Consider the following 274,767-nt stretch of genomic DNA (forward strand, 5'->3'; position numbering starts at 1 on the left):
TCTCAAGGACTACCCCCGCCCCCATCGTACAAAAGTTCACCCACATCGCACCCACCGCCCCCCTTTGGGCTCTTCACTTTGCCACTAATGGGACATTTGCAATTAAATTACTCGAATAAAGCATGTAAATTGCCAGTGAATGAAGGCAGCGCTGGCTAACCTGGCTAACCTGGCTAAACTGGCTAGCCCCCCTCCGTTCTTCTCCTACGCCCCTGGCGGAGGTGAAAGTGCGGAGCCAACGGTGCGTATGTGTAATGTGCTTGGGCCTGGCTAAGTATGCTAATGCTAAGGCAACACAAACATTATGTGCGTGCAGCACACGAAAAACTTGATATAAAATGTATGAACGAAATAAAATGAGCAGTAAAAATAATAGATGTGTAAGAAAGCCAAAAGATACATTTCTAGTGAGTTCAAAATTCAAGCAAGATTTCGCCCGCGACTTCTGTGCATTTAAGTTAAGTTTTTTTTTTTTACCAAGTTCCCTTTGCTGGCAATTTAAATAGAATTTTTGGGCACGGCATTCCGCTGGTGTTTACCTAATCATTCGGTTGGGGAAAGGCGTAAGCTAGGGGGAGGAAAAGCGGAAAAGCGGAAGAGCTAGAGGAAAAGAAGGAGAGGAAGTCATGCCGCAGACAAGGACGAAACCGGAATCACAGCGAGGACGAAATCCTCCAAAAATTTGACCAGCTGCCAGAAGATTCTCCATCAAATGGGGAAATTCTCTCTGCCGTCGCGTAAAATTCTCCCGGCTTTTATCGCCGCTCTGCGCAGCTGGAGAAAAGCTCTCACGCTGGCCAAAAAAAAAAATAACACACACACACGCAAAACCGAAAAGGAGAGAAGAAAATGTGGAAAATTCCGGCAACAGCTGTTCGGAAATTTCCCAGTGAAAACTGTTATACGAAGCATCAAGGCGGGCGATTCAAAAAGCACAGTTCATTGAACCGCGCATTTGAAATGCTTGTTATGGGTTTTTAAATGTGTGTTCCTTAGGCTTCTTGGGTTTCTTTTTTTTTTTTTTGTTCTACCAATTACATTTGGGCCATGTCTTATCTAAAGCTTCAAGTCACGATTTCAATTTGCAAGCGAAAAGAGCGCCGAAATCGAACTATTGATTTCATATTCAGCACTCAAAGTGGACGACATAAATCAAAAACTGGCGACATAAATGAGACGCGGCCCAAAAGGTGTTGTTAATGGAAAATGAGCAGGGCTTGCTGCCCGAATTCGTTGGCCAAGTCAATCAGTGGGTATTGCATGAAATATTTTATGGTAATTCAATGGCCGGCCCCCTGCCCCCAACGCCTCTGATTGTTGTTTTGTTTTGTTTTGTTCTTTTTTTTGCGCTGAGCTGGCCTACGGAAATAGCTACCATTCTGAGGTCTGGACTCTTCAGTTTCAGCCAATTAATCAGCAGTTGGCGCAATGGGGTAATTAACTCAAGTAGTGCAGACCCAACTGTCCAGGTGACAAATATTCAGTTTCATACATCGAACTGAATATATATATATATATATCAGAACTGAAAACATGTTTGAGGATTAGAAATCATAGGGTTAATGCCATTGAAAACGAATGCAGCACCGCTGCGGCTTCAGCTGTCTCAAGTTGCAGGTAGTTGCAGGCAGCCTCTGAGTAGTATCCTAGTAGCATAACGAACACAGTGAAAAAAGACCCACCAACTCGTGCTGGCCAATGAAGTGGCAACATCGATGGCGGCAGCGAAACCAACGCATTGCGCATGCGCAGCAGCAGCGACGTCGACGACGCTGCGTGGCCAATATTAAAATAAAAACGAGATAGGAAGTTGGCAGTGGCAAGTCGATACCTAAATACCCTTACCCACATCGAAAATCTATTTAAATACTATTTGAAGAAGCTATGCAGTAAAATCAGATATGTAAATGCAACTAAATCGTATGATTTGTCTTACTTTTTGCATGTAAATTTAAGTATTTTTACTTTTTTCATATAAATGTAAGTATTTTTAATTTTTTCATAAGAATTTAAGTATTTTTACTTCTTTCATAAATGTTTAAGTATTTTTACTTCTTTCATAAATGTTTAAGTATATTTACTTCTTTCATAAATATTTAAGTATTTTTTTTAAAGCATTTTGAACGAAATAGTACCTATGCTGTAAAATTATAGCTATAAATACAACAAAATATTATAGTTTTCGAACATTTTGAATATCCCTTTGAAATGAAATACTTTCAATAGATACGCATTGGATCCTTAAATAAGTTATATGACATTAAGTTGGCACTCGGAAGCGTATATGTCTGCATGTTGTATTTGTTTTTGCCTTGATGCTGTTGTTGCTGTTGTTGTATTTGCTGTTGTAGTTGTTGTTATTATTGTTGTAGTTGTTATAGTTGTTGTTGGGCGTCTCTGCCGCGTCTCAGCCGCGGCGCTGCCGCACCTCTGCCACCGTACCGCGCAGTGAAAAGTCGTTGAAATTCGATCGCCGAGCGGCAAACGAACTCAGAACGTTGCCGCTGCGCAAACGCAAAGCACGCGATATACACACACCCAGTACACACGCACACACACGCACAGGCACACCCACACACCGCCTACACACGCGCACAGCGCCACGCCCACGCCGCCGAAACGCCCATGCAAGCCGGCTTGCAGCATATTTTTTTGCTCAATTTTCCAAATCAACCTCCCAAGTGTATAGAACAATTTTGAAATTTCTTAAAAATCGAATTAAAATTTCACGTTTTTTTTTAAGTTTCTCTTGTTAATTCCTGTGTGTGCGTGAAAAATTTTAAGTGCCTACAAGTCTGCGGATTGCAACGTAAATTACGCACAAATATTCAGGTAATTTACTCAAGTTCAAGTTTATGGCCAACAATAAGTGGAAACTATTTTTTAAGTGACTCCTTTTTTTACGCCGCTGCGTTTCGATTTCATATTAATTTCGTTTAGTTTGAAATACAAGTTCGCAAATAAAGTGCAAAATGTAAGACGTGCTTTAATTAAATCAAACAAAAAACGGGCAAAACTTTGTAACTTAAACACAGTTGGATTTTTTTTTTTCGTATTTCACAAATCTCATATTATTTGTAAGTTAAATAGAAATAAAACAAATTGGCTGTTTAACGCCTGGCTGCAATTAAAATTGAGGGACATGGGAATATAAAAAAAACGCAAGTAAACCGAGTTCGTTTTTATGCCCAAAATAATACCACATAAAAGTAAACAGAGAGCGTTTCGAAAAAACGTGTCTGAAAATGATTAGGAGTTCAGCGACACCTGGCAGCAGTGCACCTGTTCCACAATTTCGACGGCTCCTTTTCCCAGATTTTTTTCCGATCTTCTTCCCCGATTTTTGTCTGATTTTTAGTCAGTTTTTTCCGATTTTTAGTCAAATTTTTTGCAGATTTTGTTGTAAATTATTATTTCGATGTCCGTTTTTTTACGATTTTTTTGATTTTTTGTCAGACTTTTTTTCCAGATTTTTTTAAAGATTTTTATGTCCGACTTTTTTCAGATCTTTTCCGTATATTTTGTAAAGAATTTTGTTATTTTTATTTTTGGTCTTGCCTTTTGATTAGCTCCACTGCCATGCAAACAATCGAATTAGCCCCGAATCTGGCGAGAAGCGCACCACTCCAACTGAAAAGTGGACAGATTACCTGATCGGCATGCCAAAAGGGTGGCCAAGTGCAGTTAGTGCCATAGAACCCGCTATGAAAAGCTTGGAGCTTGGGGCTTGGGGCTTATGGCTGCATTTCAATGAGCGCTGAGTAACCGAAAATCCAAAACAAAAGGCCCCGAAAACTCCAAGTATTTTCATTGGTTTTATTTTGAATTTTATTTGTATTTTTATTTTGTTATTTATTTGCGTGTGCATTTGTATTTTGTATATTATTTTTCCATGTGAACATTGGGCCTCACGTTGGTGGACTCCCCTTTTTGGGTAGCTCGGCGTTTTTGGCTTTGCGCGATAGAAAGCAAAAGTTGAAATTATTTCATTTGTTGCGCAAGACAATTTCGTTTTCAATTTTCGCTTTCTACCCGAGGGAGCGCCATTTAATTGATAGTAGTTGCCTAAATGCAGCGGAGGCATTTCCAATTAAAATGCCAGACATTCGGAACCAGCGGCACGTTTCTTGCAGTGCATTGTGTGATAGCCATCAGCTGACGATTCTGCCATTCCAAAAAACTGACCTTCGTTGTGCCCATTACGACGCTTAACACTTTTTAATGCCACAAGTTGGTAAGGATGCGATGCAGCCAGTTCCAGTTAGCTTTCAGTTAATTTATAAATATATATACATTTATTTTGAAAAGAAATCGTTCTCACGCCTGTCGCTCGATCGTAAATTAAAAAGCACAATGTGATTTCAAAACGGAAATATCTCAAACCCAAACTGGATATGCGTCTAACTATTTGTTTTAAGCTCTCTGTGCATTTGAAAGCCAACTCGATGCTGAGCCATTAATTGGCCCATTTGTTTTGTTTGCCAAGTCGTTTGATTCATTTTTTGCGGTTGATTTCTGGACAACGCCGCTCCAACAATTGACACAATGACACATTTTTCTTGCCTTGAAGGCGGCTGGCCAAATAAATAGCATTGATTCCATTCGATTCGACTGAAGACCCTGTGTCTTGATTACAAAATGTACGCATGTTGGATGTACCCCATGCTTTGCATGTTGGCTTACGTGATTGAAATTCGTGAAGTTGGACACCTAGCCCCATGAAATCTTGGCTGAAATCACCTCGATCTATCAATAAAATCAATCACTAAATGTAAATTCAATCAGGCACTCTATTCACGCCGCATGCAAGTCCCAAAATCATGGAACATTCGTATAACAAGCTCCTGTCGCTCAGAATATTCAATTCGATTGGGAAAAGTTATTAAACCATAAGTTTAATTATAATCCACAAACGTATCAATTTGCTAGAACACATGCAGATGTGCTGGTAAAAGAAAACCAAATAGATATATTTCCAAAACAACCAATTAGTGTTTTTTTTCGACAAGCAATTAAGAGGGAGAAATGCTAAAAGAACGATTCTATAAACCGATTTACATTCGACAGTCCCAGTTTGCAAATCAGCTGAATACATCTGACTCTAATTTTTTCCCTTTTTTGCGTCCCGACCTCCGAAAAACGATAAAAATAGGGTTCTTAAAAACGCGGATGAACAATTTGTCATGCCGCTTACAGAATCGTGACTCGTACGAAAAAATCATTGGTGACGATGAGGCGGTATTCACATTATAATGCGTATCAATATCATTATCTGTGATTTATTCATGTCGCCCATTTGGCGAGCAACTCTTTTGTCTCGCTTTTCTATACACATGATTAGTGATTACTCAGCCAGCTTTGGGTGCCTTTAAAATCGAATCGAATTATTTCATTGGGCAAGCGGAAGAAATAATAATTGTTAAGCACTGAGGCTGTTCGATTATGTGACGAATTTGTTAATTTCGCATGCCCCCTAAAGGGTTGGGAATTTTGCGTAAGGACGTTGCCGTATTTTGACCCCCTATACACCATCTTTTGACCACTTTATTACGAGCTCTTATTACTTGGCTCTTCTGGTTTATTTGCTTTTCTTCTTTTTTTTTTTTGGTTTTTTTCTTTTTTTTTGTTTATTTGGGCTCCGTCACGCTTAAGACAAGGATTGCACAAGGTGATATATTAAGTACATTAAGTACATTCCTTTTTTGCACTTCATTCGTTGGCTCCTGCTGCGATTTTTTTCGTGCCACAGGGCTTGAACGTTTAAGTTGCGTAATGAAAACACACGCAGTGCAAATAAAACCGCATTGGTGGGCCCTTTTTTTGCTTTTCGAGGCTGTGCAATTTGCTTAATTTACAACTTAATTTCCGCCAGGGTTTTCAATTAACCGCTGCCGATCAGCGAATTCGGCCGACAATTATGATAGGCGTTGCAAGGACGCTGTGGCTTCTCTGATTTTTCCTGCCACAACGTTTTCCTGCCCCCTTTTTTTCGATTTTCACTTTGTCGTGCAACACGCTCATTTAACGCCAAGCAGTTTCCACCTGGTCGCTGATTGATTTCGGCGGCGCAATTAAAAACCAAGCACTCATGCCTAATTACATCGACGCCAAAAAATTGGCTGGTCGGGGGTTAATCAAGCCCCGCCTTAACCCTTTAAAGGTCTGCACATAAGGCAAATGATATTCTACATCATTTCATTGTGCATATCTTGCTGCAAGTTGGTATACATTTTGTATAAGCTGCTAATTTATTTGGATTTTTTTCGAGCAACATGGGTTAATGTCTCCTACTTGCAGCCACTTCTAATTAACCGCTTGGCGTCTTAACCCATCGAATAATCAGTCACCGTGTGTTTTATTCACTCCTTGCCAACTTGGCTGGCAGTTTTGGATTTTCGGTTGGCTTGACAACATCGTCATTGAAATGGCAGGAACAAAAAATCAATATATTATTCATAAATTGATGAGTTATAAAATCACGTTTACTGTCAATTTCCTTATGCCCCCCTCCTCCCCAAAAACACCCTGTAAATGCTATAATTGCGTATCGTTAAATAACCAAGTTTACGGCCACACAGAGTCAATGGCCAAAAGGCAAAAAAAAAGGGGAAAAAAACAACGACAGCACGAAAATATTTACTAAAATATTTCGGAATATGTGGGGATAGGCCACCATTTCTTTATCAGCTATATATACATATATATGTATAAAAGTTGGCTTGATGAGTCTAGAATGCTGGGCATTAAACTTGCGACTGAATGAAAGCACACTGAGAGAAATCGAGTAGCTTCCGCAACAAGCAATACCATGAAAAAGAGGTTACTATAAAAATAATAGTTATATTGATCGCTTAAATCGTATCGCATTTTCGTATTTTCTCTTGAATCCAGCAAACTGAAACCCTTTTCGTGCTCGCTTTTTCTGCCAGTGCAACCGTGGCCTTTAATGAGTATCGAACTCGAGCAAACTGCACACACATATATTTTTAGCACAGAAATCTGCGTATTTTGATTTCGTTGGGGGCCGGACCAAGTTCAAGTGCCCGGCGTAAACCCGTTTGTGCCACAGATTGGATTTCCCTTCCGGCGACAACTAGATGATGCCATTAAAAGTAATGTACGAAATTGAAAATACTCGTAAACCAAAAAAGATACATATGCACATATACCTAAAGGAGCAAATTTATCCATTGACGACAGTCTGGTTCCTTTGCGTTTTAAATCTAGTTTTAGTTTTTCTACCTCCTTCTTGTTTTTATTTTTCAACGCCCTGACAAGCGAACAAACATGTTTAACATAAAAGATAAGCCTCAAAGGGGCAAAAAAAGGATGATATTTAAGCAAAAAGTGGCAAATTCACTCGCTTTTATCCCCGTCTGTCTGGTCCAGGTTGTGCGTGTGTATGCGTGTGTGTGTGTGGGCATGAATTTATTTATAAAGGGCAGCGGCCATAAAGTCGAAAAGCGGATCAGGTGGACGTCCTTGCAATCTGCACTGAATGCACCAAGTGCCGCGCACAGTGGTTGCAAATTGCTCAAAAAGTGTGGCAAGCCAAGGGATTTGGCATTGCAACTTGTTTAAGTTGGCTTTTAAATCTTTAGTTTTGCAACATATTGTTCATATTTTATGCAATCTGTGGCAGCCAAGTGCGTTCCACTGTTTGTGTGGCCCAAAAAACCCGTTTGCCGATCGAAATGCATGCGATTTTAAGCGCTCTGTCTGCCGCACTACATACATATATCATGTTGCACGTCTGCTTTCTAGGCATCTGGAAATCTGAGAAACTGCAAATCTGAAAATCTGGCATGGGGTTGCGACGACACTTGACAGCCGCCCGAATGGGCGTATTGCCAGTGGGCGTGGTAAGTAATCATGCGCTGGTCAATCAGCCAGGCAGCCAGCAAGTGGGTGTGCTAAACCCTTCCTTTGCAGCTGGGACTGGTGGTGCTGCAACTGGTGGCAACGGTGCGCGGACACGGGCGACTGATGGATCCGCCGGCCAGGAATGCCATGTGGCGCTTTGGCTATCCCAATCCGGTCAACTACAATGACAACGAGCTCTTCTGCGGCGGCTATGCGGTGCAATGGGAGCAGAATAAGGGACGCTGTGGCGTCTGCGGCGATGCCTATCATGTGAAGTCGCCGCGACCCCACGAGGCGGGCGGCCAATACGCCAAGGGCATCATCTCGCGCTACTACACCGCCGGCCAGACCATCGATGTGGAGGTGGAACTGACGGCCAATCATTATGGCCGCTTCGAGATGTTCCTCTGCCCCAACAATAATCCGCGACAGGAGGCGACGCAGAAGTGCTTCGATCGCTATCCATTACTGATTTCGGGCAGTCGGGAGCACCGGTATCTCATACCGCGCGATGCCAAAAAGAAGGATATATTCCGATACAAGGTGCGCCTGCCGCCATATGTCACCTGCACGCAGTGCGTCCTGCAGTGGACCTACTACACCGCCAACATGTGGGGCACCTGTGCCAATGGCACCGAGGCCGTGGGCTGCGGCAAGGCAGGTGCGTTGAGTTAACATTAGTTAACATTGTTTCAGCAATTGGAGTACTTGCGCATGCAGCGCACTGATGCTAATCAATCAATTTGTTGCAGAGACCTTCCGGAACTGTGCGGATGTGGCGATTGTCTCGAACACCGGCGGTGGTGTGCCACCGCTTTTCGTGAACAATAAGTCGCCATATCTGCTGTACTATCGGGATTATCGGGCTCCGGCGGACAACAACATCTTTCCACTTATTGTGCGGTAAGTAATTGCATACGCAATGTTTCTCAATTGCAAGGGTTTCAGTACAAAAGTATTTCATTTGGGATTTCCCAAAGCTGTTTCTGTTTTCCACTATACGCTTCTGCGCTTTTGTGTCCAGTTTATTGGGTTCTATTTTCTATTGGCTGCTTTCCTGTCTGCTGTAGTTACTCATTAACCGTATCCTTCCCGATACTTTACCGTTTCCGCTTTAAATACACCCTCTCGTTGTTCTTTCTCTAACAAAAAAAAAATATGTGTGCTTTGTTCAGAGCTCTGCGAAGACAATTTTAACTCTTGCTTTGGTTTCTAGCAATGCCACGCGGCATGCACGCAAACAAGGCAAGGCTAAACCGCCTGCCCGCTAAACTGCTTACCCGATTCCCGCTTTAAACCGCTTACGCGCTACCGCTACCGCTACTCGCAAACAGATTCCATCACGTTTTTCTAGCCCTAGTCGAAACAGCTACACACTCTCGTTACGATGCATTTCCGCCCGAATCGGGTCAGAGTTCATACGCACAACGGGTAAAGGTAAATTTTCGACCGCTTACATTTAAGATTTGAAATGGTTATGGCACACGTACACACACGCAAGCACACAAATACACCGACATTGCTGTACATAGAGAAATGCTTAAATAAACTTAATACCGATACAAATGCTTTTATATTGTTTCGCTTAACCGCTTCGCCTAACCGATACAGAACCGATGGGCAGCGTATCGGTTTTGGTGCTGGGGCGCTAACGGTTCGCAATACACGTGAAATTTTATTAACATTGCTCGACTTGGCATCGCTCGGGCACAGTAAGAAAACAATCAATTCGAAAACATATGTGTGTGATATCAAACACCGAATCGGTTATCAACGATTTTAGTGGTTTGGGTTTGCATCTTCTGCTTTTCCAGCTGCTTGCCTTTATAGCCATTACCCTGCTTACTCTCTTTTCTTTTTTTTTCTTTTTTGCATTTACTAAGCTTTGACTAAAGCCCGGGGGTTCGTTGAATGTTTCGATGGTTTTGTGGCTCAGCAGCTAACATCCGGATAGGTGAAGGCCATGATGAGAACTAGTATAACAGCAACTTGGACCATTCCCACCAACACGGTTTTGAACAACTTCAATCGAACCTTGGGCTCCACGCGACACCGAATCGGCGGCTCGGGTGCTCGCCGACGCATTGTATTCCTGGTCTGCATTGGTCTCGGTCCGGGATCGGGTTCCCTCACATCTTGACCACGCACCTTGGCTCTAACCTCCTCCAGTTTCTTGCGCTTGATCAGCCTGGGACTGGGATGGGATGAACTGATTTCCGTTTCTGTTTCCAGTTGCAGTTTGCCCAGCCTGGGCACTCGAACATCCGTTTGAGTGGTATTATTCACCCGGATAGGGCATTCAATTGCTCCTGTTAACCGATCGCCCTGTTCTGCTGTTTTCACTGCGGCAGTAGGCGCCACGCCCACTTCGTTAACCCGCACCGAGAGGCGTGAATAGGCAATGGCACCATGGCCATAATGGGCCAGGGTTGCTGCGCCGCCACCCATCTCTCGTGCGGTCATCTCGAGTTGCCCAGCCGCACTGTTAGCCGCCAAAGTTTTTGGGTCCGCATAGGCCAGACTATTGAAGAACATGGTGTCCTGATCCAAGAGGTTGAAGGGTCTCGCAGTGCCGGGCACTTGTCGCAGCTGCTGCAGCAGCATATTGGGATTCTCTCGTAGCTTGCGAAAATTGGTGGGCTGCAGGGGATCAGCTTCGTTGGCGGCGGTCAGTGCTGGCTCCACTTTGGGCACTGGCAAATAGAAGCATTGCGACTCATCCGCTGTCTTCAGCTCATTGAGCGTTTTGGTCTCAATGCGAAACTCTTGAACCAAACCCACATGGCATACCGTGCCCATGTTGCGTGCCCTCAGTTGAATGACTGCCATCTGTTCGACGCGCAGACAACCCAGTTTCCTAAGCGGCAGCTCGTTCAGTTGATATGGACTTGTACGCGGTGTGTAGAAGCGACCGGAGGACTGCTGGCTTATATCCGCGATGATTACAGTGCTCCTCGGCTTGGGTATACTGGATACGCGTATTGTCGCCTCCAGTTTTTCGCTCAACTGCTGCAGCATGTGTATCTCATGCTGCAGAGCGGGCAGATTCTGGCACATCTGATCCAATTCCAACTGGCGCTGCTCCCTTTCGCACTGATCCCGCTCCAGTTGGCGCAACTGGCGCTGCCTCTGGCGCACCTCCCGCAACTGGATCCTCAAACGCTCCTGACTGCAAACCGCTTTGGCCTCAAATTGCTGCTGCCGCTGCAGCATGGCCGCCAATGTGGGGCTATCCAACTGGCTGGAGGTACTCGACGTCTGTGCCAGCCCCTCGACGGGCGTCAGGGTGTATCCTTCGCCAGCGCCCTTGCTGCGTATCGCCTCCTCGGATATGCTCCTCTGTAGCTTGTACGTCTCCTCGTTCTGCAAGCAAAACTCGCCCTCCTTCAGTCCATTCAAGTGCTCAGTGCTAGTTCGCAATCTGCGGGCGGTCATCAAAGCTTTGACCTTCTTCACCGGCTTGCAGACGTAGACGAAACTCTTGTTCTGATCATCCGGCAAGCGAATGGCCTTGGCCAACTTGATCTTGTGATGCTCCATGGAGCTGCTGCTCTCGCTGATTAGGTTATCTCCACTGGTGGCCAACATGCTGCTATCGCTGTCATGCGGTGTATTATTCATTAAATGCACGCCCTTGTGATTGCCCACCGGCTGTTTCGACTGCTCCACTGGGAGCTCAGTGGTCCGTGCCACGCGATTTTGTGTCCTGCTGGGCGACTTATCCGCCTTGTTCGGCAATCTAGCCACACGGGGCAGGAAACTCCGCTGCCTGCCGAGTGTGCTGCTCTTGTTGGTGGCGTTGGTGGTATTGGTGGCATTGGTGCTTTGGACCAATGGACCAATGACCGGGATGACGGCCTTCGGCGGTTGTGTGTAGCGCTGTTTCGGCGACATTTGACTGCTCCAATCCTGCCCAGCTGTCGCGCAGTTTCGAGCCGATCGATTGGTGTTGTGCACTGAAACAGCTTGAAATCAATATGAAGTTCTGTATGTTTGGCTTCACTCACCGGTGGGCAGACCACGCGACAGCATCTCCGTCCTGGTGTAGGTCGTCTTGCGACGGACTGTCTGGACGGTCGGAGCTGGGCCCTGGTTCTGCTGGTTGTGCTGGTTGCCCAGCTGACCCTGCTGACGCTGAATTTGGATGACTTGCTGCAGACCCTCCTGACCCCGGTCCATTTGCCGCATCTGGTTGATTCGATTGCGATTCATAGTGATTGCTCCTCTCCAGCGATCTGCTGCGACATCTGAGTTCTCTCGCTGCCGGTTTGTGTGCGGATTGTGTTGACGAGCTGTGTATATTGTATATTATTGGCCCGGAATTGTAGTTGACTGGTGAAACGAGCACAGGCACAGCGACAGGGAGCTGGCACTTGAATCAGAGTGTTTCAAGTGGGCTTTTCAAGGACTGCTGCGATTCCATTTCATTCACTGGCCTAGTCATTATGTGTGGCATTGCTATTGGTTTCTTTTAGCGACCAGAAGTGCATAGGTGCCCCAGCCTTTCGCACATTGCCGGGCATCGACAACTGGTGCGAGATCAACTGCCTGCGCTATCCGCCCAATTGTCCGGAGGACGCCTGCCAGTGTCCGTAAGTATACGTGTCCAGTGTCCAATGCGTATCTAAACTTGCCTCAATTGTACAGTCAGGAGTGCGTGGCCATTGGCGAGTATGCTGGCCAGGAAGGAGCCGACACCTACTGCATGGACAAGTGCCTCAACTACGAATCGGAGTGCCCACCGGACAGATGCCGCTGCTACTAGTCCGGCTGCCAAACGACACCATCACCACACCGGATTGCGTGACACAGCTGTGCTGCCCACCCATTGCCCCATGCGAAGGATGACGTTGTGAACGGACGCAAGATCCAATGAATTGAATTTAATCGAACACAATGCGCTGGGATTTGTTTGAATTTGAATGGATTGGGGGGTTGGCTCCGTTTTGCCGGCATTCACTACTCCCTCCTGTAGGCGTTGTACAGAAAGGGCCGGGTGAAGGCCTCGAGCAGTTCGCGCTGCTCCCTCAGTCGTCGGGTCTGTGCCATCGGTGTCTCCTCCGTGTCCATGTACCGCCGGGCACGGAACAGTGCAGAAACCGTGCTGCCCAGCTGCTGCCAGCGCTCGAAGGCACGAGATTCGGTGTGCAGTGCATCGGGTATTTGTTCGGACAGCTTGAGAGAAGCCGCCAGGTCAGCAGCCTTGGCGACAGCGTCTTTGTTTGGGAGCTCAAACTCAGGCTCAAACTCAGGCTCAAACTCAGGCCCAAACTCAGCCCCAAACTCAGGCTCAAGCTGAGGCTCAAACTCAAAGTCAGGCTGAGATTTGCCAGGTGGCAAGTCAAGGGGCAGCTCATCGCTGTCACCGGGCGAGGGTAGCGGCATTGTCTGACTGCAGATGAGCACCTCGGCGCGCTCCTCGCGTGCATCGTCCTCGCAATCCTCCAGGGGCAAGGCGTCGGAACTGCCATTGACCACATCCCGTACGTGGGCAAAGCTGGAGGCAATGCGACGCAATGAGGGGTCCTTCTCCTTGATCGCCGGCGCGTCTGCAATGCCTTTCACAGGCGCTTTGCTGTGGGCGGCAGCTTCCATTGCAGATGCTTTGGTTGCGATCAGATCGCCACCACTGGTTGTGTGCTTCTGGCGCATCCTGTTCAGATTTATGCTGGAGCACTTGTTACCATAACTTTGACGCATTTCGACGCGTTTACGACGCGCCTCCTCCTCCGCCATGGCCGCCAGTTGGTCCCTGGCCATCAGCTGCTGCGCCTTCGACATGGTTTAGTCCAAAACGGAACACCAAATACGGCAAATCTTGGGTTACGGTAACGAAATTAAAAAGGAAACACTGACCGAAATGTGCGCTGAGAATTTCGAGTTTCCGATGTGCGTCGAATGGCTTGTTTGGGAATCGGTTGTCGGAAATATCCGGAACGTTCACAGAAACAACTTTCACGCAGGCTACCAGGATATATACATAGCTATTTGGATCCTATGTACTTAGTTTCTGATAAAAGGACAAAGCATTTTGCTTCGCTTTGAATCACATCTTTAATAGATCATCCTCATCTTAAGCATACTCTTAACTTCTCATGTTGAGTTTTTCTCCACTCTTGGATGGGGAAATGGTTTGCAATGGGCAAAATTTAGCGGCTACATTTTTCCACAAGCAAAGCAAAATCATATACATTGGAATAGAATAGAGGTTTTGAAGGAGCGAAACCGATTCAAGATATATGTGATTACAAGAGAATATAAATGGTAAATTATAGGTATTTAAGGTATAAGAGATAACGTGTGACTTGTCTCAAGAATGCAATGCATCCTTTAAGCATAGCAAGAACTAAATGTATATGACAAGTTCTTGTGAATCTCTTGGGTGAAAAACGTAACGCTATCACAAACATCTAAGGTATAATGGAAATTGTGTGTTAACTGACTGATTTTAAGCATGTGTGATACCTTAGTGTGTGCTAGAACTGCAGCCGCTTCTTCTGCGCCAAGCCATTGCCCCTCACCGTCGTCTCAACCAGCTTGCGCTTGAGCACGGGCTTCGCCTCGCCGGCCTGCGGATTGGCGCCCTCCTTGGCGGCCAGAATGGCCGAGGGCATGGGCAACTTGGGGCCCACTGTGGGTGCTGGCTTGTTACCGAAATACGGCATGCTCAGTGCCTCGCGGCAGGACACTCGCCGCAGCGGATTCATGGCAAACAGGCGGCGCATCAAGTGGATCAAGTCATTGCCAGCGGCGGTGAAGATATTCTCCAGTGGGGTGCCCGGAAAGTTGCGGAACTGCAGATAGTCGTGCAGTTTGCTCAAATGCGGCCACTCCGCCTCCGATGGTGTACCCAGTGTCGAAAAGATGCGGGTGAGCTGATCCAAATCCGAGTCGCCCGGCATGAAAGGCACCCGCAACATAAGCTCTGCCAAAATGCAACCGACAGCCCACATATCCACACCGGTGCCATATTGTCGAGCGCCAAAGAGCAATTCCGGCGAACGATACCAGCGGGTGACCACATGGTGGGTGTAAATGCGATTGGGCGAGCCAAAGGATTTGGCCAAGCCGAAATCGCCAATCTTCAGTATGCCATCGCTGTTGACTAGCAAATTGTTTGGCTTCAAATCGCGATGGAGAATCCAATTGAGATGCAGATACTCCAGACCCTTCAGCGTCATGATGGCATACGCCTTGATGTTCGCCTGCGTAAGAATGATCTTGTTATCCTTGATGATCACCTCCAGATCGGTGTCCATGAAGTCGAAAACGAGCGACACATTGGATAGCTGGCCAAAAACGTCCACCAAGCCAATGATGTTCTCGTGCTGCAGCTCCTGCAGTATCTTGATCTCCCGCAGGGCTGTCCTGTTGATCCCGTCACGGGCATCCTCGCGTGAACCCTTCTTGATCTTCTTCACGGCCACAATTTGGCTGGTGACCGTGTCTCGCGCCTTGTAGACAATGGCAAACTGCAAGGCGAAAGTTGAATGCCCACAATGCAATGGCCTTTTTGGTTGGTATACCATGGCGTTGGACTCACCTGGCCCTCGCCGAGGAAGGACAGCTTGGCATATCGGTCCTTTTTGTCATTTGCATTGGGCAGCATCGTTGGAGAGCCTCATAAATAACACGAAAATAACAGAAATGCCGCGAGGCCAAAACAAAACAATTCAAGTTCGCACACGCTATCGATGTCCGATATTCGATAGACGCCGGTTGGTGGTTGCGTAGAGACCAAAAAAAAAATACTAGATGTTAGAGTTTTTCAACAATAACGAACACAACGAGTTGTTCACTTATTGCGACTCAATCGTGAAGTTAAATTAAATATAAAATATAAATAAATAATTTAAACAAATAATATGCAATAAGATGCAAATTAAATTAGATCCTTTTACCTACTTCTTGCCATGTGCCATTTTACCACACTGCCAAACACCGGTGCGATAACATATCGATAAGCCCCACAAACAATGCCTTCTGCTATCGATGACAGACTCGTTTTTTTACTTAAGAATATAGAGAATTGGCTTGTTTTTGTCGCTTTAATTGAATAAAAGACCAACAGCATGGACGTGCGCCCCAACCAGACGATATATATCAACAATCTGAACGAGAAGATCAAGAAGGAGGAGCTGAAGAAGTCGCTCTATGCGATCTTCTCGCAATTCGGCCAAATCCTGGACATTGTGGCACTGAAAACGCTCAAGATGCGCGGCCAGGCATTTGTGATCTTCAAGGAGATTGGTAGCGCCTCGAACGCCCTGCGCACCATGCAGGGCTTCCCCTTCTACGACAAGCCCATGCAGATCGCCTACTCCAAGTCCGATTCGGATATCGTGGCCAAGCTGAATGGTACCTTCAAGGAGCGCCCCAAGAAGATCAAGCCACCGAAACCGGCGCCAGGTGCCGAGGAGAAGAAGTGAGTATCCCCCTTGCATTCGGTTATGCTAATTTGGCCCCTTCCCATCCATCTTTTAGGATTATAGAGTTGCTTCCAAATAATCCTCCCTCCAGTTCTCAACTCCTTTACGCTCTTCATTTGCTGCGATTTATGTTCCAGTTCAAAAATTTGTTCCTTGCACGAAAAATAAGTGTAGTAGTCTTAGTTGTCTAAGCATTAGTTTTGACACATTTGCCACAGGAATGTCAAAAAGATGCCAGTCATTACACAGTTGCAACTAATACAACTCCGTTTTCTTCCATTTTCTGCCGCACAGGGACAAGAAAAAGAAGCCGAGCAGCGCTGAGAACTCGAATCCGAACACACAGACCGAACAGCCGCCCAACCAGATCCTCTTCCTCACCAATCTGCCCGAGGAGACCAACGAGATGATGCTGTCCATGCTGTTCAACCAGTTCCCTGGCTTCAAGGAGGTGCGCCTTGTGCCGAATCGCCACGACATCGCCTTCGTGGAGTTCACCACCGAGCTGCAGAGTAATGCTGCCAAGGAGGCGCTGCAGGGCTTCAAGATCACGCCGACGCACGCCATGAAGATCACGTTCGCCAAGAAGTGAGCGCAGCGCATACACGGATCCAGGTGTAGAATGTCGCCGCTCGCCGGTTGTTCCAGCAACTCCCAATTATAATTTAAAGTATAGAATAAATCAATATATACCACATACAGGGAACTGCTTTCCTTTATCCGTTTGTACTCCCCCTCAGCCATTAATGAATAGTTGTTGTGGCTAACATTTTGTTTCTTGCTTTGTATTTGTTTCGCCCTCCGATTTGTTATGTGTTAACAAAAATAACTATTAATGTGCATTTCAATTCACATTGTCGGTCGATTGTACATATTTCCATTTAATGTACTAAGAGATTAGCATGAGCATATATAGAAAAGCATATGTCCACACTTTGGTATCGGCCGTCGCAAGTCCACAATTTTTCCCAGAGTGTAAGCATCGTCAGCATATTGCTATCCACTGGTGTGTGTATGTGCTGTTTCACATAAGTCCTAGGATGCCCAGGAAGATATTAGTGTGTAGATTTGATTGGACGTCCTCCGCCGCCGCAACATCAATCAACAACCATTTGAATGCATTCGAGAGTCCAAGCATCACATTTCATGAGTGTACACAGTGTGTGTGTAGTGTGCAGTGTCTAGTGTGTGTGTTGTGTGTGTTGCATTTGTTGTTACCGTACTGCCATATTTACGAATGATGTACGCGTGTGTAGAAGTGTAGAACTGTGTAAAGTTGAACGACAGCACATATCCGCCTCACATGAAGTATCTGTAGGAGCATGGAACATGGTTATGGGCACTCTCCTACACTGGTGGATATACATACATTGGCTTGAGAGTGAATCTAGTGCTCCAGCACGGTCTGATCCTGGGCAGACACCTCACACACGACCACATCGTTGTCGCTGTCACTGGAGATGGCGATCGGATCATCCGGTTCGAGGAGCTGGTCGGATAATTGAACTGGATCGCCGCCGGCATACTTCTCCATGGATTTGGCCAGCTTCTCGACGTTGCAGCCGACGAAAACCTCGAGAACATTGCCGTCCTTGATGAACACAAATGTTGGCATGCTGGTCACATTGTATTCCTCTGTAATGTCCTCATTCTGGTCCACGTTCACCTTGAGGATGACAGCACGGTTCGAGTACTGCTGGGCCAGCTCCTCCAGCTTGGGGGCAATAATATTGCACGGTCCGCACCAGTTGGCATAGAAATCAATCACCACCAGTTTATCCTCGGCGAGGGAGAGCTGCTGGTCGAGATCGTCCTTGGTTCTCACCAGGTACACCATGATTGCAACTAAAAAAACGAGTTGAAAACAGAAAAGAAAAGAACAAAAAAAAAGAAACTATTTTAGAAAATCGTGTTTGGTTTCCGAAAATTCACTTGATTCTTTGGTTTTATTTTATTTTTTTTACTTTAGAATTTTTGGAGCCCAACGTCTGCTCTCACCGAGATATCAGCCCGAAATGAAAAAATGTTCGGCGGCAGTCGGTCTTATATACAATCCTAGCCAAATTCCTCGAAGCCTACTGGGATTGGAAAAAAGTGTTTCAAATGACAGCGGTATGGTGTGTTGGGGTGAGTAAGCTTGGTATTCAACATGGCTGTGGCAACACTGAAACAGTCGCGCTCAAAATGTTGGCGCTGTATCATTTGAGTGCCAGCAACACACAGAAGTCCACACAATCGAACGGTGTTTGAGATTCTACAAGATATGTTGGCACTGCCCAATGAATAACAGTCGCTTAGTTTGCCTATCGTTTTATACCCCAAGTTAGCTACATATATATAATAATAATAATAAAAAAGAGTCGCAGTAATAGTTACTTAGCTATATTTGCTCTGTTATATATGCCCATTATATACGTTTGCAGCAATAATTCTTAATATTGCGCATAATAGCGAACTTAAAATCGATTACGATAAGTTGTGCCGTGGTGAATAAGTGTGTAGCCTTGGTTGGCTTTTTCGAACGACTGGCAGCACCGGCACGGCGGCCATTTTGCTCTCTCTCTCGCTCTCCACCGTCCGCCATTTTGTTCTGCGCCCACGCGAGAGGCTCAAAAAATGCGAATTCAGCGAACAAATTGGCGCGAATTCCAGTCTCCGTCGCCCTTGGAGAGCCCTATAAAAGCGCCCATGGCGACGCCATTTCAATCAGTTCATCATTTCGCTCCGAAAGCGCCAACAGCCTGCACGCAATATTTGCACACGCCCAAGAACCAATTTGCTGATCCTCGCAAGAAATGGCATCCGTACGCACCATGAACGATTACCAGAAACGCATCGAGGCGGCCGACGACAAGCTGATCGTGCTGGACTTCTATGCCAAGTGGTGTGGTCCGTGCAAGGACATGGAGGGCACCGTGAAATCGCTGGCCAGAAAGTACTCCAGCAAGGCGATCGTCCTCAAGATCGATGTGGACAAGTTCGAGGAGCTGACGGAACGCTACAAGGTCCGCAGCATGCCCACCTTCGTCTTTTTGCGCAACAATCGCCGGCTGGCCGCCTTCTCCGGCGCCGACGAGCACAAGCTGACCAACATGATGGCCAAGCTGGTGAAGGCTTAAGTACGTCCAGCATCTCATCATTCGGAGGAGCTGGCTCAGCACAGGATTAGTCGATTGGTTTTCGAAGGAGCTGGCTCAGCACAGGATTTTTTCTTTGATTTTACTCATCTTTTAGCCCATGTTCGCACCAATTGTGTTCTTTATGTAACTCGTCTTAACCATTTAGTCTTAACTGTATTCAATGTATGTAAGTTCATGTGATGTTTAGCTTGTAAGCGATGTGGGAGCAGGAGATGCGCGTGTGGCCACCAGAATGACCAGTGGATGACCTTAACTCAATGCTGCTGATAACTAACGTAATGTGTACGATTTGTTGGCAATGGAGGCCTGTCTGCGACATGGCCTCCCATTTCCAAATAGCTTTAAGATCAGCCACTAAGCAATTCGATCAATAAATTGTAACCACTCTGACTAGAATCAAGCATGTAACTCCTCTGATTTGGCTGCCTGCTTTCAGCAATCAAGTAGTCCATGTAAGTCCATGTAGATGGATGCCTAGTAGGCGTTGGGCATTCATGTCAGTAGGCATTCCACATTGCAGCAGACATTTGCTAACCAAACTTGGGAACACACACACACGAAACAAACAAAAAAAAATCACTTTCGATAGCAAATATTCCGAAAAAGAACCAATTACAAAATCAAACACAAAATAAAAACATTTCGGAAAAATTTAGGAAATTTCCAAATTCTCCCAGATAATCGAAAATCAAGTGCAAAATATAGAAACCAAAACCCCACACACCATGTCGTCGTATCAAATCAAATCGACGCCCTACTTTCGGCGCATGTTCAACAAGAGCAAGAAGAATGGCCAGCTGCAGCGATTGAGGGATGAGTATGAGCGCATCCAGGAGTTCAACGATCGCACCATCGAGCTGAAGATGCGGCAGGTGCGACTGAAGCGGCTCTTTCGCGAGATCGAGGTGATCAACGTGGGCGGCGGTCCGTCGACGTCCAGTGGCGCCAGCAGCGGCACAACGCCACCAATTCACAGTACTCCTGGTACTGCTGGTGCTAATGGTACTGATGGTGGTGGCGGTGGCGGTGGCGTTCATGGTGTTGGCCAGTCAGCCAGTTTAGCCGGCGGACGCATTACCCGCCGGAGGCAACAGCATGCCAACAGGCTGGCAAACACCACGCCCCAACAGCGGATGCACGTGCAGCGCATGGAGACGCTGGCCAAAGCGCGGCTGCTGGGCCAGGAGATATCGCGTCGGAATGGCCAAATGTCCGAGGCCGGCACCGGCGGTTTCCTGCGCAGCGAGCTCCGGATGACGGCCAAAATGCAGGCGGCGACCAATGCCCGGCGTGCGGCCGTGGAGCGACGTGAGCGGGCCGCCAAGCGGATCACCTACGGCAATGATCAGTCGCGCCAGAATATGCAGCGATTGTTGCTCCTCCGCCAGCGACAGGCGACGACGGCGGCAGCGGCGGCGACGGCGGAGACGGTGGCCAGGCACTCCCTTCCGCAGGCCAATTCCCAGGTGCCCATAACGCAGCAGCTGCCCAGGCAGGACGTCAGGTGAGTATAGAATCCATGGGATTTTGGTCGGGAATTGGGTGCACACCTCCACACCACCTGGCATTTATACAACATTAAAATCCTCTACCCCCACTGCCGTTGGGCTGCAGGCCAAGTCATCTGTATCCGGAATACCGCCAACTGACGCCCAGTCAGATGCGATTGCTGGCTGTGACCAGTGGCGGAGAATCGGTGGATGGACAGCTGCGGGACCAGGGCGATAGTCTGCAAACTGAAGGCGTGCGGCGCACGTACTCCGAGCAGAGTTTCCATTCGGAGGATTGGCTAACGCCATCGATGGACGATGTGGATAGCGAGCAGGAGCGCCAAATGTGCGAGATGCGGCGCCAATTGCGAGGTCGGCGGGAGGTCGAGAATGAGGAGGAGGAACTGCAGCGCAGCCTGCGTATGCTGCACAAGGGCACGCCAGCAGTGCGGCGCTCCCACGTATCCCAAGTATCCTTCAACTCGACGGGCATGCAGACGACGAATACCACCAGGCACACCACTCGCACCACTGTCACCACTGCCAGCAATCGCACCACTGCCACGTTGGTCACGGCAGCTACATCGCCAGTGAATGTGAAGCCCCCATGCGAGGATCAGGTGGCTTCCTGCTCCTACTCCGCCACCATAGCATCGCATCAGCCCAGTGGCACAGTGCCGCCGCAGCTGGACGATGAGCTGCAGCAGGATTCGCTGTCCAACTCGAGCAGATGGCATCAGGTGTTGCCCTGGTTCAGTGCCTTTCCCAACATCCCCACCAATTATCCCGCCGCACCGCCACCCCATGTGCCCAGGAGCTGTGATTCCAGCAACGACGACGAGTTGACACCGCCGCCATCTGCTCCACAGCGTATGTACTGCGAGCCGCCGAATGATGCGGCCACGCAGGCGGAGGAGGAGCCATTCCCGTCCACCAACTACCAACTCCTGCTGTCCGCCATCAAGTTCACTGAAACAGGCCCGCGTTAGATGCACTGCAGCACGATTGCCCTGCCCAGGTAACGATTGTTGCATTCCAAATGCCAAATTTGATGGCAGCATCTGTGCCGGCTGCAAAATCACTTATTTCCAGCTAGCAGCCGAAGGTATCGAGGCAACATCCAAATTTACACAACCTTTTCGTTTCTTTATTTGGTAATAAAATTTAAGGTATGAGCAAAAAAAAAAAACAGCCAAAAAAAAAAAAAACGCAAACAAAAAAAAACAACGAAAAGAAAGGCAAAAGCTTTTTGTCAAGTTTTCTGTAAAATTATGCAGTTGATCCCTTGGATCCATGCGCTCCTTGGAGGTTGTCTACATAAGGATTTGTGTGTCAGTGTCTTTTTCGCTTTGGTTTCCAGATTCTAGCTCCTCCTTTTCCTGCTCCTGTGGCGCTGCAGCTTCTAGCTTCACTTCTGGTTGGTTACTCGCGTCCTGGTTCCCAGCTCCTTGCTGCAGTTGCCCACCCGGATCGGCGTGCACCTCCTCTTGCGACTCACCGAGCGCCTCTTTGGCCCGCCGACGAGCCTCCAACACTTTCTGGTCCGCCTGCTTGTAAATGCGACGCCAGTGCTCCTGCTCGTGGCGATAGCCGGGCATCCAGGCGGTCAGCGCTTTGAGGATGGGATTCTTCAGCTTCGGCAGCTGAAAGTCGTTGTGGAACGAGGGGTTATAGATGATGCTATCAAAATAGTTCTCGAACTCTTCGTCATTCAGTGGTATCGTTCGCGACTCGAGCATCTCAAAGCTATAAAACAAAATAAAATCAATCGCAGTTCAATCACAATATGAATCCCACCTGGGCAGTCGCTCGCGTAGGTAGCGTAGCCTCCTGCCGCAGTTGAATTTGATGACCGCCTCACTGTAGTTCTCGCTAATCGTAGCCAGTCCGCCCTCGACCAACAGTTTGTTGATCGAGGGCGCAAACTTCTCGGTCTGCGACAGTCGCATGAAGAGTATGCCCTCGGCCGCGTCCAGTTGGATGACATGGGCGTGCAGCTTTGTGTGGTAAACCAAACTCTTGAAGTAACTTGTGCTATCCGGTGGCCAGTGGATGCCCAATGGCTGTATGTGGGATAGGGTGCCGCGAGCAGCCTGTATCGGCATATCCGCAAAGCGTTCCGGCAGAAATCTCAATTTACTCGGCGACAATTCGGCCGAAGTCGCATAGTCCACGTGGTATATGTGCAGCCAGGCGGCTTCTTTGGGCGCGGTGTACAGCACTCGGGCACGTCGCCAGCCAGTGCCATGTTCGGCGGCGCATATGTAATCGGCTTTGTGAAAGTAGCTGGGCAACTGTGTCCTGTACGCCGGATTCACCGCATGATTGTAAAAAGTGCTGTGGATTTGTATATAATCAGTCGTTGTCAATCAACCGGGTAGCAGGCTCACTTCATTTCGTTGCTCAGCTCGGCCAGCGGATCGTCGCCATCAACCGGTGGCACAAAGTGAAACCAGAACTGAAAAGGACTGTACACTTTGCACACGGAGATCCCGATGAAGTCACCCTCCTCGCAGCAATCCTGCACATTCAGTGGCGGCAGCGCCTGGCCCAGGCGAACAGCATCCTTGGGTCTGTCCGCCGTTAATATGGCATCCGTCTGCATGGTGTACAAAGAGTTGGACTGTAATCATTAAACCATTTCACGCACACAAACTGACCACACAGCTGTCCGGAAACGCCGAGCACAACTCTGCGCTGCCAACAAGGGGCTTTCCAACCTGCTCCGCTAATTCAGCATCCGACATGTAGGTCAGCAGATCTGACAAGTCTGCCTCGACGGCATCGTCGCTGTCGCTAGCTGAACATGCCGATGGCGTTGCTTGCAGTGCCTTCGCTGCCGCAGCTTCCTGGCGAACAGTGTGGTCCAGGAATGGCGCTGTCTTCTCTAGCCACTCCTGCACGTAGTCGCCTTCGAATTCGGGTATTAGCTGGACTGTGCTGGCGTTCAACGCGCACTCCTTGCTGCCCAACCGAAGTTCCTGCTTCGGTTGAAACATCACTGGGCGGCGATATTTCACATAGCTGGCGCGCCGGCGCTGTGGCCAAGGACCAGCAATGGGTTTTGCGACATTCTGGAGCGGAATTTCTTTGTTATGGTTGCGCCCGTGGACACCACTCGCCTGGCCGATGGCAGCCCGCTGCTCGATCGCCGCTATGGAGTCCAGAACCTTACGTTTGCCGGTGCACATGGAGAAGGCTTCGTCCCTGGGCGGCGGGCACGGCTGAAAAGGGTGTGTATACGATGGTACATAGTGGGACATATACGCTGGCTACTGTAAGGTCAGATTACCAACCTTCTTGGGCAAATCTCTGGCACAGATGTGCATCTGTTTGCCGCGGCTGCTCTTGCTCCTGCGCTGCGGATTTTCGAGTATTTCTCCCTGCGAACGAAGATGGGTGATCTCGTGGTTCTGCAGTGCCACATACGTGTGTTTGCCTACCTGGTCAGCCGGCTTAGCGGGATCGTTATTATTGGGCTGGGGAGCGACCTTAAGTGCAAAATGATTAGTATTTCTAGCATAAAACATACAGATTCAAACACGCACATTTTCATAGTCGCTTTGACCGTCATTCTTGTCGGCGTCCATTTGCAAAAGCAGCATTTTGGCACGCGAGCAGCGCAAATCGGCGGCCAATTCATTTTTAGCCGCATTGTTTTCCAAAATATTTTTAAGATTCGCTTTCGAGTGATTTTGATTTTTGCCCTCCATTTTCTTGTGCCTTCTTTTTATAACTGTAAGTTCAATTGTGACACTTTGTCGGTGTGGCAACGCCGCAGTAAGCTGCAACCTAGAGAGGGCAAACAGGCCAATGTGGCCAATCCACCACACCTGGTACATGAGCCTATCGAACTTGTTATCGAGCCGTTTGTTTACGCACGTGTTGTGTTTCATTTTGTTGTACATAGTTTTAAATTGTATTTAAACGGACTGAGTGCGGTCAGAGAAATGGACAGCGAGGGCGACGACTACGACCTCACCGGCTCCGAGCAGGAGTACGATGACGAGGAGCGCGAGATACTCGAGGATCTGCGCAAGCAGCGCAAAAAGCCGCACGATCCCGTCCAGGAAGTGCTTGGTTTCAGTGAAGATGATGACGACGACGACGAGGATGCCGAGCAGGACGATGTGGCTGAACTGATGCGCGACAGCGACATCGAGGGGGCCGAGGACGATGATCGCGATCTGCCCAACACAATGGACTGGGGCAGCAAACGGAGCACATACTACAACACGGACTTTGTGGACCAGGACTACAGCAGCTACAATGCCCAGGAGGAGGAGCAGGCCCGCGCCGAGGAGGAGGAGGCCAAAAAGATCCAGTTGCGCCTGGCCAAGCGGCTGAGCGAGGCCGATTTCCAGCTGGACGATGTCCAAGCTGCGTCGGCAGCCAGCAGTGATGACGAGCAGGTGGCGGGCGAGATAACCAAAGTGACCACCGACCTGACCGGCCTGACGGCACGCGAGCGACGTCAACTGCTGCACAAGGACTCGCCGGAGTTCATGGGCCTCACCCAGGACTTTCAGCAGCATTTGGACGAGGTCAAGGACCTAATTACACCGGTGCTCAATTACGTTAGGAATCACGATGTGCCCATGGTGCCGGCCCTGCAGTACGCCAGACTCTTCCACACCGTGCTCACCACCTACTGCTCGAATGTGGCATTCTATCTGCTGCTAAAGGCGCGTCGCAGCAGCGTCAAGTTCCATCCGGTTGTCAAGCGGCTGGTGCAGCTCAAGCAACTGATCGAGCAGCTCAAGCCGCGCTACGAAGAGTATATAAGGCCGCAGCTGGAGGCGCTGCTGGAGAGGATACAGGATGGCGATGCATTCACTGTGCTCGATGTGGCACAGCGCAAGGCCAAGCTGCAGATCCTGAACAAGTACAACGGTGGACAGCAGGCGGAAGTCAGCTCCGATGATGAGGATGACGCTGATGGCAAGGAGGCGAATGGTCAGGAGAAGGATCTGGCTGAGGAGCTGAACGAAGAGGATGGGGAGGAGGAGGAGGATGAAGAGGATGCCCGACGCGGCATCACCTACCAGATGGCCAAGAACAAGGGCCTAACGCCGCACCGCAAGAAGGAGCTGCGCAATCCGCGGGTCAAGCACCGCGGCAAATACCGAAAGGCGCTCATCCGGCGCAAGGGAGCCGTGCGCACGGTTCGCAAGGAGCTGCAGCGCTACGGCGGCGAGATGTCCGGCATCAAGGCCACCGTCACCAAGAGCGTCAAGTTCCGCACCTAGTAGTTATTCAATAAATTCGAAAGATCATCAACTCGATTTTTGTACATTTTATTTCGACATTTTATTTCGTAGACAACAAATGGCGTTTTCTGGCCAAGATTACTCAACTCGATCAGTTGACACATGCACAACTTGCATAACTTCGAACAAGCTCGACAAATGCGAGATTCACTCGTATGATCGTCATTTGTTTACATGGCTCGCACTTAAAAACCAATTATGTGTCGGAAAAAAAATCATTGTCTTAGGTCTGCTTCACTTTGTACACAACTCCAGCCCATCGGTTCAGTTAAGGTTGTCTTAAAACTAACAATGTAAGCTCCGAATCTTCGTCCGCGACTGCAAACTACCAATCGCTGCTGGCACCAGGCTCAGCCGCCGGCATTTGTGGCCTAATCCTTAAGGAACAGCTTGCGAAAATCATCGTTTGACTTGGGCGCAGCAGTTGGCTCTTCCGCCTTTTGCTCCACGTTGGCCACCGATGCGCCATTAGCCTCGGGCTCGGTGGCCTCGCCAGCCGTTGATGTGCCTGGCTCGACCAGCAGCAAGCGTCGCTTCTTGGCGGCCACCTCCTGGCGCACCAGACTCGTTGGTATAAGCGAGGTGGGCACACGTCTCTTGGGCGCCACACTGGGCTTGGCAACATCGGCGGCTGAGCCCCTCGGCGGCGGGTTGGAAATGGCCACGGAAATCTGTATGAGTTGTTAATGCATTAGTTGAGGTAAAAGAAACATGTTGGTATAATCGCTCACATTCATGCCCTTCAGCAGGTGACCGTCGCGTCCAGCCACCGCTCTCTGAGCCTCTCCCGGCTTCTCGAACTCCACGTATGCAATGCCCTTGAACTGCTTGTTTCTGTGGAGGAGGATACAATCACTTGTTAGCTGATTAGAGAATCCCACTTGTGGTCCACCACTTACAGCTTGTGCACGAGGCGCACATCCTTGATGCTGCCAAAGGGCGAGAACAGCTCGTGCAACTCCTCCTTGCTGCAGGCGGGATGCAGGTTCCTCACAAAGATCTTGTTGATCTCCATGTTGGCTAAAGAAAACAAACTCAATTACGTGCATGAAACTTGTGCTAAACGCCTGCGACTCACGCGAGTACTTAAAGTTCGACTCCCTGGCCTCTGCATCTGGTTGCGCATTGGCTGGCTCCCTGGCCTTCGATGCTGGTTGCGAGGCTCCGCCGGATGTCTCTGCTTTGGCCGCCTGTGTGGACAGTGGCCTCTTCTTGCCCTGCTTCAGTTGCTGTTGCTGTTCGTGCGCCTGGCGACGTCGCTGCTCGCGATTCAGTGGCTCGCGATTCGATTGTGATTGCTGGCGAGGCTGCTGCTGCTGCTGGTGATGCTGCTGCTGCTTCTGTGGGCGAGAATTGGCCAACTGAGTATGGGGCTTGATGCGGGAACGCGGCTTCATATATTCAGCGGGCAGATCGAGGGCCTGGCAGGCGGCAATGGACTCGTAGGTGCCATAACATCGTTCATAGCGGCGGTAAAGCTCCTGCACCATGATGCCATCCTCCAGGACGGGCTGGGAGAGCGCCTCGCGGAGAACGTCGCGTGTGCCCTGGCCAGCATTGTATTCGCTTTCCATTTGGGCGAAGCCCAGCCAAAGCAGGCCGCGATGCGAGCTGCCCGGATAACCTGAAGTGCACGAGATTTATATAGGTTGTGTGCGTTGATTCATGTGTGACAGCAATCGCTTACCCATTATCTGGCGCCAAATGTGCCAGCCATTGGCCGGACTGGCCAGGTGCGTGTACTCCACTTGGGCCCACAGTTGCAGCACCTCGTACCTGGTGTCCGCCTCGTCGCCGTAGAGCGCGGATAGCTCTTCCCACACGCGATTGAAGGCGGCACGCAGACTGGCGGCCTGCTCCTCGTCGCCGGCATTGGTGTTGCGCACACAGTAGGCCAGATAGTCCAGGTGCAGCTCCACGGTCATGTCCATGTCGGGCACAATGCGCTGCAATATGGCGCGTATCTGTTGATCAACTTCCGGCTGCTCAAAATCGGCACGCTCCATCAGGTCGAGGTATCGGTGATTCAGTCGCACACTGGGGCGACTGCGCACACCACGCATGGCCAAATCCAGGGCCGTGTTGCGCAGGAAACCTTTGCTCAACCGGCTGGTCCGTTTGGCTGCCAATTCGGCGGTTTCCTCATCCTCCGCCACACTGCCGCCATCGCCCTGGATGAATTCGATGTAGGATAGCCACAGCACATCGACAATGGGAAACTTGGCCACCGAGCGCTCAAATATGAAACGGATAACAGCGTTCTTAAGGTCATCATCGAGGGATAACGCCTCCACATCGACGACATGGCGCTTGTAGGTCTCCGACCAGTCCCAACCACGTCCAATCTCGTCCAGATGTCGCTTAAACTCGTCCACGACGGGCTTGATAATCTGTCGCTGCTCCTGGCTGCACTTCCAGCTGACGCAGTGCTTCTGTAGCAGTTCCTCGAAGGCGGCGGCCTCCTTTTCGTCCCTAATTGTGGTGAGCAGCGTGCGCAGCTTGTCGCCAAAGTCTGGACGCTCAACGTCGTAGTCCGCCAGCAGTTTGGCCCACAGCACATGGTTCTCCACGTTGCCCTGATCCACCAGGTAATTCACAATGTATTCGGAGAGCGGTATGTCTGGATAAGTAACACATTAATAGGATTTTCTATGCACTAAAGGTGGATTCTTTCACATACTGTAGTAGTAGCCCAAGGCTTTGGCGCACTTCTCCTCGAATGCCTTGCGCTCGTCCTCCGTCTGGGTGACAACTAGGCGGGCCTTGAGATACTTCAGCCACACGTGAGCCGGCACAGTGGCCACTTTTTGCAGGGCCAGCACCGACGACTCGATCTTCTCCAGGTCATTCAGTTTGCTGCGAAACAAGTATGAACATTAAATAATTAAATATGCCACTTGAAAATGCAAAGACGGCGATTAAACTCACAATGCGATACCGATGAGGGTGACCATCTGGGCGAACTGTTTGTTGGGCAGAGCATTCAGCTCCTCGTACGAACGCTCCAACTGATTTCCGCCGTTTACGCTATCGCTGTCACTGGACATCTCACTGTCCGAATCCTCGATCACGCCCACATCATCGCTACTGCTGGTGGAACCATTACCCGCGCCGCCAGCGCCATCGCTACCATCTCCCACAGCCTCCTCCACCGACGGCTCGTCGTCCGATGAGATGAGCTCAATGGTGGTCATATCGCCGCCAGCGGACGACGGTGGCCAAGTGGGGCGCATGCGTTGGCCCAGCTCCTCCAGTTTTGGCGCGACCGTGTTGGCTTCATGCTGCGCTGCATCGATGTGCGCCCGCTTTGGCGATGTCTTGCTCTGGTCGGGTATCACAATCAGATCGTACTCATCGTAGGTATCGTCGTCCAAATCCTGCACCGGCATCTCGTCCAGCTCCTTCTCCAGCTGCCTTTCCAGCTGCAATATTTGGCATTGCCATGAGTGTGGCACCTTTTGGGGCATTCGCTGGCACTCACCTGCTTGTCGCTGTCCATGATTTTAGCTTGTTTTCGCGGAAAACTCTTCGCTTTCCACTTAAATGTAATTTTCCCCCCCAAAAAAATAACCAGGTAAATAGAAAAACAACAAAAAGCCAAACGCAGGGTTGGCCAATCAAATATCGCGTTAATGCGATGCCCTATGGTTTTGGGGCATAGTCCATTGGTCACTTTATTTGGGAAAGCTGGCTATTTGTTGAGTTTCCGAGCGCTGGAAACTGGTCGTTTTTGTCATGAAAAACCGGAAAAATACAAAAAATAAAGTGAATTATTTTCGTAATTGCAGTGTGCCTAGGGCCAGACATCGATAACTGCTCGTACTCGATAGTTACGCCAGCCCTGGCGATAGCGGTGGACCCAGCACTACAGTGAAGACTTGTGATGTAAAATGTGTGAAGTAATACTGAATTTAGCTCTTTTTCAGCTGGATTCTTTGGGAGGGCACATATATATCATATACCTCTTGTTAAATAAGAATGAGCAACTGGAAGCTCCCAAAAATAGGTAATATGTATGTATTAGACAGCCCAGCAGCACAGTGAAGATTCTCGATGAGCAATTTAATGAGTAATACTGAACTTATTCCTGCTTAAATAGTAATACTGCCCATACCCATTTTATATAGCCAAAGGATCTAGATTATTTGAGCAGGCAGAAATGCATAGCATTTAACTGTCATAAAATCCGATTGAGAATACACAATATGTATGTAATAATTCGTTTTTAGCGCCACATCATGAATGGATTAGGTATTTACTATTCTGTTCTTAAGCAATTAATATATATATATTATTATTATTGTATATATTATATTCGCAGTAACTTATAATTTTATTATAAATGGGAGTGCATATAAATGCATGTTTGGTAGCAACGCTTTTGATTATAAAGCTGCACATGAATTTCCATAAATACTAGTGCACATATCAGTTAGTTTGCTTCAGATGGCAAACTAAAGTGTACTTTGTATAAATAAACAAATATATAAAACCATATAATAGTATTATTATTTTGCCCGCGCAGGCATTCATCACAACCGCCTGGTCACACTGCGCCGTTCCCGCCAAAAAAACTTTTGCATTCGGCGTGCAATTTGTGGCATTAGTTTTGTTTGCATTTGTGTTTGCCTGCGAACGGGTCGAAGCTGCTCCAGAGAGGAATTCCAAAACAGTCCAGTGAACGCCGTGATTGATAGAAGCAGCACAATGGCCCACGAGGGGGAACAGTTCATCAAGGACATACAGCGCGAGTATGTGGACTTTCTGGACGACGAGGAGGATCAGGGCATCTATGCGGGCCACGTCAAGGACATGATCGCGGAAAAGAGCAAGCGCCTGATCGTGAACATCAACGATCTGAAGCGCAAGAATCCGCAGCGAGCACTGGGCCTGCTGAGCAATGCGGCGGATGAGCAACTGGCCTTTGGCCGGGCGCTCAAGGAGTATGCGTCCACCGTGGATCCTGGCTATGCCAAAATGCACGAGGATCTGTTTGTCGGCTTTGAGGGCTGCTTTGGCAATCGGCATGTGACGCCACGCTCCCTGACCTCCGTCTTTCTGGGCAACATGGTCTGTGTGGAGGGCATTGTCACCAAGGTATCGCTGATTCGTCCCAAGGTGGTGCGCAGCGTGCACTATTGCCCCAATACCCGCAAGGTTATGGAGCGCAAATACACCGATCTCACATCCTTTGAGGCTGTGCCCTCGGGCGCCGCCTATCCCACAAAGGATGAGGATGGCAATCTGCTGGAGACCGAATACGGCTTGTCCGTTTACAAGGACCACCAGACGCTGACCATTCAGGAGATGCCGGAAAAGGCGCCGGCGGGCCAGTTGCCCCGCTCGGTGGACATTGTGTGCGATGACGATCTCGTGGATCGATGCAAGCCCGGCGATCGTGTCCAGATTGTGGGCAGCTATCGCTGTTTGCCGGGCAAACACGGTGGCTACACCTCGGGCACGTTCCGCACCGTGCTGCTGGCCAACAATATATCGCTGCTGAGCAAGGAGAGCAATCTGGACATATCGCGCGAGGACATTATGCTGTGCAAGAAGCTGGCCAAGAATAACGACATCTTTGAGCTGCTCAGCAAGAGCTTGGCACCGTCGATACATGGCCACGCTTACGTTAAGCAGGCCATCCTGTGCCTGCTGCTCGGTGGCGTGGAGAAGATCCTGCCGAATGGCACACGTCTGCGTGGCGATATAAATGTCCTGCTCATCGGCGATCCTTCGGTGGCCAAGTCGCAGTTGCTTCGCTACGTGTTAAATACGGCACCGAGGGCGATACCGACCACGGGTCGCGGTTCCAGCGGCGTGGGTCTAACGGCGGCGGTCACCACGGATCAGGAGACCGGTGAGCGGCGTCTGGAGGCGGGCGCCATGGTTCTGGCCGATCGCGGTGTCGTCTGCATCGATGAGTTTGACAAGATGAGCGACATTGATCGCACGGCCATCCATGAGGTGATGGAACAGGGACGCGTGACCATTTCCAAGGCGGGTATCCATGCCTCGCTCAATGCTCGCTGCTCCGTTTTGGCTGCCGCTAATCCGGTGTACGGAAGGGTGAGTTCACCGCCCGATTCTCGATCCGATTTCCTGCTCATTTGGGCGCTTCCATTCTAGTATGATCAGTACAAGACGCCGATGGAAAACATTGGACTGCAGGACTCGCTGCTATCCCGTTTCGATTTGCTCTTCGTTATGCTGGACGTCATTGACAGCGATGTGGACCAGATGATTTCGGATCATGTGGTGCGCATGCATCGCTATCGCAATCCCAAGGAGACCGACGGTGAGCCCTTGTCCATGGGCAGCTCCTATGCGGACTCGTTGTCCTTTGTTTCCAGCAGCGAAGAGGTGGGTTTTGCAAAGAAATGAAGGATTGAAATGATTGACATGCTCTCGATTGAATTCACAGAAGAAAGACACCGAGGTGTATGAGAAGTACGATGCCTTGCTGCATGGCAAATCCCGCCAGCGCCACGAGAAGATCCTGTCCGTGGAGTTCATGCGCAAGTACATACACATTGCCAAGTGCATGAAGCCCAAGTTGGGCGAGCAGGCCTGCGAGGCCATTGCCAACGAGTACTCCCGCCTGCGCTCCCAGGAGGCGGTCGAAACGGACGTGGCACGCACGCAGCCGATTACGGCCCGTACACTGGAGACCCTGATCCGTTTGTCCACCGCCCATGCCCGGGCACGCATGTCCAAATCGGTGACCATTGAGGATGCCCATGCGGCCATCGAGCTGGTGCAGTTCGCCTACTTCAAGAAGGTGCTGGAGAAGGAGCGCGGCAGCAAGCGACGCCGGAACAGCGAGTCCGAGGCGGAGGATGAGAACGCTGAGCCGTCCAGCCAGCGATCACCATCGCTTCGCTTCAAACGGACACGCACAGCGCCCGTGGGCGCCGACAGTGACGAGGAGGATATTGAGACACCTCAGCCGGATGCTGGCGATCTGACGCGACGCGAGACCCGCCGTTCGCTGCCCGCCCGCTCGGCCGCCGCGCAGCTGGTCAGCTCCAGTGAGGAGCAATCGGTGGCTGCCGCCACACCGCCAACGGAGCCGGCCTTCATAAGCAATGCCCGCTTGGGGGAGTTCAAGAACAACTTGCAGCGCCTGTTTCGCGAGGCACGCGAACAGAGCTTGGCGCTGGCCAGGATCACCACGGCCATTAACGAGGGCAGCCAGGAGCCGTTCACCGCTGGCGAAATTGAGGCCGCCGTGCATCGCATGACCGAGGACAATCAGATCATGGTGGCCGACGACATTGTCTTTCTCATCTAATCTCGCATTCCAACGAATCAACCATCGAACCACTGCATCCATTTTCCACTTTAACCCAACATGTATCGCTTAAGTTGTATTTTTGTTTTATATTTATATGATAATAAACACTTTGGAATTCACATTGCAATTCTTGGATAGATTCGTACAATAGCAATGCATGAATCCAGCATTTGGCTGATGTCACACATAGTTTACTTATATTTGACAGTCATAGACATGAACAATTTAAGCGATATACATGCAAATCTGCACAAGGGCTTTAAAAGAAACGAAACAAAGTGGCTTTAAATCACATTGGTCAGCGGAGATGTCTCGCCAACTTCAGAACTCCAACGAGGTATTTTGAAGCTGTGGCCACGAAATTCGTATTATTTGATTGGGGATTTGTAGCCATAGCTTTTCCATTTGAGACATGAGCATTGTTTTGCATGGGTGTGAAAAGGTGGAAGGGATAGCGCAACGATTGCATTTAATACTTGGCCTGGACTAACATTCATCGCTCGGCATTTGGTTCACACACTCACTTCGCTTGCTTGGGATAACTTTAGCACTAAACTAGACACGAATACGGCGACTAATAACCGATTTAAACTTATTTACAATGATAAAAGAGCACCGCCTGCCGTCAGGGGACGCAAGCAAAACAAACACATCGCACAGAGGCACACAAACACACTGGAGAGCAGACAGACAGCCGGGAGTTCCCGGGCAGAAGTGGAGCAGCCAAAGTGAGGGGGCGCCACTAAGATCAGAGATTCACCACATTCTTGAGATCCGGCGGCAGCAAGCCCTTCATGCACTCGATCTGCGCGCGTATCTGCTGCTGCGTGCCATTGATGCCCTCCAGCTGCTGGGCCTTGTCGCCATAGAGATTCAGTTTCTGCTTGAGCTTGAGTATCATATCGATGATCTCCACCTCCTGCTTGTCGTGCGCCCAGTGCTCGAGATTCGCCTCCGACAGCGCCTGCAGCTGGAGATCCTGCAGCGTCAGTTGCAGCTCTCGATGCCGCGCTCCATACCAACCGCGAAAGTTGGGCGAACGAAAGAAGCGTCTGTAGAGGCCCTTCCAGTCGCCCTTCAGCGGCGATGTTAGCTGCGGCCCAGCTGTTTCCAGTGTGGCCAGGAAGTCGTCCAGCTTGAAGCTGCTGGCATTCGGCGCCGACTTGAACGGACTAATGTCCTTCTGCAGCGGCATTAGCGAGGCCATATACCGCTCCAGCGGTATCATAAAGCTCTGGGTCAGCTCGAGCAGGTGGCGTCGTATTAGTGCTGTTTGCACATGCTCCGGTCGCTTGGTCTTCATGCCCAGCAGCACCTTCTTGATCAGCGCCTTGTCCTTCTTCAGGTACGGCCTGTATTTGCTGTGCAATCCTGCGGACGACGCATCGCCCGCACCATTGTTGGAGCTGCCGTTTAGGACCGTGCTGGATTTCAGCGATCTGCCACCGAGTTCCGTTGCGCTGGAGAAGGATGTGGCCGAAGCGATGTTCCTTGCGTGCTTTTGGCCCAGCAGCAAGTGCTGTTGCTGCTGCATGTTCTTCTGAAAACGAGCGAGATGGAGATACGGTTTGCAGACTATGGACTATTCCTGCCACTCACCTGGTTGTCCACCAGTCGCAGCATGTGCGGCCAATCCTTGAGCAGCTTGACAAAGAACGGATTGGTCACGCCCAAAATGCAGGCGGGCAGTGTGGTCTTGCTGGTGCACTCCTGCGTGAACTCCCGGAACTCGCTGTCGTGAATGGTGAAGTAGGGACGCGCCTCTGCGCAGTATTCCAGCGGTGCAATCAGCGCCAGCAGGGTCTGGACCATGTGGGAGCAGTCGGCGGGTGAGGTGCCCACAACAACGATGGGCTCGGCGGTGATGACCAGCTCCCACAGCGTGTACAGCTGCTCCATGACAAAGTCCAGGGAGCGGAAGAGTTCGATTTCGTTAACGGAGCACAGCACTTTGGCCGCTGGGCAAGCAGCCAAGGCCGGTGGCGATTCCGCCGTGCCACCAACACCTTCTGCTGTCGACTTCCTACTGCTGCTGGTCCGCGGTATGCAGATCTGATAGCTGCACTCCAGCAGCGGCAGCTGGAGCGGTTTGCCCACCATCAGGCCGGGCCACTGGCGATTGATTTGCTCGCTGGCCAGCCGAAGGACGTCTGTGCCATCCTCAAAGTAGCGTGGCGCCAGCTGGGAGAGTATGTCGTAGTACAGATTGAAGAACGGCAGTCGTGTGATGATGATGAAGCTCTTCTGGAAGTAACCACGCGGCAGATTCGCGTCCCGCTTCTGTCTGAAGTAGACGAAGCCCCAGTAGTGGGAGGCATCCTGTCGCAGTGCCGGCGAGCACTCCGCATTGTAGCCTGGCAAGGAATCCCGTCGCGTTGTGCAGCGCAGTCGCATGTGGAACTTGGTGTCGCCCATGCAGCCGGAATTGGAGTCCGGAAAGGCCATGTAGCAGATGTTGCTGACCTCCTGGTCGCTGGGCATGAACTGCGGCGGATAGACGTGCTCCAGCGCCTGGCCAAGATTCAGATCGAAGGTGACCACGCAGAAGCAGTGCATCCACTGCGAGAAATTCACCCAATCGCTGGCACTGGGCTCCGTGTTCGAGTTGGTGGCATCCACGTCCTGGCGCTCTCTCTCCATCTCCCGCTCGCTGGCTTCCAGCGATGGCGCCATCTCCTTGATTCTCGCATCCGCGCTCATTCTCTATTTTGTTGATATTTACTTATTTATTTATTTATTTGCCAGCGACATTGACAAGGGGAATCAGGGATGGGCGATAGTTGCTACCTGTTCGCAGTCACCATTTAATTCGATTGTATTTGCTTGTAAGCAATAATGTTTTTAAAATATACATTAAATTGGCGTCATTATACTGCTCACCATGTTTGGTTTCTTTTCTTGGAGCTTTCTCTTTTTTTGTATAATACTAAACATACATCTTGTTCCGTGTCACTGTTAGAAAGCATTGCTCATCTCTATTTTGCAAATTTATCATATCAAAACTTTCACTTGTTTTTGCTTTTCACTAGCGCTGCCACTTTGGCGATTTAATCGCTCTAATAAAAACTAAAGTAATGGCTGATAAAAAAAAAGCGTAATAGCATATGCAACTGAATCGCGTAATTAACTTATATTTCATAAACAAATTATAAAATATATGAAAAAAAAAGTGCAGTGTTGGTAAACCAGTTGATTAATTAGCTAGTTTCGATATATCAGTGATGCGACTCAATTTAGCGATATCCAGCTGGGCTGCCAGCACTGTTAGTGATGGGCAATTAGCGCCCAGCAATACAGGGTTTATTTTTAAAATAGTTGGCCAAACAAAATGGGCTCAGTTTACCTCTCCTCCGCAAAAGACAACAGATAAACAAACATTGTAGCGCCCATGAAAACACACGCCAAATATACAGCTTCTTTCCGAAAATCCATAAAATTAGAGGAGCAGCGTTGGCCGAAACGATTTCCCGCCAAATTAAGCGGCGTCCCAGTCAAATTCATGAGTTTTGCGAAATGCCCATTGCGGGTTTCAAGTCCGTACGCGAAGTAAGCAGTGAGGATGCGGTGAGTAGTGATCCTATGCAGATCGCCGATACACACACACGCTATATACATAACTATGCATTTTTCGATGGCCAGGTGCACGTGGCGGAGAACTTGCTGAAGGAGAATGCCGGCAAAAAGTGGCGCACCAAAGCGGCGGGAGAAAAATCCGCATATGTTGTGCTGGAATTCGAGGAGCCGCAACAGATTACGGGCATCGATATTGGCAACGAACACGCCGCCTTCATCGAGGTGCTGGTCAGCCGGACGGGCTGTCAGGCGGACGATTTCCGGGAGCTGTTGCTCTCCAGTTCGTTTATGACGCCCATTGAGAGCAAAAACTCGAGCAACCCAAACCGGGTGCGCTGTTTCAGTGCCACTGCACTGGCGGAGCGTGCCCTGCCGGAGAAGTGGAAACTGCTGAAGATAGTCTGCACCCAGCCCTTCAATCGTCATGTGCCATATGGGCTGTCCTTCGTCAAGGTGCATGTGGTGGCAGCTGCGGCGCCAAAGGTCAAATCCCTGATGCCACAGGGTGTGATGCAGTTCGGGGCCTTTAAGTTGCGCGAGGAGTCACCTGATTCGGAGACGGACAACCAGGTGAATAGATTTCACAGCTGGAAGAAGGAGACGCAGCACAAATCACCTGCTGCGGTCTCCACAGCAGCGGCCATTCGGGACGCCGGCTCATCGGCATTGAGAAGGCTGAGCATTGGCAAGGTTTCCAGCCTGGCTGCATCGCCCTCACTGTCGCCCAAGCCGTCACCCAAACCCTCGCCGTCGCCATCTCCTGTGACCAATGCCCAGCGATCGGATTCTCCGGCGCCAACGGATGCCAAGCCCCTGGATCGCAATCGAGCTTCCCTGTTGTTTGGCGACGATGATGAGGACGAGGCTGATGTCGAGGGCAATGCCAAGAAACACCGACTGAGCAAGCATCTGGAGGCGGACAAGGATCGCCGGCGATTGGAGCAGGAAAAGGAGAGGGAGAGCAGGAAGAAAAAGTCCAGCAGGCAATCCTTGGACAAGTCATCGTCGAAAGAAGACAAACCACCAGCAAAGGAGCACAAGTCATCGTCTAGAGAAAAATCCACGCCCAAAGAGGATAAGCATTTAGGAAAAGAGGAAAGATCGCATTCGAAGGAGGAGAAATCCAGGAAGGAGGATAAGTCTAAGCATGCCCACAGATCTTCAGACACCTCGAAGACCAAGGAAGGCTCTCGCCCATCTGCGCAAAAGCGTCATTCATCTCCCACCGCAGTCGCAGTCACGCCCGCCAAAAAGCAAAAGATCATGGACACAGCCGTTCAATACCGCCCCTTCAATCAGTTACTCAAGGGAGTGCTCCTAGTCATCAGTGGCATACAGGCAAGCAAATTCAATTGAAACTGTTAAACCAAACTGTTTAAACCAAAAACCCTTCTCCTTTCAGAATCCCGATCGTGCGGACTTGCGCTCAAAAGCGGTCGCCTTGGGAGCCAAGTATAAAGCTGATTGGGAGCCAGGATGCACCCACCTGATGTAAGTGAAGTGCGCATTGAGCTGGTAACTGCCACTAACTGCTAACATGAACATTTGGCTAACCCAAACAGATGCGCATTCAAAAACACCCCGAAGTACAATCAAGTGAAGGGCAAGGGCAAGATTGTGACACGCAGCTGGATCGAGAAATGCTACGAGCTGAAGAAGTATCTGCCATGGCGGCGATACGCCCTGGATACCAATGACTTTGGCCAGCCAGAGAGCGATGAGGAGCTGTGCGACGAGGCGACGAGGCCACGGCGCGATTCTAGCGAGAATGATGTGGATATGCTGGAGGATAGCAAGCTAGAGAATACCCATGATTCAGCTCTAGCGGATCGGAATAAGGTGGATCTGAATCCAGATGCTTCATCGGGCATTGATACGGAAGATGAATTGCAGCGGGTGGCTGAGAACAATGGGAAGAAGGCCAAATTAAGGACTCCAGTTCAGCCAAAGTCGCGAGATATATACGAAGTTAGCACAGACGAAGAGGATTATCTGGTGCTAAAGCAGAAGCAAATCCATGCTGTGGATTAGTTGCCATTTCTAATCTCATCTCATATTTTCTATACCCCTTTATTACTTAAATGGCTTGTGAGCTGTACTGCAAGTACATTTTTTAATTTTGTTTAGAAGAACTGCTTAAGATATTCTCATTCTCAATGCAAGCTGATTTCGACAAATTCAATGAGTGACAACTGATGGCTTAGACCATTTTAAATAAAAGACCACAAGGAATAAACTGCGTTTGCGTATTAATATTAATATTGTAATAGACCTATCGCATGTGAATTTAAAAATACTATCGAATGAAGCACCTCTAGGCCAGTGCGATGGTCCATCTCTAGCAGAAGCTCACAAATAATGTACTAACGCATTGCGCGATACTTTGAGGACTTCCACCTATAAGTATGCTGTGCTAAAGCTGAGAACACCCCTTTACACCCAAAACTGTGCCGTAAAAGTGGAAAAGATAACGAAAGTGCACAAGTGAAAACCAATTTGCAGCCGCCTCCAAAAAAAAGACATAAAAACAGGTGGAAAAGCAACAGCTGTCCGCTTCTGACAGCTGCGCTCTCCGCGCTCTCACACTCCAGGCGAGAGCTAACGGCGAATACCCTCTCATTCGCCTGCAGTCGTGTATTTGCTGTCGAGCGAGTAGAGAGCACTTTTTTGGGAGTTTAACAATCCAGCGCAACTATTGTTTATTTATGGTAAATATCTATGGCTACCACTTGCAATTCCTTGCAAAGGGACTCACCCAAGCATCCGGTTCAACGCAGTTCGATCCGGAACTGTGCCTCTGCCCACCAGAGTCCACTCCTTTGCTGAAGCGAAAACGAGTAGGGGAATTCAAGGGAATTTGGAAAATCGATACGATTGAGCCATAATTAAAAGTATGCTGCTAACTTGCACTCCCTCCATTTCTTTATTTTTTTTTTAGAGAGAGCGCCAGTCTTTGGAAAATTGAGTTATTAAACGCCCAGGTAAGCAAGTTGTGCTGTACACGCTGAGAAAAAGTGCAATCCAAATGATTTCGAGTGAATGATTTATCAGTGATAAGTGGGCATGCATATTAGTAAAAGAGGCCAGCCTGGAAGTATGCATCAATTTTGTCATATACCGAATATCCTTTCGATTTTCTGATTGAGTATTTCGCCTCATAAGACTGCTAACTCCTCTGATATTTGAATTATTAATTGAGTTTTAACTCATTTGGAAGCGACTTTTTCTCGGTAGAGCAGAATGCCCTGTCGCCCTAACGATTACGTTCCATTCGCAGATCGAGACCAGAGAACCTAGCAACCAAAGGCCAGCATGGGTAACGAGACCTCACTGCCCATGGACATGTGCTCCAACTTCGATGCGGACGAGATCCGTAGACTGGGCAAGCGATTCCGCAAGCTGGATCTGGACAATTCCGGGGCCCTGAGCATAGACGAGTTCATGTCGCTGCCGGAATTGCAGCAGAATCCGCTGGTGCAGCGGGTGATCGATATCTTCGATGCGGACGGCAATGGAGAGGTGGACTTCAAGGAGTTCATCCAGGGCGTGTCACAGTTTAGCGTGCGCGGCGATAAGCTGTCCAAGCTGCGATTCGCCTTCCGGATCTACGATATGGACAATGATGGTTACATCTCGAATGGGGAGCTGTTCCAGGTGCTCAAGATGATGGTGGGCAACAATCTGAAGGATACACAGCTGCAGCAGATCGTGGACAAGACCATTTGCTTTGCGGACAAGGACGAGGATGGCAAGATATCGTTTGATGAATTCTGCTCGGTGGTGGGCAACACCGATATACACAAGAAAATGGTTGTCGATGTTTAGGAGCCACATATAAGTACTATATACATATGTATGTAGCCATATGTATGATACTATCTATGTATGTATGGCTGCGTTCCGTAATGAGTGTGTGTACCTTCCCTTCCTTGAAACCTGTTCAGCTTTATATTAAACGGTCTGTCTGTGAGTCTGTGAGGGCGTTTGAGGCGTGCCAAAAACGTTGCAGTTTACTCAACTTATTGATACCTATCGCATATATAGTACACGTTATTCTAAACCTGATCGATCTCTCATCCACAGAATGCAATAAATTGTGTCTTATACTCATACTTGAAACCACCGGCAACGGACCACTCACCAAAACAAAAAAACCAAAAAAAAAAGAAAAAAAACTCATCTATCCTATGAATCATGCTTTCCATGACTTGTCCCATTCGAAATGCCATACCTGCGAGGTTCGAACTACCCTGCGATTAGGATCGCATCATCTTAAACTAGTTTGTACTATATCCTAACTCTACGTTCAATTCAAGCCTAACACTTAAGTTCATCTCTCGACTAAATGTTGTGTATAAGATATGTAAAAAAGAGAAAGAAAACTACAACTACAACTACAACTACAACTACAATTAAACACTGTTTATCGAAAAGCTAAACTCAAAACCCCGAACAAGCGTTTACTTGGCTAACTTTTACCAACGTTTTATTATCATTATCTGTGGCTTGGTCGTGACCGAAAGTGGGCTGGGCTGGGTTCTTTGGCCGGCGGACAGATGTCCTCGAGTTTCCTCGGTCCGCGAGTCCTTGGACAAACAACACGTGCGTGTCGCTCCCGAAACTCTGGAGTTTTGAAAGCCAATCCCCCCCAGAAGACGGTCACCACAGAATGTGGGAAGGCAACCACCGGACGAAGGTAACCGAAAACTTTTTGGCCGTTGGCAGCGATTAAATGTTTTGTAGGTCACCGATTTTCCAACTGCTTGTGTGCGTGTGTGTGACGTTCCTCGTGTGACAAGCGGTGCACTCGCGGAAAATTATGCTCTCATATGTTTATTGATGGAAAAACATAAATGTTACGCATACGCCACGTTGTTCTATACAAATCAGTGGGAGGTCATGCCTTTTCATTTAAAATACCTTAGTAGAGAACAGAAATATCACAAATCAGTGGGGGATCATCATTGAGATATAAAACACCTTAGTAAAAAAACATAAATATTACGCATACGCCACGTTGTTCTACATTTTCTTTCTTTTCTTTTGTATCTAAGATGACGGAATTGAGGAGGAATTTCTCGCAGTGCGGCAGGAAGCCAGCCAACTAGCTGCTGGGTCCGCGTAGAACTTGTACGGCAACAGAGCCTTGACCACGGAGTCACCTACTGGGCCACTGGGCGCCTGGGCCACGGAATTACGGAAGTAGGGACGTCCTGCAAGGGTCCTTTGTGTGCGACTGTGTGCGAGAATGCGTGAGTGTGTGTGCCTGGTATCAATAAATTATTATATGCTGTCTGTCGCAAGCTGGTTCGTTAATCATTTTCGCCTGGGCCCTGCCCCCCGAACCTCGAACACCGAACCTCGAACTCGACCTCCAACTGAAGGCATTTCCATTTTGAAAATTAGTAGGGTTAATGCTGAGGGTAGCACCCTTCAACCCGCCGTCCTCCACCCAGCCACACGATTCCCAAGGAGCAACCTTTGACCTGCAGCCCACTAATTTCGCTCCTGTTGCTGCGTCACGAGCCCACGGCTGACCTTTTTCCGATTGGTATTAATTGGTTTGATTAATGTTCTCCAATTTTCGGATGGTACGTAACTGCGCCGGTCCCCAATAATCGGGCATTTCCATTCGAACTTGCGTCCATCATTTCATTCACGGGACTTGTATTAATCGATGGGCCTCCACATACAATTTGTTACTTCGATGGGCATTTCGAATAGGACAGGTGATATTTATTTTCGGGCAAGGCGAGGAGATTACCAAGTTTAGATAATAGCATAATATATATCCGCGCTTCGGGCAAATATTATTCAATTTTCTATCGAAATATTACCGGCCATTGATGTCATCCCAAAATCTAAGGCACCCCATCTTGTGCCTACAAAACCTATTGATCCCTTTTTTGAATTTTTTTGTTTTTTTTGTCTCCGTTTATTTTTGGTTACCTTTTTGCCGCTTCTGTACGCCGAAGGGGCTCAAACTTATTGCGCTTGAATAACTTCGTTTCGGTGGCAACTATTTAGTCAAGCGGCTTTTCATAAATTATGCATGTAGAAAAAATTTCCCCAATTTTAATGGGCTGGCGAGCGGAGAAGGGCGGATATAGCTGTTTACTACAAACACAAATCAATACAACTCATACATACTTATATATTAATATATATATATACTCGTATAATGTACATATATCTGTGGCAACACGTGTGTGTAATGGAGTTTGGACAGGTAAGGGATATCGTATAACCTCCAAACGAAATTGTCAGCTTTTATTCCCCATATTCCTTTTGCCAGCCGAAATCTGTGGGCTAACGGGCTCTGGCATTTAGTTTTCGATGCCCACACCTGGGGGGAAATAAAAGCTTTTTAGTTTATGTTGCCTGTTTTCGCGTTGTTTTCCTTTTGGGCTGTTGTGTTTTTGCAATAATAATTGCGGCATTAAGTCAAAAGCGGGCCTGCGAAAACAAATGCCAAACCAATGTCCATGTGTGTGTGTCTCCCCTTGACACCTGCGGCCAAAATACTAGTGATTGCCAGTCCATGAAATGCATGCTAAGCGCAGACAATTCGAAATTTATTTGGCACTAACTAGTTTGATTTCCAGAGAATAGCAAAGTATGCAACTATTATAATTCACAATGCCACCGATTACCACTTTTAGATGCTTAGGGAAGTCGTTTGGGATTAACATTGTTTTGTGCTTATTGGTCGCTTAACTTATTTAATTAGCCATTTCTATAATTTCGTCCCCAACTGTGCGTGTGTGTGAGTGCGCTTGAGTGGCATGTGTGTGTGTATTGTGCGATAAAAGTTGACTCGTGCCAGTTTCGAGCTGTAACCAAAAACGCATACAAAACAAAAAGCGGCAGAAAACAAGAAACAAAAACAACGAGCGCAGGGGGAGGGGTGTGGGGTGTGGGTGGGTTGATAAATACAATGTGAATGGGAATTACAAAAACAAGGCATCAACAACCACCGGGAGCAATACCTCCACTCGCCGCCACTCGCTTCCATCTGCGCCCGCCCACAGAACCATAAATTCACCATTACCACGCAGCTACCTCAACAGTGCAGCGCCCCTCCTGGTCGCCCTTTGACCCACCAGCGACCTACTGAACCACCCAGCCACCCAGCCACCCATCCCTTCCCCACCATTAAAAGGTGGCAGCAAACAAACGCCGATGACGCAACGGAACCCTACTCTGGAGACCCCGATTCCGCACTCGAATCGTAGTCCGAATCTGAAACCGAATACGAATATGAATACGAATACGAGTACGAATACGAGTACGACTACGAGTACGAGTACGTTTACGAGTACGAGACCGAGTTTGAGTTCGAGTTCGAGAGCGAGGAGTTGTATGGCAATCACCAGGGCCGGACCTGAACCTGACCCACTAACCCTACGAATTACAGGCAGCGATTCCGCGTTCCCAAGGGAATCGACAGGGATATACCTGAAACTATACGCCTACAGATACATATGCTCACCCATCACTGTGGACAGTAGTCCGCGTCGTGACGAAGCGCACCATGCGAATGAAAAATTCAAATCTGCTATGGTCGTACGATCACAACAATACAAGCTATAAAATCATATTTCGTTACAAGATTTGATACCACAACTTTAGTATGTTTTATACAGATCACTAGTATTATCAACAGTAAGCTTAACCTAAACTATTACTGTTCTATTATATCATTTTGATCCATAAGATTGAAGTATGTGTAAGCTTTTCCATTTGCACATTAAGTTGAACCTTCGCTCTTACCATCCTAAGGTCAATGTTAAGTGCTCCTCGGCTGCTTTCTCATACTCTCGTTAACTGAAATGCGGCCGTAAAACTGACAAGTGCCGAGGCACTCTAATGAATTTAATGGATACTTACAGCTCAACCAGAGCATAAGAAAATGGCCAGTTGGGTACTAATCTTCCATTCAGTTTCAGTTCATCCAGCTGTAATTAGTTTAATATATGCAATTCCCCACATTAAATGAACCGTAAAATCTGCTGAACAAAATAAAATGTCTCAAGCAAATCAATTAATGTTGATAATTGGCGTAAACTTGGCCCACATAGAATATGGAAAAATTATAAAATAGGGAATTACTTGTAATTCAGTTATCTGGTAAGTGGTAAATATTTCCCAATTAGACCGCTCCTGTGTGCCTTGGGGCAGCAATTTCAACTCCGATTTTGTGTGACTCTGTGACTCCATTTTCTGCTTTCATGTTGGATTTCGAGCTCCGACTCCCGTTTTCCCGTTTTTCCGATTTCCCGCTTTCTTTTGCCCTGCTGCTGCATGCACTCAACGAAGTGTCTTTATACTTGTATGCTGTAATTTTTTTTTTTGGTTTTTTTGGGGCACTCTAATGGCAAGTGTCTTGCAGTGGCGGCGACGGGAGTTTTCTGAAAGGGGTGGGGGGGTCTGATTAATGCAGTAAAATATTACGCATACGCCACGTAGTCCTACGTTTTGTTGAATCTTTAATATATACTTTTAAGATTTCAGATATTAACTACTCACATGTGTGTGTAGGTATGCTTATTGGGTTTAGTCGATACTGTTTGGTTTTGTGGCAAGGCATTTTGAAAGTTGCAATCTAAAAATAGCATACCTTCAGGGGTTTTTCGCTTTCAATCAAACAACCAAAACTTTTTCACACCAACCACCAGACCACCTTCCCACACCCCCCCCTCGCCACCCCCCCGCCAAAAGACAAAGTTAACTGTCGCCGCCGCTGGGTGGACTAAACGACTCTCCGCCCACAAGTGCGACAGAGCGGCGGAGAGAGCGGCAGAGCGGGAGAGTGGGTGTGGGGGGAGAGGGAGTGGGAGAGGGAGAAGCGGGAGAGAGCGACTGGGCGACCGAGCGACAAACCGACCGACAGCCGAGCGGCGAGCAAGAAGAAGCACGCTATATACACGGTGCCGAGCAACAAATTGAGTCAGTATCGCACAAACAACACTAACGGAAACATCAACGTGAAAGCGAGACGGACGTCCTCCGTCCCGTTATATGCTGTGTCTGTCTGTCTGTGTGTTGAGAGTTCTACGTCGCGCACTCCAAAAAAATACAAAACAACACAAAAACATTAGCACTCACACACACTGGCACACACACACACACAAGCATACAGTAAGCTTCAGGTGCTAGAACAAAAACAGCCATCGAAAAAGAGACAAAGGCTTAGATCTCAGAAAACAGTTAGATTAAGCAAAGAAAAGACAGTGAGATCTTGAAGGGAAAGAAGCAAAAGGAGAGAGCAAACTAGGCATTGATCCGATAATCGAGGAAACCGAGAGCGGACATTAGGGCCTTTCTACACGATCTAAGATTTAACACCAAAGATTTCACGCAAAATAAAATGATCCAAGAACAGTAATGAGTTTTAAGCTAGGCATAAAAAGAAGTTCACATGCGAATAGAAGAAAATTTAAAACGCCGATCGTGTAGACAGGTCCTCAAAGCAAAAGTGAGCGAGTGTTGAAAAGAGAGTACGAAAGCGGGATTGCTGTCAATCAGCGGCTTAAGCCGTTACTCTGAGAGCAAGTGGGTACCAGTCTGCCGAGGGCAGTGTGAAAAGTTTCCAAGTTGCGTACTTGAGCTGGAAAAGTTGGCCGGGGCCCCAATTAGACTATAAAGTCAAGAGCAGTATAGACAGGCACAGATGCATCCAAAGAAATTCATAAAATAAAAAAACACGTAAAGTAGTTCAAATTCGACAAGCAGTGGAGTTGAATGCTCTCCGTTCGTCGCCGTTGTCTCGTGGGTGTCGTACACACATAAAAATACATATATACATATATATCTAAAGATGCCAGCCCATCTATATATAAACAATATGCATATCTATTTTTTTTCTTGTTATTCTATAGTTAATATATATAGTTAAAAAAAATCAAATAAAAAACAAGTGCAAGAAAAGAGAAATGCGCCCAATGCGGCCAATGGAAATGCCAAAGAAAATGCAGCAGCTACAAATTCGACAACAAATGCAAATTCTACAGCAACAACAGCAGAAGAAGCAGCAGCAACAACATCAACTGCAATTTTCCAACACATAAGTCCACCGAATTTTCCGTCTTTGTCGCGCGCGCTCACACACATACACACACACACAACTCGCACACACACACACACGGCGACACATGCAAGTGCATAAATGGCAATATGGACGAACAGCAGCAGCATTTGCGTTGTATACCAACACAGTGACACGCGCGTGCCAAATATTGCCGATTTTATCACACGAACAACAACAACAACAACAACAGCAACACCAGCGGGACCAGCTATTAACTAAAGCAGCCATTACAACAACAATAACAGGATCCAGCGAACCAACAGCAAGAGCAACAACAACGAGAGCAGCGAACATTGCTGGAAGGCGTCGCAAAATATCAAAGTGGGTACCACTACAACAACTGCAACAAAGATAGTGTATTTGCTTACTAACCTACACACACACCCACACACACGCACATGCCGCCTGCATCCGCTTGCACCCACACGCACACACCCGCCACCGAAAGCTTGGCATACCAACACGAACGATAATAACTGTAGCTGCAAAGTGCAAAAGGACAAAGGGAAGAGAAACAGCAGCACCAAGAAGGAGCAAAAGGAGCGAGAGGGAGCGCTAAATGAGTTATGCGTGCACATTCCTCAACTCACAGCTGCAGTTGGCCACTCACGCACACTGGCACACAGGCACACAGGCACAAGCCTGCACACTCACGCACACATGGACTGAAAGAAAACTGCTGTCAAAACTTGAAAATAACCACCAACTTAACTTCGTACGCAAGATGCAAAGAAAAAATAAGTTAGGCACTTATATACAAATAAAGGGATATAAAGACTCCGTTAACTTGAATAGATGGTTAGAAAGTTCAGCTAATGCAAGTCACTAAGCTAAGAACTTCAATACAAGTTATTAAGAACCTTTTCAAAGGCAGAGGAAAAAGTTACAGACTAAATTAGAGAGATTTCAAATACTTTTGGATGTGTAGTATGGGGCTTAACTTGTTTAAAACTCATTTCCGTTGAGGGGCTATTGGTTGAATCAACGCAAAGTAATTCGCAGAATTATATTACTCTATTCCAACCACTAATTTAAAACTTAGAAAGTCTAGGGTAGCCTGAAGGGTTCCATAAATTGCCCATAACGAACTTTAAAGTGTCCGCAAACTCATAAATAAATCACAAATCCTCGCTGCCATGTTAAATATTACCAAAAATTGCCCGAATCGCAGAGCCGAAGCAAAAGTTTGGCCCGCAAAATTAGGCCAACTTTGGCATACCGACAAGGGCTCGAATAGATTTTCGGACCCCACCAACCCCCTCTCACCCCATAGAAAGGAATTTTTTTTTTTTAATATTTCTTGGAAGGGAATACTTGACATTTTTGTGCGCCGTGCAGTATATGCAGATTAGGCCAAGATGGCTGAGCAACCGCAAGCCGCAACTAACAGGAGCTTTCGAGTGCTGTGCAATCAGAGGAAGGACCTCAAGGAAACCCAGCAGGACCTCTGGATCCGAATCCGTATCCAATGTAAAATAGACCCCGATGAAACACATTTGGCTGTAGCGTAGCTGCCCTTCTTGCGGTCATGCAAATGCATAAGGACCCACTGCTTAGTCCTGGGAAAAGGGAATACGAAATTTTCCAGTAAAACAATGACCCCGTCGCCGTACTTTTCCGCACTTCCCCCGCTTTCCGCCACATTCAAGGGACATGCAAAATTCATGAAGAACCAAATTGAGTTTGTGGTCGAAGCCAAAAAACATAACTAAATATAAATAATTGAGTGTAAAAGGGGCAACTTTAAGGGCATTTTGGGGCACTTGAACATTAATCGAAACTTTCTGCGTTGAAGTTATGGCATCCTAAAATTAAAATTCGAATATTGAAAAGTAACATTTAAAAGAGTACAAATGATTAGAAAACTATTTGAATTACACACATTCCATACTTAATGCGATAGTTGGCTAACCAACCAACCAAGTGGTTGTTAAATCAACGAGAATCTTTGATCTAAGAAATATGTACATCGTTAACAGCTCCTTTATGTCTTAAAAGGCACTAAAACTGAAAAATGTAGCATGAAAATCATTGTCAATTACCCATTGCTAGGCAGTACACACAAAAATCTCCAATTAGACATTCCTTATTTTTATTGTAAATAGCAAAGATCATAAACCCCGATGTACATACACTATACCATCTATTGTAAATAAAATGTCAATTGTGTTTATTCCCCAAACCTATTATCCAAAAATACATCAAATAAACTTGTTTGCAAATAAAACACAACAACAATTTACACTTTTCCCCTGAAATTTCGGTTTTGTTTGCTTTTGTTTTGGTTTCTTTAAAATACATTTTTTGTTTTTTGTTTTTTGCAACTCATTTCGCCTGGATGTCGCCGCTTTCGCTTTCTATAAACGATGCCAGATATCCCAGATATATGTACAACATATATATATATATCCCAATGCACTTGTGTGTTTGCCTTGCCTCTTGTTGTTTTTTTTTGGGAGCGATGTGAAATATGTCTGAGATGCAAGAATTTGCCATAAATAGATCCCAGATCTCTAGATGCCAATCGCAGTTCCCAGTCGCTTACCCAGAAAATTTTCTTTCAGCATGAACTCCAATATCTATGAGTATGTGTCCCCCTGGGAATCTTAAGTAGTCCCTGGTTTGGGCTAATGGAAAATCGCATATCATCTCAGATTGCCCACCCCTAATCGAATCTTGATTTATTTCGTTAATCTTTTGAATTTCAAAAGTCGCCACCCCCGCCAAATTTTCGGTGATAGCTTTTCACCAAAGTCCCCTGTCGAATGGTTAATGAGCAGAAAAGCGGGCAAAGTGAGCGTAATTAATGGAAACTGTAATCAATCATGCGCTCCAATTAACCAGGCCCAAGGCCCATCCCGACCAATATTCTTTATATTCTTGTCGGATGTCGGATGTGGGACTGCAGAGGTGGATATATATCAACCTAAGCCCCACCCCATCGCCTACTAACTGACTGAATGCTAATGGGAGGCCCCATTTTCCACATTTTCCGCCCCGTAATGACACGGAGCGGTCCTGGTGTACATTTCAAAACTCATTACGATTCACTCACTCGACGTCAGCGAGGGTGTATACATATACCTCATATATATTTATATATATATATAAATATATATATAGATATAGCCGACGAGTCATCATCTCTGATTTCTTTCAATGAGCTCCGTACTGCAGTGTTTTGCTTTTGTAAGGTACTTGGCCTTCCTCGAATAACTTAAAAAGTCATTTATTCGTGTGTGTGTGTGTCGTGCTTCTGTAGTTGATTTTTCGGAACAATTAAATTAAGAATAAATTCAACTTGCTCCATATTCTTTTGGATAATTTTAATTAGAAATGATATGTATTAGCAATGTGTTTGGGTAATACCCTGAATGGCAAAACAAATGCAAATGGGATGTTGGCGGCTAACTTATCGGCAAAACATTCATAAATATTGGCATTATTTTGGTAATAAATTGATGATAAAATGGCCACTGGAGGAAACACACACACACTCACACATCGTTATCTCGTTAGCGATAATTAATTTGGCAAAAAGCACTTGGGCCAACTTCAGCCTCTTTCACTACACCACTTGAATACATGAATATCGAGCATTTTGTTTGGCGGTCAGTTTCTTGGGTACTCTCTAATAAATCCCTGCCAAAAAATTCAATACGACTCAAGATGGCTGGCTATTCATAAAAGTCGCCTAAGAAAGCTGCCGTCCTTTATTCATATCGATAATTGTTTGAACAATTTCGGTGAATACCAAAAGTGAATCCATCGATTGCCTGCGGCCTTTTCCTTTCTCGCTTTTACATTTCTCGCTTCTTTTTTCGCGCTTCATTTACTCTCCGATCCTGGGGGCGGTGGCCAGAAAAGGGGGAGTGGCAGTCGAGAGGAGCCCAAAGGACCCTCATAAGCTTTCACCTCGATTGGGCGGGATGTTGGTGGCCAAAGTGGCCAAAGTGGCCAAAGTGGGCGGCGGGTGAGTATTTCACATTTGCTGATTTTTGACGTGTCCATTTTCCGTTGATTGATTTTGCTTGTGCACTGACAAAAATGATATATAGATATATAGATTGTATTTTTGGTCACAAGCGACACATTCGGTATACAAAAATGATGCATTAATATGAAGACGCTTAGAAATTCCTTAATAACACAACTATTTTCTACATTTTCTCAACATTCATTTGAGTACAATACATGTTTATTACTTATTTAAATTGTTGTTTGCCGTGTGTGCTTTATGGCATAAAATCCATATATATCTGCATGTGTGAGTTGCGGTTGCATCTACTTAAAAATACATTTATTTTTGCGGCTTACAATGCGCGAGGAGACCTGGAAATTGATCAAATATTTATACAGTTTGCATAGTCAATTTACATAAGTCCATCAGCAGTCCAGCTGTCCGTGTATGTGTGCGTGTGTGTGTGTGTGAGCGTGCGTGTGTAGATGTATGAGTGATTTCGCCGAGTGTTTTGTGGGTTTTAGTCTGTTTGTTAACCGCACCACCCACCAGCACCGCCCACTGCCTAACTTTCCATAACCTTGCCCGCTGTGTGTGTGTGTGTGTGTGTGTGTGTGGGTGTATGTGTGTGTGTCTAGCCTTGTCCTGTCTCATCAATGTCAAAGCAATGAACCCGAATATCCATATTGCCAACGCTTCGCTTATTCAATTTCCCCGTCTGTCTATCCAAGTGAATTTCCCGCCCCACATTTTCCCCATTTTCCACCATTCCCCCCTCCCCAAACTTTTCCTCTGGCTAATACCCTTTTCAAATGCCTGGCAGCTTAAAGAGGGCCCGTTGAGTTTGAGGGGAGGGGGGGTGGTCTTAGAGTATTAACAGCTTCGACTTGGCGCAAAGGAAAACAGCGTTTTTGTTGTTTGCCCAACAATGTTAATGTGTCTATATAAGCATGTACACAATGGCACACAGTTGCGGACAGGATAATAGCAGTGCAAATTAACCTTTGTCGTGTGTCCACATTTTCAGCGCATATTGCCCGAATGTCTAACAAAACAATTGGCTTTGACTTTGGTTTTGGTTTTGTAATTGTAGCTAGTTTTCAGTTGCTGTGCGGCAAAAGAGAACCAACTAAATCTTATTATTGATATGAAGCCATTTTGAAGCTCTCACAATCCCATTATTGATATGTAGCTATTTTGAAGCTCTCACAATCCCATTATTGATATGAAGCTCCCAAAATAGGCCTATAATCAGTTGTACAAGAATACAGGAGACTGATCATAATGACAGCGGTTATATTTAAAGGTAAATACCGCAGCTCCAATTGGTTTCCAAAGGGGCAACTCACTTTCATTGCCTTACTACTTTTCCCATGGCTGTACCTGTGCATATGTTAAGTATATACGCACTCAATTAGAAGGGAAAATGTGGAAAATGTGGAAAATGTGGAAAATGGTTGAATCGTTTATGACTCAGCATAGTGCCGCAGTACCGCAGTACCGCCCACCGATTCCACTTGGCAGACTTCATACTGACATAACCGACCGACCGCCCGCATTTGGCCATTAAAAATGTTCAGGCATGTGTAATTGTTTTACACACAAGATGCCCAAGATATTGAGCTTGGGTGCCAGGCCAAAGGGGCGTGGCAGGGTGGAGTGGGTCTGGATGACTATATGGTATGCATAAGTATAGGGAATGTAGATGTGGGTATATCGCTGCCATCTGACTTGACAGGTGCCGACAACATTCGGATAGCAATGCCAATTCTTGTCAAAACAATTTCTTTGCATTTGGTTCAGTTTCGGATTCTCACTCGGTTGGCCCTACGCAAAAACTCCACCTCTATATGGCCTAAATATAGCGGTAGGCCTGACACACGATTGTAAGTAGGGTTTCCCGTCGCCGTTGATGGATTCATTAACTTGGCTTGCCTTGACTTGGCTTGGTTTGCTCTTTTTATTTCTTTTTTTGGCTGCTGTCCATCATCTATTGTGAGTTTTGCCTGTACTTTGGACACTTTGTGATGGACTTTTGGCCCGTGGACTGCCGGTATATACATACGTCAGACCCATATCGAAAATGTCAGGATTTGCAGCTGCTTTTTCGGGATACACCGGCAAGTAGATTGTGTTGTCAGGCGGCCAACCGTGGTGGAGTAGGAGCAACTGTACGCAAGTGTTTCAATCAATTCAAGTTGCTACAAAGTCCGGATTGCAGCTAAAGTGGCTTAACACATCCTTCGTCCCGTCAGCAGATAAACTCTGCAGGCTACACTAGTGTATTTGCCAATCTTTGCTGCTAAGAGTACGTTACTAACTTGTAGTACTTATTTACATTTAGACTCCTTCCAAATCTGTAGTACTGTACTTTTAGACTCCTTCCAAATCTTAAGTAATGTACTTTTAAACATTTTTTAAGTCTTTGGAATTCCGGCTAACCATATATCCTACCAGCCAACACTGTTTCTGCAACATTTTGCCAAGATTCAACTGCAGCCAAAACATTTGACCGTGCTAAAACTGTCAAAAGTCAAAGTTAGAAGCCAAACTGGGATTAGAAGCCAGTTTAGGGACGGTGGCCGTAGAGATTTCCAGCGAAAAGCTATCAGGGTCCGGTTTTTGTAATCGTAATCCCCGGGTTTCCGTGCAATTAGAGGGTGACCCCTCAACTTTGGCCAGCCTGTGGGGCATCCTTTCTATTATTTTTCTTTTGCCCCCCAACATTTTTCACCTGTTTTCGTTCCTCGTCGAAAAGAAAAATGTGAACACACGGCTTTTGACGAATGCAACGAGGTCGTCCTCGTTGTTGTTAAGGTGAGTTGTTTTTTGGTTTTTTTGTTTTTTGTTTTTTGTTTTCGGAGGGATTGCGTTGAGCTCAGGGGGGAAGGGGGTCATAATGTTTTGTATGGGACTCCTGGCACAGGATAAAACAGGGCCAAGTTAACGATTTTCCTCCTTTTTTTATTTTGTGTGCCCTGCAAATGAAATTTATGTAGAGGGTCCGGGCTCCGGTGCCGGCATAAAAAAGCCAAAGGACTTGGCCACTCGGCACTCGGCCACTCTGCCTCTGATTTTGAGTTGTGCAATAAATTTTTATCTGTACATGCGAACGTCGGCCCGTCCTGGTTACCAGTCACCAGTCACCAGTCAGGAGCTGGACGTGAATGCGAATCCTGCGGATTGAAGGGTTTCCAGCCCAGTCCAGCCCAGTGCAGCCCAGCCCGTTGGCCATTAAACAACGCTGTCAGGTCTCAATGGCCACAGCCTGAAACCAGAAAACCAGAAAACCTGAAGCGGCCATTACACAATAGAGTTCTTCTGGCCGTGTCGCCTCACCGTATTTGTATTGGCCTCGATTCAGTGCTGTCGAGAATGGGAACTTCAACTGAAGCGTAAGAAACTCTAGAGAAATCGCATTAAAACGCTGTTTCTGCCACTGGGAAATTAGAGATTCGCTGCGAAAGGTGTACAATTTGCCATGCAGACGTAACCCACCATCTATGCGAGGTAATAAGGCCAACAATTGGCACTTAATTACGGCACAACTAGCGTTTCCACTTTACCGAACGCCACACAATTGATGATTGAATAAAAGCCAAAGCGACAGCACTACTTGATGGTAGTTCGAGCTCCTGGGCTACTCTGCTCCTGTGCTCCTGTGCCAGTGCCTGGGTCCTGGGTCCTGGGTCCTTGGTCCTTTCGGCTTTATTGTTATTGGCCAAGCTGCGTTGCGGGCCATGTTTTAACGCTGAGTGCCGCATGACATCTGGGTCACCTGGGGCTCCCCGGAGCATGGTGCTCCATGGAGCAGCGTTCGACTTATTCAACTTATGCGATGCCCATTCGGAGACGAGGTGCTTCCTCTGACCATCGATGGGGACATTCACACGCGGCCATCGCCTTGCTTGTGTGTCCTTTTGACAACGCCGTTACCATTTTACCATTTTACCATTTTACCATTGGTGTTTACGGTGTGTGCGTGTGACGTACAGTGCGTCCCACAGCTGTATGGCGATTGATGGCTTAATGCAGCGTGTTGTGGTGTTGTAATAAGGGGACACCCACCTTGGATTACAGTGATTTGTTACGCTAAGCAATCGAATTTGATTGGCTATTGAAGCAAGGGGCAAAGTAAATTATCAATTTAAGTAGGTGAGCTTATGGTGGCCATTGAATATTCCGTGATAAAGGGGATATTATTGATTGATTAAATAGCTGGAAAAGGGTAGTTATACAAAATACGTGCATGCTACAATTGAAACTTGAACAACTGCCACAAGTTGCTGAAATTCATAATTAACTTATACTCGTATAATTTATGGCTCTCATAATCTGCCTAAATCCGTGTACAATTTACAAATATTTATGAGGCGATTATCGCCGGGCAATCCAAATGAATTACACAGCTGTGCCGCACTGTACGTGCCAGTGTGCAATGAAGCAATCATTTTAATGGTGCGATTAAACTTTCATCAGTTCTACTCATCGTACAAAATCAAATTAAAGTGCGGCGCATCGAAAGGCGAGAGATGTTTATCAATTATTTCAGATACATCTGTGAATGAGTTTTTCTGCTGACTCAGTCTTATTGGGTTTTCCCGCACATCTTTCTCCTTCAATTTTTTGTTTGGATTTTTCGTTTGACTGACAAATCAATCAATAGCCAATGGACGATATATTTATAGAATATCCCATTAAGGGAGGCCCATAAACAATTGAATTCATTTGCGGCCCCAAATTGCTATTGCATTTTCCGCCAAGAGAAGGAAATTTTAACCCAATTTGTAGCAAGAAATTCCCCCTTCCCTTCTCCGTCCGCCCTTTTTGTATCTCCGCTCGTACTTGTATTTTTAGCCAGTGGCGTTCGAGAGGGTTGTAAAATGTGCCCCGTAAAATGTACTTTCTATTCAGCTTAAAGTGATGAACACCAACATGGTATGAGTGCTGATATTTTCATAGATCTTTGGCAGCACTTTGCACCATGATCTTTGCAATGGTCGCTTGTTCTAGCAGCTCCATTGCCCCCGCCCGCATCACCCCCTTGGCAAACTCCTGCGTACGCCCCTGTCTTGCACAGTATCTGTATCTATGGCATTCCGACTGGCACGGACTCCTCGGATATGGGCTATGGGCTACTGGGCCCCAACTATTATTAGCGGCACGCTCGACATGCAAACGTATAATGGATTCGGATATATACGAGTATTCTGAGTGTGTGTGTGTGTGTGTGTGTGTGTGTGTGTGTGTGTGTGTGTGTGTGTGTGTGGTATGTGCATGCACATGTGGGCCATACCATACAATGTCGGGAATGTAGGATATATACGGAGGTATATATGGTCAGGCTAGGCCTGCCAGTCATCCAGCTAAATTCATTGCTCTGCAGGTGTTCACATTTTCACATTTTTCGTCCAGCTCCACGAAATGTCCTTTTGTTCTATTCCAGCGCTGGCCCGAAAAGAACACTGTGAGAAAATGCAGGCACTTGCTGATATCTATCACAGATTCTCTAGTACTTATGCTTTCTTTACGTCTTTGGCAGGTTGAATATTTAATTAATACATGGGTAAAATTTAAATAAAAAGGGGAATTACAAACTGCATTTGCAGTTGGTTACTTTGATTTTTTTCGAGTATATCTCCGCAAGCAGCGCTTGAATAATTTACAATACTGGTTCGTATTTATAGGTGAATTATTGATATTCATTTGTTACGTTTTTTCAGATTTGTTTCAAATATTTCGTTCGCTTTTCCGAGGTTTTTCCACAGACCTTCTCCTTTCTTGTTCCGCATGTGTGACTTGCGGTCAACGAGCTTTCCCGCATTTCCCGCTTTTCCCCGGCTTTGAAGCTTTTGTGGCTTATCAGTTCTTTGTCAACGAGGTATACAACTACTGGCAAATAGTTTTCCCGGAAAGCTCGGCCACAGCTTTCGAACCCGTCCTTCATTTCATTTTACATTTTCTTTATGGGTTCTTAAGCCGCTCCTTTGTCTTTTTCATGCATTCAATGCACGTGCCCCGATTCCTGTCATTTGCTTTTGACTTTCTGACTTCTGCTTTTTTACCTTTTACCTTGGCTTTAACTTTGTTGCAGATAAGCTGATTGTTTAATATCCAAAATGGGTTTGCTTGCTTTAATGCCACTTACCTAAAAGTGCTGCATCTGCGTATTCTTGGAAAATAAGAATAGGAGCATTTGGCCAAAATGCGTATTTCTTAGCGGCTTTTTTTCCTTTATCTTGGCCAAATTAAGACGCTCAGCCAAAATAGCCACTTTTTCATGCTGCAGACAACCTAAGCTTCTGCCCAAGTTACTTTTTGAGGGCTTTCGAAGTTTTAATTTAATTCCCCAAATTTTCTCATTTTTGTTAAGTGGTCATCATTCAAATTTGAAGAAAATGCTAAAAAAATGTATTTACAACTTGTAATGCAAATCGATTGGGAAATTAATAACGAACTCAACCAGGTATTTGGACCACTATTTTCGATGTTTTGGCTTAAAATCGTATTATTTTTGAACGAAAAATCTGCATTTATATTTTCGGTAAATTCAAAATTTTGGCATTATTAAAAATTGCAAAAAATGACAAAAAAATAGAGTTTCCATTTTTGAACGCAGTTCGATTGGAAATTTAATTACGAGCTCAGCGAGGTATTACATTTCATATTCAGACAATTATTTTGAAAGTTGTGGCAAAAAAACTGATTATATTATGACGGAAAATCGGAAAAAGGACTTTTGCCAAATATTCGATATTTGCGATGAGAGTTTTCATCATAACTTCGGTAAAAATGATCGAAAAGATGAAAGAATAACATTTTTGAGCAGCTAATTACCAAGGCTAACCATCCCTATCACTTTTTGGTGGACTTAGAAAAAAAAATTTTTTTTCGAATTTTTGCGTTTTTTGTAAGGGGTAACATCATGAAAATTTGCAAAAAATGGCTAAAAAATAGCGTTCCCATTTTTTAACACAGTTCGATTGGAAATTTAATTACGAATTCAACGAGGTATTACATTTCATATTCAGACAATTATTTTGAAAGTTGTGGTCAAAAAACGGATTATATTATGACGGAAAATCCGAAAAACAACTTTTGCATCATCAAAATTTGCAAAAAATGACAAAAAAATAGAGTTTCCATTTTTGAACGCAGTTCGATTGGAAATTTAATTACGAGCTCAGCGAGGTATTACATTTCATATTCAGACAATTATTTTGAAAGTTGTGGCAAAAAAACTGATTATATTATGACGGAAAATCGGAAAAAGGACTTTTGCCAAATATTCGATATTTGCGATGAGAGTTTTCATCATAACTTCGGTAAAAATGATCGAAAAGATGAAAGAATAACATTTTTGAGCAGCTAATTACCAAGGCTAACCATCCCTATCACTTTTTGGTGGACTTAGAAAAAAAAATTTTTTTTCGAATTTTTGCGTTTTTTGTAAGGGGTAACATCATGAAAATTTGCAAAAAATGGCTAAAAAATAGCGTTCCCATTTTTTAACACAGTTCGATTGGAAATTTAATTACGAATTCAACGAGGTATTACATTTCATATTCAGACAATTATTTTGAAAGTTGTGGTCAAAAAACGGATTATATTATGACGGAAAATCCGAAAAACAACTTTTGCATCATCAAAATTTGCAAAAAATAGCAAAAAAATAGAGTTTTCATTTTTGAACGCAGTTCGATTGAAAATTTAATTACGAGCTCAGCGAGGTATTACATTTCATATTCAGACAATTATTTTGAAAGTTGTGGCAAAAAAACGGATTATATTATGACGGAAAATTCGAAAAACGACTTTTGCCAAATATTCGATATTTGCGATGGGAGTTTTCATCATAACTTCGGTAAAAATGATCGAAAAGATGAAAGAATAACATTTTTGAGCAGCTAATTACCAAGGCTAACCATCCCTATCACTTTTTGGTGGACTTAGAAAAAAAAAATTTTTTTCGAATTTTTGCGTTTTTTGTAAGGGGTAACATCATCAAAATTTGCAAAAAATGGCAAAAAAATAGAGTTTCCATTTTTGAACGCAGTTCGATTGGAAATTTAATTACGAGGTCAGCGAGGTATTACATTTCATATTCAGACAATTATTTTGAAAGTTGTAGTCAAAAAACGGATTATTTTATGACGGGAAATCCGAAAAACGACTTTTGGCAAATGTTCGATATTTGCGATGAGAGTTTTCATCATAACTTCGGTAAAAATGATCGAAAAGATGAAAGAATAACATTTTTGAGCAGCTAATTACCAAGGCTAACCATCTTTATCACTTTTTGGTGGACTTAGAAAAAAAATTTTTTTTTTGAATTTTTGCGTTTTTTGTAAGGGGTAACATCATCAAAATTTGCAAAAAATGGCTAAAAAATAGCGTTCCCATTTTTGAACGCAGTTCGATTGAAAATTTAATTACGAGCTCAGCGAGGTATTACATTTCGTATTCAGACAATTATTTTGAAAGTTGTGGCAAAAAAACTGATTATATTATGACGGAAAATTCGAAATACGACTTTTGCATCATCAAAATTTGCAAAAAATAGCAAAAAAAAATAGAGTTTCCATTTTTGAACGCAGTTCGATTGAAAATTTAATTACGAGCTCAGCGAGGTATTACATTTCATATTCAGACAATTATTTTGAAAGTTGTGGCAAAAAAACTGATTATATTATGACGGAAAATCCGAAAAACAACTTTTGCATCATCAAAATTTGCAAAAAATAGCAAAAAAATAGAGTTTTCATTTTTGAACGCAGTTCGATTGAAAATTTAATTACGAGCTCAGCGAGGTATTACATTTCATATTCAGACAATTATTTTGAAAGTTGTGGTCAAAAAACGGATTATTTTATGACGGAAAATCCGAAAAACAACTTTTGCATCATCAAAATTTGCAAAAAATAGCAAAAAAATAGAGTTTTCATTTTTGAACGCAGTTCGATCGGAAATTTAATTACGAGCTCAACGAGATATGACACTCCATAATTGGGCAATTATTTCAAAAGTTTTGGCAGAATACTGAATATTTAAACCAAGATCACAAGATAAAGTTACGCTTCCATTTGTATATTAAGTTTTTAATGACCGATGTACTGATTAAATAATTTCTGGTTACTCTCATCCCACAGATGTCAATTCAGAAGCTAAACGACACCACCAACTCGGGCTACGTGAGTTCCGAGGAGACGGACTCGCTGCTGGTGAGCAGCTCGAATCCATCGAAGGGCGGAGGTCGGACGGCACTGCTCCGCCAGGTGAAGAGTAGCTCCACCAATGGCCCAACGACGGGGGCGTCCACCTCGTCATCGGGATCGGTATCGGTGTCGGTATCGGGCGGCGGTGGATCCGGTTCCGGTGGCGGCTCAGCATCGGGCTCAGCTGCCGGGGCTTCCAAGCCAACGCTAATGCGGCAGGATCGCACTTCCACCTACCTAACCAGTCCGCAGCAGTCGCAGCATGCGAGGATGGGTTCCGAGGAGAGTATGAGAGGTGGCTGCGGAGCCACCGGACACGACGAGGATGTGGAACAGGGCCTGGTCCGCAGCAGCATAGTGCCTGATATCGAAGTACACGAAGAGGACCAAGAACAACACAGCCAACAGGGAAAATCAGCAACGATGACCAATAACCAACAGCAACTGCAACAGCAACAGCAACAGCAACTGCAACAGCAACCGACCATATCAATTATGAATTTAAGCCTCAAGCCCGGCGATAGTCACAGTCACAGCCACAGCCCCAGTCCGGGCAGTCATCCGAATCTGGGCACCTCATCATATCAGAATCTGGCCTCGAGCATACCGCCCAGCGTACCAAGTCGCTGCAGGGCGTGCCGCAATTGCAGTCGACGTGCTTCCACCACGCCCACCACGCTGATCGATCGCTCCGCCTCCCGCGACAGTGTGAAAAGTGCCTTCCAGCAGGGCAATCTCAGCGGCTCCATGGCCATTTGCATATCGAACTCGGCCCTGCCGCAACAGCAGCAGCAGCAGCAACAGTATCACCTGCAACAGCAGCACTATCAGTTGCAGCAGCATCATCTGCACCAGCAGCATCTGCAGCAGCAGCAGCAACAGCAGCAGCAGGTGCCGCCCGTGCTAATCACATCGTCGCCAACGAATGGATCGCGGATAATACGGCAAAGCTCCCAGCCCGAATCGAGCAGTACGGCCATTTGCTGTGGACCCCATTCCGCCTGCGTCGGCCACGCCCACTCGCACTCGCACACGGTACCAAATGTCTCGCTGAAGCAACTGCGCGAGAGCTCCGGCGATGGAATCGCGGGCATTGCAGCCGACTCCCTGCGGATCAATGGGGGCATGCGGCCCTTTAAGCAGGTGAGAATCAGTTGGTGTAACCCAACAGCCGATGCAAAATGAGAGCTCCATTTCCCCAGGGCAACCGACCCCGCATCCGACCCACACTCGAAAAAAAGTCAAAAATAAAATCATTCATTTGTATTTAAACTAATTGAACAACTGATTACAATTGGTCAATGGCATCGTTTTAAAGTGACCTGACTTGTAAAGTAAGCACGGGCATTCTTGTGCAGCTGGTCACACTAAAGCAATTCGCGTATCAGATTTACTTATTCAAAGGATGCTGCTTTTTTTCGAGTGCCCACGCCAGCCCTTGTACATAATTCATGTACATAAGCCATCTGCAATCGCCCAACTCATAAATGTCAAAGTGGACGCCACCCCAAAAGTACCCTTAGCGCTCTATGTATCATGTATAGTATCTCAACTCAGTATGTCCCCTCCCTATACATAAGTATATACCCATAAATTGGATGTTTTATGACCACCATCGCACTCGATGTTCTATGTTCATACCAACATTTTCCAGATCCTGCGTTGTACTAAATGTATAGTTGGGTTGATGGCTGGTCCAGATTTATGGCATCAAGTTAAATATTAAAACATAACAATTAAACCTGAAATGACCAGACATTTTAAAATGCTGTGCTAATAGAGCGATGAAGGAAAATGAACGAAAAATCAAAGATTAAAGATTATGTTAAATGGACTCTTGATTGCCAACATTTGGCTATAATTTATTGTATTTTTAAGCATAATACACTTTTATTACTCCAATTATAGAAACTATAAAGAGTTCGATACATTTCCTACATGTTAAACTAATCACCGCCAATAACTCATCTTCATAAACACAAGATGATTTTTATGTTCAGTTCGGATTACTTTACTTATGTTACAGATGTGTTCTAATAATCATAAAATGCTGGCGGTTTGTGATTTGCTTACTTTGTTGCTGTTGTTCTTTCGGTTTGTTTTCGTTGAATTTATATCTTTTCTTGTTTTGGCCATTTAACGTTTTTCGCGCGCTAAAATCCAATTAGTGAAAATCAATATTGCTCATACGCGGCGTTGGCTCAACAATTATTCTGTTCATTTGCCCGCTTGGCCACCTTCAATCTCATTTCTTTGCCCCATATATATGTACAGATATATATATATGTATATTTTCTCCCTCGCCTTCGGATTACTTTCGGTGGGCATAATTAAAAAATTTTGTTTACACGCCATTCGATCGAAGGGGAATAGAAAATGGAAAATGGAATACGGGGCCCTAGTAGGTGGGCCTAAGCACATTTAGCATTTTACCATTTAATGGAGAGAATCCGATAAACGCAATTAAGACATTTCTCTCCTGCAGTCTGCAAATAGATTATTCATGTGTCAATTGAATTGTTAAGTGCTACGGAATATACCATTTCTAGTCGCTCTATCTATATCTTTCATCTCCCTGTTATAATTAATATCAATTTACGCCAACGTGTCTGAACTTTTGCCGTCCATAAATATCTCGAAAAAAAAACATGAAAAAAAACTTCAAATATATACATATATCTATATATATATATAGAGGGGGGAAAAATGATATAGCTTCTTCCTTCATGCTGGCAGTGACCTTACCATGATTGATGAATTTTTTCACTCTTTGACATTTGCCGTCGCGTTTTCCTATTTTCTTCTGCGAGGACTACCGTTATCGCCCCCATACTCTATTTAATTTTCTTGTTTTTTTTTCCTTTTTTTTATCCAGTCTTTATAGATAATTGCGTTGGGTTCGCTGGCAGACACTTTCGGCAATAGTCAGGGGGATAAGAAGTGGTTAAAACATTTATGGAAGCTTCGGGGCAACAAAGCTTTTTGTTTTTCAAAAAACTAGCGGTAAAGATAGCGAAAGTAATGGTAAATCCCCCACATTTAACGGCAGCCCATGTAAATGGGCCAAAAGCTTTCAAGCCACATTTAACACGCGTATAAAAAAGACAACAAACAATTTGTATATGCAATTCCCCTGCGGTCATCTCTTTACATTTAAACCCCTCGCTTTCGAGAGCTTTTTCGCTTAGCTTTCCCCGCATAAGGGTTAAGTTGCAAGGCGAAAGCTTCAGTGTATTTCAAGTTTTCAATTGTCTTCGTTTTTCCGCTTTTCCATTTGCGTTGACCCCACCATTGTTGTTTGTATTGTTTTTAAAAGCTCTCTATTTAATTATGCAACATGCAATGAACTTTTCATCCATTCCGCACTCTTTTCTATACGTGTAAAATCCCCCAGGATCACACGCGTGTCGAGAAGGGCCGTTATTACTTGTCAGGCATATGGCCAACGTATATGATTACATTCTTGTTTTAAATACCCTTTGGTGCATCAATAATAGTATCGTACTTTATAATAGACTTTTCGACGTTTCACGAAATCATTACATCTCCATGCATTTCAAATATTTCATTACTTTCCTCGCCTATATGTATGGTATCTTTATAGTCGAACCTCCCCTAGTAAGTAAAACCATCTATGTAGTTTCGACTGTATCCTAACATTTATATACCTTAATCTAACCTTACGGACAGAGCGTTGCGAAACGAAATGGAGGCTTGAACTATATTATCTTATATTAGTTGAATAAACGAAATTAGCCTGCCACTTTCGTAACGCACTGTACGGCGCAGGACTCTCGACCGATCTATGTCTAATTTCTAGGTATTTTCAACCGCTTTAAACCAATCGGAACCCATTTCTTAATCTAAGTCCCCCACATTAAACGTACCCCAACTGGTAGTAGCCCTCCAATTCGAATGTAGCTTAGCTTAGTTAACTATCTAGGATAACTTAACAAATCTGTACTAATCGCTGTCGCATCAATCTCGCAATCTCTTCAGGGCGTTCTTCTAATGCCTCGCACCTTGTCCGAAAGCCGAAAGTTGCGCCTTCGAAGGGCCTTCACCGAGGCCACTAACGAAACACTCCAATGCTCCAAAATGGTATTTAACAAAAAACAAAACAAAAAATCTTAAAAAAATGTCAAACTACAAAACAAACCCATTTGCCGAAACTAATAATTTTGTTTTATGTGTACATAAATATTTAGAATGAACCAACGTAGTTCCAAAGTTCCAAAAACAAAACCAACAAAAACCCAATCAAAAAACCAAAAGTTCATTTTCAATGGCACCGCTCTGACCTTGCCGCCTTCCCAGCGGTCAAGTAGCTTGTTATCGATAACATAATGCATTCTGCTGCAAATGCTAAATGCCCCCCGTGCAATCGTTATGCGTTTGGCATTCGTTTCTTCCTAGTTTGCACTGCGTCAATGTCCATGTTCAATCTCCCCCCCTAGAAATCTCACAAAAAATGTCAAATGAAAAAAGAAAACATCAAAAATAAAAACAGCAATACAAAACTAAACTCAAAAATACCCGTTTCAAGACCGTTCTGAGCATTTTGGCCGCTTGTAGCGCAAGTTTACATTTCCGCATCCCATACGCTCGCATCCACTTCCAAATCTGCTTCAGCATCTTGTACGACTTTGCATCCGTTGTTGAATGTAGACCCGTAGTTGATATATCACCCATAATTAGCTATAATGTAACAAATATCGATGCTTTATCGAGCAGGTAAGCTGTAGTTGAAAATATTACGATTCCTTTTGCACCGATTGTAGTTATTTTGTGATGAACGCACTGATTGATTGCCGATATACTGATAATATGAACAATATGATGTATACATTTATGGGAAATTAAGTATTTAAGGTAATATATAGGGTATTTTTATAGTTTAGCATTTGTCATTCGTGGAAAGATGGAGGGGCGGCAGCAATTAAGTGCCGAGCGGAAGCATTTAATATTTCCCGCAGTAAAAGCTGCAACATTTTCATTTCCATGACGTCGACGCGATCAGGTGTTCCCCCTCAGTCACTTCTCCATTTTCTCGATTTTCCACCAGCGTGTATCTCACTCGTTGCTCTCTGAAGCAATCTCTCCCATCTGGGCCATCCACCTGCTGCCTTTTGTCCACTTGGCTTCCACCATCCACCATCCACAGTGGAAGCGTGCTGCTCGGAAAAAATGTGTGCCTCATTAGCGGTATTATCAGTGATCATAGGGTTTTTCTATTCGAAATAATGTACGATGTTTGTGCATTTTTGAAGATCGGAAAAAATCAATGGTAATGGGCATATCCCAGTCGATACATAAGTTTTGGCACATTAATGCTCTTTTTTGTTCCGATATATTGGCGGAACAAGAAGGCAGGAGCGCACCAGATTGTAGTATAAATAAAATTTTGGTGGGCAGGCCATTTGTGCGGCGTCTTCGATAGGGATCGCTCTCGATTTTGGGAACTTTGGGAGCAGCTCTCTGTACGTTTTCCAGATCGCTTGCGGATCGCATCAGATCGTATCGTATCGGATCGGATCGGTCAATATTATAATGGACGTGAACGGCTTGTGGAAATGCTGAATTGTGTCTGCTTCCCCGTTCTGTTTACATTCTGGACAATTACGCAGTCGAAAGTCGAAATTCGTTTGGCCAGAAATAATTTCCATTCCAATCAAAATCAAATCAAAACCTTTCGAATTTTCATCTGTGGCGGTTCGTGTACTTGTTTCAGCAAAGAGCGAATCCTTTTTGTTTTTGTTTTTGTTTTTCCTGTGTTACTGTGTGTGTTGGTTGACAATGCGATTCTGTGGCTGGAAAATTGTGATAAATTATGTGTTCCACGAAGAAAATGTATAAATCATTGTTTAAACAATGCGGTTTTAACCTGCAACCGGCAAGGTCTGGGAATTGCTAATTAAAATAAACATTGTACTTGTTTTCTTGAAAATCTTTTAATTATAATTTAAGCAACATGTTTGTGTGTGCGCCTGTAGATTTCTTGAAAACATAAACATTTGCTTTCTATTAGCAAAACAAAAACCAGGATTTTTTTGAAAGTGTTCTTAAGCGAACCTCAATATCCGGTTCTATAAATCAAATTCAAGCATACTTTTGCATCAAAGGATGTGAGCAAAGTTCAAGTAATAAGTAGAACAGCCCCGAAATAGGATAAAGAATTCCCTCAAAGGCTTCTGGCTTCTTTGGGGTCGTAAAACAACTTTTTTGGATCTTGGAGGAGCAGAGCATGTCGCCGGCCTTCTGCATGGATAACGATTGCAATCAGAGTGCTCTCTACCAGAAATGCCATGCCACGCCTCTGCCGCCGCCCATGCCACTCATACCGCCCACGCCGCCCTTGCCGCCCATGCCGGCCGTGCCGCCCATGCCGCCCTTGCCGCCCGTGCCGCCCATGGTCGTGTCGACGTCATCAACCCCATCGGTCACCCCCTCAATGACGCCCTCGCCCACCCCCTCGCGGTCACCGTCGCTGACACTGATGATGACGTCGCCACAGGCGCTACAACCGTTACAGCCGCAAGTGCCGCAAACACAAATGTCGCAACCGCTCAACACGGCCGCTGCGTTGATGACGCGAACGGGCAGCGTTGGTGGCGCCACGAGTGCCGCACGCAGGAACTCCCTTTGGCTGGAAACGCTGCGCAGCACACGAAAGCTGTCCTACGCCAATGAGCGACCGATTCTGGTAAGACTACACTCGACCAAATTGGGGGAGGGTTCTCGGAAAAACATTCAACAAAAGCGTGACAATTTAACAGATGCTTGCCGTAGGTGAATAATAACGAAAATCTAAAGTTTCGAAAGAGATTTGAAACCATCCGGAATACATGTCGTATACGTTATTTTTTGATTGCAACAAAAAATACGCATACGACACGTGGCTCTTTTTATTTTACACGCCACACTTGTAGCGCCCAATAAATATTCAGTTAAACTAAAGTTTTTCGGAAGAGATTTGAAATTATTTAAAACTGGTCAGAAGTATGCTACAAGAAATTTTCAACCGGAATGATTGCATCAAAATCACAAACTGACTCAGCGACTTTCAATTCAACAATCTTTTTGCGCAGTGTGCTCAAGAAACTATGACGTATCTAGCTTATCTGCTGCCCATTTGTATGCCCATTTCCATTCGCCAATTCGTCGACGGGTTCCACGTGTCTGTTGTGCCTCAGAATCCAAGCTACGATATATAAAAATAAATAAATCGCTGGCGTTCCTCTTTCCGCCATTTCCGTCTCTTTCCCGCCACTAGCTCGCTCTCTGTCTACTGTCGCTGAACGCTTCGAAGTTATTTTCAACCAAAAGCATCTGCAGAACAAAACAAAAACAAATCGCAGACACACGATGGAACTCTTGGGGATATGGTTTGGGCCACGAAACTTTTGTACCCTGCAAAAAGTGTCGAAACTTTTGCCGAATTTTCGCAGCACTGCAAAATGTCGGTGGTTTTGCTTAAAGAAATACTGCCAATGGGAATTGAAAATAAAGAATCTTTTGTTCTAAAGATTGCAGCTAACTAAAAAACTAAAGTCGACGTTTTTAAGCAATTCAAAACTTTTGCAAAGTCGCTCAATCTCAGGCAGAAGTTTTGTGAATTATGCAGCACAAATTACGGCCAATTTAAACTGCAATATCAACGACTTTTTCATATGCCCATTAAAATTGGTAATTGTAAGATGAATCGATTTAAGTGCTCGTACTCAGCGGAAATGAAGTCTACAATATTTAATAACGACTTTCAAACCGTTTAATTTTCCGCACACCGCGTATACAATATTCTAAATATAGAAGTAATATTTCGATGCTGTATAATGCCGACGAGAATGACCAATTGAAAACACCCTTATGGCACAGATAATGGCAGGATATTATTATTTTTTCTGAGGAGTGGGGGCTACGAAAGCAATAACACAAAACAAATGTGGGAAAAAGGCACATAAACAAAGACGTCTGACAAAGGGGGCGGGGGCTCAAAGGAGAAGGTTGCGGGGCGGGAGGAAGGGGATTGGGATGAGGATCCATCTATTCGGCTATTCCATCATCATCATTCGAAACACAAAAAAAAGACCCATAAAGACATAAAGTTCGCTCAAGTGTTCGGATCGTATCGCCCGATTCATGCGTTTGTATCTATTGCTTTGATAAATTGTTTACAAGACAGGCGATTCGAATTTGGATTTGCATTTGGGATTTGGATATGGACTTGTGATTGGTATTGGATAACGATCGCATCATTCTCATTGCTATAATAATAGTGTGGATTCAGGGTTACAGTTTTCGGGTTACAGATAGTCCATAAAACGGGCAACTGTTTTATTTTCTGGGTTACCTATCGTGCATATGTAGTACTGCTTTGATATACGACCCAGTCGATTGAGCAGGCAATTCCGGCGCAGTTTAAACAATGCCAATCGCCACGTAATTAATGGCATATGAGCAATGAAAGAACGTAATCCTCGGGGAAAAACCGGGCCGCAGATCGTGGACATGAATTATAGATACACCATATATGCCATATATACACTATACACTATACACTATACACTATACACTACACTTTATATCCACTTTAGCCTATGTAAATGGGCGGAACGACACATGCGTGCATATTTAGATGATGATAAATATTATATATATTCACTCCCAATGGGTATTACGGCGTGTCATCTAAAATATTTAAGGCATTTGCTTTGCGACTTTTGACTTGACGTCCATATGTCTGCATTTCGAGGACTTTCAATCGACCAGGAGTCAACTTTGTGTGCTGCTTTTACATTGTTGGCTGGTAAGTCGGTTCTCCATTACCCATTACCCGTTATCCACTAACTACTACCCATTACCCATTACATATTCAGTGTTCTCAGCTCGACTGTGAAAAATGTTGGCCCAGGTGGCCTCAATAGTCCAATAACTTATTGCCTCGGCATTATGCGTCGGGGTACTCTTTAAAATTTCATGATAATAGTCTTCGACCGCGACTGCAGTTTATATCTTTCTATCTATCTATATATATATATTATATATCCGTTTAGATGGATGTTCACGGCTATATATCTTAGCGAGTGCATGCACGCTGTTTGCCCAAGTGTCCATCAATAAAATATGACAAGAGGCACTTGCAGCGAACTGTCCCCGAACCGTAAACCGTAAACCGTACAGCGAAAACTGAAAGCCGGACGATTGGATGGGTCTAAAATCGTCGCCGTCGTCTAAAGGTCGCGCCATAGTCCGAGTCCAATTGTACAGCTGCTCTGAGTCATTTGCCAAGGCACACGGTGTACGGCGTACGGCACATACGGACATACGTGCTTCACCAGATGTCCGGCCTTTGAGGGAGTACAGCTGTGCCGCTGCACTGCCTCTGGTCATGTTGATCGATGATTCATTGTTGCCGCGGATCTTGGACGGCTGACTTTCTAAGCTTTACGTAGACCTGGCAAATCAATCGATAGCACTTTCGATGGATAATACCGATGCTACCTCTAATACCGATAATACCGACAATACCGACAATACCGATAATACCGATAATACCGATAATACCGATAATACCGATAATACCGACAATACCGACAATACCGATAATACCGATAATACCGATCATACCGATAATACCTATAATACAGATAATACCGATCAACATAATTATTTATTATTTCCGGATAATTTCTTGCACAGCTTTTTGCATGCATTTGTGAAGCTATTCGTTGTATTTAAAAATGTATAAGCTGATAGTCTAGGTTTCTATTCATTTAATTGGAAATCGTAAATCAATCGTAAGCTATTCATTGATTTCCATCTATATTCGTGAAACACAAAACTGCACTTCCGTGTGAGCCAGCATGAGCTGAGCTAACGCTGAAGATGGCTATCCAATCCTGGCCATCCTGCCGATGACCCAATCCCTTGGTTGCTGTATTGAAAATAAGAAAGTGGCCGAGGGGAAGGTACCGGAATGGCAAATGGCTGACAAATGCATAAAGTTTTCATTTCAATGAATTATTCAAAATCCGACATGACAACATTTTGACTATCTGTCGTTTGCGTTGACATTTCCATTTGATATCTGGGTCGGCGATTGTGCAAACGGACGGGCTATGAGCCTGTCAAGCGAAGGGGTTCTGAGGAATTAGGTGCGATGTCCTATGTGCACGTTAATGTCATCCTCAAGTGATGGACACTCGAGACAATTGCCATTGGAGCTGCACAAAATGCATTAATTTATTTAAATGAGTGGTGCTTTAATAAGGCTTTGTAGTGCTATACGGATGAAGTGGCTTGGGGTCTCCTTAGAATCCCACGTAAGGGATTCCGGGTTCTGGTTGTTGATTGTTTTGTGCTGGCAAGCAAAGCAGCTTAAATGCACTGCGGCAAAAAATGTTGGCTTTCATTTCCAACTCAGAATTTTATTTCAAGAATAATGAAATGAATATATGTTTCAGCATTTAAGTACAAAATTTATAAAATAAATTCCAATGCAGATTTACAAAAGCGATGGCCTCGACTTACCGTGTTTATAAGTGCCAATTGAAAAGGGCTCGCTTCCAATTAGAAGCAGGAAAATGTAATGCCCATTCGAATAAGGTGCGAATGTAATTGGTTTTGAATTTCTGCAGGGCTCTAGCGATGCCTTATGATGCCGTATACGGAATTAAAGGCTTTAAGACTTCGCTGGCATAATGAAGGAGTGGGTGGATTTTGGGGGAGACTTCAAGGATTGCCAGAACGTGGGGAGATGTGCGTTGCTATGCCATCAACTTCGGTTGCTAGGCCAATTCATTTGTCAGTTCATCAGCGCCGAAGAATGCATTCGCGTATCTGTGAGAGCGTTATTCAAGTGTATGTGTGCCACTGCGGGCATATCTGTGTGATGTATGTGCGTGGTGGTGCGAGAAGGAGGACCTACAGTCAAGCCGCTCTAGAGCAAACCGTGTAAGAAGACATGATTTAACTTATGAATATTAGAAAACCCAATGGCATACCTAAGAATGTTTAAGCCCCAAGAAATGTAGATCATACAAAGGCAGATTCTAAGTTTCTTGCTATGCACCTTAGCGAGACTCCAATGTATATTCTTTGCATGCACAAAATATAGCTGAACAACGTGACTACAGTCGAATACGACTGGGGCAGCGGCGATTGCCGATGACAATGAAATCGCGTAGCTGGAACTTTGAATTGAGCATCCATTTGGGATTGCCTGGATGTGGGGAGTACCAGGGTCCTACCGGTATGGTGGGGGGAGGTGGGCGGGGAGTGGGAGTGCGAGGGGGACGGAGGACGCGGAGACCATCACCTTACGCAAATCGGAGTTTCCAATGCGCAGGACCAAGCGAAGGCCACGGACAAAGCCGCTCTCTCTCTCTTTCACACTCTTTCACTCTCTCCCTCTGGCGGCCGCAAAGGGGGCTTTTTGGGGCTTAACGGCCCCCCAAGAAGGAGAATTAGTCACTTGCTGCATAAGGAGTGGTTCCATAAGGATTGATTTGAAAATATACTTTTCTTAAGCAACATCAATTCCGAATTATGTATAAAATATCGACTTTCATTCCTATATTAATGTTAATATTAAAATTTTAATTGTCTTTCTGAAGATAAGGTTTTCTTTATAGCCCTTCTGCGATCATCCCCAAGTTATAAAACAATTATTCCAGATTCGTGTCTAAAAACTCTGTCGTGAGATCCCATAAACTCCATCTTCTGCCTACGACCCTGTCTTTTGTCGTTTCTCCCCCTTTTTTTTTAGATTTCTTAAATGTAATTTTGAATGCCGCGAAAAGGAGTATCATTCGGTGTGGTGTATGCGTGTGTCTGTGTACAACCGCAAAAGGATTAACTTGTAAAGTTCAATTTTGATTTTCGTATCGCGTGCCAGTTGACCATTATGCTATATAGTTACCAAAAAACTAAAAAAATAAATTTCAAAGTCATAAGCAAAGCTCAAAGTTCAAAGTAGAAGAAGAAGCAGCAGCGGCAGCTTCTTCTTTTTGATTCTATTTCTCTTCCTCTGCCGCAGTCGACGTCGCTGCCGCTCCTTTAAGTGCCAAAGTGTGTGTGTGTGGGTATGGGTGTGTTACTCCCACTGCGTTGTGCGTGTACCCGTGGGTGCGTGCAAGAGAGATGGCCATAGCACACTCCTAGAGTGATAGAACGAGAGAGAAATAAAGTTGAGTGGATTGGAAATCAGTCAAAAGGAGACGGAGAGAAGGAGAGAGCGAGAGAGAGAGAGTGAAAATGGCAAAAGGAAGAGAGAGAAAGGCGAGGCGGCGCCGACTCTCTCTCCAACTTTCTCTCTCTCTCACCTCAGATTTTTGGTGCTCCATTCGCGTGCCGCCAAATTAAACACACATGACAATGCCAATTCATTATAGCCAAAAACGAAATTGCAATTGCATTGGCAATACAAAAAAATATAACAGCGGCAGCGCTGCGACCGAGGGCAGCGACTGTGACTGCGGCAGCGACAAAGACAGCTGATAAAGACAGTTTGACAGGCAAATCTGGGTCTAACGAAGAAGAAAACGTGCAGCACCCGCACACCAAAACAAAAAAAAAATAAAAAAAAACACTCATACACACCCGCATCCACACTCCTGTGCACGCTGCTCACTTCTTACAGGTACAGGTGAGCCTCCGAAACTTGTCCCACAAGAAGGCACCTGCAAAAAGTATGCTAAATATTTTAGCTTACGTTTTTCTTTTTCTTGTGATAAAGCAGACGAATAATTTTTTTGCGAACATAATTACGCTACTGAATATTGCTGAGTCTCATAAATTTGTATTTTGCATTTCATAGTAATATTGGACAAATTACAAGGCATATTCCTTTGCATTCCTATTTGTACTTTATTATGCATTTATAAATGCATTATAATTCTGGTTGAGATTAAACTGCCTGCGAAAGTGCAACAGACAAGTTGCAATTTTTTTAATAACTGAAAATATAATTTTCGTTGTGCTAATGGCTTCAAACGGCTGCAATTTCGTATGCTTTACTGTACTTCTGGGGCTATTTATCAACCGTGGCTTGCGTACGGGATCTGGGAGCCAAGAGATCGGGTGTTCGGGTACTCTCTTCGTTCTTCTTCCAACGCTCTTCGCTTCTCCATCGCAACGTAACAGGAATATTGTGGTCGAGTTAATTTGAACTAGCTCTCCGCTCTGCCCGCTTCGCTGCCCGCGGCGACAGCGACGTCCTCGCCGCTTTGAAGATTCCGTTTCGTTTCAGCGCCGTTTCATTTTCAGTTCTCGGTCGGTTTCTGTTTCAGTCTGTATTGTGTTTACACCCATGGCTGACGTAGCGAGCGCAGAGGAGCTAAACCTTCGAAGGCGACAAAATAATAATAAAATCAAATAATAATAAAGAAATACCTATATATATATATTAAAGAAAATACGAATAATATGCACAAGTACATGCATGACAGATGAAACGAAGAACAAGACAACAGCAACGGCCACAACAACAAAGGCATGAACAGCAGCAACAATAATTTTAATAACGATAATAGCCACAATAGCAACAGCAACAATTACAGTTACAGCAACAGCAGCTATCGTTACAGTTACAGTTACAGTTACCGTTACCGTTGCCGTTACACTTACAATTACGTTCACGAGTCCCGTTTTTTTTCCAGTGCGTGCGTGTATGTGAAATTGTTATTATTAACAACAACAAAACCTACATCGGCAGCGGCAAACAAACAAAATAGAGAAGAAATAGCGTCAGTTTTCATTTAACCGGATTCCGGTACTCACACACACACACACACATACACAGACACACACTCACTCACACAAGCACACACCCACACCCATACCAGCAACGAGCAAACATTTAAAAATGAAAGACGAAACAATGCGATAACGGGATAACTAACAAACAAACGAAAGTTTAAGAAGAGGAAGGCGAGCAAACGAACAAGAAGAAAAACAACAAGCGAATTAAGGTGAATAATATACAATATTTTGTGGGAAATATTACGGGTATCGGGAAAAGCAGAACAAATATAAATACAAAAAAAAACGGCAAAAGCAAAACAAATAAAATAGCTATTGCAAAAGTAACGGGAGTATAGTAGCATCGCCTCGGGGTAAGAGAAAGTAAAAGGAAATAATAAAAAAGGAAACAGCCAAAGAAAGCGTACACATAAAAGACCCATAAAGCACAAGAAAACATCTAAAAAAGAGAAGAGTAAAGAGATGGGAAAGCACCGAACAAAGGCAATTGTAATATATCACAATCCATAGATAAATAGATAAATATCTTGCCATACTCTCCATAAAGATGTTGGCCAAGAAATTGTCAAAAGAAAAGGAAGAGAGGAAGTGGATAGCCGGAACAAAGAATCTTAACATACAGTTTATTGTCTATTGAGTGGTTTTGGAAGACAAGTGTATCCTTTTCCCCAAAAAGACGGCCTAAATATATGGCATTCGTTCAGTTTTCTTACATATTTCTTGTTATTACATTGATAGCTAAATTTGTAAGTTATTTAAAGAAGAAATCGATTTGTGTAGCACTTGATCGAATTCATAAGACATTACACTTAAGAATAATAATTTTGATCGGTAACTCTGCGAAGACATTCAAATTCAATCATTCAATCGTTTTTTCCACCCAGCTTTTAAATTTTTCTGTAGGGTACATTGAGTATATTCCATCGGCAGCAAAATACAAGTAAAAAAACGTGTGCTTAAAAATATCAATCGGCGCTATTGAATATATCCTGACACCAGCAAAAACCTCTTATCGTTGCGCTGATAGAAAACGTAACATATTTCTTGGCGTCCGCTACTAGGCGCACACACACGAAAATAATCAGGAAAAGAGGAAAAACTTTGAAACGGAGAGTAGGCGAAATTTATGATTTTCCCGCATATGTGTGTGGACAAGCAAAGATATATATATGTATTTATATGTACAAATTGCAATATGCGAGTAAGGGGCGCTAAAGAAAGAAGCTCAAAGAGTGATTCAAACTTTTTTGGTTCAACCATAAACTTTTTTGCGCCTTGAATATTTTATGAAAGGCAGATGAAGTACACAAGTTGGAGTAAAGTCCATCATTAAGCGACCAATATATATATTGGACTATATAAAAACAACGCCAAAGAATATCTTGTGTAAATTTCAAAGTAAAAGTAAGAGGGATAATATTAATATAATTACTGTCTCTGGATGGGGAAAGGCAGTCGCTGTCACATCTCTTCAACATTCCGGCTAAGAGTTACGACACATTTTTTGGGCATACTTTCTGCAGCTTTCGTTCTCATTCTGTCGCTATTTCGGCCCATTCTTCTTCCATTTATTTTTTTTGTTTTCGTCCTCTCGGTACACTTCAAGTTGAGTTATCCTAGTCATAGTCCTTGGAGACTGGCTCAAGTCAACCCATTTAACCGGCAGCACCTGGCCATGTCTTAACTGATTGTCCCCCGTCTGGCTGCTTCATTTTTCTAGTTTTTTCGCTGGGATTTCTCTGGACATCTTCTCTGCTGGTCTTTCTCCTATTTTCATCTTGTTTTTCTCCCAGTTTTTATGACATTTTCTGTTGCTGTTTTCGATGGTGTAGAAATTCCAAGCCGGTTGCATTAAGTTTCAGTTCCGGCTTGTTGATTGACATTTCCTCTGCTACTGCTTTCACTCTCTCTTTTTGTGTGACTTTGTTACATGCCCTTGCTGCGTGTTCTTCTGCGATTGTGGGTGTACGTGTGTGTGTGCGTGAGTGTGTTAGACTTATCCTTTTGGCCGGTTGACAGTTTTGGCCAAAAACAAGGAGAAAAAGCAAAACGAATCCCATTTTTTCGTCTGCCAATGGCCCAGGCAGTGGCAATCTTATGCAACTCGCTACGTTTGATAAACCGCAAGTGGCACTGTGTGTGTGGGTGGCTGGGCGGTTGTTATGTAAGGCTGTGAATGTAATAACAATGGCCAAGATAAGAGCATCGAAGCGCCAAGCAAACGCAATGAGCAGCGAAACGTGAAAAACTCCAAATAATCTACAATAAAACAAGAGGAGAAAGGCGGAAAACAACGAGAAAAAAATAAAATAAAAAAAATATGGAAAAAAAGACGGAAAACGGAAAATAAGAACAAAAATAAAGGGCAACGGGGCGGATGAATGTCGGTTATTGCGTATACGTCATGTTGCCAACGTTCGCCGCTGTTATTGTTGTTATTATTAGGCGGGCGTGGCCAAGTGGGCGGCTGGCTCTCGAAAGATAACGCATACGCCGCATGGGTCCACGTTTGCCGCCTTTAAAAGATGCAAATCCCAATGAGGCCCACTGGCTGCAAACAATTCTGAATTATTAAGTTACTCAATCAGGCTTGGCCCTAAGACCTTAAACTCACTTGAAATGGGATTTGGTCGAGGGTTTAGGTACGTCTCTGCTGTTGGTGGGATTATATAGGCCTCGGACGCGGGGTGCCTTACAATTGAAGGTGGAATATACCAAAAAAAAAAATAAGAATTCAATTAACAAATTCGCCTTTCGAGCGTTCGCGTTATGGGTACACGCATAAACAAATCCGCAGCGCAAAAAGTTCCGGGCTGAGGAAAATTTCTTTAAGGGATTAAATTTCCATGCCTCAGCGCACACAAACGCACATACACAGAGGGAAATAATTGTGATTTATGTATCTTAGAAAAATACGCAAAAAAATACGATCACGATTTTATAGAATTACGAAAGGATTCATATTTTTATTTCGACTGATTTACCATAAATGTAGACTTAAAGTGCAGTTTAAGGTGGAATTTTGTTTTTCGTAGTGTGTTCTATACATACATACAAATGCTTTGAAATATGAGATTAAAATGAAAGGTTTGACTCGTGTTTTTGGGGCATTCGACGCAGGAATTTGGTGAAATCCCTTCCTGGCGCGTAGCTACGGCACAAAGGGACATTTGGGCTGCATGCTCTATTTTTTAGGGTATTTCGGCAATGCCATTGCCGTTTCCAGCAGTGTATGCTGTATGCTGTACAGCAGTGTATATGAAAACGTTGAGAGACACGTGCCCGAGATGGATGCCAGTTCTGTTTTCCCCGCCTTCATTTCTCCAAATGCCAGTTAAATGTTTCTCTTTTTTGTTTCCCCTTTTTTTTTTAAATCCCAACCTTATTACACACTTACCTGGGCCCCACGTGTGTGAGCTGAAAGTTTTGTTATTGTTTTCGCGCTGGGCAACGGAAGCCGCACGTGGCCATGACCGCCATATTGGCTGGTCGTGAAAAAAAACGTAAGAAAAATAAATAAAAAGCATGCACACTGAAGTAAAATCAACAGCAAATTGAACTTCATTCCAATCGAATCGCATCGAATCGTATCGAATCGTATGGAATTAAATCGAACCGAACCGAACCGACTCGACTTGCATATATGGTGGGTCAGCTTGTCATTATGGCGGAAGGAAATCATTGTAAATGAAACCAAATTGCCCGCCCCTCCGCTGTCCCGTCCTTCATCCTCCTCTCGCCTCGTTAGGCCACCTGCTATTTGCATTTCACTATTTCCCTCTGGATAATTGAGCGAGCATGCGAGCCTAACTGGGTCTAACCTTCAGCTAGCCCTAGACTAGCTATTCTAGTTGGCTTAACTCCATCGCCCATGCCCGTGCCATTGACGTTGCCATCAAATGCGAAATACAATGCCTTCGCCCTGCCGCGGTATTCATCCAAAAGTGAAAACATTCGAGTCAAGGCCACGGGAATGGCTATGTCTATTTGGTATCGTTTGTTTATTAATTATTTGGTTAGGCATTCGACCGCCCCCATTTGACATGCACTGAGCGAATAAATAAGTACTGGCTTCAATGCTTCAACAACCACTTAGTCACATTTAACTAACAAGGGAAACTACACGGATCAAACTATGCAATTGCTCTTTCTATTCTTACGTATATTGCTGTGTAGTTTAGGCATTAGCCCTTAAAGTCCCTCTTCTATGCCAATTTGTGTTACCATGTTTACCCATTGGTTATTGGCAAGTTTTTCTGTTTGCTTGCCAAACATTTTAAATATGTTCCATTGCCAGTCGTTTCATTATGCGCTCGCCAAGTGTGTCACAAGTCGAAAGTAAACAATTTTCAATTCCCCAACAATTTGCATTATTATTTCGTGGCTTTTCCAACAGGCCCACCACGCTGCCACTTGAGTCACCTTAACGATTCTTGCGTTTGTCTTTTCGAATTTCAATGGACTGTGTGCGGTGTAAGTGTGTCTGTGTGGGTGTGTGCGGTTACAATAGGGTTAGTTATATTGATTTTCAATCATAAGAACCTGCAACATGCAAAGACCAACTAACACCTCGTTCAATATATATGTATGTACATGCCGATGTACTTACATAAATATATGTACATACACATGTACATCAGCGGCCCGGTGACACGCCCCGCCCATTGACATTAGCCGCTTTCGAGACGCCTTGAAGGGTTTTGCTCGAAGACGTCTCCCTGTCATCGTCGAGTTATCATTATTATATTAACTGAATGCGCCGCTTTGGCACGCTCCAGCCTTAGTGCCCCATCCCGCCCCTCTCCGCAGCAGCCACGCCCCCTGATTGGGCCTTCTTGTATATGCGAGTCGGTAGTTCCGGCAATCAATCTCCGCCAGCAGATCCAAAGAAGCAGTGGCCTTTTGTGGAGCTGAGACGTGTGGAACCGATTTGATTAGTGATGAAAGGCCAACTACAAACTAACCGCATTCTCTCCCCCCAAAAAAAAATATGGGGACAGAAGAAAAGAATTGTCACAGAAATGGGCACAGCCCTACCCTCCCCAATTGACCAAATTGTGCACTCAGGGTGAACTAATTGAGTAATTCAAAGTTTACAGGTCCCAAATACACAACACACATACTCGTACAATGGCACTGCGAGAAACGCTCTACTTTCTGGCTCTACTTTAGGTGATTAATTATTATGCATATATATTATAAATTTGGCCAAAATCACGATTTTAAGGGAATTTATAACCTAAATATAAAAGTGCCTGTGAATTAAAATAACTGCATAGATGGCTCTATATATCATGTCATATGTATGTCTTTAATCGCATCGGAAACTCGCTTTCCTGTGCTGTAAACATTTCTAAGGGTGCACGACAAGGGCAAGGCAAAATATTACTTATCCGCCTAATTAAGCTCCAACAAAGCGAACACTTCATTATATATTTCCTGCACTCCGGCTGGCAGAGATTGGAGATGGATGTGGAGTGGTGATGGGAGCGGCGGGGCGGGGCGGGTAGATTTCCTGGCGAAGAAAAGAAAACGTAACCTTAATGTAATGTGAATTACGCTAAATTTATTAGGCAACAATGAGTTAGCAGAGCGCGGGGGCAAACGGAAACGGAAACCCAGGCAAACCGAAAAGCGGAGGGGAAAAGTCTCACGAAACCACGCACACACACGCACACACACGCACACACAAGCACACATGAGGCTGAGCCTAATCGTCATCGTTAACTCCGACTTCAGGACCTCTTCACCCTGGATTTTCCAACCAGTCGTTACCAATTTCGTCGCTCGTTTCGTATTTTCTCTCCTAGTTTCGTTTCCTTTTTGCGTGCTGGCCGCGTTTTGTATAGGAAACTCGATAATTTCCACCAATTTCCTTTCGCTGCATATGCGTGTGTATGTGTGTGTGTGTGTGTGAGTGAGTGAGTGTTAGCCCCGTTAGCTGGCAAAGTATGCGTGTCCATGCGAAGCTCATAAACTCTGTGTCGGCAATGAGTATGTTAATTTGGTTAGAGGTGAGAACGCAGGTGAGAAATAATTTCGGGGCGTGGCATCGGCTAAATGCCAATGGCAACAACACATCTCTTTTGTGTGCGTGATCGCCCACAGGCCAAAAACAACAAGGATAACGCAAAAAAAGGAACAAAATAAAAAACAAAGAACTAGTAGACAGATAAAATTGGTGCCAACATGGGGTTGGGCTACCAATCGAAATTACTTAACCAAGTACTTCAGAACAAAAGTTTGCCGCAAAAGACACAAAATTACACTCTTGCAAACAACTTTCCAGCCCGTTAATTCCACTGTTTGTAAACTTAGTTGACAAATATGTACTTAAATGCCAATTTATCAGGAGTATACGTTTGTGCAGTTGATTTTCGCAACGTACTTAAAAGTAGAACAGCACACATGGGTCACTCAAATGTTAGTTATGGAAATGGTTCAATGAAGATATTCGAAGTATTTTCGATTTATTAAATGTATTATTGAGCAACAAATCAACAACATATTTGCATCTATTTTGCCATGTTTTCCATTTCGATTGCAGGGTTACTATGTTCATTTGCCTCGAAGCTAATTTTATTTAGTGGCCACAATATTTGATTGCATAGATTTTAAAATTTGATTATGGTTTGTTTAAGCACACATGAATTTTGGCCATTTCCATCGATTTAATTGAATTCCACGGCTGGCGAATAATATGTTTTCGGTATTGTTGAAATTCCATCAACGTTTTATAAGTTATCCTATTCATAACATTCCGCATTTGAAATTCCGTGTAAATAGAATTTCTCTGCTATTTTATTCTTCGATGGCTTTTCATTTCACTCCACTTCACCAAATGCGTTTCTCGTTTAATTTATGCCCGATGGTCTCGCAATTGTGTGGCACCCAAAAGAGCTTATTTCCTTGCCCCAGAACTTGCAACAATTTCAAGTTAAATGACTTCCTTTGGGGCATTCATTTAATCTGCTCCTTACCGTTTTATTTTTTCTTGGGGCTTTCCTCCTACCGTTTCGCTTTTCAACTTAATTAAGAAATCCAATTAACATCATTGACATTAGATGTCCTAGAATATGCGCAATTTGTTTTGTTTTTATATATACATATATATATATGTATATTGTTTCTTTTTTTTATGCCGCTGCTGTTTTCCCGAGCACATGGCACACACACACAAGTTCACGCATCTGCCGAAAAATAGATTTTCCCTCCTTTTCCGCTGCCCTTTTTGCATATGTATGTGTGGACGGGCGAAAAGCAGTACCTCGCTGGCCACCCCCGAAAATCCACACCCTTTGCTGACAAGTAGGCGTTGATGTTGATGTTGACGTTGGTCTCGTGTGTGTCCATGTCCATGCCCCCAGAAAACCAGAAAACCAGAAAACGGCCCACCGCCCATCGCCACCCACTCATTGCGTGTGTCTCGAAATTGTGCGTGTGTGCCTTTTATTTTTTTTTTGTTTTTTTGGAGGGGTGGCTGGTGGGAGCTGGGATTTGGGGACCGAGAAAGTGGGTGGCTGGCCGGCCAGCACGCAACAAACAAACGATAACAAACAATTGTGGCAACGACAATCGGATCGGATACTCAGTGTCTACATAGCATTCATTCCCCCGTTCCTTGCCACATTCTCCGTTTGTGTCTCCCTGATTTTGGTTGCGAATGTGTCGGATAAATGCTGATTGTAAAGGCTGGGAATCGTGTTTTGAGTCGTGTTTACTGCCAAGAATTAGGCAATGTCCTTGAAGGGGCTCAAGGAATTTCCAGTGCCTCTCAGCTGCGGCACACATAATCTGTTATTCATGTTGGGCCTATGCTAGGAATATATTAACATTAATAAAAACTATGGCCCCAATAAGTATGCTTTCGTTTTGATTGCCTTTCTTGAGCACTGAGTAAACAAGTACAACTAGCCATCCTATGGAAAACCAACACTTACGAGTATGTGCCGCATTAGTAGATCCTTATTTGTACAGCTCGTAACCTTTGACAGTCACTCAATCGAAACAGAACGCTTAGATTTGCACACACCGATTTGTCGTTTTACTCAATTATGACAGCATTGCCGGGGTCAAAGGGCAGCCCATTCACGCCCACAAATCTGTCAAATTATCCACATGATCGCCCACTGTATTTCGCTGTCGACCAGTCCCCAGGAAATCCCAGTCAAGTCGGACAACTTTGACTCATCTCCCTTCAGCTGGCTTAAACAGTGACACAAGTAACACAACTGCACGAGGAGCCCGAGCCACATTCAAGCAAATCTACTTAGCATAAACCAATTCTCACACACACACGCAGGCCCGCATGCACGCACACATACGAAGAGGGAGAGAGAGAGAGAGAGAGATAGGGAAGAAGAGAGGGATGGAGGCAGGGTGCTTTCATTATAGGGGAGTGGCTGGCTGGCTTTCACCGAGCAGCTGACAAACTGCGAAAGCCAAAAACTGATTATGGCTTTAGCCATTCAAAGCGACAGCACTCTGCACTTGCAAATAGACAAATTTATATGTATGTGTGGGAGAAGGCACAGGGAGAACACAAGGCGAAAGACAGAAAATTACAAAATATGACTATCAAATAGACAAATTTATATGTGTGCGGTCTAATGGAGAACAGAAAACATACGGCCATTCCCTCGGCAAAGAATATAAAATTCTAAAATATGACTTCAATTCACACTTCACGCAAAAGTACATTTCTTTTCAGTGCATCGGGATTGAGATAATTGCGAAATAATCGAGAGCGGACTGCACACAGTTCAATTCGCTGCGAAAATTGAGAAATATTCAGAAAATGAAAATTAAATATAAGTATATGCACTTGATACTCAGCTCTCTTTGCTTTCATGAACAGACGCGTTTCTTCAGCATTTGTGCAAATTTTTTGTGTGTTTTTCGTTTCGTTTCTTTTCCCCTTTTTCTCCCAAGATCCCGTAAGTGAAGTACAAGCTAAGCTGGAGCCTTGTCGCCCAGTCACGTAGTCTTTTTTCCCACAGTGTAGGTGGGACTGAGCTGTTCTCTATAAACAAATATTTGGATTTAGCAACTGAGTGAGCTTAAATTCAAGTAGAAAAATAAAACGAAAAAAATGAAATAAGCCAGGGAGAAAAGGAATTTTGTTTCCGAGCTGAAATTTTAGGCAGTCCTGCGGCTCCCCCTCTCCCTCTCCCTCTCTCACTCTCTCTCTCTCTTTCTCTTTCCCAGTCGACTTGTGTGTGAGTGTGTGCCTAGTTTACGACTTTTACTACTTTCTTTCAACTTTCTCTCTGTCTCTTTCGGGCCCGCACAGCATATGCAAAACCGCACCCATATTGGAGGGCAAGTGGAAAAGCAGATTACTTATCTTTTAGTTTTCATTTAAATATGAAGACCAAATTGTACACACACGCCGCTTTTTCCTTTTCACTTTTCTCGCCCATTAGAGGGCCATGCATACATCTACACACAGCTTTATACTGTATGTCTGTATGTATATAGAAAGGGAAACATGAAGTGGAGCTCCTTGGGTTTTTGTTTTCACGCAAAACTCTATCTTTTAGCCAGATACAGATAGAGCAAAAAGCAAGTGGATTTTCTTTTTATTTCCCAACCGCCCTTTCAAATCCGGGCTACATCCCGTGCTTTTTTCGTCTAATTTTGGTTAGACGAAAATAATTGGATTTACACCGAATCAAGAGTCTAGATGGAGGCCAGGGAAAGAGATAGTCATGTGGCATGTGATGATGTCGTCATTCCGGAGGATAAAGAACGTTTTTCCAGGAAGATGAGTCTGTTTCTTTTCCCCGCCGACTGTGGACTGTTTGGGGGAAACCAAGTTGGAGATATTCATAAGTGTAATTTGTGTATTCCATGGGTAAGACAATGGGGGGATTTTCATTTTTAAATGAAAACCATAAAGAGAACTACAGAGTTTTTGAAATGAAAGCCATAAAGAAAGCTATGTGGGCAAGCCTTTTATGACTAACTTAAATATGAAATGCTCAAAATGAAATGCATAAAGCGTACATTTAAATAAGTTGCAAAATACGTACTGATGGTAAAGTATATGAATTCGATTTGATTTGCATAGCTATTCACCAAATGCTAGTTGCTTAAGCACTCAAGCACTCAGTCCACAAACAAACACCGTTTGATTATTTATTGAAACTCAATAAACTCCATTGATAATGGTCTAATAGCTGAAATATATACATTTTAGCTCCGCAAACCGGCGTCGACACTCTCAATTCCTGGCTCGATGAAAACACCTTCCATTGCGAACCGGGAACAGATCTCATCTGGATGCAACGAAGAAGCGGCCGAGGCACTAGTGGGTATCCACTCAGACTACCCTAGGTATGAAATGTATGTATACCCCGATCCGAATCGCCAGTAGAGTATGTATCCACAGCAGTGTACATTCATTAGCATATAGCCCCCACCCCGCCCATTCAAAGCAGCTCCAACTCCATCTAGAGTCCGTATCCAAACTGATTTGTTGCACCCACGCCCAAGAAAATCCGTTGTATAAAAACCATAAATTAGTCCCCAGACATGCAAATAATAATAATAAATAATGCATAGGTGCTATGAATTAGATACTTGGAACTAGGATTAGAATGCTTGTACTGAAAGTGCAATTTGATGTGCCATTTTCGCTCAGTGTGCAACTTAGAGAAGGTGCAGTGCCCAGTAGGGAAAGCCAATGAGTGGTCAAACGATAACCGCAACTGTGCGCAAATCATTGACTGATGTATGACCCGGGGACAGTAATTAGCTGTCAATGGCAGGACAGGAGAAGTGAACCCGGGAACGATGATTTGGCTAGGGCAAAAATGGAAATGGGGCAAATGTTCGGGTAATATTCATTGGGGAGTGCTTGAGAGGAGAGAAGAGTCCATGCGATTCAATTTGAGCACTCTAAAGTGAATTCCGCTCACGAATGGATTCTGGGATTGTCCTGCTCTTCTGGGGTCCACATAAATCTCTATGAATGTCGTGGATGGCAAGATATTTTCCTGCAATCACGTTGGCAATTTGGCACAGTTCAGCAGTTTATAGAGGGGGCCAACAAAAAGACGGGGGATTGAATATATGGCTATGGCTATGACTATGACAACGACTGCGATTGTGAATGTGAATGTGAATGTGGCTATATGGGCATCGAAAACGAGGACAGCCAGCTGTGTGTATGTTTTCATTTGTCAGCAAAATTTTTATTGGCCATCTTTGGCTCATCGAAAGAGCTGGTGCTTAACCCCCTCCTACCCCCCCGCACTGTCCTCTTTGTCGTCGGTGGCTGTGTATCTATAAGATACAAATTGATATGACACATTTAGAAAAGCCGGAGCAAAGCGAAAACACACAAATCTGTCATTCAGGCTGCAAGATTTATTAAGGTGCCGACTAGAGTTGAACGGAGCTGAGTTGGATCCGCTCGAGTTGAGTTCCGTTGAGTAGAGTTGAGTTGGGTTGACTTAACCCCCAGATTCCCCGATTCCCCGATCCCCCGATAACCCCACGTGAAATCTCGACACTGCCATCCCCCCTCCTCCGGCCACTCAAGCATTAGTCAGCGATCTGTGGAAAGCACTCAGGGGGGTGAAAGCCTGTGAAAATTAGTGCCAAAATGGATCAGGACCTTGCAGCAAATCCCTTTGTTACGTTTTTATTTATTTAGCACGGCATTAGGGGTATTTTATTCAAGGGAAACAAAAACTAATCACAAATAGGACGGGCTTAAGGGAAATTATGATAAAGCACGCTGAAAAATGCGGTTAGATTAACGATAATAATAATTAGTTCCTGCCTAATCAGCGATATTGTTTTGCCATCTCAAAATTAGCTCAAAATAGCATATTCCCTTCTTAAAATGTTATGTAAATTACATTGAACGCATGCCAATTAGAAAACAAGGCTCATTGGTAGACTGAAAATAAATAAATGGACCATCACAAGTAGCTTTTGATTTCAATCCCTAAATAGCAACATTCATGACATGGAATTAAAACAGCTTAACTGAACACATCCAGACATTCCATAGGCACATATAATGAAAGGTAAATGTTGGAAAACAATGAAAAATCACTGCATCAAAGCAAATAAACAAGGTGTGAAAATGCAGTCAAAGCATCAAAATGAGATTAAATCAAAACAATAAATAACTTAATGGAAATATAGTGGCTTATGTAATATTTATACAAATCGAACTACATCAATTTAGACAATCTTTCTCACAACACGACCATCCATCCACATGGAATAGAATTGGTTGATACTATAATTACATCGCCAACACGTCCTTTAATTAAAGTAGCTAAACATCGATTTATTGGTAGTGGACTATGTAGCACAACAGAATGGATTTCCCTGAGTGGGAGTGTCAAGGGAGAGAGTTGAAGGGGAAGGGGAGTGTGTTAGTGAGTGTGGGCTCTGGAGCACCCATTGTCCATCTGACTGAACTTGAATAACCCCACAGGTATATGGAAGAACGTGCTCTTACTGGCGGCAATACGTCCAGGAAGCCATCAACAAACTCGGCCAAACACAAACCCAATGTGGGCTATCGCCTGGGAAAGAGGAAAGCCCTCTTCGAGAAGCGCAAACGGATCAGCGATTACGCCCTGGTCATGGGCATGTTCGGGATCATCGTGATGGTTATCGAAAACGAACTGAGCAGTGCCGGTGTCTACACAAAGGTGAGAGTCCCCCATTTTTAACTTCCCACACATAAGTATTTAAGCCATCTACATATATGCTATAAAACTGGAATGAACGGCTCCCAAGACTAATCGGTTGAATGCATTTCTCTATTTCCCTTTTTTTCCAGGCATCGTTCTACTCGACAGCGTTAAAAACCTTAATATCTGTTTCGACTGTGATTCTTTTAGGACTTATAGTAGCTTACCATGCTTTGGAAGTGCAGGTGAGAGTGAGTGCAAATTGTATTCTTCTCTTCCAGATGTTATTGATGTTCTTGCTGATGGTCGTCATCGTTAACTGTTTAACGTTGCCGTCGTCACTCTCGCTCACTGTCACCATAATACCGTTAGAGCCCCCGATAAATCCCTACCCGAAAAAGCCCCTATATGGTCATGCTAACCTCTCGAAATCCTTTGGCCACCAGTCATCATCGCCATCCCGGTTTGTTTGTATGTTTGTTAGTTAGAGTGTTTGTTTGTTTGTTTGTTTGCTGTTGAAAACGATTTATTGTATCTGGTTATGATTTCGATTAACTTTCCATTGTTTCCCCTTTTTTATTTTCAATGTGTTTCCCGCATATTGGGCTCGTGAGCCAGTGTATGGAAGGGCGATAGAGAGTGCATGTGTGGTGAAAGTTGGTGCAAGTGTGAGAAAGTGACAACCCGTTTCCGGTTCCGTTTCGCATTCGTTCATTCCACAACCCACCTTCCCACGTCCCCCTTATACCACGGCCCATTTCGCCATTTCTCTGGACATCTGACATCTAGTACCTCTACAAAAATATGAAGAGAGTTTCATTCCACCTCCAAGAATCTGAAGTAATGAAATTATGAAAGCTGAAACACTGTACATAAAGCTAACCATTCTCATTCACCCAACTCACCTTGACCACCACAATCAATATATTCACCACAGTTGTATTTTAATTCCGAATATTCGCTTTTGAATTATATTTCATAACCAATTAAGCCCATCTTTTGTAAACCTAATAACCTATCTAAAACTATGATTGAAATACATAAAATTACTTTCTTTTTCTTTATTGACAGTCACAAGTTGCCCGGTTTTTGGCATTCCTTTTCGTTTGGTATTTTTTCCATTTAACGCAGACCCCTAAAACATGATAAAGACCGGAATTATTAAGAAAACTATTTCCATTCCATACCAAAATCGTTTCGTACTCGTTTACCTCCAATATGCGCTTCAAATTCCAGTTGCATGTACAGCACTATAATTTGTTTAATTTGCTCAATATTTTAATATATATGATCATATATATGGATATGATCCTTATATATATATTTATATATATATAAATATATATACTTATAAATAATCAATACAATTTCCACTTCTACTTCCTCTTCTTCAACTTATTGGTTTCGCCTTACTTTTCTCGTTTCGTTTACCTTACAAAAACAATCCACAAAATTCCAATAAATTAGTTAAGACATGTGTTGAAATTTATTGTTGGCATGAGTTAAATACATTTATATATAGCAATAGAAAACAAAACCCCAACCGATTTGCAAATTTTATCGGTTGGGGATCGTTCTTTTGGAACTTAGAAATATGTAGATAGCATGGGAGCATTTATTTGACTAGTTCGTAATTCTATTGATTATATCTTTAAACATAAAAACAAAACATAATTATATACTACAACATGATTGATAACAATATTATCTATTAGCAACATACTCGAATAAAACCGAAGAGAAGTGGAAGATACTCGAAAGCCCTAAACTTTCGTTAGCTTCATCGACTAAACTCAAATACTGTTTGTAGGGACAAAGTCCTGTGTTCAGTGATCGAATTTGGATTGGTAATTAATGTCTCCATATCGGTAACTCGATATGGCTATCGACAGTCCGCAAATCAGTCTTCTTATCGCAATCGAAGTGAAGTTACAAAAGCCACAAAAATAATATTTTACTCAAAACTCTCACAACTGCATTTAACCATTTCCATGTCCATGATTCAATCAAGTCAGGTCATTGATCAGTCGTCTGTCAGTCAATCAATCAACCAAACCAGTCGTCAATCAACCAGTCAATCAATCAAACCAGTCAGTCAGCTGATATACTTTCTATATATATATATATATTTATATACAAATACCCCCCCTCAGAAATCTCATAATTCGTATTCTCTTCACACAATTTGTTATCTCTCTCTCTCTATTATAATAATAACTCCGAATCAATGTTTACCCCCCCAAATTAATGTTGACGTTTAAGAGTAAAATTTTAATATGTAATTACCTTCCATTATGCTTTGCAGAATTCAGTAAGTAATACTTATTATAATATCTACCATACATACTTCAATATTTGTGAGTAAATCCAAGTCAAAACCATGCATAGTGTTATGTACCATATACGGAAGCAACCAATACCAATACCAATACCAAACCAACTCAAATCAAAAACCAAAAACCAAAAAACCCGAAAACCCGAAAACCGAACCAACAAAACATGCCTAGAGTAGACAATCCATAGATCGTACTTAGATTGAGTATATCTATATATACCATATATACTATATATATCCAAAAAAAAACATACTGAAGCCAAAAAGCAGCAACCATGCAAACTTTAAGTCGATGTTTAGCTGAAACGCGTCTGTATCGTGTCTAGTGTACATACACTTTTTTTTGCGTTTTTTTTTATGGAACTAAAAACAAAATGTGCAGTTATGTACAAATACAAATAATACTGTCACACGCCATCCAAGATCAAAGGCAACCGCTTGGCTGTTATATAGCGAAAATTGTGGCTTAGCTTTGCACCCAAAAAACCACCCAAACCACCCAACCGCAATCTCACCTTGTCTTGCAGTACAGTGCAGAATACAGTACACAGTAAACACTGGCTATGTGCGAATCGATTGTGGAAATGTTTAAGCATACGGTGGTTATTTTAATGCCTAAACCTCAATTCCTAAATTTAACTAATTTATTTAAAAAACCAAAAGTAGCTTGAATATCTTAAATTACAATTTTTTTGAAAATGGTTTTTCTTTGGTCTTGGAACGAGAAATAAAAACTTAGAAGCCTTAATTCTGTAATTCAAATTTTGTTCAATCCTTACTCTTCGTGTTTATTGCCCCTATAGATATTCCAATAGAAGTAAATTTTCAATAAATATTCCGTATATTATGTTAGAAACGTTTCTTTCCAATCGGCTTGCATATATTACATAGATGGACATGTGCACAACATACATAAAAGCATACCAGCACACATATGAGCATTCCCATTGCTAAGTCGACACTTAATATATATATATATTAATAGATATATGTGTACTATCAAACATCAAACCCATCTATCACCAAAATTAGAGGCAAAAACATCAGAGTTTGGCCAAACCAAAGAGAGAACACAGGACTTTGTACATGTGAGATAGGAGAGACCTTCCCAAAAGACCTTGTCGCAAATCGATAATCAATTAATCAGTCGGCTTAACTTGCGAATGGCTCATATGCAATTAAAAAACGAAAGACACTAAAATCAGAAGACCATGCCTTTCCTCAACAAAAGGGAAAATGCACATCATTTAGATTGTTGTGCGAATAGCCACCGCATTTGGGATGGGGAAATATCCAGATTTATCGATATTATCGATCCAACTGTAAAACCATCGATAAATAAGATATTTTGCCAATTCTACTCTGCCTAGATGTTGTGAAATTTATAGTTGTTTGTGCATATATATGGCCTAATTGCACTGCGAACTTTAGATTAATGCAGTTAAGGGCTAGGAGGCTTACCGCCAATTAAATCCAGTGTGGGGTAACATTGAACTTTATAAAAATTGATTTGATAACGACAAAGTAACGAAAATGGATAAAGGTAAACCACCAACCAAGAAAACGAGAACGAAATCGAGTGAAATGTGCTAATTACACGAAAACACGCACGCTGCTTTCTAGTAAGTACTTGCACTCACACATGCACCAAAGCACACATACACCTATACTTACCCCAACTAATGAACAAGAAATAAAACATAAGACACGAAATGAATTTCAGAGGAGATTCCAAAGCTTACGATACTTGAACTTGACTCAGGAATTGCTTCCACCACTTAAATAGAAACCATTAACACACACATACATACACACACACACACATGTAGGCACACACACTTGACACCCCCTCACCAACACCCACACGTACACATACACATACACACCATTGACGTTGTACTTGTCAAATAATTCATGCTCGTATATTTGAGTGTAATTCATTTCTGTTTAGTCGCAAAAAAACCAAAAAAAAAACCAATCAATAAATCTCCAATTATAATTAATAAATTATATACGTGTTCTCCCTTTTCTTCCCTTCTCATTTCTTTTTCTTTTTGGCACACACGAACGAATCAACGAACTTAATAACCGTATATCTATATCCCATGTATCTATATCGAAATGCGACTATAAATCCAATCGAAATCGATAACCACAGTTATTCATGATAGATAACTGCGCCGACGATTGGAGGATCGCAATGACATGGCAACGAATTAGTCAAATAGGGTTAGAACTTTTTATATGCGCTATACATCCAATTCCTGGCGAATACTATTTCCAGTGGACGACGAAATTGGCCAATAAGAATAAAACAATTGGCACCGAAATGGTGCCATATGACGTAGCTTTATCATTACCTATGTTCCTTCGATTATATTTAATCTGCCGCGTAATGCTGCTGCATTCAAAGCTATTCACAGATGCATCATCACGGAGCATTGGCGCTCTCAATAGGATTAATTTTAACACAAGGTGAGTTCAATTCAAATCAAATATGTAAGCCGCACGGTCACACTGTGCTTCAAATATAGCTTCGGTCACCCTGTGCGCTTTTTGGGTTAATTCAATTTAAAATAATTTCCCTTACTTACTTCTCCATTATAGATTCGTTTTAAAAACTCTAATGACAATATGCCCGGGAACGGTTCTATTGGTCTTCATGGTCTCGCTGTGGATCATCGCATCCTGGACGCTGCGTCAGTGCGAAAGGTAATGGCCTTATTCTATTCTCAAATTTATGATATGATATTTCTACTTGTAGAGTTTTTGATTTTTCTTGATTATTTACCATTATATTTTTGATTTTTCTTATTCTTTCGTTTCGTTTTGGTCTCAATGGTTAATTGGTTTCGTTTGTTTTTAGTTTTTATAGTTTTTTCTTATTCTGTACGTTTTGCGTTATCCGTATTTTTCATAAGTTTTTCTCTGAACGCCATTTCCGTTAACCGTTCTGATTCAATGTGTTTGCCACTAATACTTTGACATAACTATGTATTTAATATCAATGTATGTATGTACATAATGTATGTGCCAAGCATTACGTAATGTCTTTTTCAAGAAACTCAAAAACTCGAAAACTAAAGCATCTTCGTCACAAGTTGTATTCGTATTTTTTTTTATATACTCCTGTATAAAACAAGTTGTCGAACACATTTAAAAGTCCGGATAAAGGGGAAGTGGGGATTTAAGCACAGCCACAGCTTACAACATACACGATAAACAAAAAAATAAAGCGAATGCGCATTGTTGCTTATTCATACGTGCTAAAGAATTTACATGTAGCTTGCATTTTATCCGCATACACATATGAAAACCAAATCCCCGACGAAAGACCAAAACAGAAACGAGTTCGAATGCGAATCTGTAACAATCGAAATGCAATTGTCACTGTCACGTAGCGAACGATTGGATAATGGATAATGCTTGCATGTGTTTCAATTTATTTACATTTGGCATTCGGATTCGCTTGTTTTTTTTAACACATTCCCCAATCCACCCAGAAAGAACCCTGATAGCTGATTGCTTTTTTACATTTATATTTCTGTACTTTTCCCCTTTTCTGACAACTGACAACTTATCGATATATTCGATGAAAGTTGATTGTCGTCCTGCACATATCGAGGGGAAGGGGACAACAACAACAAAGCAAAAGGCGCACACACTCGTACAGTTGACCTCTAAAATACAAACCATTTAGAGTCGGAGAGGCAGTAAAAGAATTGATTGTGACTTTATAGAGAAGTAAGATGATGCATGCTATTGCTATCGAAATCGAAGTGAACTCAGTAGCGCTTCACTTCACTAAGTGCAGTCACACTGCATGCTTTTAATGCATGTAAAGCAAATCTTACTTCTCTGTATCGCGCTTATAACTTACGCATATCCTTTCATATTTATCCCCATGCCTGTAACGTCTCATTTAACATTTTGTATACTTTATTAAACTTTAAATCTTTGTGTTTCAACGTTGTATGCTAGCTCAGTCTATATTTCTCTCTCGCTCTACTTTACTCCAACTTATCTTACTCCTCCTTCAGTAAAATCCTTCTTCATTTTCCAAGGGAAATCCTGTTTGATGACACCATTTGTAATTGAATTGGCGCACCATACGTTGCTCTCTCACTCTCTCTCTCTCTCTCTCTTTCGAGTAAACCGTTTGGACTCCCGGCTTCTGTCCCCTTTCAAGTTCTTTTTTTACTCTGTGACTCTCACATTGATCTACATATATCAGTTGTTCTTCCAATTTTTATACTTTTAATTCAATTTGTTTGTGGACTTACCACGTTCCTTAAGTTCTTCTTGTTGTTGTTGCTGTTTAGTTTTGGGAAACGAAACAAAACAAGAAAAATGACTAACAAAAAATCAAAAAAACATTCTTACATTGCATATTTATTTAATCAATTAAGCTTTAAATTCAAATTGTGGATTGTACTGCGCCTGCATTGCTGTAGATCATATCTAAACATCCGTATATATGTAACAAAATATAATATTGAAACAAGTGTTAACCCAAAACAAAACCATGAAAACAGAAAACAGAAATCGAATACCATCCATCCAAATAGGGAGCCCAACTCCAAAGAGCCAACCGATAGGTCCAACAGCTGTGTTTCTGTCAGTGACGAAAGCATATACACCTCTCCATAAGTTGTTGTTGTTGCTGCTGTTGTTGTTGTCGTCCTTATTGTTGCGTTGTTCCTATAGCTCATATATCCTCACATGCCTGTGCAGTTGGATCCATAAGATAATATAAATAAATAAACACAGGCATGTTCGAAATCGGTCAATCACAGCCAAAAGACAGAGATGATAAAAAAAGAGACAGAAGCACTCGTACCTTCCTCCTCCTTGTTGTTCTTCATCTTCTCCTTCTTCTACCACTACTATGTACGCCATATAAATATTCCCCACTTTCATTTCATTTTTGCCTCAGATGAGTGACACGTATTGATTTGCGTGTCACATCCTCCGCTCGATTTGTTTCTGATTTTGCTTTCCCACGATTTCATTACTTGGCATTATTTTTGGCACATGGCGATAGACTGGATTGGCCAACGAACAACTGAAAAAGTTCAGTGAGAAATATGAAATGAAAAATAAATACAACGAGTACTGACCTACCTGCATATGTATGTCCATCAATTTCAAAACGAGAAATCGAACACCAGCACACAAACCAAACGTATATGTATTTATCGTAACGATGTTGAATTGTGTTTCGAATACCATAATTAATTCGTATCTCAATGTTTTTTCTGTAGAAATTGGTAGAATTCGTTCTGAATTTCCTAAAATTTTAATTTCTGATCTGTCTGTTTCTGTTTTTTTTTTAGCCGGGTCCTGGTCGAGGTCCCAACTTTAATTTCTGTTTTATTCATTTATCTATCTGTGTCTGTATGTGTGTCTGTATGTGTATGTGCGTAATGTTTGAGATCCCTGGAAAATGTATCTTTACCAATCATGCATGCTCTGCTCAGCTCGGATCAAAGCTATGTGAGTTAGATATAGGGCAGGGAATTTAAATTAAACATTTTTGGGAAATAACAGGTGAAATCTTGAGATTTTTCCCAACATTAAATGGGTGTTTACAAACACTGAATACACAAACACCAGTCATACACTAAGAAAACCAAATCATTCCCCTTTTAACGCTCAATTCCTGACTGCCTTATAAATTGTTGCTCTTATCAAAGGACTCACATTAATTTTGGTCAAAATGGATGGTCACACCGCACAAGAGTGCAGTGTGACCTTGAGCACATCTAAAGAAAGTTCAACAAAGTTTTCAGGTTTTCAATGCGTACTCCAAATAGCCAATTACAGTTAGAATATCAAAGTACGAATTTCATTTGCCAGTGTACAAGCTCTTGGCATTCATTATGACTTTTCCTTGGCAAATTGCTTATACCATCCATACACAAGCAGCCACCCACACGCCCATCGAAAACGGCACCCAATGGAGCTGTGCCGGCAGGCATGCTTCAGCATTTAGTGGCCACATCTCTAGGGCTTCAGGTGGTAAGCCTCTGCAGGTGGAACAGCGGGTTATCACGGGGAAACTCTCTGTTGGGCCATTTTAGTCGATTTGCATGTAGTCACAAGTGTGCGCCGTTTTGTGTGAGTGCGAAGTATGTGCATCTGTGCCGTTCAGATCAAGATTTATCAGTTGGAAGACCCAGCACAGAACCCAAATCCCAGCCCCAAGCCCAAGCCCAAAGCCCCATTCCAATCAGACTTTCATGCCCCTACAGGAGGAGGTGGAGAAGATGAAAAAATGCAGGAGGAGGAGGAATAAGAAGGAGGAGCAGAAAGAGGATAAAGGAGTATTATGAGAGGAAAGCAGTTTTTGAACCGATGCCGAAGCAAGTGTTGTAATCGAATTGCCAAAACTACTATCCAAACTATAATTATTCAATATTATTCATGTCATTGTATATTCCAAAATTATACCCCGCAGCCCCTTTTACAAAAAATCTATCTACCTATCTATCTATCTGTACCTTTCAATCTATCTTACTATCTCGCTCTTATCGTCTATTGAGGACTTTAAATTCGTTGCCCAAAAAGATGAAAACAATCCATAAAGATAAAGCAAATTATTTTCCTCCTGAATTTCATTTTCTTACCTTCCTCTTATTTTGTTTCCTTATCGAATTTGTTTTTTATTTTTGCGTTTTGTAATTAAATTATTTAATTTTTTAATTTCTTTGGTACTTATGCGTATTTTTTTGAAATACATGGAATCTTTCTAAAAATATGAAAAGAATTTACCAAATTGTATTCTTATTTTTTTTAAAACAAAACCAAAACAAAAATAATAGAAAAAATTTTTTACAAAAAATGTTCACATAATTTCACATCTGTTTATTTGTTTACTCCACTTCTCACCCTACTTCTGTATCCACAAATTGCAAAAAAAAAAAAACAAAATGTATGAAATCGAATATATATATATGAAAAATACCAAACTACAACCGATAAACAACCGCTACTTGAAAACGCATACGAAATACGCACAACGCATCTGAAATACCGAATTCTCTATATATATTTTTGTATACTGAAAACCGCAAAATCGTTAAACCGCTAACGAAAAATGTCAAAACGGCAAATAATATCAATAATACCAAACCAAAAAAAACGTATCATAAATGATAAAACGAACGAACGAACTGAAAATCGTACCCCATTCCCACAATGCCGATCAATTACAAACCAAAAACGATACGATCCAATCCGATTCGATTCGATCCGCTTAAAAAAGGTTCCACGATGAGGAGCACGCGAATTTGCTAAACTCCATGTGGCTAACGGCCATCACATTTCTGTGTGTCGGCTACGGCGACATTGTGCCAAACACGTACTGTGGACGCGGTATCACCCTCACCTGCGGCATGGTGGTAAGTATTTCCTCAAAAACCTCAAAAAACAAAAACAAAAAAAAAATCAAAAACCTTTCAAGAAATACCAAAACCAAAGACTCCCAGATACTCCATTTATGATACCGATAATACATTAAAAAAATACCAAAAGCAAACTAAATGAAAATAAATAGAACAGTACAGAACAGAACAGTTGCAAAAATGTATATATTTCTAAAAAAAAAATATATATATATATAGACAAACTATAAAGAAATTCTATAACCAGATAAACAATAAACTAAAACAACTACAACAACAAGTACATACATCATCATCAACAAAAAAACAGCAACAACAACAGCAAACAGCAAACTTTCATGCATAAAAATATGAGAAATCAAAACCCATCGCAAGCCAAAAAGGAGTAGTAGTATATGAAGAGAAGGAGGTGGAGGCGAATGATAATAAAGGAGGGGTTGCCCAGCAAAAGTAGCCGCCATTGAGGCGCCCCCCCAAAAAAAGAATCAAAATAATACAGAACAGAGGAGAACAGAAAAGAAAACGCCCGCTCCGCACATATATAGTATTTTATAGTAATTGTACCTGCCAAATCAAGCCAAACACACGCACGCACACACTTCCCTCTACACAGAAAACAAAATATGCCAACTCTCCAAGTCTTCAGACATTTGATTCTTCAAAAAATAACCTTTCAAGAAATACCAAATACCAATGCCCACAGATATCGCTATATTTCTAATACAATTCTGGAATTGTATGACCATTGTTATAAGTCCTGGTACCACAACTATTTCACAGTGATATACAAGTAAACATCACTGAAATCGTACGAAAAAAGCTTTCCTCATCTTGTAATATGTGTGGGTGTGTGTGGGTGTGTGTATCGAATATCGTACAATATTTTTTCCTGTATACATACATACGTGTGCGGGCGTATTCCCTGACCTATCTTCTTGGTGCTCCCGAAATGCTAACCCCTCCTCAGATATAAATTCAAATTGAAATATCCAAAATCCGTTATGGTGGAGCCTTCCGCCCACGCAAACAGTAGTATAAACACATATCCATTTTTCGTAGCATACATTCCAGCACACATATTTTAGATGCCGTTTTGTCTGCCCAAAACGTCGCCCAATACAACAAAACCGTGAAAGCCAAAATAAACTGAAAAAAGCGGAAAGCAAATGTCGAGCTATAGTTCCTATATCTATATCCATCTCGCTCTATCTGGTTTTTGTTTTCAGTCAGGCTGCGATTACTACTCAAACACAATCACACGAATTCTCACACATACTACACACACTGGCAATCTGTTGTAAATCATCACCAAAAACTACATGTATATGTGACCACCCACCCACTTTGTGTGCTCGCGCGTGTGTGTGTGTGTGTGCTGTATTATTACCATAAGTATACATTATATATATTTAAATATATGTACATAATCACCATGTGTGTGTGTGTGAGTTTTTGCAGCATTAAAGAGTGCAGATAACAATGTAACTTTTCCCCTTTGTCCTTTTTTCTGCCAGCGAAAACTAAAACAAAAAATCCTGACACACACACACTCATACACATATGTACTTTAAAGAGGAAGCGTAGGAAAAAAACGAGAAAAGTTTTTGCTTCCTGGCACAAAAAAAAAGAAAAAAAAAAAATCAAAACAAATCTTTTCTGACAGCTCCGGCAAATTCTATTAATGTGCAGACTTAACTGACTGTGAGTGTGTCAGTGTGCGAGAATGGCTCTGTGTGTGTGTGGTTGTGTGCGTGTGAGCGTTGGAAATTAAATTGAATTATTTTGTGCACCCTAGAAGCCTTCTTCATTATGAGAATCGAATCACTAGATTTCATCAAAGATATATACATATGTATATATATTTTCAACTCTCACTTTTGTACAGAAAGCTTTAATCGGGCCAAAAACCCCCATGGTTGTACATATATACATATATATTAACGGTTACGTACATAACTGTCAACATCTCGATATATCTAAAAGCCAAAAATCACTCCCTCTCCCCACAAAAAACAAAAAAAAAAAATAAAGAAACAAAACAAAAAAAATATTAAAAAAGAAAACCAATTCCCATGAAACTCTTTTTGGACCACTGTATTGTGTGCGCTCACCAGTTTACTCGTCCATTTGTTGTTAATCTCGTTTTCCTATATGCAGAATGCCCATTCTAACTTTTACTTTTCGTTTCCACAATTGTTTTTCTTTTCGTTTCCGTTTGCGTTACTGTTTTCTGTTACGATATGCGTTCGAGTTTTACGTTCTACTAATTTAACCAGTTTTACCTGTGCCAGTTTAGTTTTTAATGGATTTTTATAGTTTATTTTTGAACATTAAGCCAACAATACGATATTTTTCTCTATCTCTCTTTCCCTTTCATTTAAAATAAAAACGCGTGTATTCAATTTGACCCCTGAAACTGAAAATGAAACTGAATCTTCAACTGATTAAATCCATAAAAAAACCATAACCAATTAAAATATATATAAATATATATATATATATTTCGAACAAAACAAATGTATATGAAAACACCAAAAAAAAACAAAAATAAAAATAAACGCGTGCTGGTTTATGGAACAGATTTCATGATGAAGAACATGCGAATCTTTTGAATGCAATGTGGCTGATAGCGATAACATTTTTGAGTGTTGGTTTCGGTGATATTGTTCCGAATACGTACTGTGGACGTGGTATCGCTGTCAGTACAGGAATAATGGTGAGTTTTTAACAACAAAATATTACCAACAATTGCACACAACATAACAATCAAGAAATATGTATAAAACAAAAAAACAAAAAAAATATATATTATTTAAAAACCAGATGTTTCAAATAGAACAGATATTCACGTGTAAATAATTACATAAACTGCATACGAATGTTTACCCGCCCACCACAACCGCCCCTCGCCGCCACTTTTAATATGAACACAATGAAAAATCTTAACTCACCTGAATCGTCAAATTTCTAGTTAACTGTACATACATATATCAAATACCTAGATGAATCACCAAATACAAGCTTAAGAACTTTCATTTGAGGCGACAACCTAACCGCATGTTTTCAGCCTGAGACCAACTGAGATCAGATTGAGCCATTTCAAGTCAGCCCTAAAGTCTGAAGTCCGGAAAAGAACGAGAAAAACGACCACAACTGATCAAAATATATCGCAAATGAGGCATAGTGAACAGCTTAGGAAATAGTGCTTATAGTGCCTATAAACGAATTAAATAAGTATTTTCCATTCTTCTATCTTCCTTCACATTTTATCCAGTTCTGCTTTTGTGTGGCTTACTTTCTTCTCTCGCTCTCTTACATCTCTTTACATATTTGACTATATTTCGATTTTCCTCACTACCGGTCGTCTGACTATCTGCTTTCTTCTACTTTTTGAGATATTTATCATGTCGTAGTGGCCAAAATAACCAAAGTATAAAATAAGTGCTAAAAAAAAAACAAAAAAAAGTAATAAAGCTATGATAGATATTTCCGTTCCCTAACTTGACTATGAATCGTGATTTATGGTTTCGACTTTGTTCCCTAGCTAATTGTTTCGTACTTATGTGTGTATGTAACTCTCTGCCAGACACCTCTAACTGTTGTTTTACATATAGACATGTGCCGAACCCGAATCGATTAACTCTTTTGATATTACTCTAATCCTGAATCTAAACCCCACATCCAACTCCGTATCTCTAAACTCTAACCCACAACCGTTGCTGCATTTCAATCAAATTCCATATATATCGTAATTTCAATTAGAAGATAGCCATTCCAGTCATCCAAACTCATTCAACCCACTCACCCATTAATCGTTCAACCATCGAGAAGCAAACAAAATAACAAAGTGAAAAAATAGAAGACAAAAAAAAAAGGAAAGAAAAGAAAAGAACCAACTGAAACATAACGTATATATATGTTGTAACATCCATAAAAGTACTATATCTATTGTGAGAGCAACAACAAAAGTTCTGGACTATATAACTTGATAAACAAAAGCAACTTTCATTTTGAATGCATAAACCAAAAGTGAAAATAACCAACTGGCATTACAGATGGCCGGGCACCCAACCCCCAAAACCACTAAAACTACTCACTATCCACAAAAAAAAGAAGGAAAAATAAATGCTAGCATCAGAGAAAATGAGTGCAATTGTGTCGCAATTAAGTAAATTGCCTTTGACCATTTGCCAATTTCAGCTAACTGGTCGTTAGATTTCACACGTAATTTTCTATATTTTTTTGCCAGCTGTCACTCGCAGTATTTCGTAAATAACAATAATAGTTTTAGGACGATAATACTAAACGATAATTATAATGTCGATTTGGTCACTGGTATATTGTGGTAATTTATTTGAAAATAATTATAATAACGATAAATTCTTTCTCTGATATAAGAATCGTAAATCTATTAGTTTGAAAGCTCAAGGCCTAAGCAGTTGGATATTTTAGTACCGCTTTGGTAACTGGCCAATTGTATACATCTATTGAATGCACTTACGGAGTTGGGTGTCCGGGAGTCCCAGATCTCAGATCTCAGATCCCAGATCCTGATCCTTGATCCCTGATCTTGTGCCTCAGATCTTCGATCCTGGATCAGTTCGAAACTCACCTCAGTTGCGCGCGTATTCGAAATTCAATGCCCAAACTCACCACACTCCACGTCGTCGTTGCAGGGCGCCGGCTGTACGGCTCTACTGGTGGCCGTAGTCTCCCGGAAACTGGAGCTGACCCGTGCCGAGAAGCATGTGCACAACTTCATGATGGACACGCAGTTGACCAAACGGGTATTGATCGTGTTCCAAGATACCGGAGATACTCGTACCATATATATATATATACTATATAACGAATATCACATCAAAAATCATATACCATGTACCATTTATATACATATGCATTCTAATTACTTTGTATACGTTTCTTCTTTGGACCAAAATTTAGCTGAAAAATGCTGCGGCGAATGTTCTGCGTGAAACTTGGCTCATTTACAAACATACAAGACTAGTAAAACGGGTTAATCCCGGCCGTGTAAGAACCCACCAAAGAAAGTTCCTTCTAGCTATATATGCGTGAGTATTTTTAGAGATCTATCAACAATCAATCAACCAACCAACCAACCAACCAAACAACCAAGAACTAAGAACAAATACCAATCGAAAGATAATAACTAAATGAAGAGTGCCTAAGAACAACTAAATCAAACTTAAAGCCTGAATGATATCAGATCGTATAGAAGTTTTCGGGTCTTTGGAATGGGGGAAATATCATTGGTCGTCTCTGTTTGTTTATGTTCTGTCTCTTTTCTGTCTACATTTCGTACATTTTTGTGAAACTAACTCTCATTTGTTCGCATAAATCTCTGTACGTACTATGTTTGTCAGATTATCTAACAAAATAACAAAGAAAATCACTGTCAGTTCGTAATACTAACCCTGTACTGTTGCCCCCATCATTATTAGACTCATCTGTGTGCCCATCAATAATCGTAGAAAAGCTTTGGGAAAGCCATCCATCAGAATCTGTACATACATCCGTACGAAAAGAAAGTAAAACCTATACGAAAAACCAAAAACGAACTAATCAAAATACTAAAAACGATAATACCAAGTACTAAACTGAAATGTTGAAACCACAAATGATTGAACTCGTTTTACTAGCCTGTAAATAGGTTGTAAAGCCCTGTTTTTACGTTATGCAATAACCGAGACTAGCCACATAACCTAGCATGCTGCGTTAAATATTCTAGAATCTCGTATCTAAAACTATCGCAATATCATCTGTGCTTTTGCCTAGTGCCCAGTATCATACAATACCATACATTACTAACATTACACCCGATTCTTGTTATCCGTCCAAAATTCAAAACATAGCCCATTCCACCGAATCCTGTGAATCGTCTTAGTTCGAATCAATCTCCCCACTATCACCGGGAAATGGCTTAGGGATCAGCCGAATGATATGATGATACTTTCACGATACGATTTTCTGCAATTTTAACGCCCGAATATGGACTTTTTTCCTACTCCAAAATAATCCTTCTATCAACTACGGCACAACGAATTCTACACACCAAAAAAATAATAATCAAATAAATAATATTTTCAGAGAACTCTATCTAATAGCTGTGTGATTCGAAACTAAAAAAAAAAATGAAATGAAACACAAACATTATGTTCCAATTATAAAGTTTCGAAGCACTCTGTCATCTATTGGTCCGATGTGTAAATACGCTCTATTTGAGTGGATTTTATAAATGAAATCTCAGTTTTCGGCTGGACGAAACGAAAAATCTTTTCCACACAAAAAAGTATAATTGTGTGTGAATGTGATTTTTTTGTGAGAAAAGTACTAATTAGTGTTATGTGTTGGCCGATCTATCGAATTGTATATAAATAATTTTCTCTGTAATATTGATGCCTCTTCCAATGCGATTTAGGTTGCGAAAAGTTAAAATGGATCAGCGCAAACTAATGGATAATGCAAACACAATAACTGACATGGCCAAGGTAGCTATATAACAGAACACAAAACATACAATCGAACTTTGATAATTGCACACGAATCGATAGCTTACTCGCATCGATAGCCATCGATGTTTGCGATACACAAATATCCATATTGTTAATCGTTAATTTTGTGGAAATTATGTATGTATGTCCCTCTGCAAAGTTCAAAAGAGATTTAATTATTCAAAGTTCGAATGTGCAGCATTGTGTACAGTATACACTTCACATATGAATGAGCCGATGTGCAATGAATGTTTGTGATTGTGTGAATACCATTCGCAGACACAAAACACGGTCTACGAGATAATATCGGATATGTCTAGCCGTCAGGATGCCATCGAGGAGCGTTTAACCAACCTAGAGGACAAAATGCAGAGCATACAAGTATGACAAACAATCGGTAGTTTTGTGTTTGCCCAGTGACTTACTTACGCCCACCCCCTTTTCCCCCCGGCACTTGTGAATTGTTTTTGCAGGAGCACATGGAAAGCCTTCCAGACCTATTGTCTCGATGTCTGACCCAGCACCAGGAGCGGATCGAGCAGCGGCGGAACTTTTTACATCCTGACACAGCTGCAGTTGCCCCCATTCAAGCGCCAACGCCCCAATCGATGTTCAATGCAGCGCCCATGCTGTTTCCCCATTCTAGGTGAGTCGTCCCCTCTCTTTCTCTAGCCACGCTCTCTCTCTCTCTCTCTCTTTCTGTCTCTGTCTCTTTCTCTGTCTGTATCTATATCTGTCTATGTGTATATGTCTATGAGCCATGTCCATTATCCTCATCCAAACGCCCACATATGTATGCCTATGTCATTAAAGCGAGACTTGTGCCTGTCATTTCAATTTGTTTTTGTTCGTTGTCTGCGAGCCATTTGTCTCCTGGATGGGAGAATTGGGGTACCCACCCACATTCCAGAAATCCAAACATCCTGTCATCTTGCATACTCATTTGTAAATATATATTCCGTAGTTGTCCATTGCACACACTTGATTCCTCCAAATTACATCCCAAGTCCCGGTGGCTACCCAAAAAGAGTATTAAGAAACGTCTTCTATGCAAGATTCAAGTGATTTAAGACTGATTGAGGAAATTATAGCATTTTTTTTTGTAATCAATCATTCAGTGGAACGGTCAAGCAAAAGCTATTTCTTGACCGTTACTAGATTTCTTTAAATTATAATTTGTATTGAATGATGATATCTTTGGACGAACACTAACTGCAGGGCTTTCAATTTACCAAATTTTTCTTTATTGACTCTTCATGGCTTTCCAACGCTCTGACATTTCACGATTTGCATCGAATCAAACCATCGCCATTAAACCAAACAAAGAAAATGAAACCAAGATTTTATTTATTTTTGAAAAGTGTACTTGATAACGACAATTAACATACTGCTTTTTGCATAGAAGTGTTCCCTCATCCAATAACGCCGCTGCTACTTACCATTGGCCAACAAGCCCTATTTTGCCACCTATATCTAGTAGAACACCACATTTAGTGCCTGATACTCACATGCCATCAAATGGATCTGCAGTTAATAGCTACGCATCTTCCAACAAATACGGCAGCTGAATATCAGAAAGAGAGCGCTCCAACTCCGTGATTAACATCGAGATGCTAACAATAAGGCCGGATCGATCCTGGCCAACCTCATCCGCACCCCAAAAATCAACATCTACATCAACATCAGTATCCACATCAACATCAATGTCTACGTCAAAGTCTAAACCCGAATTCGAAGTGGCCGAGACAGCGCTGAGGCAACGCGTGCTATCGCCGTCGTTATCGGAGTTTCAATCAAAATCGCTATCGAGACCATTGCCACAAACGCAAGACAACATTTTGCAGCAGCTCATTGGGCGGGAAAGGGAGATGATACCGATGATACCGATTATACCGATCATACCGATACCAGTGATACCCGAAGACGCCGAATCGTTGGCGAACACCAATACGAACAGCAATAGTTCGCCCGATCAGCAGAATGTGCCGATGACCATAAGTACAGTACCGCCATCGAGTTCAGCGCCCGCATTCACAGTGACCGGAAGCGGAAGTGGAAGTGGAAGTTCGGTGGCCGGAACTAGTGGTGGCATTGTCAAATCGATAACGATGAACGAAACGATTACGACGGGGAGCGGCAAGCCGATTGCCTCGAATAAGTTTACTAGGAAAAGAGAACGTGTATGCAATAATAGTAGTTAATAGTGGTAGTCATAGTCATAGTAATAATAGAGGTAAAAGTAATATTAGTAATTCTACAAGTCGAATTTCGAACTCGGCCTTTTGTAAATAAGCCTCTTCGAGATGAGAAAAAAGTCAAATGTTAGCATATACATATTAATATACAGAATACACACACACTATGTATCTATATCTGTATATGGATATATAGGCCTACCCACAAAACATCCAAAAGAAAGAAAAAAAACAATAAGAGAAAACCAAACAGAATATATGTATACATATATATGTAATTGTGTAACTTTTTTTTCTAAGTTTTAGGCTATACGTATTTGTAATATTTCACCTTGGGCCAAGGCAGCCTGTACATGCATACTAAAATACTTAACATAATATAGCATATAGGCAGTGTATGTGTGTGTCTGTGTATGGGAGTGTGCGAATGCGAGTGTACAGGACCAGATTGATTAGGAAGCTAGGTCATAGTACATAGATCATAGGGCACCAGTATGTAGAATCCACGTATGTAAACGCTCAGAAACAGAAATAGCAATAGCAAACCTAAAAGATCTGGCACCAAAAGTCCATACCATTAAATCCGTACATCCCTTAAAGGACTGCAACCCCCTGAAAGACTACCCCCAGCACTTCCGCTTCCGGTGCAGCCAACCAACTGCAAGACATCCACGAACATGGCAAATTCTAGTGTCCGTCTGTCCAAAATCTGTGTGCGAATATATACATATATATTGTATCCGTATCCGAAGGATGTGTGTCTGACCTGACTGTGTGTGCGAGGCAAGTGAAAGTAAAAGCATACGAGGAATCCATTAAAGCCCCAACAATTATACACAAAACGAGCATAGCAAGGAAAAAGAAAAACGAAAAACAAGAACTAAATCCCAAAACAAGAACAATGAAAAACTATCTAACTAGAAAGTGCATGTTGCGAGATTTAGAAAACAGCGAAACCAGAAAACCAAAAACTAAGAGATAGAATAAAAGAAGCCCAATAACCGAGGATAAACGAAAAATAAACACACAAGATGGGAGTTCTTACTTAACAACTACATACTATGTAGATCTGGCTTTAACTAAACTAACGAAACAAGTTTAAAGGAAACAAGTTTGTTGTTGTCTTCTTTTTCTACACATATATTAAAATATATATAGTATATATACATACATATATATTTTCGTTGTTGCTGTTTTTCGCCCATTCTTTTCTACCAAGAATTATGAACTCAATTAAGAACCTGATTAGCTTTTGAAGAAAGTTTAAGACGACGATATAGTAGCGTAGACTAAACTGAGTTACAAAGAAGAGAAGAAGCAGTCGCAAAACGAACTATTTAGTATAGTCTACATACTAAAGTGAACAATTTTAATTGGAATTTTTGTAACATATTAAAGTAAATCTCATTAATATACAAGCTAGCTGGCAAATGTGTAACAACGGAACAAACTACAAGCTCCAGATAGAAAATAATAGTACCGAAACGAAAAGATCGGAAGCGAGTTGATAGAGCAGATTAGTGTAGACATAATAGCAGATGTGGCCGAGCTACGTAAACATTTTCTAAAGATTCTAAAAGGAACATTATATATACTATATACTTACTATAAAGTATTAACTGAGAGCATCGAAGTTATTTAAAGTAAAAAATCAAAGCAAGAAAACATAAGAATTAGGTAATGTGCAACCTTCTAACGCTTTGTTAGGTTTTCAAGTTCCCAAATTGAAGACAAATGAGATATACAACTGAATTCCCCAATTAGTGCCCCCATCCTCAAGCTCCCCAAAAATTCCACCCATCCTCACAGCAACTCCCCAATTCCCCAGTTAGTGAGACAGACTCTGCATATTATACAGAACCAGGGCCAGAAAGGATCAAAATATCTGTAAACTGTAGATTATATAGCCATAGGATGCAGTCCACTTTAAGCCAACTAAGAGTATCGAAGTTTGACCACATTGATTTACCCCACATCTCCAAGCCCCTGGTCTGAGTTTTGATTTATGAAAACGAAACTCCCCTCAACCAAAAAGTTTCCCAATTGTCTGATAGGTCTTAACTTATATGTATATGTACAACTAAAGGCCCAGACAAGTAAAAAAAAAAGTCAAAAGAGAACAAGGAACAAGAAACAAACTAAATGAACCCTTAAACAAATGTGTGTATACCTATTTATAATATTGAATATTTAAATTGAAATGAACGTTCAAGACTGCTGTCAAAATAGCTTTATCACAATAAATAACAAAGATCTACACAAGACGATAACACACCAAACACAACAGAACCGAACAGAACAGAACAGATCAGAGCAATACTAAGGATATCAATAAATATCGATTATCGAATCGGAAGCGATTATCGAACCGGAAACACACAGCAACACACAGATTCAGATACGAGATATGGAATGCGGCCAGCTTTAACGTTATGTATTTATGCATATTTGGGTTTCAACTCTACAACAACCTAAAACGAATACGCAGGATGATACTGAAATTGATCGATATACAATTAACGATATACGGAGTCCAATCAAATCAAATCGAATTGAATTGTATTGAATTGAATTGAGTAATTGGTGCAAGATCAAATTCCCGTTTGAACTGGTTTCCTAAGCCCCACAAAAATACCTTTAAACAGAAGATAAAAACCAAAAACTTTGATATGAGGGACCGAATTTCCAAAGACAGGTCTTTATTATACAAAATACCGAAGCAAAAGCAAACCAACTAACAAAGAATTCCTAAGTAACAACATTAAACATTAACGATTTATAATACGCAAGATTTTAAACCGCCTTAGAGCTGGGTTCCAAAAATAACTAAGGTACACATTGAAGGATCGTATTTGCACCATGTCCTTGGTTGACTTTCGTAGCATTATTGGTCAGACGTCCCACGTCCAGCATTGTGTTACATTGTGTCCATTTGTGTTTGACTTTTAACGTAAACCAGAATCACATTGAATCGAATCGTATAGATAAATGTATACTTTCTTTTCCTCAGCGAATCGTAGAGCTCAAGGGGTACTTCGAGAATCATGCTGCAACCGTAACTCTTCTAGCCAAACCAGGTCCAATAGAACGTGCATACATATGTATGTACATATGCATGTTGTATACATATGCCAATGCCAATGCTAATGTAAAACTGGATTCGTGTTTTCGAAAACGTTTCAAACCGGATTGTGACGAAGCAGCCATTTTGGTGTATTTACACAATAGCATCTAGAAGGGTCCTTCCCCCAAAATATCCCCCACAACCCCAATCCCTCCTCTCGCGCGCCCAACTAGATTGGGGTATGCAAAATATATATGGTTACATATACATACATACAATATCTAGATATACAACACACATATACTCGTATATACACATACATGTACAGACGGTCTATGAGGTGTATACCAAAAAAACCCAAAGCCAGAAACCAAAGAAACCAAGAACCCAAAAACCAAAAACCAAAAACCAAAAACCAAAAACCAAAAAACCCACACTAATAAGATCATATTTGACTTTATATGTATTATAGTAATGTATTCAGTAGCTAAATCGATAGCCGAAGCAAAGACCAATTTATTAACAACAAACTAATAAGGAAAACCCAACTGGAAAACAATTATTATGTTAAACTAAACAATAAAAACATAAGTGCAAGGCGAAACAATTTTTTATGGAGAAAATAAGAAAACAAAAGAAAAGTAAAGTAAAGAAAAGAAAAGAAAGTAAACTAGAATGCATTGCATGAATTAAACGAAGTGGAGAAAAACTAATAGAAAGCAAAACTTGAATAAAGCTAAACAAATGTCAACTAAAACCAAACTTTAACTAAACCTACACTAATGCTAAATCTAAAACTAAAGTAACATTAAATTAAAACAGCTAAAAGAAAGAAGATTTAATTTCTAAAAGAAATAAAGTAAGAAACTAAATGAAAAAAAAACAGCAAAAATTCAGTGACTAATGAAATAGTTTATTTTGAATTTACTGTATTGTATATTTAAATTTAAAACGGGAAACAAACCCAAGCAAAGTATATTGTTATATCTTATCGAGGAACCGTGTTTTGCAAAAGCTTTAATATAATATTTAGGGTGCCTACATTTGCTAAATTAGTATTTTACGATTCAAAAACCAAGGAACAAGCAAAATGAGAAAATAAATACAATTACTAAAACCAACACCTACACCTACATACACGAAATAGTAAATGCTTTGATTAAAACGAACCCAAAAAGTTAGGAGCCTCGATTTCCAAAAAGCGAATACACTGAAATATAGGAAAACCGAAATCGGTACCAAAACAAATTAAGAACAGCTAAAGCAAATATTGTATTTGTATTTGAGATATGAATTTTAAGAATGTTTATTAGACTTACGATTTGTTATTTTGTATACATATATATATTATATGTATTATGTATGTAGTATAAACTGATCTGATCTGAAGACGATTGTAATTGTTTTTTTTTTTTGCTCATTAAGCATTTACCTCATAAGAATTCCCACTATTTATAGCAAATTTACCATATTACATAAATCAATTGCTGTACTGTTATAATGTACAATCCCCAAGAAAGCGAAAGGTAACAGGAAGAACCATTAAGAGAAGGAATGTGGTCAATGGAAGTCGAGGGGAAATAGGAAAACTCATAAAACTGTAAATTATTAATTAATAAAGAAACCAAAAAGAGAATAATTGAAATTTTAACAATAATAAAGGGCTTTGTATGAAAGAAAAACAAACAAAAACTGAATAAAAATGAAATAAAAATAAAATATACTAGCACGTGCCCACATTTAATTGGCGTATGGGGCGGATACGAAATGTTGAACATCACCGCATTTCACTGAGAAAAACTGCAGGGCATGACTTCGGTGCGCTATTGAATGTAAACACGAGTGCACATTCTTTGATAACAATAATTTATTCTTTCTGCTCAATATTATCACATTTATAAATGAAGTTTGTACGTAGATTAACAAAAATAAAAAAAAAGGGGTATTTATTTACTGATAGATGCGATATATTCGGTCGAAGGATTGCTTCGCATTTGTGATGGCTTCATAGAGGCTGACAATGGCGTATATAAATAACAAGTGGTTATGGTTAATCGTAATCTCTGATATCCCCAACGATATCCCCACCTCTGATCCCCGCTCCACACAGCCGTTGGTTTACTTGTTGCTGCCGCAGAAATTGGTCAGTTTCCGCCAGAAGAAACCGAGCTTGGACACATCCTTTTGGGTGGCTCTTTGGGCGGCCTTATGATTCTTGAAGATCACCCATTCGCGCCTAGTTTCCGGATTGGCAGGACCCCAGCGTTCGCTGGGCTTCATCGAGGCCTTCAAGGACTGTCAGTGCAGAGTATAGATAGAAATGGATCAGTCAACGAAAGGGCTGGAAGAGGGCAGTCATTACCTTCCAGTAAGTGCCTTGTGGATGGCGCGAGACGTACCAAAGACCCCACAGTGGAAACTGGGCAGCTCCGATGGCAAATAGCAGCCAGCCAGCAACTGAAGTGCACAAGGCGAGGGCAATTTTGGGCAAGTTGAAATCAAGTATATCTACATATCTGCAAGTGTTACTCACTGTTGGCGGCCTCGGGGAAGTAGAGTTCGCTGTATTTGATCGGTTCGATGGTGACCATCGAGTAGATGAATATAATGATCATCATGACGGGCGTGAAGAAGGACCAGCACATTCGCCAGTACAGTGAAACGCGGCGATTGCACATGAACTCGATATCATCGCAAAAGTTTTGCAGACCTGCAAGTATTCTCGTCTGTCGTCAGCTGCACTGTATTTACCTGACTCTAAAGTCAACACTCACCATACACCCACACGATGCCAGCCAGTTCGAAAATAGCCAGGATGAAGACCACATAGGTACCGCCATAGAAGTCCACCAAAGTGAGGATCCACTGACCGCCCTGAAATATTGCACGGAAATGAAATGTCATACGAAAAAGTCAATCGAATGCTCTTCTGAGACTTTAAGAGCATAGAGATCATACCGGCGTAACGTAGACCAATCCCATGAGGAAGCCGCACGCTGAGGTGATCAGCGCCACCTTCCAGTACTTCAATCCCTTGAACTGATCGCAAATGATGGTGACAATGGTGCTCTGCAGGGCCACAATGGACCCAATGCCCAGGACGAACAGCATGAAGAAGAACAGAACCGAGAACAGCTGCGGCACCGCCTTGAACTTTGATATGGCATCCGGATACGAGATGAAGGCCAATCCCGTGCCACTGCGCACCACATCCCTGATATTTTCGATCTGCAGATTGTGCGCCAGATTGCCCAGGATCGCAAATATCGTAATACCACCCAGGAGGCTGGTCAGCGTGTCCAGTGTGGTCACGATCATGGCATCCCTGTAGATACCGTGATCGAATCGATTGTAGGAGGCGAACATGATGATGGGTCCCGAGCCGACGGCCAGTGAGAAGAAGCACTGCACCACGGCCTCCTTCCAAACGGTGGGATTCAAGAGTTCGCCCCACTGAGGCTCCAGGAAGAAGAGGATGCCATCGCGGGCTCCCTCCAACGTAACGGCCCGAATCAGCAGGACGAAGAGCACCACGTAGGGGAAGAGGGCCAGGAAGTAGGCCGCCTTGCCGGAGCTCTTCACACCGCGCATGATCACCAGGAAGATGACCACCCAGGCGGCAAGTAGGGCCAGTGTCAGCTTCCAGTCGGGATCACCAACGCCGTCCGAGATGTCCAGCTTCTCCTTGATCACTACATTTCTGCAAGTGATTGGGTAGGCATTAGTTTCGGGGCAGTGTTGAAATTTCCAGAGAGTGACGAAATTTATTGGCGCAATTCTCGCGAATTTGCATTTGGCACACAAGCGGCAAAACAAAACCAAATAAATATCGCATCGTTACAACTTCTTACTACGGTGACTCGAAAATGTGCTAATGAAAACAGCTAGCCATAGTGAACACAAATCAATCAGCACAAGCAAATAATTCAATTTGTCGTCAATTCCGTGTAAAACAATAATGAGTTGTCGTATGATAAATGCCAGATAATTGTCTTACTTACAGGAAATAGAGTTCGGAGCTGCTTTGCAGTTTCTCTGTCTCCTCGTTGGCCACAGAGCCAATGGCGCTGAAGTTCCTGGCCGACTCATTGGCCAAGGACACGCCGCTTAGCAGATTATCCACATACTCCTGCGGCCTGGAGTTCACGCAGTTGGTCCACTCGTCGCGACAATAGGACCACGGCAACTCCGATTGGAAGGACACAAACAGGTAGTACAGGGTCAGGGCCAGCAGCGATGAGTAGTACGAGATGATGCATATGGTGCCAAAGGCCTGGCCATAGCCCACGCCCACGAATCCCGGCACCACCGACCAGATCTTCACCGTTCCCTGGCTGGTGAACTGGCCCATGATCATCTCCAAATAGTACATGGGCTTGCCTGGAACAGCAAAGGTTGAGATATACCCAGTGATGTCTCGCTAGATATCAGCGACATTCGTACCGATCAGGAAGAGCACTATGATGTAGGGTATGAGGAAGGCGCCACCTCCGTTCTCATAGGCCGTGAATGGGAACCTCCACACATTGCCCAGTCCCACGGACACCGATATGCAGGACATGAGGAACTCCAGGCCATTGCCCCAATTGGTGCGCTCCGGCGTGTGCTTCTCGGCATCTGTTTTCTGCAAAGGAGTGGGTTTGCCGATGTTGATGAGCAAATGCGCCGCAATTCGTGGAATATAAGATTTAATGTCTACAGCTAAATACCAGACACATGGCCAAATATTTGAGCATCCATCATGCCGAGTCTCTGCGACGCTTGGCAAACACGATCCGTTCATGCGTGCGGCATATTCAGATCCAATTGCAGATAACCCACGGAATTGTGCAACTAATGCGCCACCAGACTTCGCCTGATAGTCCATATACCTATGTGCCCAATTTGGTATATTTATCTTAGAACGCCCAATTATGATTAGATTAGAATCAGTTTGAAGTACGCACTCAAGAAAGGCGGCCGGCTTATCGATACGCTATTACGAGCAGTTAAGTACTTTTCGTGTATTCACTTCATCGTGCAAACCACTCAGCGATCGAGGATTCGTTTCCTAATTGATTTAGCTCAACGCACAGCCATAAATCATTTGATTAGCACACTTAGTCTCATTTAATGCGCCTTAAAATTGATTTAAAGTAGGCACAGGCGCTTTTTCCGGTGATTACCTCAGCTAAATTCTATTAATACCACGCCCACTCCATTTAGGGAAAAGCAAAACTTGTCCAGTGCATAACTTTGAAAAGTTCCCCGTCAAATTTACATGCAGCGAATGCATGTCTTATCTTAAAATCAAACTACGAAATTATTAAAATGAATTAGTGTGTCAATTATATAATTAATTCTAGTTAATGACTGAGTCACAATTCCGATATCTAAAATGGAAAATTTTTGCACAAATTACTTTTGTTCGTGAAAACATCTGTCGTTGATAATTGTAACGTGGGGATATAAAAAATTTACTCATTTTCAAGGGTAAAAAAGACCATAAAATGTTAAGAGAATTTTTGGTTTATTTTTGCTTTTCATTTCAATTTTAAAAACAGAACAGTTGAACAAACGAGCAGATGATGATGTATTGTAGTGGTTAAAATGCCAACAAATTAATTCGTTGGTCTACACCACATTACTATTATTATTTGTAATAATATGATGGCCATTTGGCGAAATCTATTTCCATCTATTTGCACGGCAGCCGCAGTTGAGTTTTTGTATTTTTTTGTTTTTTATCAGAGAACTGGAAACGCGGGAACTGTTTTGCCGCTTACATATTTGTTCATTCGGAAAAAGCTGTTTAAATAAAACAATAACACAGCTGGCAGAGTGGGCGAGTGGGCGGGGCAGGGCGGTAAGCCAGGGCAATTACGAAGGTAAATGGCAAAGAAACTGCATCATCATAGATATGTCTGTACGAGTATCTATGAAATAGCCGAAACCCAACTGTTTGCTTATCCAAGTTTATCTGCAGAGGCAAATCCCAACCTCTCACTACCTTTCCATTTGAAAATATACGAGTATACTGGTTGGATATTTACCAGCAGGCTGTTGAACCTAAGTGAATTTTTTGCTTTTTGTAGAATGCATAATTGCGGGGTTTTTTCTGCACGCTGTGAAAAAATGCAAACTTGGGAACAGCCTCAATTAGCCATCAATAAAACCAATGCTGACCGCACTTTAATGAGGCTTTGTTCTGGACCGTCAATGTCAGTTTGCGAGGGGCTTTCCGCCAGGGAAAACCCTGCAATTAAAACTCAACTATTAGTATAAACTTCAACGATCTGTGCAGCAACTGCATTTTGCATGCGAGCAGAGTTCTGTTGGGGGATTACCCATGCCCATAGGGGATATATAGTTAACTATGCCCTGTTCAGATGTATTTATAGAAATATAGCTTACAAGCGGCGGCAAGAATCAATTTTATATAGCTGTATCTTCGTATCTTTTTACAATGCATTGCACTTTCTGGGAAATGCTGCAATATATAATAGAGGGCGGCGAAGTGAACTTGTCACTCCACAGAGCACCCGTCTATATTATAGGTTCGTCATATGTTTATGGCTGCTGCAGTGAAAACTGGTTTCCAGCACTACGGCCATATAGCGAATATAGTATAGCTTTCGCTGATCTCGAGCGGTGCGCTAGTTGGCCAGATAACTAACGATTCTGGCTCATTCTTGGGCTGAGAATAGCTCTACCTAGACATTCATGTGGCGTGTATGGAGTATTCGGCTGACAAAGTCTTTCACCCCACATTGGGGTGGACCGCAGACCGTAAATCGCATATTCGTTTGTCGGTCGATTAGCCTGCAATTAAAGTCTAACAGCCTTAATGATCATAAAGTCATTTGGCGATCGTAAAGGCCACACTGCGCGCATTCGCAAGGACGGATATGAAGAAGGGCCAATCAAAGCATAATTTCGGTTGAAAGTCCATTGGAGTTTTATAAACTTTATCACAGGTTCGCTAATGTTCCGTGTATAGAAGATATATTGTGCTCCGTACTACTTTCTTGTACTAAGCGGCGTATACTTAATGTACCAAATGATGAACAGTTTTTAATCTGAATCGCTGGCCACTTGAGTTCTTCAAGTGCCCTCTCGAAAGCGATCCATTAGGAATATTATTAGTTTCCTGATTTTGTATTTTTTTGTTATCTAGACTTACTTCCGTTGATGCAGCATTGGTGGTTCCATTTCCATTCGCGCTGCCATTTGATGGCTGAACTCCTTTCAATTCCATTAGTGCAACCACTTGTTAATTTTCCCGGTTAATGAAAAACAGTTAGACGGTTACTCGCGTTTTGCTTGTTTAATTGCAGTTGCTTTGTTGTGTTTAATACTAATTAGCACATTGCATTGGCCAGCCCCCTTGGTTGCGCTTGGTTGGTAACTGCTCCAACTGCAGTTTTCAGGGTCTCTAGTTTTCTGTAATATTTTCAGATTTCGAATTTGGGGCTCCTGGGCTTTTCGGCTCTTGGGCTACGGCTTTTCTGGCGGAGCTGGAGGCGCGCTTGTGGTGCCGTGAATGCCGCGGCTGGAACTGAGAATACTGCGAGTGCCGGCCGCTTTAAGAACCGCCAAAGTCAAGCAGCGTTTTGCCAGCGCTCAGCAGGTAATAAGCGTGAAATTATTCACACACATATGTATGTACAAGTACATATAGCCGTGCTTTATACCCGACTGGCCGGTATGCCAGTACTCGATTAGATGGAAAACTTCGGCTGCTCTTCGTTGGGTGATCGGCGCTCGGATAAGGAAGTATCCACCGAGTGGCTGAAGACATCCGCACCGAGTGTACCCGAAAATGTGGAACATCAAGTGGGGCAAAAGCGTCCATGTTTGTTGCCCAAAGTGGTGTCATAGTACGAGTAAATAAGTCATTAGGTAAATGTTTTCCATTTCTGTAATATCATCCAGCGTTCCATTCAAATTACCTATGAGATAAGCTGGGAATTCCACGTTACTTGAAAAGCTGCTGGTGATAAAGTTATGAAGTGATCTTTTCTCTCTGGGTGTAAGGAAACCCCGAATGCGAGCTTTTTGCTCGTTGATATGACAGCGGATACCAAGATAGGCAGATATAAATCAGCTTTGGGGATGCCTGCATTTATCAAACCAAAAATAGACCAACGGCCAACGTATGTGGGGTCCACTGTACGGCGCTACAAGGGAAACACTTGGACTTCGATAAAAACCGGCAGGCGAGTACAAAACCAAAAATGGGCAGCAGTAGTAAATACCTTCAGATAGACGGACCCGCCCAGACCCAGACACAGTAAAAACACTTTGTGAACTTATCCGAACCGGCCGTGACTGGCCATTTTCCACATAGATTAGGTCGGCGGAGAAATCACCCAGAAAATGACCAATCGAATGAAAGGGAAACAAAAACAGAACCGCAGACAAAACCAATTAGGAGTCGATAATCGGCGGTGTAATTAGGTTGGCACATATAGATTTGGAAAAAATTCCAGTCTTTGCTCAATGAAAGTTTTACGATCCGACCACCGCTCCTGACCAGTTTCCAATTTTAGCCGAATCTTTTGCCACTAACTCTGACGCAGAGTTCTCCTCCTCCTGCTCCAACTTCGATATCGCAGTCGTTTAACGAGTATATCCAGCACGATCCGAATCGAATAGTGCGGCAATAAAGGGTTCCTTTGATCAATTTCATTGTCATGGGAATGGGAAATCGACATTATTGGGGGGATCGCAAACCATATCGGGCTAGCAGGATGATGACTTCGACTTCCTTATCGCGCCATTCATCACGTCAATCCCGCTTTTTGGATAAGAGCCCTTGACACGGGTAAGCACATAAATTATAAAATTAGATGGCACGTTTAGCTTAGAGGTCCATAAAACTGGCGATATCTCGCCCGATATGCCACTTCCTGGGGATAATTGCCCACCGCGATCCAGCTGAAAGATATAGTTTGCTTTTGAAATGATCCAAGAAGACGGTTTATTCCTTTTTCAATGTTTTTATTTTAATGTACTTGCATTATATTTAGTTAATAACTAGATTTGTAAATTATTCTCACTTGAATGCGTCTATAAATTAAATCTTATTCGTAACTCTTGTCTCTCAGCATTACTAGATAAGAAAAAAAAAGTAGAAGTACCACACATACATACGATGATCTTTGAGGGAGGACACACTCTTCTCTTCTTGCTATCGACTAAGATTAGTTTCAATATGTGCTCTACATCATGTCTGTTGTGTTTGCATTATCTCTATGTCAGTAAATCAGTTTATCAGTTAATCAGTTTATCAACAATTGTACAAGTGACAAATCTACAATGAATTCGATAAAAACACCGAGAACGTTGACAACTCTGGCGCATACAAATTGAAATTATTCTCTCATCTTGTCTAATGTTTAATTCTCCATTTAAAAGTAACAAATAATAGGTATTTAGTGTTCCATAGGCTAAAATGTAGTTCTCTTTCAACCGAATTTCCAAAGGCGACATTAAAACGAGGATCCATTAAACGAATTTGCACTAAAATGTGGAAGGCAGCGGGAGGGGGCGGAGGGGGCTGGAGACCCCCACTCGCCAGAAACCTCCTTGGCCCCTCCAAAAGTTGATCAAGTCAATGTTTTAGATTAGGATAACAATAAGAATGAACTACTTTTAATTATCATGTAAATGATAGCATAATTACACAAGAAATATCTAAAAACAAACAGCAAAAAAAAGAAGTAGTAATAATAATAATAATAATAATGGTATAATGATAGCATTAACTATAATAATTGTAAACTACCGTAGAAGAAGAAAAACACTCCAAGTCTTTCATGTTGATCAAATAGATAGATATTGTGTGGATCATCACTTGTACGTTATATTATCTAAGTAATTTAATTATGACGATGACGACATGAGTACGATGACGACGACTATTAAGCTGAATTATGATTTAACCTGAAATCTTTATAAAACGATTTAGAAATTTATAGTATTTCCGTTGCTGCCGATCATTTGTCAATGTAAAATACATTTGAAATAAAACTCTATTCTTGTCAACAAAATAAATATGATTTACATGATTGGTTTCTTGATTGGTTGGTTGGTTGGTTGGTTAGTGTGTTATTGTGTTATCGATGTTGTGTTGTTGATGTTGTTGTGGCTGTGCTACACTTAGAACAATTCTAGCTAATATTGCTGCTAGGGTAGACACCCAGAATGGCTAGCTTAAAGCGATAAGTTTGCAGCAATTTGCTTGCTTGTCGTTTTAAGAAAGTTCCCTTGCTTATACAAAAGAAGTTTGAAAGAAAGGCATTTAGAGGTTTTCACTCCTTCTTTTCAATAGGCTAGTTTTGGTAGCAACAATTATTGTTTCTCATTTTTTTTTGCATTTCTTTGTCTGTCAAAATGGATTTTATTTACAATGGTTTGGGGGGAAAGTATCCATTTCTTTATGCATTCAAGGTTTTTCTGTTTTTTTTTTTGTTTGTTTGTTTTGTTTGTTATGTTTGTTTGTTGACTAACAATGGCACACACGCATATATACTTGCCAGAAAAAGTATGCGTACACACTCAATGCATAACTGAAAAAAGAAATGAAGTCGATATCATTTATATAAATATACTTTTTTGCCATCAAAGTTATGCATTGGGTGGTGTACGCATATTTTTTCTGACAAGTGTATAGTTAATTAGAATTTGTAACGTTACTCTGTCTGCATTTAAATGGTTTCTTTCTTTGTTAGGCATTCTGTGGCTTTAGTGCGGGTGTGGTGTGGTGAGGTGAGGGGTTGCTGCTCCTTAAACTTCCTTACAGCTCCTAACTCCTTCATCTCCATTTCATCTCCAAGTTTCAGCTGTTCGAAGTAATCTTGTACTTTTCGCGGTTGAGTAGTTTCAGTATGAAAACAAATTAACAAAAAAATATATAATGCATGTAAATATATGAAGTGATCGATCAGATATTATCAGATGTTTAAAAAAGCCTAATATAATATTTACAGATCTCAGCAAATAGCAGCATAAAACTAAAATTATGTCAGGTTTTTCCTTTCATTTTTACCCAGAGATATATTTAGTTCTCATTTTTTTTTTCTTTTTTCTGTATATCTGATTAACGCTTGATATTTTAATTAGGTTTAATTAGTGTATTTTTGTTTTTGCATTTCGTTAACGTTATAAAAACTATTTACACTAGGTAGTAATGCCTACTTATAAACTGAGTATGGTAATATCTTAAGCGGTTCGCTCTCAAATCCGACAGCTCTAGCCGATCCGTAGGATGCCCGCCCGCCCATGTGCCAGGTGCCATGTGGTCACAAGTCATAACCTAGCTGATCTTCCCCCCATTTTGGTATCCAATCCTGGACAGTCAGCAAACAAACGTTTGCCTTGTTGTGTAATATGTGTGGGTTAGTGAGGTGTTAGGTGCTCTTACTCATATATGCGTGTGTGTATTCTGCGTTTTTGTTTTTGTTTTTTTTTTTGGGTGTTGTTTATGTAATGATTAAGGGGGCTCTCTCTAGGCTCAGTCGCAATCTACAACGTAACTAACGTTTCTTATTCTTTTGTTTTGGGGCCTCTGCAATTGCCAGATCTTTTGGAATCGGCCAATAGCTATATGCTGTGTGCTACATGCTAACTGCAAAAGCTGCATACGAAATCCTTGATCCGAATCCGCTTCTTGGAGCCTGTTGCGCAAGACTCAAGTATTCAACAAAAGTTGCACTGCCAAGTTGCTTGATTTGGGTTTGAGTGATTGTTGTTTAAGTTTGCTTTTAAGTTTTCATATAGTTCTTGGTTGCTAGTTGAGTTGTTCACTAAGGCTGTTAGTCACGCATCTCCACCCACTTTGCGAGGTTTCTGGCGACCAGCTCCTTATTGATAAAGATTACATTCTGCAATTAGAAACAAGAGTTAGAAATTTTCTGTACCAGAAAAGGTTTGCACCTTTTAAAAACAGACGGGAGTGGGGTGCTCCCCTTTGCTTTTAAAAAGGTAACTTATGTTTACAAGTCGAAGTAAAGTTGCATAACAAATCAAATGGCTAAGTTAGCTTGCTCACAGATTTGGCATCCCAAACTTTAAGAATATTTTGAGTATGAAAGTGTTTAAAGTATTGTAAGCAAGTTTCAGATTGAAACTGTTTTGCCATTATGTCACGCACTGTCATCAGCTATCTTACTCTTTATAATCACTCCGTCTCTCTTTAATCGGGAGTTAATACTCACATTGGGACCTAGGGATGCGAATAAATAGATTTCTGGTATGTTATGACTATTGTAGCCGGCGACTTGTGCTTGCAAGACAATGCCTTTGGTAAGTTGGTTGAGGATTTCGGCCGCCTCGATGGACCAGGTGCCACCTGCGAGGAAAATAACGAAATCACGGATTGAGTACACAGAATAAGGGTAATAAAGCGCACACACTTACCGATGGGCTCAATGTTGGACAGGATGCATTCGGTGGCCTGGAAGGGCACATTCATGAAATCGGTGCGGATCTGTCGCAGTGTGCTGAAACCGACATTCATGTAGCCACCAAAGTCGAGGAATTTGACCAGGCAACGCTCCTCGTCCTCGGGATCTGTGTCTACAATCTGGACGCGATACCACACCCCATTGATGGGTATCACGCATACGGCACTGACCTCCAAACTGGGCAGCAAGGGCGCCTCCATGGTGGAGTAGCTATCGTACAGCTGCTTCTGCAGCATAGGCAACGATGGATGCGAAGGATGCAGCGGGTGCTGGATGAAAACATGCGACCCAGAAAGCACCGCACTAACCACCACATCGTTGTTGATGCCCTCGATCAGTTTCAGCTGCGGAGGAGGAGTTAGCCAAGGCATTAGAGATATATGGATGAATGGATGGATGGGGACTCGAAATCGAAGCCTTTCGATTGCGCCGACACGACAGGAACAGCAGTGTCAACCACTTAGAGAATTAGAAATAGTCTCTGCGTATTCAACGGGAGGAATACTACCATAAAATCATCAAATCAAGTCAGCTAATTAGCCAGCTAATCAGCTATAGCCATGTCGTGTCGGCGGCATCGTAACCATTGTCATTGTCATCGTCACACCATCACCACTCACTTGTAGATTGTAGAGGGTTTCGGTCGAGAGAGGAACTATGGTCTGGGGAAGCGCAAAGTGGATGCGTTGCATGGTGAAGTTCGGATACCGCTTGGCCGGCAAACGTTGACGGATCATGGCCAGAGCGGCATCAATCTCGCTCTCCGTTCCCTCAATGGTGCAGATGCGCACCTTGCCCGAGTAGGGATTCTTGCTTAGAGCCACGCTGGCCAGGGTTTTGGCCTTGATTTGGTTTATAAACGCCCGCTTGCGGCCGTACAGGTGACCAATCAGGCTGATAGGGAAGAGGAACTCGTAACTGGTCTTCACGCGTGTCGCCTCCGAGCGCGGCAAGCTGGATCCTTTGCCAGAATCGCCCGATTGCACACTGCAAATGCTCAGCGATGGACTGGCCGCATCCACATTGCGCTTCTGGTTGCCATTGCTATCCACCACTTCCTCCTTCAGCACCGTCTGCTCCTGAACCTGGTCGAGCACCTCCTGATCGGCCTCCTTCTTGGTGGGCTCCTCCTTGGAAGAATTCTCCTTGGGCTCACAATTGTTGTTTTGCTCACACTCCTTTGTGGCATAGTTGGTATCCAGGAAAGAGTTCTCTGGCGATATCTTGGGTGTGCGTGTGGCCTTGATCACCACCGGTTCCACCGTCTTTTGGCTAGTCTTACGATTGTGGAAGGATACGCGTGTGTTTACCGAATCGGGTAAATCGCGTGGCGACGATAGATTTTCGAAATCCTCGTCTATGGAGCAGAGTTTCTTATGTTCGGCGTCTTGTATCTTTGACTTCAGCATTTCTGAATCAATCTGCTGCTGATGTTTGCCATTTGAAGTGCGTCCATTGCTCTGGATTTTGATTGGTGCTGATTTACCATACAGCATGGTAGTGGGACTATCCTTCTCATCACTGCTACTTCCGCTTCCGCTTCCGTTGCCTAAAGTTCCATTAATGTTCATCGACTTGCTGGCCGGCTGCTGTGGCAGCTTACCATTCTGCAGGACACCGTTGGCCTTGCGCGCCTGCACAGTGGGCTCAATCGACGAGTCATTGATGGCCGATGAGTCGTCATCGTCGGGCTTGTCTAAACGATTTTTATTTCTACGCCGAAACCAAAAGACGCCGAGTATAAATGCTACACCGGGCAGTGAAAGGTAGAGTAGAGGACGACCGGATACCATTTTCGCTGAATATTGAAGGATCTGGAAGGGAGAAGGTTTGTTATCAGGGCAACAAGGTCTTATCAGGGCAACAATTTACAAATCAAGTAGCGTCGTATATAATTACTTAAACAGCTTGTCATGACACAAGATAAGAAATGGTACACAATATGCAGTGTTGTCGAATATTTTAAAAATTTGAATGAAGTGCTTTGAATTTGCGTTTAAATTAAGGAAAGAATGACAAATATTTAGTCAATTTTGAAGAATAATGTGAAAATCATGGCTTAAGTTGCCAAAACCATCCACATGACCATTGTTTTAAAATTACAACTACAAATATGTTGTTATATTTGAAAAACCTATAAAAAGGTTTTGAATTGGATTTGCAAATCACGAGACCCGCGTGCATGTGCTCGTTTGCATAAGTGTGCGTGTGTGTGTGTTTGCCAATGTGTTTCATTTTGGTTTTTTTCCTTTCTGAACTTTTGCGTATAAATAGCAACAAATAAATACGTAAATAAAGACAACAACACAAATGCCGAGAGAGAGAGAGAAGCGACGAAAAAGGTGCAAAGCGATTTTTGAATGCCACGCGGAAGGGAAAAACGCAACGGGAGAGAGCGAGAGAGATGGAGCGATAGATCGTTTGCAAAGAGCGCGTGCGCAAGAACGCCAAAGAGTGACGGCGAAGAACGGAAGAGAGGCGTATGAAGAAACCGTTACGTTTACGTATGGCAATGGCAAATGTTACGAAATCATTACAAAACAAAACTAAAAGTTACGAAAACGACAGATTTGCCAGAAATTCTTCACCTCTTTACTAAATAAATCTGTGTTTTTATATCACTACTAGGATACAACTGATTTCGTTGCTTCTTCCGGTTTCGTTTGTATTTTTTGTCGTTTTATGGCAATCAACTCGCTTCGGCTTATTTTTTGGAGTTTTTTCTGTTATTTTGTTTATTTTATTTTTTTCGGTTTCGAAATGCCGGCGAAATTGTTCGAGAGATTCGAGATATCGACTGCTCGATATATGAAGGGAAACTACTTTGCCCGCCTTCTAATTGCCAATTCCTCAGGCTTTTTATTTTTATTGTTTTTTTTTTTATTTCAGCACCGATTCTCCGCTCTTCACTCCATCCGCTCTTCCGCATCTGTGGTCCCCACCCCCCGCGCAAAAAAGAGAGGATGCGTGGTGGCAAAAGTTTTTTTTAGCGCCCCTTTCCACCCACACACTCACATATCCCTCCAAGTGGGAAAGAGACAGAACGGTGGAGAGATGAAGAGAGAGTAGCGAGCTCATTAGAACAAAGAAATTCAAAAAACCGTTATTCGAAATCCATTTAAATGCGTTGTAAAACGCTCCATCAAATTTCGTCAACATTGTCGCACAGTGGGACAGAAAAGAACTAGTCAAGCTGAACAGCGGTTCAAACCAATTAAATCTTTGGTTCGCTAATTTATTCCAATTTTGTGATCATTACATGTTCATTATGTTTAATAAACTTTACTCCCAATAGAATTAATTTCCACCACTGTACTGAGTGCTTCCACTACGTCAATATCGTCACTTTGTTAGGGCCCAAAGGTCCTCGGGTTCCCAGTGGACAGATGATAAGCTCAATAGGCAAGCAACCGAACTACACACATACGTACATACTATGCATGTACGCATATATGTATAGCGACAGATCACCGGTTGGTGGGGGTGTGCAGGGGGGTGGGGGATAAGGGGCCTAGTGGGGTGCTATAAAATGCCCACGGAAGGGCAACTGGCCAGACAGCTGTGGCATTTCCTAATCGTCGAAACCGGGTGACGGGAATTTTTTCAGATTACGTTTTATACCCTTTACAGGCCGTACTTTAACTTGTTGACTGAGCTTGAAACATTTTGAATAAAATTGATATGCATAATACCAGGGCGAGGTGTCTAGTTTTAGTTTTAGTAGGCAAAGATATTTGGTATGAAGTAAAACGACAAAATGTATATAAGACAAGGGCACACCAACTTCGCGATGGTCTTCTAGCTTTATTTTTTTTATTTTCTTCACTGTAAGCTTGTTTACACATGAATATTGATGTGCGCGTGTGTTTGTATGTGTGTCTCGGCATGCAAACAAACATGTTTAGGCTTGTTTTGTGTGTGCCTTTCGGTTATTTGTTATTTTTTGACTTTGAACTTGCACATTGTTGTTGCTTCAAACTCGAATGCCCGTACGGCCGAAAGAAGAAGAAGCAGAAGAGGAAGCCGACGAACGGGAAGGTGAAGCAACAGCCTAAAAATTTTAAATTCCCCCCTTTCAAACTCCGAACGAGCAAGAGCGATACAGAGAGGCAGACCAAAAGAGAGAACCGCAACAACAACAAGTCAGGTGCAACAACATTGCCAGCTAGCCGAAAAAAGTCCACATTGTTATAATCTTGGCAACGTGGTTTCCGATCATATGGTGGCCAAAAATGGGCGGGGATTGTATAATCGGGGGAAATACCTCCTTTATATACATATATACATAGATGCAATGTATTTTGTGGGAGTGGCAGCTACTTTTCGCCTTTGCTCTCTTTCAGGCTAAAAAACCGAAAATTAACGGTGAAAGCTGTAACACACAGACGCTCTTATGCTCAGCATATATATATATATATATATATATATATATATATATATATATGTGTGCCGCGTATAGGTATGTGTGAGTAATAGCATTGTGTAATCGCTGATTTGAACTCCAAATTTTTTCCATAGCCACCCACTGTCACTTTGCCGGAACAACAACAACCACAGCGGCTAAGGCGCACACTGAACAAAAACTTGACTGAACAAAATTAAGAAGTGTAAAGGGGCCAGAGAAACAGGGGAAGCGGTGCGAATAGAGCTCAAGACACGGACAGTGGAACCAATCCGCACAGAACAGAACATGACACCATTTTCCATCTCATCGCTCTGTTTTGGCAAACACACACACGCACTTTTTTGTACTAGGTTATGTTCCGCGTGCTGAGACTTCTTACCTTTGGGAACCGCTTGGGTAACTTATATTGCTCACTATTTTTGGGTGCTTTCAATGCTATCGACTGCACACGCGTGTTGTGTATTGTTTTTGCTTATTTACTGGCGATGTAGTGTGGTTTTTTCAACGTTACAGAGCTGCACGAATTAAACACGTGTCTACGTTCCACCTTTTACAAATCACAATAACATGGCCGGCGTGCGGCAGTGTTGCCATCCCTTTGCGAAACTCTGGCAATCGGAGCTGCCTGCTTAATCACGCGCACTCGCGGCAGCCAAATGCCAAAATTGTAAGCGCCGTGCACACGAAAAAAAAAGAAATAAACACTTCTTGGTTGGAATTGCACCCGGATTGTTTGTACAAAGCCGAAAAACGTGTGTACGGAGCGCTGGTCATCGAAAGGAATGGCAGCACATGCACAGACAGGGCTGCTCACGCTTATCGATAGGTATCGATGGGCCCGGCAACTCAGCTATGGCGACGTTGCCACCTACTGCGCAAAGGTGTAGGCAATTGCGCGATATTTCGAAACGATAGTTTCAATGTTTTCGCAATTTAAAATTAAAAAAATAAATTTTTTTTGTCAGGACAGTCATTCTTTCCAGCTTTATAGGAGCAGATAATCGACTTCAATATCTTCTCTATATTTCACAATATATTATTAAAATTTTTCTTTCTAATTTGTACATTGCGATGTAATTTTAAGGAAATTGTATGTAAATGTATATAGCGTTCAGCCAGATAAAAAAGAACAATAACCAAACAAACCAAATAAATAAATAAATAAATTGAATATATAGAACCCAACTAATTTTTTTTTAAATGGGTAAGAGCAACTGTTTGAGAAAGGACCATTAGCAGTATGAATCAAAATCAGTTAATTTAACTATAAGTACAATTAACTTAAAGCTTAAAGATAAATATTGAATATTTTCATATATTTCAAAAACGTTCAATAGTTTCTGACAACCGCTCAACCTGGCCACACTCGGGAACTGCAACCAAAATAGGCAACGGTCACACTTGGTCACGTCGCTCACGTTTTCTATTTACGCACATACGAATAAAAAGCGCATAGAAGTGCTGTCAAACATATATGTTGTATGCTCATGTGGAAAGGATTTCGCAGCGTGTAAATATAAGGTAGTACGCAGATTCTGAACAATTCGCGCAAAGCCAGTGGCTGCTGTGCATGTGTGTGTGGGCAATCTCAGTTCGTGTCTGTGTGTGCGTGTGTGAGTGTATGAGCGGAGTCCTTTGGATTTCCGCGAAATCACCCAAAAAGTGTAATACATATATGTTTGGGTGGCCATACATCCGTGGGGGCGGGGCTTGCGGGGGCGCTCAATATCGTTGACTGGCGCGGGGCGACGAACTTAACCTCAAATCCTGGGTCAATTCCAAACGTGACGAAAGACAACAAAGCAAACAAAGCGTATAATGTCAGTCAGTCGGTGCGAGTTCAAATCGAAATCGCTGTCACAGTGTGTTCATAACGCTTGCAATACATACAATTCAAAATCTTTGATTGCAACACTACGTATTTCCTGCAGAGCGCGTCCACAAGGAGGCCAAGGCCAAGAAGGTGCTCGACATGGTAAAAAAGCGTCAGGCGGACAATCACGACCACGAAAGCTCAACGGATTCCGGCGATGAGGAGCTGCACCATCGGAACGCACTTGGTTCCGCCGGCCAGGTTGATGGCGCCACGCCCACCACCGCCAGCTGCCAGCACATTAAGAAGGCGGTGGACGCGACCCGGCTGAGGCGTCTACTAAAGTCCACGGGTCTGCTCTATGAGTGCAGTCAGTGCCAGAAGCTGGGCAAGACCGTGGGCACCAGCGGTGCGGGAGCGGGAGAAGGAACTGTCGGCTCTGGCGGAGATCCCGGCGACTTTGAGTTCGACAGCACCCTTTGGCTGTGCCTCAAGTGCGGCACCCAGCTGTGCGGAAGGGCTCGTCACAAGCACGCCTTAGAACATTACCAGGTAAGCTGTAATCCAAGCACTCCATTTAGCTTAAGTCATATTCCATATGTCAGAAGCTTTATTCCTCTGTGTGTTTCAGACACCTCATTCGGACTCGCATGCCCTAGCCATGAACACGCGCTCTTTTGACATTTGGTGTTATGAATGCGACATGAAGATCTGCTCCAATCTGCGCAAGAATCTGCTGGAGTGCGTGGAGCTGGTCAAGAAGTTGGCCCAGAAGCCGCCCACCGCCACGGTTACGCCCAGTCCGCCCACGATTAGCTACATCGAGCAGAGGATTAAGGCCACGCTGGAGCACCTCACACCGATCGTGCCAATGACTGGCGGATCATTTGACGACACCGGCGGAGGAGGGGCTCTGGCGGTGGGCGCGGGCGGAGGATCGCGAAGCAGCCAGGTGGCCATACCGATGCCACCACCGCCGCCCAGTTCCGGACATTCGCCATCAGATTCGCTGACAAGTGTGCCGGGTATGGCAAAGAGAATTGGTCAGTACTTCTCCACCACCAATGGCAACACTGGGGACAGCCGAGTCCTGACCCTGGAGACGCCGCGTATCGAAATGGACCGTCTGCCCCGCGTGCGAGGCTTGACCAACCTGGGCAATACTTGCTTCTTTAATGCGGTGATGCAGTGCCTCGCCCAGACGCCGTTCCTACTTAGCGTGCTTAGAGAGCTGGCGGAGCCCGGAGAAGAGTAAGTCCATAACCGAAAATGTTAATGTAAAGCAATTGTATTTGATGTGTACTTATTTCAACAGATTTGTCCTACCTGGAGGAACATTCAACATAAAGGACAAAGGAGACATTGAGCTGCCCATGATCAAGGGTACCCTCTCCTCTTGGGGCGGACTCACCGCCGCGTTAGCCAATGCCCTTGAGGAACTGCAGGCTGGCGGTTGTGTATTTACGCCCAGCAAGCTCTTCGACAGGCTGTGCATAAAATGTCCACAGTTTACGGGCGGTGATCAGCATGATGCTCACGAACTACTCCGCCAGCTGCTGGAGAGCGTGCGGAACGAGGATCTTAAGCGCTACCAGCGTGTGATTTTGCAGAACCTCGGCTACAAGGATCAAGATGTCAATAGTGTGTCAGAGGAGATGCGACAGAAGTGCAAGATCTACGGCAACCAAGCAGGAGACCGCATCCTGCGCCCGGAGCAGGTATTCCGTGGCTTCCTAGTGTCGACGCTCACCTGCCAGGACTGCCACAGCGTGTCCTCGCGCCACGAGTACTTCCTGGACATGTCACTGCCCGTGGCCGTAGAGAAGCCTCAGCCGCCGCAGCGCCGAAAGCCGAGTCCGGAGCTCAATCCAGCGACCAGCAGCTCCAGCGGCACCCAGACCTCCAGTCAGCCGACGATAAACACCAAGTTTACGGATGGTAGCGTTAACTTTACAGTCTCCATATCCTTCTTCCTGCACGACGGTGAGGAGGGATCCCTGGGCCCGTCCAAGTCGCAGGTGAAAAAGGAAAAGGAACGCGAGCGTAAGGCAAAACGGGCAGCCAAGCACCAGCGCCACAAGCAAACCCAGAAGTTGAGTCTTAAGCTAAACGGGAATGACTGCGGAAATGATTGCGCCGAGTCCGGAGAACAGAGCGCTGCTCCATTGGCGTCCCTGGGTGCCGGCGATGGCCAGGCTAACGATGGCCCCGAACAACCCAAGGTCCAGACCGAGGAATCCACCTCCTCCAGCGTGACTACTTCGGAGCACTCTGACGCTGATGTCGAGGACAATCTGGTGGAGGACTCAGCCCCGCCGTCCGCTACTACTGTGTCCAGCAGTTCGGCATCCTCGACAGCTCCCTCCAAGTTATACACGGACAGCAATGGCAATGCCCAGCAGCTGGGCGAGAAGCGCGACGACACGCCGGAGCACATGGACAAGGATTCGCTCGAAGAAGATGAGAATGGTGAGTGAAATAAGCGTCTTCCATACTGAATTCATATACATATCATATCATATTATGTATGTTAGTCCAAGATTTATTTATTTGTATATACTTGACTTTGGTTGTATAATTATTAAGATTGCATTCGCTTGCAAGTTGATTTGCTTAATACAAAACAGTGGTCGTGATTAGCATTGCTATGCGAAAGTTGGGTAATTGCCTGATATGATTTTATTACATACTGACTGGTCGACTTTCATTTCGAACGCTTGCAGACTCGGGAATCGCCACCAGTCCAGCACCAACTGCTACCAATAGCAGCACCAGCACCAATGCCACCGGAAACAACAACTCGGGTTCCGGATCTGGTGCTCTCGAGGCTGCCTCCACGCCAGCGAGCCTGGTCAGTGCCGGACTCTCAGAGAAGGGCGCCTCGCTGATCCGCCAGATCTCAGTGGGCGCTGAGCAGGGTGCCCCCAATGGCACTGCAGGCGCGAATGGAGAAGCCAAGGCGAACACGCAGCCAGCGAAGACTACTAATCAGGCCCAGAGTCAGGCCCAAGCCTTGGCTAAAGCCCAGGCCCGTGCGAAGCGAGTGCGCACGCAGAGCTACTCGGACTGGAGCACCACGATAGCGCCACGCTACCAATGCGAGGATGGAGAGTGCTCCGTGCAGTCGTGCCTGAACAATTTCACCGCTGTCGAGCTGATGACGGGACAGAACAAGGTGGGATGCGAAAGCTGCACCCAACGCATCAATGGCAGCGATCCGAAGGCTAAGTCGGTGAACACCAATGCCACGAAGCAGCTGCTGGTCTCCAGTCCGCCAGCGGTGCTCATACTGCACCTGAAGCGTTTCCAGCTGGGACCGCGCTGCATCTTTCGCAAGCTGACGCGCCCGGTCAGCTATCCAAATTTGCTGGACATTGCCGCCTTCTGTGGCTCCAAGGTAAAGAATCTGCCAAACATCGATCGCAAGCAGAAGAAGCTGTTGTACGCCCTATACGGCGTGGTGGAGCACTCGGGCGGCATGTACGGTGGCCACTACACGGCGTACGTGAAGGTGCGTCCCAAGGTGACGCCGGACGATAAACGCTGGAAGTTTCTGCCGCACGGCAGCAAGGCGGAACTGGACCAGGACGATGATCAGCTAAAGAAATTGGAGGAGCTGCTTGCCAAGGAGAAGGCGCGCGAGCTGCATCTGAAGGCGATGGACGACAGCGATGACTTCAGCAATTCCAGCAGCAACTCGTACACCTCCGACGAGGGCCATGCCCCAACCACGCCGCCCGAGGAGCAGCAGCCGCAGCAGCAGGAGGAGGCCGCCAATGTGCATGCGCCGCCTGGCAAATGGTATTACGTGTCCGACTCGCGTGTCCAGGAGGTCAGCGAGGATACGGCCCTAAAGGCGCAGGCCTATCTGCTCTTCTACGAGCGCATATACTAAGGACTAGGTCACGCTATAAGCGAGACGGAGGATGCGAGGCAGAGGGAAGAGCGACGGGTATCCTAGATCTGAGACAGAGATAGAGACAGAGACAAAGACAGAGACAGACAGAGTGCCGGAGAAAGAGAAGGCAGCTACTCACACATGCCAAATGCATTTGGTTTCTCCCACTCAAAATTAGTTGTACATCTTCGTATTTTTTTTTTTTTGGAACAAGCTTTAGTTAGTTAAACAAAACGATGGAGGAAACACACGCACTCATTTTAAATTGTAGTTCTCAGGAGTTTGGCTTTTGGGTTCTCGTTTTACATGTACTTTTTTTTTAGTAGGTAACGTAAAGACACTGAAGGGAAATTTTCATGTTTTACTAACTGTAAGTTCTTTTGGTACCAACATTGCCCATAACAACGACAGAACGTTGCTTAAACTACCAACACCAGAGACTTGGGGAAAATCGCTGAATGGACAGAAGGAAATCAACACGGAATGGATAACTAAAAACGCAAAAGAACGATGAAAAACGGGAGGGGAAAACCAATAGAGAAACTCTTTGCTGATGTTCATTAGTTATTATAACGAATACGAATGAAATAAAAACCAATTGCTCGCTTCTGCCAATATATTTAACTTTGCAGTAATTTAACTTACTTATAGTACACCTACTATATATATATCAATATATATATATACATATATATATATTTAATATATATACACTATATAACGGGCCCAAATACATACCGCCCACGTAGATATTTACAAGTTCAGCCGAGATGTTTTGATGTTTTGGACCTACGTAGCGAAAGAGTTGGCAACAGGAGAGATTTATACAATAGCGAAAAATAAATAATTATACACACAGTTTATCTTATGACCTAGGCTTAACTATCGATTAAATTATGATAATTAACCAACCATAGACTCTATGTATATTAAAGAGAGAAACGATATATGAACGCAAAAGGTCGCTTGTGATTTCAATAACCCAAAAGCCAGAGCTTCCTTTCACAAAGGGGAAGATCAAGCACCATACCCATCCCACTCTCGCACGTCCAGCTTATCTGCCACCGGGTCTCCACTATCTGCCTTCCATCTGACCCCATTGGATCCCCTCCCATCCCATTCCGTAGCAAATGGCCAAGGTCACGTCGCGTTCGCTCGATTCTACGACGCCTCCACAGGTGCCATCGTCAACCAGTCGCAACATGAAAGCTGCGCTGTTCGGATCGTGGTTCTGGCTGGGATTGGGTGTGGGCCTGCTTCTGGCCGGCGAGTCCGGCGTGGTTTTCGCCAAGCGTTTCCTGCGCTGTGAACTGGCACGCAAGCTGCTCGACCAGCATGGTTTCGAACGCAGTCTGCTCTCCAATTGTGAGTGGGAAACCTATGTATATTGAAATGCACTATTCCGCACACATAGATGATGATGCTCGCAGATGTTCGTTCAGATCAATAGACTGAATGTCAGTAAGTTGTCAGTAATCTTCTGTTACTTATGATTTCGCCCATTTAAGGGATTTGTTTGCTCGAGCACGAGAGCGATCTGGATACGGGCAGGATCACCACCAATCCGAATGGATCTCGGAGCTATGGGTTGTTCCAAATCAATGGCCGGTTTTGTCAGGAGGGCAGGCGTGGCGGCATCTGTAATGCCAAATGCGAAGGTTTGAAGACTCCTAGAAATCGTATTATTCTATTCAAGTTGAACATCTTTTTTGTAGATTTTCTGGACGAAAATCTAAGGGAGTCGGTCACTTGCGCCAAGCGCATCCAAACCACGGATGGTTTTCGGTACTGGGCAGGATGGCTACGATATTGTCGAAACACCCAGAATCTGCCTAATCTTAAGGTCATCTGTGGGATCTAAAAGTAGTTAATTTAATGGGTTGTACAGCGTTATGAATGTTTAAACAAATAAATACTATATACCTTAAAAAATGTCAAAAGGTTAATAGTTTTCCGATCTCCAAGAACTCTAGTTCCAAACTTACCATTAATATAAATAACTGCATCGATAGAATTCCTGAAGAATTCGAGCTGCATACAGTCGGTTGATCCGAAACCAAATCGGTTTCGGAATGTGGTGAGTTTGGCTCCACAAAGCTGGCGATCAGCTTAAAATTATTTCGCACTGGCAACACTACTCTCTCTCTATTTTGTTCTCTGAGATTGGTAAATTATCAAGTAGCGAAAGCTTTAAGCTTTTTCGCAAAAACTTTGTGGGGAGCACTTACGTGGCCCTTTCATTTGGCAACATCGGCCGAACAAATCGGAGCGTTTTTTCGCACGTGTTCACAAGAGATCAAAAAACACATTCAATCAAGAAAATATGAAAAAAGCAAAGTCAAGAAAAGTAAATTCTAGTGCCCAGTGCCAGAGATTCGCTCTCTTATAAAACAAACGCATTTCATATGTACATAGATCTTAAACACTCCCTATGGGAAGTACTTGTGCCTGCTCCCCGAACCCACCACTCCGAACCCCTTATACCACCCACCAATATACGTATATTATGTGACTCATTCCCTGCCCCCAAGACCAGTTCTCAAGTTTGTTGAGGGACTGAAAAAGTATAAATAAGATCCAAAGATCTGATGCCTTAGTCGTTGAGCTGCGGTGTGATAAAGTTGATGCAAAAATTAAAACTCAAGTGTACACATACTTATTTTTTGTTTTCGTGTTCAAGTCCCAGTAACCCATTATGTTTACTCCTATTTTATGAATAAGTGCACCCCTGATATGGTTTCTCAAGAAATCGCACCAAAACACCCTGCTGCATTTGTGTATGAAAATGAAATTGAAAGATGAATTTGGTATTGTTTTCAAAGAAAACAGTTCCAACATTCGTACATTATAAAAGGCCCATTATAAATGTGATACCAATCAAAATATTTATTTGAATCTGTGATATTATTTGAGTTCTGAGTATTTTTTTATTATACCCAATGATTATGAAACTTTAAAGGAAATATATGATAACACAACTAAATATCAGCATTTTCTGATTTATGGTGAAATTCGTAAAAACAACCTTTACAAATATTTGATGTGTTATTAGTAGAATAGTGTTACATTAAAAAAAATATATATAATTTTAAAATTCTTCCAATTAAATCGATTAAATCAAAAGTCCAATCTAAAGAATCGATGATTTGTTAATGAGCTGATCTCTATGCAATAAATTAAATAAATTTATTTAAATTAAACTAAATTAATTTTAAGTGTATTTTTCAAATATAAATACATATACCAAATGGAGAAAATCTGCGTTGAGTTTTTGTTAAAATTGAATTTAAATGCAGGCCAGTATAAAATGTCATTTACAGATGATGATCTTCCTAGTGCACGAGTGATAACTGATCATGGAGCATTATGAGGATCTCCATCTGAGTCTGATCCGAATGATCCCTGATTCCTTCTACTAAATGACCTGTAAAGTGAGTTCGGTTCTTATTTGGGCTGTGAACTTGCCAGGAAAACTGCATTTCCCATTTTCCAGACTGTTCTTTAGCCATTTTGATGTTTTCATTATCTGGCGAAACTCGACATTAACTTAATTTCGTTTATTTGGATCATTTGGATAGGTTTTTTTTTCGCTTGGGGTATTTCATCACATGACGAAACTCTTGAAAAAATTCCCCACTGCCAAAGCTTTTTCCATCGTTTTTCCGGCTTTGCTTTGTTTTGGTAATCGAAGAACGACGCAAAACTACGTTCTTGATAGTAAATTGTGAAAATCAACTTGCAATTTGGCGTTGCTGAGAGGGCGCCATGCTACAGATGAGCCTACCTAACGTGGACCTAGATCCACTTCACTTGTAGTTTCATTGCATGAACCTTACCAATATGTTGCCATTGATAACATTTCGCAGGTATTCAATTATTTTTGTGGTATATTTCATTGACCTAATATAAATCTGGAGTCCACACACTTAGAAAATCCCAAAGGGGTTATCATTTGTATTCAATAACATTTATGCATGTTAAGGTACAATAAGCCTTCCCTCCGATCATTAGGTTTTGCCAAGCGAGGTTCCACTGTCTCCCTATGACTCTCCCTTTGTTCTGCGACGCATTTCGGAGCTCCACCAGTGGGGCGTTCTCACCGCCTCCTTGCCGCTCTGCCGCTCCGCTGCCGCCCACGAACGCCGACGCCCCTGAGCGTATAAAAAGTGCCGGCCGGCGAGCGAATGGCATCAGTTTTCAAGCTTTCAGCTTTGTGGTATAGCGTATCCCAGCGAACTCTAACCCGTAGAACCAAGCAAACGCAGCTGATATTACACCAGTGTAGGCAAACCGTGCAGAAGCGATCAACATGAGCGAGTTGCCCAGAATGCAGCAGCAGCAACAGCAGCAGCAGCAGGATCAGGATCGGGAGAAAGCTTCCCAGGAGCTGATCGATTGCGATATCGACTTCGAGGAGGTTACGGCCTCCAAGGTGGGGGCAGTCAGGATGCCACCCACTTCCAAGCGATACACCAAAGCCCTGCAGAAGGTAAGCAAGGTGCAGCGCATGCTGGACCAGGCCCTGATCCTGCTGGCCGAGGAGGAGGCCAGGTGCCGCGAGCAGGAGCAAGAACCGGGCTCCAAAAAGACCAAGAAGCAGCAGAAGAAGATGGCCAAGAAGGACAAGAAGAAGGCCAAGAAGTTGGCCAAGCAGCAGGACAAGAAACCGGCGGAGGAGCCGGCGGCGGCTGGGGAGGAGCCCTCCAAAAGCTCCAACTCCAGCTCCTCCAGCTCCAACTCGTCCAGTTCCAGCTCCTCCAGTTCGAGCTCCGGCTCCGAGGACGAAGGGGCTTCCTGCCACGGCTACGGCTGGTTCAGCAATCCCTGTCGCCCAGGACCATATGGCCATCACGGTTTCGGTCGCCTTCATGGGCACGGTTTTGGCCACAAGCATGGTCGCAAGCATGGCCACAAGCATGGCCACAAGCATGGTCACGGGCCGCATCATCATGGCCGACATGGACATGGACGCCCTCACCACCACCATCCGCATGGACCCCACTTCGGACCACATTTCGGACCCCACTTTGGACCCCACTTTGGACCCCACTTTGGACCTCCTACCTTTGACTTCGATCGGAGGTCCTTTCGCGGACCTTGCCAGGATCAGTGCCAGTTTTTTCGATGGATGGGCCTGCCGTGGGCCCTGGACAAAGCCGCGGCCTGTCGCAGGAGCCACTCGCTGCCTAGACTATCTCGGCACGACTGTCGTGGAGATCTCGGACTCGGATTCGGACCAGAATACGGATACGGACATGGCCAACCGTGTCGACCACATGGCCGTCGACTAGAGAGATCTCTTTCCAGATCCAGTTCCAGTTCCAGCTCTAGCTCCAGTTCATCCTCGGATGATGAGAAGAAGAGGCAGAAGTGCAAGGGCAAGGGAAAGGGAAAGGGCAAGGAGAAGAGAAGAAGGCAGCGCTCCTCCTCCAGCTCCTCATCGAGCTCCAGCTCCAGTTCGGATGGCGAAGTGCAGAAAAGGCACCACTTCGGGCCTCCACATCGCCATCACTTTGGACCACCACATGGCCACCACTTTGGACCTCCTCATGGCCACCACTTTGGCCCTCCTCATGGCCACCACTTTGGCCCTCACCATGATGGCCACCACTTTGGCCCTCACCATGATGGTCACCGTGGCCACCACTTTGGTCCCCATCATGGCGGAGATCACCATCACCATCACTTCGGCCCTCATCGCGGTCCTTTCCCCGGACAACAAGTCCCCCAATTTGGGGCCTCTGACTATAAAACTAGCTGAAGAAAATCCACTGAAGGACCCGGAGTTTCCTGTCGCCCATCATGGACCACCAGCATCCGAGTTCCCAGGTCCTCGCAGTCGTTCTCACCGTCGTGGTGAGCACAGCCAGCACTAGGAATCCTTCAATACAACCTATACCCACCCATATTACTATACGTGTAAAACCCAGAAACTTCTATATTATTCTATATTCATATTCATTAAAACTGCATATACAACAAAATTAAATAAAAACAAAAATCAAATCAATTTATTCCGCACTTATTATGGATATTTAATATATTTTTTCCCCTTTGGCACAAGTATATTATTTAAGCTCAAATGTAATGCCTATTACTTTCTGTGCTTGGGATTAGCGAACCTAATTATATTATTTAATTAGATTTGACCATTGAGCGAGTGTGAATGCACACGATTCAATTGCATTATAAATGCATCACAACTGATAAGGACATCAGAAACGCAAACAAAGCTGGCAAAAAGGGTCGAAATAAATTAAAGCCCATATTCAATGGGTGGGAAAATACATTTAAACAAATATAGATGGTTGCGGGTGAGTAATTACTCTATTTGTGCGAAGGTGTTTAAGTTAGGTACTTAGGGGCTTATGAACATTACGCATCCGCACCCCGATAAGATGGGTATTCCTGAAGAGGTTTTCCCCCACCCAAATGATGGCGCAATGTCAGCGATAACAAGCTTGATAGGCTTATCTAATTATAGGTCTTCCACCTGATAAAATATTATTGTTTTGGCGCTGCAAACCTTGAAAATGAACTCATTATATTAATTGGCTGGGTATATTATGACAACCTGTGGATGAACCGGACGAAGGATGTTGGCTGAATTTTCTCCTTCAAGTGGGTACATTTTGTGGCTGCAAGTGTTCTCAGCAACGGAGGGGAAATCCTGACTATCACATACCCAGCATTCTGTAAAAAATAACTCTAAATAAATACCACTTTACACTTTACTTGAATAACAACAAAATAAGTGGCCCAACTGCTTATTAAGAAGTATTCCAAATAAGAAAACATAATTTTTCCTTGAGCCAAAGTTTTCCGCGCTCTTAGGCGCTTTTAAGAGAGCCAAATACTGGGAACAGCAGTGGGAACACCATGCGGGTGGGAACACCTTTGCAGTGCCCCAAGCAACTGTCCCCGAACTCCAATTACTGGGTAGGCGGCAAATGGGAACTGCTTTGTCTACGAGAAGAGCTCGTCTGGCAGATGGAAGTGAATTCTAGTGAGTTGGGGGTATGGACCCAGTGGAGCTGTGGGCCAAAGTTGAAGAAACGCCGGGTAGTTGGCCTGCGTGGCTAAAGTGCTGTTTAATAATGGAGCACCGCAGGCCACAAGGCGCTTGAGCCGTAAGTGCTGAACTCCTGAGTGCTGACCTCTGACCGGCCGGCGGACCAGGAAGTGACCTGGGAAGTGCTGGGAAATCGCACCATTTCATTGCCAAAAACGACAACAAACAGGTGGCAACAGGTAAGCGGAAAAGGCAACACAAATCGAAGGGGGGTGTACAATTTCAATGGAAAACTTTATTCGATTTTTGTGACAATGTGACTAACTTTTCTTCGCCTTTTTGTGTTGTTCGTTATTCGTTGTTCGTTGTTATTTTCTTTTGTTTTTTTTTGAGCACTCTGACAATCGAAAAAGTTCATTTGTTTTCACCAGCACCATTTGCACAGTGAAAAATGAAAGAGATTCGCAGAAGTATGTGATATTTCTGCAAAATTGAATTCGTATGTGATATTTATGCGAAATTGAATTTGTATCCTCAAACATAAGCCAAAATGCAGCATGAAACATTATTGTTCAATAGTTCATCGCCATATAGCCAGCACAATAAATTGTTATTAAATAGGAAATCGAGTTGACTGCATTTTCATTTCCCGAAGTCCCTTTCCACCTTCATTGTCACTTGCAGGTCGTTCAATTTCCCAAAACCAAAGACTTGGTTTTGCGGAGGGGCAAAGTCAGAAAAAAATGAGAGAAAAGTGTGGCTTGAATAGCGAAAGGTGCCGGAAGTCGATTTTTGAGCGGAAATAATTTTGCCACATGTTGGCAAAATAAAAAACACCGACGAGGGCAATTCTAAAACAAAGTCACGCGCAGAAAATCTGAGCGAAAGACGGGGAAAATTGAGGCGGGAAACGAAGGATGTGGCGCAAATCCTTCCGCTGTCGTCATTGTCGAAAGCTTAAAATTCAATATAAGCAAAGGACCCACCGCGTCCCTCAACCATTTTGATACTCACACTTCCTGTTTCGCCGCATTTGCGATTTTGCTTTCAGAGGGTCCGTGCACATGCTTTTATGATACATATGTATATATATACATATTTATTTTTTAATAATTTTCCTTATTTCCCTGAAGACAGGTGGAAAAAGCTGAGGGGCTTACTTCTGCGTGTGTCAAACGCAGGGTAAGTAAACTCGTCAGACAGATGAGTCGAATCATTTTTATTTGGCCAAAACTTTCGTTTTCCGCTCACTTTATTTCGGTTTATTTAAACGAGGGACTTGGCTGGGAAACTGCAAAACCCTGTGGATTTCACCGGAAACAATACAGTGATTCTTGTAGGTCTCTTTCGCCTAATAAGTGACAGCCGAAAAGTATGCACCTCGTTGCATTCCAGCTCCACAGCTGCGTGATATCAGGGCAAATAAGCTGAGATGACAGCGTTCCCTCGTTTCTTCGCTTCTTCGCTTCTTCGAATTTTCCGTATTTTCCTTTTATTTTTTTCTTGGCTTTTTTCCGGCACCAGCAGTCTCTGCTAACTGGCAAACAATGGCCACCATAATACTACACAATAGATATTTGTCAGGAGGCAGTGGGTGGCTGGGGATGGTTGGCTGATTTGGTGGCTAGGTGGCTAGGTGCGAATGCAGATACATAGAAAGTTATACGAATGTTACGTGAGCAGAGTGCCGAGCAGTGGAAACTGTAACAATGGGCGGGTGACCCCGACACCTTTCCACCCCATCTTGCCCACCACCTTCCATTCGAATGATAACCCTTAGCCCAGTTGCAACGCATTTCGTATGCAGCTCTTGTCCGGCCAGGCAGCCTTTACGGTTCCGTTTCCAGTTCTGGCCCCCTGAATGTGCCACACCACCCACTACCATTTTTGGGTTCCATTTCCACAAGCCGGGCTAAGCAAACAGCGGCGAAGATGAAGACAGGGCAGCGGGCAGCGGGCGCAGGGTGGAATGACAAAAGTGCAGTTTTGCAAGGCCAACATTGCGTATGCGTGATGTTTGGGAACTTTAATGCACCCGCTAGCTGGGCACTGTAATTAATTTGCAGAATTGTGAGAAGGGCAGACAACGTACAATTAAGTACTTAGACTAAGCTGTTCATTAGTTGATAAAAGGGAAATGTAGTCATAAGCAGTCGTGTTTCTGAAAATTGAAGATCTCGTTAATTGGCAAAATATGAAATAAACATATTAATAATGGGAGAAATTCCAAGGCAACACTGGCTTAAAAGCCCGGTGATTGGAAATTGTGCGGAAAACGAGAAGAACTGCCCGTCGACATGGCAACCAAATGAAATTGTTTAAATGGTATGCAGGCTTGCAGTTAATAAATTATCTGTGTTCTATGTAAATGCAAATAAATACGAGCACCTGTGAATGGGATTTCCATTGAATGGCTCCCCAGGGAAAAAACGGTGAGCACTTCCCAATGATAAATGGTAAGCCATTTTTTATGAATCTGCTTGTAGATAGATATCCGTTTTAGTTGTGTGCTTATTATTAAATCAGTTCCGACCATCGATGGCAATGGCGAAGTGTGGCGGTTGCAGATCTTCTTGAGTGAAATCTGCATACGAGATGTGACAAATTGGACGCTATAAGAGCCAATTATTCCATTTACTTGGCCGCACACCCACTTGCGAAGTGAAATCAAAAAATCTTTATTAAAACATTTTATGCAAATGAATAAATAAGCAAGTGGCGAACAGGAAAAAAGAAGAAAAGTGGCAGCCATGGAAAACACTGAGGGGAAAACTGACTGACAGTCGTCAGAGATGTTTCGTACTCAGACAGGGACGGCGATAGGCGGAGTGAGGGAGATGGCAGCAGCTACGCATTTACATAAATATTACAAGGCTATTACTCGCCGCCCGTGTGCCACGCCCCAACGCCCCAACGCCCCCTTCATAGGCAAATATGCGTGTGTGTGTGCATTACAATAATATGAAAATTATTTGTAATGTAATTTCAACTTAATAAATGTTCATTTTCATATAAGCGACAACTCATTTTACTCCGCAGCAGGTACGTGTGTGCGTGCACTGAGAGAAACCCACGTCTATTTGGCACTTGGAGAAACACGTCGACTTTGAATATGTACACAAATTAGTAGCTTCTTCTATTTTTCGAGTGCCTGAGGAATTACTGAGGGCGAAGTGAGGTGAGAAAAAAGCTGAAGTCCAAAAGAACGACAGGAAGTGAAGTTGTCGAAAGTGAATTTGCATAAACGTATGAAATTTTAATATTTACGACAAATGTTCAAGCACTTCCCACCCGTACACAGACAGACACACACACACACGCACACACAGACGCGCACCGTGCACTCAACTCACGCACACCAGCGCAATCGCAGCATTTTCCTTTTGAGCTGCATACTTGGGGGCGCACACAGAAAAAGTTTTCCCAGCCTACGGCAACTCGTCCGCAGCACCTGAATGTAGAAGCACATGTAGATGACAATGTTGCTTTCCTGCTGCCAAAGTGGGCGCTGAATGGGGGCAGGGGGCGTGGCAGAAATGGGCAGAATGGGAGAAAGGCGGACGGAGGAAGGAGGAGAAAGGCACTCACCGAGTGTAAACTAAATTGAGTTAGCACCGCCGAATTGGGCAACGAGCTCGGAACTTGGCTATGGCCCATTTCGCACCGAGCGGTGTCGCCCCAAATTGCGGGTGTTTCGAATGAAATCTGGGTCGCACCAATATGTTAAATAAGTTGCCAGGCATTCAGTCTAGCTGATTGAAACAATTTTCCATAATAAATAGTAAAACTTTTTAATAGGCGCTTAACATAAATTTGCTATCAGTGTTGGCCCATATTAATTCTAGCCATTTTAGCGGATGGGCAAATCCCCTGATGACATTAAAGTATGCCCAGATTAGCAAACACTTCTGGTTTCAGTGTTCTGTGCCCCCAAATCCTGCACAGAGCTCCAGTTCCCACAGGAGATTACAACTGTGGCGCAGTTTCCCCATCGATTTCGCCAGTCCGCATTACGAAGGCACCGAGGCGGAACTGCTCCAGTTTTTGGGCAATTCATTTGGTCACACCAGGTGGGCACTGCCACCGAATCCAAGGAGCAGCTGGACTTGGACTTGTGCTTGTACGTGTACTTGGAATTGCTCCAGCAACTCGATGATTGTTTGCCAAATTGCACGTTGGGCAACTCCATGATTTTGGCCAAGAAACAGAGCTTCTTGGCGCGCAGAAATAGCCATTGTTTATTGGCCGGTTCATTAGCATTGGGTCCCGCGGCTATATCGCCATTCGTGTGCAATTAGCACGGCCATTTAAACGATGCCCTGCACTCCGATGTTTATTCCATCAGTCAGCTTAAATGTTAGTTTAATCGTTTTCGACTTAAATACGCATATAAGTAGCTAAATGGTTTTCTAAATATTCTCTTTGAGAACGCTACTCAACTTGGTCTTCACCTTGCCTTCGAATCGTATCGAATCGAATCGCTTTTAATGTTCTTTTTAATGGCTTTTATTGCGCTGGTCAATCGCTTCTCGATTGTTTTTGAAAAGAATCACTCTTCGGGCTGGAGGTCATTAAATTGCCATCGGGCGAGGATAGCATTCGTAATCGACGAGTGAGCCACCCAGAACACAAATCAACTGATTTTTCAAATTGACTTCAAAATGGAAGGCTTGCTCTGCTGTCAAAAGTGAGTAAATCTAAAATAGCCGACAGATAATAGGAAACTATAGATTTTATTTATTTACAAGTAGAACGGATAGATTTTTAAGAGTAGTTATGCATATTTGTGTTCTGGATCGTAAATAACTTTTCGCATGCGAGTTGGGTTGCAAATTTCATTACATATTGATTGCGGGATCAAAGTTTTCCGCTCGCTTTTCCGAAGTCGACGCCGGTTCATATAGTTGCCCATTTACCCTTTGACATTGTGTAAATTGATTATGGCGAAATCAGAGCCCTGCTCATTTACAACATGAATAAGAAATACAAAATTGTGTCTTGTGTGCGCTCGTGTGTGAAAAATAGTGTTTGCGTATGTTTTCCCATTTTATTACTGTGCACACTGACTCCTGGCGGTAATAAAACTCGAAATGTTCGCACAGTTCGCTGATGGATTAATGGTAAAAAGAAACAATGTTATGCCAAAAAGTTGAACAAATACAAATGTAAAGTGCGAATTTTTAAATGAGAATTTCACTCTGCCTATTTTTTATAATCAGAAGAATCAGAACAGCAAGAAAACTGGATTATTGAGTGTGTTTGCTGTCGGTCGGCTTGATTGTAATTAAAACTTCTTCATTTTCTGCCACAACAAACAATCGTCCAAAAAAACTACTCATCAAGGTCAAGAAGGCCTGTCAACACGACGCAATTAGCGCTGCCCGCCGGAAAAATGGGGAAAATGTGAGCAATCGGAAAATGCGGCCAGTTTACTTGGGCTCAATAATGACGCATTGGAAATTTTCACTTAATTCGCCCCATTTTCTTGTCACATGTATTGCCAATGCCAACGAAACAAAGCCGGTTTTAATTAAAGCTCCCCTGTCATTTTTATCGCTTGTGTGGCCCCATTACATTTTACCTTCATATATGGGATGTGGGATGTGGGTTTTCCCGGAGTTTTCCGGAGTTTCTAGCGATATTTAATTGTTATTTAATTGCTCGCTTTGCCGGATGAACATATCTGCCTGATGGCAGCTAACTGACGGAGCTTATTCTTTATTTACCAGTTAATTAATATTACATGAGTCGTTATTAATGCCACGGGGAAACTCATTACTACTTTTAATTACCTTATTAACAATATTTCCCCTTTTGTTGATATTCTGTGATATTTACGTGTGCGATTTATTTACATATACACTGCGATATGTTTTCAAACACATTGAAGAGTCTGCAATACCATCAGGAATGCTTGTGCGAATGTGTTATCTTCAGAGGTCCTGCATCGATATGTTTACGCTCCTTGAGCCCTTGCGCATTAATTAAGCAAAGGACATGTTACGTAGAAATGCTTTTGGCCGGGAATCAGCCGGGAATCCTGGTTTCAGTCCTGCCAACGATAAGTCTCTTCGATTCAATTAAAAGCTGCAGTGGCAGTCGCAACAAATTGGTAATCAATACAGTCACAGGATAAAGGACCTCTCCGCTCGCAGATAGTGTGCGACATGAGTGTAAATGCAGCCGGGAAACGGGCGCAGGGAGCGAGTGCTGTGATTGATGTTTAGCATTTGACCCGGCGACTGCAGATTGCAGATTGCCTGCCGCTCTCCACTCGAGAGTCGAGTCGGTTTAGTCCTGGTTTTGTCCTGGTTTCGTCCTGGTTTCGTCCTGGTTTCGTGCTGGCAGGACGAGTGCATCGTTCTTTATGCCATGCATAAATTACGTGCCACCAGCAAGGACTTTTCACTTTGTTAACTTTGCGAAAATTGCATAAACACACACACATAGACACCCACTTGCCCGGCGACTTGGACACACATCCGGCTACCCGGCTATCCGGCTATCCGGCCATCGGGAAAACTGTTGCACCCGGCGAGAAAAGCAGTTTTCCCTGCATTCGCCAAGATAAGACAAGCGGCTTATTGTCACTGGAAAATGGCAGCAAGCTGGCTGCTAAATTAAAGGGCTTCCCCAAATGACTTAGTAAATTATTGAGCAGCTCTCAGTTTGCCTAAAATCACTGTGCAGTAGTTCGATTCGAAATCAATCAATTACCACTGGACTTGGGCAATTATGAGTGAGATTTTCGCTAGTCCAGTTCAATTGCGCTTTAAATGGCGACGGAAATGGCGGGCTCGCAACTAATTGAGCGCATAAAGTTGGGGGAAATTGCCAGACAAGTGGGTCTAACTACTGCGCCAGCCCCACTGAGTTTTCCATTTTCCGCGGGCGGAAAGGCGGGAGAGGCGGGAAAGGCGGAAAAGTCGGGGCCTGAAATCGATAGCATGCATTTACAATGAGCTGAAAGTGAACGTCTCATGCCCCGGCACTTGGATGGCATGTTAATTAACTAAATCGTTTTAATGGCTCCTTTACAGTTGGGAATGGTATGGAGTGAAATGGAATGGTAACGAAGGCAGCCACCATCGTTTAAATCTTTACTAAGCTGTTGAGCAAAGCGCATTAAATTGTAATGAGAGGGCGGCACAAAATGCTACTTATTTTTTTGTATTTTTTCCATTATTTTGCTTTTTCTGCCTGGGCCAAGGTCATGGCTTGACAAGCCGCTTAAAACATTAACTTATTATTCCAGGTTCTTTTTTTTCTCCTTCTTTCTGGCCGACATCGGTGGCAAAACAAAGGGAATTGCTTTTAATTATGACTGGGGCTAGACGAGCCAAATGTCTGAAGTTATTAGACCCTCGAGGATCCGGATTTGGCGGCATTAGTCTAATGTTTGCATCGAAATGAAAAAGTACAGAAAACGTTGATTAAATTTAAATAATTAGCAGAAGTAGATGATATTGAATAGATCAACTATAGTAGCCATAGTTCATTCTTCTTCCAACTGCATGCAAGGATGTAGCCACTTTTGATTGCTTTTCTAATTCGACTCATTAGGAGCACATCCTTGCGAGCAGACAAGCGCAACTTTTTAATAGATTCTGATGGAGAAGGGGTAATTTCGTAATCGTAATTCCATTCATGTGACGACTAAAGACAATGGCAAGAACAGGAATCGTCGGGAGCGCCAGCCACAAGGTGTTGGCTCAGCCTTTCGTCCTGCGGATGTCCTGGATGTCCTGGAACTCATGCTGCCTCGCATCCTTGTGCTCCGCGCTTGCGATTATCAAGGCCATTTGCAATTTGTTGAGCGGCAGCGGTAGCTATGTGGCACTAACCTTTACAAAATATCGCACACAGGACCTATTGATGATCAGAGTGCTGGGCGCGATACAAAGCACCGAGCAAAAACTGAGTGGGACGTGCTAATTGCCAGTGTGAACGGGCTGCTACATTTCGGAAAAGCTGCCAAATTACATTACACATACGCCACGTTGCCGCACAGCCGCCTGCGCAGCAATAGGCACGGCACTCACTTAATCAGACAATTATGCCGCGCTAATATCGAAGTAATCTTGAGCTTGATGCTTTTCATTTCGCCCATAAGCCATTGAGGGCAATATTCAGCGCACGGGAGTTGGCAGTTTTTCAATTAAAACCGCTAGACGCATGTAGCTACATGAAGGAATCAAATATTGTACGCCCACAGTGCTAATGGATTCGACTTAATAATACCGTATGCACACCGTTGCATGTTTCTCCCACGCTGTTCACTGCCACAGTACGAATTCCACGTAAACGATTGCACTACTTTCGCGGGAATTCAAGTATAAAATGTACAAAAAATAAAACAATTAGCTCTGCTTTTCCAGGGTATTGGATCTATAAAAAGCTTGCTCGTGGCCGGTGGTCGTCCTTGGTGCCCCGCCCACCGCCCACCGCACACCGCCCACCGCCTCCGCCGGGCCATCTGTCAGTTGGTCTGTCTATCAGCCGCTTTTTGCTGCACGTTGCCATGCGCAACGGAAAAACGGAAAAGAGGAAAAACTGCTGCGTATGGCGGCCGTTAAGTGATGCCAAAGGCGGGGGGATCGGAAAATGGCGGAGAGTCATCCTGTAAAAAGCGGAGGAGCTAACCCCAAATGAAATTGACCTTTGGCGGCCGAGAGTCAATGCGTGGGCTGTGCATATTGTTTGCAACAGGAGCCACTGCACACGCGGTGGCGTATACGTAATGCCGGGCGCTCGATTGAATTATCCTTTGGCCTTCGGTTGCCCGTAGTGCAGCGGCGTTTGCAGCAGCAGATCTCCATCATTTGGTTTTGTTTCACTAGTTACACTAGCTAGTTAGAGACTTACACCGCATGGAAAATGATGTGCCGTGGGTGTAATTAATTCGCCGGACACGGGATTCCGGCGTAAAGCTTTTTGTAATTTCATTGAAGCGGAATGTCTGTAATTTTTGCTGAAATATGAATATTTATGGAACACACTCTCTGCAGTGGTTTACTTTTCATTTTCAACCGGCAATTTATTTGCAATGAAAACAGCTCGCAAATGAGCAGCAACATTGTAATGAAAATTTGATATGAGACATTAACATTGCACGTTTTTCGGAAATTCGGGAAACCAACTCTTGTCAAGGCTATGATTATTTTAATTGGATTTTTACCATAGCTCTGCTAAAAATTATCCAATAGCTCAAAGAATGACTGTTGTATGCAGCTTTTCGCCAATGCTAACAGTCGCTAAAATTTTTAATCAGACTTAATTAGAAGAAATTAAATTAGGAGAAATTAATTTTTCGCTTTTTCGTTAAGGGTTTTCACAAAAAGGTATTACATTTTATATTCAGACAATTATTTTTAAAGTTGTGACAAAAAAACTGATTATATTATGACGGAAAATCGGAAAAACGACTTTTGCCAAATATTCGATACTTTCGATGGGAATTTTCATCATAACTTCGGTAAAAATGATCAAAAAGATGAAAGAATAACATTTTTGAGCAGCTAATTACCAAGGCTAACCATCCTTATCACTTTTTGGTGGACTTAGAAAAAAATTTTTTTTTTCGAATTTTTGCGTTTTTTGTAAGGGGTAACATCATCAAAATTTGCAAAAAATGGCAAAAAAATAGAGTTCCAATTTATGAACACAGTTCGATTGGAAATTTAATTACGAGCTCAACGAGGTATCACATTTTGTATTCAGACAATTATTTTTAAAGTTGTGGCAAAAAAACTGAGTATTTTATGACGGAAAATCCGAAAAACGACTTTTGCCAAATATTCGATATTTGCGATGGGAATTTTCATCATAACTTCGGTAAAAATGATCATAAATATGAAAGAATAACAGTTTTGAGCAGCTCATTACCAATGCTAACCATCCTTATCACTTTTTGGTGGACTTAGAAAATTTTTTTTTTTTTCGAATTTTTGCGTTTTTTGTAAGGGGTAACATCATCAAAATTTGCAAAAAATGGCAAAAAAATAGAGTTCCAATTTTTGAACACAGTTCGATTGGAAATTTAATTACGAGCTCAACGAGGTATCACATTTTGTATTCAGACAATTATTTTTAAAGTTGTGGCAAAAAAACTGATTATTTTATGACGGAAAATCCGAAAAACGACTTTTGCCAAATATTCGATATTTGCGATGGGAATTTTCATCATAACTTCGGTAAAAATGATCAAAAAGATGAAAGAATAACATTTTTGGGCAGCTAATTACCAAGGCTAACCATCCTTATCACTTTTTGGTGGACTTAGAAACATTTTTTTTTTTTTGAATTTTTGCGTTTTTTGTAAGGGGTAACATCATCAAAATTTGCAAAAAATGGCAAAAAAAATAGAGTTCCAATTTTTGAACACAGTTCGATTGGAAATTTAATTACGAGCTCAACGAGGTATGACATTCCATATTCCGACAATTATTTTTAAAGTTGTGGCAAAAAAACTGATTATTTTATGACGGAAAATCCGAAAAACGACTTTTGCCAAATATTCGATACTTTCGATGGGAATTTTCATCATAACTTCGGTAAAAATGATCAAAAAGATGAAAGAATAACATTTTTGGGCAGCTAATTACCAAGGCTAACCATCCTTATCACTTTTTGGTGGACTTAGAAAAAATTTTTTTTTTTCGAAATTTTGCGTTTTTTGTAAGGGGTAACATCATCAAAATTTGCAAAAAATGGCAAAAAAATAGAGTTCCAATTTTTGAACACAGTTCGATTGGAAATTTAATTACGAGCTCAACGAGGTATCACATTTTGTATTCAGACAATTATTTTTAAAGTTGTGGCAAAAAAACTGATTATTTTATGACGGAAAATCCGAAAAACGACTTTTGCCAAATATTCGATACTTTCGATGGGAATTTTCTTCATAACGCTCTTAAAAATTATCATAAATATGAAAGTATAAAAGTTTTGAGTAGCTCATTACCAATGCTAACCGCCCCTATCGTTGTTTGGTGGACTTAGGAAATTTAGTTTTTATTTTTGGGAATTTTCGCATTTGCAAACTTGAATGCCAGTCGATTGGAAATTAACAGACGTCAAGGTCCCCATATTTTGGCCCATATTTGGGCTATTATTTCATGTGTTATAGGTAGATTATGCATTTTACGAAGGACTACGGAACGTGTATGGATTTTGAATTCGCATAAGCGAGCACAAAGGCCGCAATAAATCACTGGCTTATCTGGGTGGTATTTACTTATTTTAACCGAGCACAAGTTGCAGTTTTTACTGCAGCACAGTGAGGCTACGGAAAAGCGGAAGCGAATGCCCGTATGGCCCTTCCTTTTTATGCCAGACAAATTCGTATGCCATCTCTACAATTTGTAAGTGTGTTCTTGGGGGAGCTGGTCCCATGTGGAGCTGTGCTTGTGGTCCTCCGTGGGATATTGGCACGCACACAGCATAAGCAAATGCATAACGAGACCACACACGCACACACACATCCGCACATTCACACACACAAAACAATAACCGAGATAACTAATAGCAAATTGCTGGCATCGCTCACTGCTCGGCCCCTCTGCCATTTGGCATTTTCCGAGGAATTTCCTTGTGGCTGGGAGCTGATGTACTGCAATCTTGAGAGCCAGTATTTATAACACCCACGCCCTGCGTTTTGTGTCTTCTAATTACTGCCACTGCTGTGGTAATCATGATTTGAGCGCTAATCTGTCCCCAAGAGCTGACACGCCCACGGGGGGCGAGCATGGAGGCGATGGGGTTAACCGGAAACGGAAGTGAAAATAAATTCACTCGACAGGAATATTAGTTTGTGCAGAGAGTCGCAGCAGTAGTTTCCTGTTGGCAAGTGAGGCAAAGTTTGCAAAGCTAATGAAATGTGGAGTTCTATGCAGCACAGGGCAATAGTTTCGTAAGCGCTACGTCATGTCACAACATCCCAGAAAGGAGTAATGGGTAGCACATCGAAAGGCACAGAAAGCGTTTAAAGCAAATATGTTGAATTCAATTTGTAACGCACACACACAATCGCGTACACCTTAAGAATACCCCAGGGGGTGGTGTGTGTGTGTGCGTGTGTGGTGTAGGTACACAGAGAGAAAAAGGGGTGGAGGGTAGGGTGGACGGGCGCATTTGTTTGTTGGTTGTCAAATAAATACCAATACGACAAACACACGCACTTCCGCACTCAGCCCCCCGCCAGCAAAATTGAATTGTGGAAAGGGAAGTGATTGTGGAAATTGTTGCCAAAGGTGTAATACAAGTTTCATTGCATTTTATCCCTGGAATAGTATGTACGCATTACCATCGTTTCGGATATATTAATGCAGCTTGCACTCGATGATTAATTGCAATCGCGCAGCTATAAACTTGATGTGAATATAAATATTAATGCAGTTGGTGGTATTGATACGTTGGCGATGCCAACTTTTATAAGTGGTTTTCTGCATACGCAATAAGCCGCATGTCCAATAATAATTGTGAGGGGCTCTCTTTTTATGACAGCATATTGGCCATCGTGTGTGATTTAACAATTGAACCATTGAAACCTCGTTGAAAGGTATTACGCTTTTTAAAGCGCATCTTAAGGATTCAGCACTGGATATTGTGGCATACGTCCGTACGACTCTGTGTTCGCTTGCAATCGCATAAACTGACACCTTTGCCAGCACCAGGACATGCTTTGTGGACCCCCAGGACATACAGGATTCTCGGGATTCTCAGAGCTCTGGCGATTCTGCAGCGAAACCCCTGAGGCATATCAATCACTCGGAGCTTTGTGCTGACCAAATTCTATGAAATTGAAATCGAAATCAACTGTCTTGCGTGCATTACGTAGTAGCTGGTCGGCATACGGGTATGATGGGCCTTAATGTGCTGGCTGACTCACGGGTATATAACAAGTATAACAATTCAGTTTTGCAGCCTATGGATAAGTCATCAAATATGGTCGTATGAATACTGCTTCTTATATGCATACTATATTAAAAAGCCTGGTACGTCTGAAAAAAGAATCCACCCATTTCCACATGTCCTTCGACGTCACTTTCACTCCTTTGATCTCCCAGGGAATTGTGCCTCGTTTTTTGCGCTGGTATTTCCTTGTCGCCATACTTGGCAACTCAGCTCCTTTTTGTTTCTGTGGCTTTCGGCGCGCGTGGTGTCCTGGAAGGACTTCCGGACTTCTGTTCTGCCCGTGCCCCAGGAAGAGCGCAAAAATGCAATTATAATCTCAGGCAGCAGGCGGCAGTGCAACTGCATTGGAAATTGCCGCTGCAAGTGCAACTTTGCATTTCAAAGCGCATGAGAAGTCCCCGAACGAAATCAAAAGGACGAAAAGTTGTCAGTGGGACGTGTTCGGGCATTTGTAAGTTGCCCGATGTCCTGTGGGGCGGTAACTTCGCCTCCAAGACTCGGGCAAAATCGCTACAGTTTGCAATTTGATTATAAAGAAACATCGCTGAAGTGGGCGCACTTCATGCGTCTCCAATTCAATATGTTTGTTTGGCGGCACACTGCGCGAAAACGGCGCAGAGTCGTTCAAACTGCGCCCTGCATTCCTGCAGCAGAATGGCCGCGATGTTGAGCCAAATTTCTCGCCGTGCACAATCCGCCCACTTGGACGGCGAGTTGAGTTGGGTGAGTGGGCTTATTGGTTCCGGCAGGGCACTCATAAACTGGGATCTAATCGAGTGCCTGAGCGAATCAAGTGGATGGATGGGATGGAAACCAAAGCAACGCTACAGTGGCTACAGTTCGCCAATCGGAAATATGACAAGGAAATCCATTTCCCTCTTGTCTATTCCGACAAAGGATCCCGGAGATGAATTTCTTGCACAGACGACAAGTCATCGAACTTCTAATTGTTACCTGAGCCGCAGAAAGTCGCCAGTTGGCGTGGAATCCAGAAATCCAGAAATCCAGAGACATCCGAGCAACAAAGCATCAATCAGCGCGCAATCGAATCAGGATTCAATTGAAATCGCCCGAAAATAAACCAGCCACATGCAATGAAATTAGAAAAGGACCTGCGACAAAGGCCCCAAATGAAACCGATAAGGAAATTGCATTTCCACGGGCTCTGCGCCCCATAAAAGTTAATGACTTTTAACCATTTTGCGCATTTCTCGCTGACAAGTCAACGACCCAAAAACCGAAAGCATTCAACGGCAACCGCATGGCTTAAATCATAAAGCATCGAAGCTGCGCCAAAGTTTATTTTTCTAATTTTTTTTCCCCAAAATTTTGAGTGAATTTCCCAGAAAAGCATGCTACTATGCATTTTATCCATGATTTCAAGCATGCTATCTTTTCAGCAATGCAAACCGAGACGCTGGTGTTAGTTTCCGAGGGACGAGCACACAAAGTGGAGCCTTCTGCCGTGCAAAACTTTTCCCATTTTCCGCGAAGAGCATCCGAGCCTGCAGCTCATGTGGAAGTGTGAAAGCCGGGAATCTCGTAGCCCCAATCCCCAGTCCCGACTCCTTTGCGGTTAAGGCTGGATGCTCTTCAGTTGTCGAGAGGATGGAGCTACATGACCAAGTGTCAAACACCTTGAGACTTTCTGGTCGATGGCAAACAGCTGAGAGAATTCAAAAACAAAGCGCGGCGCTAAGAGATTAAAAAGCGTTTAGAGAAAAGCAACAATGCCGGCCCACAATAGATATGGCTGGGAAAGCGGGGAAAACGAGAAAAGCGAGAAATACAAGGGCAACCGGAGGAGTCAAGCAGGGGCGATGTAAACAAACAAAAAAAGAACAACAAGAAAAGAAAAACTCCGAGCAAGGGAAAGCGCAGACGCAGCACGGATAAAGTGGAAACTCGGGGCGGGCGGATAAAACGGGTGGATATCCAGCAGCTGGGAACACTCCATCGAGGTTTTTCCGAGGCTTTTCCGAGGCTTTTCCGAGCGGCAACGAGCGGCAAGCCGCTGCCGAAATATCCGCCAACACTTTTTCGAATAAAACTAAAGAAATTTGTTTGTTTTGATTCAGTCGTTGCGGGTTTTTTAAGGCGAACACACAGCCCTGAAAGAAAACCGGAGACAAACACAAACAATTCACCAAACCGAATTCCGGCTAACTGGAAAACGTTCTTTTGAAAGCCAAAACAAAAAATAAAAATCATAACAACTGTGAAAAACTTTTCAACGTCTAAAAAAGCCTCTAAAAAACATACAAAAATTCAAGAAATACATTTTTTTCCGCCTTTTTGTTTCTGTGCTCTGTGAACATTAAAACTCAAGTATAAAAAAATCGCAAATAGAAATCTGCCGAATGTCAGAAATTTATCAGGTAAATATCGCTTTTTTAGTCAATTTTTTTTTGGATTTTTCCAAACAAAAAGCACGGGACGGCCAAACAATGGGCCAAAATTTATCGCTGGCCCTCGAAGGCATAAATAGGCGAAAGTACAGAATTTCCAAATCAAAGAACTGCCTTTCTCGTCCCAATACAGTGGTCATTTATCAACTGGGGAGCACAGAAATCAGTGGGGAATTAATGCCATAGATTATGATAATATATTTCTGCCCAATGGCATTTAACAATAGTTCCTTACGCCCTTTGTGCCCAGTTGCCACCAATTGAATTTAACTAGCCACACCAATCTTGGCCCTTTGTGTTACCCAAATTGCGATTGCCACGCACTCGAAAAGTTTAAATACTGAATTTTTAAACCGTTTGCTTCGACTTCTTGGTCCGCACAGTCTTGTGGATCTTATCCGGCTCAAACTTTTCACAGTCAACGCTGCAAAACAGCTTAAAGTTATACAAAACGAGGAAACACAAAGTGAGGGCAAAAATTGATATGAAAAAACACTTGCAGTTCGAAACTTGTCAGCCAGTAACTTGCACTTTGCCCCGACTTTTCCGCAACTTCTGTAAGTGAGTCGCTACAGGAAGTATCTGCCAGAAAGCAGACAATAGACATATTTGTGCAATACTTTGTTATATTAAAGTGCAGTGTGCAGTTTAACAGCATTTTCTATGGCTTTAAATAAGTGAAGGGAAAGTTGTGCAAGTGCAGGAAAACTCCATTTATTTTAGCCAGTGCTGCCCAAGAAACGCTCTTCATATGACAGACTTTTCCAAGCAATTTTCTTGGCTAGAAAGAAAACTGGCTGATGGCATCGATTGGCGAGTCCACGACAACTGGCAATTATCAGAGTCCGAAAACAATTAAAATTTTACTTAATGCACTTGGCTGGGAAATGGCGATGAAGAGGAAAATGAATGAAAATCTGGTGTGCTGGGAATTGGCTAATTGCTGCACTGACAATAAATTAATTTGCTCTTCCCCCGATGGCAATTTCCAATTCACATTTCATTGCGGTCATTCATGTGAAATACGTGCATTAAGCAGAAAAACCAGTAACATTGCTTGTTCAATACAGCAAATAATTCATAAGCTCTTTTCCAATTAACTTTCATTCGTCTGAAGGTCCAATTCCTTCTTCTGTAGAATGTGGTTTACTCAGAGTTCTGTGAATAGAACTTTAAAAGTTCCTTTGATGCCGTTGTGTGTGTGTGTTGTGTGTCGGCTCAGTAACGATTTTTGTTAATTAAATGTGAAGCATTTTTTCCACATAATTAGGCCGACATAAAATCAATTCCCGTTGATGTTGCAACAAATTGCAAAGCGAAAATCGAGCTTATCAGCGGCGGGCAGACTCGTGGTAAAATAAATCCAAATAAATGCCGAGCAGCGGGGAAAACCTTTTGAGTTTTGACCTGCGGACAAAGCAAAGGCAGCCACTGCGGTTGCAAAACAAAGCCGCAAAGAAAAGTTCGGAGCGTAGAAGAAAAGCCCGTGGAAAAATGCAGCACGCACAAAGGCAAATGTCGAGAAGTCAAGAAATCGGCTGGGCGAAACCCTTTTTCTTTTTTTTTCGGTGGCCAAATCCGGTGACCTTGCACCACCCACCTCATTGAACTCGCTGAATGGAATGCGGCCCCTTTTTTGTTGGGGGCCAAAAATTATTGAAAGAAAAACATTAAGATCCCTGTGTTCGGTCTTGCGGTCGGTCAGTTGGCCACTTTTTATGCCAGCCAAATTTGCACGCAGTCGAGCGGCAAACACACAAAGCTGCCTGCGATCCCGCGGTCCCTTTTCCCCGGCTTTTCGCCGACTTTTCCCCGACTTTTCCCCGCTTTTGCCCAATTTTACTTTTATTTTCCACTCGGGGTCCACTTAATGGCACCTGTGGCTCCTGCTAATCATGATTTTAATGACTTCTTGGCCCCGCTTGTTTATGAATGCCGCCGAAAGGTTTATCCGCCATCGCGTTGCCGGCAAGAAAAGAAATGGTTACGATTAATATTTTAAATGCTTTACAGCCAAAGTTTGTCTTTGTTTTTTGTTTTTTGGGTTTTTTCCCGGGCTCTCCTGATTGAGTGTTAAAAGTGCAATTGTGGGGCTGTTGCTAATCTGGTTCCTAAAAAAGTTGTTCTGGCAATTTTCACTTTAAGGCATAATGTACTGGCTAATAACTGACAGAGGTCCCAGATTAACAAGTTCGCAGCGGCATTTTCTGTCTTTTTTGCCAACTTTAATAGGTTTTTTCATACCTTTTTGGGAGAGCACACTAATTTGAATGGGCGTGTGTGAAAAAAGAAACCAATTCAATCATGGGCTTGATAACAAAAGCGAAAGACAAACTGACTCGAGCAAAATCAACTTTGTGATCTCATTACCAATCAAGGCCGGTGTAACCGTAGCCCGAAAAGTGGCCTTGGTTATATAATCGCCTAAATTTAATTCCTCAACAAACAAGCAAACGAAAGGCAATATTTCAATAATTTATCTGACCGCTTTTTTACTCGACCATTTGTTTGCGCTATCCGCTTTTTCTGCCCCTTGCTATTTTCGTTTTGTTTTCCCCCATTGTTTTTCTCAGTGAATGTATTGAGAGGAGCCTGGGGGCATAGTCAATATTGGCACAACACGTTGTTTGCCCACACCCACCCACACACACACACACTCACACACACTTACACTCACACTCACACACAGGGACTATGCAAACGAAGCTGACCAAAGATGAAATATGTTAAACCGACAACATATTGAATTCAGATTTAGTGTCGCCAAAAAGCAGGGCCATCGAAAATTGAGCAGCGCGTGCACAAGGATTTTCAGTTTTCGGCGCTCGGCTCTCGATTCTTTGTAAACAACATCGATGCTGTCATAGTCATCGGAAGAGTCTGGAGGAGCTGGAAGCGCCCGGTTCATTGACATCAAAGTGCCTGTGTGGCAACAACAGCGACGCCCAGGCAAGGACATGTGCCACCCAGGATGTGGCACCCAGGAGGCACGAGCCGCAGGAAAAGAACTCACTCCCTCAATGCTCCATATACATAAATACCATCGGCATCGGTAGCCGAATACCAGGAAGTGGCCTGCCAATGGGGCAAACTTTCTTTGTTTCCTGGCTCCTCTGGCTAATTATACCTCAAAGGTGCACTTCAAAAAAGCTCTCAAGCGCCAGAAATGTGTATTTAAAAATGGTCTAAATATTTCCCAACGATAATCAGTTCGTAGGACCCCTTGTGGTATGTTTTGCAACCATAAGTTCCTCATACTGCCGTGTGCAAGTTGGCATAAGAGCACATCCTTGAAGGTACGCAGTGTGGCAATTATTACACGGCTCAACAACCGCCAATGAAAAGAAAACATCAACGAAGTGAAAAAATGCGGGTGGAGATGGGGAGAAGGGAATGCGCTGGGCTTTCCTTTTGATGAGCGGCGGCCAAACAATGCTCAGAAAGTGGAAAGTGGAAGGCGGCGGAAAAGGAAACCGTGTGGTTTCGGCGTGGATCCTCTGGAGGAGCTGGCTAGCAACAGGTTGGGTTTCCCTTTTTTCGCCGGGTACTCTCTCCGAGATTGGGACTTAAATCGGCACTGAGGCCTCCACTTTTCTTTTTCTTCCAAGCTAAGGCAGTTAAAACTATGGGTGTGGAGAATCCCGATAGGATTTTTCTGGTTGAAATATATGTTAAAAATGGTCGCAGAAAAAGCTTGTTTCCCAGTGATTTATGGCTTTTATTGTCTCCTTCAACAGATCGCATCTGAATTGCTAAACAATTTAGGGAGCATGATTAAGTAGTGTAGGGATAAACATATTTTTGAGTCAATAATATTCACGAATGACGTGGTGTAATTTTTATCTGTGGCTCTCAGTTTGTGAGCAAATAATGGATTGCACATTTCGGATATTTCTGGCTTTTGACAGGTGGGCACGTGAGTAACAAAGCCAGTGCGATGCCAATTACAATATTCCAAGTCAGAAGACAATAATACATGAAGACACTGGCAAATGTAACTAATTAATGAGTGCAGCCATGTGCAAGTACGAATACATAATACATATGCAGAATCCCAGGAAATTGCATTGAGATTTATGCACGCATATTACACACACCTTCAGATTATTTGAGGGGCCAGAGTTTCGGGAATTTAAGTAAACGTACTTGAATGCTAAGCCTCTTCAGCGTGGGGTAAATTCACCTGATTTATTTACACAGACATTCAGGTGTTTATACAAATTATAAGATTATAAATCATATTTGTTGGAGCCCAGCTAATTAGCACATCATTAGAGTAAGTTTCGAGGGCAAATTGCATGGGCTTTGGCTTTAAAAGCTGCTGCTTTACCTTATACATGATTCTTGGCGCACAAATAACCATATTACGCATACGCAATGTGTGCATGACGAACAAATTAATTGAATCAACAATCGAATTAATCAATGTGCAAAACGCAAGATAAAACCAGAAGCGAAAAAAGAAATTAATGACGGCAGCGGGAATGTCGATATTTTGCTTTTTCTCTGTCTCTTTGTTTCTGTTTGAAAAAAGGTGTTTGTGGCTATCCAATCCATCAATTTTATTTAATCATTTATTTAATCAAATTACTGATTATGCAATCAACCCAGAAAAATGGCAAAAAGTCAGACGGAGAAACGCCAACGCGCATTCGGCACGCACACATCAAATATAATAAAGTGTTCGGGCATTCGGACTCTGATTCATTTCATTTTCATTCACCTAACGAGTTTTCCGCAGTTTCCCCAACTACAACTTACGTTCTATTTTATCACTTCGTCACCCAAATGTTGTCTACTATTTCTCGCACCCAAAATTTGCTATTACATTTAGTTTAGATGTTCAGAAGCCAGAAATAAAACAGCTTAAGAGTTATAAGTTCATTTTAATTGGCACAATCTTCAGATTTACTTTCTTCGCAGTTTAAACAGAAAATGTAAATATATAATGATGTTGAAATGGGGGAAAAATGTCCAATTTTCAAAGGCATTTGAAAACAGTCCCTTTTTCTTGGTCTTTTGGCCTTTTGGTCTCTGGCTCCCTATCTATTCTTCCTTTCAACTTTTTCCTCCTGTATTTACTTTGTTAGGGTCCTTGTCACTTTAGTCCTTGATTATGATGTTTTGAGCTGGTAATGTTTGTAAACGTTTATATAAAACAATAGAAAGGGCACAGATATGCAGCATATATTGTATGTCTGTTTGTAAATTCAATCGCATTTTCGATTAGTTGGCTGCTGTTTGTTGCCTCGCAAATAAATTGCTGTCAATGCAAAACGTGTATTAATTGGCATTGTTTATGGTTTACTTGGGCGCCCGTTAACCCCTTTGTGGCAACTAAATTATACAATTGGACATGAATGCAGTTGGTGTCATTCAGTTGGCCATGTTTTGATGGCACCAGTCAACAGTATCTGATTTATTGATGTTTTGCTTGATTTATGCGTTTGGACTGGTTCTTGGCGCGTGTGCCACCCATAAATTTCGTCGTGTTTTCCATAGACTTTGTCAACTGCGTACCCATGGGCCAGACATTAATTGAAATTGCCCAGGGATTACCCCAGTAGCCGCAGCTAATGCAAATTTAATGCCACGCTGAATGTGGGCACACAGATTTAAGCTCTAAACACTCGGCACTCGGCCTTTGGTATCCGCCCAAAAAAAAATAAACAAAAAAACACTGAGGATGCTAAGATAAACAATATCCAGTTGAGATTGCTGACTGGGCCACAGCAGCCCACAACTAGCAACTGCTGTCGCTTAGTTTTCCTCTGGCGCACATGGCGTATGTGTAACATTTTGGCTGGGCTTGCACGTTTCTTTCGCTCGTCCGCTGCCCCGCACATGGGGTTACCCTAGCTTATCACAGCACCTATCTGCGTTCCATAAAATGTGCATAGTAATCATAAGCAGTACTCACACCCTCGCCCGCACAGCTTAAGTGCAGGGTATACAGACTGCTTATTATGGTTGCAAATCGTCGATGGTATTTGCCCATAGACGATAAAATTGATGCCATCTGGGGTCTTGTAACATCACATCAGTTCTTATATCAATGGCTGCATTCATCGATGCTTGCTGCATGCCGAATGCCTTTGAGTGCCTGACATGCCCCGCGCGACACCCTTTGCTCGCCTGCGCATCTTAATGAGTGCTCATTAAAAAGTGTCACCTGGCGTGGATAGAATGGATGCAGGTGGAAAGCGTGTGGAAGACGTGGGGATGGCGCCTAAATGAGAGCACCTGTGTGACCTTCGGAGCTGTGGGCGTGGCCACGTGGTGGGCGTAGGTGGGCGTGGGCGTGTGCGCCTTGCCACAAATGTGTTAATGTACTCCGGATTCATGATTACTGGAATTCAGCTCTGCGCCTGGGAGTTCCGCCGATGCCTTCAGACTGCAGACGAATTTAAAGTCGCTGGCATAAAGTGGGTGCACAAAGGAACCCGCCTGCCCCTTATCAAACTTATTAATTTGGCCATAAGCCCGGCAGCCAACGCCAACTGGGTGCAACTAAAATGTAGTAAAAGCATAAAAACTTTTGGCCGATTTTCCCAGCTTGCGAAAGCCAAGGAGAAACTTTGCGCCAAGACTGCGGAGCTTGATTAAGACTTAGTTGCTGCATGTTCAGTACGCACAGTTCATCATGATGATGATGGCGGCAGTTAGGACGATAATGCTGATGGACCTTGACTTATTAGATACCCGATTCCCGGGCGGAAAATGATGCAGCTGCAACATGATGGGTAAAATAACAAGTTGCCACGGGCGCCCCTGTTTGATAACCCTATCAGGTGGTTTGAAATAATTTTCTGGACGCTACCGGGCTGCATAAGGTTTAATAGTTTGCATTTTAGCCCAGCACATATATTTTTTTAGCTGATTTGAGGTCAGCTTACTGTACAGCATTTATAAAAATAGACACAACACCGCGCTCACCGTCACAGTTTACGCTTTTTGCCATTAAAAGCCAGCAAAACCGCAGCGTAAAATATGGATACTAACCAATGGCGGTACGCCCGGAAAAATAAACGGGGCGAAATTTATATTGGTGAAGCAAACATAAACTGTGCATAAAATGTAACTTAAGTAAACAAAAGTATAAGAATTCAGCAACCGCAGCCACTCAGGCAATGTATTAATTTTTGTGTTGGGTGCAGGAAAAGCGGCGGAAAGTGCGGGAAAAGTGGCAAGTTTTATGAGCGGAGAGCGTCAATTATTTGTTTGGGAATTTCCCGGTCGGAGAAAAAGCAAGGAAATGGCCACAAAAACAGGCAACTCAAACTGACACACACACACCCCGACAATTATGGGCGCCAATTAGTTAACACAAAAAAAAACAAAAAAGAGTGCGTCTAAGTACTTGCCACAATTATTTTGGTGTGCGGGACGCGGAGAAAAACGGAGCAATGTATTGATAACATCCAGCAGTTGCACAATTAATGAAACCCCTGCGAGCGATAAGAAAAGCGTCGCGCTGCTGGAAAATTGAGAGGCAAGGGCTGCGGGAAAACCGCCAAGTCGTTTTAGCCGCTGGCTGGATGCTACGACCTCTTCATTGGCATATGCAGGCATTATAAAAAGTTTATGAGCGGGTTTTATGAAAGGCACAACTGAATTTGCATACGAGCTTGCCAAACGGCAAACAGGCGAAATGAAAGCACGAAGAGGCGAAGGCGAGCGGAATGTGTGATATAACCGCCATTGTCGCAGACATTCATATATGGTATATAGCATGCTGTACGAGCATACATACATAATGTATGTACATACACATGTAGCAGGCTCGGCAGTGATTTGGCCTTGTTAGCATTCTGCCAGCTTCAATTTGGCCGAGAGCCATCCGAGATTCCGGCATCCACCCGCCGCCTGTCACCTGTTTATTATTGTTGCCTCCGCCGTAATTGAGCGACATTTGTTTTGCTGTCTCGCCGCGCAGTTAGCTACCTGTGACAGGCAGCGAAAACTACCAGTTCCAGCCATTTCGGTTTTGGTTTCAGTTTCGGTTTAAGCCAAGTTGACACCCCGAAGGAATGACGGCGTTTCAGGCGCAAGTGTAATTGGAGTGCATCTGTGCTTAACCTATCAAGCTGTCTAGCTGGCTAATTCAATTACATATTTATTTTACACATGCCGTCGGAGCCTCGGAAACATTGGATTCCTACCCATGAAGTGGAGTATCTTTTGGATACTTTGCTGCCTGCTTCGATTCGTTCTTTAAGCATTTAATGCTGACCATTTGTGTGCAAACATTTCACCGGCTGCTTAAATTTTCATTTTGCTGCGCCCTGCCTGCCATTCCAAATAAATATGCTTATAATCAAAACCCCAGCCGTCGGAGCTTGTCAAAAGTTTATTTGTATTTGACCGTCTGCTAGCGACTTTCTTTCACTTTCTTTCACTTTATTGCGGAGCAACGAGACGAGTTTCCCGCCCCAAAAAATATCACTCATACGCAGCGTGGTCGTGGGGCTGTCAGTGCTCGTGCTGGGACAATGTATACATTTCTTTAAAATTTATTGCGCTTTGCAACAGTTTCACGTTGCCCCGGCATTATGTATATGACTGCAACCATTTTGAAGTGGCAACACGCGCGCAAGATTCAGTTTAGGGCGAGTGGTTCCAAAAATTCTGGCGAATTATGCTTTTTTATTGGCGCAGCAACAATGACAACCTGAGATTTGCATTCGAGTGAGCCTGGCTTCATCCACTCGAATGCCAAGTTGTGGCATAAAAATTAATGAACTCCAAAAGATTGCTGCCAGCGGGTGGATTTTGTACGATTTTCCTGTGGGGGACAGCAATCACAGTTCGCCGCCAGATGAGATCCGGAATTACGCTAATACAAGTCAGACCCTCGTGGAGCACAATAAAACATTTACTGGCGGAGGGGATTGCGCCTGGAAAACAATTGAGAGGAAGTACTTTGGGGGAGTTCGGATAGCAGAGTGGCCAGGATCGCCCCAGCCAAATTGCAGATTGCAGCGGAAGAGCGGAAAAGCGAAGAGGAAAGGAGGAAAAGCGGAAAAGCCAGGGCAAACCAGCTGAAAAATTACGCACATAGCACAACGCACAACGCACATCCAAGTGGAAGCGCTGTTAAATGAGCGTGTTGCCCGCGGATGGTCCACCGGCAACTTGCCGCCTGCAGCTTGCAGCTTGCAACATGCCACCGCTACCCCGCCGTGTGGCACTTTGTTGGCAAGAGGACCTGATTGCCAGCAAGGATGCCGTGCTGCTTGTAAAAGCCGAAATAAAGCTGGGAGCTGCGCTCAAAGGTATGCTGCAGCAAATGTTTGGTGCAAGGATGTAAAGTAGCTTTTTTATGATGGTCTCATTATGATGCGCTCCCCTTGTGTATATTTAAGTAGTTAAGCTGCGGGGCTGTGAAACTTTTTCTACAATGTTGAAATATCGTTGCAGTTTGTCACTTGCAATCGAGAGTGGAGCGAAATCCGTGCACCCGATGCTCTGGTGCCACGTGAATGGGGGCATTGCGTTCTTAAATCAATCAAATCCATCATTAAAGTTCAATTGAAATTCTGCAGATTCCTGCCATCCAGTTGGTATTCCGATGTGCAAGTCAGCTATCTAATCTGTGCGCTGTATATGCTTCTTTTCGCATCGTTAAGATACACGCATACATATACATATATATTTATATATTGCAGATACATGACGAAGTTGTCCCGAGTCTCGTATCTTTTTGCTCGATATTATTAAACATTCAAGGGCAGCGGCTTCATTTGCCTTTGTTTTTTTTGTTTATTCCCAGTCTCCGTTCATTTTAATGGCCCAACTTGTCGTCGTTGGCAAACTGGATTGTCAACGTGTCTAGTCATCAGTTTTACGCACCACTTGTTCCATATACCTCACTTCCATAACTCCGATTCTAGCGATATCGGCTGTATTTCTGTTGCTACTCGATGGAATTTACATATTTATTCCGATCGATTCGCCCAAAGGACATTGAGTCGATGTCTACATACTAGTGTCCTCGACTAATGGCCCTCTTGTCACAATTGCCGTCTAAATGAAATTGAGTTTAAGTGCAATCTGCTTATCCTGTTTCTGTGACACTAGATTTTAATGGTCGAATAGAGCAAATTAGGATTAGAACGCACTCAAGCGCCTTTTCTGGCATAATTTTTGCTTTCTAGGTCTTAGGTTTGCTTTATGGTAAAAATGGAATTAGCATTTGCTGCTCTGCCCTTCAATATTTTGCAATCGGCTTAGGGAAAACATTTGCATCATCTGCTTTTCCGGAAATATGGAAATATGGAAATATGCTGTTGAGGAAACGAGAAAAGCTTCAAGGCGATGAAAATATTTGTATTAAATTTTCAGAATGCATATTCTCGCATTTGTGTGTTTAAGGGTTGCAGCAAAAAGAAATCCCGTCTGGAAAATACACAGAAAATACTTCCCTCTCCATTTTGTCATACACATAATTCAAATTGCCGGTTGTCTCCCTAATAGTTTGTGGCCCGCCTCCAGGCGACCTACATACAGGTATACTCGTCTATAGTGGACGCTATATATCTGAAACCTAGTGATCGGGGGAGTGGCCACGCCCAGGAGCAGCTGCTGGCAGCGGGCAACACGCCCAACAGCTTAATCAAGGTCTAACACCTTCGGGGGCAAGGCCGCACCCCATTTGCCACCTTAACCCCCTGATGGCCAATCTCATTTATCAAGTGGCAAGCAAACAGACACGCGCCCATTGTTATTATATTGGCATTATTGCGAAACAAGCGGCCACCACATACAAATTGCTCAATTCAAAATTGTGTAATTTGGGGCTGTCACAGTGCCACGCCCACTCCCGAGGCAGCCCCCCCCCCATTGTATCACCTAGGATTGCGTGACGAAAAATGAAGGGGATCCCAGAGAAGATTGCACACAACGGCCACAAATAAATAATGTAATCAGCAATGAAGGCGAAATGAAAAGAATCAAAGGAGACAATATCGCACACGAGCGGGAAACTATGCACTGCGCAAAAATGGGCGCTAGTCTGCTCGGTTTTAAGAGTGTATGCAATACACTTCTGCTTCTGAAGTGGCACTGGATTTGCGAGTATTTGAAAAAAATCCCACATCATTTTTATGGCCTGAGGTCAGCCTTGAAATGAATAAATTAAACGTACTACTTGTGGCACTTGTGCTCCTTTTATATATATTATTTTTTTGCTTTTTCCGGACTGCCCTGCATAAAACATTAAGCACATTAAGCATCAAACGAACCCTCAGCCCGCCGCTTCTGCTCCAATTGAGACATTTAACAAAAAGGTCCGCTTACCTTTTTTAGTGCGTGAGTGTGCGAGTGTGCGAGTGTGTGTAATGAATGTATAACACGCTCCGCTCTGCATATCCTTTTGAACTGCCCCTCCCCCTAGCTCTCCCCCTCACCCAGCCCCCAAGTGACAGTGGCGCAGTTTAGCAGCTTTCAAAACTTGTTGATTTGTGTATAATATATATTTCGAATATAGTAGCGCAGGCAAATAACCCATGAAGTCTATTTGATTCGAAATTCCCATGGCCTTAATTCAGTTCTGTTCATAAACTAATTTCCCAAGCCGCTGCAACCACTGTACTGTTATGATTAGACTGTATACTTGAGGAAAAAGGTTTTCGTTTTGGTGTTCAATTTTGTCTACGCCGGCCAGCCAAATGTTCAAATGGCCAAATGTAGCTGTGTGTTTTGGTTACTTCTTCCGGCTGCTCGTGTGTGAGTTAAGCACTGGCCAAAGGAAGTGATATCCTTGTTGCCCCCAGCCGACTTGCAACCCCTTTCGAACAGCTGCGCAGTCCACCCACAAATTTTGCTTTATTTTATTTTATTTATTTTATTTTATTTCCATTTTACGTATACGGCTTGTGCAAGTATGTCTGCCGCTCGTTCGGAGCTCGTTTGGACATCGTTTTGTCATTTTGGGGGGCGATGTGTGTGGCGAATGTGCCTTAAATGTCAAACCCTTTTCAAAAATAGCCCGTCGGAGGCCACAGAATTCGCTCGTTGTCCAGCATATTGAGGCCTCACTGCACACATCGTAAGTCGTAAATTTTGCGCTCGTTTTTAGCAGTTTTTCGCCAGCGCCGCAGCGCTTCCTCTGCAGACAAATAAAATTGTATTATTAACACATCTGAGCTGGCAAAGTAATGTTTGGTCAAACGTTGCTAATACGCCCAGATTCTGAAGGCTGTCATGCAAATTGTTTACCTTACTCCCGGCAGTCCAAGGATTCCCTAGATTCCCTGGATGCCCTGGATTCCCAGACTGACCGATCAAATCGCAGTGTCTGCACATTAGTCTCCCAGACACGCACGGATTTTCCTTCGATTTTTCTCCGATTTTCCTACGATTCCCCTCCTCCCCCCGCACTGCGACTGCCACTGGCACTCTCCTTGCGCTTTTCCTTGGCTCCCGTCTAGATGTCCATCTGCCAGTTTCCATTTGAAACAATGTCGCCCGGGGGCCAGAGAAGTGCAATTACTTTCATGTTTGAGGAATCGCTTAGCGAAATCAAGGAACGTCTTCGGACATTCCACTCTCGACTTTCTGATTGCTGGGACAGCAATTAAATGCGGGCCATGGAATAGTTCTCCCCATGAAAGTCGCCCCACAAATGCAAACAAAGGAGCACTTGACAAACTTGGTGGCAAGTTTGTATCCGACGCTTTTGTGTATTTAAATGTGAGCAAATCCATTCGTCAGATGGCACAACATGTGAAGGGTTTGACTGGCTATCGACTCGAATTATTTATACTAGCTCAGCAAGGCTTTACTTTCATTTGCGTTGTTATGGTTAAATCATGATCTTTCTATTCGCTCTTCCGTGTGTTTTCCCTATATCTTTGCTTAAAAGGGTCACAATGCTGACAAACACAGCTTACGACCCGTATCACGTTTTGAAAGATTTTCAGCAAATCATTTGGCAGAAATATTTAAATATTTAAAAAAAAACATCATTTTATGACGAAAAATACAAAAAAACTGAATTTTGCAAATATTCGATATTTTCTTTAGGAATTTTCATCATAACTTCGCGAAAAATTATCGAAAAGATGAAAGAATAACATTTTTGAGCAGCTAATTACCAATGCTAACTATCCCTATCACTTTTTGATCGATTTAGGAAAATTTATTTTTCGGTCAATTTTCGCATTTTTTGTAAGGGGTAACATCATCAAAATTTGCAAAAAATGGCAAAAAAATTGAGTTCCCATTTTCGAACACAGTTCGATTGGAAATTTAATTACAAATTCAACGAGGTATTACATTCCATATTCAGACAATTATTTTTAAAGTTGTGGCAAAAAAACTGATTATTTTATGACGGAAAATCGAAAAAAAACGACTTTTGGAAAATATTCGATATTTTCGATGGGAATTTTCATCATAACTTCGGTAAAAATTATCATAAAGATAAAATAATAACAGTTTTGAGCAGCTAATTACCAATGCTAACTATCCCTATCACTTTTTGATCGATTTAGGAAAATTTATTTTTCGGTCAATTTTCGCATTTTTTGTAAGGGGTAACATCATCAAAATTTGCAAAAAATGGCAAAAAAATTGAGTTCCCATTTTCGAACACAGTTCGATTGGAAATTTAATTACAAATTCAACGAGGTATTACATTCCATATTCAGACAATTATTTTTAAAGTTGTGGCAAAAAAACTGATTATTTTATGACGGAAAATCGAAAAAAACGACTTTTGGAAAATATTCGATATTTTCGATGGGAATTTTCATCATAACTTCGGTAAAAATTATCATAAAGATAAAATAATAACAGTTTTGAGCAGCTAATTACCAATGCTAACTATCCCTATCACTTTTTGATCGATTTAGGAAAATTTATTTTTCGGTCAATTTTCGCATTTTTTGTAAGGGGTAACATCATCAAAATTTGCAAAAAATGGCAAAAAAATTGAGTTCCCATTTTTTAACACAGTTCGATTGGAAATTTAATTACGAGTTCAACGGCGTATTACATATCGTATTCAGACAATTATTTATAAAGTTGTGGCATAAAAACTGATTATATTATGACGGAAAATCGAAAAAAACGACTTTTGGAAAATATTCGATATTTTCGATGGGAATTTTCATCATAACTTCGGTAAAAATTATCATAAAGATAAAATAATAACAGTTTTGAGCAGCTAATTACCAATGCTAACTATCCCTATCACTTTTTGATCGATTTAGGAAAATTTATTTTTCGGTCAATTTTCGCATTTTTTGTAAGGGGTAACATCATCAAAATTTGCAAAAAATGGCAAACAAATTGAGTTCCCATTTTTTAACACAGTTCGATTGGAAATTTAATTACGAGTTCAACGGCGTATTACATATCGTATTCAGACAATTATTTTTAAAGTTGTGGCAAAAAAACTGATTATATTGTGACGGAAAATCGAAAAAAAACGACTTTTGGAAAATATTCGATATTTTCGATGGGAATTTTCATCATAACTTCGGTAAAAATTATCATAAAGATAAAATAATAACAGTTTTGAGCAGCTAATTACCAATGCTAACTATCCCTATCACTTTTTGATCGATTTAGGAAAATTTATTTTTCGGTCAATTTTCGCATTTTTTGTAAGGGGTAACATCATCAAAATTTGCAAAAAATGGCAAAAAAATGGAGTTCCCATTTTTTAACACAGTTCGATTAGAAATTTAATAACGAGCTCAACGAGGTATTACATTTCGTATTCAGACAATTATTTATAAAGTTGTGGCATAAAAACTGATTATATTATGACGGAAAATCGAAAAAAACGACTTTTGGAAAATATTCGATATTTTCGATGGGAATTTTCATCATAACTTCGGTAAAAATTATCATAAAGATAAAATAATAACAGTTTTGAGCAGCTAATTACCAATGCTAACTATCCCTATCACTTTTTGATCGATTTAGGAAAATTTATTTTTCGGTCAATTTTCGCATTTTTTGTAAGGGGTAACATCATCAAAATTTGCCAAAAATGGCAAAAAAATTGAGTTCCCATTTTTTAACACAGTTCGATTGGAAATTTAATTACGAGTTCAACGGCGTATTACATATCGTATTCAGACAATTATTTTTAAAGTTGTGGCAAAAAAACTGATTATATTATGACGGAAAATCGAAAAAAACGACTTTTGGAAAATATTCGATATTTTCGATGGGAATTTTCATCATAACTTCGGTAAAAATTATCATAAAGATAAAATAATAACAGTTTTGAGCAGCTAATTACCAATGCTAACTATCCCTATCACTTTTTGATCGATTTAGGAAAATTTATTTTTCGGTCAATTTTCGCATTTTTTGTAAGGGGTAACATCATCAAAATTTGCCAAAAATGGCAAAAAAATAGAGTTCCAATTTTTTAACACAGTTCGATTGGAAATTTAATTACGAGTTCAACGGCGTATTACATATCGTATTCAGACAATTATTTTTAAAGTTGTGGCAAAAAAACTGATTATATTATGACGGAAAATCGAAAAAAACGACTTTTGGAAAATATTCGATATTTTCGATGGGAATTTTCATCATAACTTCGGTAAAAATTATCATAAAGATAAAATAATAACAGTTTTGAGCAGCTAATTACCAATGCTAACTATCCCTATCACTTTTTGATCGATTTAGGAAAATTTATTTTTCGGTCAATTTTCGCATTTTTTGTAAGGGGTAACATCATCAAAATTTGCAAAAAATTGCAAAAAAATTGAGTTCCCATTTTTTAACACAGTTCGATTGGAAATTTAATTACGAGTTCAACGGCGTATTACATATCGTATTCAGACAATTATTTTTAAAGTTGTGGCAAAAAAACTGATTATTTTATGACGGAAATTGCGAAAAACGACTTTTGGCATATATTCGATATTTTCGATGGGAATTTTCATCATAACTTCGGTAAAAATGATCATAAAGATAAAATAATAACAGTTTTGAGCAGCTAATTACCAATGCTAACTATCCCTATCACTTTTTGATCGATTTAGGAAAATTTATTTTTCGGTCAATTTTCGCATTTTTTGTAAGGGGTAACATCATCAAAATTTGCAAAAAATGGCAAAAAAATTGAGTTCCCATTTTTTAACACAGTTCGATTAGAAATTTAATAACGAGCTCAACGAGGTATTACATTTCGTATTCAGACAATTATTTATAAAGTTGTGGCATAAAAACTGATTATATTATGACGGAAAATCGAAAAAAACGACTTTTGGAAAATATTCGATATTTTCGATGGGAATTTTCATCATAACTTCGGTAAAAATTATCATAAAGATAAAATAATAACAGTTTTGAGCAGCTAATTACCAATGCTAACTATCCCTATCACTTTTTGATCGATTTAGGAAAATTTATTTTTCGGTCAATTTTCGCATTTTTTGTAAGGGGTAACATCATCAAAATTTGCAAAAAATGGCAAAAAAATTGAGTTCCCATTTTTTAACACAGTTCGATTAGAAATTTAATAACGAGCTCAACGAGGTATTACATTTCGTATTCAGACAATTATTTATAAAGTTGTGGCATAAAAACTGATTATATTATGACGGAAAATCGAAAAAAACGACTTTTGGAAAATATTCCATGCTTTCGATGGGAATTTTCATCATAACTTCGGTAAAAATTATCATAAAGATAAAATAATAACAGTTTTGAGAAGCTAATTACCAATGCTAACTATCCCTATCACTTTTTGATCGATTTAGGAAAATTTATTTTTCGGTCAATTTTCGCATTTTTTGTAAGGGGTAACATCATCAAAATTTGCAAAAAATGGCAAAAAAATAGAGTTCCCATTTTTGAACACAGTTCGATTGGAAATTTAATTACGAGTTCAACGGCGTATAACATATCGTATTCAGACAATTATTTTTAAAGTTGTGGCAAAAAAACTGATTATTTTATGACGGAAATTGCGAAAAACGACTTTTGGCAAATATTCGATATTTTCGATGGGAATTTTCATCATAACTTCGGTAAAAATTATCATAAAGATAAAATAATAACAGTTTTGAGCAGCTAATTACCAATGCTAACTATCCCTATCACTTTTTGATCGATTTAGGAAAATTTATTTTTCGGTCAATTTTCGCATTTTTTGTAAGGGGTAACATCATCAAAATTTGCAAAAAATGGCAAAAAAATAGAGTTCTCATTTTTGAACACAGTTCGATTGGAAATTTAAATACGAGCTCAACGAGGTATGGCATTCCATATTCCGACAATTATTTTTAAAAATGTGGCAAAAAAACGAATTATATTATGACGGAAAATCGGAAAAAGGACTTTTTGAAAATGTTCAATACTTGCGATGGGCTAAAAATCATACAAAATCAATGTTTGTCGCTGACACTCCCCAAACTTTTTGAAACTTACTCTAACTTTGAGTTGCGACCTATATTGATGAATATAATGATGAATTTAATAAGTGCGGTTGCGTGGAAAAAACCCTTTCGATTTGTAAGCACCACATGGCGTATGGGTCATTTTTGAAGAGAAACAAACTTATTTAGTCCACACAAAGGGCAGAGCAGAAAACTTTGTCAGCTAAACAGAATTTTGATCACTAGTGCTAACCTTTTTATAAGTATAAATACGGTTTTCAACCTTTTCTGTAGTTCGATTAACACTTTTTTTGGTGCCAGAGTGACAGGCAACATGACAGCGAAAAATAAAATGAAAACAGCTAGCGAATGGATGGAAAATGTGCGGATGGGGGATGGGGAATGGGGAACGGACGGGACAGTGTAACCAAACAGAGAAGCGGAATTTTTCCAGGACGTGGATGTTGATTTTCCACCGATACCGATTCTTTGTTCCCTTTTTTGGTGTTTTGCATGTTCACACATTGACCCTTCTTTGCCCGAAAGCGGAGAAAATTTATGGCCATTTGAGTGTTTAAGTAGGACCAAAAGAAAGGCGATGCTTGTAGCAATTAGCAGGAGCCCCAGTATTTTGTTGACCTTATTTAAAATTTATTTGCTCCTAGGGCAGCCGAGAATACGAAAATAAATTACAAATCAACCGCGAGCAGGACATTAGTCAGCGACCCCAGATTCCCTGATTCCCCGATTCCCCTGTTCCCCGATTCCCAGATTCATCAAGGGCGAAAGTGAATCCGAAATCGGGCGGTGGAATGAATCCCGATCTCGGTGAGGTCGTTGTCCACTTCCAGTTGTCCGGCGATTTCGAGGAGCTGCCCTTATCAGCTGACAAGCAGACCGAACTGGACCTACCGGGCGTATGAGTGATATATGGGATTGACCTGCGTTAATTGCCAATGGAAAACTAAAGCACTTCGTCCACATTTTCATTGCAGCTCTGAATTCGCGAGGGAAAACTAATCCAAGTCAAAATTACAGTAGGTAAGTCCATAAAAACGTATTGGTATTGAGGTTGTTTCATTGAACAGTAAATGCACCAATTGAATATATTTTACATTAGTTAATTCACCAATTAAATACACTTTAAATCAAATTTCAACGCTTAACATATCATGTGAAAACTATCCGAACCCCATTTTCCGTAGAACATTTTGATGAAAGATTGATAACTTTTGTTCCAAATTGAATTCAATTTTGCCGTTACACGAAAGTCCACAAGAGTTTTTTATTCATTGGGACGTAGCCTGAAAAAATTGGAGAGCTTCAATTCAATCAGAGCGAAATACTTGAAACTCTATAGCAATATGTAGTGCAAACATAAAAAACAGAAACTGTATTCAATATGGGAAATACAAAAAAGTTATTTCGAAGCTTAAACATACAGACAACTATATATGTATGTGAAGGGGATGCCTCGGCCAAATAATAAATCAAATGGCTGTTGCGATGGTGCCATGATTTTTGACCACTTGTGAGTCCTGGTCGAACGCCTTGAATGTGGCGGTGGGCGGTGGGCGGTGGGCGGTGGGCGGTGGGCGTGGCAGTGGGCGGACTGTGAGTGGCAACGATGCCAGCGAAAATGTTGGACAATGGACGAGACGGCGCCGTGACCTTCGCAGCGCCTTTTTTCACTTTAAAATGTACAGCAAACAAGTGGCAAGTGTTGCCGAGATAAATATGTATATATAAACATACCTATATATACAGTAAATATATATATACAAAATAAAATAAGCAAAAACAAAGGCCAAGTTGAAAACGACGAATTTATTTGCAACACGCGCCAGTCTGGCCAAGATCTGTAGCCGCAGATAATCCCGCAAAAGGGCATTTAGTCGACTCGCCACTATGCCACTATGCCACAATTGCCACATGCCACTGCGAACGAGTGTATGTGCGATTCCTCACAGCGTCTCCGCTGACAGCCATTAAAAATGTTGTAAAGTGCGAAGATGTGGGTCCTGCCAAGCAATTAGCAACCAGTTTTATGGGCTCCGCACTTCGGACATCGAACCTTTTCACTTTCCCCTCCTTTTTTGCGAGGCGGGAGGCAGCAGCGATTTCTGCTTATTAGTTGGTGGCACACCTAGCAGCGGGAATAGAGCCATCGAACTTCCGGCTAACTTGGCACTCACGAGTTTACGACCCCATTCGGCGTGATCAACTGCGGTGTATAACTATTTTGGGTGCCCACCATTAGATAAAGCCCTGTGGCAGCCATTCGGAATGAAAACCCGTGCTCGTGCGGCAAAAGTTGGCAATAATTATGCCAGCTTGGCCCCATTGAAGCAGAAGGCCCAGTTTGCTAGCTGATGAATTCCCTGCAGCACGTTCAGGGGGCAGGGGGCAGGGGTCAGAGGGCAGGGGTGCGGTTAAGGGCTGGTTAAGGGATAACTAACAACTATTAGGTGAACTTTTTAATGCGCAACTTTTGTGTGCTGTAAATTTGGGCCACGAACTGTGAAGGCATCAGAATGATTGGCGGCCCCGGGAACAATGAAACTGCAGTAATTTGGGCTGTTAATTTACATACCCTGAAAAAGGCCGGATACACTGAGAGCAATTGCAGTGACTAGCGCCAGGTTATTACATTTACACGCTCTAATATATCCTCTACAAACCAGTATATTTATTGCAATATATTTTGCGGCCATATCATTTTTAAAATCGCTTCCCTTGCAACATGTTTCACGTGTACCTACACGAGATAACTATGAGATAAGAGCTCCCATGCGACTGCGATTAATATGACAGGCTGAGGGTGTGATATGGGTTGGGTTTTTGCACCAGCCGACTTGCCGCCTATGCCTATGATTTATAGCCGTAATTAAAATCTGTAGCTGCAGGCTGACTCGAATAAGTCGCTAAGACTTTTGTCAAAAGACATAAAGGCGAGCTTAAAGCGCTGCCCAGAGGAATATCCTTTTATTCCGGAATTTAATTAAGCCAAATCCCCCTAAACACACACTCACACACACAAGCAAACACACACACACATACGCACAGATTCCACGGGAGCCAGTGAAAATATTGTGGGAAAAGCGGAACTGCAAAGTGGGTGGTGGCCCATCCAATACTGCCGCATTGTTCCCAAGGCCCCCGCCCCTCCGCTTTTCCCGGGATCTGCCAGCAGTACACATGATGTTGCTATCTTTTCCGCACAGCCTGCATATTTGTTGAGTGTTCATAGCGAACACGGACCGAAAAAAAAATGGGGGGGAGAATCGGTCAACAATAACAAATAGGCCGACAACTTGGTGCTGCCAGGCCGGCAGCGGAAAAATGTCAACCAAAATGAAAAGCTTTCATCTACAAAGGCCTCAAAACGAGGAATCAAATATTGAAATACATTAAAGCCGTTCCATGCATGCAATTATTTATTTGGGAATTATCAACACTAGGCTGCGTTTCATAAATGTAGAAATATATACTTGCGAGCATAGAGCCTAGACATTATCATATTTTCTAGTGCAATGTGTGTGCTTTGTTTCCCTGAAACAGAGGGTTAGGGCCACTCCTCCACACAAGGGCCAGAAAAAGTGTTCCAGTTAACAGCGAAACAATTCAGTCAACACCTTCTGCATTCTGCATGGGACTCAATGGAGATGTCTGTGCATATTCATCGGCAATAAATTGCTGGAAAGTGACTGCTTTACTGCCCACGGATATACTGGCACACTTGCTTTTGACTTGCTTTTGACTTGCTTTTGTTTTCAGTGTTTTCAGTTTTGTTTTAGTGTTTCTCGTGCTTACGGCGCGCACACCACTGCGTATGTGGAATATTTATCGCTTGTTTTCCAACCTCAAGTGATGAGACTTTGAGGCGGTGAAAGGCGTAAATCACAGCGGGTGGAATTTCGCCATAAAGAATATTGAGCATGGCGTCACATGTTAAATTAGCTCTGCTAGTTTTTAATTGCCAAGATTAGGAAATATTGGGTCGTGCACTTAAAGTACAAGCTGAAATGCTGAGCCTAGCATGCAGTTGAGCTTCAGCTTTCGCCGGATAAAGAAGTTCGCCAGTTTCGAGGTGGGAAAATATTTAAGCTAGCCATAAATTCGATTTGGGGCTTGTTTTTGAGTCAGTGAACATGGTTTTAAGTGGCACAAGAACTCCTAGTTCTCATTTCAAGTTCTACAACTCTCCTTGTCCATTTTTAATAGCTTCGCGCCGTAATTGAGCTGGATGCCAGAGTTATAATGGGTTTCAGTGATGGCTTACTTTATGGATGTGACAAGTGAGGTTTCTCGCATTTTTACAACTTTATGCTGCGTAGTTTACGACAGCACAGTGTTTATTTATAACGAATTGATTACTGGCACTCAAATGCAAAGTACACCCACAGCACTTTAATGCCATGAAAATATTAATAAATTGCATTTAATTGCCGGCCAGTAACTAAAAAAATACATATATAAAAATGAGATACCAGGTCGAGTGGGGGACTTCTAATTCAATTACCGTTGGACCCGACGTCTGCCAAGCGTCTCAATATAAAAACTCAATTTAATGGATGCCAACTTTGCCGCACACACACTTCCCTACTACCCACATAAATACATACAAACGGGGGTGTTGGCTTGAGGTCTCCAAGTCTCGAAGTCTCGAAGTCTCGGAGTCTCGGAGTCCCTTGAAAGCCTGTCAACAACATTCAACGAAGCGCTGCGAGCAGCAACAACTTCGGAGTCCTGGCCACAATAACATCAACTGTACTATTGGCCTATAAAAAGGGGGGCTTAAAAGGGGGCATTAGAAGCAGCTTAGCCTGGTTTTATTAGGGGCCCGAGGCGAGTGAGCAGCTCCTTCTGAAGGGGCAAGTGCAATCACAGCTGCAGCGGGCACAGAGAAACCCATTAAGGTACTCAAAGTACACACGTCCTGCGGAAATCTCATCCAAAATGAATAGGCTACTTTTTTTTGGGTGCTTAAGCTCTGGCATGCAAACCTTTGGTTTTTCATTTTCTAATTGGTTTAGTTTCGTGACTATGTGAGTGACATAAAATACTCCAAAGTTACTGCTGCGCAGGCAGACGTCCGTTTCTCTAGAATTCCAGCAAAATCCGGTGGCATATAAGCCAAAAACCGCAAAAAGCAAGGCGAAGGAAGTCCGTAAACCACGGCAGCAGAAAAATAGAAGCCCTGCAATGTTGGCAACGGGAAAAATAGAATGGAAATGAGACACAGTAAGCCCCACAAAAGTATGAAAATCTTGAGCAAGGAAAATCACATCTAAAGAGCTACAAAATGCTTAAACTGGAAGTTACCTTCAAATCAATATTATTAAACATGGCTGTATGTCCATGTTTTCGCCGCATAAATCGCTCTACAGTGCTTTAGTTAGCCGAACCCATGGCAAAAGTCAAATCAGCAAGAGTGAAAATCGGAGACAAAGACAAAGGCGGCTGCTGGACCAAATGGCATTTCCATGGAAATTAACAGTTCGTGGACCTTTTTCCCCAACGCACACACATAGATGTACAGACACATACACATACACGTGCACAGATACATACACATATACATGTACATATAATTAGGAGCAGTTGGCATCGATGCCGCGGCATTCGATGCTCCTGATGGCATCGATGGCGACGCTTCAATGAAGTGTGCGCATCATTCGACGGAATTTGTCACGATTACCAAACGCGATATTCACTTCACTTCAGGCCGCTTCGTCCGTCGACCCTTTGAGTGTGTGTGTGGGTGTGTGTGGGTGTGCGTGGGTGTGTGTGGGTGTGCGTGGGTGTGTGTGGGTGTGCGTGGGTGTGTGTGAAGGAGAAGGGTAGGGGTGCGGCCGAAAGAGACGGCAAAGGAGCGAATTCGGCACGGATGGCGTAATTGATTCACTTCGATTGATTTTGGTCAGCAGCCGGGTCCCAATTTTCCGACTTTTCCGCTGCTCATCTGTTCATTTCACAGTTTGCCACGTACTCATGCGGCCTGCGACAAATGCTCATTATGAGGCATCAAACTAGTTAGGGAAAACTCTGATGATGTGTAGCAAGTACGCGTGAGTGGCAAGAAACACGGCCAGAATGCGGAGGAAAACAGCAGGGAAAGCGCCAAAGGAAAATGGTAAAGTGGTGCCTGAAGTAAGACAAAAAATGTAAGCAAAACCTTTTAGTTGTAACGAAAGGTCTTGTTGTTACAGGCTTAGTTTTAGACAGCATTGTATTTAAATGCTTGTACATTTGTGAATTCGAATCATTCGGTTAATTAGAATTTTTGAAATACTCATGGCCGAGAATAAACGGCAATTCCCCATCTGGAAATGTGGCACTCACTTTATGACAGTAATTATGCTCAGTTACGTTTGGTATTCGGGCTATTTCCCCAATTAAAATTTGTTAACGCCTTGTATATTAATTATGTTTATGGGCTTTGGTGCCCGAATTTTGTACTGCTGCATATTACTTTTATTATCTGGCCGTAAACACTCCCCTGGAGAACCAAGTTAAGATTGCGAGCCAAATAATTGCACAGCTATGGGAGACGTCTCTTCCGTTACGAAAAGTCCCTAATGTACCGACCGATTCAAGCAATTGACTACGTCTAACCGAGTTCATGAAACCATGAATGGCCAGAGGAATGTGGGGTATGCTGGACTGGTGGGGCAGTATGGCAATTCTGAAAGTATTACTATAAATAACAAGAAGATGATAATTGAATGCAGCATTCTGCTGCTCAAGTTGAAAGTATAAATCGCATAGAATAATCTTGTCTTTAGGGTACTTGGCCTGCCATTCCAATCTGGCTGGATGTCACATTATTATTTTAGCAAGTTTTGGCCGTCTTCGGTTTCGAGCTCATATTTATGTGGCCACTGGGAGCTGTTTGCCGAGACTTAAGTGATTTTGTTCGCCGTCAGAGGAGCCCACTGCTCTTGGCCATGGTCAGTTGAGTTGGCCAGCTGTCTGCCAGCAGCTCCTCTTGATTATTGTTATTATTATTCTCGTCAGTTTCAGCCGATACTCGTGGCAGGTATTCACGGACACGAGCCCATGTTGCACATACAAAATGTGGCGCACACGAAGTGGAATTGAAAAATATTTAGCCAGTGACTTTACACCTAATGTGGCCAGTGTTTTTCCCAAGCTGAGCTCATAATCCGCGAATGGCTTTTCTTCGTGTGTAGAAGAGCATTTAGTTCATTGGACGCTGTCTGCCATTTTGATTCGTTTCTACTTGGCTGACATCTTTTTCATGTTTACTTTTGACTTAATTAGGTAGCAGGCTTCCCAACCACCGAAGGCCACCCAAGAACCACCCAAAAGCAACCCAAAAACCACCCGACAGACACGTGGCCCAGACTATAGTTCATTTCGCCCACAATTCGTGACAATATTCGAAGGACCTCCATCTCGCCCTTTGTTCCGCCAGTGCTCCTTTTCGGATGTACTCGTAGTCCTTGCTCGGGAACTGAACTCATGAACTGAACAAGAATAATAAATGAAGCGGGCGACGCGAGTGTTCGACTGTGAAATACGCTTTGGAAAATGCCGGCGTTTTCATTTCGGTGGGCCAATGGAAATGAGATTCGCCCTCGGACAAAAGAGCTGGGCAAAATGCATTGGATGTGGTGTCCACAATAATTTTACATCTCCGCTGGGAGCGGTTGCCCTCGGAGGTGGGTTCTTATCTGTATCTGTATCTGTATCGTAATCGTAATGAGATGGTCTTTAATTTAAAGCCATTTGAAGTTTGATCTGAGAAAAATGAACTGAATGGATAGATGAACTTCCAGGAGCCTCTGTACATAAACAGAAAATATTCAAACAAATATCTCGTTTTAAATCACCCATTTAGTATTAAGAACTTGAACATATTTACGCCCTATCAGACGAGGAAAATCTTTTTGTTTTCCTAAGTTTCTTTCGGGGATTGCTGGGCTCCAATTTGTAGGGGCAATTTATAGTAAAAGTTTTTCCTGCACATCCAACAGCTTGCAGTGGATTTAGATGTTTTTGTATCGCAACTTGCGCGCCTCTGAGGGATTTTCCGTTTTTGCCGCTCAATTTTCTCCGCTACAGCTACAGCTACCGCATTTTCCCATTTTCCCATTTTCCCCACAACAATAATGGCTGTATGGCAGCGCGGGAGGGGGCGGGCTAGATAAATATCTTTGCATAATTAAATCCAATTGGGCGCACAACTCGCAGCTTTTGTTCGCAGCTCTCGCCTTTTGGCCAAAAAGGGCGACAAGGGGCCAAGTCAATCAAAAGTTGGCCCACAGCTCAGCTGGCCAGCGGCGAATAATAGATGGCATAAAGTCCGAATGGGTCAAGAAATTCGGAAAAATCAGCCAGAGAGTGAGGGGGAAAAATAGGAACGCCAGCGAAGTAAGACTAATTGGCAGCCCGCTCGCCGGCATAAACTAATTAAATCAAATTATATAGATATAGTCCGACTCACGGGCATATATATCTCCGTCAAGATCGTAAATCGCTTGCCACTTTGACCACCCAAATGGCCCTGAAATGCTGAAATGCTGAAATACTGAAACACTGGAGAACACCTATGCAGATACGTAAATATTTTTGTTTACCCAACTGCGTCTCCCAAAATTGATTTACTAACTCATTGACGCAATTCAATTAGTCGAAATAAAGTGTAAAATAAAATATGTAATTCTTAACGCCGCAATTTGAATGGAGCTGCAGTGCGGTGATATTCAAACCCGGACATCTCCACGTCCATCATTCAACTGCTGGCTGTTTTCATATTTAGCCAAATCTCATTTATTTTACATATGCGCTGGGATGTGGTTGTCCCAAAAAGCGGTTGTCCAGGGAAAATTCGAGAGGTTGTGGCCAAGTAAACACGCCAATGGCATTCAATTGTTTTCCCTCTGAAATGTTCAAGCCACTGAAATTTGGCTTCCAGCGAGCTTGGGGAATTTTCCCAACTGCAGCAAAGCGGATAAATGCGTTCGGTCCGGGATTTTCCGGCTAACATTTGAATTGGGCCACAGGGAAAAGGCTAAATTATCGCATGGCAACAACCAAGTTAACTCGACGATGGCCAAAAGTGCCATGCTTATGATTCAGTGTCTAGTAGTGGCGCAAGCAAATAAATCATTTACCAACCCAGTCCAAAAATCATAAAATTGCGGGGTGCGGACAGTGAATAAATCACAGTGTAGCCATAAAGTAGTCACAAATTCAGTTCTCACATATTTGCATTTATATTTCCATAAATTACTACCCAATGAAACTAAAACAAGTACCTCCCACTGTTTTTTTTGTGTGTTGTTATAAATGTCAAATTTCACACTTCTGTTAAGTTTACTCGTTTGTTTATGAACTCCTCCCCTCTCCTGCTGGCTTTTTTCAATAAAACATTCTGCGGCAAAGTTGCGGAATTGTTCAACATGCATTGACTTTTTCGCATGTGTTGGCGAGCTTAATTGATACCAAGTTTGTGGAAAATATTTCATTTGGTAATTCGTGCGATGAAAAACCAGCAAATAAATACCTAGCATTCGTGCATCCAGTGCCTGCTATCAAATGCTTGTCAAATGAGATTGACGCACAGAAATTCAGAGGAATGCGTGTTTTTTTGGTCTCTGGTGTAATCTTCATCGCTGTCCGCTTGTTTGATGGACACTGTGCGTTATTAAATCGTGTGCCAGGTGGAAAACAGATATGGCACACACAGCCCTGCTAAATACTGATAAATCTCGGCCCATAAAGTCTCATGGCCGGGGATCAGTTTTTCAATTAGCGGTCACATCCTTGGGCCAATTCGCCTATTTTGGCTGCCTAATTTTGCGTTAAATCGTACAGGTGACCGGGATACTGGCAACTATTTCAATTTGGCAGCCAAGTGACTTTCCAGCACATTAAGCCCTGTCTGAAGTCTGCTCACCTCGCCAGTATATATTTTTCTATATATACATATATGTATTTTTTTGGTTGAGCCCCTAGTGGCTGGCGACAAAAGCCAAACATTTTGTGAAACACTTGGATTTGCAGCCAGCTCGGGCATATTTTCGGCTATTTTCTTCTGGCCAAGTCTGGATAACAAAGCCGTGAGTTTGAGGAGTTGGCTTAGTATTCCCAATTCATAACTAGCGAGGGGCAAAAGTTTGCGAACAAGTTTGCCGGGATTATTGCGAGTTTTTGGCTTGGTTCTGGGGCTTTGCCAACTTTCCACTTGTTATGTGCAGATTAATTGTGCGATCCTGTCATCGGTTGAGATGCATGTCTGTACATAAATTGCGAAAATATTTATGTTCACTTGAAATAAGATTACGATTTTATAGCACAGAGGGTTGACTAGAAAGTATAAATGTGCAATCACTGACGTAGCTGCTTTACTAATCATTTAAAATGCTGCACTCGTACTTTGTGCATGCAGTTTTCAATTGCATAATTTCTGTTTAAATATTTTATTATTTGAAAAAGTTGCATACTTTCAATACCAGCGGTTAGTCGTTATTTGCAGACGACAAAAGTTGCTGGCCAAAAGTTTCGTGAAATAGATTTGCTCTATTCCCGTTGTGGTTGTCAACTTTCAGTTTAATTCGTCGAGTTGGCAACAAATTATATTTTCGTAAGCTCGTGCGTGCCGCTTTAAATTTTTGTTTAACTTTCGCACACATGTTTGCGGCTTGTGCGAGTGTTTTCCACATGTATTCAGCTTCCCGTTTTGCGTTTTCCGCTTTTCCCGCTTTTCCCGCTTTCCCGCACTTGAGCCACTTTTCAATGGAGGCGGCCGAAAAGATTTAGCCCTCCACCACCGTCAGGCGTCTGGCCAAGGTATGAAAAACTCGTACATTTTCTACAAACATTTGGCAAATTGTTATAGAAAAAGCCCGCACACATGGGAATACTCGTACATATGCGGATAAATTTGGTTGCGAAACTCGACTACAACATATGTTAACGACGCATTTGCCTTTGGATCCGTCTGCTGGCTGTGTTCCCATACCCTTTACTCGGCGACACGGGTGGGGGTATGATGGCGCTGTGATAGGTTCAGCCCACCAAAGTGCCAGACTTGCTTATGCGCATTTTTAGCAAACAAAAGCTGGTTACTGCTGGCCAAATACACTCGCCTTCAAGTGCATATCATGCATGCCAGTAGTCGATCATGCCGAGATGCTTTCCTTGGTTCTTCGTTAGCAAATCCAGCACGTGACAGCCGCACACTGCCTACCAAAAGTAAGCCGCACTGGGCGGACATAGATTTAAAACCCGTGTTGCGTAAGAAACAACGAGGAAGCAGGCGAAACGCCACAGGAAATTGAAAGGGATAGACTAGACACTCGAGCTGCAGTCACTGGCTAAGTACATAGATTTGAGCTGGGCAAACATCGGGGAAACTTTCTGACAACGGCAATTACTTGCTGAAATACTCGAGTCCTGGCTTAATAAAAGCGGAGCATTCCAAGGAAATTGAGCAATTTGCACAGCTTGAAAGCAGCTTGTGATGAGGTCATTAAATTGGTCTTCTTGGCCGGAAAAACAGCCCGCAGCGTTTTGAGTCGGCAGGCCACATTTTATTTAAATAGATTTATAAATCTGCCATATTTCTGCGTTTCGTTCCCATTGTGTAATTGCATTTTCAGGCGGCGCATTCTTTAATAAGTGAGTGTATGAAATTGTGGGGAACACAGCCATTTCAGGCGATTTATTCTTAGACAGCCACACTTACATCAATGTGTATGTGCTGAAAATCGATATGGATGTGTGGCTTGTTTTACCAGTATTTGTCACATTTATCCCACGGTAGCGCTCCATTTGGGCCACAGGTTCGCCCATCGCCCGTCGTCTTTCGGGCGGACATTTGCATATTTGGCAGTTGCTAACGGTGAAGCTATGGCCAACGCCGAAGGCACCGTTAACCGTAAATGCGGCGGTAGCCGTAACCGTAATGGCGGAGCGGATTTGTGCTGGCTTCGCGCTGTAAATGCGAGCCATTCGGAGTAACGAAGTGCATTCCACACGCACCGCCGCGATATATATATTCAAATATGTATAAATTTAGGGTTCGTTGAACCCGCCGTGTGTTATGTGTGTGTGTGTGTGTGGTTTAGTCTTTTTCGAAGTTCATTTCCGGCGCGGAGGAAAGCGGATGCGGAATGGCAGCCATTTTACGGCTTAGCCGTTGGTATTCAAATTGAATTGCAAATAAAATGCTGGAATGGAGCCGCAGTCTTACCGGCTGCAGCAGCTGCTTAAATAATACAATTCTATTTGAATGATTTGGATTATTTGTTCGTGGCAAACTGCAGCATAAGGTGCAAAGCGCTTGAATCGTCGGGACAACGGAGCGGATGCGCGATATTGCACGCGCCGAAATGCAGATTGCTCATACGCAGTGTGGCCACTCAATCCGATTTTAAAACCAATGTTACACAGAGCTATTGCTACTGCTATTAGCACGGCATAGAAGCAGATATTCGATTTTGTAGAAAGTAATAATCTCGGATAATAATACTAAGCCACTGCAGAGCACAAATCTGAAGTGCCTGTGATAAATTAATCAGTTAATGCCGCGTAATCTGCTCCGCGGCAGCTTTTCCCTGTGGAAAGTGAGCTGTGGCTGTAAAGTGTGCGAGTGGCGGGCTCCAATAAAGCGGAGTTCCCGATTCAGATTGAGATTTTCTCCGTTCGGCTGCCATTTTTTTTGTTTTTTTTGTTTTTTGGCACGCCTGTCATGTCGAGGCAGACATCTAATCCTTTTTATGCGCCCCAGACACGCAAGGTGCTGCCAATTTGTGTGTGGCGGCTTATCACTTATCTAGGCGGCTTTTCCCGAAAGCAATGGGGCGGTGGGCGGGGTCGGGGCATACATACGTTATGGCCGTGCCCATTAAAGTCGAGAGTGGCGGGGAAAAGCCTCAGCGATGCGTGCAGAGTGGCCGGGAAAAGTTTCGACTCGAGGATCGCCGGAGGGAGCTGGAAAATTTGGTGGCGGGGTGTCGGAAAATTCGCTGTGGAGGGGGCTAGAGTAAATCCTCCCTGGCCAGAGGCCATTTAGCTATTATTGCTGATGCCTTTTTATTTTAATTCCCAAATCGAAAAAGTTTCGCCTTGGCGATTAGGCAAGTAAACTCTAAACGCTTTAAGCGCTTCTTGGAAAAGCCGTGCAAAATCGTTGGCAAATTTGGCGACGAATTCGGGACTGGGCAAAGGCGTATGTGAAATACTAATTTAACATGTCTGAGAAGTTTATTTTTTCTTGCTGTGCCATTCGGCGCAGTGGACTGCTTTATCACATTTTGCATGCCCGCGGAAAAGCGGGTGGGGGTGGAAAATTCAGTCACGGAGTGGAAAAGCAGAAGTTCTTATACCCCAAACAAATTCAAATGATTAAGTCTAAAAAGTTGGCGTGCAAATAACTAGAGTAGCACTGATATTAAATGCAATTTGCGTGCAGTTCTATGGGGGCGGCAAGCAAACTCTAAAAAGTTTATCGTATTCATTCGAAAAGTTCTGCAGCTAGGAACATTGTTTATAATCATTGGGATCTGCAGATTGCTGTCGCTGCAGCAGAAACGATGTGGTTTTCCATATGCCTGTTGGCTGTAAAATTTATTCATTGCATTGCAAAACAGACACAACATTAAATGGATGCCGGCAAAGAGCACCGCCCACCAAAAATAAAAAACAAAAGAAATAAGCCATGGAAAGCAAACATTAAAAAAATTAAGGGCAAGAGACAAAAATGCCAAGAGAGTCGCCTAAATGGAAAATGGAAAATTACTTAAGCCATTCGAAGGCGAGGGCTTCCATCTCGTTCATTCATCTTGTCCTGGGGCGACGACCATGCCCACTTTTGCCCACGCCCCAATTTTCCCACGCTCCGCCATTCTGGCCTTTGGGGGAATTCCATTTTTTCTGCTCTTTTTTCCCCGGCTTTCCCCTGTTCTGTTCTGTGTGTTTTTTCTTTTTGCCCGGCTAAAAAGTACAATTAAGTTCATCTACCAAAAGCAAAGCATCCGTGCCCATGCTCCTGCCGATTTTCCGACGACATCGTTCTATTTGATCGATTTTTCGGTGCCACTGCTTTTGGGCCCCGCAGGAGCAGGTCTTGTGGGCGGGGGCGGCACACAGGCAGAGTGGGCGTGGCCGGGCTGCGGAAAATGGTGCCAAAATGGCACCAAACAGCGCTGCATGTCTTCAGTTCGACCTTGCAATTCGCACTTTTTCGTAACGCGACGCCATTTCATCGACCCTAAATTCATGCGCCTCCTAACTTTGTACTACAACACTATAAAAAACGATTTCCCGGAAAGCTTTTCCTCAACGGAATCAGTTAGCCGCAAACTGGTAAACAGCTTGAGTGCTCTTCGCATCGCAGCTCGCAGGTAATGCCCAATTGATGCCATTGAAGGCAGCTCCTTGTGGGCGAAACTATAGTATATATTGGAAATTCATTTGGGCAGAAGTGTCCAGGTCTCAGGGCAGGAAAGAGACAAGGCTACCCAGGGCGAGAGAGACAGAGAGAGAGATAGAGAGGGGGAGGGGGAGGGAGACAGAGGCATTTTGATGGCAGTTTTAGTTCCACTAATCGCTTTATGATGATGACTTGACTATGCATAAGTGTGTGAGCGTGCAACCGAGTGTACGTGTGTACACGGCGAGAAAATGTTCAGTATTTGAGCCAACAATGTTGTGTATTCCGGTATATCTTTTGTCCGCATGCTATGGCGAATTTCTGCCAGTGCATTCGGAAGTGTGCACGTGTTGTTTGCAAGTAAGATTCGCATCTGCGTTGTCCCACTTAAAGTTTTCCATCACCGTCTTCTCGCCTTTTCCTCGCTCACGTAGTAATGGATCAAAGATGGCGGCTAATGTCTGTGTGAAAAGCGATGGGCGGGGGGCGGAAAAGCGCTTGGTGTGGAGCAGCACAAGATGGAAAATAGATCAGAGCGTGTGCCGAAAGAAAAGCCTTGGCGAGAGCATAATTAGTGAGCCGCCGCCGAGGAAATCGATATGCAACACCTAAGTTAATTAAACGGACGCCATCTGCGAACTCGAGTGACTTCAGTTTCGGATTTGACCAGCAGTGCTGGGCACGTATCATTGCAGTGGAAATGGAGATGAAGCCCGGCAAAATCCCACTTAATACCGGCCAACATAAATACAGTTGACAGATCGGCTTCAGCTCGAAGGGATTACGGACACATTAGACGCCTTTCGACCATTCATCTGCATCAGTTGGCTTGCGGGGGAAAACTTGTCTGTTTGCCCTTTCAATCCAAAACTATTTGGCTTGGCCATATGTAAATATGACCTTTTAATGTTACCTGCTTGCTTATAAATATCTTTAAGTGCAAGCAGAAGCCAGCTGGCAACTTTTGCCTGTGCGGAGAAGTAGAGCCTTGTGGCAAATGAAAAGTGACGGATGGCTGACAGTCCGGCACGGAGTGGAGTGGAATTTCCCGGCGGGCTTTCCCTTTCGAGTCGGAGTGAGCTTTTCCAGGGCTAATTAAAAGGACTCGGCGTGCCAGTGGGTTAACGAGTGTAGATGCACTGGGATTTGAGTTATTTCCGTTGCGGTTTGGCTGTTTGGCTGTTTGGCTGCAACTGACGTCGTTTTCCCCTGGTATTTTCCCGAGATTTCCCTTTTGGTCGCGTTTTGCGCTTTCCTCACAGCGCCTGACGCCTTGATTGCATTTTGCATTTTCCCGCGACATTCGATTTTGCACTGATTGGCAGCCAACAATCAATGGCAGTTGATTATTCCGTTTGGCTGTTCCCCGATTTTCCGATTTTCCGCTTTTCCGCATGCTGCGATCCTTTTTTAATGGCCAGCAATCCGCGTCAAAATAGCCGGAACTAATTTAATAATACATTCAATTGTGTCCAATCGCATTGTGCTCGCATTATTGATGAGCTCAACAATTTAATCTAAAAGAAATAAACTGCAGATCCAGCACTGTGCATAAATTAAGTTTGCAAATCCGTTTGTGAGTGCAACAAGAAATGTTTGCTTTAATGATTAATGCCAAATGCGAATTGTATTTTAGCTGTTTGTTTTTTGCTATATTTTTTATTACGCATTTATTGATTTCTTCTCTAACGGCCATCGAAGTGCAGCAGTGCTATTTCAGGCACTGTTAATAAATTATCATTGGCCTGTATTATGGCCCGTAACAAGCGAAAGTTGTTAATCCAATTTCCGAATTTTTATCTACAACTTTCCCCGCTTTCCTGGCTCTCCGTCTTCAAATGGCCCAGTTAAATCGCATTAGACATGTAGAACATGCCGAATGAATGAGTTTTTCGGTCGCTCGGTCACATTCAATTTTCTTCTTGGGAGACAACCCCTGACCTCTGACCCCCAGGGCCGTTCTTCTTCCTGCGCTTATGTGGGTCAATGTGGCCATGACAAAAAGAAGTGGAGAATAGCAAGCGGCAAGTCGAAAATATTGGCAAAGTTCTCGCTTTGCCAATGCGAAAAATAAACCCATTAAAAAGGCAGCATAAACATGACATAAACATGTGGAATGCTCTGTTATTAGTTGGCTTTTGAGATCATGGCCAAGAGGACGCAGACCGAAAAGGCCAAAAAGTTACCACATCTTTTATAATTTTTACGGTCCGCAGTTTCGGGCTATTTAATAAATAGTTCTTCAACTTAAAGTTCATAAATGCCATCACGTTTTGGGTTCATAAATGAATTCAATACAACTACGATGGCCGAATGGAAACTATTCAATCAAATAGCTACAGATAGCCATTTGGCTTGCATTTCCCCAGGGCGCACAGTTCAAAATATGAAACGCTTTTGGAATAACTAAATGAATCATAGCCGTTTTGAATATTCCACTCAGCTGCCAACAAACAATTGCTGGCCTCCAAACCTTTTAGCAAATCGAAATCGCTCAGACAAATGAAAGTTGCTCCTTTTGTTTGAATTATTTCCCAAACGGAAGCGTTTTGGGTCTTTCGATGCCATTTTTCTTTTACAATTTTGCGGACAATGCCGAAAGTTTTGCGCAGACTTACCAGCCGGAACAAACAAATCAGCGGAAGAACTTTGCAATTGTAATTCTATGTGTTGCAGCTGAAATAAGCCAAAACCGAAACTGCTATTATAATTATGCCCGTTCTATATTGCTTAAACTATACACCACTTGCACGAACCCAAACTTGAGATAAGTGATGAAATGAAAGTAGTTGGCTTGAAGCAGAATGCGAAACAAGATATAAAATGCAAATTCCTTTTGCTCAACCAGTAAACATTAAAACTTTCAAGTTTTTATGAGCCAGCTGCTCAGTGACTGGGTTTTCTGCCAATCAGATATAAGATATATATAAGATATTGAGGGATATAGTGAGCTATGTAAGCCATATAATTAAATTAATAATTTTACATTAACTTTTCCTTGCAGAATGCATTCCTATTGAGGAGCAGGACCACTAGCGCCACCATATTGATCGCGAAAAATGCCAGATTTGCCAGCCGCACCTGAGAACTAGGAGCGCCAGGGGAATCCTGTCGAGAAACCATCGCCCACGAGATGGACAACTACACGGACGCACTGTACCAGTACCGCTTGGCCCCGTCCGCCAGCCCGGAAATGGAAGTGGATCTGACAGATCCCCGGCAGCTGGGCCGCGGCTTCCATCTGCCCACCAACGAGTCGCAGCTGGAGATTCCCGACTACGGGAACGAGAGCCTGGACTATCCCAACTATCAGCAGATGGCCGGCGGCTCCTGCCGCATGGAGGACAACAACATCAGCTACTGGAATCTCACCTGCGACTCGCCATTGGAGTACGCCATGCCGCTATACGGCTACTGCATGCCCTTCCTGCTGATCATCACCATCATCTCGAACTCCCTGATCGTGCTCGTGCTGAGCAAGAAGAGCATGGCCACGCCCACCAACTTCGTGCTGATGGGTGAGTCACATATCGAGGGCTTACTGCGCCAGCCAAATGAACTCACTCCGTTCAAGGACTCCGAATATATAATTGTTATGCCCGCTTGTTTTGCAAGCAGCTAGCAAATTTTGTGAAATAATTCACAGTGTTGAGTCCGCGATTAGGCCCACCTCCGATTAGGCCCATTTTGAATGCCCCCTCTTGCAAACGCCGCCATTTATGATTATTATTTATTTTTATTCCATGTCATTTCATGCCGCAGCCTCGCACATCGCCCCTTTGCCGCCTAATGTGCCACAATGTTAAATCAGGCAGAAGTTTTGTGAGATTTCAAATAGCTGGCGCTGTGCGTGCTCCCCAGAGCTCCTTCCGCATCCATGTCCCCCCAATCCCCTCCCACCGCCCGTCGCATGTATCGCGTAATGCTGAGATATTCCAATAGCGTGTGTAATGCTAATGGCCTGCCGCCTGGCTCATAGTGGGATTTGAACATGGCTAACACGGCTGCGCTGGGGCAGCTTAAACTCGCACTCTTGCTTGAAAGCGCTCGAAAGGAAGATCCCTTAGGATGGCTGAAGGGCTGTGTAAACCGGGCCGAGGCATTTGATTCACTGCCCGAAGAGCTAGACTTCAAAATGATGCTCTCGAGCATTTCGGCTATCAATGGGTTGGGGGTCGACCAACAACCACCAAGCACAAGCGCCCATTACCACCCACTAAAAGCCATAGCCACCTACCACCCACGGGTGTCAAGAGCAGGCCAAGGCTAATCGCATTCGGTTCAAGTGACAGCGGACCAAACGTGAAATGAACTCTGGCCTGCAGCAGCGGCAACCGCAACAGAAATGGCCGAATCGCAAGGCGAAATTTGCCATTGGTTTTGGCCAAGAACTCATGTTTATTCTGCGGCCAATATACTTGCATTAGTTAATCCATCAAGTCGCACTCAAGTCGGCAAACTCACCTGAAACAACTGTTCATCTTTCGATGAAGGTATCATATCTGAAGCAGCACTTTGCTGCCATCTAATTCGAAGTGTTGGGGAAATGATTTGAGAAAGGGTTGCAATTGGCTCGCTCTCTGTAAGCAGACGGCCACAGAGGACTGGCATGCCAATGGGCGGCCAAAGGTCAGGTCACCAGGGTGTGTCACCAGTTCAAATGTCACTGGGCCGAGAAAGGGCTGGAAACTACAAATGTCGACTAGTTGGTAGTTGGTGTGTTGCCAATTGAGTTGCTATGAGTATGATTTAATAAACATAATTTGTTAATGCGAGCTAGTACGGTGTGCCTGTTAGATAAATTACCAAATATTGTGTGAGCAGTTTATTTAAAGGGCAAATAAATAACTTGTTTCAGTGCGCTCGCATTTTAATTAATTTGCAATCAAACGGCACAACTGTGGATCAATGTTTGCCCACCAATGAACCATGAACTCCGGCAGAGTCAACAGCCAATTTACCCCATTTGGCATAGGAATCCGTAAATAATTGAGCAGCGATTCGATTATCGGATTGCAGATGCGACCAAATTTGTACATCACTAATGTCACATCCGTAATGCCCAATCACACAGTCAGTTTACATTGAAAATCGGGCTGTATTTGCATAAGCATTACCATTATTCCTAATATCTAATTTCCAATTTCGATATTCTCTTTCTCTTTGCCTGCAGGAATGGCCATATGCGATATGCTGACGGTTATCTTTCCGGCACCGGGTCTCTGGTATATGTACACATTCGGCAATCATTATAAGCCCCTGCATCCGGTCTCCATGTGTCTGGCCTACAGCATTTTCAATGAGGTAAGTCCACAAAGGCTCCAGACATCCAGACATCCAGACATCCAGTGGGCACCTTCTGCTGCACTCAGCAAAAATGTTACTGACTTAGGACAAGCATTACGTGAAGGGGTTAACGAATCCGCATAAAATACTGTTAGACAGCATTGTTTGGCAACTGAATTAGTAAGGATTATGTGGGCCAACTATTATAAATTTTCCTTTGCTGAGAAAGATATGTATGCAGTGTGTATATTTTTGTGAGTGTGGGCTGTATTTTCTTGACACAAACTAATTGCCGGGGCTGGGCCAAAAAAGCGGGAGGAGCGAAAAACTGTTTGTTTTGGCTGCTGGCCACGTTTCCACCTCTCAACCCAAAACGTTTTGCCCATTTTCCCCATTTTCCTCATTTTCCCATTTTCAGGGAAGACGCGACGCTCATTGACCTAAATAAAATGCTCGACTGGAACTTTTTGTGCCCGTCTCTTTCTCGAACCAATTGCCCCTCTCTTTCCTTTTGTCTTCGACTGATGTACGACGCTTTGTTTTGGATCCCGTCGCGTTATCGTTATCGTTATCGCATTTGCTGCCACGTTACATTTAGCCCATTTTCCGTGATTTTCCCTTTTATGTGTGTCATTTCTGTCAGCATAATGAAAGAATGAAAAACGCTGCTAGTGCCACTTGCCACTTGCCATTTGCCACCTGCTGCCCCTGAAGCCGGGGAATCCGCACAATCCGTAGAATCCAGGGAATCACCCAACCCCATCCACATTCACATCCGCATCCGCATCCACATCCACATCCACCCATTCATTCTCAGCCGTTCACAGCACTTATTCATTCGAGAGCGTTTTTCCACCATTACCATGCAAACTCCAGGATTTCCCAGCTTTTCCTGCCCTTTGCACGTTTGCCTTGATTAATCAACATTTTCAATTTATGGCACTCGAAGGGCGCGGAATGGGGCTTCTGGGGTTCTGGGCTTCTTCGGTTCTGGGGGTTGGCAAAGCAAAACTGTTTACTCACTTCAATGGAGTAGTGTCAAGCTGATAAAATGCCCACCCCTCCTTTTGGCCATAAGCATAAGCCCTCTGCCCCTGGCAAAGCCAGAGGCATGGTGATCCACAGAGGAAGGCTAAGGAAATGCCCGGTTGCTGAACGGCATTAAACCATTTCTGAGTGGGATTTGCAGGAGAAGGTAGCTAAAACCTGTGCCTCGCAGATGTGAACACCATTTGAATAACCAATTCTGCTTAAATAGAAATAAAAGAATCACCAGTGCTAGAAACTTAGAAAAAAAAACAAAAAAGGATCTAGTTTCTTACCCAACTAAAAAGCAAAGCCAAAGATTGGCGGTTGGCAACAATAAGTTGCACTTGGATTTTGACTGTTTGCCAAGCGCTTTTGCCCCACTGTCGTGGCTCATTGTAACTACGTGCCGTTAGTGGACTCTCCGGGGATTTGTAGCAGCTAAATTCCATGCTGGGCTGGATGTCTAGATGGATTCCTAGGGACGGGGGCCCAGGATTGTGGGGGTTGGCAAGTTCCAATGACAACGAGACTATCTCTGCGTATGACTGCCATAAAATTCAACTCACATTCGGCGAGCGGCACTCCCCGTTTTGGTAATAACCACCAGGCGGCCATTGCAGTCTCAAAGTTGAAGATTCCTTTTCATTTACCCCAAATTTATATGCTCGCCGGCAGCACGTCCTGTTCGTCCAGCCCGTCTCCATTCTGAGTTTCCATTGCGAGTGGTGCGCATAATGACCATGTTAATGTGAAAAGGGGGTAACCGTTTCATTGTAAAATATCCAGGCGAGTTTATCAGGCCATGTCCCTGTAATTGCAGCCCAGTCAGACACACACACGCACACACATAAACCGGATTAGGCCACAGATTGTGCATTATATGGCCAGGAGTCTGATGTCAGGCCCACAGAATCTCGCCCATGGAGCGCCTGTCTGCCGCAGAGCCGCACTCATAATGGTCCATAAATGGAGCAGACACCTGTCCAGGTGGCCATTTGCCAGCTACCATTTGCCAGTTACCAGCTACCAGTTACCAGGATTTCAGATGCCGCACGCCATTTCCTTCCATTCCATTCCGTCTTACTGCCGGCTAATGCAGTTGAGAGCCACAAATCCGATTTGGCAGACAGGCTAAGGAATGTATTTCAGGGCTCTTGGGCCAAATGGTGATTTACTTACCTATCGCAGACATATATCTTTGCCAATTCTCAGGGGTATTTGCTCGTATGATGGACATTAAGAGATTTCTTCTTTTTAATGGCCTAATATAAAAGGGTTGTGAGCGGCTTACATACGAAATTAAATTTGAAGTGAATGGAAATTGCATGAAATGCAATGTAATATCTTTAATAAAATCAAAAGTCAAGTAAAATGAGGAAGCAGCATGCCCGAAAGTAGGCTAGAATCACACAACCGTCTAATTTCAGCTGCTCCCACTAATCCCACCGCAAATCCCCACTTTCAGTCATTTGTACCCATACTTACTATATCTTTTGCCGCATTTTTGTTACAGATAATGCCAGCCATGTGCCACACCATCTCCGTTTGGCTAACTCTGGCCCTCGCCGTTCAAAGGTAAGCATGCAATTGGGCCAATAAAGTGAGCCCACCTCAAAGGTTTTCCCGCTTTCCACCTTGCCATTTTCCGCACTTGAGATGTAACTGGAAGACTGAAAGACTGACTAACTGACTAACTGACTGACTGGCTGGCTGACTTGTCAATGGCGGCAATAAATCAGTTTTTGTGTGGGCAAAAATAAAATGTCAATGCCTGGAGGGAAAGCAACAAACAAATGGCCTTAACTTGGCCAAGTCAACGTTGCGTATGAGTGATGCGTGTAAGTGATGCGAGTTATACTTTCGGCCGACAGCGGCACAATCAATCGATTCGCCGTAACATCACACCACAATGCATTGGCCTTTAAAACCGCACTGTTTCAGCCACCGAGCTCCTACAGTAAACCACTAATGTGAACAATAAACTAATTTCGCATGGGTAACATAAATTTCACCCTGTCTTCGTATGATGTTGGCTTCAAGAGTCCGCCGAAAGTCTGAGCCTGATGTGGCGGTCGGTCTGGCCCTTTGTTCTATTAACTCATGTGTGGGATCATAAATTTTACAGCTTTTCAAATAAATTTGCAAGTGGAGTGGTGCCCCAAGTGCCACCGAAAAAAATAGCCATAAATATTTGGGCCATTATGCGACTTTGGGCCGTTTTCAAGTGCTTGCAGCCAAGTGGGGTGGTGGATGGGTTGTGTACCGCCAAATAGCTAAATAATACATGTATGTATGTATGTGCATATGACAAAAGGATCGGCGGCCAGGGGCAGCGGGCAGCGGGGCAGTGGGACTCACTCTAAAATGCGTTGAAAATTGCCCGAGGACAAATAGCGCGATAAAAACATTCAGCGTTTATTGTTATTTTTGCTGTTGCTGTGCCTGTTGTCAACTTATTGTATTTCAAGTGTTTTTATGGCGCTTACTGATGGGCGCAGAGGGGCACAGTGGGGCCAAGTGGGGCAAAGTGGGAAGCGGGAAAGTGCCAACTGAGTGAGTGACACTCTCCATAACAATTTCATAGAACAAAAGTGTATGAAACAGTACCTGTTTTGTTTTATTTTCCGGGCCTATTGAGTAAGAGGCCTATTGGCATACTTTTGCAAAGGGCGCTTGAACAGCTAGAGATTTCAGGTATCCACGGGCTAAAGTGCAGCAATCAGTGCTGATTAAATTGAGAATATATTATAAATCATCATCACCTATTAAATACGAAGCGGAAATAGAAGGCTTGAGCATATATTCGTGCTTTAAAGAGTGGCAGCAGCTTTACAGCACTTTTTCGACCATTTGTTCGAAGTGGAAGTGGAAGTGGAAGTGGAAGCCACTTTGCAATCACAATAAAATCTTCCTCTCAAAGGGGTAATCCCACGAACAAAAGGCATATCCTTTGTTCTTTAAAAGTATTTATCCTGGGCGTAACATTTTCATCTGCAGCAGATTCCCATGGCAGATATCGTTCAGCTCTCTTTCGAAATGTTTCCCCTGATTGATTTATTGTGTCGTTTTATATTCCGAAATGGGTTAAGGTTTGAGGGTTGTTTCTTCGGGGTTTTTGTTCCCGCTTTTGTTGGGGGCATCCTTTTAGGGAAAATTAACTAAATTGTTAAGATGACATAGAGAATGGGGGAGGCGGGGCCAAGAACAACATAAGCCAGCTAAATGTTATTCATTTATTAATATCAATTCCATTGCGGACTAAACGCCTGGCAATCGCTGTCGTCCTTCGTCCTTGGAGCTCGTCGTTTTTGTTAGCATCTCTGTTGCTTTCAACTTTAATGAAATCTCCGCTTGACAAAGGTTCAATGAAAGATTGATTGAAACGCATTTTCAAGTGCCAGCGCAGTGGGCGTTGCCATAATTATGCGCATAAATTAGACCAATACCAAGGACCTTCGACACCAATCCCATCCCCCCACCAATAATCATTCCACCATCAAAGTTCGTTCGCTTCTTGGATTGGAAAATTAAAGGGGCGATGGGTGGTATTTTGGAGGCCAACTATAAAGCGGCCAACTTGGCCCAAATCCTCACAGGAAACAAATTTATTCTTTGACAGGACGCGAAACCTGACAAATTACTCAAATTATGAAATTACAAAGCGCCAACTTGATTAGCTTTTCAGATGCCTTTTGATTGCTCCTCCCCTCGCTTTTTTTCCCAGCGGGGCGGCAGAGTCGTGGCTGAAATTAGGATTTGGCCAATTCGTTGTCACCACATTGCCATCGTAAATTCTCACCTGGGGAAATTGGTTTATCTGCCGTTGACGTTGCCATAAAATTATATTAGGCAAATGCGTTTAAGACGCTCGAGCTCGTTACCAGGTCTTAATGCCTGACAGGATCGCTGGCAGCGGCGGCTTTTGATAAAAGTCGCATTATTCAAGTCGGCAAATAATGCCCATCAGATAAGTCCATTGCAGTTTAATAGCTATAGGCATTGCCCTCTGTTTGGATACTTTACTTTTGGTTTGTAAGCAAAACGCACACCAATTCGCACTCGATTGGTTGAACAAAAGCGGTATTTCCGAATTTCCTTCATAAAATATCAGTTTTTTAGCCACATCTCTGAAAATAATTGTCTGAATATGAAATGTAATACCTCGTTGAATTCGTAATTAAATTTTCAATCGAACTGTGTTCAAAAATTGGAACACTATTTTTTTCCCATTTTTTGCAAATTTTGATGATGCAAAAGTCGTTTTTCGGATTTCCCGTCATAAAATAATCCGTTTTTTGACCACAACTTTCAAAATAATTGTCTGAATATGAAATGTAATACCTCGTTGAATTCGTAATTAAATTTCCAATCGAACTGTGTTCAAAAATGGGAACTCAATTTTTTAGCCATTTTTTGCAAATTTTGATGATGTTACCCCTTACAAAAAAAGCAAAAATTCGAAAAAAAAAATTTTTTTCTAGGTCCACCAAAAATTGATAGGGATAGTTAGCATTGGTAATTAGCTGCTCAAAAATGTTATTCATTCATCTTTTTGATAATTTTTCGCGAAGTTATGATGAAAATTCCTATAGAAAATATTGAATATTTGCCAAAAGCCCTTTTTTGGATTTTCCGTCATAAAATAATCAGTTTTTTTGCCACAACTTTAAAAATAATTGTCTGAATATGAAATGTAATACCTCGCTGAGCTCGTAATTAAATTTCCAATCGAACTGTGTTCAAAAATGGGAACTCAATTTTTTAGCCATTTTTTGCAAATTTTGATGATGTTACCCCTTACAAAAAACGCAAAAATTCGAAAAAAAAAATTTTTTTCTAGGTCCACCAAAAAGTGATAGGGATGGTTAGCATTGGTAATTAGCTGCTCAAAAATGTTATTCTTTCATCTTTTCGATAATTTTTCGCGAAGTTATGATGAAAATTCCTATAGAAAATATTGAATATTTGCCAAAAGCATTTTCCGTCATAAAATAATCAGTTTTTTTGCCACTACTTTAAAAATAATTGTCTGAATATGAAATGTATTACCTCGTTGAGCTCGTAATTAAATTTCCAATCGAACTGTGTTAAAAAATGGGAACTCAATTTTTTAGCCATTTTTTGCAAATTTTGATGATGTTACCCCTTACAAAAAACGCAAAAATTCGAAAAAAAAATTTTTTTTCTAGGTCCACCAAAAAGTGATAGGGATGGTTAGCATTGGTAATTAGCTGTTCAAAAATGTTATTCTTTCATCTTTCCGATAATTTTTCGCGAAGTTTTGATGAAAATCCCTATAGAAAATATTGAATATTTGCCAAAAGCCCTTTTTTGGATTTTCCGTCATAAAATAATCAGTTTTTTTGCCATAACTTTAAAAATAATTGTCTGAATATGAAATGTAATACCTCGTTGAATTCGTAATTAAATTTCCAATCGAACTGTGTTCAAAAATGGGAACTCAATTTTTTAGCCATTTTTTGCAAATTTTGATGATGTTACCCCTTACAAAAAACGCAAAAATTCGAAAAAAAAAATTTTTTTCTAGGTCCATCCAAAAGTGATAGGGATAGTTAGCATTGGTAATTAGCTGCTCAAAAATGTTATTCATTCATCATTTTGATCATTTTTCGCAAAGTTATGATGAAAATTCCTATAGAAAATATTGAATATTTGCCAAAAGCCGTTTTTTGGATTTTCCGTCATAAAATAATCAGTTTTTTTGCCACAACTTTAAAAATAATTGTCTGAATATGAAATGTTACACCTCGTTGAGCTCGTTATTAAATTCCCAATCGCTCTGTATTCAAATTTGTAAAGCTTAATTTTTTTCCAATTTTTGCAAATTTTAATTCTCTAGGGAGTAATTATTAGAAGCCCCCTTGAACACAGTTTTTCGTGCCACCAGTTTCGCATCATGCACATTGCTCGATATCTGATATCTTAATCCGTTCTTCAATCCTTACTCCCCAGATACATCTACGTTTGCCACGCCCCCATGGCCCGGACATGGTGCACGATGCCGCGGGTGAGGCGGTGCACTGCATACATCGCCCTGCTGGCGTTCCTGCACCAATTGCCCAGGTTCTTCGACAGGACGTACATGCCGCTGGTAATCGAGTGGAATGGTAGCCCAACGGAGGTGTGCCACCTGGAGACGGCGCTGTGGGTGCACGACTACATTGGGGTGGACCTGTACTACACGAGCTACTATCTGTTCCGGGTGCTGTTCGTCCACCTGCTGCCCTGCATCATCCTGGTGACTCTGAACATTCTGCTATTCGCGGCGATGCGGCAGGCGCAGGAGCGCCGGAAGCTGCTGTTCCGGGAGAACCGGAAGAAGGAGTGCAAGAAGCTGAGGGAGACCAACTGCACCACGCTGATGCTCATCGTGGTGGTGTCGGTGTTCCTTCTGGCCGAGATACCCATTGCCGTGGTCACCGCGATGCACATCGTCAGCAGCCTGATCATCGAGTTCCTGGACTACGGCCTGGCCAACATTTGCATCATGCTGACGAACTTCTTCCTGGTGTTCAGCTACCCGATTAACTTTGGCATCTACTGCGGCATGTCGCGCCAGTTTCGGGAGACCTTCAAGGAGATATTCCTGGGCCGGCTGATGGCCAAGAAGGACAGCTCCACCAAATACTCGATCGTCAATGGCGCCCGCACCTGCACCAACACCAACGAGACGGTCCTCTAGTAATTGGTGATGTTGGTGCCGCGGCGGGGCAGCAGCGACCATCGTCGCAGCTCCACCAGCACCACCACCACCAAGACCATTGGTGGCTCAATGATCATCGGTGGTGAGGCCTCAGCGCAGCACCAACATCTGGTAACGCACCACCTGCAGACCCACTCGCAGTCCAGTCAGCAGCGGCGGGTCAGCACCATGGACATCATCACCGAGGAGCGGATTGTGTAGACTGGGTTCGGAATCGATTGGGTACGGCTATCGGACAATTTGGAGATCGGTAAATTGGAGATCCCATGTCCTGTTGAAAATAACCGGCTGTCCGCAGAGGGCGCAATTTAAAATACAATTCTTTATTCGTTAATGGTCTCATTTTTTTTTGAGAATTTTTTTTTTCAGAACTTGCAATTGCAACTAACCAAGCAAAAACCAAAAAATCAAACCACTCCAGTACACCCATTGGTTTTTAGAACAGAGCTAAGAAGTAAGGTTTCAGGAGAAAACTACATAGGTACACAGGTTCAACTAATATCAATATCAGAATAACTAAAATGAATAGAGTATTGCGAAAGTTGCAGTCATTTTGATGGATTTTGTAATAGATGGATTTTCACTTTTAAAATAACTATAGGCAGTTTAAAAGCGTTAAGAAATAGATATCTTAGGGTATAACACCGAATAACACCCATACCGAACTCTAAGTGTCTGTTCATGTTCCCCCGAATAAGACACAAGTTTCTCCATTCGAATCTGTGTGTATTTCTCTGTGCGTTGATGTCATATTCAGATTACATGTTAGCGCTTAAGCCCATTATATGTACGAGTATATGCTATTTTTACGGCTAGGAGTGTATGTCTAAGTCTAAGAGATGCGGGAAACTTTTAGGAAGTGATAGTGGCAGGGGAGAGTGGTGCGGTAATGTGTGGGTAACAACAATAACATAATACTACAGTAAAGTTAGGAGAAATACTTACAGGAAACTCAAGTCACAACTATCGGATTGAAAGGCGTAACTGAATTAATCGAAATAATCGATAGTATTGACGATTAATGTTAGCTTCTAGGGTATTTACGAAATTTTGAAACAAGGCCTGGTTAAAAGTGTTTATTTGAGAGCAACTTTTTGTGCGCCCATTTGTAAAATATTTTTGTATTCTAACTAGGGTTCGTTAGCGTAGTTAGCTGTAGGATGCAAACTCGTTTAAATTCGTAAACCTTTTGAGCCCCAGAGTTTACCGATTTAAATGAAAGTTAGGAATACGGAATACAACATAGTAACATAACAAATCAGTCGTAACGAATTTCAACTCAATGTTCTAGGCTACGCGTACGTTTTTTTTCTAGTGTAAGCAACAGCGTAAACAATTGTAATACAATGTTGATATGTGTACACGCAACTTACAGTTACAATTGCAGTTTCCGGTTTAAATGTTTTCAGTGTACACAAGCTAGGTGACTAAGCAACTACAACTACGGCTAAGGCTACTAAGGATACTACAACTTAAATTGCAACTACACAACTATGAACTATAACCATAACTATAGCTGAAAGTTGTCTGTCTGAATGGAATGTGTTAACTATTTATATGTCTTGGTATTGGTGGCAACAGATTCGGTTCCCGTTTCCGTTTCCGTTTCCGCTTCCGCTTCCGCTTTCTGATTACGATTACGACCTGATTTTGTACATATATTTTCGTCGGGTGGATCCAATAATGAATAAATAAACTAATTAAATGTCACACAGTTGCGTTTTTCTCCGAGTGTAATCTTGGCCGCATTGAGTAAGCATTCGTGAGTATATTAGGGAAATAAATGGTCATTTATTTGGGCGTGCAATCCGTCAAAACAATCGGCATTGCCTCCGCCTGTGCGAGGTGCCGCAGGAGAAGGCCTCCTGAAACGGCTTGAAGTGGGCAACGGCATCGTTGACCCTCTTCCGATCGCTGCCATAAGCGCTCTGCTCCAAGAGCTGCTCATAGTCCTCATCAGAGCAGAAGAACTGGGCAAAGTTGAGAAAGAACTGCTGCTTCTGGGTCACCAAGTGCTCGGTACTTCGATTCCGCTTCCGATCCGTTTGTGCGATGTCAAAGTAGGCGGAGTAGGCCAGTTCCAGGCCACTGGCGTCCGCGAACTTCTCATACCATCTGCTCCCGAATTTCCTGTACAGACAACGGAACTCGTGCTGCAGCCGCGTGTTCCCTTCGATCTCCCTGTTCACGGTGCGACTCATCATTCCGTTGGCGGAGAAGGTCACACCCTCGGAATCGAAGCCGTGGGACAGCTCGTGACCCAGTATAAAGCCCAGGGAACTGTAGGTTAGTAATGGCGGCTGCCCAGGTGAGTAGAGCGGCGGTTCCAGGAGCGAAAGCGGCACAATCAGTATATTCTGCTGGGTTATGTAGAACGGCGAGGCAAAGGTGCCATAGTTACCTTGAATGGGGTACAAGTCGCTCCTGGAGCTCCGGCTTGGCATCAACGTGCGGCCGAAGACCACGCTCCACAAGCTGTTCTCCAGCTGCGGCCTTGAGTGGTTGAGTCCGATGTACAGATTGCCAAAGTAATCACTGGCATTCATGCGAACATCCCTGTAGTGCCAATCGATGCGTCGCACCATGTACTGTGCCGAGGAGTTTCTGGGCAGGATGCTCAGTCGCAGACGCATTCTCTTCAACTTGCTCATTAGGTGGCGCTGTGTGCGGCGGGTGAAGTTATTCCTGTTCGCCCGGAGCTTCTGGCCAAAGCGCTGCTTCAGCTCCTCGAAAATGTTCTGCAGCACTGGCTCCTCCTGGAGCCTGGGATGGTTCTTCTCCATCAACCACGCAGCGGGATGACTGAGGATCTGGCGGGACTGCTCGGCGCACTCGTCGCGGTCTATGAGCCAGGATTCCCTGGAGCGTCCTTCCGGGACCAGCCTCAGTCTCAGATAGATATATGTGAGCATAAAGCCAGGGGTTTGTATCTTTAGCAGATAAGCCACTTGGTAGAGATTTCGGTAGGTTAGATTCCGATGTGGCCAGGGCAGCATCCAAGAGGTTGGTGTCCAGGTAACCAGATCATCGCTAGGAAGTCCATCGTCCTCCCTGCCAAAGCTCATTATTTCGTCTTCCAGCGTGCTCACCTGGTACCAAAAGAGGTCCTTGTCCGCAGAGCGTTTTTTTGGCAGGCTGGCCCATAACTCATCGAACTTGTCCCGAGTTAAGGGCTCCCTGTTCGTCGTATTTGTATCCCAATCCTTCCGGCGGGACAGCAGCTGCTTCCATATTTCATGCTTATTGTCGGAATTTATATCTGCGAGCACTTCCAGACGGAAGGCGGCAGTCAGGCCCACCGTCAGCTCTTCAAATTGGATATCCGCTAGTACGATCAGCTGTTCCAGGGTCCGCAGAACCTGATCCTGGGTCAAAGGACGTCGGCAGGCGGCGTAAAAGTATCTGAGCTGCTGCAGAAAACGTGGCTCATCGTCCTTTTCTCTGTAATAGACTCAATTCAGTTCAAATTTCCCGAAATAATCCTTTGCAAGTTACTCAGTATCCAGCAAGTCGGCCAACTTTTCCTGGTAGTTGTAGTCAAGCTGGCCCAGTAAACTGGTCGCCTCAGTGGAGGACCAATTGCCGCAGGCCACCTCATAGAAATTCTGGCAGGGATCAGCTTGCGGATGCGACTTCACCTGACCTAGGAGCAAACCTGCGATGAGCACCACCAATCTGCGTTTGAAATGCATGACTAAATGCGTTGCCCGATGTTAAGCAATCAACAAACTCAGAGGCTTATCTCTACGGATCGCAATCACTCATCGCTCATCAGCGCATCGTGGAATTCCAGGAAAACCTTCGACCAGAACAATCTCTGAAAGATTAGCTTTAGTTAGTAAGCGAAACTCAGCTTGCTGGCTGTCAACTCAAAGAGTTAATGGCTTGTGCATAATACGTTTGCATTATATTTTACAACACAGCAGTAAAATCTTGGGATGCAGCACACGACGACGTATTTGGAAAAGTTCGGCGCTGGAAAACACTTTGCATTTTGCATTTGGAAAACTGCAAGGCACACATGGAAACCGCAACTTTCAGGAGCCACCAAAAAGGGTTTAGTGCGCAGGGTATCCCGAAAATAGGGTGGCGAAACTAGCTCATTCATATTTAATGCACTTTGGCCAAAAGCGTGGCTGGAGCTGGCTAAGTGCCTAAATATTTCGTAGCGAAAAGGCCAAAGGGCTGGGGAGGAAAACTGTCGGCAAAATGCCAGTGCACTTGAAAGTTTTCATCAAAGTCATGGGATTTTCGGCAACTTTTCGCAAGTGTTCGACGAGGACGAGTGGCTGACGAGGACGGGCAATCTGATCTGAATTCAGGAACCTGCGAGCGACCCAACTCAGGTTTTCAGATGAGATAGCAGCAATTTATAACAGGCGATACGGTAATATGTGTCTGCAAGGAATTTACAATTTTAAGCCTTTTTGCGGCCCGAAGGGCGGCATAAGCCTCATTTATTTCACTCAAAATTGATTGGCGCCTTCCACACAAATACGCATAAAGGAGCTACAGTGGGCCCTCCGTTGGCGAATCAATTAGCTTTTGCTTGTGCCAGAGAGACAGCAGCCGGAACCTCTTAGCGAGGCCCCACTGTGCCGGAGCGTGTGCTCTGGAGCTAAAATCAACACGGAGACAATGAGCGGGCAGCAGATAATCAATCAGAAAGCTGCTTATTGGCTTTTCAAAATGCGTCTAACAAAATAAATAAAAGTCAAAGCAACCATGTGGCATGTTGTGCACCCAGCCCCCTTGCCGCCCCAAAACAAAAACTCTTGCCCCTCGGATGTCTGGTTGCTGGTCGTGGCAAGAGCAAAAACGGCAAAACAAGTCGAGTTCAGTCCGATTTTGGCCAGAACGGAGCAGGCCTGCTGGTCCACTGGCCTGACCTAATGCCAATTTAATGCTGCGTGTGGCTTATGTCTGTCTAAGTCGCCTCTACTACGCCATTCCACGCCCCACGCCCCTTGCCCCATGCCCCATATGCCACATCCCATATTCCACATCCTTAGCCCATAGCCCCGCCCACTTATATCGTATATCTGGGAGATGAGCTGCGCTGGGGTAAGCCCATCGTAATGCCCGAGTATCGATGGATGGCTGCGAATTATCAAAGGCAATTAGGCTATCCAGACAATCGCTAATTAATTTTCATTATAATTTATGCACACCCGCAATGTGCAGACGCAAGCCATTGATTGGTTTTGTTCCAAACTATTAGGCAGCCGGAAGTAGAAGCGTCTGCTTTTTAGCTATTTCCGGCCAAGCTAGTTTAAGCAACATTCTTGATAATTTTGAGTAAAAAATCGTGCAAACCTCGTTGGTGCCGAATTCCACTGCAGTTGGAACTGAATGCCGGTAACTAGATTGACCGCAATCTCCATGGTCTGCGGTGCTCGAGTTGTCCTTCCACAAGCAATTAATCGTCGTATTTGCCCACAGACGCAGCGCCTTATTCAATTTGCTAACCACACCAGTGTGTTTAGTTTATGTTTATGGTTAGTCCAATTTGTGACCTTTAAAGCTCCACCGCTGACCAATCTTGTGAGCTTTATGCGCTTCAATTGTACAATTTCTTAGAAAACCACTGTGCTTGCTTGTGCTGAACCATTACACAAGTTGCATTGCCTGCACCCCACAAATCGGGAGCAGTTGATGGGAGCAGGTGTAATCATTGCCATTCATCATCCTTAAGTAGTCCCCAAATAGACCGGCCATGACTATCGACATTCCGCACAGAGAGTGTCAAGCGATGACTCTGCACTTAGCGCCCAATTCCAGCCAAAAAATAGGAGTTCACGTGTGGCAGGTCAAGTGGCAAATTATGCGCCGCTCTTTTCAGAGGGGTCATAAATTAAGGACTTCATTTACGCCAGCACTGGGAGAAATCAGCTTACACAGCGGGCGATTATTTGGCGGAAGTCAGTTTCTATTCGACATAGCAGAGCACATGGAACTACTATTTATAATCTACAATTTTTTCGCTCAGTGCCCGCGCTTGGGGGTGAATGTCTCCAAATATCTGGACACCCCGAGTGGCCAGTCATTAGCAACCAGCACCCCGAACGACAGATATTCAGCTGGATATGGTGGAAATAGTGGATAGAGTCACGAACCCGCAATCAAAGGTGTTTCTAATTTATGAATCAACGCAATTAGCTTTAATAACCTCGCCGGGTTCTCAAATTAGCTGGACACACATACACACACACACATACGTGGGGGCGTGGCCGAAATGTTGACTCAACATTTGGCATTCATTCGCATTCATTAAGCCGACCCGAAATGACAAACGGTTCTGCCGTCGGCCAATGTTCAACAGATGTAGATGATTGTCATAAATTTCGAGACCACAAAATGGAATCAAATGGAAAAGCGAAGTGGCAGCCAAAAATGAGAGCGGGATACCAGGCGAAAGTGATGGCAATAACACTGAATCGAGTCGGAAAATATACGACAACTTGGGGAAAACAATGGCTGGCAAAACAAAGTTAGCTCAAGTGGCACAGAGCTCAGAACTGTTTTTTGGAAAAATAATCAGACTGGCAGCCAAGCATTTGTAATAATTGCAAACTTACAATTCGGATGGTTCTTACTTGTGTGCAAGCGATGTTGATTTCAATTAAACAGTGCAAATGTGCTAGTAAGCATTACTTACAAATATTTAAATATTTAATACCCACTATTTCATGGCAGTGCCAACGACCAGCACCTTTCATTAAGAACCTTAAGGCTGTGGCCAAGCAAAAAGCCAAGGAAACAACTAGATTTGTTTGATTTGAATTTGAATTCGGTTTGATTAGCACTCCGCGGCGTTTAATTAGATCAAAAGTTCCGCGAGTGTAGTTCGCGACAAGTTTGGCTAGTTGCCTTGCCGAACTTGGCCAACGCTGCGTATGCGTAATGTGTGTAATTCAATAAAGTTTGCCCGCAATGGAAACAGAAGCGCAGGCAGCAACTTGAATGTGCAATTTCAGTCAATTTGGCCGGCCATCTATCAATTAATTAGGGCTCGCCAGAAAGTTGGACACGCAGGAATTTCATACGAAACAACGTGGAGCTCGGCAATTGTAATTCGAGTTCTTATTACTTGGGCTTCTTGGCCAACTTCTGCTCCACTCCCGGCACCGTTGTCTGGGCAATGGCAAACACATAGTAGGCCAAGTGGGGAACTGGGAACTGGGAAACTCGAATGGTCATTAGCGGGGATTTTGCCATTTTGCCAAAGGACATTGAACAGTTAATTATACCTGAAATACAACGATCAAAGAGGCATGCAATCGAGACGAAACGCAAAGTAAAGTACAAGTTTTGCGTGTAGGATGACGAGCAACTCGTCTTGTAATCCTACCCTGTTTTCCAATTTCGGCGGTATCAATTATGCCCAGCAAAGTGGTCCCCATGCAGCTGCAATTTGCTTAAGTTCATCTGGCGAAGGCTGCACCTTTTCCAACTCGAAGTTTGGACCAAGTTAAACGCCGGTTTAGACTTACAGAAAGTCTGTGCGGATCTGAGATTCTACTTACAAGCATGTGCCCCCATCAGCTGAAAGCAAAAGCGGATTTAAAACGAGGCTTGCAGCTTATGTATGACTTTTATTGCGCACGGTGGCTGTTGGGTGGGGGAAAAAAAAATATAAATGCGTGGCTGCCGTTGTGCGTGATCCTTTAGGCCGACCGGGTGGTGGTGCGTCCAGTGGTGCTGCGCCGAGTGGTGGTGCGCCGAGTGGGCCGGACCTGCACCCGGAGGCAGCCCTGCGGCTTATCGCCCAGCTGCAGCCGGCCACAACGACGCCTATCGGTGCGGAGCCAGTCTGGAATAAGGAATGGCATGTGGAGTTAAGGAACTGTGGGTGCAGCGGCCAAGTGCGGCAGCGAGTACTCACTGTTCCTGGGCTGGCTGTGGCAGTTCTGGTTGCGCAGCTGGCAGCTGTTGGCCAGCACCTTGCACTGCCGGCTGTTCCTGCTCCGCACGCAGATGTGCTGGCTGGGCGGCGACCTCTGGCAGACGACGGGCCGAGCGGGGCAGGGATTGTAGCAGGGCCGCCGGTTGGCGGCGCCGGTGCCCTTCACGTTGCGGCAGTCGATGTCGCGGGTGTGCCGCACGCCCTCCGGCTGCCGCTGCCCATTGGCCAGCAGCAGGTGGCAGATGTTCTCGAAGCGCTGGCACTCGCCGCGCGGAGTCCGTCCGCAGACCCGGGGACTGCTCTTGGAGCAGACCGGCGGGAAGAGCGGGCAGTTCCTGGGCGTGGAGCGCACGGTGGTGACCGGCGGACGGCTGCTGCTCGGCGGTTGGGTGGTGCCGCTGGCCAGTGTCCACAGGAGCGCCATGCCTGGTGGGAGGAACTTGGATTTTGGAAGTGCCTTGCATAGTGTGCGTTAGTTGCCTACCGAAAATCAACGTCAGTTGGTGAGTGTGCATTTTGCTTAATTGCTTGGCGTTGCAGAACTTCTGATGCCATTCCAGCCAAGAGTCACCAGTATTTATACCACCAATGAGCCGGCATGACACTACGTGGAAGCAAATCCAATACAATTCTCTCTTGGCACGCGTCGCTGCGGCTTTTGTTCAAATATTTAATCAATAATTATCAAGAGCCGTTTACCCGGCGCAGTTGCAGCTGCTACTCCAGAAAAACATGTCTCTGGAGTCTTGATTCTGGAATGATGTACCTATTTCAACAACATGCGCCTATGCTGAACGCACTTGTAAGTAATTAGGTATTATAATTACAACATTTTCTAGATGGTGATCAACCTTCATTTTACCTTCATTTACCAAAGACATTAGAGTGGGTTTGCAACGCTTCGCTGAAGGAATGCAATACAAACTACGTAAATCTGTGGAAAAATGTTCAAAAAGCTGAACATAGTTATAAGATAGCTAAAAATTCAAAGGACGGATTTATCAATACGAAGATTACCCCAATAAAGCGTGAATAAAACACCCGCATTCAATGGAAACAAAAACCACGGCAAACAAGGGAACAGATGGCGTTCCCAAAATATGGCCAACCCACGCTGCTATATATACTCGGCCTGGCCAACGGAAAAGTATCAATCAACCAGCAACAGTTGACAGCAGCAAAGATCTCCAGATCCGCCAGAGAAATCATGAGCAAGTTCAGCATTTGCCTACTCCTCGTCGTCCTGGCCATCGCCTTCATCCAGGCTGATGGCAATCGGCGTCCTTGTGTGGGTCGCTGCACCGGACTGACCACCGAAAAGAGCGTGTGCATCCGCAACAAGGCCACCAACGTGTGCACCCGCCTGCCGGCCTGTCGTCTGCGGGAGAAGAATTGCCGCCGGCGCGACAGTGGACTGGAGCCCATCCGGGAGACGTGCATCACCCGCTGCCGCAACATACCCGGCACCAGCGGCGTGGGCCAGTGCGCCACCAGGCTGCGTCCTCGTCCCCAGGTCGATAGTAAGCGCATCAAGGAGTGCCAGAGGAAGCCCTGCCTGGACGACAAGCTGGTCAGCTGCTGGAGGGACCAGCAGGGCGCCTGCATCTTGCAGAGCCGCTGCGAGGCCCAGAGGAGGAACTGCGTCCGCAATCCACTCAACCAGTGGGTGAGGGCCACCAAGTGGAGCTGCCAGGACAATGTCGTGGGCGGTGGCATCCGTCGCTGTCGCACCAGGCCCATCATCATCAAGGACTAAAAGTGGCTCCACACGAGGATCCCGACTTGAATCCTGGCACTGACCAGCTTTTACATACAATTTTTTTTGCCCAACTTCTTCCAACTTTCTTGCCTATGTTAGTCCCGTACAAATAAAATAATTCAGTCACAAGCAAGTAACTACTTTCGTTTGAATAAGTTCTATCCATGCTCTACTGCTTCCATTTGTCTTGGTCCGTAACTTGTGGGAAAAAGGACCTTTTCCTACTTTTCCCAAGGAAAATAATCAGTATTTAGGCCATAACAATGGCACAACTAGCTGAAATGTGGAATGTCTTACCTCGTTAAGCTCGTAACTACATCCCCAATCGATTTGGATTCAAATTTGACAATTTTATTTTTTTGTCAATTTTCGCAAATTTACCCATTAAAAAAAAAAAGAAAAAAATATCGAATATTTGGCAAAAGTCGTTTTTCGGATTTTCCGTCATAAAATAATCAGTTTTTTTGCCACAACTTTATAAATAATTGTCTCAATATGAATCGTTGAGCTCGTAATTAAATTTTCAATCGAACTGTGTTCAAAAATGAGAACTCTATTTTTTTCCCATTTTTTGCAAATTTTGATGATGTTACCCCTTACAAAAAAAGCAAAAATTCGAAAAAAAAAATTTTTTTCTAGGTCCACCAAAAATTGATAGGGATGGTTAGCATTGGTAATTAGCTGCTCAAAAATGTTATTCATTCATCTTTTTGATAATTTTTTGCGAAGTTATGATGAAAATTCCTATAGAAAATATCGAATATTTGGCAAAAGTCGTTTTTCGGATTTTCCGTCATAAAATAATCAGTTTTTTTGCCACAACTTTATAAATAATTGTCTCAATTTGAAATGTAATACCTTGTTGAGCTCGTAATTAAATTGCCAATTGAACTGTGTTCAAAATTTACAACTCTATTTTTTTGCCATTTTTTGCAAATTTTGATGATGTTACCCCTTACAAAAAAAGCAAAAATTCGAAAAAAAAAATTTTTTTCTAGGTCCACCAAAAATTGATAGGGATGGTTAGCATTGGTAATTAGCTGCTCAAAAATGTTATTCATTCATCTTTTTGATAATTTTTTGCGAAGTTATGATGAAAATTCCTATAGAAAATATCGAATATTTGGCAAAAGTCGTTTTTCGGATTTTCCGTCATAAAATAATCAGTTTTTTTGCCACAACTTTATAAATAATTGTCTCAATTTGAAATGTAATACCTTGTTGAGCTCGTAATTAAATTGCCAATTGAACTGTGTTCAAAATTTACAACTCTATTTTTTTGCCATTTTTTGCAAATTTTGATGATGTTACCCCTTACAAAAAAAGCAAAAATTCGAAAAAAAAAATTTTTTTCTAGGTCCACCAAAAATTGATAGGGATGGTTAGCATTGGTAATTAGCTGCTCAAAAATGTTATTCATTCATCTTTTTGATAATTTTTTGCGAAGTTATGATGAAAATTCCTATAGAAAATATCGAATATTAGGCAAAAGTCGTTTTTCGGATTTTCCGTCATAATATAATCAGTTTTTTTGCCACAACTTTATAAATAATTGTCTCAATTTGAAATGTAATACCTTGTTGAGCTCGTAATTAAATTTCCAATTGAACTGTGTTCAAAATTTACAACTCTATTTTTTTGCCATTTTTTGCAAATTTTGATGATGTTACCCCTTACAAAAAAAGCAAAAATTCGAAAAAAAAAATTTTTTTCTAGGTCCACCAAAAATTGATAGGGATGGTTAGCATTGGTAATTAGCTGCTCAAAAATGTTATTCATTCATCTTTTTGATAATTTTTTGCGAAGTTATGATGAAAATTCCTATAGAAAATATCGAATATTTGGCAAAAGTCGTTTTTCGGATTTTCCGTCATAATATAATCAGTTTTTTTGCCACAACTTTATAAATAATTGTCTCAATATGAAATGTAATACCTCGTTGAGCTCGTAATTAAATTTTCAATCGAACTGTGTTCAAAAATGAGAACTCTATTTTTTTGCCATTTTTTGCAAATTTTGATGATGTTACCCCTTACAAAAAAAGTAAAAATTCGAAAAAAAAAATTTTTTTCTAGGTCCACCAAAAATTGATAGGGATGGCTAGCATTGGTAATTAGCTGCTCAAAAATGTTATTCATTCATCTTTTTGATCATTTTTCGCGAAGTTATGATGAAAATTCCTATAGAAAATATCGAATATTTTCCAAAAGTCGTTTTTCCGATTTTCCGTCATAATATAATCAGTTTTTTTGCCACAACTTTATAAATAATTGTCTCAATATGAAATGTAATACCTCGTTGAGCTCGTAATTAAATTTCCAATCGAACTGTGTTCAAAATTTACAACTCTATTTTTTTGCCATTTTTTGCAAATTTTGATGATGTTACCCCTTACAAAAAAAGCAAAAATTCGAAAAAAAAAATTTTTTTCTAGGTCCACCAAAAATTGATAGGGATGGTTAGCATTGGTAATTAGCTGCTCAAAAATGTTATTCATTCATCTTTTTGATCATTTTTCGCGAAGTTATGCTGAAAATTCCTATAGAAAATATCGAATATTTGGCAAAAGTCGTTTTTCGGATTTTCCGTCATAATATAATCAGTTTTTTTGCCACAACTTTATAAATAATTGTCTCAATATGAAATGTAATACCTCGTTGAGCTCGTAATTAAATTTTCAATCGAACTGTGTTCAAAAATGAGAACTCTATTTTTTTGCCATTTTTTGCAAATTTTGATGATGTTACCCCTTACAAAAAAAGCAAAAATTCGAAAAAAAATTTTTTTTTCTAGGTCCACCAAAAATTGATAGGGATGGTTAGCATTGGTAATTAGCTGCTCAAAAATGTTATTCATTCATCTTTTTGATAATTTTTTGCGAAGTTATGATGAAAATTCCTATAGAAAATATCGAATATTTGGCAAAAGTCGTTTTTCGGATTTTTCGTCATAAAATAATCAGTTTTTTTGCCACAACTTTATAAATAATTGTCTCAATATGAAATGTAATACCTCGTTGAGCTCGTAATTAAATTTCCAATCGAACTGTGTTCAAAATTTACAACTCTATTTTTTTGCCATTTTTTGCAAATTTTGATGATGTTACCCCTTACAAAAAAAGTAAAAATTCGAAAAAAAAAATTTTTTTCTAGGTCCACCAAAAATTGATAGGGATGGCTAGCATTGGTAATTAGCTGCTCAAAAATGTTATTCATTCATCTTTTTGATCATTTTTCGCGAAGTTATGATGAAAATTCCTATAGAAAATATCGAATATTTTCCAAAAGTCGTTTTTCCGATTTTCCGTCATAATATAATCAGTTTTTTTGACACAACTTTATAAATAATTGTCTCAATATGAAATGTAATACCTCGTTGAGCTCGTAATTAAATTTCCAATCGAACTGTGTTCAAAATTTACAACTCTATTTTTTTGTCATTTTTTGCAAATTTTGATGATGTTACCCCTTACAAAAAAAGCAAAAATTCGAAAAAAAAAATTTTTTTCTAGGTCCACCAAAAATTGATAGGGATGGTTAGCATTGGTAATTAGCTGCTCAAAAATGTTATTCATTCATCTTTTTGATAATTTTTCGCGAAGTTATGATGAAAATTCCTATAGAAAATATCGAATATTTTCCAAAAGTCGTTTTTCCGATTTTCCGTCATAATATAATCAGTTTTTTTGCCACAACTTTATAAATAATTGTCTCAATATGAAATGTAATACCTCGTTGAGCTCGTAATTAAATTTCCAATCGAACTGTGTTCAAAATTTACAACTCTATTTTTTTGCCATTTTTTGCAAATTTTGATGATGTTACCCCTTACAAAAAAAGCAAAAATTCGAAAAAAAAAATTGTTTTCTAGGTCCACCAAAAATTGATAGGGATGGTTAGCATTGGTAATTAGCTGCTAAAAAATGTTATTCATTCATCTTTTTGATCATTTTTCGCGAAGTTATGATGAAAATTCCTATAGAAAATATCGAATATTTTCCAAAAGTCGTTTTTCCGATTTTCCGTCATAATATAATCAGTTTTTTTTGCCACAACTTTATAAATAATTGTCTCAATATGAAATGTAATACCTCGTTGAGCTCGTAATTAAATTTCCAATCGAACTGTGTTTAAAAATGAGAACTCTATTTTTTTGCCATTTTTTGCAAATTTTGATGATGTTACCCCTTACAAAAAAAGCAAAAATTCGAAAAAAAAAATTTTTTTCTAGGTCCACCAAAAATTGATAGGGATGGTTAGCATTGGTAATTAGCTGCTAAAAAATGTTATTCATTCATCTTTTTGATCATTTTTCGCGAAGTTATGCTGAAAATTCCTATAGAAAATATCGAATATTTTCCAAAAGTCGTTTTTCCGATTTTCCGTCATAATATAATCAGTTTTTTTGCCACAACTTTATAAATAATTGTCTCAATATGAAATGTAATACCTCGTTGAGCTCGTAATTAAATTTCCAATCGAACTGTGTTTAAAAATGAGAACTCTATTTTTTTCCCATTTTTTGCAAATTTTGATGATGTTACCCCTTACAAAAAAAGCAAAAATTCGAAAAAAAAAATTTTTTTCTAGGTCCACCAAAAATTGATAGGGATGGTTAGCATTGGTAATTAGCTGCTCAAAAATGTTATTCATTCATCTTTTTGATCATTTTTCGCGAAGTTATGATGAAAATTCCTATAGAAAATATCGAATATTTTTATTCTCTCATCTTTTTGATAATTTTTCGTTTTTGGTAAAAGTGTGCAGTCCGATTTTCCGCCCCAAGAATAGTAGTCAAAACAGCTATTTTATTTGGCCTATGGAATTTATATCGACGTCATGAATAATTTCTGGCTAATTTCCAAATGCATTCGTGGCATTCAAGTGGCAAAAGAGCATAAATGGAATCGATAAGTGATGGCGCCCAAATGAACTGTGCCACAATTTCGATTATTTGAATGGAGTTAGTTGGGAAAACAAGTTAAATTCACTTGTGCCATTTGTGTGCTGTGAACGGCAACAGTTTCCGCATTTAAATGGGACTAGATGTTTGCCCAGAAAGCGGCATTATTTAATTTCACGCCCGTCGATTCCGAGTGGCCGTGTGCATGTGGGCCATACTCCAATGCCGGCGAACATTTAGCAGAGCCTTAATTTAGTTAAAGGTCCAGTTAGCTGTGCTAATGCTTTCCAATTTTATTATTCGCACTTACCGTGTATACGTATGCATTTGCATTTGAGCACAAAGTGGCGGTGTAGTTTTCATATTTGCACTTACGTGGCTCGCCGCTCTCGCATGAGTCCACAATGGGAGTCCCACCAGCCCAATGGTGGCTGGTAGGCTGGGCTGGGGGCTGGATCCCCCATCCCCATGCCCCCATGTCCTGTTTACGGCACCACAGCAACGGCAGGTGGCACCAGTGCACGTGTAGAAAAACCCACGAGTCCTGCAGGATTCCGTCTCTAAAATATCACAGTCGCTACTTGCGCGATTTAAGGTGAAAGGCGCGCTAAGTAATTGCGCAACTGATGTGAGCCGACTTTGCGCGCAGTGCAGCGCTCAAAGGACAAGAATAGCAGTGCGTGGGTGGTGCACAGTGGTGCACAGTGGTGCACGGTGGTGCATGGGCGTCGCACGTGTACTTAAGCCGGGTTAAGAGGGCAACGGCAGGGGTACCGCCCCGTTTCAAGTGGCCAGCACAAAGCACAACTTCTCGTGCTTCACTCAACGCAAGCCGGGGAAAATGTCGCTGGAAAAGCGAGGAAAACAGGGGCAACGGGAGAACGGGAGAACGGGAAAACGGGTTAACGAGGACTGTCGCGCTCGCTGCCGACATATTATGACAATTTTAGGAGGTGGGGCTGGGTATCGCCGTTTAGTGCGGAGGAATGTAAGTCAAGTGGCTGACAGCGGAATCAAGTTGCCCGCTCGTAAACAATATCGATGGGTGCATTTAAATACAGATTCTTTGATGGCCGTTTGCCCCGCTGGCCTTTGTGCGGGCAAATATCAGAGGCGGTAGTTAATTCGCTCAAGGATCCGTGGCATTCCTGCATAGAAACTGAAATTTCAAACTGAAATTTTCATGCTGCTGCGTAGAGAAGCGGCGCTAAGTGCAAATATCGATTCGCTCTGCGGTGCGGCAACTCAATTAAAAGGCTCTTCATTTCGCAGCGACTAAGCCGACAACTTTTGTCGGCTAACAGGTCATGTTAACCTTTAACCCCTTCGAGCGGCAAAAGGGACACGGGACTCAGAAAGGACACGGGCACAGATGAAGGCCACAGTGCTCGTCGGCCTGTCTAAATGGGCTGCACTGGGAGAAACTGCTGTGCGGGCTTGACATGTAAGTCACATCAAATGGCAGCCTTTTACTTTAGGCTGATTGGTGGTGGATACTTTGCTGGTGCAAACAAACTGCCCAACTTTTCTCTCGGTGCACATTTGCTCACTCGCATGCATGGCATATAGACACATATTCACATAATTATAAATTGCTGCGCCCAGCGGAAATTGAGCGGCAACTGCGCCGCCGAGAGATGCTCGTAGATCCCAACTGGAATTCCGGGCGCTGAGGGGCAATAGTGCTGCCGGCGTCTCCGATTCCGGATAGTGTTCGCAATTTAATTTCCTAGCGCAGGACACTACAAACAAACTGCAGGATGCTGGAAAACTACGTCCGCTGATTGCGCCACGGAAATGAAATTAGATGAGCACCAGGCTTAAAGCGAAAGTGAGTGGCATTTGAATGTGTGTGTGTGTCTGTGTGTGTGAAAGTGAAAGTCGAGAAGAAAAACATTTCCACGGTCTCGTAATGAGTTGGCCCTGAAAAGTTGTATGTGACCCGACTGGGAAACTTGCTGACAAATTGTCGCCCGAATTTAATTACTTGCAAATGAGTTCGGCTGCTAATTATGTGCCCTGAAAAGCTAGATAATTTCGCTGTAAATCAAGCATACATTCGCCTCCTAAATGAACACTTTTCAGCCAGCACATTTGCACTCCGGCAAGCGACTTCATTGCTAAATTAATATTTACACGCTACAAAAAATGTTTGTGTTTCAATTAAGGCGCAATCATGCAGAAGTCGCAATGCATTGCTGTTCAACATTTCACCAATAAAATGTTGAGAGCCACTTTGATTTGAATTTGAATTTATAGGCCAAACGGAAAACTCATTTCCGCTTCCGTGCGAGAACCTCAAGGAAGGGTATTACATGGGTCGTTGTTTTCTGTCATTTTGCAGCTATGAATCGCTGCACATAAAAATTTCAAATGTGACTTCGTAATGCGTTTTATAGTGGCTCGATTTGTTTCCTTTAATGGGATTTATTGGCGGCCTCCGTGCGGTTAGCATGAAAAATGGTGGCAAAATAATTAAGTGCAGAAGTGGTATTATGAAAATAAACAAAACTCATTTCCATATGCAAAGAGTGTCTCAATCCCTCGCTCCAGTGAAAGTTGCTCTTTTTTAGGAATGGGTGTGCGTGCATCTGCATATATTTAAAACTTTTTACAAAATTCCTTGTTTATTTACTTAGTTGTGCTCGTGTTTGTTTTCGCCGCTGTCCCCGTTCGCTGAACAAAACCGAAAAACAGAAGCTACCGCAAAAAGAAAAAATATACATATACAAGGAAAAACAAAAGGCAAAACCAGAACCAGAAGCAGAAGCAGAGAAAACATTTTTGCATAATTTTTTAATTTACTCTTTCGGCTAAAAATAGCGCGCTAACAATAAGGTTTCGCCAACAAAGGCGCCTCCGATTATTTTATGCTTTTGAAATCGATCCCAGGAACGAAGCCCCTGTGCCCAAAAAACTCGACTTCTTCCCAAACTTTTGTTCCCCGATTTCTGTTTCTCTTCCCGTGGGCAAGACAAATGGGCGACTCACGCAGCTCTGGCTGCAGTTAAAAGTGGCCGAGAAGGAATTGCAGCACGATTCTGTCCAAATGGACAGCAGGACTCCAGGACTCCAGGACACCAGGACACCAGCAGATCGGAGCAGCAGGATAACAGATGGAGACGCGCTGGTTCTTAGTGGCAAGTCATAAATGTCAGGAGCTCCTTAGACCCAAAATCAGCCCAAACACACATGCGAGCAGCCAGCCGTGCACTGAAAATAAAACCCGCTGAATCCATTGTACAGGCAATTTCAGATAGATGCAAGTGAGTTCCGCCCATCTAAGCAAGATTTTCCTATCTGAAGCCCTTTTAAATGCTGAGTAGTGTAGCTTACATCTGCGACTTTGGTGCCTGTGTATTTATACGACTGACAAATAACTCAAAATGTGATTGATGACGGCCCTGACACGCTGACACATATAAATGCCTGCAAATGGAGCACGAGACGCTGTCGCTGACGTGTCATGGGGGTCCGGAATTTGGAATCCGGAATCCATGCATGGCCACACCAGCAGCAGCGCAGGCTGAGACTCCCCAAGTCGTGCTCCTAATCCTCGCTGGTCACAGACCCAAAAAAAAAAAGAAAACAAAAAACAGAGCCTTTGTTTTGGCAATGGGCGTGCGTGATTTTTGCGGCCGCATCATTACTCAACGTTCTAAGTGCTTTTCTCGGGAAATTCGGCTGCGGGGGAGTGTTTAACCCACGATTATTGCCATTCATGGCCGAGACTAAAGTATGTCAACAAACTTCTCAGTTTTGGAATTTAGGGCGAAACTTCCTGCGAGACAACTGTTCCAGTTTCAGTTTCACTGGTCGCGGCCCAATGAATGCAATTTGTAGTCGAGGTCCACGTGAAATTGGGCTCGGGGCTTTCATTTACATTAAGTAATTACCTGGAAACCCACGGAAAAACGGAAAATGGCCGGGCAATAAGGGAAAATGCTTGGTGGGAGAGGAGCCGCACTGTTTTGAATCTATTTCCGCGCCGCAGGCCAACTTTTCCGACTGTTCGCGGAATGGTGGTGCTTAGTCCGATTTGGCGGAATCCACCATTAGGCATTAGGCAGCGTTTTTAAAGGGAACTAGTTTGTTTCATCTGGCTGCATTTAATACCAAGCGATTCCATCTCTGAATTGATGGGCAAGTGGGTGTTCAACCAAAAGTGATGATTTGGCCGTGTATTTATTCCTGCGCTTAAAATTAATGCCCCGACATGGGGCCTCCTGGGCTGACATGTGAGTGCTGTCCATTAGGATCGGTTGACATATGTCCCACCTTCTGTGTGCCCCGAGGGCCACAAAAAGCGTGCCGCTGCTCGTCTTCATTCCGCTCAAGTTGTCTTGGATGGCGAAGTTCGGAGTTCGGAGCTCGGAGCTCGGAGCTCGGAGTGCGCAATACAAATTGCTGGCAATTTTGAAACATGACCACCCCACAACAGCCCAACGCCCGCTCCGGGAAAACCGCCCACCAGGCGCACCCGTTCCATCGCCGGAGCGACGGCTCCACTTCAAAACTGATGACACTGTCAATTTGGATGGCCCCCGTTGCACGCAGACATGTGCGCCTGATTGTGGGCGCTGCCCCGCCCACCTTCCGCCCCATGATGAATCTCTCACTCCGCATCCACATCCACATCCACATCCACATCCAGCGAGCCCATCCCCTGGGTGATGCATTGCAGCGACATTTTCATGCTTTATCTGCGGCTGGCCTCGCATAAATTCCTGTTTTCCACGCTCCGCAGGATGGCAGGGCGTGTTTTCTACGGGAGGAGGGCGTGTAAAATACTTTGTGGAACTTATAGAATATAAATATATGCTATTGCCCTAGAAAGGGCAAATAGCGGATTTAGTGAGCTATTCAAGCCACACTTTAAGCACCTTGGAACGCTATTTATCCCCACTCGTGTGCGCCACTGCCTGACATAAAAATGCAGTCAATCCTCTTGACAAATTTTACTTTTATTACACGCTTTGTTTATGTGAGTTTGTGTACATGGCATTTGCACATCATCAATGTACGAGCTTCCCTTCGCCGCTGTTTGTGCGAAACATTGGAGTAGAAATACGATTGCTGCTCCTGCTGCTCCTGCTGCCTTCATCATCATCTTCATCATCGACATGGAAACTGTGCACATGACTTGGCAATGCTCTAAAGAAGTCCTGTTGGCTGGACAATGTCCTTGCACTTGCATACAAGTGGGCTCTTCTCCGGGGTTTCTGGTTCTTGGGAGGGCGGTTCTGCAATCACGCAAGTGGAATGCAAATATTAGTGCTTCGAAATGAGTTGGGTGTTCAGCATTTTAAAGGGGCCAGGACAAATGAATGCGATTTTCCAAGTCAATGTTGCCGCGTTGCGGCGCGGATTACGAGCCAATTTGGTGGCAGTCGATGGATCCGTGACATGGGAATCGAATCGCACTTGATGTTTTACAGGGCATATTGCTCTTTATTTCGACTGCTTTTCCGTGGCATACTTTTATGCGCTGCAGCAAATTGTTTTAGACGCGACGCCACTCGTGTCCTTGTAAATCGCACTTTTTGCTTGGGTATCCTTTTTATTTCCACCCGCACATATTGAGCGAACTAAATTCATTTTCGCAGCGCCAACTGAAATGTAATCGATTACGCGCCTTAGTCGCAGTCGTCACCTGATTAGCATAATTCGATGTGTGAACGTCAAGGACATTTCGAGGTGGTGCTGTCTGAAAAGGACGAGCTGGCGGAGATGGCGTTTTCAATCTTCGAGAAAATTGCTCCATTTTCGGCAGAGAATATTTTTGAATCAGCGCCGTTCAGCGTTTTCGCTTTCGTTGTCCTCGATTGCCAACATTTCATCAGCAGCAATCGCGACGCGCAACAACTTCATTTTGAATTTCCCCCCAGACAGTTGAAAGGCTGGTAGAAATAACTTTAATAAATGGAAATGTGGGTCATTGAACTTGCATGGAAATAAGGACCACTTTCGGTGCCCTCTGCCAACAGCTTCTTCTACAAACTACTAAAGGTGTCTAGTATGCTGTCCAATAACTTCTGGACTTTTCGACAACGTAAAGTGAATACTTTTAATATTTTGGGCTGCCAGCATCCCCTCTAATGCACTGTAGCTAATAGCCTAAGTGTGTTTGGGCAAGACATCTCTCCATTTAAATGTTGATTGATGAACAGGTAACTACCCATCCCAGCAGCCGTATTGAGCTATGCTCGGCATATGGGCACCCATCTGCCGTCTGGGTTCCCAAGGCAATGGGGCTCTTTTGGGAGCACAGATAGATGGCCCCTTCCCTAACCGACGGACTCTGACCCTTTAAAACACTCGTTCGGGACATGCGAACGCCATTAAAGCCGCTCAGGAAGTTGTTGCCAAGCTGAGCCATTAAATTTGATATACGGCGATAAGCGCGGATAATGCGTTAAAGGATCTCAGGGAGGACGCGAGACGCAGGACCAAGGACGCACGGCCATAAATTAGTGGGGCAAAGCCAAGTTGTCTGAGCCAAGGCGATGGCTCGCGGCCCAAAGTGAAATGAAGTGCAGGTAAGTGCATCCGCAACTTGCGGTTTTTCGGGATCGCCAATATGTTGGTCATGTTCCAGTAAATTTGGTGGGAAAAAGCTGCAGCTATTTTGCGAAAGTATTGTTGTTATATTGGCGGCCTATCTCAAGCCGAACGCAATCGCAGATAGACGGATGGATCTATATCTGCGAGATACCTTTGCCGTTTGAGCTTCCCTCGCCAGACAGTCTGCTCGCCCTTCACCCGAACTTAAGCCGGGAAAATCCGGTCGGAATCGTCCAGTTCAGTAATAGAAATACCCTGTATTAAGCCTTTAAGTTGCCAATTACAATGAAAATTGATTTTATTTCGCTGGCTGTCGGTGTTTTTCCTGCTTTCCCATCTCCGCGGCGGCGGCGGCGGCGGCGACGGCGGCTTCTTTCCCTTCTATTTTCGACTTGGCCATTGTTTTGGCTCGGACTGCCGGCCAGCACCACCCACTAAACCACCGCCCATCGTCCTTGGCAGGACTTTTATGAAAGCACAGCTGGCTGGGCTTTTGGCTTTATTTTTTGTTTGGCTCTGACTCTGGTTTCGGTTGTCTGGTGGCAAAGTGCCGAATGTACATAATGCCACTGGATTAGGGCTTAGTTTATCAGCGTTTTCACTGCCAATGTCAAGGTCAAGCTCATAAGCGCGTATGACAACAGCATTAGGCTGCGGGTGTGCGTGTGTGCGTGTGTGTGTGTGTGCGGCTGCACGAGGAGATAAAGTATCTATCTATCTATTGGCGAAACCTCTAGCGATCAGAGTTATTGTGCCTGCACTATAATAAACAATTTAATGGGAAGACAAAGGCATGCAACTGTGGACTTTGAATCCGAAATCTTAGCTAGTTTTTCAATGAACTCTGCTCGGGTTGCTCGCAGTGTAGGAAATAAATTCGGCATTAGCCACTTCCCCGCCTGCAGCCAGCAGCTGCTGAGCCACTTGGTCATCGCTTCGCCGGCTATTAACATACAATTATGCCGAAATGCCAATCAAATGCAGACAGAAGCGGAACGGACGTGCCCCGTCCGAGTTCAAGTCCGAGTATGAAGCCCTGCTGCCCTTCACCACTCCAGCCCGGTTGGAGGAGAGGATTGCCCGTGTCCTTGGTCCTTGGCCCTCGACTTGGCCATTTATCATGGTAATAGGCGAACGCGTGCGGGAATCGTTGTTTTGATTTAACGATCCCGTTTTGCTGCAATCAAAGTATCACAGACACATGAATGAGCCGGCCATAAAAAGCGAAATAAAATAAATAAAAACACTCCGGCGTCTTTATCGACCAGCCAGGGGAAATCGGCCAAGGCGTACTTTTTATTATTTAGTTTTAATATCCACAAGAAATTACATTACTTAATTTAATGCTGTTACGGGTGCTTTGTACGCACAAATACCTTTCACTGAACAATGTTAGCTCGGCTTTTCTACTTCCAGAGCTTCTGTAACCGCAGTGACCTTGCGAATCTGCTGGCAAAAGTGTGCCAAAATAAAGTGCTCGGCAGTGCTTTATGATTATGAGGAAAGGCTTTTCCAGGATGCAAGACAAGGGAAATCCGTTGCACGTGTCCTGCGAGTCCTGTGCGTCAGTGTGGCGCTCGAATGTATCTAGGTTGCGCAATGCCCCGATTTGAGATACATTTCGACTGCGAGTACATTGTGCAAAGACGCAGCTGCACGTTATGATAAGTACGTGTATTGGCAACAAAGTGGTGAATGCAGCTACCCACCTGTGCGAAAGGTGATTGCATCGAGTTTATGCTGCCATAATGCCATTTGTGATGAGTGCACTTTTCATCGCTAAAACCACTTTTACAACAGCTCACTGCTGCCATCTGGATTTTCTGGAGTTCTTGAGGCCGCTACATAGTTGCCCTTAACGTTGCAATTTAATTATAATTATACTGCGCACAATGCGAAACGCCCACGCATTTGCAAGCACTTGAGGCAAATTTTCATCGCTTCCTTTCCGGAAAATCTCCGCTCTTATCCAGCTCTATCTGTGTGCGCAGCGGCAAATTGAAAACTCTTAATGTCGTTTCTGATTTGATCAGGGCACCTCGTTAGTTTGAGCCCGCGGCGAAAGGGAAGGCAGCCAGTTGGCAACTGCTAACTGATAATTTCATTATTACATGTGATATGCAGCGGGATGCTGTGTGCATGTGTGCGTGTGTGCGTGTGTGTGCGTTTGAGTGTGTGGGTGTGGCCAATCATCAGCTTGGATTTCCATTTTTCCCGCTTGTTGCCTTGGGTGCCATAGATATGTGTACGTATGTGTGTGTAGGTAGCAATTTCCTCTCTCCCCGCGTGTGTGTGTGTGTGGTGTCTTTGTGTGCGCTGCTATTATATAGATCGAAAATTGTTGCTAAAGTCACTGGTGCTGTCGTAATTTCATAAATTGCGTAATTGCATTGGCGCAGGCGGAAAGGGAAAAGCTGAAAGGGAGAGAAAAAAGCTGCGGTGGAAATGCTTGATTAAAAATAACTTTTCCCAAATGACGTCTAATTTGCATCGGTCTCAAGCGAAAGCAAAGGCGAAAGAAATAGAAACTACACTCGTATCACAAAGATAAACTGCTTGTTTTCCATTAAACCTAAGCCTTTCCGTTTGCGTCACTTGCATGTGATGCGGAATATTTTGTAGCATACTTTCGGGCGCATTAATTGGTGCATTCGTTAGCATGCGCACAAAACAAGCATACTTATTCATTATTTGTCGAATCAATTTAATTGATACAGAAAATAATATAGAAGAGCACATTACCTTTCCCTGGCTTGTTGGCAAGAACCAAAACCACAATTAGGGCGCAGCCAACCGAACTGAAGATGGCCTCGCCTTTTGTTAACCGAATGCACTCGGTTTCCACATCGAGTGTATATATTATTTACCATACATGTACTTCATGTACTTGAGTTATCACCAAAACGGTATGCAAACGTAAATTTCCTTGGCATTTTGACTACGTGGCCATTGGTCTACGTGCCAATCCAATTTCCTCGGCACATTGACTGTGGCTTTTCCTTGGCACGCTTTCAATTCGAGTTTGCCGACATCGAAATGCAAAGAAAGCACACACACACACACACACAGCAGGGAAAACAATTGGGGTGCCAGTACCACGGGACCCCTGCACCTGTAACTGGCTTTTCCGACATGGCAGACAACTTTTCAGAGCGGCGCCAGCAGAGCGGAGCGTTTACATGAGTGGCAAGTAGGGGTCGTAAATCGTTGCAAATCGAACTCGGTGTTCGTGGACCACCTGGCCAAATAAATTGATCAAAAATCACGCGGAGAAAATTGCTTTAAAATGTGCAGCGGCAGCTGAATTCGGCGATGAGCAGATACTGAAGATGAAGTGGAAAAGTCGCAGGGAGCTTGTGAAAAGTGAGCGCAATTCAGCAGGGGAAGCGGGCCAATGAAATGCCAATTAAATTGATTTGAAACTCAACGTTTTTTTCTTTTTTGTTTTCCATACACACGGGCAGGTCATTATTGGGATCTATAGGAAAATGTATTTTCGTTGATTGATTGACGGATTGATTGGCAATTCATTAGCATAAATTACCCGCAGAAACCGAGCTTAAAACGGCAGTCCCACCAGCGAAGTTTAATGCCCTGGAAACCAGTTATACTTCACGTCCTAATAATATTTTCATTTCAAGTAAATTCGTTTACAACATCATTGAAAGCTGTCGAAGAATGCGCACCACATCTGAGATGACAGCGAGCTTACAAATACGAGATGAGCCCCCAGACAAAGATACAGACAAAGATACAGATAGCAAATAAAGGATATTTAAAGAATGGAGCCAAGGACATCCTGTTGCACTTGGCCCATTGATTGATGACGTTGGCACTTGAGTGCACACGATAATCATTTATAAGGCGCATAAATGTTCTGTGCCCCGGGGGAAAAGCTGGAAAAGCTGGAAAATCCGGGGGGCAATGGGGGTGGTTGTCAGATGGCGCTGGCTGGCGGCTAAAAAGCACCCAAAGATGAAGGGCATATCAGATTCAAATTCACTTGGCAGATATGCTGAGGTCGTTGCTATTTTGGGGTATTTCGGTGCTCGCGAGGCGTGATGAGGGGCTTGGGATTCGGGGGTTCTTGGTCTTGTCACGTCAGCTGCAGAGTCTGACAGCCACTGCACGAAATTTGCATTCAAATCGAGCCGTGTAGCTGGGCAACTCAGTATCTGTATCTGACAGATACCCAGCTGGCACACTTCTTTGTCGAGGTTGAGAAATGGCTCCGGCACAACTTGCCGCTTTCTTTCGAACTTCCTCCAAAGTGCCTGAAACTAATTATCTGCCTGCTCTCTGTCTATCTGCCTGCAAACGGTTACTCCAACTCTCGACTAATTGGTCAAGTTAAAGCCAAGTTTGTCATTACTAAAGAGCTCCAACGGAGTCTGCATCTGGAGTTTTAAAGCCAGAATACTCCCTAATAGCTCACATGTCGCTCCCTTGGTCCTGCTACCCGTTCTCCTGTCGCCAAAGCAAACAAAATCCCGCTGATGCAGCAGCTGGCAATTACAGCGAATGCTTTCCTAATTAGTTACACCCACATTTCCAATCCCTCCCCGCACCGCTGCCCCATAACACTGGGTGGAAAAGCGATGGAAAATGCCCGAATGCGTAGCGAAAACCCAGCCATGTGCATGAATCGCAGGCGAGATATATCACTAAACAATGTAACGTGCCACTGAGTATAAGCTAAAAACTATTTAGATATTTTTGCTAATATTCAAATTAGTGCTCAAAGTGCTTGAGGGGCTCATTCATCATTCTGCGTACCTATTGAACTCAAAGTCTTAAGGAAATCAAAGAAATGTCCATAGGTAATCATAATTTTCTGCCATTGAGACTCGCACGCCCTCAAGTGAAAATCCGCTCTCCAGCCAATTTTCTTCGCTTTTCCTCCGCACATTTTCCCAGTTTCCCAGCTTCCCAGATGACTCGATGCTTATCGATGAGCGCAAATCTCATGTCTCCCACATTTGCATGTGTATATATGCATGCGCCTTAGAAATCATACAAATCGTATGACTGTTTGTTACCCTGGAGATGGAAACTGCACTTTATCGGTTAAATTGCTCAAGTGCAGTTCATTTATGTTTTTCGTGCTCATTTCCGCTTGTTGTGGCCGCTTTCGGCACACAAATCCCACTCAGTATTTTCCGCTCCGCATTAGAATCTGTGAATGTCTCTGAATCTCAGTCACTCGAGGCGATTGTGCAAGTGACCTTGGTCAGGGGATGGGGCCACCCATGCGCCCATTTCATAAACGAGCCAGCTCTCCTGAGCTCGCTCATGTCAATTAATATAACTCAATTTGATGTCGGGCAGGGTGATTCGACTGCTACCCTATGCCAGTGGCTATGAGTCTTTAACGGGCTCGAATTTTAACGATTAAATGTGGAAAATAGTGCATGAGTAGCGAGAAAGGGCTCGAACTTTAACGATTAAATGTGGAAAATAGTACACGAGTATTAATGGAGAAATATAAACAATTTTCACTATTTTCGTGTGGGGAGTGTGTTCAAAGTTCGTCAACTTAGCTGGCCACTAAATTGATTGTGTATTTACGTATTCCGTTTGGTGTGATATGATATGTGGATGGACTGTTTGTGTTTTGCGATGTGAATCACGACGAAAATGCATTTAATTTGGGTGGCTCGCAGTTCCATTTGCACTCGGATTTGTGCTGCGATTCATCCGCGTCGTAACTTAATCAATTAGCCTGCCATAGCGATTAAAATAACGAGAAGCGATTCGCCCATAGCCGATAACAAATGCAATTTGAATGATGCTGGCTCTAAGATAGAGATGGAAAATCGAATGCACAGTGGTAGGGGCCCAACCTCCACTGCATTTCAAATCCAAAGGTAATGCCACTCATAAAAGCTCGGCACATCACACGAATGGAAAGCTTACCGTTACCCAGTAACCGTCACCTTGCCTGGTGAATATATATTTAGTATATCCCTGGAGGTCAGTGAGTCACACTGTGTTCTCACCCCTTAGCACCCCCAACGAAAATTAGTATATTGTAACGAAGAAGTGTGGCTCACGCATTCAAAATCGCCACTCAACTGAACTTCACGAGTGCGACAGACCCCAAAAATCCACAGTAATTGAGACGACACTATATATATATATGGCATATTCATTTATGGGAAATAAAAAAATAAATAAATTTGTCTTAAAGTGCCTAATCCTGCCCTATAAACACAGACAGCCAATCTGCTCCTAAACATGTGTAAATTCATTAAAGTATCCAATACACTTATTGATCACTCCCGCCCCACTGTGCCATGTGTTGCTCCTACCCCTCTCTCTCTCTCGCTCTCCCTCTCTCTCTCTCTCGCGCGCGCTCCCAATTGTTGTTTTATTCGCCGAGTGTGGCGATGGGAGAATTCTGAGTGTTTGCGAGCAGTGTTGTTTGTATTACTTCAGTGGCATTCAGTGCGTGCTGGCGAGCGCAATATGAATTAGTCAGCGGCGCTGTGCTAAGTTCGCTATATCGGCTGTATTCCGGGTGTATTTGCTGGATTCAGAGGCATCTTTCCGGCTGGAGAGTCCGGACCCACTGGAAATCTATCTGTATCTGCCACGATGTCGCTCACGGGAACCCAGGACTACGATCGCAAGTACCTGCTCAGCATGCCGGGCCTGTGCAAGCTGGCCTGTTTGGTAATTGGCCTTACACATATGTGCCGTTGTGTATCCCCTAATGCATGTGTGTGTGTATGTACGCGTTTCAGCTGTGCAGCTTTGTTGGAATGCTGTGCATCATCTGCGGACCGGTGCGCGTGAGCAACTTCCGCGGCAGCTTCTACCTGGCGGTGGTCTCCATCGGATTCGTGGCCACCGGCTGCCTGCTCCTGGCCAGGTACCTCCGCCTGTGGCAGCGCCAGTTCTGCCGCTGCGATCCCACGCTCTGGTCCCTGGCGGTGCACTCCTCATTGGCCCTGGCCTACTTCACTGCCTCCGGACTCGTCCTCTCCCTGGACATTGGCGCCTACACGGCGGCGGCGGTGAGTTGCGTTCGGAAACCACTATCATGAGGGCTCAGTGTTCTAACAATTGGCTAACAATTGAACAAGGAAAGATACTGGTATCTGTGAGATATCTCCCAAATGCATGTTGTGGTTAGCTGGAACACTGCGCCTCCAGCTGGAGCCGCTCTAAGCGCTCACCATTCTCGCTGATTCAGTCTGATTCATGCAGTCGCTGCGCTGAACTTCTGTAGACCCGTCTAATACCCCCTATTCTCTGTCCACCTTCCAGTTCTTCGGGCTGACTGCATTCTGCATTAACGGACTGGAGGCCTATGGAAACTACAGGCGCAGTCGCCAGCGGGAGGTGGCCACCCAAACGATTTAGACTTGGCTCGAACCCAGCTTTTGGTGGCTCTTACTACTTTAGGCTTACTGTGTGTGTTTGTGAGAGAGCGAGTATCTGTGTGCGGACGCGTATCTGTGAGCGCGTGTGCGTGTGTGTTGTGTGCGAGTTTGAGAGAGCGAATATCGCTTGCGTTTGCTGGGAGCATTTAAGTCTGAAGTTGGAATTGTGGCAAGCTTTTGTCGCGGGAACAGTTACCGTATGTGTTATCTAATAGTCGCTAGATATAGGTCGCGAAGGGAAGAAGATAAAGCCAGTCGATCGGAGCAATAACCTAGATATAATAGCGAGCAGAGGGCGAGAGAAGCTACTAACAAGAGAGCGAATTCCAAAGATATAGTTCTATTGTGCCTTCTGGCTCTGCTTCTTCCCTTCTTCTGATAACTGGCTAACAAAGCGTGCATATGTATACATACATACAGCATATATGTATATAATATATATACATATATATCTGTACAGATTTTTTTTTACCTTTATTAAGTAAATTATATTTGTGTGTCACAATTTAATATTAACTGAAGTAGTTAGTTTAATATCGATCCGCACAATGCTTTTCATGACCACTGAACTGTTGTATTTATAAACTTATCAATGTTTTGTATTGGAAAAATAAAACATACATAATGAGTAAATGCCATGAGTAATTGGTATTTTAATGACGACAGTGCATATGATTAAGTGAATTTGAATAGCAATTGTTTAATAAAGAGCTGATCGTGCAAACGAATATTCTCAAAAGGTACGAGTATATTGATTCATTCACTCTAAAGACCACTTTATTTATTATTTTACTACACGGAACTACCATGTGACCATGTTTGCTTGCCCAAAAAGCTATGTTCACCAAACATTGCCGGCTAGATGAAAAAGATATCGCCAACCTGCACACCTTTGTTTACCTCATCCGCATTGAAACTGAAAATAAACAGGTACACTATGGGTGCCCCCCTGTCTGCTTCTGTTTTCATTCGGTTTCGGTGCTCTGTAAGCTGTTGCCATTGTTGGCTTTTCAAATCTTTTGAGCCACCCACCACCCAAGGCCCACAAAAAAGCACTTGGCTCGTCTATTGTTGCTGTTGTTTTGGGGGCTCCTGCCTCATTATTATTACTTTTGTTGCCAGTTTGATGAAGTTTTCGCCTCGATTCTTGTCTATTTCTGGCGCGATTTATTCATAGTTAGTTGTTCGCCGAGTGTTAGCAAATTTTCAGCCAAGTACGCCTAACAACGTAATGAAGAGCGCAATATATTCATGTGTTTTATGCCGCTAAACGAATGCCGCTGACGAAAAAAAACGTAATAAATGTTTATAAATGGAGCCGCATTGCAGGCATGGCATAACAGGGTTTTCCCATGCTTTGCAAGTGCAGTAGGCAACCCTGAAAAGTGCTGCGAGTTGCCATGCCGCTCAAGGGCTCGTGTGTTTATTGGCTATTTGAGCAGAGAAAACCATGTCCTTTTCCATACGAGCTTCATTTAATTGATATATTTATGTGGTCTTGGCGCTGGTGTAAGTAGATAATTTTTTTGCGGTGCTTCCTCGCCCTCTTAGCCAAATGATCATTTAATTATTTCTCCGTCGGCAGCCTCTTAGCACTTCCCATACCTAATGTGCCATAATTTCTGCCCCACCATCGAGGCTCTCGGCCATGCAAGTCACGTAAAGTGAAATTAATTAGTCTTGTTTGCCAGTTAGTCAGCCTCCACTCGGGATGGCAAGGCGGTAAGTGGAAAAGTGGAAAGGCGGAAAGGCGGAAAAGCGGAAAAGCGGGGCAAGGGGTCAATCCTTGAGTGATTGAAATGCAATCGTGTGGACCGAGTTCATATAGAATTTGTGGAAATGTCGAGGGTCCGCACTTCCTGCCAGCAAATGATTTATGCAGCCGGCAATTTGGAAGTCGGCTAGCTTAAAACATTTTCTTTTACCATTCTTTAGATCGTGGTTCGCAGTTCAATTGGAAAAAGTGCCATGGCAACGCTAGCTGTTCTGGCTAATTCCCTTCTGGCCTAATTAGCTGCGGACATATCTGCGATAAAACATCAATGGATGGCAAGTGAGTAAAGTTCCGCATAAAGGCCGTAATAACCACAGGGTCTGGCTCAAATGATAACTGTTACCCAAATTACAAATTGTAATTGAGTGGAATGGGGGCGCACCGTCCTTAATTAATGAAATCATACTCAAATCAAACGCGCATTTAATCAAAGTCAAGTCGCCGTTCCTTGTGCAATTTATCTGGCTTGGTCCTGCACTTGGCAAAATTAATGTGGTTAATATGGCCAAAATTCCGTAATCGGACAGCAAAAGTGAACCAACTTTTTTAACAATACGATATATTCTACTGTAGTTTTTTGGTTCTTGAGCTCGATTTCACTTTCAGCAATCAAATTCCTGTGTACTATGCCTGAACTATAATTAATGTAAAACGATTTAAATATTTTTATATACTTTGGTTGGGGCAAAAAAACATTGTCTTAAAGAGGATATTTTTTAATTTGTTACGCTTTTTTTGGGCTCTTTTGTGGCATTGCCGTCCCAGCCAATCCATTCCACTCAGGCCAAACACTGCGGTGGCCAAATGACGCGCTGAAATGCGGGCCTAGCACCCATTCTCACCCCCTTGACCCGCTTTTGGCCAACTTTCGAGTCTCCCTTTGCCTGACCGCTTTTACCACAGCTATGCAAACGCTTTGGGATGCTAATGCGGCCAAAATAAATGATGGCATGAAGGCATCTTCGGCCGTTTTCTTGCCGCCTTCATCTTTCATCGGCTGTTGCTTTATTCTGTTTTTGTATTCTGCTCTTCGTTTCTGGCATTACTTTTAATTTTCAGCATTTTCAGCGTCCGCATTTTATCTCTGGAAGCCGGTAATTGTCCTCCTTGCCTTTAAAGCACCAAATACCTCAATTTGTTGATATTTTCGCCAATTTGTTTTAATTGCTTCATCAAAATTTTCGAAAAATGGCAAAAAATTAAAATCTCCTGGGTTGAATGCAGGTCGAAATGGAATTTTGTTACGAATTCAACGATGTATGACAATCTAGTTTTAAACAACTACTTTTATTGCTATCGAAAAAAAAGTGATTATTTTTACCAAAAAAGCTGAAAATTAAGAGTGTTAAATTTTTGCATTATTTCTGATTATTTTTATTCAAAAAAAATATACAATTTTTTTTTTTTCAAAAATGTGATATTTTCAAACGGAAATTTCGCCATAACTTGGCCAAAAAAGGAGACACAGTTAAAATGAAGACTGTTTTGTGTTGCTAATAAACAATGCTAACTATGCTCATCCCTACTTTTATGATTTTCGAAAAAATAAATTTTAACAAATTTTCACATTTTCGATAAGGGGTACCCCCATCAAAATTTGTGAAAAATTGAAACCTCCTAAAACATACGGCTTTGAACACATGTGGATAGGGAATTTTGTTACAAATTCAACGAGGTATGGCATTTTACTCTTGGACAACTATTTTTATTGCTATCGAAAAAAAACTGATTATTTTTATTCAAAAAAAATATACAATTTTTTTTTTTCAAAAATGTGATATTTTCAAACGGAAATTTCGCCATAACTTGGCCAAAAAATGAGACACGGTTAAAATGAAGACTGTTTTGTGTTGCTAATAAACAATGCTAACTATGCTCATCCCTACTTTTATGATTTTCGAAAAAATAAATTTTAACAAATTTTCACATTTTCGATAAGGGGTACCCCCATCAAAATTTGTGAAAAATTGAAACCTCCTAAAACATACGGCTTTGAACACATGTGGATAGGGAATTTTGTTACAAATTCAACGAGGTATGGCATTTTACTCTTGGACAACTATTTTTATTGCTATCGAAAAAAAACTGATTATTTTTATTCAAAAAAAATATACAATTTTTTTTTTCAAAAATGTGATATTTTCAAACGGAAATTTCGCCATAACTTGGCCAAAAAATGAGACACGGTTAAAATGAAGACTGTTTTGTGTTGCTAATAAACAATGCTAACTATGCTCATCCCTACTTTTATGATTTTCGAAAAAATAAATTTTAACAAATTTTCACATTTTCGATAAGGGGTACCCCCATCAAAATTTGTGAAAAATTGAAACCTCCTAAAACATACGGCTTTGAACACATGTGGATAGGGAATTTTGTTACAAATTCAACGAGGTATGGCATTTTACTCTTGGACAACTATTTTTATTGCTATCGAAAAAAAACTGATTATTTTTATTCAAAAAAAATATACAATTTTTTTTTTTCAAAAATGTGATATTTTCAAACGGAAATTTCGCCATAACTTGGCCAAAAAATGAGACACGGTTAAAATGAAGACTGTTTTGTGTTGCTAATAAACAATGCTAACTATGCTCATCCCTACTTTTATGATTTTCGAAAAAATAAATTTTAACAAATTTTCACATTTTCGATAAGGGGTACCCCCATCAAAATTTGTGAAAAATTGAAACCTCCTAAAACATCCGGCTTTGAACACATGTGGATAGGGAATTTTGTTACAAATTCAACGAGGTATGGCATTTTACTCTTGGACAACTATTTTTATTGCTATCGAAAAAAAACTGATTATTTTTATTCAAAAAAAATATACAATTTTTTTTTTTTCAAAAATGTGATATTTTCAAACGGAAATTTCGCCATAACTTGGTCAAAAAATGAGACACGGTTAAAATGAAGACTGTTTTGTGTTGCTAATAAACAATGCTAACTATGCTCATCCCTACTTTTATGATTTTCGAAAAAATAAATTTTAACAAATTTTCACATTTTCGATAAGGGGTACCCCCATCAAAATTTGTGAAAAATTGAAACCTCCTAAAACATCTGGCTTTGAACACATGTGGATAGGGAATTTTGTTACAAATTCAACGAGGTATGGCATTTTACTCTTGGACAGCTATTTTTATTGCTATCGAAAAAAAACTGATTATTTTTATTCAAAAAAAATATACAATTTTTTTTTTTCAAAAATGTGATATTTTCAAACGGAAATTTCGCCATAACTTGGTCAAAAAATGAGACACGGTTAAAATGAAGACTGTTTTGTGTTGCTAATAAACAATGCTAACTATGCTCATCCCTACTTTTATGATTTTCGAAAAAATAAATTTTAACAAATTTTCACATTTTCGATAAGGGGTACCCCCATCAAAATTTGTGAAAAATTGAAACCTCCTAAAACATCCGGCTTTGAACACATGTGGATAGGGAATTTTGTTACAAATTCAACGAGGTATGGCATTTTACTCTTGGACAACTATTTTTATTGCTATCGAAAAAAAACTGATTATTTTTATTCAAAAAAAATATACAATTTTTTTTTTTCAAAAATGTGATATTTTCAAACGGAAATTTCGCCATAACTTGGTCAAAAAATGAGACACGGTTAAAATGAAGACTGTTTTGTGTTGCTAATAAACAATGCTAACTATGCTCATCCCTACTTTTATGATTTTCGAAAAAATAAATTTTAACAAATTTTCACATTTTCGATAAGGGGTACCCCCATCAAAATTTGTGAAAAATTGAAACCTCCTAAAACATCTGGCTTTGAACACATGTGGATAGGGAATTTTGTTACAAATTCAACGAGGTATGGCATTTTACTCTTGGACAGCTATTTTTATTGCTATCGAAAAAAAACTGATTATTTTTATTCAAAAAAAATATACAATTTTTTTTTTTCAAAAATGTGATATTTTCAAACGGAAATTTCGCCATAACTTGGTCAAAAAATGAGACACGGTTAAAATGAAGACTGTTTTGTGTTGCTAATAAACAATGCTAACTATGCTCATCCCTACTTTTATGATTTTCGAAAAAATAAATTTTAACAAATTTTCACATTTTCGATAAGGGGTACCCCCATCAAAATTTGTGAAAAATTGAAACCTCCTAAAACATCCGGCTTTGAACACATGTGGATAGGGAATTTTGTTACAAATTCAACGAGGTATGGCATTTTACTTTTGGACAACTATTTTTATTGCTATCGAAAAAAAACTGATTATTTTTATTAAAAAAAAATATACAATTTTTTTTTTTTCAAAAATGTGATATTTTCAAACGGAAATTTCGCCATAACTTGGCCAAAAAAGGAGACACAGTTAAAATGAAGACTGTTTTGTGTTGCTAATAAACAATGCTAACTATGCTCATCCCTACTTTTATGATTTTCGAAAAAATAAATTTTAACAAATTTTCACATTTTCGATAAGGGGTACCCCCATCAAAATTTGTGAAAAATTGAAACCTCCTAAAACATCCGGCTTTAAACACATGTGGATAGGGAATTTTGTTACAAATTCAACGAGGTATGGCATTTTACTCTTGGACAACTATTTTTATTGCTATCGAAAAAAACTGATTATTTTTATTCAAAAAAAATATACAATTTTTTTTTTTTCAAAAATGTGATATTTTCAAACGGAAATTTCGCCATAACTTGGCCAAAAAAGGAGACACAGTTAAAATGAAGACTGTTTTGTGTTGCTAATAAACAATGCTAACTATGCTCATCCCTACTTTTATGATTTTCGAAAAAATAAATTTTAACAAATTTTCACATTTTCGATAAGGGGTACCCCCATCAAAATTTGTGAAAAATTGAAACCTCCTAAAACATCTGGCTTTGAACACATGTGGATAGGGAATTTTGTTACAAATTCAACGAGGTATGGCATTTTACTCTTGGACAACTATTTTTATTGCTATCGAAAAAAAACTGATTATTTTTATTCAAAAAAAATATACAATTTTTTTTTTTTCAAAAATGTGATATTTTCAAACGGAAATTTCGCCATAACTTGGCCAAAAAATGAGACACAGTTAAAATGAAGACTGTTTTGTGTTGCTAATAAACAATGCTAACTATGCTCATCCCTACTTTTATGATTTTCGAAAAAATAAATTTTAACAAATTTTCACATTTTCGATAAGGGGTACCCCCATCAAAATTTGTGAAAAATTGAAACCTCCTAAAACATCCGGCTTTGAACACATGTGGATAGGGAATTTTGTTACAAATTCAACGAGGTATGGCATTTTACTCTTGGACAACTATTTTTATTGCTATCGAAAAAAAACTGATTATTTTTATTCAAAAAAAATATACAATTTTTTTTTTTTCAAAAATGTGATATTTTCAAACGGAAATTTCGCCATAACTTGGCCAAAAAATGAGACACGGTTAAAATGAAGACTGTTTTGTGTTGCTAATAAACAATGCTAACTATGCTCATCCCTACTTTTATGATTTTCGAAAAAATAAATTTTAACAAATTTTCACATTTTCGATAAGGGGTACCCCCATCAAAATTTGTGAAAAATTGAAACCTCCTAAAACATCCGGCTTTGAACACATGTGGATAGGGAATTTTGTTACAAATTCAACGAGGTATGGCATTTTACTCTTGGACAACTATTTTTATTGCTATCGAAAAAAAACTGATTATTTTTATTCAAAAAAAATATACAATTTTTTTTTTTCAAAAATGTGATATTTTCAAACGGAAATTTCGCCATAACTTGGTCAAAAAATGAGACACGGTTAAAATGAAGACTGTTTTGTGTTGCTAATAAACAATGCTAACTATGCTCATCCCTACTTTTATGATTTTCGAAAAAATAAATTTTAACAAATTTTCACATTTTCGATAAGGGGTACCCCCATCAAAATTTGTGAAAAATTGAAACCTCCTAAAACATCCGGCTTTGAACACATGTGGATAGGGAATTTTGTTACAAATTCAACGAGGTATGGCATTTTACTCTTGGACAACTATTTTTATTGCTATCGAAAAAAAACTGATTATTTTTATTAAAAAAAAATATACAATTTTTTTTTTTTTCAAAAATGTGATATTTTCAAACGGAAATTTCGCCATAACTTGGCCAAAAAATGAGACACGGTTAAAATGAAGACTGTTTTGTGTTGCTAATAAACAATGCTAACTATGCTCATCCCTACTTTTATGATTTTCGAAAAAATAAATTTTAACAAATTTTCACATTTTCGATAAGGGGTACCCCCATCAAAATTTGTGAAAAATTGAAACCTCCTAAAACATCCGGCTTTGAACACATGTGGATAGGGAATTTTGTTACAAATTCAACGAGGTATGGCATTTTACTCTTGGACAACTATTTTTATTGCTATCGAAAAAAAACTGATTATTTTTATTCAAAAAAAATATACAATTTTTTTTTTTCAAAAATGTGATATTTTCAAACGGAAATTTCGCCATAACTTGGTCAAAAAATGAGACACGGTTAAAATGAAGACTGTTTTGTGTTGCTAATAAACAATGCTAACTATGCTCATCCCTACTTTTATGATTTTCGAAAAAATAAATTTTAACAAATTTTCACATTTTCGATAAGGGGTACCCCCATCAAAATTTGTGAAAAATTGAAACCTCCTAAAACATCCGGCTTTGAACACATGTGGATAGGGAATTTTGTTACAAATTCAACGAGGTATGGCATTTTACTCTTGGACAACTATTTTTATTGCTATCGAAAAAAAACTGATTATTTTTATTCAAAAAAAATATACAATTTTTTTTTTTTCAAAAATGTGATATTTTCAAACGGAAATTTCGCCATAACTTGGCCAAAAAATTAGCACAGGTTAAAATGAAGACTGTTTTGTGTTGCTAATAAACAATGCTAACTATGCTCATCCCTACTTTTATGATTTTCGAAAAAATAAATTTTAACAAATTTTCACATTTTCGATAAGGGGTACCCCCATCAAAATTTGTGAAAAATTGAAACCTCCTAAAACATCCGGCTTTGAACACATGTGGATAGGGAATTTTGTTACAAATTCAACGAGGTATGGCATTTTACTCTTGGACAACTATTTTTATTGCTATCGAAAAAAAACTGATTATTTTTATTCAAAAAAAATATACAATTTTTTTTTTTTCAAAAATGTGATATTTTCAAACGGAAATTTCGCCATAACTTGGTCAAAAAATGAGACACGGTTAAAATGAAGACTGTTTTGTGTTGCTAATAAACAATGCTAACTATGCTCATCCCTACTTTTATGATTTTCGAAAAAATAAATTTTAACAAATTTTCACATTTTCGATAAGGGGTACCCCCATCAAAATTTGTGAAAAATTGAAACCTCCTAAAACATCCGGCTTTGAACACATGTGGATAGGGAATTTTGTTACAAATTCAACGAGGTATGGCATTTTACTCTTGGACAACTATTTTTATTGCTATCGAAAAAAAACTGATTATTTTTATTCAAAAAAAATATACAATTTTTTTTTTTTCAAAAATGTGATATTTTCAAACGGAAATTTCGCCATAACTTGGCCAAAAAATGAGACACGGTTAAAATGAAGACTGTTTTGTGTTGCTAATAAACAATGCTAACTATGCTCATCCCTACTTTTATGATTTTCGAAAAAATAAATTTTAACAAATTTTCACATTTTCGATAAGGGGTACCCCCATCAAAATTTGTGAAAAATTGAAACCTCCTAAAACATCCGGCTTTGAACACATGTGGATAGGGAATTTTGTTACAAATTCAACGAGGTATGGCATTTTACTCTTGGACAACTATTTTTATTGCTATCGAAAAAAAACTGATTATTTTTATTCAAAAAAAATATACAATTTTTTTTTTTTCAAAAATGTGATATTTTCAAACGGAAATTTCGCCATAACTTGGCCAAAAAATGAGACACGGTTAAAATGAAGACTGTTTTGTGTTGCTAATAAACAATGCTAACTATGCTCATCCCTACTTTTATGATTTTCGAAAAAATAAATTTTAACAAATTTTCACATTTTCGATAAGGGGTACCCCCATCAAAATTTGTGAAAAATTGAAACCTCCTAAAACATCCGGCTTTGAACACATGTGGATAGGGAATTTTGTTACAAATTCAACGAGGTATGGCATTTTACTCTTGGACAACTATTTTTATTGCTATCGAAAAAAAACTGATTATTTTTATTCAAAAAAAATATACAATTTTTTTTTTTTCAAAAATGTGATATTTTCAAACGGAAATTTCGCCATAACTTGGTCAAAAAATGAGACACGGTTAAAATGAAGACTGTTTTGTGTTGCTAATAAACAATGCTAACTATGCTCATCCCTACTTTTATGATTTTCGAAAAAATAAATTTTAACAAATTTTCACATTTTCGATAAGGGGTACCCCCATCAAAATTTGTGAAAAATTGAAACCTCCTAAAACATCCGGCTTTGAACACATGTGGATAGGGAATTTTGTTACAAATTCAACGAGGTATGGCATTTTACTCTTGGACAACTATTTTTATTGCTATCGAAAAAAAACTGATTATTTTTATTCAAAAAAAATATACAATTTTTTTTTTTTCAAAAATGTGATATTTTCAAACGGAAATTTCGCCATAACTTGGCCAAAAAATGAGACACGGTTAAAATGAAGACTGTTTTGTGTTGCTAATAAACAATGCTAACTATGCTCATCCCTACTTTTATGATTTTCGAAAAAATAAATTTTAACAAATTTTCACATTTTCGATAAGGGGTACCCCCATCAAAATTTGTGAAAAATTGAAACCTCCTAAAACATCCGGCTTTGAACACATGTGGATAGGGAATTTTGTTACAAATTCAACGAGGTATGGCATTTTACTCTTGGACAACTATTTTTATTGCTATCGAAAAAAAACTGATTATTTTTATTCAAAAAAAATATACAATTTTTTTTTTTTCAAAAATGTGATATTTTCAAACGGAAATTTCGCCATAACTTGGCCAAAAAATGAGACACGGTTAAAATGAAGACTGTTTTGTGTTGCTAATAAACAATGCTAACTATGCTCATCCCTACTTTTATGATTTTCGAAAAAATAAATTTTAACAAATTTTCACATTTTCGATAAGGGGTACCCCCATCAAAATTTGTGAAAAATTGAAACCTCCTAAAACATCCGGCTTTGAACACATGTGGATAGGGAATTTTGTTACAAATTCAACGAGGTATGGCATTTTACTCTTGGACAACTATTTTTATTGCTATCGAAAAAAAACTGATTATTTTTATTCAAAAAAAATATACAATTTTTTTTTTTCAAAAATGTGATATTTTCAAACGGAAATTTCGCCATAACTTGGTCCAAAAAATGAGACACGGTTAAAATGAAGACTGTTTTGTGTTGCTAATAAACAATGCTAACTATGCTCATCCCTACTTTTATGATTTTCGAAAAAATAAATTTTAACAAATTTTCACATTTTCGATAAGGGGTACCCCCATCAAAATTTGTGAAAAATTGAAACCTCCTAAAACATCCGGCTTTGAACACATGTGGATAGGGAATTTTGTTACAAATTCAACGAGGTATGGCATTTTACTCTTGGACAACTATTTTTATTGCTATCGAAAAAAAACTGATTATTTTTATTCAAAAAAAATATACAATTTTTTTTTTTTCAAAAATGTGATATTTTCAAACGGAAATTTCGCCATAACTTGGCCAAAAAATGAGACACGGTTAAAATGAAGACTGTTTTGTGTTGCTAATAAACAATGCTAACTATGCTCATCCCTACTTTTATGATTTTCGAAAAAATAAATTTTAACAAATTTTCACATTTTCGATAAGGGGTACCCCCATCAAAATTTGTGAAAAATTGAAACCTCCTAAAACATCCGGCTTTGAACACATGTGGATAGGGAATTTTGTTACAAATTCAACGAGGTATGGCATTTTACTCTTGGACAACTATTTTTATTGCTATCGAAAAAAAACTGATTATTTTTATTCAAAAAAAATATACAATTTTTTTTTTTTCAAAAATGTGATATTTTCAAACGGAAATTTCGCCATAACTTGGCCAAAAAATGAGACACGGTTAAAATGAAGACTGTTTTGTGTTGCTAATAAACAATGCTAACTATGCTCATCCCTACTTTTATGATTTTCGAAAAAATAAATTTTAACAAATTTTCACATTTTCGATAAGGGGTACCCCCATCAAAATTTGTGAAAAATTGAAACCTCCTAAAACATCCGGCTTTGAACACATGTGGATAGGGAATTTTGTTACAAATTCAACGAGGTATGGCATTTTACTCTTGGACAACTATTTTTATTGCTATCGAAAAAAAACTGATTATTTTTATTCAAAAAAAATATACAATTTTTTTTTTTTCAAAAATGTGATATTTTCAAACGGAAATTTCGCCATAACTTGGCCAAAAAATGAGACACGGTTAAAATGAAGACTGTTTTGTGTTGCTAATAAACAATGCTAACTATGCTCATCCCTACTTTTATGATTTTCGAAAAAATAAATTTTAACAAATTTTCACATTTTCGATAAGGGGTACCCCCATCAAAATTTGTGAAAAATTGAAACCTCCTAAAACATCCGGCTTTGAACACATGTGGATAGGGAATTTTGTTACAAATTCAACGAGGTATGGCATTTTACTCTTGGACAACTATTTTTATTGCTATCGAAAAAAAACTGATTATTTTTATTCAAAAAAAATATACAATTTTTTTTTTTTCAAAAATGTGATATTTTCAAACGGAAATTTCGCCATAACTTGGCCAAAAAATGAGACACGGTTAAAATGAAGACTGTTTTGTGTTGCTAATAAACAATGCTAACTATGCTCATCCCTACTTTTATGATTTTCGAAAAAATAAATTTTAACAAATTTTCACATTTTCGATAAGGGGTACCCCCATCAAAATTTGTGAAAAATTGAAACCTCCTAAAACATCCGGCTTTGAACACATGTGGATAGGGAATTTTGTTACAAATTCAACGAGGTATGGCATTTTACTCTTGGACAACTATTTTTATTGCTATCGAAAAAAAACTGATTATTTTTATTCAAAAAAAATATACAATTTTTTTTTTTTCAAAAATGTGATATTTTCAAACGGAAATTTCGCCATAACTTGGCCAAAAAATGAGACACGGTTAAAATGAAGACTGTTTTGTGTTGCTAATAAACAATGCTAACTATGCTCATCCCTACTTTTATGATTTTCGAAAAAATAAATTTTAACAAATTTTCACATTTTCGATAAGGGGTACCCCCATCAAAATTTGTGAAAAATTGAAACCTCCTAAAACATCCGGCTTTGAACACATGTGGATAGGGAATTTTGTTACAAATTCAACGAGGTATGGCATTTTACTCTTGGACAACTATTTTTATTGCTATCGAAAAAAAACTGATTATTTTTATTCAAAAAAAATATACAATTTTTTTTTTTCAAAAATGTGATATTTTCAAACGGAAATTTCGCCATAACTTGGCCAAAAAATGAGACACGGTTAAAATGAAGACTGTTTTGTGTTGCTAATAAACAATGCTAACTATGCTCATCCCTACTTTTATGATTTTCGAAAAAATAAATTTTAACAAATTTTCACATTTTCGATAAGGGGTACCCCCATCAAAATTTGTGAAAAATTGAAACCTCCTAAAACATCCGGCTTTGAACACATGTGGATAGGGAATTTTGTTACAAATTCAACGAGGTATGGCATTTTACTCTTGGACAACTATTTTTATTGCTATCGAAAAAAAACTGATTATTTTTATTCAAAAAAAATATACAATTTTTTTTTTTTCAAAAATGTGATATTTTCAAACGGAAATTTCGCCATAACTTGGCCAAAAAATGAGACACGGTTAAAATGAAGACTGTTTTGTGTTGCTAATAAACAATGCTAACTATGCTCATCCCTACTTTTATGATTTTCGAAAAAATAAATTTTAACAAATTTTCACATTTTCGATAAGGGGTACCCCCATCAAAATTTGTGAAAAATTGAAACCTCCTAAAACATCCGGCTTTGAACACATGTGGATAGGGAATTTTGTTACAAATTCAACGAGGTATGGCATTTTACTCTTGGACAACTATTTTTATTGCTATCGAAAAAAAACTGATTATTTTTATTCAAAAAAAATATACAATTTTTTTTTTTTCAAAAATGTGATATTTTCAAACGGAAATTTCGCCATAACTTGGCCAAAAAATGAGACACGGTTAAAATGAAGACTGTTTTGTGTTGCTAATAAACAATGCTAACTATGCTCATCCCTACTTTTATGATTTTCGAAAAAATAAATTTTAACAAATTTTCACATTTTCGATAAGGGGTACCCCCATCAAAATTTGTGAAAAATTGAAACCTCCTAAAACATCCGGCTTTGAACACATGTGGATAGGGAATTTTGTTACAAATTCAACGAGGTATGGCATTTTACTCTTGGACAACTATTTTTATTGCTATCGAAAAAAAACTGATTATTTTTATTCAAAAAAAATATACAATTTTTTTTTTTTCAAAAATGTGATATTTTCAAACGGAAATTTCGCCATAACTTGGCCAAAAAATGAGACACGGTTAAAATGAAGACTGTTTTGTGTTGCTAATAAACAATGCTAACTATGCTCATCCCTACTTTTATGATTTTCGAAAAAATAAATTTTAACAAATTTTCACATTTTCGATAAGGGGTACCCCCATCAAAATTTGTGAAAAATTGAAACCTCCTAAAACATCCGGCTTTGAACACATGTGGATAGGGAATTTTGTTACAAATTCAACGAGGTATGGCATTTTACTCTTGGACAACTATTTTTATTGCTATCGAAAAAAAACTGATTATTTTTATTCAAAAAAAATATACAATTTTTTTTTTTTCAAAAATGTGATATTTTCAAACGGAAATTTCGCCATAACTTGGCCAAAAAATGAGACACGGTTAAAATGAAGACTGTTTTGTGTTGCTAATAAACAATGCTAACTATGCTCATCCCTACTTTTATGATTTTCGAAAAAATAAATTTTAACAAATTTTCAGCATTTTCGATAAGGGGTACCCCCATCAAAATTTGTGAAAAATTGAAACCTCCTAAAACATCCGGCTTTGAACACATGTGGATAGGGAATTTTGTTACAAATTCAACGAGGTATGGCATTTTACTCTTGGACAACTATTTTTATTGCTATCGAAAAAAAACTGATTATTTTTATTCAAAAAAAATATACAATTTTTTTTTTTCAAAAATGTGATATTTTCAAACGGAAATTTCGCCATAACTTGGCCAAAAAATGAGACACGGTTAAAATGAAGACTGTTTTGTGTTGCTAATAAACAATGCTAACTATGCTCATCCCTACTTTTATGATTTTCGAAAAAATAAATTTTAACAAATTTTCACATTTTCGATAAGGGGTACCCCCATCAAAATTTGTGAAAAATTGAAACCTCCTAAAACATCCGGCTTTGAACACATGTGGATAGGGAATTTTGTTACAAATTCAACGAGGTATGGCATTTTACTCTTGGACAACTATTTTTATTGCTATCGAAAAAAAACTGATTATTTTTATTCAAAAAAAATATACAATTTTTTTTTTTTCAAAAATGTGATATTTTCAAACGGAAATTTCGCCATAACTTGGCCAAAAAATGAGACACGGTTAAAATGAAGACTGTTTTGTGTTGCTAATAAACAATGCTAACTATGCTCATCCCTACTTTTATGATTTTCGAAAAAATAAATTTTAACAAATTTTCGCATTTTCGATAAGGGGTACCCCCATCAAAATTTGTGAAAAATTGAAACCTCCTAAAACATCCGGCTTTGAACACATGTGGATAGGGAATTTTGTTACAAATTCAACGAGGTATGGCATTTTACTCTTGGACAACTATTTTTATTGCTATCGAAAAAAAACTGATTATTTTTATTCAAAAAAAATATACAATTTTTTTTTTTCAAAAATGTGATATTTTCAAACGGAAATTTCGCCATAACTTGGCCAAAAAATGAGACACAGTTAAAATGAAGACTGTTTTGTGTTGCTAATAAACAATGCTAACTATGCTCATCCCTACTTTTATGATTTTCGAAAAAATAAATTTTAACAAATTTTCGCATTTTCGATAAGGGGTACCCCCATCAAAATTTGTGAAAAATTGAAACCTCCTAAAACATCCGGCTTTGAACACATGTGGATAGGGAATTTTGTTACAAATTCAACGAGGTATGGCATTTCACTCTTGGACAACTATTTTTATTGCTATCGAAAAAAAACTTATTATTTTTATTCAAAAAAAATATAAAATTTTTTTTTTTCAAAAATGTGATATTTTCAAACGGAAATTTCGCCATAACTTGGCCAAAAAAGGAGACACAGTTAAAATGAAGACTGTTTTGTGTTGCTAATAAACAATGCTAACTATGCTCATCCCTACTTTTATGATTTTCGAAAAAATAAATTTTAACAAATTTTCGCATTTTCGATAAGGGGTACCCCCATCAAAATTTGTGAAAAATTGAAACCTCCTAAAACATCCGGCTTTGAACACATGTGGATAGGGAATTTTGTTACAAATTCAACGAGGTATGGCATTTCCACTCTTGGACAACTATTTTTATTGCTATCGAAAAAAAACGGATTATTTTTATTCAAAAAAAATATAAAATTTTTTTTTTTCAAAAATGTGATATTTTCAAACGGAAATTTCGCCATAACTTGGCCAAAAAATGAGACATAGTTAAAATGAAGACTGTTTTGTGTTGCTAATAAACAATGCTAACTATGCTCATCCCTACTTTTATGATTTTCGAAAAAATAAATTTTAACAAATTTTCGCATTTTCGATAAGGGGTACCCCCATCAAAATTTGTGAAAAATTGAAACCTCCTAAAACATCCGGCTTTGAACACATGTGGATAGGGAATTTTGTTACAAATTCAACGAGGTATGGCATTTCCACTCTTGGACAACTATTTTTATTGCTATCGAAAAAAAACGGATTATTTTTATTCAAAAAAAAATATAAAATTTTTTTTTTTCAAAAATGTGATATTTTCAAACGGAAATTTCGCCATAACTTGGCCAAAAAAGGAGACACAGTTAAAATGAAGACTGTTTTGTGTTGCTAATAAACAATGCTAACTATGCTCATCCCTACTTTTATGATTTTCGAAAAAATAAATTTTAACAAATTTTCGCATTTTCGATAAGGGGTACCCCCATCAAAATTTGTGAAAAATTGAAACCTCCTAAAACATCCGGCTTTGAACACATGTGGATAGGGAATTTTGTTACAAATTCAACGAGGTATGGCATTCCACTCTTGGACAACTATTTTTATTGCTATCGAAAAAAAACGGATTATTTTTATTCAAAAAAAAATATAAAATTTTTTTTTTTCAAAAATGTGATATTTTCAAACGGAAATTTCGCCATAACTTGGCCAAAAAATGAGACATAGTTAAAATGAAGACTGTTTTGTGTTGCTAATAAACAATGCTAACTATGCTCATCCCTACTTTTATGATTTTCGAAAAAATAAATTTTAACAAATTTTCGCATTTTCGATAAGGGGTACCCCCATCAAAATTTGTGAAAAATTGAAACCTCCTAAAACATCCGGCTTTGAACACATGTGGATAGGGAATTTTGTTACAAATTCAACGAGGTATGGCATTCCACTCTTGGACAACTATTTTTATTGCTATCGAAAAAAAACGGATTATTTTTATTCAAAAAAAAATATAAAATTTTTTTTTTTCAAAAATGTGATATTTTCAAACGGAAATTTCGCCATAACTTGGCCAAAAAAGGAGACACAGTTAAAATGAAGACTGTTTTGTGTTGCTAATAAACAATGCTAACTATGCTCATCCCTACTTTTATGATTTTCGAAAAAATAAATTTTAACAAATTTTCGCATTTTCGATAAGGGGTACCCCCATCAAAATTTGTGAAAAATTGAAACCTCCTAAAACATCCGGCTTTGAACACATGTGGATAGGGAATTTTGTTACAAATTCAACGAGGTATTGCATTCCACTCTTGGACAACTATTTTTATTGCTATCGAAAAAAAACTGATTATTTTTATTCAAAAAAAAATATAAAATTTTTTTTTTTCAAAAATGTGATATTTTCAAACGGAAATTTCGCCATAACTTGGCCAAAAAATGAGACACAGTTAAAATGAAGACTGTTTTGTGTTGCTAATAAACAATGCTAACTATGCTCATCCCTACTTTTATGATTTTCGAAAAAATAAATTTTAACAAATTTTCGCATTTTCGATAAGGGGTACCCCCATCAAAATTTGTGAAAAATTGAAACCTCCTAAAACATCCGGCTTTGAACACATGTGGATAGGGAATTTTGTTACAAATTCAACGAGGTATGGCATTCCACTCTTGGACAACTATTTTTATTGCTATCGAAAAAAAACGGATTATTTTTATTCAAAAAAAAATATAAAATTTTTTTTTTTCAAAAATGTGATATTTTCAAACGGAAATTTCGCCATAACTTGGCCAAAAAAGGAGACACAGTTAAAATGAAGACTGTTTTGTGTTGCTAATAAACAATGCTAACTATGCTCATCCCTACTTTTATGATTTTCGAAAAAATAAATTTTAACAAATTTTCGCATTTTCGATAAGGGGTACCCCCATCAAAATTTGTGAAAAATTGAAACCTCCTAAAACATCCGGCTTTGAACACATGTGGATAGGGAATTTTGTTACAAATTCAACGAGGTATTGCATTCCACTCTTGGACAACTATTTTTATTGCTATCGAAAAAAAACTGATTATTTTTATTCAAAAAAAAATATAAAATTTTTTTTTTTCAAAAATGTGATATTTTCAAACGGAAATTTCGCCATAACTTGGCCAAAAAATGAGACACAGTTAAAATGAAGACTGTTTTGTGTTGCTAATAAACAATGCTAACTATGCTCATCCCTACTTTTATGATTTTCGAAAAAATAAATTTTAACAAATTTTCGCATTTTCGATAAGGGGTACCCCCATCAAAATTTGTGAAAAATTGAAACCTCCTAAAACATCCGGCTTTGAACACATGTGGATAGGGAATTTTGTTACAAATTCAACGAGGTATGGCATTCCACTCTTGGACAACTATTTTTATTGCTATCGAAAAAAAACGGATTATTTTTATTCAAAAAAAAATATAAAATTTTTTTTTTTCAAAAATGTGATATTTTCAAACGGAAATTTCGCCATAACTTGGCCAAAAAAGGAGACACAGTTAAAATGAAGACTGTTTTGTGTTGCTAATAAACAATGCTAACTATGCTCATCCCTACTTTTATGATTTTCGAAAAAATAAATTTTAACAAATTTTCGCATTTTCGATAAGGGGTACCCCCATCAAAATTTGTGAAAAATTGAAACCTCCTAAAACATCCGGCTTTGAACACATGTGGATAGGAAATTTTGTTACAAATTCAACGAGGTATGGCATTCCACTCTTGGACAACTATTTTTATTGCTATCGAAAAAAAACTGATTATTTTTATTCAAAAAAAAATATAAAATTTTTTTTTTTCAAAAATGTGATATTTTCAAACGGAAATTTCGCCATAACTTGGCCAAAAAAGGAGACACAGTTAAAATGAAGACTGTTTTGTGTTGCTAATAAACAATGCTAACTATGCTCATCCCTAATTTTATGATTTTCGAAAAAATAAATTTTAACAAATTTTCGCATTTTCGATAAGGGGTACCCCCATCAAAATTTGTGAAAAATTGAAACCTCCTAAAACATCCGGCTTTGAACACATGTGGATAGGGAATTTTGTTACAAATTCAACGAGGTATGGCATTCCACTCTTGGACAACTATTTTTATTGCTATCGAAAAAAAACTGATTATTTTTATTCAAAAAAAAATATACAATTTTTTTTTTTTAAAAATTGATATTTTCAAACGGAAATTTCGCCATAACTTGGCCAAAAAATGAGACACAGTTAAAATGAAGACTGTTTTGTGTTGCTAATAAACAATGCTAACTATGCTCATCCCTACTTTTATGATTTTCGAAAAAATAAATTTTAACAAATTTTCGCATTTTCGATAAGGGGTACCCCCATCAAAATTTGTGAAAAATTGAAACCTCCTAAAACATCCGGCTTTGAACACATGTGGATAGGAAATTTTGTTACAAATTCAACGAGGTATGGCATTCCACTCTTGGACAACTATTTTTATTGCTATCGAAAAAAAACTGATTATTTTTATTCAAAAAAAAATATAAAATTTTTTTTTTTTCAAAAATGTGATATTTCAAACGGAAATTTCGCCATAACTTGGCCAAAAAATGAGACACAGTTAAAATGAAGACTGTTTTGTGTTGCTAATAAACAATGCTAACTATGCTCATCCCTACTTTTATGATTTTCGAAAAAATAAATTTTAACAAATTTTCGCATTTTCGATAAGGGGTACCCCCATCAAAATTTGTGAAAAATTGAAACCTCCTAAAACATCCGGCTTTGAACACATGTGGATAGGGAATTTTGTTACAAATTCAACGAGGTATTGCATTCCACTCTTGGACAACTATTTTTATTGCTATCGAAAAAAAACTGATTATTTTTATTCAAAAAAAAATATACAATTTTTTTTTTTCAAAAATGTGATATTTTCAAACGGAAATTTCGCCATAACTTGGCCAAAAAATGAGACACAGTTAAAATGAAGACTGTTTTGTGTTGCTAATAAACAATACTTACTATGCTCATCCCTACTTTTATGATTTTCGAAAAAATAAATTTTAACAAATTTTCACATTTTCGATAAGGGGTACCCCCATCAAAATTTGTGAAAAATTGAAACCTCCTAAAACATCCGGCTTTGAACACATGTGGATAGGGAATTTTGTTACAAATTCAACGAGGTATGGCATTCCACTCTTGGACAACTATTTTTATTGCTATCGAAAAAAAACGGATTATTTTTATTCAAAAAAAAATATAAAATTTTTTTTTTTCAAAAATGTGATATTTTCAAACGGAAATTTCGCCATAACTTGGCCAAAAAAGGAGACACAGTTAAAATGAAGACTGTTTTGTGTTGCTAATAAACAATGCTAACTATGCTCATCCCTACTTTTATGATTTTCGAAAAAATAAATTTTAACAAATTTTCGCATTTTCGATAAGGGGTACCCCCATCAAAATTTGTGAAAAATTGAAACCTCCTAAAACATCCGGCTTTGAACACATGTGGATAGGAAATTTTGTTACAAATTCAACGAGGTATGGCATTCCACTCTTGGACAACTATTTTTATTGCTATCGAAAAAAAACTGATTATTTTTATTCAAAAAAAAATATACAATTTTTTTTTTTCAAAAATGTGATATTTTCAAACGGAAATTTCGCCATAACTTGGCCAAAAAATGAGACACAGTTAAAATGAAGACTGTTTTGTGTTGCTAATAAACAATGCTTACTATGCTCATCCCTACTTTTATGATTTTCGAAAAAATAAATTTTAACAAATTTTCACATTTTCGATAAGGGGTACCCCCATCAAAATTTGTGAAAAATTGAAACCTCCTAAAACATCCGGCTTTGAACACATGTGGATAGGGAATTTTGTTACAAATTCAACGAGGTATGGCATTCCACTCTTGGACAACTATTTTTATTGCTATCGAAAAAAACGGATTATTTTTATTCAAAAAAAAATATAAAATTTTTTTTTTTCAAAAATGTGATATTTTCAAACGGAAATTTCGCCATAACTTGGCCAAAAAAGGAGACACAGTTAAAATGAAGACTGTTTTGTGTTGCTAATAAACAATGCTAACTATGCTCATCCCTACTTTTATGATTTTCGAAAAAATAAATTTTAACAAATTTTCGCATTTTCGATAAGGGGTACCCCCATCAAAATTTGTGAAAAATTGAAACCTCCTAAAACATCCGGCTTTGAACACATGTGGATAGGAAATTTTGTTACAAATTCAACGAGGTATGGCATTCCACTCTTGGACAACTATTTTTATTGCTATCGAAAAAAAACTGATTATTTTTATTCAAAAAAAATATACAATTTTTTTTTTTCAAAAATTGATATTTTCAAACGGAAATTTCGCCATAACTTGGCCAAAAAATGAGACACAGTTAAAATGAAGACTGTTTTGTGTTGCTAATAAACAATGCTAACTATGCTCATCCCTACTTTTATGATTTTCGAAAAAATAAATTTTAACAAATTTTCGCATTTTCGATAAGGGGTACCCCCATCAAAATTTGTGAAAAATTGAAACCTCCTAAAACATCCGGCTTTGAACACATGTGGATAGGGAATTTTGTTACAAATTCAACGAGGTATGGCATTCCACTCTTGGACAACTATTTTTATTGCTATCGAAAAAAAACGGATTATTTTTATTCAAAAAAAAATATAAAATTTTTTTTTTTCAAAAATGTGATATTTTCAAACGGAAATTTCGCCATAACTTGGCCAAAAAATGAGACATAGTTAAAATGAAGACTGTTTTGTGTTGCTAATAAACAATGCTAACTATGCTCATCCCTACTTTTATGATTTTCGAAAAAATAAATTTTAACAAATTTTCGCATTTTCGATAAGGGGTACCCCCATCAAAATTTGTGAAAAATTGAAACCTCCTAAAACATCCGGCTTTGAACACATGTGGATAGGGAATTTTGTTACAAATTCAACGAGGTATGGCATTCCACTCTTGGACAACTATTTTTATTGCTATCGAAAAAAAACTGATTATTTTTATTCAAAAAAAAATATACAATTTTTTTTTTTCAAAAATTGATATTTTCAAACGGAAATTTCGCCATAACTTGGCCAAAAAATGAGACACAGTTAAAATGAAGACTGTTTTGTGTTGCTAATAAACAATGCTAACTATGCTCATCCCTACTTTTATGATTTTCGAAAAAATAAATTTTAACAAATTTTCGCATTTTCGATAAGGGGTACCCCCATCAAAATTTGTGAAAAATTGAAACCTCCTAAAACATCCGGCTTTGAACACATGTGGATAGGAAATTTTGTTACAAATTCAACGAGGTATGGCATTCCACTCTTGGACAACTATTTTTATTGCTATCGAAAAAAAACTGATTATTTTTATTCAAAAAAAAATATAAAATTTTTTTTTTTCAAAAATGTGATATTTTCAAACGGAAATTTCGCCATAACTTGGCCAAAAAATGAGACACAGTTAAAATGAAGACTGTTTTGTGTTGCTAATAAACAATGCTAACTATGCTCATCCCTACTTTTATGATTTTCGAAAAAATAAATTTTAACAAATTTTCGCATTTTCGATAAGGGGTACCCCCATCAAAATTTGTGAAAAATTGAAACCTCCTATATATTTTTTTTGAATAAAAGTAATCAGTTTTTTTTCGATAGCAATAAAAATAGTTGTCCAAGAGTGGAATGCCATACCTCGTTGAATTTGTAACAAAATTCCCTATCCACATGTGTTCAAAGCCGGATGTTTTAGGAGGTTTCAATTTTTCACAAATTTTGATGGGGGTACCCCTTATCGAAAATGCGAAAATTTGTTAAAATTTATTTTTTCGAAAATCATAAAAGTAGGGATGAGCATAGTTAGCATTGTTTATTAGCAACACAAAACAGTCTTCATTTTAACTGTGTCTCATGTTTTGGCCAAGTTATGGCGAAATTTCCGTTTGAAAATATCACATTTTTGAAAAAAAAAAATTGTATATTTTTTTTTGAATAAAAGTAATCAGTTTTTTTTCGATAGCAATAAAAATAGTTGTCCAAGAGTGGAATGCCATACCTCGTTGAATTTGTAACAAAATTCCCTATCCACATGTGTTCAAAGCCGGATGTTTTAGGAGGTTTCAATTTTTCACAAATTTTGATGGGGGTACCCCTTATCGAAAATGCGAAAATTTGTTAAAATTTAGTTTTTCGAAAATTATAAAAGTAGGGATGAGCATAGTTAGCATTGTTTATTAGCAACACAAAACAGTCTTCATTTTAGCTGTGTCTCCTTTTTTGGCCAAGTTATGGCGAAATTTCCGTTTGAAAATATCACATTTTTGAAAAAAAAAAATTTTATATTTTTTTTTGAATAAAAATAATCAGTTTTTTTTCGATAGCAATAAAAATAGTTGTCCAAGAGTGGAATGCCATACCTCGTTGAATTTGTAACAAAATTTCCTATCCACATGTGTTCAAAGCCGGATGTTTTAGGAGGTTTCAATTTTTCACAAATTTTGATGGGGGTACCCCTTATCGAAAATGCGAAAATTTGTTAAAATTTATTTTTTCGAAAATCATAAAAGTAGGGATGAGCATAGTTAGCATTGTTTATTAGCAACACAAAACAGTCTTCATTTTAACTGTGTCTCATTTTTTGGCCAAGTTATGGCGAAATTTCCGTTTGAAAATATCAATTTTTGAAAAAAAAAAATTGTATATTTTTTTTTGAATAAAAATAATCAGTTTTTTTTCGATAGCAATAAAAATAGTTGTCCAAGAGTGGAATGCCATACCTCGTTGAATTTGTAACAAAATTCCCTATCCACATGTGTTCAAAGCCGGATGTTTTAGGAGGTTTCAATTTTTCACAAATTTTGATGGGGGTACCCCTTATCGAAAATGCGAAAATTTGTTAAAATTTATTTTTTCGAAAATCATAAAAGTAGGGATGAGCATAGTTAGCATTGTTTATTAGCAACACAAAACAGTCTTCATTTTAACTATGTCTCATTTTTTGGCCAAGTTATGGCGAAATTTCCGTTTGAAAATATCACATTTTTGAAAAAAAAAAATTTTATATTTTTTTTTGAATAAAAATAATCCGTTTTTTTTCGATAGCAATAAAAATAGTTGTCCAAGAGTGGAATGCCATACCTCGTTGAATTTGTAACAAAATTCCCTATCCACATGTGTTCAAAGCCGGATGTTTTAGGAGGTTTCAATTTTTCACAAATTTTGATGGGGGTACCCCTTATCGAAAATGCGAAAATTTGTTAAAATTTATTTTTTCGAAAATCATAAAAGTAGGGATGAGCATAGTTAGCATTGTTTATTAGCAACACAAAACAGTCTTCATTTTAACTGTGTCTCATTTTTTGGCCAAGTTATGGCGAAATTTCCGTTTGAAAATATCAATTTTTGAAAAAAAAAAATTGTATATTTTTTTTTGAATAAAAATAATCAGTTTTTTTTCGATAGCAATAAAAATAGTTGTCCAAGAGTGGAATGCCATACCTCGTTGAATTTGTAACAAAATTTCCTATCCACATGTGTTCAAAGCCGGATGTTAGCATAGTTAGCATTGTTTATTAGCAACACAAAACAGTCTTCATTTTAGCTGTGTCTCCTTTTTTGGCCAAGTTATGGCGAAATTTCCGTTTAAAAATATCACATTTTTGAAAAAAAAAAATTGTATATTTTTTATTTAATAAAAATAATCTGTTTTTTTTCGATAGCAATAAAAATAGTTGTCCAAGAGTGGAATGCAATACCTCGTTGAATTTGTAACAAAATTTCCTATCCACATGTGTTCAAAGCCGGATGTTTTAGGAGGTTTCAATTTTTCACAAATTTTGATGGGGGTACCCCTTATCGAAAATGTGAAAATTTGTTAAAATTTATTTTTTCGAAAATCATAAAAGTAGGGATGAGCATAGTTAGCATTGTTTATTAGCAACACAAAACAGTCTTCATTTTAACTGTGTCTCCTTTATTGGCCAAGTTATGGCGAAATTTCCGTTTGAAAATATCACATTTTTGAAAAAAAAAATTTTATATTTTTTTTTGAATAAAAATAATCAGTTTTTTTTCGATAGCAATAAAAATAGTTGTCCAAAAGTGGAATGCCATACCTCGTTGAATTTGTAACAAAATTCCCTATCCACATGTGTTCAAAGCCGGATGTTTTAGGAGGTTTCAATTTTTCACATATTTTGATGGGGGTACCCCTTATCGAAAATGCGAAAATTTGTTAAAATTTATTTTTTCGAAAATCATAGTTAGCATTGATTATGCTAAATTTCCGTTTGAAAATATCAGATTTTTGACCGAAAAATTTTTTTTTTTTTTTTTATTAAGAAATAATAAGTTTTTTTTCGATAGCAATAAAAATAGTTGTCCAAGAGTGGAATGCCATACCTCGTTGAATTTGTTTGTCAAAAGGCTTTAACTAATGGCTTTATTAACTGTATTTAACTAATGGTTTTATTAATATAAAGAACTAAAAGGGGAACCACCCTATTTCTTGCGTTCGTAGCGGAATTTGTAGACGGGCGCACTGTCCTTGGTTCCAGCCATAATTTTCCTCGGCTTCAGAAGACGTGGCTGCTTGAGAGCGTTCTTCAGCTGAATCTTCTGCTGGACGATGCTGAGTTCCCTTTCACGATGCTCGCGTTTCTTCAGCTCGTTGATGCGCTGCTGTTTGGTATCGTTTGCAGGTGGTTTCTACAAACAAAATAAACACAATCGTTAAATACACGTCGAATTAATTTTAAAGAAATATTTTATATAATACTGTCCCCCAAAAATATAAAACCTAGTTGGTTTCAAGATGACATGGGATCATCCATGTAATTACCATGCCCAAGTCCACTTACGGATTTATCCTGCTCTTTCTGGAGCCGTTCGCCCAAGACCGACTCCTCGTTTCCCTCGTCGTCGAAGGTGATCCGCTTATTGCCTGCTCCCCCAAGGGCGTCCACGTCCACTAGCGTGGCCTTCAGGCGGTCGATCTTTTTGCGCTCCATGGTGCGCTTCATCACAACGTACTTGAGGTCCTGCGTCTGCATGAGAGCCAGCTGTTCGGGCGTGTGCTCGTCCTTTTTGTCCTGCTCGTGGTGCTCATCGTTCGACAGCTTGGAGTTGATCATGTGGTGGTAGAACTCATCGGGATTCTTGTTCTGCGCCCGGCGGTACAATAACTTCAAGGTCTTTTGCTTTTTCTGTGCATCGATGGCTCGCTTCTTGTAGTCCTTCTTCTTCTCCAGAAATCCCAGGTGCTGGCGCGCCTCCGGCTGGTGGCGCTCCCTGTGCACCTTCTGGTTGCTCTTCGACGCCTTCTTCCAGGAGGACATCTTGATATTCAACTAATAGTCGACAGCAATGAAATGTTTTGTTTTGAGAAACGTGCGCTTAGGAATTAGAGATGCGCAATTGATCGATAAGCGTATCGATAAATTGACAATGTCTAATTTAAGACATCAAAAACAGTGTTAATCGGGACATTGGGCGAAATTCAAGCTGTCTTCTTACAATCATTCTACTATTCATGACTTCCGTGTAAGCTACTTCCATGTGCATTTAATAATGACGATTTACGCATTTGATAGACGATTTACGTGACTTGTGGCGATAGAGACCTTTAGCTAAGTGTCTGAATCACGACTATCGCCAAATCGTCCATCTCTAAACCGCACACGTGCATTTTGAACGGGCATCAATTACATTTCCATTATTTACTTCGGAAAACCGGAGTTTTTAAGTGAAAAGTGAACGCAGGACAGCCGCAGAATGGTGAAGAAGAAAATAGACAACCGGATACGCGTGATGATCGAGAACGGAGTCAAACTGGGCCACCGAACCATGTTCATCGTCATCGGGGATAAGGCGCGCGACCAGGTGCCCATTCTTTACGACATCCTCACCAAGTCGACGGTCAAGGCGCGACCCACGGTCCTGTGGTGCTACAAGAACAAGGACGAGGCCATCTCCAAGTAAGTATCCAACGACAGGATTATTGCACAGAAAGTCAGCTAACTAGTTACCTTTTCAGTCATGGCAAAAAGCGAGCAAAGAAGATCGCCGTGGGCAAAGTGGACGTCAATGAGGCGGACCTGTTCGATTCCTTCCGAGTGGCCACCACCATTCACGGCAGATACTACTCCGAGACGCACGCGGTGCTTGGCCGAACCTACGGCGTGTGTGTGCTGCAGGACTTCGAGGCCCTAACTCCCAATCTCCTGGCTCGAACTGTGGAAACCGTGGAGGGTGGCGGTCTGATTATCCTGCTGTTGAAGACGCTGCAGTCGCTGAAGCAGCTATACACCATGAGCATGGATGTGCACAAGCGATTCCGCACAGAGGCGCATCAGACGGTGACCTGCCGGTTCAACGAGCGACTGATTCTCTCCCTGGCGGACTGCAAGCGCTGTCTGGTGGTCAACGATGACCTCACCGTGCTGCCACTTAGCTCCAAGACCATCAACGTGGAGCCAGTGAATGTAAGCTGGAGCGTGTAAATCTTGTGTAGCAACTAATACCACTTGTTTCCATACCTTTAGCCCGCAGGCGCCGGTCGATCGCCCAATGAGGCTAGCCTTAAGGAGCTAAAGGAGAGCCTCCTTACGGTTCAGCCGGCTGGAGCTCTGGTTAATCTCTGCAAGACCTACGATCAGGCCAATGCCGTAGCCCAGTTCATTGAGGCATTGGTCGATAAGCAACTGAAGCCGCCCATGTCCTTGACAGCAGCTCGTGGTCGTGGCAAATCGGCCGCCCTGGGTCTGTCGATAGCCGCCGCCGTGGCTTTTGGCTATGTGAATGTCTACGTGACCTCGCCGCATCCGGAAAACTTAATCACGCTCTTTGAATTTGTCCTCAAGGGTTTCGATGCCTTAGAGTACCAGGAGCATGCCGACTACACTATTATACGCTCCACCAATGCCGACTATAAAAAGGCGATAATAAGGATAAATATCACGAGGAGCAGCAGACAGACTATACAGTACATAGCTCCCAGCGATACCCATCTCCTAAATGCCGCTGATCTTCTGCTGATCGATGAGGCGGCTGCCATTCCCTTGCCGCTGGTAAAGAAGATGATCGGTCCGTATCTGGTATTCATGGCCAGTACGATAAATGGATACGAGGGCACTGGCCGGTCGCTAAGCTTGAAGCTTATTTCCCAGCTACAAAAGGATAACAATGCGAGGCCGCCACTGAAACTGGAGGAATCCATTCGGTACCAGGAGAACGACGACATAGAAAAGTGGCTGATCAACCTGTTGTGCCTGGATGCCAGTACGGTGCCGAGCATAAGCTCGGGATGTCCCACGCCTGATGCTTGTGAACTGTACTATGTGGACAGGGACGCTCTGTTTTCGTATCACAAGGCTGCCGAGGCCTTTCTCCATCGCCTGGTATCCATTTATGTATCATCACATTACAAGAACACCCCCAACGATCTGCAGATGATGAGCGATGCCCCGGCGCATCACCTATTTTGTCTCCTGGGTCCCGTGCAGCGTATGGACGCCTTGCCAGAGATATTGGTGGTTATCCAAGTGGCACTGGAGGGTCAGATCTCCGCCCAAAGCATAAGTGATTCCCTGGGCAGGGGCAAGAAGGCGGCAGGCGATCTGATTCCCTGGAACATAGCCGAGCAGTATGGCGATCGAGACTTCCCCAAGCTGTGCGGCGTTCGCATCGTGAGGGTAGCCACGCATCCAAATTACCAGAGGATGGGCTATGGCAAGCGGGCCATTCAGCTGCTCAAGGACTATTATGCGAGAAAGCACACTAACCTAGAGGACAGTCCAGCTGCCAGCAAGGATGCTGGAAAAGGTGAGTGCACTCCAATGATTTATTATGGTCTCTATAATATTCGCCTTCAATTTCGCCTAGGTATCGAGGAGGTGGAGGAGGAGGAACTGAGTCTGCTGAAGGAACAAATTCGGCCTCGCAGTCGTATTCCCACGCTTTTGCAGCGCTTGCACGAACGCATCCCGGAACCCGTGGACTATATTGGCACATCCTATGGCCTCACCTCCGAACTGCTGAAGTTCTGGAAGAACGCCGGCTTTGTGCCAGTGTACTTGAGCCAGAAATCTAACGAACTGACCGCCGAGCACAGCTGCATCATGCTGCACACACCCACTGCCACGCCTTGGCTGGGCCTGTATTACCAGGATTTCCGCAGAAGAGTCCTTAAGTTAATGGGAAAGACGTTCAGGGAGTTCGAGACGAAACTCTGTTTGGCCTTGCTGAAGAACAAGTCCGTGGACACGGAAGCTAGTGCCCTGAAAGTCCTCGATAAGCCCATGCTGGATGTGTACTTTTTGCCGCACGATCTGCAGCGCTTGGAGAGCTACGCTCGCCAGCAGTCCGAGTTCCGTCTGATCATCGATCTGCTCGCGGACATTGCCCAGCTGTATTTCCAGGGCAGGATAGATGGTCTGCTGCTCGACCTGGTGCAGCAGGGCATCCTTTTGGCCCTGGGCGTGCAGGGCAAGACAGTGGATGCATTGGGTCTGGAACTGAATATGCCAGGTAACCAGTTGTTGGCCAAATTCTTCGATGCCATGAAACGGTGCAATCAGTGCTTCCGGTCGGTTCTGGAGGAGCATATCGAGGGCGGCATGCTACGGGAGGCGGATCTGTCGAAGGGCGAGGAACTCCAACCGCTGACCCTGTCCCTCGACCAGGAGCTGGATCAAACGGCCCAACAGCTGAGTAAGCAGCAGCGCAAGGAGCTGAAGCGACTGAAGGCCGAGCAGCTGGACGAGTTCCAAATCAAAGGCACCGAGGAGGATTGGTCCAAGGCGCTGGAAACAAACGGAACAGGCGGTGGCAGCGGGCTGCTCTCCGTCAAAAGGTAGGTGCGCTTAATGTATAATTAAAGTATATAAATACAATTATTTGATTCGTTTCTTTTTATCACTAGGTAAAAATAAATGTAATTTCCCAAACTTCCAAAGCCTATTTAATTCCTATTTCCCTCTCTTTCTTTTCAGTGGCGTCAAGCGACTGGATGGACCAATCGAGCAGCCCGGTGATCGCGACCTGGCAGCTCCGCTGTCCAAGAAGAAAAAGAAGAATAATCCGAAACAGAAACGCGGTCAGGGCAAGTCCCTGATCTAGAGTACCTTTTTTTTGGGGGGGGAAAGAATGTGGATTTTAATGCTACAGAAAAGTACATATTGTTGTAAGCTCCGTTAAAAATAAAGAAACCTAATAACTGAACTATATCTTGATATCGGCTGCAGCCTTGGCTGCGTTGGCAGCCGCCCTGCGTCGATCCTTGAGGTCCTGGTAGCTGACACCCGGCTCCTTGTGTGTATTTCGCTCGAAGCGCTTGACCTTGGCCTTCTTGCGGCTGACGAGCTTTGTCGTCGGCAGCATATTGTTGCGTTGCAGCGTGTGGAAGCGGTCCTTCAGCAGACTGCTCTCTGTCTTCACGTTGCGCAGATTTCCGGCGATTTCCTCGGGCAAATTTATATCCAGATCTGGCTCCTCGAACTTGTGCCGCCCCAGGCGTTTCGGCTCAAACTTGGCCTTCTCCGCGCGCTGCTTGCGGCGCTTCTTCAGATCATTCAGGTCTTCCTCCTCATCGTCCAGCTCGTGACGAATCGATTTGATACTGAATGAGGAAACCATAGGGATTATGTGGACTTCAAAGACATTATATATAACCTTACCGGATCAGATCAGCAGTCTGTTGCTTGAGCTTCCTCTTGAGCTCTGTTTGGCGCACAAGCTCCTTTTGCTTAAGCTCCTTGCGGCGGGCCTGCTTGCTCTTCTTTTTGTTTTCCACGGGGGCGTTGATTGTGTGATAGGGCTTTTCATCATCGTCCTCCTTTTTCTCCCCATTAATTTGGCCATCATCATCCTGCTCACCACCCTCCTCCTCATCCATGCCTTGGCTCATCTCTTGTAGGCGACGACGATCTCTCTCCTCGGGCGTCACCTTGGAGAACATGCTGGTGGTCACGCGCTTCAGGTGCTGTTCCTTCTTGATGATGCCCTCCTCGCGTTCCACCACGTGATCGATCAGCGCCTGGTGATCCTCGGGTGCGGGATTATAACTCATGCCCGGATGCGGGAGCTCAAACTTCCTAAAAGACAAGTTACAGTCAATAATTGACCAATTTAAGCCTTAGCAAGTAAGAATTGCAGAGTAGTCTGCTTACTTGGCCTTGGTAGTTTTGTGGTGTAGACTGGCGTGAGTTTTCACCACCTTCTTGCCAATATTTCCGGCTGTGTGCAGTGCCAGATCGCGACTGATCCAGCCCTTCTCGTCCTTGAGACCAGGTATCTCATCGCGGAAATCCACCTCCTGCCAGATGTCCTTCTCGACGGCAAGCTTCTTGTTCTTCTTGTCCGCCAGCCGTTGCTCCAGTTTTTCGTAGTACAGAGCCCGATCGCTGTTGGCCTGGCGATGGCGCGGCTTGGTGGGATTGCAGACCTCCAGCTCGATGTTGCGTCCGTTCTTCTTCTGGCGCACATGGTTGCTACAGGAATTTCAGGCTTAGTAAGACTCCCTGCCAGGGAATAGGCAGCGAACTTACCGCTTGGCAATGGGATCTTGGACTCTGGATGTGTTCTCCAGAGCCTGGTGGCTGCGCATGGGCTTCTTGGCATTCAACTTACGCTTTTGCTTTACACTCAGAACGGTGGCCTTGGTTTTTTGGAGGCTGGTGTCCACGACGAATAGATCCTCATCCTGTTTGTCCGCGAATGTTCTGTAATAGGCGCAACACCCAGCTAAAGAATTGCAAATTACCACATTGTTTACCCGCTAACTTACCCAACGCGCTCCTCCTGGCGCTGATCTTCGAGGAACTGCTCGACATCCTGGATGTCGGTTTTGCGCCACGCCGATTTGTTCTTCTTCGAAATGCGCTTCTTCTTCGTCGCTGGCTCTACGGCCGTCATTTCTCCGGATTATTTTGAAATTAAAAAATACAAATAACAAATGTTGAGCGGCACACGTGCAATCTGCAAAAGGCTTTCCAACACGCTTAGCGTCGCTTGCCAACACTGGCGCTCTGTGCTGTCAGCTGCTTAGAGATGGGAAACACATGAGTTGCAACTCTATACATAAAACTTTACAAATATGAATGAAATTCTTAATATATTATTAAAACATTCTTGTCAATGAAGCAGCAGGAAACAAGCTGAAAAGAGGCACTGGCTCTTAGCTAGCTAGAAACTGGCTTGCGCATCTCTAGCCCCACCTTACTTGCATTCAAACCAGCTGTGTGTGTGCTTGTGTGCGTGACCAACTGAGCTCTGTCGTGCATTGTAATCCATTTCAATTTTATAGCCACCCGCGAGCCGAATCAAAGTCAGTAGCATTTGTGATGAGCTGGCGGTCAAAAGGGCAAAACCATAAACCGATGCAAGCTCACGCACGTTTCTAAAGTGAAAATAGCCGGTAAGTGCGAGTAGTGAAGACGCCGCTGACGTGTACATACCAAACAAAAAGTGGTAAACAAACTTGTCCGCTTATTTTTATCTGTGTTTGAATACTCTTGCAAAGGGTATGATCACTTTGAAGTGGTTTTGTTTAGTTTACAAGAACGACATTGATTTTTTTTATATCTCAACGATCTACTGCCTATATCCTATAGAAAATAAATATATAAATCGAATAAATCTAAAACTATAACTGCAAGGGTATTCAAGCATTAGCCTGCTCAAGTCTTTATTCTTATTGTTATTTTCTTTTCTCAATTTTTGTTTTTCACCGATTACGCCGTGTTATCTCCGCGCTGAAATACATGTATGTAGTTTAATTCGTTACAAATAGCAGATCGCGATCTCTAGCAGCGACAGACACACTTTGGACACCACCACGATGAGCACCTTTCCCAGCTTTGCGGACATTTCGGCCAAGTTCTCGGAGGCCACGCTGGACGAGATCATCCGGAACGCGGGCGGCACCCGGCACACCTCCTACAAGTTTGGCCCAAGTGGCAAGAAGGGCGACGCCTATCTGAGCCGTGTCTTCCGCATCACCATCTACGGCGTCAAGGAGGCGGAACAGGGCCAGGACGAGGAGCAAATGGAGGTCGGTGTGATCGTGAAGGCCATGCCCGACAATCTGCACCGCCGGCGGCTCTTCCGTTCGGTGATATTCTTCCGCAACGAGATCAACTTCTACACCAAGGTGTTACCGGCCATCGAGGCCTTCCAGAAGTCCCGCCAGCCCGCCCCCGAGAAGCCCTTCGTGGAGTATCCCCGCTGCTTGGCCAGCCTGTGCGATGGCGCCAACGATTTCATCGCCCTGGAGGATGTGGGTCCCAGGGGCTACAGGGCTCCTGTGCGGTAAGTTGCCCCCTTCCATATGAAATCAACGTTCTATAAATACTATCTGTCAACTCTTGAAATAGATTACTGCAATGTCTATATTGAGTTATAAATTATAAAACCCAACCGCAATTACCTATCATCACCACTCTAACCACTTTACTCGCAGTCAGGACTACATTTCGCTGGAGGATGCCCTGCTGACGATGCGAACCCTGGGTCGATTCCATGGCGTGGCCCTGGCCTTCAATGCTCTGGATAGCAAGAATTTCGAAAAGGCGGCAGATTCGCTCGAGGAGACCTATTACGGCGAACACACCAGGGAGTGGTACACGGGCTTCCTCCTGCTGGCGGAGAATGTGGCCAGGGACGCCGTCAAGCATATCTATCCGGATAGCAAGTACGAGACTGTGGCCACAAACTTCCTGCAGCCGCCGCTGTTCGACGACCTGATCAACCTAGTGTCCACTCGCTCCAAGTTGAGTGTCTTCGGGCACGGCGACTGTTGGACGCCCAACTTCCTGACCAAGTACAACGAGCAGGGGCAATCGCAGGAGATCATCATCATTGATTTCCAGTTGGCCAGGTGCTCCTCCTTGGCCCTGGACCTGAGTTTCTTCATCTACTCCTGCACGAGCCAGGAGCTGAGGGAGCAGCACTACGATAAGCTGCTTCGCGCCTACCTGGAGAGCGCTCAGGAACTGATAAAGGATCTGGGTGGTAATGCAGAGGCTATCATTTCCTGGGAATCGCTGCAGGAGGAGCTGAAAAACTTTGGTCGCTTTGGCTGCGGCATGGGCATCGAATCGCTGCCGATGACGATGATGGAGGACGAGGAGGTGGCCGATCTGGACGGCATCCAGGAGAACGCGATTCTTACCGACATCTGGAACATCACACCCTTCAAGGAGCCCGCCAAGCAGCAGCGACTGGCCGATATCTTCAAGCACGCCATTGATCAGGGCTACATTAAGTAAGCTCATTGGTTTCTATGATTATATCGAATTCATATAGTATTAGGAATTTCGTAACTGTAACCCATGTATGTAGAAAACATACCTCCAGATAATTAAAAGCATATTTTAAACACATTGACTAAGCTTCACTTTCGAGCCGCTTGGCGGATTGGATTAAAAACAGATCTTTATGGGCAATAGCTGATGAATAAAGTAACATAGATTGAAAGGTATGTACACGGTGCTGGTGCTGGAGCTATAACTAAGTTCGGACCGACCGATTTAGAGGCACTGTCCTTCGTGGAGGACGCACCAGTGCGGAATCACTGCATCCGCGTGGATTCCTCGGGCCAGAAGTCGCTCCCGGTAGCGGTAAAACCTTCTCTGGGCCAGCAGGGCAGAGGACTTCGGATTAGACCACAGTCGCTCGGCAGCTGCTCCAGCTCGCGGCCAGATTCGGGATTCTGTAAGGGATTGTGGGTGATTAAGTGGGTTATTACCGTGCGGTTCCCTGCTGTTTACATACCCAATGAGTTCTGATCCACATACTCGCTCCACATGCACACCTCACCGCCGAGAACCTGATCTTTGCTGCGACCAACGGGCATGCCACTGGAGTACACGGTGCGCCAGTTGTAGTACGACGTGCTGCCCCAGAAACCGTGATCCAGGTACCAGGCATTCTTAGTGGACACAATCAGTCGGTATCCCCGCTGCAAGAGCTCCCGATTGAGGGCATCCTGCGACTCCACCCAGGTCTGGATTATGAACCGTTCCTTGGGCAAATAAGCTTCGATGTACCGGGGATTGGTGAGGTGGCTGGACCAGATGATCACCGACTTGGGCTCCTTAATGCCCGGATACATGCGCTCGTTAATCTCGTCCCAGGCATTGAGGTTCCGCTGATGGAACTGCGACCACAGCCGCAGGAAGCTCTGCTCGCTGAGATCGTAGCCGCGTGCTCTCATGCCATCCCGAATCTCGTCGGTGTTATTCCAGCAGGGAAGGAACACCTCGTCGCCGCCCATGTGCAGGGTCTCCTCCGGAGCGCCCACCTCGGCTACGTCCTCCAAGATCTCCTTGAGCACCGCGTACATGTGATCGTTCAGGGGATTCAGTTGGCCGCACGGTGGCTGCACACAGAATCTCCTCCAGGGCGATTGGTTCAGGCACACGGACATGTTGCCCAGTCCGGCGGCAGGACCCCATTGCCATCCATTGCCCGCGTGCGAGGGTCCATCGATCTCGATCAGTATCCGTATGCCCCGCAATCGGGCATACTTGACCAGGTTTAGTGCGTCCTGACGCGAGTACGTCTGCGATGAGGAGTACGCGCCGTAACGCTGCATCTCCGGCACCCTGGTGATCTCCAGCGGAAAACTGTGCGTGTCCACCACATGCCAGTGGAGCACATTCAGCTTACTGGCCGCCATCGCATCCAAAGTGCTGCGTATGAACTTGAGGGGCACAAAGTTTCGGGCCGTATCCAAAAGCACGCCGCGATGCGGAAAGGCCGGCCGATCAGTGATGTTGGCCGTGGTGACCATCAGCAGGCCATTGGACAGGCTGCCGGTGACCAGGTTGCTTAGCGTCTCGAAGGCGTGGCGTGCCCCGTACACCGTTGCCGCCTGGATGTCCACAAAGGTGGCCGTATCCGTGGTTCGCACCACCAGGGCGTAGCTCTCGTCGGTGGGCCAGTCCAGGACGAGGCTCTCGTTGGCCACCGTGGATCTGACCAGAATCTGCTTGCTGCTCTCGAGCGTGCAGTTCCGTGTGCACTCCTTCAGCAGATTTGAGACGAACAGCCGGTTCGTCTCCCTGAGGAACTGGGTGGCCGCCTCGCCGGGTGCCACCACATGGAAGCGCACCTTCCACGGATCGAACCGCACCCGCCTGTGCGATATGGTGCACTCCTTGCCCGTGGGCATGGGCCAGATGGCTCCGTACTTGCCGCAGGACAGCCGACAGTCCCGCTGGCTCTCGAAGATCTCCGGCGCGTACTGCAGTCCGGCCACCATCTCCCCCTCCGCGGTGCAGATGTCCGTCCGGCTGCACAGCCATTTCCTGCTAATCCAAAAGAGATTACGTTAATAATGCCAAGTAAGTACAATATCACAATAGCAAACATATGTATATATGATTATATTTTTAGATTGTACTTAGCATTTGCTTGAATTAGAACCCAAATTTCGTTACTGCTCTGCCGTAGAGCCTTTCATTTTATAGAGGAACATATTGAATTGAATTTTAATATACTGAGTACACTTTATCAGTACTCAGTATATTAAAGGGTTTCTTGATAAATTAAGTTATTTATTAAAAAAGGTATGAACACTTGAAATAATATCTTATTTTTCTATGATCAAATTTGGTTGGAATGAAAATTAACGAGATGCATGTTTTCTTCACAGTTTTTGCCCGGAAAAAAAGGGGGAAAAGTGAGACTTAATATTATTTATTTGCAAACTTAATTTCAATAATATTTGCAGCTGTATAGAAAGTAAGTAGTTTTTTTTTCTGTCGCTTTGCCAATAAGTTTCTTGTTGCACTTGTTCCCTTTTCGAAAAAAATGCACATGGAACGAATGCAAATTGACATGTAAATTCATTTGGCACGGATGAATTTTCACCTGTTTTTCTGTTTCTTTTAATTTCACTTGTTGCTTTTAGTTATTCGAAGAAATTGGATTTCCTGCACAGCAGAGACGCCAACCATTTGTTATCATTTGGCACAGTTTTTTCCAAATGCTCCCTTGTGGAATGGATTTCCTTAAATTTATTTACATTTTGTACATTTTTTAGAAAGCAACTAGTGGTCTAGTCTGCGGATCGCATGTAACATTTGCAATTTCATTGAAAATGTGTAACACTTTTAAAGTTTTTATGCGGTTTAGGGTATGTTCACTGTATTTTCTTAGAAAAAATGAGCATATTAAAAAAAAAAGAAAAAAAAATCCACTTGTTGCACTGGTTTCCTTTATTAAGCAGAGACACAAACCTGCTGGCGCTGCCGGCGTCGACGTCGCTGCCGGCATCATCTGCCCGCGTCAGCGCTGCGCCGACCGCAAAGCAAAGAAGCAGCGAAGCAGCAGCAGAGCAGAAGCACTGATAACGGTTGTAGCCGCTGAACCGCATCGTTCCTTTCTAACGGCTTCCTCAGCTGCGACGCCCGCTTTTATAATTTCTGTTCGCTATTTGGTGTATGGTGTATGGTGTGTGGTGTATGGTGTACTCGCTATATTCAATCTGCCGCCCACCCGCTCCGCTCGCCAAGCACAACAACACTGAAGAGCTGAAATCGAAAAAGCGACGCGGGGAAGTACGAATAAAATAAATCCGGCGAAATTTCACTTGCAGCGCAGCAGCGACAGCAACAACAGCAATAACAAGTCGAGCTTGTCGTCAATTGAATTGAAGAGAGTGCAAAAGCGAGAGCGAGAGAGAGAGAGAGCGGATTCGAAATACACGGTGGAAAAAAAGAGGTCCTTTCATCAGACTGTTTAACTCTTATAATTTAGTTCACAAATCCCAATAAAATGAGCATTTCTATACATATAGGATATTTATCCCACTAAAGATCCCCTGATCTTTTAAGGAAATATTAAATATTCCTTTTTCCTTTGTATTCGGTGAAGCAAGCCAATAATGAAATCAGGATGTTTCCAAGTGCATTTTGAAAGGGTCAAGGCAGCACCTATGTTGTCACGCTTTTTCTGCCTGTGTAGGGCTCGAAATCAGCATATCTCCCACTCTTTGACGTATACCCCACCCCCTGGAGAGTGGCCCACATACGGAAGTTGTGGGGGGTGAGTGATAAAATGAAAAATATACATGCACATACTTGCACACATATATGCGGTGCAAGAACCGCAACAACAACAAACATCGGGGGCTTGAAAACTGCCAGCGTGCAAAACACCACAAAGAATTGAACTAAATCAACCTAATTAATTATCCACAAATTTTGGCAATGCCGTTAAGAAGGCAAGTCAGAGTGTGCCAACAAATGAATTAAACATATGTATGTATTTACATATGTATCCCAATTGAACTTGCAACATTCGAGAGTGCAATAATACATCTTACAAAACTTATACAGATGAGTCTCCAAAGAATCCCTTGAAGTGAATAATGAAGCACCTTATTATAAACAAGGTAAAAAGTAAACCGATTTTCGGTTATCACAATTACTCAAATAATTGTTGTTTATAGTTATCCATATAAATAAATTACGTTTCTAAATATGTTCAGGAATGAGGAACGTCAGACATTTAGTGGATCCTCCAAAAATAGGCAAATGTGTTTTTATTATTTATCATTTGTTTATGAGTCGATGTGTTTTCGCATTAGTTTCATCTTGTATTATCTTTCGCTTGTACGCACAGTCACCGCCGTGACTGTAAGGCAATCAGAAGAAATATTTATTTCCAAAGTAATGTATGTATTCTCTTTGTTAAAATGGGTTATCAGGGTAGTAACTCTTGAAATATGAATCCATTTAAATACATTTATTTAACAACTCTAGACCTATTTAATTGGCGTAATACGTTAATTACAGCAGTAGCAAATTGATTTGTTACTCACATTACAATGTGAGTAAGTAGCCAAACTCTATTTAGTTGAAGTTAGGAAGTAACCATGAAGAGAACATTTTGCTTAAGCAACTAGCTCACCCAGCTTGTAAAGAAATACATTTATAAGACATTTGGCATATTTTACTTTTCCAATTTATTACAAAATCTAAAACATAATTTTAGCCGCGAAACGCGCTGTTGTTCCACCCTCATTATGATTTCGATAAAAGCATTGGAGTTGAAAACAAATGAAAAAAGGGAAATAAAAAACATTATTTGTGTGTGCGGACTGGGCATTGTTGATTATTATTTTATTGTATTCGGCATTCGCACATCTAGTTCTTATATGCCCATGCATCTCTCCCTCTCCCTCTCCCTCTCTCTCTCTCTCTTATTAATAATATGTATTATTATGTGGTCGCTGCGCTGGCTTGGATTCCAATTCCATTTCCATTTTAATTCCATGGGCGCCTTTTGTGCGCCTTCCAAGTGAATTTTGAATTATGCGATAGCGCCGGCTTCGCTCTTTATTCTTCTGCCCATTGTTGTTGCCCGTGAGCATGTGTGCGTTTCTGTGTTTAGAATGTAAAATTATAATAATTAAAAAGAGTACGTGCGAGTGCTGTAATCGGGCGATTGCGAGATGGATGTGGCAGCAGCGATAGTTGCCATGCCCCTTCCACCGTCCACCACGATCTCAAAACTCACCACGATTTTGTCAAATTGGACTTCAAATAATAGTTTTTCGAGTTTGGAATATAAAATTGAACTCACAAAATCATTCAATACGCATACGCACCTATTTGAAAAGTTTCAAGCACCCACCACTTTTAAAGATAGTATGAAAATAGGGGTTTCGAATAGTTTATGTTTGGTTTATGCGCCAGCTTTTGACCTAATTACAACCATGACCATAATATATTTATTATTATTACTTAATAGGGCACATCTCATACATATATGCACTTCTCACGCGCTCATCCCCAGGAATTCACACATGTGGGCGGACCAAATGAGTTTTGCCCAACTCGGACATCAGGTCCTGAATGGAAATCAGCAGGAGGAGGTGGAGCAGATGGGGTCGGATCTGGAGGGGAAGGGGTGTGGACATGGCTATGGCTATGGGAAGGCGGTAGAGTCATGATGAGGAGCAGCTGTAGCTGGTCCTGTCGCTCCAGGACAATGCAGATGCACAGATGTGGAGGCACTGGGAAAAATACGGTCAATAGAATTACGACTATCTATCATTCATAGTTCATAACAATTTTATTATTTACAGACATTCACTTTAGGAGCGCATATTTGTGGATTATATGCTGAAACTTGAAATGGAAAATAAGTATAGAACACCTTAATGCGGTTTTATTTCGAGTGTATTCGAACGGATGGAGGTTGGGTCCCATCGCCACTGATTATGATGTTGATTACATTGCGGCCGCTCTTCCTCCCCTTCCCTCACCTGGCACCGCACGCCCACTAGCCACGCCCCCGTTACACAGAGAGGAAATATTCTATGTTTATGGCATGGCTGAATTTAATTGTATTTAACTAAGTTTTAGCAAGAACCTGATTGTTTCACACCACGCTTTTAGCATTTTCGATTTTCAGAATTTCGATTAAGGATAACACGAATATCGTTTTTGTTTTCACTGCAGGACTTTGGAAAGGGTGCAAGTCCCGAGTCCGTCAGCCGCTAGGTTCTTCATTCCGGTTGCGTCAGTCAGCGCTGACTGCCCCCTCGGAAGCCACGCCCCTGGATGCTGCTGCTTAGAACAATGCAAGATTAAAAAACTGTAACAAATTACAAGCAAAACGGCAAATAAATTACACAAAAAACAGAGAGCTGGAGATGAAAAAAAAATATATAAAATGGAAGGAAAAAACGTAAATCAGCAGAGGAAATGCAAAACAAAAAGCAAGCGCAAAAAGTTGCAGCTACCAAAAGGGGGCGGCAAAGGGGGCGTGGCTGAGGTCAGCGGCCCTGGGGGTTGTCATATGATTCCCAAATGGGGGTGGGCCGGATAATCGGGGGTGGGCATGTGTGGAAATGCAAAGTTATAGGAAAAGTTAATTTGGGTTTTGTGTTTGCGGGGGGATCGCAGAAATGGCTTTATCCTGTGGCCGATTAAATCACAGTTTTCTGCAAAGAATGCAACCAAATGTGCACTTCAATTTTTGGTACAACCTAAAATACTTATTGTTTTCGTACATTTTTGAATTCTCTCCTAAGTGGTGCCCATGTAGGTCAGAAAAGCATACTTAGGGGCAATTAAAGTTTCACGCTAGCAAAATGAACTTAATACTTTAAGTTATTTATAGATTATATATTATATTATACATTATTATATTATATTATATATTACATTATATATTACATTATATATTGTATTATATATTCCATTATATGCTTGATTAATGACCTTAATTTTCTTCTTTTCATTTGTGAGACCCTTGCAGGAGCGGGATAACGGGTATTTAACAGTCGAGGCTATTGATTGCAGCGTATGAGTTAGAGATTGATACGACGATCTCCAGTGCTTTCTTCATTCATCACGAACGTAAGCGTGTTAGAATGCAGTGGCCACAAATAAATATAAAATGAAAGTTATTTATGGAACGCATTCATATATAGAATCTTATAAACATAGTTTCATGGGCTCAAACATCCATTAAAAGGGTTCCAAACTTAAATAAAATAGTTGATCGTGTTTGTAATGCCACTTGACTGCATTTCTCATTGTGTGCGATGGGCTCAGGTGGCTGACTAAACGCTTGGCCTTCGTAGGGGGTTGTGGGTGGAGGTGGGGAAAGTGGGCGGAAGGGGGCGGAACTGATCGGAAGTGGATAAGGTTTATTCGCCCGCTGTTGTTGTTGCTGCACAGTTGTTCTTGCTGTTGTTGCCCTGCGTCCGGGGACCGTCAAACAATGCAAATTGCATGAATGAATGCCATTTTGCATTTCATTTCAATGCCCACCACCCCCTGACCCCTTTGACCCCCGTGCGCACCCCTTTCCCGCTCTTTTTCCCCTCTGACGGCCCTGGGGAACCTGACTGCATTCTATTTTTCTTTTGATTAAATCAAATGCATAAAATGTTTTCAATTCAATCAGAAAAAAAACACGAAACCAACTACAAGAGTATAAGAACAACGAACACGAACTTTTCCCAACGTCATACTGTGCATACCCTTTCCTCGAAGTTAACAATTTGAAAAGTCATATTTTATATTAATGGAAATTTGATATTTACTTAGGTCTGGAGTGACTTTCACAAACTCTGATGATTTCTGTAAGTTTGAAAAGCTTTGTATTTGCTTGAAATTGTTCATTTGAAAAATGCCTCACAGTTTCTGTTTATATTTTAAGCTGAAGCTTGAATGAAAGTTGTATGTACAAATGTCGTCACCTATTTGCGACACCACTTGGAATATTGGAAATTAAACAGCAACCGGAAATCGCTAAAACTGATTTGTGTTAACCTATGTCTTATTGCCTTGTTTTAATTTGAATTGTTTTAGCGTGGATTTGGTTTGGAGTCAAGATAGAGACAAGGTTGCTTTAGTTTGCATTATGAAAAGGAAAGTGACTAAGTTTTTAATTTGTATTTGTACATTTAGAAAACGATATTATATAACTCAACTATCAGTTTATTCGGCATGGGATTAAATCAAAGATATCTGCAATTAAAGGGCAAAGTTTGAAGAAAAAGAGAGAGTGAGTGCAGGAATAAGAAGAGAATCGAATGCACAGGCTACCATTCTTTTCTTTCTATTTTTTTTAATTTGTGCAAAGTTTTCTGCCTTTTTTCCACACACATGTGGTCTTTTTTTGTCTGCCAACGAATGTGTGTGAATCTAGCTTTTTAATTAATTGCACTAACCTCCCCCTTTTTCCACCCCACCACTTTTGCCAGTCGGTGGTATTCTCTGTTTTGTTTTTGATTCTTTTTTCCGCTCTTTTTTAGTCGTTTTTGATTTGATAATCCAACAATTGTTGTTCAAGTTCAAGGCCCTGCGAATGCTCTTTGATTCATGAATTAACTTTTAGCTTGCTGGCTTTTTGTTTGCTGATTTATTTGTGTTGATTGGGTTTTGATTTGTTTTTGATGGCGATTTGCGGCGCAGGGCTTAATTTCTAATTCCAATATCTATACATAGATGTACATAGGTTTGATACAATGACCAGGCATGTAATTATAAGTTCGCTACCTGATTTCATGAAAATACACACATTTTCGGTGAATTCCATCACATATGTATGTCTTAGGTCTATCTGACCCTTAGTCAAGATACATTTTGGTATTTTGCAATTGCAATGGGATTCATGTGTTGTTGTCATAAATTTTCAATTCAAGAAAATCTGGAAAAACAGCTCAATTTCAAGGCATTTCTGATGTGAATCGAATTTCGGTGTCTTTTTTGTTTAGCAATTTCAGGATGCTGCCGAGTTCTTCTTCTTCTTCCAAGCAACCCCACTGTCGCCGTCCCTGTCGCACGCCTGCTGTCTTTGTCTCTGCCTCTCATTGGAAGGCGCCAACATAATCAGTATAACAAATGAGATCCTTGTCGACAGTTGTTTGCTGCTTTTGTGTCAGTGGCGTCGTCGTCGTCATCATCATCATCTCAATGCTGCTGCAGGGGGGGCTGGGTGAGCGGGGGGGGCTGGGGCTGCTGTGGGTGGTTGTGGGTGGTTGTGGCACTGGGGGTACTGCTGTCAACGTCTCTCTACTTTCTGCCCGACGTTCTACATTGTTATTGTTATTATTTTTGCTGCCTTTATGCAATGTTTTGATTAATTTTTGCCGCAGCCATCTTGGCCTCCCCCTCGCTTCAGCCCCCGCTCCATCCCCCAACGCCCCTGAACCCGCACCTCTAACCCAAACCCCAAACCCCCCACCACCCACTCCCCGCGTGCATTTGCTTGACTGCATTTTCCTAGCTGCCTCTGACTTTTTAGCACTGAAAAATCATAGATGATCTTAACTATTTTTGGTTATCTGGAAGTCTTATAAAATACAATTTTTAAAGCACATCAAGCCTACGATATTACTCCCTTATTAAATATACTAAGTGCTCTAATTGAAGTATTACAAATTATTAGATATACATTTGGCACACGCATTTTTCCACAGTGCTTGTGGAAATGGAAATGCGCGGGGGCTGGGGGAACGGAACTGACTGGTGCTGATGATGGGCGGTCGGAAGCGGCGGAGTGGGCGTGGCTGTTTTGTTTAGTAGTTTTATGGTCTCAACTCGCGGTAAACAATGAAAAATTCTGTCGCTGTTCATTGTCTCGAGTCGAAAAACTTGGGATAAAAGGAGCAGAACATTTCTGGGAGATGGTGAGCAGGCAAAAGAATCCAGAGATTCAAATGGAAAACTGGGAGTGCAGGGATTTGCTCTTTGTAGATTTAATAAATCAAGATGTCGGTGGTCGGCAAGCATAACAACAATATTATCTTGATTAAATAATCATTGAAATGTTCTTTACGTACAATAATAAATTAATATTAATTAAGTAGATGCAAGACCCATTTAGTTTGGCCAATAAATTTCGGCATATCGCAACTCAATCAAAATTGCAAGCAAAATGCATTTGCATTATTGCACTTTTCCAACGCACCTGCAATGCAAATGCAATCAATATAATTGATGCAACATCCGATTCTGTGGCTGCTTTTCCCCTTGTCCATTGAGACGAGCCACAAAAAATAAAAGGACTTAAATGTGCATCCATTTATAAATTCATTCACATAAACTCCCATAATACTTTATAATTTACAAAATTGATTTTGGTCAAATGAATGCGAATGATTTCTCGGCTTTTGATGGGAAAAGTCTGTGATTGGAAGTCGGTAATAGCGCGTAAAGTTTTCTTTTGCATACGGCAATACATTATTTAAAGAATTCCTCTGAATTTATCAGTATTTTCATCAGAGCATACGAAATAATGGTCCAAATATGGAATGTCATAGGTATATATAGTATTTTTTTGCCAAAACTCATTTTTCTGACTTGTTGTGCAAAATAAACAGTATTTTGATCCAAACATTCGACTGCGGAATGTCATACCTCGTTGAGCTTGTTGTTAAAATCCCAATCGATTTGCATTCAAATTTGGTAATTTTATTTTCTTTCAATTTTTTGGCAAATTTGGTGATTAATGATGATAATAATTAATGATTATTGGGAGTATAAACTGCTAATTCTTTTTTTAGTCAAGTTATAAACAAAAAGAACCCATCGTAAATATTAAATTTTGCCAAAAATCGATTCAGTGATTTTTGTGAAAAAAAAAAAATCAGTATTTGGATCAGAACCTCTGAAATAATGGCCCAAATGCGGAATGTTATACGAAATTGAGCGAGCTTGTTATTCAAATCCCAATTGATTTTGTATTAGTAATTAGGAGCAACAGCGTAATTTCTTTAGCCAACAACAATACAATATGGTATTTTTTAACAACCGATTCCCTGAATTTTTTTAAATAAAATTATCAGTATTTTGATTAAATCATTCGGGATGGTCCGAGTGTGGAACGTCATACCTCGTTGAGCTGGTAATTGAAAAAACAATCGAATTTCATTCGAATTCGGGAATTTAAATTTGTTTAAATTTTTTGCAAATTTTGATGATAGTAGAAAAAATGTACCTAAAATTAATTTTACAAAATCCGGCAAAAAGTGAGTGGTACAGTTTTAGTAATTAGCTCTACAACAAAGTTAGTCTCTTAGCCTTGTGGACATTTTTAGCCAAGCCGTGATAAAAAAAACTTCTTGAAAATACAGCATTTTTGTACAGTCTCCATTTACTGCGTCAAATAATTTTTTAATTGTAGCATTTAAAGTAATGGTCACAAGCTCAATATCGATTGGCATTCAATTATGCCCAACTAAAAACAATAAAAAACGGCATACGAGCACCTCTTTTAATTCCTGAAACAACTTATCCTGATGCAATTTCTTTTGTCATCTGTCTCTCACTTGCCACTCGTATTTTCCCCAGCCGTTTTCACTGCTCCGAAACAACCTCCACATTTTCCAGTTGCAGCGGCATGTGGAAAATTAGCGCTCAATGTTAACATTTGCCCACATTGTTGCGTTGTGTTAATGCATTTTAATTTTCCTCAGCCTCAAATCCTCTGACATCCTACATTGTGACAGGATAACTTCGGTTTCGTGTGCCGCACGGTTTGGAAAAACGAAAACCCATTATATAAACATAACAAATTTAGCAGTTGATATAATTTTAGGTGAGTTTTATCAACAGTAACAGCTGCTTTCGAACTGCAGGCAAATTCGCAATTATAAATTGGTAGCTCATCTTGATTTCGTCTTAACCGGATTGAAATCTCCGTAATTTACAGACTGCTGCTGCTGCTGCTGCTGCTGTTTTTTTAATTACTTTTTTTTCCAACTCATTTTCTTTTGTGAAATGCAACCGGGCTCTGACTGATGCCGAGTCCTTGCTGGTTGAGTTGAGTCGAGTTCCCGGATACGGTGGTTTGTCGTCCTCCCCGTCATCGTGGCTGTTGCTGTTGTTTTTGCTTGGCTGCATTTCCAGCATAAATTCAGTTTCATCATCCCGTTCCCCTATAAAGCACACGGAGAGAAAACAAGTAAAATATGTGAGAAACCACTTTTTTAGATTAAGTGCTTAAGCAAGTAACCATAACCATAATTTGTAGTTCAAATATTCCCCAAAGAAACGTGCATTTACCTACATATTTTAAATATTTCAAATTAAGCGCAAGAATAAAGTATTTGTAACTGGTGCAAAAGTATCTTTGTCACATTTGTACTCCAAAAGGTAGAGTTGCATACTTCTTGGTCATCTAAAAATGAGCAAAGTTATCCTTTGCCTAATTTTGATGTTACTTTTTGGTTGTATTAGGAAATATTAGCTTGGGTCTGGGCTTTTTCGTTCAGTGCATCTCTCATCTCGTTTCGGCTCGTCTCCGCTGACAGACAGCTGTCATGGGCGCCTACTGAGCCCCCCTTTGGCCCCGCCCCTGTCCCCTCATTTAGCCCAACCCCCTGGCAAAATGACATTGTGACTATGCAATTAGTATTATGAGAAATATTTTCTCATGTTTTTTGCACTTTTTTCGCTCGGGTTTTTGCAGCTGAGGTGCCTGGACCACGCCCCCCTTTCGCCGCCCCTCGGAAAAAAAACATCACGGTGTGCTTTTGTGTGGCGCTGATTATAATTTTTGTGTTTTTCTTTTTTTTTCACCCTTTCTCTGTCTCTCTGGCGTGCAAAAAATGTAATTAACTTAATGATTTTCATAAGCGAGTGCCAGGTGGGCAAATGGGGGCGGGGGAATGGAATGTGGGGATGGTGCACTCATTATTGGGGCAATTAAAATGATTACAAAATGCAACAGAGAGGCATGAAAAATATTAAATAAATAGCAGCGCAGGGGGAGGGGGCGGTGAGATTACAGGACCTAGTTTTATGCGTAATGTACTTAGGGTATACAACGAAATTCCATCTTTATATTTAGCTTACTTCCCTGCTTTTGTTATCCTTTTGGTTTCGCACCAGGACACTTTCCCCATCCTCTCCAACTTGCTTTGTCTTGTTCTGCTTTTTGTTTCGGCTTTTCCCCTCGTTATTTGTTGTTTTGCTTTTTTCGCCAGCATTGACAAATCATAATTAAAAATTCCAATTAACTAGCGTCTTTGGCGGCGAAGAAACCAACCGAACAACAGAATAAAACCACCCAAAATCCAGTCGAAAACCACCCACTAACATCATCATTTCTTTCACCGCAGGGAATTCTTTTTTATTCGCGCAAGCCACGCAAAATTTTATTGTTTATACTGCGTTTGATTAAGGTTTTCTAAGAGAAGG

At 42.3% G+C, this 274,767-nt stretch overlaps 31 protein-coding genes across 50 annotated transcripts; 17 read left to right on the forward strand and 14 right to left on the reverse strand.

The window, feature by feature from the left end:
- Positions 1-2,475: 2,475 nt before the first annotated feature.
- On the forward strand, positions 2,476-12,760 carry LOC6551119. Of its 2 annotated transcripts, XM_015155513.2 has the most exons (6): positions 2,476-2,832; positions 7,765-7,862; positions 7,933-8,524; positions 8,616-8,766; positions 12,339-12,455; positions 12,511-12,760. In XM_015155513.2, exons 2-6 carry the CDS (start codon positions 7,806-7,808, stop codon positions 12,626-12,628), a joined length of 1,035 nt encoding a protein of 344 aa, XP_015010999.1. In that variant the 5' UTR covers positions 2,476-2,832; positions 7,765-7,805; the 3' UTR covers positions 12,629-12,760. The 2 variants fall into 2 exon arrangements, with proteins under 2 accessions (XP_015010999.1, XP_001976943.1); XM_001976907.3 differs by lacking the exons at positions 2,476-2,832; positions 12,339-12,455; positions 12,511-12,760 and adding an exon at positions 9,080-9,423 and having other exon boundaries at positions 7,791-7,862.
- On the reverse strand, positions 9,430-12,169 carry LOC113564485. Its single transcript, XM_026981622.1, has 2 exons — positions 11,871-12,169; positions 9,430-11,819 (listed from the first exon to the last, which is right to left on the reverse strand). Exons 1-2 carry the CDS (start codon positions 12,073-12,075, stop codon positions 9,796-9,798), a joined length of 2,229 nt encoding a protein of 742 aa, XP_026837423.1. The 5' UTR covers positions 12,076-12,169; the 3' UTR covers positions 9,430-9,795.
- Positions 12,714-13,782, reverse strand: LOC6551078. Its single transcript, XM_001976910.2, has one exon. It carries the CDS (start codon positions 13,642-13,644, stop codon positions 12,823-12,825), a length of 822 nt encoding a protein of 273 aa, XP_001976946.1. The 5' UTR covers positions 13,645-13,782; the 3' UTR covers positions 12,714-12,822.
- Positions 13,783-13,882: 100 nt separating this feature from the next.
- Positions 13,883-15,603, reverse strand: LOC6551079 (cyclin-dependent kinase 7). The gene is made up of 2 exons (XM_001976911.3): positions 15,407-15,603; positions 13,883-15,335 (listed from the first exon to the last, which is right to left on the reverse strand). The coding sequence occupies exons 1-2, from the start codon at positions 15,470-15,472 to the stop codon at positions 14,340-14,342; spliced, it is 1,062 nt and encodes a 353-aa protein (XP_001976947.1). The 5' UTR covers positions 15,473-15,603; the 3' UTR covers positions 13,883-14,339.
- Positions 15,604-15,807: 204 nt separating this feature from the next.
- LOC6551080 (U1 small nuclear ribonucleoprotein A) lies at positions 15,808-16,991 on the forward strand. Its single transcript, XM_001976912.3, has 2 exons — positions 15,808-16,288; positions 16,587-16,991. The coding sequence occupies exons 1-2, from the start codon at positions 15,936-15,938 to the stop codon at positions 16,882-16,884; spliced, it is 651 nt and encodes a 216-aa protein (XP_001976948.1). The 5' UTR covers positions 15,808-15,935; the 3' UTR covers positions 16,885-16,991.
- A 65-nt stretch (positions 16,992-17,056) lies between these two features.
- On the reverse strand, positions 17,057-18,329 carry LOC6551081 (thioredoxin-T). Its single transcript, XM_001976913.3, has 3 exons — positions 18,257-18,329; positions 17,662-18,137; positions 17,057-17,604 (listed from the first exon to the last, which is right to left on the reverse strand). Exon 2 carries the CDS (start codon positions 18,127-18,129, stop codon positions 17,680-17,682), a length of 450 nt encoding a protein of 149 aa, XP_001976949.1. The 5' UTR covers positions 18,130-18,137; positions 18,257-18,329; the 3' UTR covers positions 17,057-17,604; positions 17,662-17,679.
- Positions 18,330-18,911: 582 nt separating this feature from the next.
- On the forward strand, positions 18,912-19,662 carry LOC6551082 (thioredoxin-1). Its single transcript, XM_001976914.3, has one exon. The coding sequence runs from the start codon at positions 19,088-19,090 to the stop codon at positions 19,409-19,411; it is 324 nt and encodes a 107-aa protein (XP_001976950.1). The 5' UTR covers positions 18,912-19,087; the 3' UTR covers positions 19,412-19,662.
- A 25-nt stretch (positions 19,663-19,687) lies between these two features.
- Positions 19,688-22,106, forward strand: LOC113564539. Its single transcript, XM_026982307.1, has 2 exons — positions 19,688-20,936; positions 21,047-22,106. Exons 1-2 carry the CDS (start codon positions 20,158-20,160, stop codon positions 21,909-21,911), a joined length of 1,644 nt encoding a protein of 547 aa, XP_026838108.1. The 5' UTR covers positions 19,688-20,157; the 3' UTR covers positions 21,912-22,106.
- A 114-nt stretch (positions 22,107-22,220) lies between these two features.
- Positions 22,221-24,725, reverse strand: LOC6551084. The gene is made up of 7 exons (XM_026981924.1): positions 24,471-24,725; positions 24,366-24,413; positions 24,219-24,305; positions 23,583-24,146; positions 23,313-23,521; positions 22,720-23,259; positions 22,221-22,668 (listed from the first exon to the last, which is right to left on the reverse strand). The coding sequence occupies exons 1-7, from the start codon at positions 24,633-24,635 to the stop codon at positions 22,236-22,238; spliced, it is 2,046 nt and encodes a 681-aa protein (XP_026837725.1). The 5' UTR covers positions 24,636-24,725; the 3' UTR covers positions 22,221-22,235.
- Positions 24,726-24,734: 9 nt separating this feature from the next.
- On the forward strand, positions 24,735-26,207 carry LOC6551085 (something about silencing protein 10). Its single transcript, XM_001976917.3, has one exon. It carries the CDS (start codon positions 24,873-24,875, stop codon positions 26,169-26,171), a length of 1,299 nt encoding a protein of 432 aa, XP_001976953.1. The 5' UTR covers positions 24,735-24,872; the 3' UTR covers positions 26,172-26,207.
- On the reverse strand, positions 26,204-30,062 carry LOC6550889 (RNA-binding protein 4F). The gene is made up of 8 exons (XM_001976918.3): positions 29,674-30,062; positions 29,121-29,614; positions 28,873-29,048; positions 27,880-28,812; positions 27,271-27,816; positions 27,092-27,212; positions 26,924-27,026; positions 26,204-26,863 (listed from the first exon to the last, which is right to left on the reverse strand). The coding sequence occupies exons 1-8, from the start codon at positions 29,689-29,691 to the stop codon at positions 26,564-26,566; spliced, it is 2,691 nt and encodes an 896-aa protein (XP_001976954.1). The 5' UTR covers positions 29,692-30,062; the 3' UTR covers positions 26,204-26,563.
- A 654-nt stretch (positions 30,063-30,716) lies between these two features.
- On the forward strand, positions 30,717-33,605 carry LOC6550890 (DNA replication licensing factor Mcm3). Its single transcript, XM_001976919.3, has 3 exons — positions 30,717-32,258; positions 32,319-32,552; positions 32,614-33,605. Exons 1-3 carry the CDS (start codon positions 30,900-30,902, stop codon positions 33,481-33,483), a joined length of 2,463 nt encoding a protein of 820 aa, XP_001976955.1. The 5' UTR covers positions 30,717-30,899; the 3' UTR covers positions 33,484-33,605.
- Positions 33,606-33,646: 41 nt separating this feature from the next.
- On the reverse strand, positions 33,647-36,735 carry LOC6550891 (protein DENND6B). 3 transcript variants are annotated; one of them, XM_026981748.1, is made up of 3 exons: positions 36,367-36,735; positions 35,086-36,308; positions 33,647-35,026 (listed from the first exon to the last, which is right to left on the reverse strand). In XM_026981748.1, exons 2-3 carry the CDS (start codon positions 36,184-36,186, stop codon positions 34,235-34,237), a joined length of 1,893 nt encoding a protein of 630 aa, XP_026837549.1. In that variant the 5' UTR covers positions 36,187-36,308; positions 36,367-36,735; the 3' UTR covers positions 33,647-34,234. The 3 variants fall into 3 exon arrangements, with proteins under 3 accessions (XP_026837549.1, XP_026837550.1, XP_001976956.1); XM_026981749.1 differs by having other exon boundaries at positions 33,647-35,023; positions 35,086-36,735; XM_001976920.3 differs by having other exon boundaries at positions 35,086-36,735.
- LOC6550892 (DNA repair protein XRCC1) lies at positions 36,707-39,291 on the forward strand. Its single transcript, XM_001976921.3, has 4 exons — positions 36,707-37,050; positions 37,126-38,397; positions 38,462-38,550; positions 38,622-39,291. The coding sequence occupies exons 1-4, from the start codon at positions 37,000-37,002 to the stop codon at positions 39,088-39,090; spliced, it is 1,881 nt and encodes a 626-aa protein (XP_001976957.1). The 5' UTR covers positions 36,707-36,999; the 3' UTR covers positions 39,091-39,291.
- A 90-nt stretch (positions 39,292-39,381) lies between these two features.
- LOC6550893 (calcineurin subunit B type 1) lies at positions 39,382-41,512 on the forward strand. The gene is made up of 3 exons (XM_026982330.1): positions 39,382-39,767; positions 39,998-40,040; positions 40,337-41,512. Exon 3 carries the CDS (start codon positions 40,372-40,374, stop codon positions 40,882-40,884), a length of 513 nt encoding a protein of 170 aa, XP_026838131.1. The 5' UTR covers positions 39,382-39,767; positions 39,998-40,040; positions 40,337-40,371; the 3' UTR covers positions 40,885-41,512.
- Positions 41,513-60,259: 18,747 nt separating this feature from the next.
- Positions 60,260-108,656, forward strand: LOC6550895 (small conductance calcium-activated potassium channel protein). 13 transcript variants are annotated; one of them, XM_026982593.1, is made up of 14 exons: positions 60,260-61,468; positions 64,325-64,426; positions 84,288-84,424; positions 86,547-86,766; positions 86,898-86,999; positions 91,242-91,558; positions 91,691-91,795; positions 99,070-99,205; positions 101,166-101,276; positions 101,434-101,561; positions 102,929-102,998; positions 103,281-103,382; positions 103,475-103,647; positions 108,207-108,656. In XM_026982593.1, exons 1-14 carry the CDS (start codon positions 60,260-60,262, stop codon positions 108,214-108,216), a joined length of 2,922 nt encoding a protein of 973 aa, XP_026838394.1. In that variant the 3' UTR covers positions 108,217-108,656. The 13 variants fall into 13 exon arrangements, with proteins under 13 accessions (XP_026838394.1, XP_026838395.1, XP_026838390.1 ...); XM_026982594.1 differs by lacking the exon at positions 108,207-108,656 and adding an exon at positions 104,566-104,639; XM_026982589.1 differs by lacking the exon at positions 108,207-108,656 and adding an exon at positions 104,407-104,590.
- A 1,451-nt stretch (positions 108,657-110,107) lies between these two features.
- LOC6550942 (sodium-dependent nutrient amino acid transporter 1) lies at positions 110,108-115,925 on the reverse strand. Of its 2 annotated transcripts, XM_026982334.1 has the most exons (9): positions 115,423-115,925; positions 112,704-112,884; positions 112,262-112,640; positions 111,219-111,960; positions 111,035-111,134; positions 110,794-110,970; positions 110,623-110,717; positions 110,349-110,555; positions 110,108-110,274 (listed from the first exon to the last, which is right to left on the reverse strand). In XM_026982334.1, the coding sequence occupies exons 1-8, from the start codon at positions 115,495-115,497 to the stop codon at positions 110,379-110,381; spliced, it is 1,926 nt and encodes a 641-aa protein (XP_026838135.1). In that variant the 5' UTR covers positions 115,498-115,925; the 3' UTR covers positions 110,108-110,274; positions 110,349-110,378. The 2 variants fall into 2 exon arrangements, with proteins under 2 accessions (XP_026838135.1, XP_001976962.1); XM_001976926.3 differs by having other exon boundaries at positions 110,108-110,555.
- A 1,300-nt stretch (positions 115,926-117,225) lies between these two features.
- LOC6550943 (A-kinase anchor protein 1, mitochondrial) lies at positions 117,226-125,974 on the reverse strand. Of its 2 annotated transcripts, none has more exons than XM_001976927.3 (5): positions 125,494-125,974; positions 121,330-122,523; positions 120,663-121,053; positions 120,461-120,594; positions 117,226-120,127 (listed from the first exon to the last, which is right to left on the reverse strand). In XM_001976927.3, the coding sequence occupies exons 2-5, from the start codon at positions 122,500-122,502 to the stop codon at positions 120,059-120,061; spliced, it is 1,767 nt and encodes a 588-aa protein (XP_001976963.1). In that variant the 5' UTR covers positions 122,503-122,523; positions 125,494-125,974; the 3' UTR covers positions 117,226-120,058. The 2 variants fall into 2 exon arrangements, with proteins under 2 accessions (XP_001976963.1, XP_026837435.1); XM_026981634.1 differs by lacking the exon at positions 125,494-125,974 and adding an exon at positions 123,298-123,587.
- Positions 125,975-126,469: 495 nt separating this feature from the next.
- On the forward strand, positions 126,470-131,785 carry LOC6550944 (ubiquitin carboxyl-terminal hydrolase 45). The gene is made up of 5 exons (XM_001976928.3): positions 126,470-126,635; positions 127,046-127,479; positions 127,559-128,178; positions 128,243-129,396; positions 129,651-131,785. The coding sequence occupies exons 2-5, from the start codon at positions 127,087-127,089 to the stop codon at positions 130,820-130,822; spliced, it is 3,339 nt and encodes a 1,112-aa protein (XP_001976964.2). The 5' UTR covers positions 126,470-126,635; positions 127,046-127,086; the 3' UTR covers positions 130,823-131,785.
- A 190-nt stretch (positions 131,786-131,975) lies between these two features.
- Positions 131,976-132,742, forward strand: LOC6550945 (lysozyme). The gene is made up of 3 exons (XM_001976929.3): positions 131,976-132,190; positions 132,334-132,483; positions 132,541-132,742. The coding sequence occupies exons 1-3, from the start codon at positions 132,028-132,030 to the stop codon at positions 132,684-132,686; spliced, it is 459 nt and encodes a 152-aa protein (XP_001976965.2). The 5' UTR covers positions 131,976-132,027; the 3' UTR covers positions 132,687-132,742.
- Positions 132,743-134,053: 1,311 nt separating this feature from the next.
- LOC6550946 (hornerin) lies at positions 134,054-136,798 on the forward strand. Its single transcript, XM_026982337.1, is given in 2 exon segments — positions 134,054-136,603; positions 136,605-136,798. Coding segments are annotated over 2 exon segments (1,566 nt in total). The 5' UTR covers positions 134,054-135,134; the 3' UTR covers positions 136,702-136,798.
- A 16,031-nt stretch (positions 136,799-152,829) lies between these two features.
- Positions 152,830-198,283, forward strand: LOC6550948 (sex peptide receptor). The gene is made up of 6 exons (XM_001976932.3): positions 152,830-153,130; positions 171,510-171,555; positions 187,926-188,439; positions 190,095-190,225; positions 192,750-192,811; positions 197,210-198,283. The coding sequence occupies exons 3-6, from the start codon at positions 188,055-188,057 to the stop codon at positions 197,937-197,939; spliced, it is 1,308 nt and encodes a 435-aa protein (XP_001976968.1). The 5' UTR covers positions 152,830-153,130; positions 171,510-171,555; positions 187,926-188,054; the 3' UTR covers positions 197,940-198,283.
- A 1,382-nt stretch (positions 198,284-199,665) lies between these two features.
- LOC6550932 (endothelin-converting enzyme homolog) lies at positions 199,666-201,652 on the reverse strand. The gene is made up of 2 exons (XM_026982056.1): positions 201,456-201,652; positions 199,666-201,401 (listed from the first exon to the last, which is right to left on the reverse strand). The coding sequence occupies exons 1-2, from the start codon at positions 201,650-201,652 to the stop codon at positions 199,772-199,774; spliced, it is 1,827 nt and encodes a 608-aa protein (XP_026837857.1). The 3' UTR covers positions 199,666-199,771.
- Positions 201,653-205,558: 3,906 nt separating this feature from the next.
- LOC6550933 lies at positions 205,559-206,398 on the reverse strand. The gene is made up of 3 exons (XM_001976935.3): positions 206,351-206,398; positions 205,846-206,292; positions 205,559-205,773 (listed from the first exon to the last, which is right to left on the reverse strand). Exons 1-3 carry the CDS (start codon positions 206,379-206,381, stop codon positions 205,628-205,630), a joined length of 624 nt encoding a protein of 207 aa, XP_001976971.3. The 5' UTR covers positions 206,382-206,398; the 3' UTR covers positions 205,559-205,627.
- Positions 206,399-207,018: 620 nt separating this feature from the next.
- On the forward strand, positions 207,019-207,753 carry LOC6550934. Its single transcript, XM_001976936.3, has one exon. The coding sequence runs from the start codon at positions 207,074-207,076 to the stop codon at positions 207,620-207,622; it is 549 nt and encodes a 182-aa protein (XP_001976972.1). The 5' UTR covers positions 207,019-207,073; the 3' UTR covers positions 207,623-207,753.
- Positions 207,754-224,733: 16,980 nt separating this feature from the next.
- LOC6550935 lies at positions 224,734-227,226 on the forward strand. Its single transcript, XM_001976937.3, has 3 exons — positions 224,734-225,766; positions 225,838-226,110; positions 226,364-227,226. The coding sequence occupies exons 1-3, from the start codon at positions 225,689-225,691 to the stop codon at positions 226,457-226,459; spliced, it is 447 nt and encodes a 148-aa protein (XP_001976973.1). The 5' UTR covers positions 224,734-225,688; the 3' UTR covers positions 226,460-227,226.
- Positions 227,227-252,505: 25,279 nt separating this feature from the next.
- On the reverse strand, positions 252,506-253,539 carry LOC6549946 (probable U3 small nucleolar RNA-associated protein 11). The gene is made up of 2 exons (XM_001977368.3): positions 252,955-253,539; positions 252,506-252,802 (listed from the first exon to the last, which is right to left on the reverse strand). Exons 1-2 carry the CDS (start codon positions 253,429-253,431, stop codon positions 252,596-252,598), a joined length of 684 nt encoding a protein of 227 aa, XP_001977404.1. The 5' UTR covers positions 253,432-253,539; the 3' UTR covers positions 252,506-252,595.
- A 14-nt stretch (positions 253,540-253,553) lies between these two features.
- On the forward strand, positions 253,554-257,231 carry LOC6549947 (RNA cytidine acetyltransferase). The gene is made up of 5 exons (XM_026982513.1): positions 253,554-254,070; positions 254,130-254,577; positions 254,638-255,916; positions 255,977-256,946; positions 257,086-257,231. The coding sequence occupies exons 1-5, from the start codon at positions 253,868-253,870 to the stop codon at positions 257,210-257,212; spliced, it is 3,027 nt and encodes a 1,008-aa protein (XP_026838314.1). The 5' UTR covers positions 253,554-253,867; the 3' UTR covers positions 257,213-257,231.
- LOC6549715 (ribosome biogenesis protein NOP53) lies at positions 257,058-259,234 on the reverse strand. Its single transcript, XM_001977370.3, has 5 exons — positions 258,879-259,234; positions 258,640-258,813; positions 258,262-258,582; positions 257,770-258,186; positions 257,058-257,711 (listed from the first exon to the last, which is right to left on the reverse strand). Exons 1-5 carry the CDS (start codon positions 259,004-259,006, stop codon positions 257,315-257,317), a joined length of 1,437 nt encoding a protein of 478 aa, XP_001977406.1. The 5' UTR covers positions 259,007-259,234; the 3' UTR covers positions 257,058-257,314.
- Positions 259,235-259,291: 57 nt separating this feature from the next.
- LOC6549716 lies at positions 259,292-261,474 on the forward strand. Of its 2 annotated transcripts, none has more exons than XM_015155602.2 (3): positions 259,292-259,561; positions 259,865-260,401; positions 260,553-261,474. In XM_015155602.2, exons 2-3 carry the CDS (start codon positions 259,932-259,934, stop codon positions 261,358-261,360), a joined length of 1,278 nt encoding a protein of 425 aa, XP_015011088.1. In that variant the 5' UTR covers positions 259,292-259,561; positions 259,865-259,931; the 3' UTR covers positions 261,361-261,474. The 2 variants fall into 2 exon arrangements, with proteins under 2 accessions (XP_015011088.1, XP_001977407.1); XM_001977371.3 differs by having other exon boundaries at positions 259,292-259,508.
- Positions 261,475-261,484: 10 nt separating this feature from the next.
- Positions 261,485-264,624, reverse strand: LOC6549717 (chitooligosaccharidolytic beta-N-acetylglucosaminidase). Of its 2 annotated transcripts, none has more exons than XM_001977372.3 (3): positions 264,337-264,624; positions 261,866-263,403; positions 261,485-261,803 (listed from the first exon to the last, which is right to left on the reverse strand). In XM_001977372.3, exons 1-3 carry the CDS (start codon positions 264,471-264,473, stop codon positions 261,622-261,624), a joined length of 1,857 nt encoding a protein of 618 aa, XP_001977408.1. In that variant the 5' UTR covers positions 264,474-264,624; the 3' UTR covers positions 261,485-261,621. The 2 variants fall into 2 exon arrangements, with proteins under 2 accessions (XP_001977408.1, XP_026838315.1); XM_026982514.1 differs by having other exon boundaries at positions 261,866-263,406.
- Positions 264,625-274,767: the final 10,143 nt, after the last annotated feature.

Source organism: Drosophila erecta, unplaced genomic scaffold (assembly GCF_003286155.1).
Source record: "Drosophila erecta strain 14021-0224.00,06,07 unplaced genomic scaffold, DereRS2 tig00000126-arrow-pilon, whole genome shotgun sequence".
In the NCBI taxonomy this organism is placed as follows: domain Eukaryota; kingdom Metazoa; phylum Arthropoda; class Insecta; order Diptera; family Drosophilidae; genus Drosophila; species Drosophila erecta.

What these genes read in the sequence shown, in the direction of transcription:
- LOC6549717 (XM_026982514.1), bottom strand. Translation starts at nt 264,473, where the DNA reads ATGCGGTTCAGCGGCTACAACCGTTATCAGTGCTTCTGCTCTGCTGCT. An exon ending in GACGCCGGCAGCGCCAGCAG is followed by an intron (nt 263,407 to 264,336) that starts GTTTGTGTCTCT and finishes CTTTTGGATTAG; the next exon opens with CAGGAAATGGCTGTGCAGCC. An exon ending in TGTGGATCAGAACTCATTGG is followed by an intron (nt 261,804 to 261,865) that starts GTATGTAAACAG and finishes AATCCCTTACAG; the next exon opens with AATCCCGAATCTGGCCGCGA.
- LOC6549716 (XM_015155602.2), top strand. Translation starts at nt 259,932, where the DNA reads ATGAGCACCTTTCCCAGCTTTGCGGACATTTCGGCCAAGTTCTCGGAG. An exon ending in GGCTACAGGGCTCCTGTGCG is followed by an intron (nt 260,402 to 260,552) that starts GTAAGTTGCCCC and finishes CTTTACTCGCAG; the next exon opens with TCAGGACTACATTTCGCTGG.
- LOC6550948 (XM_001976932.3), top strand. Translation starts at nt 188,055, where the DNA reads ATGGACAACTACACGGACGCACTGTACCAGTACCGCTTGGCCCCGTCC. An exon ending in CACCAACTTCGTGCTGATGG is followed by an intron (nt 188,440 to 190,094) that starts GTGAGTCACATA and finishes CTTTGCCTGCAG; the next exon opens with GAATGGCCATATGCGATATG. An exon ending in CCTACAGCATTTTCAATGAG is followed by an intron (nt 190,226 to 192,749) that starts GTAAGTCCACAA and finishes TTTTTGTTACAG; the next exon opens with ATAATGCCAGCCATGTGCCA.
- LOC6550944 (XM_001976928.3), top strand. Translation starts at nt 127,087, where the DNA reads ATGGTAAAAAAGCGTCAGGCGGACAATCACGACCACGAAAGCTCAACG. An exon ending in ACGCCTTAGAACATTACCAG is followed by an intron (nt 127,480 to 127,558) that starts GTAAGCTGTAAT and finishes TGTGTGTTTCAG; the next exon opens with ACACCTCATTCGGACTCGCA. An exon ending in CTGGCGGAGCCCGGAGAAGA is followed by an intron (nt 128,179 to 128,242) that starts GTAAGTCCATAA and finishes TTATTTCAACAG; the next exon opens with ATTTGTCCTACCTGGAGGAA.
- LOC6550934 (XM_001976936.3), top strand. Translation starts at nt 207,074, where the DNA reads ATGAGCAAGTTCAGCATTTGCCTACTCCTCGTCGTCCTGGCCATCGCC.
- LOC6551084 (XM_026981924.1), bottom strand. Translation starts at nt 24,635, where the DNA reads ATGGAGGGCAAAAATCAAAATCACTCGAAAGCGAATCTTAAAAATATT. An exon ending in GTCAAAGCGACTATGAAAAT is followed by an intron (nt 24,414 to 24,470) that starts GTGCGTGTTTGA and finishes TTTGCACTTAAG; the next exon opens with GTCGCTCCCCAGCCCAATAA. An exon ending in GAGCTGAGCAACGAAATGAA is followed by an intron (nt 23,260 to 23,312) that starts GTGAGCCTGCTA and finishes ACAAATCCACAG; the next exon opens with CACTTTTTACAATCATGCGG.
- LOC6551081 (XM_001976913.3), bottom strand. Translation starts at nt 18,129, where the DNA reads ATGGTGTACCTGGTGAGAACCAAGGACGATCTCGACCAGCAGCTCTCC.
- LOC6550933 (XM_001976935.3), bottom strand. Translation starts at nt 206,381, where the DNA reads ATGCACACTCACCAACTGACGTTGATTTTCG. An exon ending in CCAACTGACGTTGATTTTCG is followed by an intron (nt 206,293 to 206,350) that starts GTAGGCAACTAA and finishes TCCTCCCACCAG; the next exon opens with GCATGGCGCTCCTGTGGACA. An exon ending in CCACAGCCAGCCCAGGAACA is followed by an intron (nt 205,774 to 205,845) that starts GTGAGTACTCGC and finishes TCCTTATTCCAG; the next exon opens with ACTGGCTCCGCACCGATAGG.
- LOC6549946 (XM_001977368.3), bottom strand. Translation starts at nt 253,431, where the DNA reads ATGTCCTCCTGGAAGAAGGCGTCGAAGAGCAACCAGAAGGTGCACAGG. An exon ending in AGAAAGAGCAGGATAAATCC is followed by an intron (nt 252,803 to 252,954) that starts GTAAGTGGACTT and finishes TTTTGTTTGTAG; the next exon opens with AAACCACCTGCAAACGATAC.
- LOC6550892 (XM_001976921.3), top strand. Translation starts at nt 37,000, where the DNA reads ATGCCCATTGCGGGTTTCAAGTCCGTACGCGAAGTAAGCAGTGAGGAT. An exon ending in AAGTAAGCAGTGAGGATGCG is followed by an intron (nt 37,051 to 37,125) that starts GTGAGTAGTGAT and finishes TTCGATGGCCAG; the next exon opens with GTGCACGTGGCGGAGAACTT. An exon ending in TAGTCATCAGTGGCATACAG is followed by an intron (nt 38,398 to 38,461) that starts GCAAGCAAATTC and finishes TTCTCCTTTCAG; the next exon opens with AATCCCGATCGTGCGGACTT.
- LOC6551078 (XM_001976910.2), bottom strand. Translation starts at nt 13,644, where the DNA reads ATGTCGAAGGCGCAGCAGCTGATGGCCAGGGACCAACTGGCGGCCATG.
- LOC6551079 (XM_001976911.3), bottom strand. Translation starts at nt 15,472, where the DNA reads ATGCTGCCCAATGCAAATGACAAAAAGGACCGATATGCCAAGCTGTCC. An exon ending in CCTTCCTCGGCGAGGGCCAG is followed by an intron (nt 15,336 to 15,406) that starts GTGAGTCCAACG and finishes TTCGCCTTGCAG; the next exon opens with TTTGCCATTGTCTACAAGGC.
- LOC6550942 (XM_026982334.1), bottom strand. Translation starts at nt 115,497, where the DNA reads ATGGAATTGAAAGGAGTTCAGCCATCAAATGGCAGCGCGAATGGAAAT. An exon ending in CATAGTGCTCTTCCTGATCG is followed by an intron (nt 112,641 to 112,703) that starts GTACGAATGTCG and finishes TTGCTGTTCCAG; the next exon opens with GCAAGCCCATGTACTATTTG. An exon ending in CACAAGGCACTTACTGGAAG is followed by an intron (nt 110,556 to 110,622) that starts GTAATGACTGCC and finishes CTGCACTGACAG; the next exon opens with TCCTTGAAGGCCTCGATGAA.
- LOC6551082 (XM_001976914.3), top strand. Translation starts at nt 19,088, where the DNA reads ATGGCATCCGTACGCACCATGAACGATTACCAGAAACGCATCGAGGCG.
- LOC6550893 (XM_026982330.1), top strand. Translation starts at nt 40,372, where the DNA reads ATGGGTAACGAGACCTCACTGCCCATGGACATGTGCTCCAACTTCGAT.
- LOC6550891 (XM_026981748.1), bottom strand. Translation starts at nt 36,186, where the DNA reads ATGAGCGCGGATGCGAGAATCAAGGAGATGGCGCCATCGCTGGAAGCC. An exon ending in TGCGACTGGTGGACAACCAG is followed by an intron (nt 35,027 to 35,085) that starts GTGAGTGGCAGG and finishes GCTCGTTTTCAG; the next exon opens with AAGAACATGCAGCAGCAACA.
- LOC6550945 (XM_001976929.3), top strand. Translation starts at nt 132,028, where the DNA reads ATGAAAGCTGCGCTGTTCGGATCGTGGTTCTGGCTGGGATTGGGTGTG. An exon ending in ACGCAGTCTGCTCTCCAATT is followed by an intron (nt 132,191 to 132,333) that starts GTGAGTGGGAAA and finishes CGCCCATTTAAG; the next exon opens with GGATTTGTTTGCTCGAGCAC. An exon ending in CTGTAATGCCAAATGCGAAG is followed by an intron (nt 132,484 to 132,540) that starts GTTTGAAGACTC and finishes TCTTTTTTGTAG; the next exon opens with ATTTTCTGGACGAAAATCTA.
- LOC6549715 (XM_001977370.3), bottom strand. Translation starts at nt 259,006, where the DNA reads ATGACGGCCGTAGAGCCAGCGACGAAGAAGAAGCGCATTTCGAAGAAG. An exon ending in CGCCAGGAGGAGCGCGTTGG is followed by an intron (nt 258,814 to 258,878) that starts GTAAGTTAGCGG and finishes CGCCTATTACAG; the next exon opens with AACATTCGCGGACAAACAGG. An exon ending in CAGACTGCTGATCTGATCCG is followed by an intron (nt 257,712 to 257,769) that starts GTAAGGTTATAT and finishes TTCCTCATTCAG; the next exon opens with TATCAAATCGATTCGTCACG.
- LOC6549947 (XM_026982513.1), top strand. Translation starts at nt 253,868, where the DNA reads ATGGTGAAGAAGAAAATAGACAACCGGATACGCGTGATGATCGAGAAC. An exon ending in AAGGACGAGGCCATCTCCAA is followed by an intron (nt 254,071 to 254,129) that starts GTAAGTATCCAA and finishes TTACCTTTTCAG; the next exon opens with TCATGGCAAAAAGCGAGCAA. An exon ending in TCAACGTGGAGCCAGTGAAT is followed by an intron (nt 254,578 to 254,637) that starts GTAAGCTGGAGC and finishes CCATACCTTTAG; the next exon opens with CCCGCAGGCGCCGGTCGATC.
- LOC6550889 (XM_001976918.3), bottom strand. An exon ending in ACCCTCATCGGTATCGCATT is followed by an intron (nt 29,049 to 29,120) that starts GTGAGTTTAATC and finishes CTTGTTTCGCAG; the next exon opens with CAAACTGAATGACCTGGAGA. An exon ending in GTCGAACTTTAAGTACTCGC is followed by an intron (nt 27,213 to 27,270) that starts GTGAGTCGCAGG and finishes TGTTTTCTTTAG; the next exon opens with CCAACATGGAGATCAACAAG.
- LOC6551119 (XM_015155513.2), top strand. Translation starts at nt 7,806, where the DNA reads ATGGGGTTGCGACGACACTTGACAGCCGCCCGAATGGGCGTATTGCCA. An exon ending in GCGTATTGCCAGTGGGCGTG is followed by an intron (nt 7,863 to 7,932) that starts GTAAGTAATCAT and finishes CTTCCTTTGCAG; the next exon opens with CTGGGACTGGTGGTGCTGCA. An exon ending in ATCTTTCCACTTATTGTGCG is followed by an intron (nt 8,767 to 12,338) that starts GTAAGTAATTGC and finishes GGTTTCTTTTAG; the next exon opens with CGACCAGAAGTGCATAGGTG.
- LOC6550890 (XM_001976919.3), top strand. Translation starts at nt 30,900, where the DNA reads ATGGCCCACGAGGGGGAACAGTTCATCAAGGACATACAGCGCGAGTAT. An exon ending in CTAATCCGGTGTACGGAAGG is followed by an intron (nt 32,259 to 32,318) that starts GTGAGTTCACCG and finishes CTTCCATTCTAG; the next exon opens with TATGATCAGTACAAGACGCC. An exon ending in TTGTTTCCAGCAGCGAAGAG is followed by an intron (nt 32,553 to 32,613) that starts GTGGGTTTTGCA and finishes TTGAATTCACAG; the next exon opens with AAGAAAGACACCGAGGTGTA.
- LOC6550895 (XM_026982589.1), top strand. Translation starts at nt 60,260, where the DNA reads ATGTCAATTCAGAAGCTAAACGACACCACCAACTCGGGCTACGTGAGT. An exon ending in CTGTCAGTACAGGAATAATG is followed by an intron (nt 99,206 to 101,165) that starts GTGAGTTTTTAA and finishes TCGTCGTTGCAG; the next exon opens with GGCGCCGGCTGTACGGCTCT. An exon ending in CAATAACTGACATGGCCAAG is followed by an intron (nt 102,999 to 103,280) that starts GTAGCTATATAA and finishes TACCATTCGCAG; the next exon opens with ACACAAAACACGGTCTACGA.
- LOC6550932 (XM_026982056.1), bottom strand. Translation starts at nt 201,652, where the DNA reads ATGCATTTCAAACGCAGATTGGTGGTGCTCATCGCAGGTTTGCTCCTA. An exon ending in GCCGACTTGCTGGATACTGA is followed by an intron (nt 201,402 to 201,455) that starts GTAACTTGCAAA and finishes AGTCTATTACAG; the next exon opens with AGAAAAGGACGATGAGCCAC.
- LOC6551085 (XM_001976917.3), top strand. Translation starts at nt 24,873, where the DNA reads ATGGACAGCGAGGGCGACGACTACGACCTCACCGGCTCCGAGCAGGAG.
- LOC6550935 (XM_001976937.3), top strand. Translation starts at nt 225,689, where the DNA reads ATGTCGCTCACGGGAACCCAGGACTACGATCGCAAGTACCTGCTCAGC. An exon ending in TGTGCAAGCTGGCCTGTTTG is followed by an intron (nt 225,767 to 225,837) that starts GTAATTGGCCTT and finishes TACGCGTTTCAG; the next exon opens with CTGTGCAGCTTTGTTGGAAT. An exon ending in GCGCCTACACGGCGGCGGCG is followed by an intron (nt 226,111 to 226,363) that starts GTGAGTTGCGTT and finishes TCCACCTTCCAG; the next exon opens with TTCTTCGGGCTGACTGCATT.
- LOC113564539 (XM_026982307.1), top strand. Translation starts at nt 20,158, where the DNA reads ATGTCGTCGTATCAAATCAAATCGACGCCCTACTTTCGGCGCATGTTC. An exon ending in CTGCCCAGGCAGGACGTCAG is followed by an intron (nt 20,937 to 21,046) that starts GTGAGTATAGAA and finishes GTTGGGCTGCAG; the next exon opens with GCCAAGTCATCTGTATCCGG.
- LOC6551080 (XM_001976912.3), top strand. Translation starts at nt 15,936, where the DNA reads ATGGACGTGCGCCCCAACCAGACGATATATATCAACAATCTGAACGAG. An exon ending in CCAGGTGCCGAGGAGAAGAA is followed by an intron (nt 16,289 to 16,586) that starts GTGAGTATCCCC and finishes TCTGCCGCACAG; the next exon opens with GGACAAGAAAAAGAAGCCGA.
- LOC6550943 (XM_001976927.3), bottom strand. Translation starts at nt 122,502, where the DNA reads ATGGTATCCGGTCGTCCTCTACTCTACCTTTCACTGCCCGGTGTAGCA. An exon ending in AAACCCTCTACAATCTACAA is followed by an intron (nt 121,054 to 121,329) that starts GTGAGTGGTGAT and finishes CCTCCTCCGCAG; the next exon opens with CTGAAACTGATCGAGGGCAT. An exon ending in TCGCATCCCTAGGTCCCAAT is followed by an intron (nt 120,128 to 120,460) that starts GTGAGTATTAAC and finishes TTCTAATTGCAG; the next exon opens with AATGTAATCTTTATCAATAA.
- LOC113564485 (XM_026981622.1), bottom strand. Translation starts at nt 12,075, where the DNA reads ATGAATCGCAATCGAATCAACCAGATGCGGCAAATGGACCGGGGTCAG. An exon ending in GTCGCGTGGTCTGCCCACCG is followed by an intron (nt 11,820 to 11,870) that starts GTGAGTGAAGCC and finishes AAGCTGTTTCAG; the next exon opens with TGCACAACACCAATCGATCG.